The sequence below is a fragment of the Cygnus atratus genome, chromosome 14, assembly GCF_013377495.2.
Source record: "Cygnus atratus isolate AKBS03 ecotype Queensland, Australia chromosome 14, CAtr_DNAZoo_HiC_assembly, whole genome shotgun sequence".
Taxonomy (NCBI): Eukaryota; Metazoa; Chordata; class Aves; order Anseriformes; family Anatidae; genus Cygnus; species Cygnus atratus.
The window spans coordinates 1123538-1406500 of record NC_066375.1 but is presented as its reverse complement, the minus strand read 5'-3'; the positions used below and the strand labels follow the sequence as shown (position 1 = coordinate 1406500).

General features: G+C 51.0%; 3 protein-coding genes across 12 annotated transcripts; 1 reads left to right on the top strand and 2 right to left on the bottom strand.

Moving 5' to 3' along the window:
- Positions 1-6849: 6849 nt before the first annotated feature.
- On the bottom strand, positions 6850-26374 carry FGF1 (fibroblast growth factor 1). 6 transcript variants are annotated; one of them, XM_035560628.2, is made up of 5 exons: positions 15928-16957; positions 14120-14679; positions 12715-12915; positions 8936-9039; positions 6850-8068 (listed from the first exon to the last, which is right to left on the bottom strand). In XM_035560628.2, exons 3-5 carry the CDS (start codon positions 12881-12883, stop codon positions 7874-7876), a joined length of 468 nt encoding a protein of 155 aa, XP_035416521.1. In that variant the 5' UTR covers positions 12884-12915; positions 14120-14679; positions 15928-16957; the 3' UTR covers positions 6850-7873. The 6 variants fall into 6 exon arrangements, with proteins under 6 accessions (XP_035416521.1, XP_035416520.1, XP_035416522.1 ...); XM_035560627.2 differs by lacking the exons at positions 14120-14679; positions 15928-16957 and adding an exon at positions 26289-26374; XM_035560629.2 differs by lacking the exon at positions 14120-14679 and having other exon boundaries at positions 15928-16956.
- Positions 26375-40870: 14496 nt separating this feature from the next.
- Positions 40871-172924, top strand: ARHGAP26 (Rho GTPase activating protein 26). Of its 2 annotated transcripts, XM_035560602.2 has the most exons (23): positions 40871-41213; positions 59196-59291; positions 60212-60273; positions 60746-60817; positions 62580-62681; positions 64890-65000; positions 65904-66008; positions 66949-67078; positions 67427-67527; positions 69556-69650; positions 77746-77824; positions 94396-94432; positions 101186-101251; positions 102606-102680; positions 110243-110330; positions 111480-111538; positions 112518-112623; positions 129930-130089; positions 137775-137913; positions 143229-143382; positions 164957-165067; positions 167717-167808; positions 171377-172924. In XM_035560602.2, exons 1-23 carry the CDS (start codon positions 41060-41062, stop codon positions 171463-171465), a joined length of 2283 nt encoding a protein of 760 aa, XP_035416495.1. In that variant the 5' UTR covers positions 40871-41059; the 3' UTR covers positions 171466-172924. The 2 variants fall into 2 exon arrangements, with proteins under 2 accessions (XP_035416495.1, XP_035416496.1); XM_035560603.2 differs by lacking the exons at positions 164957-165067; positions 167717-167808; positions 171377-172924 and adding an exon at positions 160939-163239 and having other exon boundaries at positions 40921-41213.
- Positions 172925-185398: 12474 nt separating this feature from the next.
- On the bottom strand, positions 185399-254768 carry NR3C1 (nuclear receptor subfamily 3 group C member 1). 4 transcript variants are annotated; one of them, XR_007708853.1, is made up of 10 exons: positions 254571-254768; positions 251371-252560; positions 213746-213909; positions 207754-207870; positions 203319-203597; positions 200621-200765; positions 193713-193843; positions 190718-190875; positions 188192-189784; positions 185399-187727 (listed from the first exon to the last, which is right to left on the bottom strand). XR_007708853.1 is itself a non-coding variant. In XM_035560685.2 (9 exons), the coding sequence occupies exons 2-9, from the start codon at positions 252555-252557 to the stop codon at positions 189632-189634; spliced, it is 2334 nt and encodes a 777-aa protein (XP_035416578.1). In that variant the 5' UTR covers positions 252558-252560; positions 254571-254768; the 3' UTR covers positions 185399-189631. The 4 variants fall into 4 exon arrangements, 3 of the variants coding, with proteins under 3 accessions (XP_035416578.1, XP_035416576.1, XP_050569560.1); XM_035560685.2 differs by having other exon boundaries at positions 185399-189784; XM_035560683.2 differs by lacking the exon at positions 254571-254768 and adding an exon at positions 253806-254315 and having other exon boundaries at positions 185399-189784.
- Between the last annotated feature and the right edge of the window lie 28195 nt (positions 254769-282963).

Sequence of the window (282963 nt, the reverse complement as noted above, 5' to 3'; positions counted from 1 at the left end):
GCTGCCAGCAGAGCTGCCTGTGCCACCGTATGCCCACGCCATGCCTGTGGCATCACTACTGTGCCCAGGATGCTCTGCTGGCCGGGCTCAGCACCACCGGCCCCCCTCACTGCCGTCCCTCCATCCTTATTCCCCATTTATTCCCTTTGTGCCATCAGCGCAGGCTGCAAAGCCCGCAGCAAACAGCCCAAACACACCCCAGCACAGGCTGTAGCTGGGACGGATTTGGCACCGAGTTAAGTCATAAAGGATAAATACGCTTTATAGCCACATTCAGGATGTAGCTCTAATGGCTAAATAAAAACATACCAAAAGCCATGGAAGCTGTCAGCTGAGGCCCAAGGGAACCGTGCTGTTGTACAAGCAAACTGTGGGTACTGCAAATCACTGCGCAGAACAAGGGGAAAGGACTGAGCTAAGGGAGTGCAGAAAGAGGGGAGCAAGTGGTGAGAGTGCTGCTGAGGAACATTTACGACAAGTTTAAGTCAGCAGTGAGGAGTCCCTGCGGTCACCATGAGCGCAGTTCTCTTTGTGTCCCTCTGTGTCCCCAGGTGGGGAGGGCAGGGCAGTGCCAGAGCTGGCTGCGGAGCCTGGGGGGGCTTGTGGACATGGGGGGGGGAGGGACAGGGGAGAGGTGCCTGGGAACAGCAGGCGATGGGGAGGATTCCACCCCTACGTTCTCCCCTGCTCGTCCACACGTTTGTCACCGAGGTGGGTCCCTGCGTGGCCCCGCTGTGGGGCAGCTGCATGGGAAGTCCTGAGAGCCCAGCACCCAAAACCTCCTGGCTGCTGCTCTTCGTACATGGACGCCGCAGGCTCCTCGTGCGGGCCGGCTCCTCGCCTCACGTGTCCGGGACAGAGGAAGCGAGGAAGGAGCCTGCTGCCAGCTGCCTCTGTGGACCCAAGACGTTTCCCTAATAACATCCAGATGGATCCGCAGAAATCGTTCGCATCTCAGAAGGAAAAAAAAAAAAAAAGAAGCACGTCAGCTGCAGGATAAATGAGATTCGGATGGCTGAGGCAGGGCAGCCTGGAGGAGAAGCCCACTGCCAGGCCCACGGGTATTTCTGAGATACAAAACACAGCAGCGGGAGCACCTGGGGATGGGGCTGCACAGCCCTGGTAGCAGCGACTGGCCCAGCGCGAGCAGCCTCCTGCCCAGCAGTGCTCAACGGAGCCCCTTCCTCCAGAGTTAGCCCAGAGCTCACTGACTGCCTCTGAATCCAGCAGCACCTTTTCTTTGTGAGGCAGGCTGCGGAGGCCAGCTCTTTCCGCGCGTCTGGCGGCAGGTGCCGTCCTCCTCCCCAGCCCCTTTGCGAGAGGGAGGAAAATCAGTGCTGGAAAAATGGGGAGGGGGCACTCTGCAGTGAAACGGCGGCTTTGGGGTGCTGGGGAGTGCTCTGCGCTTGTCCCAGGTGTTCCCACAGCTCAGGGCCTGTGGCTGTGCCCTCGGAGCAGGGCTGGGCAGTGCTTCGGTGCCTGTCGCCTGCAGCAGGGCCCTGCGTGAGGCTGCGGTGGCAGCAGAGGGTCCAGGGCAGAGCCTCGTGGTGGGGGCATTGGGGACGCTCCGTGCTGGGGGTGATGAATGCACAGCAGCTCCGGAAACGAGGCCGGGGAGGATGTGAGAGGCAGAGGATTCACATCCCGGAAACTCCGCGGTGTAACAGCTCGGGAATTCGGCGTGATAAATGTATTTGTCTGCGCTGGTGCAGGCAATCCGCTTAATGTGGGAAGCAGAGTTTCCTGCAGCACCAAGTCAGCAGGGAAGGGAAAACCCTGAGAGCCAGGAAGGGCCTTGGAGAGCGAAGCAGGTATGGGGACCATGGCAGTGCTGCAGGGGGAGGAATTGCAGGATCTTGCTCAAGCTCCTGCGAATTCCCCCCCTCTTCCTAATGTGACCCTCACCCTGGGAATTGCTCCTGTTTAAACAACCGATTGGCACTGCCTCAGCTCCCCGGCGGGGGTTTGGGGTGGCATGGTGGGGGACGATGCTGGGGACAGTGTCCTGTGTCACCGTGTCACCCCATAGCCCCTGCCCGCACGGAGACGACGCTGGCGGCACAGAGGGTGCTGCAACCCTCGCCCCGGTGGCCCACCGCCGAGATGTGTGTGTCCTCCGGCAGCCTTTCCAAAATGCCAACCGCAGGAAAGCGGCGGAAACCCAAAGCCTTCCTTTTGCTCGGATTCCCAGCAGTTCCCAGAGCTTAATCACAGATTATTTCGGGCTTCCTCGCTCCGCTTGCTTTGGCTTTTCGGGCCGGGGCTGTCCCCTGGGCCAAGCACCCCGCTGGGCAGCAGGGAGGAGAGGCCGCCCTGCGGGACGCGTGTCCCGGGGGAGCCCCGAGCCCCCCCGCCGGTCCCAGCGCCGGGGGTCCCGGTGCGCCCCGAGCCCCCCCCGCGGTGCCCCCGCCGCAGCCGCGCCCCCGCAGCTCCCCCTGCCGGCCTCGGACCGGGAGAGCACGGCGGGGGGGGGTGGGTCCGGCAGCGGGCGGCGGGGGGTCCTGGCACCTTGTGGGTTTTTTTGGGGGTCTGTCCGCCCCAGCACAGCGCTGCCCGACTGCCTGGAGCCAGCCGGACCCGATCGTGCTGGGAGCGGCCGGGGGGCAGCAGGTGCCCGGCCCTCGCCCCCAGGATTCGGGGTTTTGTCCCCAGTTGCATCCCCCAGGTGGTCCCCAGAGCATCAGACCACGCTGCCAGGCTGTTTCCAGGGGCTGTGGGGGGTTTTATGGTGCACAGCAGCCTTCTGCCACCCCTAGTCCCCGCGCCCCGGGTCCCACGCTGCAGCAGCCCCAGCGAGCGCAAGGAGGGCAGCGCCTCAGATGTCAAAAAGGTCCCTTCTGCAGGGAGAAACGTCCCCAAGGGCACAGGGACTGGTAAGGTCAGAGCAGGCACCTCCTCGCTTTTAAAAGCAGCTCTGTTGGACAGACGGACCGGGCAGACCGTCTGTCCCCCGGGGTGCTGCCACCCTCTAGCGTACCTTGCAGCGAAGCCCCGCGGTGCCGCCCAGCCCTTCCCAGCGTTTTACCTTTCATGGGCATTTCCATGTCATCCCCGAGGAACATATGGGAGCCATTAGACCCAGATTTACATTCTTTCCTAACGAATGGCAGCATGTCAGAGGGTTGTTTATTTAATGTAAAGTGTGATATTTTTAAAAAATAGCTTCAGCTCTTCTAGCGCAATAGTTTGTGTGACTTTTCATGCCCTTCCTGGTGCAGGATAAACATTTAACAGGAACAAGCAGCCGGGTTTTAAATCTCGGCAGAGGACTCCTGAGCCAAACAAAAGCCGGGAGCGCCCAAGATTTAGAGCTCTGCGGTTTGGTGCTGTGCGTGGCTGACGGCGTGCCGGCCGAGCTCGCAGGGTGCCGAGCTTTCTCTGGATTTGCAGATCTGGCCGGCCAACCTGCTGCACCACGCAGCCCAGCAGAGCCGTGCGTGGATGTGAGCAGGAGCAAGAGGGAGCACGGGCAGAGGGGGCTGTGGGATCCCCCGGCACCGCACCTGCCCTGCGCCGCCTCCTCCCGCGCTGCAGGACGCTGGAAGAAGCCTCAGCGTGGGATCATCGTCTTGCTGGATCGTCGTGCTGGTGAGCAGCTGCCGTGGTGGCCAAGGGGTGGCACCAGCGGCGGCCCCGTGCAGCACACCTGCCCTCTCTGCGTGTGCTGGGGAAGAGCTTCAAGCATAATTATGCTATTACCTCTTATAAGTCTTTTTTGTTTTCGCCCTCACCTCTCACCCTAAGGACAAAACTCTCCGAGCTGAGTGTGGTTTCTCTGGGTAACGTCATCCTTGCTTGTTCATCTGTCTGAAGCAATTACTGTGGCTTCCTTAGGGATTATTTTTCAGACAAAGTGTTGACATTTTCCCCCAGTTGGGCGTCAAGTGCGTATCTGAGGTGGTAATTTCTGAGCGTAGAAGTCTAATGAGAGGAATGCCCTGCGGTTAATGAGGTGTTGGAAGGCAGCACAGCTAAATCCAGTATTACATTTTCCAACTTTCCAGTTTAATTAGAAACCCGGATCGCCTGTTCATGCACTCACTCATTTCTTTGGTTGAGTGACAGCCCGGCATTTCACGGGGAAAATTATCACAATATTTAAGCAAGCTGTTGATGTTGCTTGCTGTCCACATCGCTCCATCTTGTTCCAGCTTTAATCTTTGTGTCTGCCATTGCAAACATCGTCTGCAGCATTTCCCAAGTGCTGGCAGTGCCCTGGCAGCAGTGCCTGGGGCAGGGCAGGTGGCCGGGCCCTTCTCTTGTCCCCGCTCCTCCTGAGGCTCATCGGCCTAAAGCCGGGATTTTAGCAGATATTGGGTCGTTGCTGGGTACTGCTAAGTCCTGGTTTAAATGTCTGTCTTCCTGACTCTTATCCCTCGCCATTAAGGTATAGTAAGTTTGTAGGAGCAGTGAGAGGAGAGACCGCAGGGCTCAGCCTGGTGGGGAGCAGTGGCACTGTCCCCATACCGGTGTTGCTGCAGGAGCCGCAGTGCCACAGCCTCACAGTGCCACCGTGATTCAGAAGGGTGCATTTCACCTCCCTGCCCAGGTAATTAAGAACCTGTGCATGGTTTGTGGTGGTGGCACAGCTGATAATTTGTTAGTTGTTAGCCTTTTGTAATGGGGTTGTGTGCACCTGCTATGAGTTAGGGTGCATGTGCTGGGATGTATAAAATAAGGGAGGGCTGCCAAAACGGCCCCAGGTATTTGCCAGTTTGGGGGTAGTTACCCTGCTTACCTGTGACACCAGAATATTGATAAAACCCCAAGATATGCTGCTGTCATGTTTAATTTTTTGGGGGGTGGAGGAAAGGTACTTAAGCTGGGTAGATTTTTACAGGTATTATTTTCTTCTTCCTTTTAATTAAAATGTTTTAATTGGTGTACGGAGTAAAAATGTGCCTTTTTGGTTGTTAGGGATTGTAAGTGAAAGCTGCAAAGTGGTACCTGTAGTTCTTCAAGCTTTAAGTGTGCAGCCCAAGACCCTGCAGCCGACCCTCCCTGTGGGCAGCGTATGGAGGCTTCGCTACCTGACCAGGAAGAGCAGGAGTTGCCTGGTAAGCTGGTGCTCATGCAGTCCCCCTGAACAGACGTGGGGCACAGGAGGGATGTGGAAGGGACGTGTCGGGAGGGTGTTGGTGCTGGCCCTGCTCTGTCTGGCCCCGCGGTGCTGGCACCGCCACGCTCCCCCTTCCCATGGCAGCGCGCCGCGGGTGGGGACAAGGCTGTCAGCGCTCAGGGAAGGCTTCAGAGCCAGCGAGTGCAGAACTTCAGGAGTGCAGTAATTAGCAGAGCAATGCTGGAGTGCAATAATTAGTGGCTAATTACTGCTGCAGAAATACGTGACCCATAGCGCCTGCTGTCTCCACCTCCCACGTGGAGATGGTTTGCCTGGCTGTGCCAGGAGCGGGCGGCGCCTTCCCCACATCCCCGGGGCCTTGCTGCGGGCATTTCTCCTTCCTTGCACCCCGCCAGCTCGGCTGCCCGGCCTGTTCGGGGTGGTTTTGTGGTCGTCAGCCCCCTGTGTCGTTTGTCATTATTACTTGTGAAATGGGGTGAGATAACTGATGAAAACGTCCCGCTGGTTTCAGAGCGGGGGGCCTCTGGGTTTGGCATGCCCCTCGCCGGGTTTGGGGGCTCCCTGCGCACCCACCCGTGTGGGCAGCACCCAGTGGGTCCTGCGAGGAGCAGCCTGCAGGACAGCATCAGCCCCGCGGAGCCAGGAATCGGCCCCAAGCTGTGCAGGCAGGAAGGTTGTTTGTTTTCGCCCTTCAGAAAGTTTTGTTTGAAAACATTAGGTCCATTGTTCAGCTTTGCGAATATGCTGCGGATCTCACCTAGTGGTGTTCCCACTGCAAAGAGCTGGAGAGAGCAGCTGAGCTGCTGCGGTGCTCCTGCCAAGTACACACTTCTACTGTTTCCAAGGACTTATACAAAAACAAAGGTAAAATAAATGTGATTACCTGTCTTTTCCTGTCCGAATGGGAGTGCTTTCCACCACTGGCCTGTAATTATTATTCAACGATGTAATATTTAACAACCTTGGTTACCCTGGGTACCTAAACGCCTCTTTTTTCCCTCTTTTTCTTTTGCTGTTGACTAAGGAAAGTCAGGCCCTGACTGCAGGAAAGGAAGCACTGGAAAAAGCATTTAGGAGTCATGAGGCTCCATGGCTCTGTGTGCGTCCCCAGCCCAGCTCCTGCCCAGGATGAAGTTCACCTCGCCCCTCAGCCACCTGAACTGCAGCAAGTCCTGCTGCTCCTGGATATTTTTTCCCCCATAGGAATTGCACAGTCGCTTCTTTTCACATATGCTAGAAATAGCAAAATAATTATTGCTGTAGAGGCCATGAAGAGCATGAAGGCCATTGCCCCCCTCCACGCGGTGGGAGCATCCGCTCAGACTCTTGGCAGTGCACCGGGTACCTTGCTCTGTGCTGGGGCCCTCAGCGGGGGGAAGCTTCTGGCTGCTCAGTGGTAATGGGACTGGATAATGGTCCCCAGTGCAGACTGGGGAGTCCTTCCAGTCTTTCCCTGCTGTACCTTGAAACAGAAACAGAGCCTTGAACCTTGTGTATCGGCTGCATTTTGACCACCACAGGTGGACCCCGTGGTCTCTGGAGCAGAAGCAGCACCTGCAGCACAGGACAAGGCTGTGTCACCCTCACATCCCAGTACAGGGGTCCCTGTGCACGTGTCCCTGCCTGGGTGCTGCCATCTGAGTGACTGCCTTTTGTCATCTCATCGCAAAACATCCCTGTGGTAAGGCACCGCACTCCATTCCAGCTCCCAGAGAGGTTTAGACATTTTTTTCTCAAGCTTCTTTTAATTGAAGACCAAACGTAGCCTGTTCCAATATTTCATATCAAACTTTATTATTCTGCCGCTGTACCAGCACATTTTATTTACAGCTTGAAAATTCCATCTATGACGGGGAGGACTGGCCTTAACTTGGGCCCCAGTGCGTTGCCCTGCCGCGGTGCCAGCGGCCTGCCTGGCAGAGCGTTGTGACATGGCTGCTTTGCTGCGACACGTGGGGCTCCCTGCAGCTCCCTGCCCTTGTCCATACTCAGTTCAGTCCGTTCAGTGCCCGGCCACGTCTGTGTGTGGGCCTCAGGTGTGGTGTGCTGGGGAACACGGGCTGCATCATGCCATGGTCGAACCCCAGACTCACCAAGGGGCCCCGGTGCCTTTTCCACAGAGCCCCGACATCAGGTTTTGATCACTCCCGCTCTGCTCTGTCCTCTCCAGGATAACATCGGCGTGTTGGTGCCTACAAGCACTTCGGGACAGGTTGTGTAAGAGACAGATTTACTTAATAAATAAATACAAATAACATATGGTTGATATTAGCATGAAATATAGCGGTATTCGTGTTGGAAGGAAGGCTAAGATGTCGAGGACTCAGAGCTTTTGGCTGCTGTTAGTTTAGCTTAGCACGACGAGGCTATCTGCAAGCGTCTCACCAGGCGTTGACTCGATGGCATGAATAACGGTGCAGTTTGGAATGGCTCGGAGGGCGTACTAGCAGCGATGTGCTGAGATGGATAAATACATTAACACAGTGCCCAGGGAGGTGCTGGGTCAGGGGGGCAGCCGGGCTGGGAAGGTGCACGTCCCCTGTGCCCAGCTGTCCTGGGGCATCCTCAGCCCCCCAGCATGACCCCAGGCAGCGTGGTGAGGCCAAGGTGCTGGGGTTCTCCACCACCTCTGCGAAGCGTCGTGCGGGGCTGGGTAGCTCTGGTTTGGTTTTGTTAAAGCCTTTACCTAAAGCTCGGAGCGCTAACGCTTGGTTGGCTCTGCCAGACCAGCCAAAGAGGGGCAGCGAGAGGGAGGGCGGCACGGGGGGCTCGGGTCGGGGTCGGGGTGGGGGCTCAGTCGGCCGACACAGGCAGCGGGAGGAAGAGGATCGCCTTCTGCCCGTAGTGAGTCCGTGGCCCCAGCTTGCTGTTCCCGTTCTTCTTCAGACCGACGAACCAGTTCTTATCGGCGTGCTTCTTGGAGACGTACGTGTTGTAATGGTTCTCCTCGATCCGCTCGAGGAACAGGCACTCTTCGCCCAGTAGCTGCTGGAAGAGAGCCGCGGGTGGCGGCAGTGAGCACCTGCCCCGTCTCTGTGCCCTGCCGAGGTGGTGTGAAGCATGCAGGTATGTGGCCTTGATTTATCTCCCTGGCCTGCTCCTGGCTCACCCGACAGGGCCCTGGCCCTGACCCGGGCATTTCATTCGGCAATGTCTGAGCCGAGCACTGCTCTCCGTAAGCTGGTGCTGGCACGCGCTCCTGCTCTGGCAGTGATCGGTGCTGGCTGCGGGTTTAGGGGCTGAGCACGGGGAACAAAGCAGCTCTCTGGTGAGGCTAGGAAGCCTGCCGACAGAACTACGTGACACGCGCTTAGCTATAAATGGGCTATTTTCAAAGACCCGGATTATTTTTGGTGACACCGTGTCCTATGGCTCCTGGGCACAGGAGCTCCTTCCCCACATCATCCTGTTCACGCCGGTGCTGTCACCACCTCTGGTGCGGCGCCAGAGAACTGGGGATGCAGAGGGAAAACCCAGGGAGGTTTCTGCTTCACCCCAGCCCTGTTGGCAGCCCCCATTCCCCTCACAGAGCCCTGGAGCTGGCACAGCTCGGGGCCTGCGGGGGTCCCGGTCCTGCAGCCAGCAGCTGCCGAGCTGGTAGGGAGCAGCTGCTGCTCCAAGCACGACTCGTGGTATTTGTCAAGTGTTCGAGGCAGGGCTGCAAATGGTGCTATTGGGTTATTTGTTTATTCCTCCCGCCCCCCAAAATAAAGCTGGACGAAGAGTGGCCATCCAGCTGCCAAAATAACAAACAGAGGCTAATTGTTGCTTGCGGTTTGCATTACTCAGAGCTACGAGATTTCTGCAGACCTCAAAACCTCTCGGTGCCCGGTCCCACAGGAGCCTTGTGCTTACCGAGCCGTACAAGAGCCCGTTGGTGTCCATTGCCAGGTACTGCCCAGACTTGGTGCTCTTTATATAAACCTCACCCACGCTTTCCGCGCTTAGCTGGAGCTGAACTGAAAGTAAAAATAAAACAACAACAACAAAAATAAGAGGAAAATAGGAAAAGGGGAAAAATAAATGTGAGAGATAATGTGTAAGCTGCTAGGAAAGTTAGCAGGGTATTTTGGTGCTGAAGCTTGGGTTATAAAGAGTTTATAAGAAACAGTACAGAGCGTAATGAAAACATCTCCCTGTGCCCTCCCCTTCAAAGAAACCCCATAGCCATGTTTTAGGAACCAAAGACCAATTTTTTCCTTATTTTACATCAAAGGAAGGGCAGCCTTTTGGTTAAGACACTGGAATGGGACACAGGAGATTGGGGTTTTAATTCTGGCTCTAATTTACAAATTTCTCATGTGGTTTTGACAAGACACTTGAGGAGTGACACATGAAGAAGTATTTTGAGAGCTAAACCGGGGACAGACAGACTTCAGATGCCGGCGTTTCAAAACCATGCCCCAAAGCATCCTGTCGGAGGCCGCCTTGCCAGGCACAGTCGGGGAGCTGGGGAGCTCCTGCGTGCTGCAGAGGGGCAGCAAGCGCCGCCCTTCACCCTGGAGGACAACCCGGGCGTCCTGCAGATGTCCATGAGCCGTGCCTGTTATTGTTGCAGCTGATGTGAGCAGGAGGCACGTGTTCGATAGCGATTGGGATCTGGGCCTGCCGGTGCAGAGCAATGGGCTGCAGCGCAGCTGCCGGCACAGCCCACGGTGTCGGGCTCCCTGAGCAGCCCTGGGCTCGGGCTCCCAACGCTGAGGCAAAAAAAAAAACCAAATCCTTGTTGTCCTCCTGCTGTGGGAGGCGAGCTGGGTCAGCAGCAGGCCGAGCGTCTGTGCCACCTCCCTCCCCAGCCCGCTTAACCTTCCCCTTTGTGCGGTTACTTATTTTACCCCCGTGGGTTCCTTTCTTCCTTCCTTAGCTAATTACAGTGATTACAGCTTGGCTCTAGCTCTTGATCAATGAATTTGTCAGGAGAAGGCAAGGGCAGAGGCGGTGTGTGGGTGCAGCCCTGGGGGTGGCTCTCCCGCACGCGGTTCCAGCAGCGCACACATCGCCACCGTGGGCACGCGCCGAGCGGCTGCGTCGGCACCTGCGGGGAGCTGCGGGTGTACACGGGGTGACGTGCAAAACCCCAGCTCTTCCAAACTATCGCTCCCATCTCCAAGTCAGCTTTTTCTCCTGATCTTTTCCTGTAGAGATTTGTAACAGAAATGTTGGGGTTGGTTTGAGTGAAGTGTGAGCAGACGCCTTCGCTCCAGCTCCTTCCTTTTTTTTTTTTTTTTAAATTTTCTTTATTTAATCCTTTCCAGAACAGCGTGCGGTGTGGCAGAAGCCAGGTCCCAGGGGAATCTTTGCTGCGACGGGTCCGTTCCTCACTTCTGGTGCTCCCAGCTCAGCCGGAGGGGTTTGGTGGGGGCACGGCAGGGCTGCAGCCCCCAGCCCGCCTGGTGCTCCCGCGGTGCTGCCTCCCACCCGCCTGGCCAGGGAAGGGGCAGTGGGACCAGAGCCACGGAGCTGCCCCCAAAACTGGCCAGGGGAGGGTGCATCAATCCTTGCAAGTCCCTTCACAGCTCTGTACAGAGAGTTTGCTCCTTGAAGTAGCTGCACAAAGCAGAGAAGGTAAGGCTGGTTTTGGAAATGAGTTGGGCTTCATCCTCAAGAGCCTAAAATGCTCTGGTAAGGTTTTTTCATTTCACGGTGAAGGCTCGGGATGCCCAAGTGCTGCAGCAAAAGACCAGGGAAGGAATCAATACGTAGGGCTGGGTGCTGAGAGCCCAGGACGAGTGACTTTTTGTTTTCCCATTAGATATCTTCCTTGGTTTTGTGCCCAGCACTTGGCGAGACAATTTCAGATGCAACTAAGCATTTATCTGGAGCACCACGTGCATGGGCGTGGGCAGCTGCTTGCAGGATGGCGATGCCAGCTGCGATGCAGCCGCACACACCCACCCTTGCTGGAGGGTGGCTGTTCCTGAGCCTGGTCCCTCCCGGAGCATCTCCCCCTTCCCGGTGCCCCCTCCAGGCACTGCCTGGCTGTGGCTGGTCCCTCGCTGGCCCTGCCCGGCTCAGAGGGCACATCACCCACAGGGACCTGGCTTTCTGCGTGCTTGCAGCAGCTGTGCAAGCAGTGGCCAGCATCCTGTTCTGCTCCTGTTACACCCCGGGGCACTTTGGCCAAGGAGCAGCGTTGGTGCCTGCAGCACGCAGGCAGAGACCCCGGAGCGCACAGCGTTCAATGCCCAGAGGTGTACCTCCCGCTGGCACGCTGCCCTGCACGGAGTTTCCTCTGTAAATATTTGTACGGTCGGATATCCACATTTATGGGATCATTTGCAGGAGGTTCCCTGCTGGCAGAGGTTCCCAAACACACGGCCAGGACGGCAGCCGGCGAGGTGCGAGCGTGCTGGGGCTGGCACCGGTGGCCGGAGGGGAGATGCTCGCTGCGGGGACAGCCCCGGGGAGGGGGTGCTGGGCTCGAGGCCGGGGTGCTGGGCTCTCCCTGACACTGCCAAGGGTGATGCGAAGGGAAGGGGAATGACATTTGTACTTGAAACTCTGCGGAAACTGCCTCTTCTTGAAACAGCAGTAACGTGAGGAAAGGTTGACTTTGGGGGAGAAAGCCACGTGGATGCTTGTGGTTTAAAGAAAAAAAAATGCTTTTCTTAGAATTTGTAAGGCTAATTGGGCTCCTCCCAGTGCTTCTTTCTAACCAAACAGGAGCCTGGCAGATCCCAGCTATATTCCAGTAAGCGCCGGGGGTACAGTGTACACAGGCTGCAGAAAGGTTGCTGCCAAGCACGGTGAGCAGGGAGGGGCAGGATCCGGCCCCAGCCCTAACCCCTGTGCCCCAGGAGCCGCTCTGCCTGCCCCGCTCCCTCGGGCACAATTTCCCAAATCCTCTCAAGCACTTTGAAACTGCAATGGGGGCAGGGGGCTCTGCGTCAGGCCAGGCGTGCAGCTCTCCTCTGGTGGCTTGGCACAGCTCGGTCAAAGCCAGAGAGCTCAGCACCTCGGCCACGGGCTTGGCTCTGGTGGTGCGAGCTGTTGGCAGGGAGGGGGAAGGAGCCGTCAGTGCCGTTGGTGGCATGGGGAACTTCTGGAAAGGGCAGATGGGCACCTTTCCTTGCCATCCCTGCATTTTTAAAGCCGTGAGTCACAATATAACTCTCTTTTGGCTGATTCTTGCTACTGTTGGACTTCTGTATCCCACAGGAATTTAATTTGCTACATTAGGGGAAAGGGAAGGTACCGAAGGCAAGAAGACACCATGTGCACAGCACAGATAAAACGCGTGCTGCACGCAGGAGGGTCGGGGCCCTGTGCGCAGGGAGCAGGGCGGGGGTGCTGCCAGCAGACACCGCATCCCTGCCGAGCCTTTGGGCCGAGGGGCAGCACCAGGGGACATCCAACCAGGTGTGATGGCTGTGGCCACACACAGCACGTGCAGCTCCTCCTCAGCCCCTTTTTCCAGCTACCAGCTTGCTCGTAAGCAGCCGAGCTCCAATTACTAACTCAGTCGTGCCCTGGGCGCTCTGCCCGCCCACGATCCCAGTAAGGACCAGTCAGCCTCGCTGGCTGCCCCACTCCCAGCTGCGTGCCGGGATGCTTCCCAGGGAAAAAGCTAGCCAAGACAGCGCCAGGCACAGGAGCAAGCAGGAGAGCCGAGCAGCCACGCCGCGCGTGCTTACTGTGCTGGTCGCTTCGGTCCCGCGTCCCGTCCACCTTGCCGTCGGGAAGGATCCGTAGGAAGTGGCCCCCGTTGCTGCAGTACAGGAGCTTGGGCTTCTTGTAGTTCCCCAGGGGCAGGTTGAACTTCTCGGTCAGGGCGGTGAACGTGGTTATCTCCCCCTCGGCCATGCCTCAGCCTCTGCCGGCGGCTGGTGCCCAGGCTGCAAGAGATGGGGAGGTGAGAGCGGGCGCGGCGAGCTTCCTCGCGCGGTGCCACGCTTATAAAGGGGAGGGCAGGCAGGGAGGGGGCCGGGGCAGGTGATTCACGTGGCGGTGGTGGTGACACAGCCCGCACGGTGATGCTCCCCGGAGTGGGAGGGCTGGTGGTCGTCTGCTCATCGGCGGCAGGGACGGGGGCCTTTTAATTGTGTCGTAGCGAATGCTGTTTTCTTTCTGCTTTCTATTGACGTACGCACTAAAATTATACGCTCGAGAAAAAGTCTGAAAACACACAGCGTCTGATTGGAGCCCACAGGAGGCAGGAAGCCCAGGCTAATAACTCTCTCCACTATTATACCTCTCAGTCATGATTATGACTAGGACTGCACACACGCTGCTAGATAAGCAAACATTTCTTCCCGTCTTGGCATTCTGCATCCCACCTGGCTGAGGCACAGACGTGCTTAGGGGTCAGGACAAAATTTCGATGTTATGGGCGATAAGCGAGGGCACAGGAGGCTTTCGTTGCCTGGGCAGTGAGCAGGAAATTTACCTGCACAAGTGTGGGTGATCAAATGCATGTGAAAAAAAGGAGCTTTGAGGATAGCTTATACCATGTTTGTGCACCCTTGTATCCCAGCTGAAACAGAAAGCCAGATGCCTGGCCTAGAAACTGCATTTAAAGTCTGCCTTGAACATGCTGACCCTCATGTGCACCATTCCCTAGTGCTTACAGAGAAGTGGATTTATGAACGGGAAAAGACAGGGCACGGGATAAACCTAGATAGAGGAAATTACTTTAAATGCCATTTATTCCCAGAGCTATATATGGGAATTGTTATATGCTCACTATTTATATGTATTTATGTTGTTTACAGACAGTGAAAACATCTATTTAGCGCTGAGTTGTGTTACTGTTGAATTAGGATTGAACTGGTATCGTAGTGTGTGTGTTTCCCAGTGACCTGGGAGATACCTGGGAGTGCAACTCATGGCAATACACGCGCACACAGCTATCTGCTTCTCAATGTGTGTGTATAATCTCTAAACATTTGGCTGTAAGCTCCTAACTATTTAACTTCGCAAATGCAGCTGCAAGGAGGGGAAACTATGCCTCCAAGTGGATCCCCAAAGTCTGCAGAAGATAAAAAATATGTGAAACTGCCCTTTTTTTTTTTTTAAGTTTTGATCACTAAAAACTAAAACCTTGGAAATAAAGACTTCGTTGCTGTTGTTGAAAACATGCCCAGCCATTTCGACCGACTTTGGTTAGCTCACAGGCTTCATCCCTTTCTTTCAGATGCGTCCCTTTGGGGTCGCTATTAGAACACCGAGATTTCCTAGGGGAGGAAAACAGCCGTGAAGGAAGAAGCGTTCTCTGTCATCCGAGGCCTAAATTCTTTCTGGCAGCAAGCAGTTCACGACGGGCCCCTCTCCAGCCGACCCGCGGTCCGTGCTGTGCTGCAGCTGGAGGGGTGAAGTCACGGGGCCAGCAGCTGAGCACGGGGTCAAAGCGCAGGGCCCGGCCACTTATTATTTTAAACTTTTCCCCACTGCCCTTTCTGCAGGATCACTGATCTTGTTTCAGGAGTCACGTTTTCTGGAACAGCGCCTAGCGAGCCGCGCTTTATCACACACGAGTTTCCCCAGCTCTTTGCTGATGTGCCCAGGGAGCTGTTTCGGTGCTTATCTGGTTCACAAAACCGGCTGCCGGCCAGCTCCGCCCCGTATCGCGCATCTCCCCGAGGCGTGGTCTCGCTCTGCACCTATTTGCAAAGCCAAAAGCATTAACCTTTCTCTGCAGAAGTCAGAACAAGTTTTACAACCATCTCTGCTGGTTTCCTTGCTGCTTAAATGAACAAAAGCAGCGTCAGGCTCAGAGTTGGGACGTTCAGATTTTGCGGGTTTGGAAGCAAAAGCCCCTTGCTGTCCTGTCTGACACAGCCTGGTGTTTTTGGAAATGCTCACTGAAGGTGGTAAGCTGATAGCTAGGTGGCAAGCTGAAGGTGCTAGCGCTGGTGCCCTGCAGTGAGCTCGGTGAAGAGGCCCAGGGCTGCTCAGGAGGAGCTTTATGCATCCTGGTGGCCTTCAAGGGCAGCTGATGGGCTCCTGAAGTACAGCTTTGAAATCCTTTTTTTAACACAGTTGTCAGGCAGCTGAAATTAGGTACTTCTTAGAGTTTCTGCTCCCAAAACTTTTTTCTTTTTTTTTTTGTATTGAGAAATCATAATTTTCTTGTAGTAGTTCAGATTTAGTACCGATAGTCTGCCATGCTTTCTGTGAATGAAAACTTTCAAGTCACTCAACGTGGTAGATAAGGCTTCAGTGCTTTGCTGAGCATTAATCAAGATCAGTGGCATGGTGTAATTTACTGGAAATAAAGCTTTTCTTAAACCTTCCTCTGAGGGCAAAAGGCTCTCAGAAATCTCCCGGGCTGGTGGTGAAGAGAAGTGAGGAGCAAACCTCCCGCAGCCAAGGGCTCAGAGCAGGAGCTCAGCAGCGCTGCGCCACAGCCAACGTGGGTGAGGTGCAGACTGGTGCTTCCCTTGTTTACTTGCGTGTCTGCACGGCTGAGTGCATCTATGGATAGCTTTAACAGAGCAGCACTGCTGGAAATTGTTTCTTCATTTTCATGTATTTCCTTTAAGGTTTTTTGCTATTTTTAGAACACCTTAGTGCTCGCCAGCTGCCTTTGACTCCACAAGAGAAGCTGAATGAACACAATTTTCCACTCCCATTCTCTCCTTGCTAAATACTGTTGCTGTTCTCATACCTTTATGACCGTGTAGTCAGTACTCTATGCACAGTACCACTCCTGGCCCTACTATTATACTTCTGGCAAGAAAATGTTAGTTTTTTTATGGGAATTTTGTGTAATCTGGCATCTGGATTTACCCCATCTAATAATGGCAGATGTCAAAACCTCCCAGGTCAGAAATGAGCTTTCTAGAGATAAAAAAGGACTTAAGAAGAGAGCTGAACCCAGACTTTAATTCTGACCATGTCCCACTGACCTGCGGCCGCATGCGTGCTCCCTGTAGCAGTGGAGAGAGGAGCCGGGCGCGAGGCCCCAGGAGCTGAGAGATTCTGAGAAGTTCGGGGTCGGTTCCAGGCTTTATCACCGGCTGCTGTGGCTGCAGCTGCCAAACCAAAGGCTCTGATGTGAAATCCCAAACTCTGAAAGCATCTGAGCGAGTGCTGGGCGCCGGCCATGCTGCCAGCGCCAGGCGAGCCCCGCGTGAGCTGAGAAGCCAGCGGGTGCGCTGGGGCAGCGAGCAGGGGGCTCCTCGTCCCTTCCCGTTTTAAAATCAGTACAGGTTCACTGGCCAAAAGGCACAGTTTCCCCCTTTGCTCCCTTTACAAAGATGGTGCTGGTGAGAGGTTGGCAGCCTGCAGGATTGCGAGTGATCCCTGGATTCGCGGGGCGGCCAGGTAAGGTGAGCCCTTTCTGTCTTCATTGTAAAGCACCCGGCTGCTGCTCGTAGGAACCCAGAAACGTCTCACTAACCGTGGCCTAGAACAACTCAAATTCATCGAAACTGTTCTTGGCTTTGGATACAATCCTTTTATAGGACTGGGAAGAAATGTTCTGGATGGGCTCTGTTGAGCATCCCTTCAGAACAAGTTTGGAGGCGTTGGTGAAAAGTGCAGTTAATAACAATTGTCGTTTAGATGATCAGATGATGATCGTAGAGAAAGCTCCAAACAAAAGACAGCCAAACTCCGGATTTGTTAGGGTTTTCTCAGGCTCCACTTAATGAGATCAGTGTCCTCAGAATTAGACCCTGGTGAGTTCAGTGGGAACACTGCAATTGGTTTCACTCTGGAACGTGTTATTTTCTCCATTAGAACAGAAATCATATTTATCCCAGGGTGCCACAAGACTGCGCTGCCTCCTGATGGGCTCATTTCCCAGTCCCGCTTTTGGCTTCAGGCAGCTCTCTTCCCAGGAAATTTAGATAGGATGTATGAGAATGGTTACAACAGGTAAAATATTTTAAATAATTTAGGCTCTGGCTTTCCTCCATGCATTGTCTGCCCTGGCGGATTCCTGAAGCACGAGGGCTGACAGATATGGCTTCAGGGAGCTGGCTGGGGTGATCCAAGAGCTGCCCAAGCCTGCCGAGAGAAAATTGCTTGGATAAACAGGGATTTTATTAATTGCAAGTCTTAGAGATCCGCTGTGTGGGATGGATTTCCTCACCCAGGAATAACAGGCCATGCTAGATGCAGGCAGGATCAGAGCTCAGCAAGAGGTTTCCTCGTGCACGGGTGGCTCCAGGACCTGCAGCGTGGTGGAGTCGGGGCTGTGATGGGCACAGCCAGCGGGCTGGGGCGGCCCAGGAGCACGGCTGGAGGTGCAAGGCACGGCCGTGGTTCCTCGGATCCTCAGAGGAGGACTTAATAAACGAGTAGGCAAAGCCTACGGTAAATATGTAACAGATCGTTTTGTGCATATCAGCAGAAAGCATTGGCTTGTTTCTAGTCAGTGTTTATGGTAAGAAGGTTTTATTTCTAGCAATGGAATTAGCAGCTTAATGGCGTTTTTATCAGTCAGGTTTTACCCTTTGTAAGTGGAATTTGTGTTCTAACATGTGATCAAAGCTGTAGGAATTAATTTCACTTCTGCCCACAGTCGCCATCTCCTGCTCTCCACCCTCAGCACAGCGCTGGGACGCCGTAAGGTCGGCCTCGCCATGGCCATGTCAAACCCTCCCGACACTGCCTCAGCTCCCGTCCCCTCTTTGTGCCCCGTGGGGAAGCCCTTGGAGAAGCGTGCACGTCCCAGGGACAGAGCTGTGTGCAGCCCCGTGGGAATGGCCTGCCGGCAGCCAAACGTTTCCCTTCAAAGTCGTGTGTGATTGCTGCACTTCTCCGGGCTGGGACGTCCAGCACAACATCTCAGCAGAGCGGTGGCATTGGTGGGGAGACAGGAAAACAAAGTGATGATCTGCTTTCTAATTACCTTCCAGCCTCTCCTACCTCCCCACCCACACCCTTCTGCAATCTGGTGATTAACTTAATTACAGCCCCAGCTCCTGAAGTCGGTCCAGCCGGAGAGCAGGAGCTCTGCCAGGGGGGTTTCATTCCCCGTGGCCTGGCTGGGCCCGGACCAAGCATGTGGACACGTCCATGAGCAGCGCTGGCTGCAGATGCAAATCCCATGGCCTCGTGTGCGGGATTTAATCATTAATCTCGGTGCTCGCCAGATGTGTGGGACCTGTCTCATGGAAAGAACACCCTGGACAGAGCACAAGAGCTCAGTTTCTCCAGCGAAGGAGGAGGTGGGAGATGTGTTGCAAGGGGGCACCTTTCACCTCTGGGCTTTGGAGCCGGAGGCGATGCAGCTGCCTGGGGGCTGGGGGGAGCCGGGGGTGGCCTGCTGCTCCTTCCTGCTCCCGCGGCGTGCTCCCTCCCCAGCAAGGGATCTGCCCCTGTCCGTGCTTTAAGGTGCCGTTTACAGCATTTATCAGAAATTACAAAAGGTAATTGGTGTTGTGCACATACCAAGGGTTTCCCCTTCCCTCTAGCAGAGGGCACGTGCTGCCTTTTACAGGACCCCCCCGCAGGCTGGCACTGGCACCCACCCATCCTCCCGTTTCTTTGCTTTCCTGCAGCGCTGCCTCCAGCCCCTTGCTCTCACCGACTGAGACCCACCCGCAGGTGGGACCGACTGCTAAAACGTGCCACAGGTCACCCAGCCCTCGTGGTCTTGATTTGGGTGCCCAAGGACGATGGCTCTGGGCTGCTGGGGCTGCTGATGCCCTGGGGATGGCGGTGGGTGCCCCTCTGCACCCTGTTGGGGACCCGCTCCCCCGGCCCCAGCGGGCAGGGAGGTTAAGCTGGGTGACGCTTGCCCAGCTCACAAATGTCACCGCCCCCCCTTGCCACCCGCCCCCGGTGTCCAGGCAGGACGCTGGGCAAAATGTCAGACCACAAAGCCGGGAGCTGTCTGGGCTCAGGTGTGGCTGCCCCGCGGCCGCTGGCTCCGGCCCCAGGCGCCCACGGACGGACGGACAGACGGACGGCAGCCAGCCACCGCCGCACCTGGCCCCGGGCAGGCTTCTCGCGGCGTCTGGTTGTGCTCTGGCTATGGGCACTTTTATCCAGCTTTTCCCTTGGAGCGAGTAGATGCGGAGATGAAAAGCGTGGCTGCTTGCAGCTGGGAGCTCGGCTGCTTGCAGACCAGCTCTGCCCAGAAAAACCATCAGCCGACCCCAAATGACAGATTCTAGCCCCAAAATTTTACTCTATGCTGTGCTCTTGTGCCAAGGGGCTGATGTGGTTCTCCTGCTGGGCTAAGTCCCCGCTGACCCTGTGCTCCCAGCCCAAGCAAAGCTCCCTGCCGATGGCCCCGTTCCAGGCCGGTGCCTTCTCACTGCTCCTCTCCTTCGCCCTGCTGTCAGCTGCGGGCCCGCGCCAACCTCTCATCACTCAGACGGGTCCAAAATGTCAGCGTGCTGTTGCTAATAACGCATGAGGCTTGAATTAGGAGCGAAAAGCAGCAATTTGCATGTGTTGTCAGATGTAACACTTCCTTCAGCTGGCCCTCTGAAGAATGGCCAGACTTAATCAAGGGTTGGCTCAGGCTTCAAAACTGGGATTGGAGTTTGGGTTCAGACTTTATACCGTGTCCTTCCCCCTAGAAGAGGAGAATGCTGGAAGTGAGGGTTTCATCTCCAGGCCAAGTGAAACCTCACAGCCATACTCGTGGTTAACCATCAGTAGACATATCATCACTCAGAAATCAGGCTTCCTCCAGCAGAGTCTCAGTCTCTGTTGTTCCAAGGAAAATCACTCGGTTTCTGGGTTCACTATAAGCTTAGCAGTGATTTACTGCCCTGAAAATGCACAGGGAGTTAATTATGTTCATTCTAAAATATTTGTATAAGGGCTATATGGCTTGTCGTGTTACGTTCTGAGAAAAACTGCCTAGGAGAATTCTGTTCTTAATTCTGCTGCTTAATATCTTCCTTTAAATGCAGTGTCTAGTAGCTACGGGTGCCTGAGTAAACAGCCTGGGCTGTGTTTTGCCACGCACACTGTTGCTCAATAACTTAACAGCACAACAAAAGCTTGAGATAATAATTACAGGGAAAATCCTCCGATAAATAATAATTTTCTTATCTGCGTGCCTTGAGGGCTGGAGAAAATGCCTTACAGTGTGAAACCGTGGTGCACAAGAACATGCAGGGAGAGTTTCAAATGAGAGATCTTTCTTTCTGTTGGAGCAAGGCAAGCCCCAAGCTGAATCTTCGTTAATTTGGATGAGAGGCTCAGCCACAAAACAAACAAAAAAGCCCCACAGGATAGTTAACGGGGGGGATAACGCCTCTGTATTCAGCTAGTGAGCCCGCTGTGTGCAGCAGGAGTGGTCCTGCTGCCAGGAGAGCAAGGCAGGTTGCTTCTCTGGCACATGGTCTGAGGCCAAATTTGGGGTTTCTCAGCTCAGCCCCAGGGACCCCGCGCTGCCTGCTGGGCGCCGCGCTGCCACTCGGAGAGGAGTGCGACCGGCATGCTGCTGGTGCCAGCCCGCGGTAGGAGACAGCCCTAACCCTGGTCCTCCCGTCCCCGACAGCAGCGTACCAAGGCACCTGCGCCTGCGAAGAGGTCGGCACCAAAGTGGTCCCCGTGAGACACCTGCCCTGACGGCGGAGTGACCGCGGTGTCAGCAGCCAGGAGCACGCGGCCGCTCTGCTCCGCTCCGAGGGAGACAGAGCCCGGCCCCGGCCCCGCTGCATTCCCCTGGCAGCGAGGCAAGGCAGTGGTGTTCTGCAGGCTCCCCTGCCCTTCTCATCCCCGTTAACAGCTACCACCACCAAGGAAAGTGCAGTTTTAGATACCCGCACCTGGTGGAGGGGGGCACCGCGGGGTCCTGCTGGCCCCCAGAGACCTGGCCAGGGCTGCAGGTGGTGACGGGAGGCAGAGACACACGGATCTAAGTGAAAATGCCAGCAAACTAAACGAAAAATGTACCCACTTACGTACAACATAAACGTGCGCTGTAAGGATGTGCAGCTGTTAGAAAATTCACGAATGACTTCTCTGGGGGAAAAAAGCCTGTGAAAGGCAAAGCAACTCTGGGCAGCTGCCACGCCACAGGCAGGTGAGAGAGCTTTGCGCAGGGAGCTCTGGGAGGTCTGGAGACGTGCGGAGGGGACCGGGTGGTCCCTTTCCTGCTTGGATGGCACAGGGGCTGCAGAAAGCCCCTGGAGCAGATGGCCGCTTGTGGACGACTGCCCTGGGCAGAGCAGAGCGGGGAGAAGTGCAGAAAAGCAGCCGGGCTGCCTGGCACTGAGCGCCAACAGTCGGCAGCATTTCCAAGGCAGTTTGTGGCTCGCAGAGTGCCCCTGGTACAAGCAAACAGTGCGAGTGTGGAGTTCCCGTCCTGGAGCACAGGCTGGGATTTGTTACGGTAAAGATCTCCCCCTCCTGTCCGCCCCGGCAGCACCGGGATGAGAGCAGAGAGAAACTGGGCTCGGGGCGCCTGCCCTGGGGCTCTGTGCCCCAAACACCGCCCGAAAGGGCTCAGGGCCATCGGGGCCACCCGGAGCAAACCACGGTGGCCGTGCCTGGAGGGTTGGCTCGCGGGCTGGGCGAGCTGCCCGAGCCCCGTGGGCTGGGGATGCTGCGGGGAGCTGAGCCTGCGAGGGCGCCTGCACACCTGGCATGGAAATAATAGAAATTTTGGCAGAAGGAAGGTCCCTGCAAGGGTGAGTGCTTGGCCCGAGGTGGGACCAGCGGTTTGCTAACGCCAGAGGCGTGGGAAGAAAAGCCCCAAGGTCAGGGCTGACGCCCAGATTTCTCCTCTTAGAACACGGATCTAAATTAAGAGCCAGAAGCGGGGACAAACGTTTTGAGCACAAGAAGGCCGTGAGTCATCCATGGCCATGTGTCTAGACCGTTGTGGGCAACCAGCGGGGCTTGGGAGGACGGCTCGGAGCAGGCAGCCCCACGCCAGGAGTCTGGGGGACAGACGGGGTCGGGACGTCGCCCCGAGGGGCAGGCGCAGAGCCAAGGTGGGGGCTGTGGGGGCAGCAGGCTTTAAGCTGTGGTACAAAGGTGTGTTGAGATGCCGTGCTGGACTTAAAAGAGTAATATTTAGCACTGGCTGTGAATTAGCTATTCTTCAAAGGAAATCATAGATGTTAACTGTGGTGCTCTGAGGGCTTGTATTAGCCTTCATCTGCCAGATTGAGCAGCCAGGAAAATGGAGTTATTTTGTTCCACTGTTTTCATTTGCACGTGAAATTTCAGAAAGAAAAGAGGAGCTGGTGGCAGACAGAGCCGTGCCAGCTGCAGGTCCCGGGCAGGGCTGCTCTGCTCCCTGCTGCCCGGGAACTGCTCCGCGAGGCTGCAGCGTCTGCTCCTGTCTGCAACAGCAGCATTCAAATAAGATAATCTGGTGCTGGATGCAAGGCAAAAAATAGTAAGTGCTATTACTGAGAACTACTGAGTCAGGCATCTTTCTTATTTAACAAATGGAGAGAGGAAGGGAGGATTATTGCATCTATTCAGGCCACACAACATGCTGGGGCTGAGAGAGCATGACGAAGCAATAGCTCCTCTCTCTCTCGCTGAACTGGTTTTCAACAAATTCTTCTGCAAAGAGATTTCTATTGTGCGCCGCTTAAAAAACAAACCCGGCCAGGCCGCCAGCCCAAACGATAATCATTCACATGCAGTTGCACAAAATGAATATAAGATTTCTAAAAACGCCCCAGCCGTGAATCACTGCGTGCTGTGTCACGCAGCGCCGCGCGCCATGCCCAGCCAGCCGTGTCACCGGGGGGCTGTGGGACACGGTGCCAGCGCTGCCCTTCCCCGGGGACCCAGGCCCTGGGCTGTCCCGTAGCTTTCCGCTGGCGTCCTGCTCGTGGCTCCTAGGAAGGGTTCCCCTCCCTCTGCTCAGGCTACGAGCAGCGGGGGGCTGCGCCCCTCTCTAGTGGGTGAGCCCCCAGCTCGGCCAGAGCTGCCTGCTTGGGCTTGGCGGGGCTGGGGCCGGCCGGGCTCTGCCTGCTGAGATCTTACTGGGGCTGCTGCTGGCTTTGGCTTGACCTGTGGTTAATGACCGCATTTTGGGTTGACCTGTGGTTAATGACCACCTTTCTTCACCATTCCTTGCAACCTCTTATTTCTGAGCCCTAATTCAGAGAGGAATGCATTCATCTCATCCCAACTCCTGTGATTTTGGGGGTTACGAAATTAAGGATGATTAAAGGGGGGGTTAACACAAGAGGCAAACATACTTGGCATTACTGCGGCTGGCGCCCCGGAGGCTCTGGGGAGGAAGGTGCTGCTCTGGCAGCGGGTGAGGCCGGACCAAGGCAGCCCCAGCCATACTTACAGAGGTCGCCGTGCAGTTACCAGGCGGGTGTTTAACCACTGCAGGGCTCCGGCACCCCGCTCTGATGGGAATTGCCCCGGAGCTGCAGGGGTGCCGGGGGCCAGGGCAGCACGGCCGCGCGCACTGCACCCTGACACTGTGCCAGGCTCAGGGCAGCAGCCTCTCCTGATCATCTCATTTATTTCCTGCCAGGGAGAAGCCAAAAGCTAACAGCAGTTTCTGTAATATGTGTATGTTCCCCTGCGTTTATTTCTGTCTGCTCACCCTGCTGCAGCAGCAGTGCTCGTGCCTGGGTGCTGCCAGGTGGGTGGATCAGCCCCTGCCCAGCCGGAGCCGGGGCTCCAGCACCTGGCTGTGGCAGCTCCGGGTGGCTGCCGGTGGCGTTTGGTGCTGCACAGGGAACGGGGTGGTCGTGGGGGGCCACGGGGAGGACGCAGCCCTGCAAAGCCAGAGCCTCCTCCAGGGGCGAGCCTGGGATGCGCAGGCAGCACGAGGTGGGAGCCGACTCAACCTCCAGCTAGCAATTATTGCACCATTAAAGTGAAAATTGGTGATTGCCTCCTCATTGAAAAGTTACAACTTTCTTTAATTAGTACCCTAAAGCGAGGCTTATTTCCTGTTGGAATGTGCGTGTTTGTGGTTCAGGATTGCAATGTCTCTTAAAAATCCTTTTTCATGCCTCCTCCCACATACTGTTGCTCATGCGAATATGGGCATGCTGCGAAACGGATGGGGCCACTTGCGGTTTGGTTGGGTTCCTGCACTAATTAAGGGCCTCATCCAGCCCCTAGGAGCTGGTGAAAACTGCACGGAGCTGAAAGGAGATTGATCGCTGCAGGAAACTGGGAGTGGCGCTTCTAAAATGACCTCGGGAATTTTCCGTGTGACGGGTATGCACAGTCCCTGCGAGTTCAGAGTGGAAAGTGCAGGCGTGCCGAGCACCTGCAGGCACCTGCTGGGCTGCCGGCAGCAGCAGGAGCTGAGGACCGGGGCAGGGCTGGCGGTCACGCACCTGCAGGCCGGCACCGAACCACGGCCAGCCCCGGGCAGCGTCTGCCCCTGCAGCCAGGAGGCGTGGGCACTGGTCCTGCCTTGGCCTGCCATCGCGTTGCTCCAGAGCAGCCACGCTCTCTGGGTCACAGCTCTTCTAGGCAGAAAATACCCGTCTTTGTTACAAAGGAAAGAAAAGGGCCTTTCTGACTGCTAAGCTCTGGTTTTCTCTTTATTTATTTATTTTCTGACTTGGCATCAGAAGAGAAAACAAATATTTAGGAGGGCCTGCTTTTGGTCTGCTCTATCAGCGCGTCATCAGAAGCACACTGAAATAAGAGGAGGCAGACTGAAACGAACCTGCTGTGGTTAATGTCATTACAGACCTGTCACTTAGCCCTGACTCCTCACCATCATGATGCTTTGAGCTGCTCACCGCTGTCGAAGCCAAACCAAAGATGCCAAATACAAAGAAGAAACGCTGCAAGCTCCGATTGCCTTGCCTGGGAGGAGCAGGTGCTGAGCATGGAGCTGGGGACCTCCTCCGAGCCCCTGCTGTCCCTGCTGCTCCCCCCCACATCCGTGAGCATTTCAGCTTGCTCATGCCATTTGGCAGAGAGCAAAACAAGCTCAGGGCACTGGCACTGGCACTGGCAAAACAAGCGCAGGGGGGCCCGAGGGCAGGTAACTGCTCCCAGCACAGCGGCGGAGGACGTGGGGCTGCAGCCGGGGGAGCAGCGGGCAGCCAGAGCCCCGCCGGCGGGGAGCAACGTGGAAGGAGCCGCATCCAGCTGCATGAGGAGCTGCCGCGGCTGGGAGGAAGATCAAGGTCTCAGGAGTGGGAGGAAGGCCAGAGTCATTTGGGGAGCTTGGGAGGGAAAGCCCATCCCCTGGGCTAGGGTGGAGCTGGGAAGGAAAGTTTATCCAAAGGGCTTGCGAAGCTGGCTCTGGCCGGAGACCTCAGTGGACCCGAACTCCGGTCAGCCCCAGTCCAAGTGCGCGTTCCTGCACGCCCCGAGGCAGTGGAGTGCTTGCGGCGGCGGCCGGAGGAAGTTTCGCTGACCCCGTCTTGTGGGGAGAACAATCAGGCATTGTCCTGCCCTACCGTCACCAATCTGAGCCCTGCCCTTAGGAACCCATTAAACTTTAGACCCCTGGTTGTGCCGACCTTCCCGTAAGGCTCGGGCGCTCTCCAAGGCGATCGCTGCTGGGGCCACGAGGGGCCCGGGCTGCCCGCTACCAGCACATCACCCACAGCCGTGTGGGGCTGGGAGCCTGCAGGGCTGGGGGCAGTGCTGGGGCACCTGCCTGCACCCCCCAGGCACGGGGAGCAAAGCGGGGCCGTGAGGCGAGGCGAGGAGGTGCTCCCACACAGCGGCTGCAGCAGCATCCAGGCAAACCCTGGGGCTGGAGGGGGACTTGGGTGTCTGCTAGGGCAGGCCCAAGGACTTTTTTTTTTAAAAAAAGGAAATTTTTATTATTAACAATTATTATTAAGAAAGGACCATTTTATAGTGCTGTATCACCTGAGCAAATTGCCTATTTGGGAGAAAACTTAAAACGCTCCGAATACTGCGTTTTGCAAAACAAAATATTTTAAAGATTCTGATTCAGATTGCGATACAAGCTTCTGGTCAAAGTCTTCATTTCACTTGCAGTCATTTTGAAATTGCAGGGGGAAATTCCTCTCTCCCGGAGGCAGCAGCCTGGTGACACTTGCAAGGACTGGGGCTCTGGGCGCAGTCAGGTAGGGAATGGTGCCTGACATCCTACATCTGTCGCTTTTCCCCCCTCCCGGCCCGGCTCTGAGCTCCTAAACCCCCCCGGGGGCCCTGCCCTGGCCGCTGCCGCCCCGCGGGGTGCTGAGCAGCAGGCAGGGAGCCCCCGGCCCTGCGTGGCCCCCGGCCGCTGGGAGCAGCCCCAGGTCCCGGGGGGGCCGCATCCCGCCCCCTCCCCGCCGCATCCCGGGGGTACCGCGGCCTCCCCGCGCCCCCGCGCCCCCCGGGCCCCCGCGGCATCCCTGGGGGGGGGACGTACCCGTAACGGTGCCGCGGAGGAGCTGCCGCCGGCGGGCCCGGGCTTGGGCTGGTGTCAGAGCGCAGGGGAGAACCGAAAAATAAAATAGGCAAAAAAAAAAAAAAAAAAAAAAAAAAAAAAACCAGAAGGGAAAAAAAAGCCAAACCGGAGCCTATTGGTGAGGCGCTGCGGTGGGAGGGGAGCGCCCCCCCGGCCGCGGCTCCGGCCCGAGCGCTCCCTGCTGCTGCTGCCGCCCCGCCCGCCGCACGGGGAGGCGCACCGGGCACCGGGCACCGGGCACCGGGTACCAGGCACCGGGCACTGGGTACCGGGCACTGTGCACTGTGCACCGCGCACCGCTCATCGGCACCGGGTACCGGGCATCGGGCACCGAGCACCGGCACCGGGTACCGCACACCGGGGGCAGCGGGCACTGCGCCCCCGTCGCCGAGCTGTGCCGGTGGCGGGCACCTGCCGGGCTCCGGCCGCAGCAGGGCAGGCTCAGCTCAGCTCAGCTCGGCTCGGCTCTGCTCCGCTCGGCTCGGCTCGGTCGGAGCCTGCCGCTGCCGCGGGCACGGGTCGCTGCGGCACCGCGGGGGCAGAGGGGAGAAAGCTGGCGGAGGAGCAGCGGTTCTTGCGCTCTCTTTTCTCGTTCCCATCCCCACAGTCCTGCCTGTGCCCTCCCGGGATGCAATAAACCCCTTTGCCCCGATGAGTGCCAGGCTGACCTGCAGGGATGGGGGCTCTGCACCCCCCCACCCTGTGCTGACAGTGCCGGGGTGCTCTGTGGTGGCAGAGGTCGGCCTTAAAAGCCAAGGCGCTCCCGGGAGCCTGATAAAGTATCCCCCTGAGCCTGATATCTGCATCCCCCGGGACACGGGGATCCGTGCCTGGTGCAGGTGTGGGCTCTGCAAAAGGGTGCTGGGCCCGCGGGCTGTCCCACGCGCACGACGCCGGGTTTGTGCTGGCTGCAGCAGTGACAGAAGCAAGTGCGATGAACACGGAGCTTGGCCTGCCTCCACCGGCATTCTGCAGCGTTGTTTGACCAGGGTTATCTGAGGCTTGCTTAAAATGCATTTTCTGTCCTGGTTCACACGGAGTCTGCATGTCTGGGCAGCCAAGCTGAGTCCAAAGCACACTGAGCCCAGACATTTTGTTAAAAACATGTCCCAGTTCACTGCAGTTCACAGCAGCGAGTGGGGATCGTTCTTAGCGCATCTGACACAGCCCGGGTGGGCTCGGGGCCTCCCCGGATCTCCGTGCTCTCTGCCGTCTGTCTGTGTGTTGGAACAAGCCCGCACAACATTTCCTCCTGCCATTGTAGCCACGTGCTGACAGTGGAAGGGAACAACAAGCAAGACGAAGCCGAACATTTCTGACTCCCCAAAACGACTGCCCTTGAATTAGGCTGAGCTTTTCCCGGATAGCAGGCGTTCGGGTTATTCGTGAAGGAGTGCTAGGAAACGCAGCCCAGCCTTCTTACAGAGCTGCCTTCTTCTGTGCCCCCCCGCCTGCCCCCTGTGCCAGGCGGCTGGGGGCTCTGGGCACTGCAAGTGGCACTGCTCACCTGCTTCCCCCCCCCAAATTTAACGTTGTGTCCTCCCTGCCCAGCCTGGACGCAGCCATCTTTGGTGAGAGCAATCGTCTGGCAGCCCCGCACAAGGCGCAGAGCGAGCAGTGGCTGGAAGCTCTGCAGCAGTCCCCGTGCCGAGGAGCGGCTTGGCCAAAGCCCAAAGGCTGACGGTGCCGCCGCGGCCCCGCGGGCCCTGCAGCGCTGCCCTCCCTGCCCGGGCCCCAGGGCGAAGCCCGGGTGGCAGCAGATGCCCGCGCTGTTTTCTAGGCTTTCTGGACGGCTTTTGCTACAGCTGGCTTCTGCTCTTGCCTCAGGTAAGGAACCCCCTCACCTCGCTGCCTTGAATATCTGCTGACCTTCTTGGCTATGAGTCCTGTAAATAATATACATTTCTTGGGGTTGTTTGGAAGCACGGTAAATAACCATAGAGTGGCTTTTTCCCTTGAGGAAACACGAGGTGCTGCTTTCTGTTCAGCACCCAGGCAGTGTGTGTTGCTGCTCATCCCCCAAATCAGGGTCAAGCAGCGCTGACAACAGGCAAAACTTTCTGCAAGTCTGGTTTGAAATGAGCCCCTCAAGATGCCCCAGGTCCTGGGTTTGGGTTCATTTCTCTCCTCTGTGCTGCTGGAAGGGCTGAGCAAGTGCTGCTCAGTCCAGTGCAACCTGCAGGCAGCACTGAAATGTCCGCCCCCACCTCCCCTCCACATTTTCTGTCCCTGAGCTCAGAGAAAGGACAAAGAAACCCCAACTGCTCCCCAGCCACAAACACCCAGCTGAACTGCAAACTGATGGCGGATTAGGAACCACGAAAGCTCATTGCAGACCTTGTGGGAAGGGTTTGCAAAGCCCAGGGCAGGGCAGTGGCTCCCCAGGGGCCATGGCCCAGAGGGGACACTGGGGGGGAGCTGCATGGGGCGCCCAGCTGCCGGGTCGGGGTGCATGGTGCTGTGCTGCTGGGGGTCACCCTGCCCCTCGCCCCGCTGCCCCCAGGCCGGGCAGCTCCCGGCACAATGCCCGCACGCCCCGCGCCCACACCACTCACGGCAGCTCGTGGGAAGAGCTCCAAGGAGAAGCGGTGTCCCTCAGACCAACACCGGCATCGGGGCTGCGCTGGCTCCGGGCAAAATCCAGCTTGGGGCAGCGCGCGGCGGTGCGTGGGGCTGAGACGGCGCTGCCGTCACCGGAGCATGGGCCGCTGCGCTGTGCCCACATAGGACAAGGAAGTATGGATAATCCTTCGCCTTGCTATTTTTTTCCCCTCATGTGATCTTGCTTTTGGACTGCTATTTTGGGGCTGGACTCCAGCCCAGGTGAAAGACAAGGATTTAATCCAGCCCTCCTCCCCCATGCGCCCGGAGCGCTGCCAGGGACCTCTGCCTGTGCCTGGGTGGTGGGGCTACCCCTGCTGCCGGTGCTGGTTCCCTGTGTGCTCCCCAGCCCTTTCTTCTCTTGCTGCAAGGCCATTTCTGTCCCCAGAGTGCTTCTGTGCAGTCAGGGGGTGACTGCAAACAGGCTGCAGTGCGTGCACGGTGCCCGGCTGCCGCGTCCCGCAGGCACCCTCTGCCCCGTCCCCCCAGGGCTCGCACCGGGACGCGGCGTAGCGCCCGGGCTCGAGTCTCCCCAGCACCGTTAGACCTTTTTCCGCTCACTTTCCCCACAGAAACAGCCTGCCAGGAAGCTGACAGGAGATAAATCAATTAAAAAATGCTGGCAGCTTGCAGCAGCCTCGACATAAGCTGATGCTGGGCCCTGCAAACCACTCGCTGTCCCCGCGGGTGAGCTGCGAGCATCCCACCTGTGCTTGGAGGTGGGTGTGCAGAGCCGGGGGGAGGCAGGGGCTGCGGGGCTCCGCTGCGTGCCGGGGATCCTGCGAGCAGTGGGGCTGGTCCCTCTGGGGACTTCACGCACCGTAAAGCCAACACGGGGCAGGACAGGAGGGGACGGGCTCTTTGCAGCCCGGAGAGTGTGCACACAGGGGCACCTTCACCCAGACAAGCTCAGGGAAACCTGGATTTCCCTCGTCATGGGAAGTCTCCGCAGCGCAGCTCTGGATGAAGCCATTTCAGCAGCCAGCATCGGTCGTATGGCTCCAGGGGCAGGCAGCGGATGAGGGATAGGGCCCACGGTGCGTGAACCTTTAGTCAGAGGTGGGACCTGCTTTGCAGAGCAATGGGTTATCTCAGGCACGTGCTGGATAAATGAAAAGTTAAGGACCAAAAATTAGAAAACCCACCCCTTTTCAGGCTATTTTGCAATATGTAGATAACACATGATCCTATTTATTTATTTATTTATTTATTTATGTTAAATATATATAAGGAATTCCTCCCTGGCACTGAGTAAATGTGCTGTTCCCTTCTGGGGAGGCAAGAAATCCTTCCTTATGAACACCACGGGGGCAAAAGCTTCTCTGTCGCGCTGCCTGCGGCTCGGGCTGGTGTTCGGGGGCCGTGTGCCGGGGAGCCCCGGGGAGCCCCGGGGGGCTGCGGGGAGCCCCGGGGAGTCTCGGGGGGGCTGCGGGGAGCTCCGGGGAGCAGCGAGGAGCCGCGGGGAGCCCCGGGGCCGGCAGAGGGCGCCGAGCGGCCGCGGGAGGCACCGCGGGCCTGGCGGGGCGCGGAGCGCGGTGCGGGGCTGTGCGGGGGGCGGCGGGCAGGCCTTTTCCAAGCCCGGTTTCCCAGGAGGGAGCACTGCCTGCTGAGGAATGGCTCCCGGCCTTTGTTCCGTAATGGATGACCTGATGTATTAACCCAGCGCTGTGCACTTGCACCCTGCGCTAGCTCAGCGCCAGGAGCTGAATCCCGCAGGACTCTCCTGGACACACTCTCCAAATGAGGGATCTGCTCCTGTAATTGCGTTTCTGGGGCATCAGGCATCTTCTGATTCATTTAATATGTGCCATGTTGCGTTTGTTGCAAGTCAGATACATAACAGAAGCCCTATTACCCTAAAAGTACTGCTATTACGAAGTACTGACTTAATTACAGTTTTATCTAAAAATAGATCAGGTTAGCCTGACAGAACCCATTTTTCCCCATCCCCTGCTGCTGGGCGTTGTTTCCTCCCTTCGGTTCCTTCCTCCCTTCGGTTCCTGGCTCGCCAAGCCCAGCATCAGCTCCTGCATCGTTTTCCTGAGTCCGACACCAGGCTGGCAGGCCATCGTTGCCCACTGACTCTTTTGCTTTTCCTTGTTCCCTGGAGTTATCCCAGTCTCCCCAAACTGACCTCCATGTTCAGGTTACCCGGGTCTGGCTGCCTGGGACACCTCTGGCTCGGGGAGCTGCTGCCACCCAGGTACCTCCCCGGGCAGGGAAGTGGTGCATCGAAGGGGGTTCTTCAGTAGCCTTCCATGGCTGTCTTTCTTTACAAAAACCACCCAAGGTAAGGCCTGTAGCTGATATCTACTCATTATCATCACTTTCCTCTGATTGTTATGCGGTTTCCAAAGTTTTTATAGCTGGAAGCCGAGCCAAGGCGACTTTCTTCCCACTTGGGAAACTGCTTTTTGTTAGCCTTCGCGGTGTCGGCGAGCGGCAGTGGTGGCTGGCGGGACCACGGACGAGTCCCGTTTCCGCACGGCGCTGTCAGGGCGTGGGGCCATCCATGGGCAGTGCCATGGGCTGACGCTGGCCCCGTTCGCTGCCCCGCTGAGGCTCCCCGGGGCATTCCGGGGGAGCAGCAGCTCTCAGGGCGCTGGCAGAGCCCAGTGTCTGGACCAGCCGCCTGCTCCTGGCGCGCCGTACGTTTTTCCCCCAGCCTGGCAGCATCTGCCATCTGCCAGAAGAGGGCTGCTGCAGGCTCCTCCTGCCTTTGGAAGGGGCTCACTCGGTCCCACAAATGTATGGGATGGAAGGAGTCCGGGCGGAGGAGCCTGGCTCTCCAGACGTGTTGGGAGATGTGTCCAAATTTATTCTTTTGCCCTGCTGCGTAAGAAAGCTCTTTGCTCCTCACCAGGTGTGCGGGAGCAGAGAGAGGTCAGCCCAGGCACCGCAGCGCCCAGCTCACTGCAGACAGCTGCCCCGGTCGTTGTGGTGTGGGGTTTTCTGATCTGAACCTCAGGAGGAAAAAAATAATGGGGCTTCAGTGCTGTCTCCAGGAGATACCTCACTGCCCAAAATCTCCAAGAATTTCTTATGTTCTCTTTGTCAGCTCGGCCATTTGTGCGAGTAGTGTCAGCCAGGGCTGGCCACACAAAGCAAGGTCGGTTATGAGCCGTTCTCCTGGAACAGAGGCACTTGGAGCCGGCACAAAGAAATCTCTGTCTCTCCCCTTCGCTGGCATCCTGGCAATTAACCCAGAGAATCGCAGCTTGCCCTTGTCTTGGGCACTAAGTGCCCTCCTGCAAACCTGCCCCGGTCTCTGCTGCATGGCCTGGAGCTGCCGAGGCCGCCTGCCCCCGCCTCGGCTCCCTGCGGGGTCTCGCCGTGCTGCCCGACTGCTGGGCACAGCGCCCTGGTGGGTGCGGGGGCACAGGGTGCCGGGGGACCCCGACCGTGCGGGAAAGTCACGCTGCTGGCATCACACCAGGAAATGCGATGCGAAGGAGGAACTCACCATCTTCCAGAAGAAGTGGTTACCGAAATACCCAAATGTTTCCTTTTTCTGCACTGAATTATTTGTAAGAAATGACGTCCAGGGAACAGCGAAATGTGGAGCCACCTCAGATCGAACATGAGTAATGTGATGTAAAGTACACATGGACAGTATTTTTCAGCGTGTTCAGTTTTCCCCCTGAAACCTCTCAGGCAAAACCTGCGAGCAGGTGCTGCAGCCCCCCAGGGACCTGGCCCGGGGCAGGGCTCGCTGCGGGCTGTGCCGGCTCGGGCAGCGGGGCCGACCTGAACGCCGACCGCACCAAACGCCCCGCAAACTGCCCCTCCTGGGCATCGAGGCTTCGCGGCTGCCGGCGTGCCCTCTCCCCGACGTGCTAAAGCAGCTGGTAACTCCGTCTGCAGACGAAGACATGGCTGACCCGGGGGACGTTCTCCTGTCCCTGCAGAACAATGCCTTGCAGAGGCTGCGCTGGCGCTGCAGAGGAAGCGGGGTGCGCACCAAGGCGGTGCGGTGCCCTCGGAAACCCAGCCCTGCCCTGCCACCGTCCTTCTGTAAATAACCGCGCGCCCCAGGGCTACACAAGCGAGATGGGAAAGGGTTGGTGGTCCAGATAATCTGCTGGCAAAGGCTGTGATGGCCCATGCCGGTATCTCCTGGTTCTGTTATTAAAAAATATAATCATTGCGTGTCCAGACTGGGCCAATGGACTCGCATGAGGAAGTGCTCTTGAGTAATTAAGAAATGCTCTTTATCCAATTTGGCACTGTACTTCCTACAGATCAAATTATCGAAAGATGAATTCAATTTCAAAAATCATTTAAAAATCTTTGTTTTTGCTCTTTTTAATGATTTTGTTTTGTTTTGTTTTTTCTTGTATAAAGTCACTGAAAAGTCTCACTATGGCCAATAAAGCCATAATGAGCAAGAAAATTAATTATACAAAAACAAAGGCAAGGGGAAAGAATGTAAGTCATACTTGGGCAGTATTGTAGAAAATACAGCTCACTCAAGTCCAGCCCACTAGGAAACAAATATTTAACTGTACAGTAAATAATATATTTTTATTCTAAGAGGGGCCCATTTCAAACCCTCCCTCCTGGGCCAAGAGAACACAAACAGGCAGGCAGCCCTGCTCGCGCAGACCCCGCGCTCCCCTGCGTCCTGCCGCTGGGAGTGGAAAGCGATGAAACCAAAAATGGAGAGGAAAGAAACCCGGGTCTGGCCCGTGCGCCAGCCCTATTAATTAAGAATTGTTGTTGGTTTCAGGGTTGCAGCTTCGTAGGGAAGGGCTGCGCCGCTCGCCCGGCAGCAGCCAGGGAGTGGGAGGAGGGCACCGCGGGCGCGCCTGTAGCCAGGTAGCGCGTGGAGAGCTCTCCAGCTGCTTCGTGGCTTTAGTAGTAAATGCAATTGCTCCCAATCACTGGTATCTTATCTGCAGGCTCCAAGGGCACGTCCTCTGCAAACACTGCCGTGAAAACAAACACCATGCAGTGGTGGGGTTTCTGACTGCCAGACCAGCACGAGGAGGTGGATCTGCTTACTGCACCCGCTCCCTGGTGGCTGAATGTGCTGAGATGCGCTGGGCGGCGCGAGGACGCTCCAGCACGGTGACCTTGAACGAACAAAATATAGGCCTGTGAAAATAATTGAGGTGAGGACAAAATATATGCCTGTGAAAATAATTGAGAGGATGAGGAGAGTTTTGTCCTCCTGCTCCCACAGCTGCATGCCTCAGGCAGTTTCATTTCGCCTTGTTCCTCAAGAAGCACGAGGAAGCACTGCAGGGACTGGGGGGACAGGCAGGCTTTCTGCCTGGGCGACACGTTCACGTGCTGACGTGGCAGAAGGTAGCAGCACGGGGCATGCCGGGAGCCCGGCCCTCACTGCCACACCTGCACACCTGTACCTGCACACCTGGACACCTGCACGCCTGGTCAGGGGCACTGCCAGTTCTGACTTGGCTCCATGCAGAGCTCCAGGGCGTAGAGGACTACAGCACCACATAGGGCCAGGTATTAGTGTTTTACTGACTTGTAGCCTTTCCCTTGACCGGTTTGGTACAGCCTGGTGCTCACTGTTACTCCACCCCAGCCCGTCAGGTGCAGCCGTGCACAGAGCTGCCTCAGTCTGCAGGCGGATTGCGTGCTCAGCCCAGCTCCCTGCAGAGGTGGGGGGCCCTTGGCTTCCTCAGGTGGCGTGGGAGTGAGAGGAAAAGTTGAATGCCTCAAATCCTCTCCGCACAGAAGCAGCCACTTCCCTCTAGCAGGACAAGACATCTTTTATTCCAAAGGCTTGATGCCTTTTGGCGTGGCTGCTTGTCTGCTGGAGGAGCACGGGGCTGGCACGCTGCCCCGCAGAGCAGCTCCTCCTTCTTAAACTCATTAACTTTAGAAAACAAAATGCAAACCTGTTTCCTGGTTCTTGTTCTCTTTTCTGGTACCCTACCCCAACTGCAATTTCCCTTTTCCGCTTACATTTGATTCCTCTCGGTCCCTGGGCTGTGCCATCACCTCGAAACCCCCTCCACTGCCCCGGGCACCACAGGTCCTGACCATGAGCACAGATGCCTGGCTTCTGCTCAGCTGACGTTCCCCAGGGTCGTACCAAGGTGAAACAGAATTTCAAGCCCAGAATTAGCAGGGAAGGGTCAGCAAGTGCTATCTGCAGACCTGCAGAGTGACCGATCAGCGAAGCAGGCGCTGCAGGGCGCAGGGCATGCAGGCTGCTGGCCAGGCAGCAGCGGCCCCAGCGCCCAGCCCCAGGAGCAAACGCTTTGTCTGGATTTCCGGGCAAAGCCAGTATGTTGAGTGGGGATTTCCACAGGATTTTGGAGATTTGCTAACTGCTTTTGAAGATATTTTTATCCAGGAAAGGCAGTGCCCTTGCTGTAATTATGAGAATTAACATGATTTCCACTAAGGCTAACAGTCATGAGCGGGTGGAGAACTGGTACCAGGGTAAAAGTGGGTGTAAAGGATGGTCATTGTGTGCCGAGGGAAAGTCTTACTCCCATTTCCAGGAGCAGAGACAGAGAAATAGGCAATGCCGAGGTCTGAGACAACCGAGCAGAGCAGGGAGGAAATTACTATTTACATACAGAGAGCCAGCGCTCACATCCATCTTACAGGTCGCACCAGGGCTAATGCGCAGCAGACATCTCTGGAAATGCTCCAGAAAGGAAAACGGAGTTTGGTTTGGGAACCCCTGGTTCTAATTCTTGGAAACATAGCTTCAGATCAATTTCACAGTGGTTTGTAACTTTTTTCCAGTGGTTATACAAATTTGGGGAAAACATTCCTCTCCTTGGAGTTGTCTTATGATAACACAGCTCTGCTTCAGCGGTCGGGGGCTCAGAGGGGCTTTGAAAGCACCTCGGGAGGCATCTGCAAGGCATCTCCCACCCGCCTCGCGCCCCCAGGGAGCTGCCGGGGAGCAGAGGGGTTAGCGCTGGCTGCTCACTGTGTGCCTGCGCTTTTATTGCAGCCTGGCCTTGTACGTGCAAAGAGAGCGGGCGCATGGCTTCCCTTGGACTGGGGCTCAAGCTGCACCGCACCCAGCTCGCAGCCAGCTCTTTTATGGCTGGGTCCATTCTCTGATCCATGCGTGCCACATGAAGGTAGAGCCGGCACAGGGCAGGCAGTGGCACCGCGGCTGAGACGGGCAGCACGCTGAGCCACAAGGCACAGGAAGGGCTCGGTGCCCTGCCAGCTCCGCCAGCCGGAGGGGGCTCATTGCTTGCAGGTGCTCCCCAGGAGGATCCCACCCTGCTGGGTGCCGCTGCAGGAGCCAGCTGGGTGAGGGAGCAGCTGCAGCTGACGGCTGTGGGGAGCGGGGTTAAAGTGCTGCTGCTCAGCCTGGAGCAGCCCCTGGTGGCTTTGCAGCACCCTGGGTGTGCTGAGCACCCAGCCTGCAGCAGCGGTACGTGCGGGGACCTCTCTGCTCGCTGTGTGGGGGCCTGTCTGCAGCTCCTGTGCAGCCCGAGGCGGCTGGTGGTGTGCCCTGGGACAGGGCAAGTGGGTGTTTAGCGCATGTGGTGGCTGAAAGCCTTCCTGCCCGGGTTTGGTGTAGGGCACGTGGCTTTGCTGCCAAGAGCTGATCCGGGTAAATCCTGTCGGCATGTATCCTGGGGAAAGCTTGCTGCCCTTTGGGCAGGGAGGCTCTGGTGGCTGGCTCTGTCCTGCTGCATGGTGTGGCTGTAGAGCCCTCCTGTGGAGCTGAGCACTTGCAGCCCAGAAGGAAGCTGTGGGCACCTGCTGCTCATAAAAATCATTTTTTTATGATTGCTGGCACCATCCTCGTGTGCAGCCTCGGAGCTACCAGGTGGCTCTCGGGGGGGATTCGTGGTGGGTCTGCGATGGAAGGACATCGGCTTCAGCCTGCAGCAGGCACCACGCGTGGGACAGGTAGGTGTCATCATGGGGTGCGTGTTGCTGCTGTCCCACCCCTGAGGCACACGTCAGCCTCCTGGCAGCCCTTTGCTGCTGCTCCTGCTGCCTCTGCCCACTGCAGCGGCCTGCAGCAGCCTCGGGGAGCGTTTCCCCACGGAGCATTTCCAGACCAAAGCCTGTGTGGATGCAGGCTAATGCTTTGTGTTTGGGAGGAAGTGAGTGGCAGCTGCTTGGCTGGTCCTTCGATGAGATTTCTTATTTCCTGAAAAAACGAGAGTAAGAATAGACGGACTGTTTGGCGTTTCCTGACAATGAAACTTTGTCATATCTAAAATTAACCCTGTTATTTAAATGCTTCTTCCATGAACATCTTTGAAGATTTCATAGCCCTCAGTTGGCTTATTGCTTTGCCAGCCCAGCTTCCTGTGCTGCAGTAATTTGCAGGGGCATGACTAATTGCACTTTTCCATTTAATTGAGAACTTGTTTCTGATTTGGCCTTTGTTTCGCTGTAGCTTGAGCATCCTGGTTGATGCCTTGTTGCTGCCCCAAATGCACCTGATAGTCCTTTATGTTCCTGTAGCAAAAGCATCTGGGGAATTCTGAGAATGTTTACAGCTGACACTCTTCCCTTTTGTTGGGACACATCGATGTGACTGACGTGCAGGTGAATCTCACTTCAAGCAGGACTGTTCTAACCCTGCTTCTCAGCACTAGAAACAGCTCTAGAAAGTGGCTGTCTTGGTTATAGGTTAGTGGGTTGAGCAGCAACTGTGAAAGGAGCCTTTTAATGACATGAACTAATGCAGATACCTGGGCTTGAAAGTCAACATTTTTAAAGGGAAAAAAAAAAATACAAAAAGCAACCCAAAAGGCTGCAGGTGTATATTTTTGATTCAAGCGGACCCATGCTGAGGATTAGCATTCCTGTACCAGCAGCACCGGTAGGAAACGGACGAGCCTGCCCCCAAGCCCCGAACCGAGGACGGGAGATCTCCGCTCCCCAGGGGCCCTGCTGCGGCCTGCAGCGAGCCCGCTGCTGTTCCTGCGCGGGGCTGTCCTGGTTAGAGCTGGGGGCAGGGACGCTTAGGGCTTTCCAGTGTCCTAGCTGGAGCACTGACAGGCTTCTTTCATCTTTAACAAGGAATCGAGGCAAACAGGCCCGGAGTGGCTGGAAGCACCACGAGGCCTTCCGACCACCGGGCGCTGCTGCGGCCGCGTGGCTGCCAGGCCGGGAGCGGGGCTCTGCTCGATCCGATCCGACATCTGCCGGGAAGACGAACAGGGTGGGTGCTGGCTTGTGTTATCACGACAGCTCCCTTCAGGTGTGGTGTTGTGGGTTGGGTTGTGTGTGTGTGCGATTCCTGCTCTTTTCTCAGCGCTCCCAGGTGCCTCTGAATGCGGCAGATTGGGGCTTGGCCCTTCAAAATAAATAAACCACCTTCCAAAAACAATTGCCAAATCTGTGGTGTCCATGAAAGCCAGGAAGACTTGGTAGCATACATAGCTAATGACCAGTTATTTAAAAGACAAATAATAAAAAAGATTCATTATTATTTTTAAATGTACTGGAGGCTAACAAGGGCAAGAAGCAAGCCTAAGGTTTTATAGATGGGACCAGGGTGCTCAGCCCTGCTGGATTTTTGCCCCCGGGAGATCTGAGCGCCATGCCGAGGCTCATTTATGTCCCCGCTCTCAGTGCAGAGCCCTGCCTTCACGGCTGGCCTTGTCCCTGGAAACGTGCCTGAATGCTGGGAGGAGAGGCTGCAGGGAGAGGTGGGCTGGAGGAGGGACAAGAGGAAGAGAAATTCTCTTGATGGTGGATGGATGCAGGTGCAACTGCTGGAGGTGCCACTGGGGAAGGCAAGGTGCAGTTCCCCTGCGAGCTGCGCAGAAATCCTGCTTGCTGCATGTAAAACAGATGAGTGCTCAGTGAAGGGAGCGCAGTTACCGTGCTGCAGGGGCTCTGGCCGCCTGCTGCAGCCACGTGCAGAGCTCTGCCAGGTAAATGCACACCCACTGGGATGACGTGGCCTTGTCGGAGCAGGGGCAGCCCTTGGGGCCTGCCCCACAGCTGTGCTCATGGCTCCGCCAGGCTCCAGGGCCTGATCTGGAAGGCTGTCGGTACAACAGGTCAGTATGTGCCCTTTGGTTTACAACGGGGAATTCGTGCAATTCATTGCAATGGTTTAATGTATTATATGGGGGAAAAAAAAAATAATCCAGATACAATGCTTCATCTGTGCTTGGCTCAATAAAAAAAAATCCTTGAGAGCAAGAAAGATGTGTGTTATATAGTCATGCAATAAATAGACCTTGAACATTGCTGCCTGGGAGCAGTTCCAAGAAGCCTCTCATGCAGCTCCTGGGTTCTGACAGCCAAAATGCCCGCTGCAATCTCTGGGAGCTTAAAGGAAGGTTTCGGTGTGCCCAAGCCTGGGTGCTGGGAGGCCCATCGGTGGTGATTTCCCACCTTCCCCAGCCGCCTGTGACACTGGTTTGTACTTCCACGGGATGCTGCCGCGAGGAAGAGGCAGGAGGAGGGTGGCAGGGGGATGCGGTCAGGAAGCTGAACCACCTGGAAACTCCTGCTGTGGTAGAAATGGGAAACTGTCCGGCAGAGCTCTCTGACCTGGCTGCCTGTCCCAGCCTGTGCGAGTGCAGGGATGCGCAGCGGCAGGGCTGACACCATCGCAGCCTCCTATCCTCCTGCTTGGCCTTGGCGTGGCTGTTATTTGATCCCAGAGTGAGCCAAGCTAGATAGAAAACTTTTTTTCTTCTTTTTTAACGCTGGATTAGCTTTCTGCTGACAGTGCTCCCTAGGTGAGTTAGCTCTGGGATGAGTGAGCAAGAGAACGTGTCAGTGGGTGGCCAGAGCACCGCAGCTCTGCTCAGGTTTGCAGGTGCAGAGAAGGAGGCTGGGGGCTGCCCAGTCCTGCGCTGGGGGCTGCAGCATCGCTGGGCCCCCGCCCAGCACCCAGCTGAACAGCCCACCTGAGTGTAGGACAACCAAGATGCTTTAAAAAACAAAACAAAAAAAACCAAACACAAGTAGAAGCAAGCAACTACAGCAAGGGATGCGAGCTCTGAGCCACAGGGAGGAGGATGTGGAAGTTTGCTGCTGCTTTTTTCCTTTCTCCTTTGGCGGTGTTCTCTTACAGCTTGGATGCAGTCGCAGCAGGACTTGGCGGGGTTATGCCCGCGGCTGCTCCCCCCGCTGCCCTGCTCTGCACCCGCACAGCGGCTCAGGCACAATGCTCGGAGCCTGGGAACGCTGCGTAAGCAGGAAAAGGGGAGACGCAGCGTCGGTCTGGCGCGCTAATCGCTGCCTCTGCTCTAGTCCATAGTGTGAGGGATTTCGTGTGTCTGCGCAGCCGGAGCTCGCTGCTCCTGCGGCTCTGCGGGGGGGGTGGGAGAATTCCAGGTACTGCAATCCCCTAAGGCAGCGCCCTACAAACCCAGTTACCGTCCTCCTGTATTAGTGGCGGGTGCTGGAACAAGCTTGTGCTACGAAAAATAGAAAAAATAATTAAATAATAAAATAATAAAAAAAAAAAAGCCAGTTGGGGTGATGTAGGAGGACATTTGCAGAAGGACAACCCCAAGGCGCGTGCTGCTGGGGTCTGTGCGGCGCAGGGTCAAGAAGCAGGATCCCAGCGCTCACGCCCCGTGCTTCCCCGGGGCCGTATCAGCTAATTACCGCCGGGCAGCCCCAGCTAATTACCGAGGCACGGCCCCCAGCTAATTACCGCCCAGCCCGCCCCGCCCTCGCGCCCATCCTCGTGCCGGCGGGCAGGGGGCGGGGCCCGAGCCCGTGGGAGGAGCCCGAGCGCCCCGCCCCGCCCCCGAGCGGCTCCGCGGGCGGCGGAGGCGGAGCCGCGGCCGCAGAGGGCGTGTCCCAGCCGCGCGGCCGCTGATTGGCTGCGGGCGCGGCGCGGGGGGCGTGGCCGGGTGGGGGCGCGGCGCGGCGCGGGCCGGTGGCGGCGGCGGCGGAGGGGGGAGGCGGCGCCGGGAGCCGCGAGCCCTGCCCGGGCGGCGGCCACGGAGCGGCACCGGCACCGCGCCCGCACCGGGACCCGCACCGGGACCCGCAGTCTCGGCCCGGCCCGGCCCGGCCCGGCCCCGCGGCGGCGCCCCCTGCCCGGAGCGGCGGGCTCGGAGCCCCTCGTTGCAGCCCCCGTTAAAATCTGGGGGTAATCCGTTGTTGTTGTGGTTTTTGTTTGTTTTTTTTTTTTTTTTTTTTAATTGATTTCCGTCGGCTCGCGCCGCAGCGCCGGCATCATGGGGCTGCCGGCGCTGGAGTTCAGCGAGTGCTGCCTGGACAGCCCGCAGTTCCGGGAGCGGCTCCGCTCGCACGAGGCCGAGCTGGAGAAGACCAACAAGTTCATCAAGGAGCTCATCAAGGACGCCAAGTCGCTCGTCGCCGCCCTCAAGAGTGAGTGCGGGCCGGGGGCGGGCCCCGCGGCACCCCCACCCCCCCCACCCCCCCCCCACACACCGTCCCCCGGCCCTGCCCCGCGGCCCCCCGCCTCCGTCCCCGCCGCCGGGGACCGGCCCGCGGGGTAACGGGGGCTGAGCCCGGCTGCTCGCGGCGGGGAGACCCCGGGGGAGCAGCCCCCGGGGACCCCCAGCACAGGCGCGGCCCCGCACCGCGCTGTGCCCCCACCGCCTTCGGGGCGAACAAAGGCTCGGGGCGCTGCGGGGCTGGGATCGTGGCCGGTGGTCGCGTTCGCTTCGTTCTGGAAGAAGCAGCGCGCCGCTGCCCTGCCCTTCGTGGGCAGCGCATCCTAGAAGCTGCCGCGGGGTCCTGGCGGTGCCGCCCTGCCCTGCCCCGCTGTGGGTTGGGTGGGCTCCCCGCGGCAGGTGCCCCCAGGCGGGCTGCGCTGCCGCCTCCTCTCCCCTTCTCCTCTCCCCTTTTCCCCGCGCTCGCCCACTGGCTGGCTCAGCTCGCTGCCTGCACCGGCGTGCCGGGGAGCCGGCGGTGTGCGGGGCCGCGCTGCAGCCTCTGCGGGGTGCAGTCGGTGGGCTCGGCGGGGCTTTGACGATCTTCGAGGTCTTTTCCAACCCGAGCGGTTCTGCGGTTCCGTGAACGCATCTCCAGGTTAAATCCATCTCCGCGTTAAATGCCAGCTCCCGCAAAGGGCTGCGAGGCCGCCAAGGAGCCGGTGACGGGGCCCGTGCTGCCCTGGCAGGGCACGGCAGTGTTGGTCCCAGGCCTGGCTCCGGTTTCGGAGCACCTCGTCCAGCTGTGCTGCCGCGGGCCAGCGGCGATGCCCACGGCTTCGGGACTTGAGCCCTGGGCAGGCTCTTGCCCTGTGGGTTACCCGTGCGGCGGCCACCAGCCACGTGCTGCGTCAGCCTCGGTCACCGCTTCCTTCCGTGGAGGCAGAGGAGGTGTGAAGCCCTGCCGAGCTGCGGGGCTGTCACCTCTCGGGGCGCTCGGCTGGACGTGGGTGGAGCTGGCAGGGCTGGCGGCTCCATCTCAGCATCTCCCTGCATGGCTCTCGAGGTGCCGCGGCTCGCCGGGAGCTCCAGCCGGTGCCGGTGACAGATGGGTGCCCCTCCTCCCAAGCCCTTGGTCGGTGTCTCCAAGCGGCTCGTGCTCCTCAGCCTGGCTGTCGGCAGTGTCTGGGGCTCCTTCTGTGGGTGTCACCGCCGAGGGCGTGCAGGGCTCGGGTCCCCCAAAGCCCCAGCGTGGCCGCGCTCCCCTCCCGGGGTGAGGGGCTTGGCCGGCGGCTGGGCTCCTAGCAGAGGGCGTCAGCGTGAAACCGAAACTTCTTGAGGTCTTGGCAGTGTCCTCTCGCATTTTCCTTCCTCTTGTGCTTTCGTGAGCGTTTCACATCCTCTTTGTCTCGAGACGGGCGCTGGGTGTGAGGGAAGCGTGACTGTGTGGCGGGGAGGGGCGGCGGGGGCAGGATCGGTGCCGAGGTACGCGGTGAGGAGGGGGCTCCTTCCCCAGCGCCTGGCAGAGCCCCCACCAGCACCGTGCTGGGTGCAGCGGCCTGCTGCTGCTGCGTGTCGGGGCCCACGGAACTGGCTCCAGTGCGTGTCGGGAGGTCCCCGCGTGGATTTTGTGGAGAGGCTGGTGTGCGGTTACCCTGGTTTCGCCCTTTGTGAAGGTGTAGGACAGGATGATACCGAGTCGTAGCGTTTCTTAACTTCATGTAAAAAAAAGAATCCAGGAGGTTGAAGACAAACCTCGTTTGCTGGTGGGCTGGTCCTGTTAAATATCCTGTGATGTCTAGGGCACCTCCGGAGTGTGAGTGATTACAAGGATGTAACGCTGCTTTTCCCAGGGAGCATCTGTCCCTGTTCCTATTGTCTCCCTTTCCTGCTCGCTGGCAGCGAGAGCGACCTGGTTTTCAGCGGAACGCGTCCCTCTTTCTCCCCTGCACGCCACACGTAAATTATTCACAAAGTTTTGCAAATGCGGAGGAGACCTGAAGTGAGACACAGATGATGGCCTGGCAGCCCGCACGCTGGGGGACTTGGTCCCCGGCACGGGAGCCGTGGTGACCGACGTTACCGGGGTTGTTTTTTTTACCCCTTCGTGTCCCCTGTGGGTGGGCAGGGGCCGTGCCCACGGTGCCAGCGTCGCCCCCAGCCCCGCTGCCCCCGGGGCCTTGGTGAGCTCGGCCCCACGCGGGCGGTGTTTGTGCACAGGGAAGATGGGGGCTGAGGGAAGGGAAGGGGCCGGTCGCAGCCTGGGCCGTGGCCATCCCTGTGCCTGACCCTGGGTTTCTGGGCTGGTTGGGTGCATTTCGGGCCCCCTGCACGGCACCCGGGAGGCCCAGAGGTGTTGCGGGCTCGTCCCCTCCTCGGGCACCGTGTGTGGGTTGGGGACAAGGCCGTGCCGCGGTGCCGGGGAGGGCAGCCCCGTGCCGAGCCACCTGGGTGCTGCGTTTGTTGGTCTGCTCTGTTCCGCCTGCTCCCAAGCACTCGTTTGAAGCCACCGAACTGGTCCCTGCCTGGCGGCGGGGCCCGGCCTCGGGGCTTTCTCCTGGTGGCGCGGAGCTGGGGCCTCGCCATCGCAGGGGGGGACGGGGCTTGGCGCGGAGCTGGGGCAAAGCCTGCCCTCTGCGCTCTGCCCTCGGTGTTTTTAAGCAGCCTGGGACGAGTCCCTTTCCACCGCCGGCACGCAGCCTACAAATCAAAACGGGTGGCTGCGTTCCTCCTCCTCATCGGCACGGAGAGCTTCGGCTGCGGGCTGTGCGTGCTGGGATCCGGTGCCGTGCGGGTTTGGTTGCGTTTCTCAGCAGCCTCTCCCCAAAATCCAGCCCTTGTCAGGTGCGCGTGCCGGTGATCGTGCTCCTCCTCTGCAGCGGTGTGCTCCTCAACGGGGGTGCTGCCATGCTGTAACTGGAGCTGGTGCCCCGGTCTGAAGCTTGCCTAGAAGCAAAAGTGAAACTTTTTTCCATTATTTAACCTGAGCGATTAATTCCCTTTTGGTATAAACAAGGCTTATTCTGGGAATAAGGAAATGCCTGAAAAGACTCCGAGCAGTACTTTCAGCTGCCTTTCGCTCCAGCGAGCTTTGTTCCCCGAGCAGCCAGCCTTGCTGCCGTGTGCTAGTGGCTCTGCAGAGCCCCCCTTCAGCCCCCAGCCCCTGGCAGATGTACGAGCGAGGCATTTTCCCCACGGGTTCCTGTTGTCTCCCCAGCGCAGGAGCTGGGCGCGATGGTCTCCATCTCCTGTGTGCAGTGCTGGGCGGCCGCGTGCCCGTGTGTGAAACCCAGGTCTAAAAACCTTGCTGTTGAGGGCGTACACGGGGGTGAAGTTGGCTGGCCAGGACCCTTTAATTTTGGGCTGTAAGCGTGACACAGCCAGGGAGCGAGCGGAGGTGTGCCCTGGATGCCCTCGTTCCACCTCTCCCGGGCAGAAGCCCTCGGGCGTGCTGGCAGAAGGGCTGGGGCTGGGGCTGCTCCGCTCCTGGGGTAGAGGCCCCTGTGGTGGATGTGGGCAAATTTTGGGGGAGGAAACCCAACCCCCCCCTTGATGGTTTTCATCCCTTTTACCCGACTCGGCTCTGGAGGAAGCAGTAACGACCCAAGCCTCCCTCCTACGTGCAGGCTGCGAGGAGGGATGAGACGCAGGGAGTCAGACCGACCTTGCCAGCACCAGCCCGTATGTTTGCAGGTGGCAGCAGTAGTGGCGAGGGATGCGCTGGTGGCTGGGAGGCGGCGTTACCTCTGGTATTTGGATTTGAAGGAGAAGGAGCGCTGTGCTTTCTGGAGGCTGGAAACAAATCCCCCCGCTGGGGCAGCTGCGGCTGTTCGAGTCGGGTCTGCTCCGGCCGTGCCCTGGGGAGCGGTGCTGGGACGCGGTGCTGAGACGCGGTGCTGGCAGCTGGAGGCCCGGCCCGGCGGCAGGGTCATCTACACGGAGCCCAACTGCACCTTCAGCTGCTGGGGGGGCCCCAGCTCCTTCCTGCCCCCCCCCCCCCGGGTGCTCCTGGAGGGACTGGGGCTGTGCTGCGAGAGCTCGCCCCGTGCCGTGCCGCAGCGCCCAGACCCAGGGGAGCTGCTGCTTTTACCCCGCCTGCAGATTCTCCTGCCCTGATGCTCAAGCTCTGTTAGGCGCTCGATTCCTGTTTCAGTCTAATTGCAGCAGGTGATGGATGGGGTCTCGTGCTTCTAAGTCTGGCTGCTTCCCCTAGATCTTGCTGGGGCGCTGCTGTGGGTTCCCTGCTCTGCGGGTTTCCTGCCGCCCACCCCAACGCGCGGCAGCCTGGGTTTGCCCAGGTCGGAACCTGCAGGGAGATCCCCCAGCAGCTCGAGCGGGCATCTCTGGTTATGTGCTGATCGTCGGTGACACCTTCGTGCACTGGGAAGCTCGTGGCTGTCCCAGTTACCTAATCTGCAGAAGTCCTGCGCGAGCTGGGAGGCGAACGTTATCCCCACCTCGCTGCGTCACAGCCCCTGCCCGCGGCCAGGAGGGAACCGGGCACGGTTCAGGGCTTAAAACCTGGGTTTTCTGCTCTGCTGCCTCCTCCGCTCCCCACCGCCGTGTCCCCGTGCAGCCTGCGGGAAGGAGCGGGCGTGGGGCACTGCGAGGCTTCCCCGCTGCCTCCCTGCTCCTTGCCTCTGCCAGCCAGGCACGGCACCGATCCGAGCGGCAAAACGCAGGACTTTTTTTTTTTTTTTTCTGAGATGAGTTGCTGTGATTTTTCTGCTTCGTTTGTCCGGCGAAGGTGCAGTTTTGCAGCCGGCCTCGGCCTCGGGGCTCCGCCGTGTCAGGAAGGATTTTCCACCTGCCCGTCCTTTCCGCGGGCTGCAGGGGAGGTTTGTGCTGCGGGAGCCGCCCTGCTGGCGGCACCTGGGCCGGAGCGCTCCTGCCTCCTTTGCATGACCTGCGCGGCTTGTGGAGCCACGCGTTTAATAGCTTGTCTGGAATTTTATTCAAATGAGGTGCAGCACAAATAACAATGATACTCTGCTTTATTTCCAGCACAGCTTAAAGGCTCCTCCTCTGCCTCCCCAGTGGAGGTTAGCAGCAGGAATTGCTGCGCTGGGGGGTGGCCGGATCCGGCCCCACATCCGCGCCAGACGAGGAAGCTGCAGAGCAGAAGGCTTTGGACGAGCAGGACAGTTTGCGTTTGTGACGATGCCTTTTACATCCTGCAGGGAGGCAGCTCATTAACAGAGCTCTTGCTCATGTAGAGCTTTGACCCGGAGGCGCGCGTCCCGACGCAGTGCTGCGGTGACGCTGTCGGGACAAGTGGCTGTCCCCATGCGTGGCGCTGGCGCGGCGAGGTGTGCTGTAAGCAGGGGGGTCAAAACGAGAGGTTAAAACCAGCCCTTGAGGGATGGCAGGGATGTGTCGGGGAGTAACGAGCTGCTTTGAAACGATCCTGACTGCGCTGCCAGAGCCGGCATAGCAAGGAAGCGCGCGCTTGTGCTTTGAGGAGGAAAATGTAAGCAGGGGGTGGCTCAACACAGGGTGGGCGCGGAGGGGACCTCTCCTGGAGGGGCGCTGGGTGGGCTGCCTGGTCTTCCTGCAGCACCAGGCACCTGCTGGCTACGCTGGCAGTGCACTTGGCTCCACGGCAGTTTCGGCAGGGCCGTGGCTGCGCTGGCGTGCCAGCAGGACCAGCAGCCCCGCGGAGCCAGGCGGTGTGAGCACGGTGTTCACCCGCATGCTGGGGGCAGCGGGGGGGTTTGTGGTTTTGGGGGCATCAACCGATGATGACATTCAAGACTTGTGCAAGGAAATGCTCTTTCCTTGGTGGTGCCGGGGCTCCAGCAGCTCTGCGGGCTGCACCGAGCCGGGTGGGAGCTGCGGCTCCTCCCTGCACCGCATCGCCAGTCGCAGGCAGCGGCAGCGCCCCGGCACGAGCGAGATAAGGACGGAGTGCAGTGCCAGCACCTGCTGCTCGTCTGGAGAAACCCCTCACCCCATCGGGGCTCGTCCCTCCGTCCAGGTGGATGGAGCAGTGGCAGCTGGGCACCCGGCACGGCGATGCCGAGGTCCCATCCAGGCTGGTGGGGCTGAGGCATCGCTGGGGCTCCCCCTGCGAGGGCAGAGAGGTGACCCGCGCGTCCCTCTGCTCCTGCAGCCAGCCCTCATGGGCTTCTCCCCGCAATGAGAGGAGCGGTGCCTGCCCCAGCCCCAGGTCTGGGCTCTGCGCTGCTCCCTTGCCCGCCCCGGGCTTTTTGAGTGCACAGGCTGTGGTGTCCGGGCTCACGTCCCTCCACCAGCGCTGCTCTGCCCGAGCAGATGGGTCAGCGAGGGGCTCCCGAAGCAGCTGGCCTGCACGAGGTGCGGCAAAGGTGATGTTACGGAGCCCGAGCTGTGGTTCTTCTGGTTCGGAGCGTTTTGGGCAACCCTTCAGCTTCCTTTTGGCACCTTCCAGCAGCTCACCCAGCAGGAGGATGTGCCGTGCCAGGTATTCATCGCCGCTTTCTTTCTTTCTTCCTTTCTTTCTTTCTTTTTTTTTTCTGATGTGTCAATTTTAAGCACAACCAAACGAGCCAGCTTCATATGCGGCGTGATAAATAGATTTAGCGTGACCCGGTGTGGGTGGGGAGTGGAGAGAAAGCGAGGGGGAGCTTGTACTCAGCTCCGCACAGCTTGTTCGCTTCACTGCTGCTCCGCGTGAATCATCTCCCTTCTCCTCCGCGCGTGTGAGCGAGCTGTCACGGCGCGGCCGCTCCAGCAGAGCGGGGATGTTTGCGTCCCTTCTCCCGGCACGCTCCCCCCGCGCCGTGAGCCTGCTCCCGCCTGCTCGTCTTCATTGCTCCGTCCCGGCGGCCCCGTGCCCGCTGCGGGCGCGTGCTCCTGGGGCACCGCCCGGGCTCTTCGAAGCCTGGATGGCTTTGGTGCGCGTGGAGGAACAGAGCTGCCGTTCCCATCCCGATTTCTCCGAGGCGCTCACCGGGGCCGCAGGTCGCGGTGCTGGCCGGGCTGCGTGCCCGCTGGGACACTGCGGGGCGCTGAGCGCGGCGCAGCGCGGGAAGGGGCCGTGTGTTAGTGCCAGGCTCGCCTCTGCCTGGGTTTACGCGCAGCACACGAGCCTCCGAGCCAGATGGTCCCTGCGTGCGGAGCGGCGGCGAGGCTGCGCCGCACGTGGGCCGGGGCCGGCGGCGCGGGAGCGCTCAGGAAGGGGCCGCAGATGTCGCTTCCTCCGCGCGCTGCCGCTCGGGCACGCGGCGCTCGCCGGGGCTTAGCCAGCTCGTGCGGCAGCTCTGCCGTGCGGTCGCTTTGCTTGTTTTAATCTCCTGGTGTTTTTGATTAACTCTGGTTCAGGCTGGAGAGGAGGCGTTTTGCTGGAGCTCGCGGGGAGGCCGTGGTGGCCACGCTGCCCCCGGGCCCTGCCGCGTGTCCCCGCGCCCCTTCCAGCTGGGGACACGGTGACAGCTCGGTGCGTGCTGCCCCACGCCTCCCCTCCGGCCCGGCTCCGCAATTCTCCTAAAGACAAAAATGCTGCCTTTGTTCCGGGCTGCAGCGCAGAAGAATCTATTTTCAAAAGATACAGACTGCTTATCTACAGGCAGGCAATAAATAGCTCATAAAACTGTTGGAAAACACGAACTTTTTTTTTTTTTTCCGGGGACAGGAGCTGCAGCGCTCGCTTGCACGCAGTCGGTGCCGCAGCGGGAACTGTGGGGCCTCTCTGCTGGCCCCGGGGCTGGCGCTTGGTGGCCCCGCGCTGTCCCCCACCGCACCCGTGTGCTGGGTGGTGGGCGTCTGGGTGCACACCCACGTGCTTGGATCTCTTTAGCGGCTCCCGACCCTGCTGCGGGACCCGGGGGAGGCGGAAGGGGGGCTCTGTGCCCGCGGGGTTACCTGGCGAGCCAGCTGGGGCGTGCCTTTACGGTGGCACTCGAAATAATGAAGGTTTCCGTTCACTGCTTTTTTGTAGCAGAACCGGTGTCTGGCCAGAACGGTGCCCTCGTCGGATGCTGGTTGCTTAGCAATGCTTTAGAAAAAATAACCCAGCGCACAACAGGCGCTGCGTGGCGTCGCCTGCGTTCCCTCTGCGGCCGGCACCGCTTCGCCCCGCGTGCGCTGGGCGGCGGGCGGAGCGCGGCTCTTCCACTTCTCCCAAAATCCGGGGGCAGAAGGGCCGGGACCGCAAGTGCTGCTGTGCTGGGTCGCTGCTTCCCGACCCAGAGGCTCCGGGGTTTGTCCCTGAGAGATGGGGGGCGTCTCCCCACCGCGTGGCATCTCCAGCCCTTTCCACCCCTGGCCCCGGCGCTTTGGGGCTGGTGCTGGTGGCAGTGCCCCGGGCGTCGCGGTCACCCCAGCTCCCTCCTGCGCCGCTCCTCACGCCCGTGCCTCTGCAGGCACTCGGTTTATTTCTTACTTTTTTTTTTTTTTTTCCCCTGTCGAAGCAGGGAAAAATTGACTCATTCGTCGGTGACATTTCCGTGAGCACGGTGGGATTTTTTGCTCTTTGGTGGAGGAGCAGCGGAGGCGAAAGGATTTCCGCAGGCTCTTGGGGAGGAAGGGGAAGGAGGCTGCTGCGGAGCTGCTGGATGGGGGCGTGGGGCTCAACCCGCTCTGCTGGGACCCGGCCCCGGCCTCGGGCAGTGTGGGGGTCCCGGGTTCAAAAGCTGGGCTGCTGCCCCATTCCTCAGGTCATCCCACAGCCAGCAGAGCGCTTTTCCTTTATGTGTGGCTCAGTTCTTTTTTTTTTTTCATGTATTTTTCCCAAATGTGCCCCTGAGAGCTGCTTCCTTGGAGGTGAGATCTTCATCCGCGTCACCTGCTGTTGTGGGGCTGTGCCACCGCGGAGGGTGACAGCTCCTGGGTGTCACCAGAGGGGCTCAGACCGCTTCCCCCGCCCCGAGGCACCCCCAGTGTTTTGGCACCTGCCTGCTGAGAAATGGAGCAGGCTCCCTGCTGGGCTAGCCATTAACTAATTAGATTTAATAACAAACTAATCCAAATGCGTGGCTACTGCCTGGGGTAATCTGCTCTTGCGCGTGGTGTTCACACATGGTGTCTGGTCGGGGGCTGTGACAAGGGGCTGTCCCCCCGCGTGGGGACACTGCCAGCACGGTGTGCGGGCTGCCCCGCTCGGCCGTCTGCGCTGCTGATGGTTATTAACTTGGTCAGGAGCATATTTCTTTTGGATTAGTGTCCTCTAAATTGATTAACTGTCTCAGACAGAGCATTTTATTCTAATGAAATGCGATTCCAGGCTCCAGTCAATGAATTATTATGGCAACGAGGGTAAAGTAACCTGCACTGCTTCTGTAGGTCGTCCTTCCAGGTTTTCAGCAGAGGAGAGAAACAGAAAGGGCTCGGAGGAGGAATTGCAATTACGGAGGAGCTCAGAGGCCCAAAGCAGGCGCTGCGGCGGCTGGGGACACGGCTGCTCTCCTCCAGCCTCGGAAGGGACGGGGGAGAGGCTCGGTGCGGCTGCTGCCCGCACGCTGGGCGCTTTTTTGTGACCCATCCGACGGCGTTGTGCACGGCACTGCTGGGTGCGCGCCCCCGAGGATCAGCGCTTGTGCCCGGGGCAGCGGCGGAGCTTTTCCGTGCTCCTGGGGGGCCTGTGCCGTGGGCAGTGTCAGCAGGCTGGGGCTGCACGGGGCCCCTGCTGCACATCGGGGCACGGAGACTCTCTGCTCGCCCACGGCGTACCTGGGGAAAGCCGGTGGAGAGGGCTGGCGGGTGGCTGCGGGCGAGGGGGGCAGCAGGGCACGGGCATCCCGTGGGCAGGGGGAGATGCAGCACTCAAAACCCCCGCTGCCGGCACGAGCTTGAAATGACTTTCATAGTTTCGGGCTTACAAATGGCAAGCGTGAACGACACGATGGCCGCTCCGTCTGTCCGCATTGCCGTCCTCGCAGCAGCGCCGTTCCCGAGTGCCTTTGCTGACCCTGCTGGTGCCGTTAGCCCTGTGCTGTTCCCCACGGGCGCTCCGGCAGCCTGCAGGGTCTGTCGGGTGGCTGCCTCGGGGCGTGCCAGCCGGGGCGGTAGCTTTCCATTTCCCTGCCTCTCCCCTGAATTCTCCAGGCACTTGAGCTGTCACCCGCCTTTGCCGTTTTGACGTATCCTCCCCCTGTGCCGGGTGCGTCGGACGCTTACGTTTGGTTTTCTTCCCAGCCCTCCTCTGCCCCAACCTGTGCTCGGTCCCCTCGGAGCCCGGCGGGCTCAGCCCCGCTCTCGCCTCGCTGCCAGCAGCCCCTTACCGATGGGATTGTGGGTTAGGAGGGGCCTGGGGGGAGTTCTGCTATAAAACAACACCAGGATGTGAACGAAAATAAACACGGGGAAAAGTGCCAGACGTGGTAGCTGGGTGGGGAAGCAGAGCAATGTGTTTTGTTTGGTTTCACCGCTAAGCACGCGAGCCGTGCGGTGGCCGGGGAGGCAAGGCACCCTGCGCGACCCCGGCACTTTGTGGGCGCCAGCCCCCGCGTGCACCCCCGGGACGGCTCTGCTGGGGGGTCCCCGTGCGGCCGCCCCGTCCCACACGCAGCAGGAGCACCGGGCTGTTTTCGCAGAGCACAACACCGGCGGGTGCGTGGGTCATGCTTCTGCCCGTGGTGTTGGTGGCCGCGCTCGTCCCCTCCTCGTGGAGACCCACCCGGCGTTTCGGTTCCCATCACGGTGCCGCCCAGCCCCAGGATGTCGCAGTGTCGGTACCCGGCTTCGAGCCCCTTCTCCTTCTGGGTGCCCACAGAGCGTCCTGGGGGCTGCGAGCGCTGGAGCCCCTCGGGAGCGGGGGGACGTGCCCAGTGTGTGCCTGCCTGCCTGCAGCCGGAGGTGTCGGCCTGCAAGGCTCTGTCGGAGCAGGGAGCCCTTTGGGGCCATTTGCTTCGCTTCTTCCGTGGGATTTGCGTGCGGCTTCCCCGAGCTGACCGTCAGGAGGCGGCTGGCAGCGCTCTGCCTGGTGGCAGCACGCAGCTCTCGCAGCCTGCTCCAGCGTTGCTCAAGCCGTCTGGTCTTCTATCGCTTTCCTTCACCCCTGCCCCGCGTCACCTCTGTCCTTTCTGCTCCCGGGCCTCTGAGCTGGGTGCTCGTGCAGCCCGTTAGGTGCCTCGGTTCCCCCCTACATAACCTTAACGCAGAGCCGGGGTAGGGCTGAGCTGCGCTGCGCCCTAAACGCGGTGTTTAGTGCTGAACGGTTTGCATTGGAAAATCCCCTGTGGTTTATAGAGCCCGGGGCTGCTCGGCCCTGAAGCTCCTGGGCTGTGCGGAGCTGTGCCCCCCTCCCCAGCCACCAGGCTTTGGCAGCTCGGCGGCGAGGATCATCTTGACAAGTGCAGTTTGCATACCAGGAGTAACTTCCAAAGAGATCCCAGATGATGCGAAGTGTTAAAATGTATTTTCATGAAGGGATTATTGAAGACTTCTGAGAGGTAAATTTCCCCATGGATGGAAACCTCGGAGCAATGCCCCTTTACGCCGGGCCCCCGGGGACCAGCTCAGCGACCACCCCGGGCGTCTCGGTTTCCCTGCAGTGCTGTGCAGCTCTGATGCGCCTCGGCCACCGTGGGACAAAATCTGTGCCACCAGAGCTGCTGCTATGATTTCGTTGTAATAGGAAGTGCATGGACAAGTGCTAAGAAAAGCTGAACAGGAAGGGTGGAGAGCTGTGGTGAGATTCGTGCCCGGAGCCTGGCGAGCACAGGGTCTAGACCAGACCAAAATGCCCCGAAACTGCAGAAGGTTCGGGCTGGTGCAGTTCAGAAAAAGCACAGATACTTTGGGGCAAGAGGAAGAGGGCTCCAACTAATGATCAGTTTCCTCAACCCAGGAGGCGGCAGCTGGGAATAGCAGAGCAGCGAGCTGTGCGTGAACCAAGGGAAGCGGCACGGCGACGCTTCCACGGGGCGCCTGGGGACCGGCTGACGAGCGCTGAGGAAGAGCCCCCAGTGCTGTGCTTCGCTTCCTTCCGTGGTGGGGACGTGAGCTGTCCTTGCAGGGCCCACGAGGGGCTTTCCTCCGTCTGCATCTCTCGCTTTCTGCTAACTCGGAAGAAAAGGCAGAGGCTCGCTTCCCCCTTCCCTCAGCTTCCAGCGGGGCTCCACGTCCCACGGCAGCCCAGGACCTGCTGTCCCCAGCGCTCCAAGGAAACCTCCTTCACCTTCCTGGAGCTCCGGCAGCATTTCCAGGAGACCTGACGTCCTCCTGGCTTCATTTCTCTTGGATCTTCGGTGCCGTTCATCAGGCGTCTCTTTGCAAAACATCCTGGCCTGGCAGCGCTCCCACAGCAGCGAGCAGCATTAGTGATTTGGGGGTGGGCGATGACGTGGCCGGGGTGCTGGCTCGGTGGGGAGCGGAGAATAATTTTAGCTGTGTAACCAGGCAGGCCTGCCAAAGACTGACTTTGTTTTTCACGAAGCGCAGAACTTTTATCTCTTAAAATACCATGAAAATAATTCATGTCTTCAGTGTGTTACTCAAATCTGATCTGCTATTTGAGCCCAGTCAATAGTCCCATTCATCCCACAATGGATTCTCTGTCCTTCTGGCAAACATTTTGCCGTATGAATCCACTTTGAGTGTGTGAAGCGAGGCATATGATGATGCATGGGCTGGAGAGCAGCGCAGTGTGCTCGGCTGGTTACAGCAAAGGCTGAGCGGGAGCTGCGGCAGCTCCTCGGTCTGAAACCTTCGTGCTGTCGTGGACAGGCCACTTGGTTTTTTTGGGGGTTTGCACGTTCAAACTTCCCACGTCTCCGCTCTCGGGATGGGGGTCTGGGCACCGAGGGGCTGTGGCCCATGGGGACACCGGTGGGCTCTGCTGAACCGCTGCGTTGCGGACAGGTCGTGTACGTATTTGGGGAACTTTCTCTTCAGGATGGTTGCAGGGGGTGTGAATAAAGCCAGGGCTCCGTGCCTGGCCTCCCGGGCACGTGCTGGTCGTCGCTCTGCTTTGCTCCGTTGTCTTGCTTCAGGTCTTCCTTAAGAGGATGTTCTGCGCGGGTGTTTTTAAGGAAGTGAAATGCAGCGAGCTGGCCTGCGAGGGGATTTTCTTCTCTGAGCTGCAAACGTAGCACAGCTTCTTTAAGGCGCTGCTGTTCGGGGCTGGGCTGCTGGGCACAGACACACAGACAGACACACACACACAGACAGACACACGCACGGCACGGTCACCTCCTGCACCGAGTTCCCTTCTGCCGCCAGCCCCGGGGTCGCCTCTCTCCTTGTGTTTTTTTTTATTCTCCCTCTGGTGCTGAACCCTGGGCAGGGCCTGCCGGCAGCTGTAGGCCTGCACTACACCACTGATTAGCCCCAGCCGCCCGGCACATGAGTTGTTTATTAAATGAGTCGGGGCTAATTGTGGGGGACGGCTGCGTGGGGCCCGGCTCGGCGAGCCCCCCAGGCCGGGGGCTTCTCTCCCCGTAGCCCGAGCAGGCGTCGCTCGGTGGCGATGAGACCTTGTGCTTCTGCAGTACCCCCCTGTGAGCGTACGGCTGCGCTTTCTGCTCTGCCTTCTGGTTCCGAGTTAGCGTGGGGTCATTTTCTGGTGATGCCTTCAGTCTCCTTGCCAAGAGAATTGCTCTTGAGATGTTCCAAGAAGCCCGTCCTGGGCTCTCCCGTTACGTGTCCCAGCTGCTCTGCTCGCATGGTCCCCGAGCAGAGGGAAGGGCTGCAGAGGCCGAGGGCTGCAGCGGGGCCTCCACACGGCTTAAACAGCTGAGCCAGAGCCGGTGGCTGCAGAAAGGGGCTGTTAGGAGGGTCAGCCCACCTTTAGCTTTGAGCCGCACGCCTCCCCTCAGCCCTCTCCTCCTCTAGGGCCGTTAGGGGCAGCCCCAAAACACGCGGACCCCCGGCTTTCACAGGGGTGCCTGCGTGGGGCTTGTGCCCAGGCGGTTTTTAAACGATAACCAGAAGGTGGATCGTAAAGCAGATGCAACTTCCTTTTATTTCTGAGAAGCTGTAAGGGATGTGTCAGCGAGGGGGGAGCTGATGGCGTGCGCTCTTTGGGGCTGTCAGAAGCGAGCGCTGCGACGCCAGCGAGCGGGCTGGACGCGGGGGAGCAGACACGCAGTGCCCCTGTGCCATGGGGCAAGGGATGCACACAGCGGGCTGAGGGATGCTCCTCGTCGCAGTGACAGCAGGGCAGAGGGCAGGGGTGCTGAAAGCAGCTCCAGTGCTGCCGGGGACCCTCCCGTCCCTCCTGCCGACCATGCGAGGGGCTGCCTGGCCCGGCCGGACGAGCCCGCTGCTCCCTGCCGCGGGGGAAGGAAGGGGCAGGCATCGCGGTTCCTGTTGTGTCCAATTCGGCTTTAAATATAGGTTATTAAGCAATTTTCTTCACAGGAAGTGTAGAAACACCACTCTGGGTGAGAACAGAGTGTTTCAGGAGGGACAGGCGCTGAACCTGCGGCGTAGCTTGCGGCCGGCCTCCCGCGTCCCCGTGCCCTGTGCAGCGAGATCCGCCCGATAACCCCGAATTTCCCTTGGCACCTTTGGTCTGTCCCTTCACCTGCCTGCGGTGCCCCCGTGGTGACACCCCGCTGCCCCAAGGGAGACGTGCCGGCGGGTAGTGGGTTTGCAGGGCACGGAGCAGTGGAGCTGTGCACAGGACGGGGCTTTCCTCGCACCGGGAGGGTGCGCACGGACGGGGTTACGAAATCAAAGCGCCTTCGTTGTAGGGCCGGCCTTCTGCAGCGTTTCCAAATGTCTTTGGGAAGGGCTTTTTACTTAAAAACCAAACACTTCAGTCCCTTTGCGGTTACAGAAGCTGCTTCCCAGAAGGATGATGCAGCTGAGTGCTGAGGGCCGGGAGGTGACACTGGGGAGGGCTGAACAGGGCGAGTGGGCGTGAGGGGCGCGGGGACCCCAGGCAGGAGAGGGGCTGTGGGCTGCTGTCCTCTCGGTCCCTGTGAATGTTGGAAGGAGCCCGGGTCCTGGAGCTGTGAGGCTGTGCGGACAGAGGTGCGAGCTCTGCTGTTCGTTACCTGACCTGTGCAGGTTTGCCTCGAAGGGTGTCAGCAGCCTTGCCGGTGGGACCCGGGCACAAAGGCAGCTCAGGGGCGCTCGCACCACGGGTGGACGCCGCCGGGACCTGGCTGCGGTTCAGCTCGAGGTTACGCAAGGGACTCGGAGCAGCATGTGAGCCGCGCATGGGGCTGCTGGGGAGCGGTGGCTGTGGGTCAGCCTCCCCGCTGGGCGCCCTGCCGGGGGCTGCGGGCCCCACGTGTAGCTCCTGGTACCCGCGGGCTCTCAACCCATCACTGGAGCTCACCGCTGCTCTCACGCCCTGCCCAGCAAGCGGGGTGCGTGGCGGTGTCACTGCCCGCTCCTTTCACGTCCCTCGTCCCCAGCTGCCTGCAGCTTTCTCCCTTTTGGCACCCTGTCCGAGTCGTAACCCTCCTCCAGGAAGGGCAGAGTTCTCAGGAAGGGGAGCGCTACTGTAGCTGTTCCCGTAAACGTTTGAGCTGGTAACCCTATATTGCAGTAACGAGCCCATACATCACTTTTAAAAGGGCATTTTATTTAGATTGCTCGTTGCCGTGGTTACGCAGCTGGACCTCTGGCATGCCGTGCTCGTGCCTGCTTTCTGTCAGATTGACTTTCCGAAAGGGATCCTCCTCCTGAAACGGGTGCGGGGAGCGGGGCGCCTCGGGGCACAGCACGGCACCGCCTGCAGCACCGGGTGGGAATGGAGAGGGGGAACGCAGCAGGTGGGGGAGAGCGTGGGGCAGGAGCTGCCCCTCGCCAGAGCAGAGGGGAGGACAGGCAGGAACAGCACGGAAACCCGGTGACTGCAGACTTAGCCAGTGTTTTAGCACGACGCGTGAGTGAGCGCACTGACCCGCATCGGCATGCAGGCGCCTCCCCTGCCTGGCGCGGGAGGGGAGGGCAGCGAGCCCCGGCTGCACCAGTTGCCTGCAGGTGAGAGGGATTTGGGGTCAGCGCCGCTCAGCCCGGGGGTGTCTCCCCCTTCCCAGACACAGGTAGTGTCGGGGCGCGGAGGCACGGCTGGTTCCCGTGGCCACGGGCAGCCCGGGGGCTCTGCAGCGTGCACAGCTCCTGGCCGGGCTGCCAGGAGGCCCCGCGGGCACTCGGCCACCACGCGGCTTCCAGAGCTGGTGGGGAACAGCCCCGAGCAGCCGCACGGCCCCGGCCGTGCCAGGACCACCACCTAGTGGTGCCCAGGCCCCAGGCCAGCCGCGTTGCTCGGGCGGGCAGCAGGATTTTTCCGGCTTTGTGGTGGTTTTGCCCGATTTCGTGGCTGGTTGGTGAAGCCAGCCAGAAGCTGGAAGCAGAACTCGTGCAGCGCGGGTTTGACTCATGCGCGTGGGGAGCTGCGTGGTTTCGCTCGCGCACGAGGGGAAGCAGAAGTTTCTCCCGAGCCTTCGCAGGATTTTGTTTGTTCGCCCGCAGCCCGGGGGGAGGCGAGCGTCTGTCAGCGAGCTCTGCCGAGGGGCGAGCACCCTGCTCGCCCTGCCCTGCCCTTCCCCACACGCCGTCCCTCGCAGTGCACTTAGGGCTTGTCCTCCTGCCGGAGGGGGTTCCCTAAAACGCTGACGTGCAGTGGGATGCGAGGATGCTGGTGGGCTAACGGGGACTGGGCCCCCCTGCGCTGCCCATCTGCTTTTCTGGCCCAGCCTGCCGCTAATTTTAGCTGCTGCAGCACCCCGTGAGTTGGTTGTGTCACTCAGCGAGCAGCTGGGAGCGATTTCCCTTTATCGCCGCCACGCTGGGAGTTATCTCCTTCTCCTTCAGCCTCTCCCCTCTCTATTTATACGTGCTGTGGGCCATCACGCTTGGTGTGCCCCTGCCCCAGGCAGCAGTGGGAGCGAGGGGACGGCAGCCCCCGGGGCCGGGTGTCCGTGAGCCTGGCCGGGTGGCCCGGGGTCAGCGCGGAGCTGGCGGGGAGGAAGTGGCTCCTCAAGTCATTAACGTCATCTTCTCATTAACGTCCTCTCCGTTTCCATTCCAGAGGAGGCAGGAGGCTGCGGGGCTCCTGGGGGCTGGGTTGAAGCCTCCGAGCTGCCGAGGGCGTGAGGAGAGGCGCGGGGGGGCCGTGCCGGTGCTGCCCTCAGTAACTCCTGGGGGTCCCCGAGCAGCCGAGCCCCTGCTGCCGCCCGGCCCTCTCCCTGCCGGCATTTCACGGTTTTCCGGCTGCCTCAGGAGTTGTGTGACGGCAGCTGGGCGCAGCTTTGCTCGTGGACTGCGAGGTGGGCAGGATTAGCCCCAGGGATACGAGCAGACACTGGGAGAGCAGCTTTAATGCTAGGAGAAAGCTTTAAAGTCCCTTATCGCCCAGGGAGAGCAAAATGCTCCAGTTCGTCTTCGGTTCTCTTCTGGCAGTGGGTGCCTGAGAGGGGGACGCGGTCTTTATGTGCACGCACGTTTGCCACCGCTGTTCGGAAAGGGAAAAGCTCACTGAATTTTGGGGACGCTGGGTGCAGCGATGCACAGGGGATTTAGCAGGACAGGATCCTAGTGCCGCCTGCGTGCCCAGAGGCCCCGCGTTGCTGCAGTTCGAGCTCCCCGCCGAGCTGGCAGCCTTGCGGTGCCCGGGGGCATGTGCAGGGCTACGGGGCCGGTTCGGAAAGCCAATCCTGGATCTGCTCAGGTCAGTGAAGTAATAACTTAATAGGATTCAGCTCTCGGAGAGAGTCTGTGACTCGTAAAGCAATCAACCTCTGCTGGGACGCCCACAAACAGGGCCTGGGGGCAGCGGGGCTGTGCCCACATTGGCAGCGGTGCCCGGCCGTGCCGTGGGCTGTCACCCGCCGTGTTCGCCCCAGGGCGCTGGGCTCGGGGCCCCCCCGAGGCTGTCACGGCAAGAAGCTGAGGCTGCCTCTCCCGTGGCGTGTTTGGGGGTGCTGGCCGGGACCCCAGTGCCCATCCCTGGGGTGTGCAGGGGAGGAAGGGGCCCCCTCCAGTGGGTCCTCCTGGGGGTTGCTGGCTGGGACCCCGTGCCCACCCGTCATGCCGTCGGTGGGCTTGTTCCCCGGCTGACGCCCACGTTTCCCCTCTCCCCGCTGTCTCTCGGCAGATCTGTCGTCAGCCAAGCGCAAGTTCGCCGACTCCCTCAATGAGTTTAAATTCCGCTGCATCGGCGACGCTGAGACGGACGACGAGATCTGCATAGGTGAGAGCGGGCGCTGCTGCGGGGGGAGCCTGGGCCCGCTCCAGACCCCCGGGCTGAGCAGCGCACGGGGTGGGAACACATGAGGACACCAAGGGAGCCGGAATTCCAGCTGGGCTATCCCCTGCTCTGTGGAAACGATGCATTTCTCCTAGTTCAACTTCCACAAAGTCTTCACGAGGAGAACAGCTGCTGCTGCTTGGCTGAAGTCTGCCCCTACCAGATCAGAAAGGAGGAAGATTGCCAGTATCTGAAACCATTTAGATTATCCAGCCCTTTGCCCTTTCCCGTTTGAGGGCAGGGATCTGGAGATATCACGGCCAGAGATCCTGCCGGGGGCTGCGATCTGCAGGAGAGGAGCAGCAGCCTGCCTCTGTGGCTGCACCCCCTGCACGGCCGCGTGTGAGCAGCCGAGGGCGGGTGATGCTGCGCAGCCTGGGCTGGGCCGAGCACGGGGCAACTTCATCCCCTGCGCTCCATGTTACCCCGTGTCTGCCCAGGCTGGACTTCCTAGAGCTTATTGTGCGTGTAGTGTGCAGCCAGCAGAGCGAGTGAGCTTTAGTCCTGATTTGCTTGCTTATTTGTTCCCAGTCTAAGCGCAAAGAGCTTTCTCATCCAGGCAGGGCTGGGTGTCAAGTGAATGCAGTGCGCTCGCTGGGAAGGCATCCCCAGGCTGATAGCTGCTTTGGGCGTTATTTCCCCCAAGGTTTGAGGGCAGGCCCTTGCTCCCAGGTCCCCGCAGCAGCCAGCACGGCAGGGTTCGTGCTGCCACGGAGCTGGTGGGCAGCCAGAGCCAGCCTGGGAGGCGGCGAGCACTGGAAATGTGTTGCTATGGCTACTCGGATGCTCGGAGTTAAAAAAAAAAAAAAAAAAAAAAAAAAAAGCGCTGTTAAATGCTGAACCTGTTGGTGTGTCCGTTGCAGCCAAGTCCCTGCAGGAGTTCGCCACGGTGCTGCGGAACCTGGAGGACGAGCGGATGCGCATGGTACGGCCCCGAGAGGGGGAGCCCTGGCGGTGGCACCGCTGCTGCCGGGAGGTTTCAGCTCCGGTCAACGGTGTGACGTCCGTGGCAATGTGTGTGCGGCGGTGCTGAGGGCACAGCGGGCTCCAGGCCCCTTCCCTCACCCATGGCACTGCTGGGGCGAGCAGAGGGAGGGCGCTGTCAGCTTCTGGAAACATCGCAGGGTGCACTGGGGTGAAGAGCAGGTTTGGGGCAAGCCGCTCAGCCTCCCTCCTGGAGCCCAGTCGGATGTGCAGGAGGAGGAGGAGGAGGCACGGGGGTTTGCAGGAGAGGGTCCTTGGCACAGCAGACCCCAGCGGAGGTGTGCCCGCAGGGAAGGAACAGGGGTGTCGAGGGGCACGGGGGCTGAGCTGGACACACGGTGCCTGGGCGCACGGTGCACTCAGGTGGGGCTCTAGGGGAGGTGAGGTGACTTTTCCCTGTGTGTGTCTGGCAGATCGAGAATGCCAGCGAGGTGCTGATCACGCCGCTGGAGAAGTTTCGCAAGGAGCAGATTGGTGCCGCTAAGGTGGGTTACTTCTGCATCGAGTCACGGCCTTGTCTGTGGCTCAGAGGCAGGGCTCGGGGCTGCTCGGTGCCAAGGGCCCTGGTGTGCCACAGGGACGGGCCCTGCTGGCCCCGGCTGTGGGAGGGGACGGGGACAGCCCAGCTCCTAATAAAGTGCCTCGGTGCTTCCCAGTTCACCTGCAGGCAAGTAATGCACTGACGTGAGCCGTTGGCCAAAAATCACGTGCCAGTTTCAGCGAACTTTTTTTCTTCCTCCGAACCAGAATTTGCATTCTGTGAGATGAGCTCACAGTTGTCTGAAACCCTTCAGCTCCGTGCTCCCTCGTTCCTGGCACGCTGCAGACTCGGGTGGCTTCTGGCAGCCCGGGTGAACCTGGGAACACACCCGTGTGTCTGAGGCTGATGTGGGACAGTCTGTCCCTGCCGGCCTTTCTTTCCTGCCTTTGTTCTGGAATTAAAAACACTGCCTGTGGCTCTGCTGTTGTTATAACAACCTGCTGCTGCCCGCAAGAAGCACGTGCCACTGAGCTGGGGCAGTGTTTGCATGGCAGCGGTGTGCCTTGTCCCAGGGCCGATCCGACTTGGTTTATGCAGCTGAAAAAAAAAAGAAGGAAAAAAAAACTACAAAAAGGGATCCCGCAGAAGCGAGCCAGTTACCAACGTACCGTGCCAGGTTCTGCAGATACAGCCCTTCTCCCCTGCTGGCAGCAGTACCTCGGCCAGACAGACTGGGGTCGCCCGCCCCGATGTCTCTCCGGTGCCCTTAGAAGCGGGCGCTGCATGCGTTGGGTGCCGCGGGGTGCCCCCGGGGCTCTCATGGACACGGCTGTCCCCGTGCACACCAGCCCGGAGCAAGGCTGTGCTGCCGTGGGGCTCATCCTGCTGGTGCGGGCGGCAGCAGCCACACCGCATCTCGAGGCAGCGAGACGGGGCTGGGCCCGCGGCCGGGGTGGAGGTGTCGGGGAGGGAGCCCACGGGCTCTGCTCTGCTCGGTGCGAGCCGCCCTCGGGGCACTGGTTGAATCTCCCATGGCTGGATGTCCTCGCACAGCACCCTTTTTTTGGCCTGACCCTCAGCCTTGTTTCTCCTCCGTCTCCTGGTGCCGCTGCGTTCGGGGTCGGAGCGCGGCGGAGCAGGCGGTGCGTCTGAGCCCAGCCTGGTGGGTAATGAGAAACAGGCGCGGGGCGAGGGAGCTGCTCTGCGGCCGCTGCCTCCGTTTGCCGTCCAATTTGGGCTCTTCAAAGCCTGTCTGCTCTGGGTGTGGCTGCAGGGTTGCTATCGGGTTTTAGAACAAACTTAAAATAAACCCAGCTGCTTTGCCTCGCGCGGGCTTTTCCCAGCAGAGGGTTAAGTTTGCGGGAAGCTCCCAAGTTTGCAGGCTGGTGGCTGACTTCTGCGGGGCTGCAGAGATGCACAAGGCAAGGCTGGGCTGACATCTGCCTTTCCCAAACATCCGAGTTACGGTGCCATCGTGCTGATGACACACGGGATGAGCTGCTGCCCGGGGATGGGAAGCGAGCAGAGCCCTGGCACTGGGGTCGCCTCCCTGGCTGCGCTGCCACCCAGCGGGGCCTCGCCTAGCCCCAAATCCCTGGCTTTCACCTGCGCCCAGCCCCCTGGGTCTGGTCCTGTCTTGTATGGGCTGAGCGGAGGGTGAGCAGCTCCCACCCAGGGGGTCCCGTGTAGAAGGGCTGCCATCGAGCCTCCTCCTGCTGGCGCAGCGCTGTCGGCTGCAGCATCACAGTGTTCGCTCTGTTTTGCAGGACGCCAAAAAGAAGTACGACAAGGAAACTGAGAAGTACTGCGGTGTCCTAGAAAAGCACTTAAACTTGTCTTCCAAGAAGAAGGAATCCCAGCTTCAGGAGGTGAGAGCAACGTCTAGTTTTCCATGTCTGCCAGTAACTGTTGAGCTTTTTGAATACTTTAAGCAGCTTACAGCAGTGGTTTTCTTGGCTGTAAACTATTTTTTTTCTCATGTTGGCTGCGAGAGGCAGGTTTTCCCCTCTTCCTTTAATCAAAGGGGACAGAGCTGTTTTGGTGAGTAAGTCAGAGAGATCCCAAAATGGATAGCAATCAAAAAGGACAGAGAGTTTATAATTAAAGAGCGTAGCAGAAGGGAGCTGGTTCTGCTGCAGGCTTCCTGTGTGCCACGGCAAATCACGGACGTCTTTATTTCCCTTCTCTGGAAGTGGCTGTGCTGGCTTTGAGCTTCGTGAGAAGGGTGATCAGGCTTAGTGCTTCTAAACTGCTTTGTGGGTCTGTTGCTTACTTGGGATGCAGTTTGCTGCAGTGCCAAATGCTCTTACTGGGTGAGCGCGCTGAATTTTCGGTCGTTTCTTCCGAGTCTGGAATTCCTCGAGCTGGCCAGGGCTGGCTGGTCCCTGCAGGACTTGCAGGTCCCTGCAGGGCTTGCTTTTGGGCAGGGTGCTGGTGTGTCCCCAGCTGCCCCTGGAGGGGGGCAGTGGGTGCGGGCGCTGCCCCCTGTGCCGGAGCGGTGTGCGGACCCGCTCTGACTCGAGAGCAGATCTGCACGTCTGTGGCGCGAGGAATTACCTTCCACCAGAGCAGAGGTGAGGAGGGGCGTGGATCTGGGCTGTGAGCGAGTGCTGCCCTGGTGTGGGCGATCTGGGTTCGTCAGCGCCCTGCTGCGTGGTCGCACCCGTCCGTCCTGGCGGCTCCCGGCTCCTCAGCAGCCTTTTAAAGCCATGTTTGGTTCCTGTTTGAAATGCTATCGCGAGACACCCGGGTGGAGGGGTTCCTTCTGGAGAGAGGAGCCGCTTGTGGCTGTCGCAGTGACGTGCAGAGCTGTGGTGCTGAGCCCCGGCCAGAGGACGGCCCTGGGGGGCTGCGCAGGAGCCCAGGACGCCGGGCAGTGGGGTGCTGTGTGCCGTGCCGTGCCATGCCGTGCCGTGCCGGCTGCGTGCAGGATGCTGCTACTGGTGGGTGCTCGGCAGCGCTGGCTGCTGGTGCCATCTGCTGGCATTTTCCACCCCAAACTTCGACTTGGGCTTTTGCTGCGAAGGCTGGAGCCAGCTGGTGCCTGCCAGGAGCTGGGGTCTTTTTCCCCTGCGGCACTGGAAGAAGCAGCCGTGGCAGATGTGCACAGAGCAGTCGCTGATGGGATGGTAACGTTTTAGGAAAGCCAACACCGACCGTTTATTAGCAGTCTGAAGCCTCAATAGATACCCTGATGGCTGAGAGACGAGGGTTTGTGTCCGGGTGATTGGGTGTTTTATATTTCCTAATCCCTTCCTGCTGTCCACATGTGGAGGGTGATAGCGGCCACATGTGCAACTGCTGTAGCAAAGCCAGGAGAGAAGGAAACCATGGGAATTCTCTGCTGCTTTGGCTGCTGACCAATTAAATAACACGCTGAGTCTAACGTGCCATTTAACTCCTGGCAAAGTTATTTCATTGCATCATATTTTCTGCTTTTCAGAACTCGATTTGCTAAACATCTCGGCCTCTGCACCGCAGACACCCAGCACAAATGCTGGTGGCAGGTCACGGGGAAAATGTTCCATTTCACGGCGGTGTCCCAGGGAAAATCGGGAGCAAGCCGCTGTTAACATGCAAGCGGGCATTTGCTGGCTGCGTTCTGCAGCGGGCGGGGGCTCCGTGTGTGCAGCTCTGAGGGGTCCCTGGGGCAGCGTGCCCCGGGCTGGGTTGCGTTGTTTGGGATGGCACTGAGCAGTGACCCCGTCGTGGTGTGTGCTGGAGGCCCCGGCAGCCTCCTGTCCTGTCCTGTGCGCGGTTTTCCAGGCAGCAGAGAGCTGCTTCGTGCTGTCGGGTGTGCGGCAGCTTCTCCTTTTTCTCACTTCTAACTCGTGCTTTTCTACCCAGCTGTCGGGGAGGTGAGAACGTGAGTCATCAAACCCCTTTTTTTCAGCTGAAGAAGGAGCCTGCTCGTGTGCCTGAGGTTTATATTTAATCGCTGTGCCATCTGTCCAGCCCTGGACTGGTGTCTTTGCGTTCTGCACGGGCACGTCCCCATTGGACCCAGATGTCCTCTAGCTGTGCTCCCAGCCAGCGCTGACTTTGTCTTTCCTCTTTAACCTCCCCGGCGCTTGCAGGCAGACAGCCAGGTGGACCTGGTTCGGCAGCATTTTTACGAAGTCTCCCTGGAGTACGTCTTCAAGGTGCAGGAGGTCCAGGAGAGGAAGATGTTTGAGTTCGTGGAACCCGTAAGCGAACGCGCAGCCCTTTCCGTCCCACAAAGAGGGGTCCTGAGGAATGCAGTATCACACGGAGCCAGGGCTCTGCAGCCTGCCCCGGCAGCGCCCCTGTGGGGCAGGTTTTGGGGAGGCAGCAGGAGATGTGCTTTGGGCAACCCCTTGGTGCAGGCACAGGGCTGTTAACTTGGCCCCACGCACACCCAAAACATTTCTTGGTTCTACATCTCTGCTGTAATAGACTGGCCTGTGGTGTCTGCTGGCAACTAAAAGGAGGACAGATTTGACCAAGGAAAAAAAATAGAGTCTGGAGAGAACTGTAACGTTCACAAGGGAAAAAGTATGCAGGAGTGACAGAGGTAGAAAAAATGGGTTTTCTGGGATCTGCCTTTGCTCAGTGCTAGGCCGTTTAGAGCTTCTCTAGGAAATGCAAAACCTCCTCTGCAGTTTGCAAGGAGTAATTGCCTCTTAGCGAAGAGTAACTCAGAGCCGAGGGGAGCGTGAGCGTGGCTGTGGCTGCCTGCTTTGCCTGGCACGTCCTGGCTCCCAGCGAAGCGAGCGTCTGAATGACGTGGGGCAGGGATGGGAGAGGGGAGAGGGGTCCTGGGCAGGGGGGTTGGTTTGTGTGTGTTCGTGTGCAGAAGTTCAAGGGCTTGGGCTGTCCAAGAGCTCGGTTTGCGGTTGTGCAGGGGCTGTTTGGGCAGAACCAGCTCTGTTCAGAGCGGAGGGGCATGGTGGGGAAAGGAGGAGGATTTTGGTGTCGGTGGGATCTGTGGGACTGACTGAAGCAGGGGGTCCAATGGGGCTGGAAGAGGGGGGCTGGTGGGTGGCTGTCACTGGCCAAGGGCCAGCGATGCTTGCCTCAGCAGTCCCCAAGGAAGACTGACGGTCTTGATTCGTTTTACCCCAATGCAGCTGCTGGCCTTCCTGCAGGGGCTTTTTACCTTCTACCACCATGGCTACGAGCTTGCGAAGGATTTCAGTGATTTCAAGACGGAGCTGACCATCAGCATCCAGAACGTAAGTGCCCGTGCGGCTGTGCCCCACGCCTGTCCTGCAAGAAAACTTGCACGTCTTGCTGGGTTGTAGTGAAGGTGGTTTCTCCTTTTTTTTGGGCGAGCCATGAAGCAAAGGTTTCAGCATGTTATTGAAAGCAAATTCTTTTTTGTAAATAGTGCTACGCCACAAGCACAGCCTGAGCGGCAGCTCGTTCCTTCTGGTGCCCCATGTGCCCCCCCCGAGCTGGCTGGCGGGCAGGCACCGCTCCGTGCCCGCAGGGGAAGTGAGGGCTCTGCAAGTATGTCACAGCACTGCTTCTCTTAGGAAGCGCCGTGTTTTTTCCTGGCGTGGATTGTGGGGCTCTGGGAGGCAGCGTTTCTTCCTGCGTGGCCGCGGCCAGGTGTGCACTTGGTGCTCGTGAGCCTGACGTGGGCCGGGTGCAGGGCTCTGTATTTGGCGTGTTGGCACTGCAGCGTGCTGTGCTTCCCTCTTTGTTGTAAAATTACTCTTTTTTTTTTTTTTGACAGAGGACTCAGATTGGTTTTGTTATTTCGGAACAACTTTTTCAGAAAACTTACAATGCAAACAACTTGGCAATTGTTGTAATATTTTTCTTTTACATTAAATCCAGGCCCAGGGAAAAAAACTATTCATGGGCTCTGCTGGTCCGATTTTCTGCGAGGGCTGTGCTGACCCAGCGCTGGGGTCCTCCTGCCAGCAGTCCCGGCAGAAAAATGCAGAGTCATGTAACTTCCTGCATAAGCGTGAATTTGCACAAGGGGTATAGGCACGTGAGGCTTGGATTTGTGCCACTCTGGTTTTTTGTTTTTCTTTGCACCAAAAAGTTAAGAATTTATTGAAGTTGGATGGAAGAAGGGACAGGAAGGTGGCTCCCCGGCTAGCTCTGCTCCTGCATGCTCGGTGCTGGTGCTGGAGGATGCATTCCTGTTTTGATTTGCAGACAAGAAATCGTTTTGAAGGAACAAGGTCAGAGGTTGAATCGCTGATGAAGAAGATGAAGGAGAATCCTCACGAGCACAAAAACCTCAGCCCTAACACGATGGAGGGTTATCTCTACGTCCAGGAGAAACGTAGGCGACCAGGGCGATGCGGTGAAGGGGCATGGGGGGAAGTGGTTTATTGGAGTGGGGGACGTGGAAGTTAGCTCAGCAGACGCCAAAATCTGGGAGGGGGGGACCGGCCCAGTGGCTGGGGTGTTGCGGTGTGAATATGGGAGAATCCCTGCCAGTGCCCGACAGGCCTGCTTTCTCCTCCCTGAACAAAAAGGGGTAGCAGTGCTTATTCCACTGGTGAAGTACAGCAAGAAGCACAGTTACAGAACTCCGTTGTGTGAAATGATCGTTAAACCTGCAGGTTATTAATGGGAGTGCAGTCAAACCGTACTAGTTCCGGGAATAAAAACAGCATTTGCTTTGCAGGTCACTTCAGTACGGCCTGGGTGAAGCATTACTGCACATACGAGCGGGAATCCAAGCGGATAACGATGGTGCCATTCGACCAGAAATCTGGAGGAAAAGCGGTGAGTGTCGGTAGGCAGCTGGATGTGTCCTGGGGAGGTCTCTGGTGTGGCCGTGTCCTGCCGAGGAGCCGTGTGCCGTGCACCCTGGCCGTGCACCCTGGCCGTGCCGTGTTCTGCTGGCCGTGCTGTGCTGCCGTGGGCAGAGGCGGTGGTGGCAGGGCTGGGAGCGCAGCAGCCGTGCCACGCACACCTGTGCAAATGCCTGGTTCCCAGTCCCTGGTTCCTGCTGCAGGAGCTGGGGAGCCAGTCTGTTCGTTGTTTTGCTCCTTCCCCAGTGCCTGTGGCTTGGCCAATGAAGCTGTTTCCTTTTGGGTAGAGCTGCAGGAGAGCGTGCAGCTCCCTTCGGACCCCGTGTGCCAGTGCAGGGGGAGCGCTCCCGGGCAGCGTAAGCCCAGCTGTAGCAGGGTCTGGCTTTCCTCTCCTCTAAAGCAGGAACAATGGAGCCCCCCCGGTGTGTTCCCAGCTGGGGTGGTTTGCGAGCATCGTCCCCGTCCAGGGGAGCTGCCTCTGGCAGCTCAGCAGGCTTCTGTGCGGCTCCCTGCTGGCAAAGGGAAGAGGGCAAGTTTTAAAATTAATTTCCTCTTGCCTCGGAGCATCTTCATTATAACTTAGCCTTCAAGTACGCCAGCCTTGTAATCGTCAGCTGCTGCGTATTGTTTCATGTGGTCTCTGCCCACTTCACGGCTTCCCCGGTGCCCCGGGCATGGGCGCTGCCACACGCAGCGGTGCCCTCCTTGTGCAGGGCGGGCGCCCGCTCCGGCGCTGCTCGCCTGTGGTCTTGAGGCTTGCAGCATCCTGGCACGAAGCGCTGCCTGTGCCGGCTCTCATGCCCTGTACTCACCCTGAAGCACTGCCTGCGCTGGGTCTCGTGCCTTGTGCTCACTCTGAAGCGCTGCCTGCGCTGAGCAGCCCCGTGCAGGCTGTGTGCAGCCCACCAGCGAGCGCCGTGGCCGGGCGTCCCGGCGTCTGTGTGCTGCGGGCACGGAGTCGCTGCTGCAGGAAGGGACAGCCACACGTGGGCCACGGCAGGCTCTGCTGCTGCCAGCCTCTCACGAGCGCGCCTGGGGCTGCGGCTGGCGTCGGATATCGTTTGATATCAGCGGGTCTGAAGCGGGGCATTCCCCGAATAGCGGGGGCAGCAGGGCAGCGCGGGAGCAGCCTCACACCCGCAGTGAGCCGGGCGGGTGAGCGGCAGGGTGCAGGCAGCGTGCCAGTCCCCTGGGGAGCAGCCCTGCAGAGACCCCTCAAAGCTGTCCTCCCGAGTTCCTGCTGGGGCCCTAAATAGGTTTCCTGGAAAATGGCGATGTCAGGGAACAGGGTGGTCAGCCAAGGTGTCATCTAGAACAGCACGGAGAGCACAGAAAAGCGGCCGTCTCCAGGAACACGCTCAGAATTTATCTTCTATTGAGTCATCGGTGGATTTTAAAAATTGCAAAGGGAGAATTTTCTGTGCTGGCAGGGCCCGAGGAGGGCCTTCCTCCAGCAGAGGACAGCAGTGCACGCAGATCCTGTCCGACTGCTGCTCGGCGTGGGGAAATCCAGCACAGCTTGGATGTGGATGCCTGGATGGGAAAATGGTTTTGTCATTGCTTTGTTAAATAATAAACATTTTAAGACATGTTTGCTCCCGTTAGGAGTTTGTGTGCGCAGAACGCTGCCAAAAATGCAGCCAGCGCTGGAGTGAGAGTTGACAGCCAGGTCTATGATGCATTGTTCAGCAATGGAAAATAAAGCTTTGCCCAAAAGTTGTGGTCCAACGCTCCCTGCCTGCCTGAAACGTGGGCCGTGCGATACTCAGTGTGCGTTCAGAAGGGACACTTCCTTGTTTTGGAATAACCATGTTTGCAAAGGTGGAAAGACAAGCCCTCATTTCGGATATGTAATTACGTATTTCTAGCAGGCGATGCGTTGCTGATGTTACCAAACCTCCCTCTGGTTTGAACACATTAATTGAAAGTGCGGTGGGTGCTGGGGGCAGGCGCACAGTTGATTGTTCTCCGCCTTATCTGCGATTCTGTCTCTTCTCAGGGGGAAGACGAAGCTGTTACCCTCAAATCTTGCACACGGCGGAAAACCGACTCAATCGAGAAGAGATTTTGCTTTGATGTGGAAGCCGTCGACCGGTGAGTGACGAGGGGCGTCGCAGCCTTCGGCGCACCTTCAGCCTGGGTCACCCAGAGCGTGCGCGCGCGGCGCCTGCCCCCGTCTGCAGGTGGCTTTCCTGGATGCTTCTCGTGCAGCTTTGGTGTTTGCCTTCTGCTTTAGTCATACCCTCCGCGAGTGGAAAGCTTTAGGCTGTGGAAACACACTTCTCCCTGGTGCTCCCAGCCAGGTGCTCTCAGTATGTTGAGTTAGCGCTTCGTTTTACAAGGTGCCGAGTTTACTCTGGTCTTTCTGAACTGAATGATGTTTTAGCACTTTTGCAGACTCTGGCCGTGTAAGGTAAATGGTCACAAGTATGGAAAAGACGCCGCGTGTGTCTTGGCAGGGCTGGGGTGCCTCTTTCCAGCACCGGGTATGTGCTGAAATAACTTTGGCTTTTGTGCTGGGGCCGGGCTGCTGCCGGTGTGCTGTGGATGGTCAGTGGTGGAAGCCCAGCTCGCTCCTCTGGGCACTTCCCACTCGCTTCTTTTTTCCTGAAGGAGTAAAATCCTTTCTGACGTGATTTGTCGCTGAGCAGCTGAACCAGGCATACGTGTGGATTCAATCGATAGCGCCCAGGATGGAGAGCCTGTTATCGTGTCTACCTAGCATCACGCGTGGCTTCCGTACATAAGCAGGAAAACCAAGCTGGAGTTGCTGCTCCACGCGGTGTTACTCACTGCCTCGTCCCTTCCTCGCTGCAGGAAGCTTACGTGCTTTCCCAAAGCATGCTCCAAAGTCACGAAGTATCTGTGCCCTCCCAGGTTTGTGCCTGCTCACGTTCCAGCTGTCCTCTCCCCTTTGCTGGCCATGGTGCAAATGCCCAGGAGGGCTCCATAAAGCCCAAGGTCATTAAAACCTGGTGTGTTGGATAATGCTGGCTGGTAGCCCCTGTATCTGTCCCTGCCCAGCCCGTGCTTCGTGGCTCTGCCCGCGGGGATGGAGGGGTGCGTGGCCTGTGCTGAGGGCCCCGCGGCTGCTGCCCGCTCCCTGGAGCTCTGCTCTCCTCCGGAAAGCTGCAGGATTTCTGCTGACTCCGGGATTTTTTTCCTATGCCCTGAGGAGTTTTTTTTTTTTAACTTGAAAATCGAAATAAAACTGGGAGGAGGAGAAGCCAGCCACCACAATAGTTTTCTTCTGTAGTGCTTTCAGAGTCGGCTGAACCTTCCCTTGATGTCTGGAGCCTGCTAGGCATGGGATCAAGAGCTACTCCAGAAATATGCCTGCTAAATGTAAATAATGGCAGGGGAGCGGCGAAGGCGGGGAAACCTGAGAAATTGCTCATTTCACATATGTGTTCCTGGTTCCCCTGCCTGAGAGAGCCGCGAGAGCAGAAAACATGAACTTAAAGGCTGCTTTTTCCCCCTCAGTATGCAGTCAACTGTGCACGTTCTTTGTATAAAAACTCGTCGTTAGTTGTCCAGCATGGCAGTGCTTCCCAAAATAGTTAAGGCAGGAGGAAGAGGAGCCGTGGGCTGGGCGAGCTGGCACTGCCGCCTGATTTGTGCTGCAGGAGGAGCTGTAGGACACGAGCACGGGCTGGGGTCCGCAGCCCTCCTTGTCCAGGCTGGAGGGCCCCAGAGGGTGGCACAGCAGTGACCGAGGGCTGGCTGCAGCGCTGTCCGAGCCTGGTCTCAGAGCGGAGGAGGCTGATCTGTGCAGTGGGCTTTTTGCCTTGGGCTGGTCGTTTTCTGGTTTGGTCTTGGGCTTTTTGTTTTGTGTTGTTTTGTGTTTATTGTCTCTGCTAATAGAGAAGTTAGAAACTTGATGTCTTGTTCTTCAGCCCCATGCTGGAAGTCTGGATGTGATTAAGGCAAACATCCCCAGGATGCTTCTCTGTCTCACATATGTGCTGTGTTTGACTTAGAGCAGTTTTCTCCTTTTCTGCGTGCAACTTAAAATGAAAATGAGACTTGTAAGCAAGGCCCAGCAAGAGCTGAGTGTTTTGTAACTGCTCGGTGCGTGCAGGCACCTTCCCTTGACCCAGCCTGGGAGAACAGGGCTGTGATGTTGAGCGTGCTACCTGCGTTTGTGGTGTTGGGAGGGAAAGGGGTGAGTAGTGCCACCAACGTGCTTCTCCTGAAGGTGGAAACTACCTCTCCAGCGGTTCGCTTGGACGTGGATGGATTTTTCTGTACGCGTCACTTGCTTGTGATGGACAGATGCATCGGATTGTCCCTTCTGAAGCACGTGGAGTGACACTTGCTGGGCTGTCGCTGTGCCCTCCTGGGCAGGCGTGGGTCAGCGACCCTCAGGCTGAAACCTGTGCCCGTACGGCACAAACCCCGCTGATGTCCGTGGTGATGGAGAGGTGACGCATCGCTGCCACCTGGCACTTGTGTCCAAAGCCTCTCCTCTTACTCTCCGGCAAATTACGCGTAAATAACCCTGCAGGTGGCCCCCGGACGATCTGCGGGGCAGGTACTGCTTGCCCGTGCCCTGCTGTGCTCCTGTGCTGTCACCCTCCTGAGTTACCTGTGTGCTGCGGGGACAGCGCACAGCCCGCGTCCTTCCCAGGCTTTTCCTGCAGCGCATTTAATTGGTGTTAAGCCCTCTGGGCCCAGAGCAGCTTAGCTACCTGGTGGTTTTACGGCGGCCTGATGAGTTGTGGCCCTCTTACTGGTGGGGCAGGAAGAAGAAGAAGGGGCTCCTTCCACCAGGGGCTCCTGGTGGGGCTCCGGGTCAGGGCTGTCCCGCTGCCTGCTGCTGGAGGGGGCTCCAGGAGACCCGCACGTGGTTGCGCTACGCTGGTGTATCAGCAACCCTGCAAACAAACCGTGCACGCGTGCAAGTTCCTGATGAAATTTCCCTTTTCGTTCAAGTGCTAATATCTCCTATTGCCATGAATTTTGAGTAGCTTTTCAGACTCCGTTGATAGCAACTTGGAAAGGTGTTTCAGGATGCAGTGTAAGCTCCGTGCCGTGGTGATAACGCAGAAAGGAGCGAGGCGGCCACGCTCCAGCCAGCGTGGAGCCGTGCAGCCTAGAGGTGGCAGCCTCGGCCGGTTCTTCCCATGCCGCATCCATCAGCACAAAACAGGCTCTTGTCAGCGGTGCATTTTGGGAAACTGGTAGACATGCCGGGCCGGGTGCAGGCTCGGGCCATTTTAAATAACACCCAGAGAAGCTATTGTCTCCTGGGGGGAGGAATGTGTTCTTGTCTCCTCCAAAGATGATTCAACACTCCAGAACTGAAAGTCTTGAGCCTGGTCTGTCATTACAGCACTGCTTCCTTTTCCTGTTGTCTGACAGGGAGCAGGCTCCAAAATTCCCAATACCGAAGACCGAAAATCTGTGATAGAGGTATTTGGGGGAAAGGCTAAGAAATCCCTAACACTGCATTTGCACATAGCTCTGATTTTCTCTGTGGGAAGTTAGGAGCCTTTTAGTGCTGTGCTCAGAAAACATTAGATACTGTTACGGCAAAATTGGCCCCAGAATGGAGTTGTAGTGTCTGAGTGAAATACTTCCCCAGTGCGATGGATAGCATGGTTTACTGCTAATGCCCTTTTTCTAACTAAACTTAGTTGTAGTCTCTGCGCATTAAATCAGTTTTAAAAACAAGGTGAACAGGGATGACAGCCAGCGTCTTACCAAATAAGCCGTAGGAGGAGGAGCAGCTGATTTGGCAGATGACAAAGGGTGTGCAATTTAGGATAATCTAGGTCATTGCTCAGGGCCAGAAGCTAAGTGCTTCTAATACCAATTGGTGTTTATGGGAACAGGAGGTATTCAGCATTTTGGGGTTTTGGTCTCTTAGTCATTCATAAGGCAGTAAACTCTGCTCGTTGTGCCATCGCTCCGGGTTCCTCCGGTGTGCCCCCGGAGCGGCTGGCATCGTGCTCGTAGGGCTGCGTAATGGTTGGCACCGCGTTGGGTGAGCTGCGAGGCACCTGCTGCAAGCATTTCCACCGAGCAGATGGTTTTCGGTAGGTAGGTGTGTTGGCCCTGCTCTGGGCACACGCTGCCTGGGTCCGCGTGTTTCTCCGTGCCCTGCCCGCAGCCCGGCGGGCTCTCCCGACGCCTCCCCGCGCCGGGCTGGCTTTGCAGAGGCCGGCGGCTGGCAGCAGTGCTTCGCACAGCACGTGCAATACAACCTGTACTTGTTCCGTGCCGGTGTCGCGTTTCCAGTGACCTTTCCAACAAAGCCGTTCGCAGGGGGCTCCCCCGCCGCTCCCGGCAGCCCCGTGCCCCCGCGGCAGGGTGCCCACGGCAGCCGTGCCGCGAGCCTTCCTCCACGGTCACGGGGAGAGCACATCCCGGGAGGGGAAGCCTTGTCTTGTAACCAGCCCAGGGAGACCTGAGTTCAGGAGCAGAGCCCCCTTCCTTTCTGCTTTTCTCATCTCCTTCCACGCTTCGTTGTGGGCCCGCACCTGGCTGCCGCCCGTGGGCACGCTGCTCCGCGCTGACCGGGGCTGGAAACTTCTGGTCCCGGCGTTGTGCTCGGCCCTCCAGGCCCTGTTATTAATCCCTGCTTGGGTTTTTTCTTTCAGCCGTTTTTGATTGTCTTGGTGTGATAAGCTGCTGCAGGAGTTGGAAGTTCTTATCTGTTTCTATTGCTTTCGTTATTTGTTTGTGTTTCTGGAAGAAGAAGAGGCAATGGGCCTTTCTCATTTTCTCTGCGCGCTTAGTCATAGCTCCTTAAACGCGGGCTGTTTTTCTCAAAAGCAGAGATATTGAGAAAATTCAAATTTCCTGTGTGGTCTCATATGGAAAAATATTTTTAGTTTTTAGATTGTGGCATATCGAAAATATACTTTCTTGCAAAATGTTTACCGTGTTCTACTCCGGTCTCATGCTCCTGCATTACTCAGTTTAGAAACTGGTCACAAAATTTCCCAGTCCCCTCCTTGCATCCCAAAAGAAGGCAAAGGGCCTCTTGGTGCCTGGCGGCTGAAACGTCTGATGCAGCTTCCAGTAATGAGTCAGCAGGTTCGTTATCTCATTTGCCACAAAAGTTCGTGTTTGTGTATTTTCATCCATGAAGGATTCCCGCTGCGTGGACGCCGCCGTCTGCCATCGGTGAGCAGTCCCGCCGGGGTGGAGGGAGCTCCTCCAGCTTGTGCGGCTGCTGGGAGGGGAAATGTAGAAGAGCTCCAGAATTCAGAGGTACGTGTGTGTTAACGGAGATGGATAAGTTTTGTTTATCTTTTGGGAGAGGAAGTCAGAGCAGGGCCTTTGCTGTCTCAGACGCTACCCTGAATGGCCGAGATACCCAGAATCTCGATATAAAATACCCAGAATCTAGCGAGCACACCTTTGGAAACAGTGGGTCTGGAAGGAACCCCCTGAACCCGGGGCTGGCTGCAGGCGGTCAGAGCTGCGTGCTGATGCTGTCAGTGGGATGCTGCTCCAGCTGCAGGCAGCCTACCTGAGCAGTGGGTACGTGGCGCCCCTGGGCACGGTGCGGATCAATAATGAACGAGGCGTAGTGCGCGGGGCGCGTTCTGGCTGCATCACGGCCGGGAAGATGGTTCTGCCCGGTAAAGTGGTGCATGGAGGCTCTGGCAAATGAAGGCTGTGGGAGGAAATGCAGAGCTATTTGCAATGTAAATGGCTTTTTAATTCAGTTTCACAGCCCCTCCCCGCGCGCTGCTAAAGAAGTTTGACTTTGAAGTGAAGCCCAAAGAGTTGTTATCTGCTCAGAGGCAGAACAAACATCACCACGTTATCACTTCTTTGTCCTGTGCAGGAGGGAACCTGGCACAGGAGATACCCGTATTGTCTTTCTGGAGTCTCGTCACTTTTCTGAGAGGCCAGTGTCGAGTTTACTCAAGTGAACAGTTTAAATGTCTTCTGTTTTAATGTCTCAGCCAGAGAGACAGAAATCCCTGTCTTTCCTTTGCCCGTGTCCCAGCAGAGCCCATCCAGGGCTTTCTGCCTGGGCTGTCTGTGCCACCTGCAGCAGCCGGCCTCCAGCTCGGGCTTGTGCCTTGCCCGGGGGTGCAGCTGAGACCCCGGTGGCCCTGACCCTGGCCTCTTGCCGTGGGGAAGGAGCTGCTCTGAAAGGAGCTGCTCTCAGCCCGTCGCCAGCACCGCTGCACCTCCGTGGGTACCGCCGGCTCCTCTGCGCCGCTCTGGCTCTGCACAGCGAGGAGCTTCGCTCCCCGTGTCGAAAATACTCGACGCTGGATGCTGAATGCTTTCTTCCTCAAACGGGGCGATGGTTAAGTGGTTTCCTCTTCCCTTCAGAATGAGTAAACTTCCAAACCACTAAGCTGGTGAGTATTGACTGACTCACCAATGGGATTAGCGGAGATCAAATACATTATGTCTGGTTTACTTGGACCTGGGCTTGTTGCAAGCCTGAGCACACTGCTGCTGCTGGGGACCCCGTGCTAGCTGCCTTTGGGTGCCACGAGCGAACTGCCTGGTCGGTCAGGAAGCACAGCAAGGGAGGAGCATTAACTCTTTGCTCCTTGCCCGTACGTACCGCAGAAGCAATAGAAAACGGGCCAAAACCACCGCTATGCCAGCCCCTGTTAATGCTGTCTCTTCTGACGGAGGATCGGCTCTTATCAGGGGCTGAACAGCTTTCGCAGAGCGGTACCTGCTGCTCTCGTCCTCCTGCTGAATCGCTTTTGGAAAGCGCAGGTTAGAAATTCCCCCTCTTCCCAGGCCTTACCATTTTTTGGGGATTTAGTGGTCGGCAGCCCCCGAGGCTCGGTGCCTGACCCCCTGTGCCGGGGCAGCCTGGTGTCCCCGCGGTCCAGCCGGCATTCTGCTGCGTGGCCGGGGCGGCTGCACCTTGCGGGGATGGAGACTGCGGCCTCAGAAGCTCTCTGCTGCAGCACCGTCCGTGGATGAAACCTGACAAGTGCTGCTCTGGGGTCGGCTCCGATAGCTGCTCCCGGTCGTGCTGGCTGCGCGCAGCTCGCCGGCCGTGCCTGCGCCCTCCCTGTTGCCAGGCTCCTGTCCGCGCTCCTCCTGCAGAAACAGCAGCCGTGCTGTGCATCTGAAAATAGCTTGGGAGGGAGCAGAGGAACCAGCCCAAACAAACAGAACACAAAACCCGACTGGTTTGCCAGCTCGGCCATCTCACCGAGACCCTGCCTGGTCCCCAGGGCGCTGTGCGGGCGGCTAGCGAGGGGCTAGCTGGGCCGTTTGGGGCTGGGTTTGCTGGCAGCGGGATGGGCTGGGGCGCTCGGGACTGAAAGCGTGAGAGCTTGCAGCCAAGTGACATGCCGTGGGCTGTCAGCCTGGGGAGCGAGCCACGCAAACGCGGCGCTGGCTGTGGCCAGCCACGCACACCCCCCGCTGCTCCTGGAGCTGCACAAACACGGCGGCGTTAAGTCAGCCGTGACCTTGGTGGACAGGGCGAGAGAATTCAGCTCTAGCTCCTTGTGTGGGGAGGGCAGACCAAGGTTGCTCAGAAGTGGCAGAGGTGGTGCTGGCCCCGAGGCGAGCGCCGGGCTGGTTTTGTTCGCAGGCTCCCCTGGCTTGGCGTGCAGGTGCTCGGGCCTCTCCTTTCCCCGTCTCATTAAAACAAATAATCACAGAGCTGGGTTTTGGTGGTTGAATTTAGAGTGCGGCTCGGGGGCTGTTGTGTGTGTAGGGCTGGGGGCAGCAGGACCGGCAGCGCAGGAGCACCGGCAGGGTCAAGGACAAGGCACGGTCACACCACATGAGCATTTCGGGGATAAATTTGTTGAAATTCCTCATGCAGCAGAAGGTCCCCCTGCGAGCCCGTGCTTGGGTGATGGTGGGACATGGAATGTGGGGGCATCCTGCTTGCTCGGTTGCCTTCCTCGCCTTGGCCATTACATGGATGTGCTTAGCTCAAATGCAGGTGTACTGTCTGGAGGAAAATCAAATGAAAATTTTGGTGTCTAGCATCATGGAGTGGCTCTTATGCTCTAAGAGTACTGAAAATGTGTGCTGATTGTTGGAGATGCCTTCTGCTCCTTTCTTGGTCCTGCTTAGGACCTGCAGGGGTAAGGCTGCCATCTGCTCCGTGCTGCTGGGGCTCGGTGAGGAAGGTTGTCGTCTTTCCCTCTCCCTCGCATGGAAAATTTATCTCGGTCATCTTCATTTTCCATCCTACAGTTTATTTATGATGTTCCCTTTCTCTCCGCAGGCCTGGCGTGATCACCATGCAGGCACTTTCGGAAGAGGACCGAAGGCTTTGGATGGAGGCAATGGATGGCCGGGAGCCGGTGAGCACAAATATTAGTGAGAAAGCATTGGAGAAGAGCACGGAGAGCGTTTTGTAGCCCGGGGCAGCTTGTTTGCCGCGGAGCTAGCAGTCACGCAGCGCCTGCCAGCCGGCGCGAGAGCTGTATCCGTGGGGCAGCGCACGCCTCCTGCCAAGAGAATAGTTTAATCCTTTGGTTAAATATTTGAGGTAATACTGTATCTCCTGTGCTTGGATTGCTTGAAGGTGTGGTGGAAGGGAGGAGGGTAGGCTTGGCCAGCACAAACACGCTGCTGTGCTATGCTGAAAGGAAAACATGGCAAAAAGAGCAGTGGAAGAAAATACGCTGTAGATTTCCAGGGATTTTTGAGTCCTGGAACTCATCTGGCAGGCGTTTCTAGGTCTTGCAGAGAACTGCAGATTTAGTGTGAGAGGAGGAGTGTAGCCCGTTCCCAGTTCTCAGTGATACCGTCCTCGTCGCTGTGCTTGCTTCTGCCGTGCCAAAGCTGTGCAGGCTGCCTCATCTCTGGGAGAGATTCCAGCACAGCCCCACGGCCACAGACTGGTGCTGATTTGAGCCTGAGCCTCCCTGCAATTCACGAAAAGGTCCTTGGTTTGTCACGAAAAAGTGTTCGTTAAACCCACGTGGACACACACGGGCTGACTGGTGAGTGGTGGCAGGCACGTGCCAGGCTTGCTTTTGAAACACCCGCAGCGATTCAGACATCAGCTGTGTGTCTGACGGTGCTGCCGTGTGTCTCCAGTGGTGCATTTCAGTGTGGATTACGGTCAGGCCTTAGCTTGGAATCGGGGACTCATTGAGTTATTCGAATGGGATGAGACCTTGGGAGGTGTCTAGTCCAGCCTCCTGCTGTAAGCAGATTACTTGGGGCGTTATCCAGTGGGGAGCTGAAAACTCCCGAGGAAGGAGATCTTTGGCACAGCCCTCTGGGGCTCCAGCTCTGCTGCCTGACCATCCCCCTGGAGGAGAGTTCCTCCTGATACCCCGTCTGCAATTTCAGTTTACACCTCCTGTCTGTTGTCCTCCCACCTCGCACTGCCCCGGGGAGCCTGTCTCTGTCCTTCTGATGCCTTCCTCGTAAGGCGGCTGCTGTCGGGTCCCCACAAAGCTGGATAAACCCCTTCTCCACGCTGAATAAATCTCGCTTCCTAACAGGGCATGTGCTGTGGAGCTTGGACCTAACGCTGATGGTGATCACACCTCTCTGCCACTCCCCTGAGTGAAACAACATTTCTAGGACAAAATTGCACATGTACACCTGCAGACATACCGCTTCCAAGAACCGGTATTGTGGGAGACACAGGCACAGAAGCAAAAGAGACAGAACATGCAGTGCATGCCCAGGACAACCCCTGCTGTCTTTTTCTGTCATTCAGCCTTGCCTGGGAGAGCCAGCCTGCTCCTCCGCCTTGGCTATTAACTCCAGCGTCCCTGTGCTATGGCAGCTGCAGTGGGAAGGCACTCCTCTGTAAGGCACACCAGCCTCTCCAGCTCCAGCATGCAAACTGTCTTGTGCCCTCCTAAATTAACCCCTACTTTAGGTCTGTGGTGGCAGGCACCCAGAGGCAGGATAATATTTTCTGTTCTTTCACTAACAAAATGTGCATAATTGCTCATAACTGGCATCGAGCCTTGTCCTCTTTTAGCCTGCTCACCTACTTCCCTCTGCCTCACCTCCGCTGCAGAATGTAGTTGCAGGGAGGTGAAACTTGGCCACCTCCAGCTGGAGCTGCACGAATACAATCATCCAGTTGCATTTTGACCTGCTGATGTTATCAGGGTTTGGCACAATAGTAGAGCCAGTCTGGTAGGATAGGGTTGCAGAAGTGCAGCCAGAGATTTTGAGCATTTGTAAAGCGCTATACATGCGAAAGGGGCTATGGAGTAACAGATGCAGGACTGCCTGGATGATCCTGTTCCAGAATCTGATTACATGAACTCATTCAAAAAACAGAGGTCTTCATGCTGCCACCTGCACATTTCTATTCTTCCCTATCATGCCCATCAGCTTCGAGCAGCTTGCTCATCCAGCACGTCAAGCAGTGTTGCTACTCATTAATGCTGCGCATTAATGCAATACCTCATGGCACTTCAGTGCTAGTGGCGCTTGAACCCGGCCTTCCAGGTGTGGCGCGGGAGCCATGGGAATGAAGCCTGTATGGAAATGGATGCAAGAGGCGTTTTACTGATGAAGACGGTGTGTGTTGACAGACAAGGTAGCTCCTTGTCCTCAGTTATCCTCTTCAATCTCTCAAAAGTGGAGCTGTTGGTCTGTTTTGTTTGAGTTCTTATCTTGCAACGTGAGGGTGTGGGATGTTACCTACTCTGCAGAGATTTCCTTGAGCAAGAGACAAGGATTTAATGTTTGGACTCCTAGAAGCATCCATTCTATGCTTTGACTATAATTTTGTAACCAAAAACACCCCTACTGGAAAGAATGTCTGGTTTCCTTTGATTTGAATATTGAGTGTGGGAAAGATTGGCACGGTGGCGACGGTAATTCCATGTGCAAATTCGGGCTGTGGAGAGATTAAAGTGCAGTGGAGTTTGTTTCTTAATTATAATTAAAAAACTAAAACCAAATGTTGTATTACATTTTAGTAAAATCTAAACATAGAATGTGGGCTACATTAGCCAAGACATTTGTCACAACTTGAAAAGATTTATTATATATCTTACAGTCAGAGCAGTCTCCAGATAGCTATCGTCAGTCTGTTAACTCTTACCATTTGCAATTAATTTGGCTGAAAACCCAGTGTTGACTTTGGGTTTTCTTTTATGATGCAGAGGCTGGAAATAGGAGAAAATGTTAACTACGTAACAGAGCGATTGCATTCATTTTCATTAAGATATTCAGGATGAGTTTCCTATGTGTTTTTTTTTTTCCTTTGGTGATGCAGTTTGCGAATGAATATGGTGTAGGCCAGAGTGATTCTGAAACTTGACTGGGGACTGAGTCAAGAATAAAAGCTGTGTTGGCTCATACTGGTGACTGTGGTAGGCTGTAGGATTAACAGAGACGCAAATTAGGCTGTTTGCTTTCTGTCAAAGAACCGAACAAGATAAGCATTTTAGTAAGGTCGTGGCTTTGCTTGCCAAGTCTGCAGTGAGCATGCCAGCCAAAATTGATGCTGGTGTCAGCAGTTCCTGCTATTACCTTCCGAGCAGGTTTGTAATCTTAGAAATCGTTCTCACAACCATGCAGGCAGAAGTGGTGTACTGGTTTTGGAAGTGTTTGGGACACAAAAATATTTCTTCAGGAAAGTCAGCCTAGCAATGTAAGGGTAAGCAGAGGATTGAGGGTATGAAACATGTTAAATTACATCCCTCTTATCTGGATTAATACATTGTCCATAGCCTTGTGTGGTGATGGAAAAGATAGTGTTAAAAGGCAAATGCAACATCCTGTGATCCTGTCAGAGGAAATAAGATGCGGATGGGATCTGAGCAGTACTGTTCTGCTGCTTGCATCGTGCTGCCCTTTGCTTGATTTGTTTTGTTTTGCTTTTGGTTCTTCGAAGCAATACAAGTGTATAAAAATGCAGCGAGCATTTCATCTAGGAGTTGGTTTTGTTTGTGCTGTAAAGCCAAGGGCACCATCAGCTGGGGACCGGCAGCTGGTTCCAGCTCAGGTCTCGTGCCCTCACAGGGAGTTGGTGAGCACTCTGCAATGGAGACACGCAAACAGGGCTTTCTCCTTTCCTTCTCTGCTCCCCTTACCTTCGCTTCAGTTCTGTTATATATTCTGCACATTTGCAAAGGCAGGCACAAAGTACAAATCCCTTTCATGCTTTGGGAGGCTAAAGGCTGGTAACTCAGTAGCAAGGCAGCACTGCTGAGGCTGGTGGGTTTGGTTTGGGGACCTGCCCAAAGTTGGACCCGTTGCAGTGGAAGGGCCCTGTTCCTCTTGGCACTCACTTGACTTGGTCCTTGTGCTGTGAGTCTCCATCCTCCAGAAAGCAAGTAAGGTTTTTGCTCCCATTCTGGAAGGCTGTTCCAGGACCTCACTGCTCTGAGGTCCAGAAATCATCTCTTGGTTCCCCGCTCACCCAGGTGCAGTCCTGGCTGCTGCTTTGTGTGAGGACACTGTGCTGTGGGGCCATCGAACTGCATGCCTCTGCTGAGCCATGGGGACATGTCGAGCAATAGCTGTGGTGTCTGTGTTTTCTGCTGGGTGCTGAGACGCCACATTCATGTTCCCAAACAGGGGCTGGGCCCGGCTGTTGCGATGCTGTTTGTCAGCGCTGGGAACTCAGGAAGTTCAGAAGTGGTTACTGCTGAATTAATGAAAGCCCAGAGGGCAAGATCCACAAAGGCTCTCTTAAATGACATTTGAGATATTGCAGAGACACTAAAACTCTCTTAAGGCCTTCCCTAGGTGCCAAAGGTCTGTGGACACTGGGAGCCCTTTGCCAATAGCTCTCTTTCGTGTAGATGTGCCAATCCTTTGCTTGGGTAAGGAGCACCCTGTGCCCACTCCTGGTCACCACTTCAGCACCACACGTTATTTGTCTTGTCCTGAGTTTCTCTTCCTCCGTTTGAGCCCAGGCCAAACACTTTAAGCTTCAGCTGAAACCTGTCTCCCATCTGTAGGTGTAGGTCATCGCCTGGAGTTTGTGATGTGCCTGTAGCTTGTTAGCGTAATGAAATAAGGTGCAGGTGAGATTGGTACGTCTGAGCTGTGATCCCACATGAGCCCCCAGAGCCTTCCCTTGGCAGGGTCTGATGCTGCTGGGTGCTGCGGGCTTGCAGTCAGTGGCGGTGCAGGGCAAGCAGACACGTTAGGGGGCTCACGAAGGACTTGTTTCCCTTTCTGCGGCACCCTATGGGGCTCCTGACCACTTCCTGGTGGCTGTGGCCCCCCCGGTGCCCCAGGAAGCCTGGTGGCCAGGTGGTGTTGCACCTTGCCCAGGTCAGCGCTCGGGCATTCAGTGTCACCTTTCTTCGAACATCCTCCAGTGCTGCAAGCGTGGGGACGGCACAAAATGGAGCAGGGCGGGTGTGGGGACGCCGTGCGGGCGCCCTCCACTAGATGGCAAGCTGAGACCAGCCCGCTCATTGCACTTGTGCCCCACCAGAGCAAGGGCAGCCCGTGTGGGTAGGGGGCTGCGGGTCTGGGGGAGCCCAGAACGGGCCGCCCTGGTCCTGCGCCCCGGCACTCGGGCAGGGCAGTTCGCGCTGCATGGGGCAGGGAAAACAATCGCTTCCCAGTTTTGTCCCCAGAGCTTGGCACAGCCCCAAATTAAAAAACTCTTCCCTCTCCCGTTGCTCAGTTCTGTTCATCTCCTGTTCCTCTGCTGCTCACCTGAGAGAAGCAGCTGATAGTTTTGGGGGCAGGCAGCGTTCGGTTGCGCTGAGCAGAGCGGGGTGAGCTCAGACCTTCAAAATGTGCATGGCCCGCTGTTGCTTGCTCCCCCCCAGCACCGAGGGTCCTTCCCCTCCGCCGCCTCCATCGCATGCAGGCCTGCTTGGGTTGCCATGGTGACCATGGCTGCCATCTCCTGGCCCTGGGTGTCCTGGGGGGCCCAGGCCTGGGCTGCCTGTGGGCCGAGGCTGTGCCAGGGGGCCTGCGGCGGGGGGCCGGGCAGCCTGCCATGGCGGGGCCCGCGCCCTCCTCAGGGCCAGCCTGCGGTGGTGGTTGATTTGGTTTGGTGGGAGTAACAGCAGGGAAATAAGCGGTAACGGGCAGCGAGGCTGCTGGGCAGCCGTGTTCAACCCCACCGGGATCTCTTGTGGTCCGGTGTGCCCGCCGGCACGGTGCTGGGAGAAGCGCCTGCAGCGGCCCTGCCCCTGGTGATTCTGTGATTCTGTGGTCCCAGCCCCTCGGCCGCGCTCCCTGTCCGACAGCTGCTCGGCGGCACTGGGGCTTGTTCAGTATTTCTGCTCTGGAAACGTAACGTGGTGTTTTTATAGCAAACCCCAGCGTAACAACAAAGCCCAGCCTTGCATTCCTGCCCAATACACAGCACCCTCTCCCGCCTCCACCTCAGATATTGCTTCTGGGAATTCTTTCTGAAATTGTTTTTCATTTTCCTTGTCTAATTATGCAAAATGGTGAGAGATTAATTTCCCAGTGGAAATGATGTCTTTTGAACTCAATCCAGTGCTTTCAACCTCGGCATTCCTGTCGTTTTGGCTCATTCGAAAAATAAATTAACTTGAAGGACTTCAGTTGCAACCCCAAGACACCACAGAGGGACGGCTGGATACCTACCAACCGCATGAATTCCCAACCTTCTCGTATTCCATCATAACTAACTGGAAGCTGCAAATCTGCTCTATCATTTTAATTCATTTCATCTCCGACTCCTTGGAGGTCACTTGCCTCGTCTCTATCAGTTTGTGTACTGTGCTCATTAGTATCCGTTTCCAGCAATGTTTGAAAAACCGTCTGTGACTGAGGTGGGGGCCAGGGTTTCCACCTAGGGTGCAGTATTTACAACTGCTGCTGCATCAGACTCGGGCAGGACTTGGGGACTGATCACTCTGGTTGTTGATAAACATCAGTGGTGTTTTTCTCCGAGTGTGCTGGGCATAAATTGCACCTCAGTTTAGTAGTTAATGAAGGAAGTTAATGATTAAAGATGGTAGAAAAATCTTCATCCAGAGTATCTTTGACTACAGGTGTGATGGTCTTCAGCTGTTTTCTCTTTGCATGGGAGAGCCTCTTTGTATGCGGGTGAGATGTTGGGAGCGAGCATCACGTTTACTCCATTGATGCTCAAGGGTTTGGTCCATGTTTACCTTTTCAGCTTTTTTCCTTGCAGTCTTTTTCATGTTGGTCTGACAAAAATGTGTGTTTCTGCAGGCCTTCCAGAGGAGGATGGTTATTAGCATATGTTTTATCTTGCAGCTTTTTCATGGCCTTCGTCCTCTCCGGGTTTGTTTGTTTATGGCAAATTCTTTCTTTCTGTTCCATTTTCTGTGACCTGCCTCATTCCACTTGCTGATTCTCCATCTCTCTGTCTTTGCTGAATGGGACATCTTTCCCCACTGCCCTCTTTCAATCTATAAGTTTCTATTGTTTGCTTTTTCTCTTTGCCTCTAACCTGCCCCCTGACCCAGACAACCCAGTGAACTTTCCCTGAACCAAGGCTGCCTGTGCTTGTGCGCTGCCTGGGAGCATCCGAAGTGCCTCTGGCAGCAGCATCTTTGTCTTGGTGGAGGTGTGCAATGTGTGGGCAGCTCCAGCGGGTGCCTGGGGGCATGCTGGTGAGTCCCCTGCCTGCCAGCGGAACCTGGCCCAGCAGAGTGCCTGCTTGGCTTCTCTGCGTCCCACGACAAAGGATTTTGGCCAAGAAAAAGTCTGCTTGTCCTTTGTCCTTTATCATTTTTGGGGACAGGGTGGCAGAAAAGGATCCTCAGGGAATCAGCCTGAGCTTTCAAGCTCAATGATAATTTATCACGTTCCACGTTAGTTTTTGTATCACGTGTACTTTGACCACAGCTCCCTTGTTCTCCCTCTCCTGTTTTGTAACCTGTTTTAAGCCTATGGGTAATAACTTTACATTAGGATTATAAGCTTTTATTTTGTTTCTAAAGCACTTAAGCCAGTGAGGTCTTAAGGCTTGACTTCAGGCTTTTAGGTATGGTTCCAACAAATGCTGCTTCAGTGTTTGATAGCTTTCTGAGTCAGAATCACAGCTGCTTCAAGATGTCAGTTTTTTGTCCTTTCCTTAAAAAGCTGACTGGGTCATAAAGAGGAAAAATACCGAGAGAAACATTCTAGATCATCTTAAAAAGATAAAAGACTTGTTTATAAAACAAAAACTGCTATCACACCCACTTCTGGAAAGTTTGTGACCTCTTCTTCTTCTAGCACTGTTGTTGGGAAGTCCAGGAGCAGAACAGCAGCTCCTGTTTCTGTTTGTCATCGCTGTGAGTGAATGCCTCATCATTTTGTTAATGCACTCTTTGCTGTATCCAGCTTCACCATGGCATTTCTCACTGCGGTCTTACTGCACAAAATAGGCTACAAAAGTTTGGCTTTACCTGGGGAGTGGGATGGCTGGTCCTTTGACGTCAGCTGGGTTTTGGTCTCCCTTTGGGAGCAGCTGACGATGTTGGTTTTGCTGGGGAAGCTTTGGCCACTGCTGATACCCACGGAGGGTATGGGACGTGAAGGCTGGGATGTGAGCGAAGGTCTGGTCACAGGACCCTGTACAAACCTTTGTTTTGTGTGGGATACCCACAGAGTCTGCTGCAGCACAATGTGTTTCTCTTTTATTTTGGTTCAGGCCAGGAGGTGAGCACGGTGGTGGGAGGTAATTTGAGTTTGCAGAGTCCCTGGGGAAAGATGGCTAATCGGACTTGAATTGCTGCGTGCTGGCGACAAGTGGTGTGTGTGTGTGAACAGGACAGATCAGCTGACGTGTGTGAACTTGTTCATGAGACTGGGCCTGGACAGAGGAGAGAGCTTCAGAAGTGGTTGCTGGGTGGTGGCATCGAGTGATTTTGTTACACTGCTTTGATTGAACCCAGCTGCCCACCCTTAGGCTGCATCTGCCCAGTTGCTGGCAGCCTCTGCGGGGAGGCACAGAGCACTCAGTAGGAATGAAATGCTAAAGAGAAAATGTTCTCCTTCCTTTTCCCTCTCCTCTTGTGTCACCTCCGTTTAGGAGTGTTTGAGCAGAGGATTCGAGAATCATCTAGAAGTTCAGAGAATAGCTCCATGTTAGTAGAACAAACTTCTCTGCCAATTTTAATGGACCACTAGAGTATTTTTTTTTTCTACACTAAATTAAAAATTAAAATAGGTGATTCATTATACAGTCAGGTGTAAAATTAACCACTTTCTTTACTGCCTGCTTTTAAAGGTCCTTGCCCTCTTTAAATAGTGGTCTACTGTCATGCTACTGTCCCGGCGTGGTCTGTGACCTAGGCTTTCTCCTTCTTCTAGCTGCAGCCTCAGAAGAAAGCCTGCCCTTCAAAACTGGGAACAGTTTAATCATCTGATTTCTGTACTCCGGGCCCCTCTCCCATGCTGTCCTGGCTTTGCTGTCCCGGGCAGACCCCGCAGCACTGTGATGGTCAGTGCTGGGGCATACCCGGCCCCACGGGCAGCCCAGCCTCCTGCACCAGCGGCTGCGTGAGCCCAGGGTTAGAAGTGGCCTCGCCACAAAGATGCTACAGTCGTGGCATCAACCCGCCAGCCGTTGTTCGGAACAACTGGGCAGCGAAGAGCCTCTTTTCACAGGGCAGGAATGCGAGGCATGTCTGTGTTACAGTTATTTTAAAAACAAAGATGACACTGTCACTTAAAATTAGGCTGGTTTGGATGTGCTCAGACTCCTGGTTCATCGGTAGACGTTGGGAGGAGGAAGGGCGGGTGCGCTCGCAGGAGAGAGGGAGAGCGAGAAGCTGGCTGGGCTCCAGCACAGAGAGCTGGCGGAGGAGGATGTGCAAGTTGTTGCTCAAGCATCCTAGAAAACTTACGGGAAGCTGTTAAACTAGCAGAAATTTTCGCTTTTAATCAGTCACTTGAGTGATCTGAATATATCTGCCCCACTGGACTTGCTTAAAAACACTGTGAAGCTTTAAGCGCCTCAGTTATTCCAAAAATGTATTTTTCTAAACCAGTTGACCTTTAGTTACATTGTTCTAGAGGCTACTGTATAGCTAACGTGCTTTGTGCCCTGTTGCTTCCACCTCCCCTCCCCTCTTTTTTTTTTTTGTTTAATTTCCAAACTATCTGCTGCTCGATTTCCTTTTAACCTGCAGACACGGAAGGCTGGCGGTGTGACCCAGGTAGTTTTTTCCTGGGCTGACCCAGGTAATTTTTTCCTGAGGTGACAAACACGGCGGGTTATATAACCGAGCTGAGCTAAGCAGTCCAGATGGCTGGCGGGTAGCCCGGTCGGCTTCGGCTTTGGAGGCTCTTGGGAATGCCTGCACTTGTAATAAAACGTGGCTTGTTTTTAATTAGAACCATCACTTAGTTCAGCGCGGAGGCGCACAAGAGCAAGACCCGCGTAGAGGATTCAGGCCCCCAGATGCTTCACTTTGATAGATGTTTTTTTTGCTTTTAATCAAACTCAGGCATCGGTGTGAGCTCTGAGCTGAGATTTGTGCTGGGAGAAGGGAGGGGGAGGGAGAAGGGAAGCGCGGTGGGGCGGTAGCTCTGACTGCAACGCGTTAGTTCAGCGTCGAACAGTAGGTTGGGAGGGAAGGAAGGAAGGAAGGAAGGAGCTGCCAGGGACCCTAGGCCACCCTCTTCCAAATGAACAGCCCTCGTTTGAATGACATAAACCAGCATTTCGCAGCAGGTTTCTGCTGCCCTGCCAAGTCTTCCACTTTGGAAGCAAGGCGTGTTTTTTCCCTCCCTTCCCCCTGCAGGGAGGTTTGCAGTGATGTGGGCTGGGAGAGATCTGACTCCTATCTATATCGTTCTGGCTCAGAGAGCAAGGAGGGTTATTTCTAGCCACAACACAGTGTAGTCTAGCTCTGAAAATCCTGCTTGTAGTATGAAAACCTGGCTCTCGGACAAAAATAGAACAGGGTTGATAAGGCAGAGCCAGAAACAAGGGCTGATTTCATCAAGGTTGCCAGGTGTCCTGCTTTTAACAAGGAAATATGCCTTTTTGTACATGAGCCTTCCTGCTCTGTGCTCTGCTGGCATCCTGCTGCTGGGCTGTGTCCCAGCATAGCAGCTCCTCTGCAGTGTGCCAAGCTCGCTCGGGTGTCAGGTGCGGAGGATCCTGCCTGGCGTGGCATGGGCCTGTGCTAATCCTTCTTTTTTCTCTCTCTCTTCCTTCCTTTTCCCCCATTACCTGCTATTGCGGGAGTCGGGTACGAGGAATCTTCCCCCTCCAGGCATGCCCGAACTGTCTCATGAAGGGAGCCCCGGGTGCCTGGGGGCTCTGACCCAGCCCTGGGCAATCCTGAGCCCGCTGTGGGAGATAGGATAGTAGACTGTAGACTGCCCGTCTTCATGAAGGCTGGTCTTAGCAGTAAGATGGAGAAGACGAGACAGAAATGCTATCCTAGGCACATGAGCGTAAAAGTGAGCAATAACGTGCCTGGCCAGAAGAAATGGACAACCCCACAGACTGGCCTTTCTCAGAAGTCCGTGAAACTCCTTGAATCCGACAGCAGTTTGAGGACGTGAGTAGATAACTCATGCTGTTCGCAATCAGGGAAAATGTGCCATCCTTATTAGACTAAAATTAGGCTTGAAAATGCTATTTTATCACTTTCTTTTTCTCTTGAGTTGCTGTGAAATAATGGAGTATTTGGCAACAAAAACAGTAAAAACAAAGTAATGCCTTATCTTCTAAGCTGAATATGTGCTAAATAATTCTCAGAGGTTTTACTCTCTTGAAATCATTTTGAGTTACCCAAGATCTCCATGTAAAACCAGTTTGTAACTTATAGTGTCTCCACTATAGTTCGTCGGAGGAGGGTTTTGTGTGCTACCACAGCTTTAAGGGAATGCTGGAGTTGGTCTTCTCTGGTCTTTTCCTGAGAGCGCCTGAGCACTGTGCAACATCCCAGAGGCTTTTTTGTCCAGGCATTTTCATAAGCCTTTTCCTCAATGGTTGCTGCTTCTCAGGCTTTCAGCTCTTTGTGAGGGATTTGGAATAAATTCTCTAGGGCTGAGCTCGATGCACTTCAGTTTCCATTATGCTCTGAAGAGGATGTAGACCTTAGAGTCTGGCCTGTGGGAAAGTGATCAGGTGCTTCATTAGCGTCCAAGTGAGAGGCTAGGAGGAAAGACTTCCAAGCAGATCGTCGGAGCACTCTGTTGCAGGGCCATTGAACGGGTGGACAAAGGGGTGGGCAGGAGTTCCAGCACCAGGTTCCCACTGTGGGGCTGAGCAACCCCTGGTGCAGCGGCTGCTTCGTGGCTTGGGGGACTGCAGGCACCACCCTGCGCCGTCCTAATGTCTACACCATGTACTTTGACCTAGGTCTTGTCTGAGTAAATTCGAGCTGGACTCCAGCCTGTATGCTGTTTTTTTCCAACTATTTCCCCTGATCATTTATTAAAAGATTCCAAAAATGTCTGCGGTTCTCCTGTCCGTGTCTTCAAAACCTGTCCTTGGGTGGCTGGCAAGCCAGCTGGACTACCAATTCTGAGGGAACATAATGATTTCTATTTATACATTTTTGGCCTCTTCGTCTTCTGAACTCGAAGTTGAAAAACTCGTTTATGGTTGTTCTGAGGATTTCTGAATATGAATCACAAGGAAATTGCATAACGTTGCAGCATTTCCTTCTATTGCTCATGGCTTTGCAAACACTGCGCTCCTCCAGGGAGACCAAGGAAATCTGGCAGGACTGGCCAATTTTGACAGTAAGTTTTAGTCTAAATACAAAGTCTAGGTTGAAGAGTAGGTGCCAGTACTAGTCCAGGAGTTGGACTTGATGATCCTTATGGGTCCCTTCCAACTCAGGATATTCTATGATTCTGTGATTCTAAAAGGAGTGTAAGGAGGCATCTTCCAGGCCAGGACACGGTCTAGGTAACTGAAATGATGGTTTCCTTCTCCAGTGGAGATCCCTCTGTCTGTGACTGCAAAACATGACAGCTGACATTACTGTTGGTTAAAGATTTCTATAAATTTCATCTACCTCCCGCCTCTGAGAAGCTAGACAGTTCTTTCACCTGGTTTTCAGCCATTTAGGCAGAATCTTGCTCCAGTGTTTGAACCTGACAGATTTGCAGAACTGTGCCTGAACACTGTGCAGCCTCTTAAGTGTTACAGCTTTGGTTGGGCCAGTTTGAATTTTAAGTAAAAACCCATTTTGTGTATGGAATGGAGTTGTTTTGTAGAAAGGATGTGTGCAAACATGCAATTGCCATATGAAAGCATAGTTAATTTATCATGGAGGTTAATAGACATCATGGCCAAACCAGTGTGAAATCTGAAATGAGGAAATAAACATAAAATTACTCAACATCTCCTGTTCTTCGTTCCCCTTCCAAAACCCATTTACTTCTTTTTTTCCTTTTCTTTGCCCACAATGTAGTTTCACCCTAAAAAACCTACGGGCAGTCAGTTGTTAGCTGTTAGCTCTTTGCATGCTCACATGTGCCTTTTTTTAGGATCAGGTTGTAAAAACTGGAGAATTAGGTTCATAGAACCTAAAAGCCTCTGCTTTACTTACAGGTCAGTCTCAGAATTTTTCAAAATTACATTGGAAAGGTGGCTTAGGGGGAGGCCTTGTTTAAGCCTCCAAATAGCCATGACTGCTGAAATTAAGCAAGCAGTAGCTTCCACTAAGAAAGATACAAACCGATTTTGTTTGAGATATTTGACCATCTACAGTATGAATTTAGAAGACTAAATTCAAGGCTTCAAGCAAATTCTGTATTAGGTTAATAAATATTTTTTCTATTAACATCACCTCTGAAACTTCCTGGTAAAGATAGTTTGGCTCTGATGATATGATCAAATGGGAATAATTAGCAAGAGAATGACTTTTAAAGCGAGCGAAGCGCCGCAGGGTAGGGATTTGTCTCCAAGTTAGTCACTAGCCGCAGTTCTGTGAGTTTTATAACTAAGTATTCCCACACGCGATACGCGGCGCATCAGCCCTTCACCTCCGAGCAAATGCTTTTTCGTATAGCAAAAGTTTTTTTATAAAATATAATGATTGTCTTGGAAAAGGAAAGGACGTTACAGAATTGGGGCTTGGTTACAACTTTGATGTTGTCGTGTGGTGTCAACGCATTACCGCAGTGGCTAAAAGGTTTGTCCTTAGCAAGATGGGTGTAGGACGACGGTACCTTCTTGTTTTATGGTTGCACAGCTGACCTCTGTGTGAAATTTCCTTTATGCCGTGTGCATACTTTGCAGTTAATGGCATAAGCATATTGCGTTTCCTTGTCTGTCCTCTCTCTTTTTTTAAAGAACAGTCTCTGATGATTAATAACATCTCTGTGGTTTCATTTAACCAAATTGGAAGAACGAATATGCAGGCAGACACATTTTCTTCTGCGGCTGATGCGCTGCGTGCCGTAACTCAGAGCTGCGTGACCGTGCTTGAGGCCTGGGCAGCAGAGGAAGCCGTCGGGAGAAGGACAGCGGACGACGAAGCCGTGCTGGGAAGCGCGTCAGGTGCCAGAGCAAGGGGCTGAAACCTGCGTGGACCCAGAAAAATGGAAAATACTTGATGTCCCAAGCACAGGAGCTGGTGCACGCTCAGCAAGGGCAGGTGGCTGGGCCGGGGCCGCAGTCCCGGGCAGAGCAGGATGCTGACAGCCGGGGCCTTGGGGACAGTGACCTGCTGCAGCCGGCAGACGAAGCTGTGGGGTCCCAGCCGCCCTTTGCTGTGGGCTGCTGCGGTCAGCCTGGGCACAGGGCAGGGCTCCAAGTGCCAGCGGGGTCCCCAGGGAGGGCCGTGCGCTCTGCGAGCCTCTGGTGAGCTGGAGTTAGCTGAGCTCTGCCTGCTCCTTCAGCAGGTCCTCGGGGGTGGAAGCGGAGCTGGAGAGAAGCGTTATTAGAGAAAGCTGACTTCGTGGCCAGGGCTGCGAGGCTGCGCTGCTGGCGGAGGAGCCTGCTGTGTATTTCCTTCCCTCTTTTCACTTATTTTTATTTTCTTGGTACAAACACTGTTCCTGGAGGAAAGCTCACTTGCTGACTGGCTGCGTTTGCTGCTGGTTCATCCCCCAGTTTCCAGATGTGGGAGGATGGGCTTTTCTCCTGCAAATCTCCACTTTGCCTTCTGCTGCGTAGCTGGGCCCCCTGGGAGCGGGAGAGGGAAGGTGCTCCTTGGGAAACCTCGCAGGAGGGGGGGATCTAGCACGGTGGGGTCAGTCTACGCCTGTACCCTGGTTTCGAGCCGGTCGGTAGGATTTGTGGCTGCAGGGGCGCTCCCTGGGTCACGGAGCCTGTGAGTGCCTGCCGCCCCCCGGCTGGCACGTGGCATCGAGGGTTAAAAATAAACCTGTGGGAGATATCTGAACAGAAAGATGTCTTTAACGCTGACGGAGTTTCCTCATTCGGCTCGCGGTCCTGACTGGCACGTGCAGCTGGAGCGGGAGCTGCTCCAGCCCGCCTTGGCACCGCAGGGGTGGAGCTGCAGCCTCGTGGTGCTGGCTGCGGCCGAGAGGCAGGGGAGCGCAGGAACACCGTGGGCTTTTGTCGAGCTCCGAGGAAGGCGTCTGGTTAAGTGACTTCACAGTGAGAGTGCAGAAGCGCCGTGTGGCACACGGCCTTTCGGGGGTTGCTTTGGGGGGGGTGAGGGGCCGTTGGGTTGGAGCCGCTGCTGGGGCACCCGCAGCTCAGCAGCGCCTGTCCGGCCACGGCTGGCAGCGTTCCCGAGGGCAGGATCCTCTCCCCTTCCTGGCCTCTGCTTCTGCCGGAGTTGTGGGGCACATCCCGGCCGTGGCAGCCCCGCTGGAAGCACCCGGGGCAGCTCGTGCATCCCCTGGCCTCGGCGTTCGTTCGTGCCTGCGGTGCGAAGGGCCGGGAGCCGCCTGACGGCAGAGGAGGGCCTCTCCTCCTGCCGCTGCCCTCGAGGGCGATGTGTGGTCGCTGCTGCCTGGCGTGTTGCTATCAACATCGCCGCCCGTGGAAACTTTCCTTCCCCGCTTGCTATTTCTGGCTGCAGCATGTGATTAAATCAGTTCCCTGAGCTTCGGTCCCTGTGGAAGGGGGCTCCCAGCTTTGTTCCCTGGGAGAGGAAGGGTGTGCACGCCCGTGGCTTTGTTTAACGGCCCACACAGGCTTTTTTCCTGTTCTGATGGATGCTGCCACACTCAGCTCCAGCTTGTGATGCTGACCGAGTGCCATGTGTTTTTGTTTCAGCTCTGGGTTGATGAAGGACTTTTTTTTTGGTTTAAACATCTTCATCTATTGAGCTAGAGAACTACAACCTGTTTGGGTCTGAAGGCTGATCTCCTTACAGCTTTTCATTGTGCTAGGTTTTTAAATCATGCTTAAACTGTGATTAAAACCTTCTGCTGTCATTTCCCCCTTTTTCTTGTAACCCATTGAAGCTCTGCTTTAATCTAAAGTAGCCAAGCTTTAACAGGGGTCAGGGCAGGAGGAAGAGCACTGGTATTTGGAGACAGGAGTCTTGGGATGAAGTCACAGCATTGCCTCTGAGGGTGGCTCATCCTGCTGCATTTCACTTCCTCCCTGAACTCATGTTCCTTCTCCTCTCTTACTCTTTGCCTGACTCATTTATTCATTGTAAGTGCATGTGAGTGAGGAAGGCTGCTCCTGGCCTGAGGAGCGCCTGCCAGATGTTACTGCAGTGCTCACGACACGAAGGGAGCTGCCTGCTTTGCTCCAAGTTTTATAGCCTTTACGTGTTTGAGAAGAGCAAGGAAGAGAGGAATGCCCATCTCTGTTTGCTTTTAAAGCCCGTTTAGTTTCCATTCCCACCTATTCTGTCCCATTTGCATTCCCTCTTTTCGAGAAGTGTTCTGGGTGTTGTTTCAGCACAGCCCCAGGGCTGGGGCAGCCTGCTGGCGAAGTCTCTGCTGGCCCTGGGACCTCGCTGGTGGGGCCGGGGCAGGTGCTCCAAAAGCTGCCACCGGCGGGTGGCACGAGGTGGGTCCGCGGTCCCGTCCCAGCTGGAGCCAGGTCTTCATAAGGCTTTCTTCTTGTGTTTTCCAGGTCTACAACTCGAACAAGGACAACCAAAGCGAAGGCAGTAAGTATCCCTTTCTAAGCAGGGCCCCTGAGAAATGTCTGTGCCTTGCAGTTCGCAGCCCCGGTGGGGAGGCTGGGCTGCTGGCGGCGGTGACACCGGGACGGGGTGATGGGGGTGAGCTTGGGGACTGCAGGGTGGCCCCGGGAGAGAGCCATCCAGCTGGGGATGGGCACAGAGGTGGGGTGGCAGGGCCCATGGTCACGGAGAGCGGGGTCGGGCGGTTCCCTCGCTCCCCAGGTGCCAGCATCCCTCGGGGCCGGTTCCTTTCATGCGTTGGAGCAAACGGTGCAGGTGGCAGCTTGCAGTGACCAACTTGCCGTGCTGCGCCAGAACCTGGAGAACACACTTGCTTTTTCCAAGGGGGAACTGGAACACAGTGTAAGGACTACAGAGGTCCCACCGAGTCAGCATCGTCACCAACAACCCCTTGAAAGAATAGGCTGTTTTTATTGTAGTTCAGGCAAAGACTTGAGTCAAGAAAGCATTTGTTTCTCTTAGAGGAGCAGTGGCACTGAGTCCCAGCTCTCATGCCCTTTGGTTCAAAACGCGTAGCTTGCCCATTTCCCCGAACTGCCGTACCTGCGATGCTCGGAGCTGATCCTTCCTTCCTTCCCCAAGTCATCGGTCACGCAGGAGCCCGGCCCGCGCTGATGGACAGTAATCAGCCCATTTTTGTGCTGCCTCAGACAGGGCATTTTCATCTTGAGTAGAAGCATTTTTCTCACAATAATAGGTATAATTTGCAGGTAATTTTCCTTGTGTCCATTTTCGGCCCTTGCATGAAGCAGTCTCTTCCTCATTTCTGCTCTCTGCGATGTGGCTTCTCCCCTCCACGTTGGTCTCCCACGTTGTCCTCGTGGTGGTGGGGACCCAAGTGAACCTCGCAGTTACACACCGGGCTCAGCCTGGGAAGGGCAGCACAGACAATGCCCTAGCCAAACATGAAGCCTGCCTGGAACAGCTCAGTGTTTTCTCCATTTTACAGTGGACCAAAATAAGTTTTTTAGGGATAGAGAACGGGACTTACTCAGCTCTGTCCTGCTCTGGCCATTAATTGCCGCCGCTCTGTGTGTTCCTTGTGCACGGCCCCTGGCTGTGCTAGGACAGCGTGTGTCGATTTGGCTCAGAAGCTGTTTAAAATAACTATTTTCTAAACTTCATTGAGGGGTGATGCAAAAGCAGGGAAAACATTTGGGTTGGGGGTGGGGAGGAAGGATCACTGAAGCAATTACTGCTTCTGAAAGAAGTGCTTGTCAAACTGTGACCTTTCCATCTTACGTGCCGTCAGCCAGCAATCCTCGTGGCGCTGGTGACTTAGGCTGGAGTCATCCTGCAGGGTGCTGGCGGCTCTTGGATAAATGGGAACAGCTCGAGTCGGATGCGTGCGTGGCTTTCCCAGGGTCATTGTGTTGTCTAATCCTGGTTTTCAGCTGCCAGGCTTGCAGCAGATCCTGTGTAGGGGCTCCTAAATGCCTGCTTAGGGTTTCCTTAGGTAAGGGCTGCCTGCTGCGGCCGCTGCGGGCATGGAGGTTGTTTTCCTGGGTCAGTCTGGGACGGGTGCTTGTGCTGGAGGGGCATTGGCACCCTGTGGGGTGCTGAGCTGGTGGCACTGCCATCAGCAGGAGGGCCCCGTGCCCTGTGCCCAGCCGGGCAGCCCCGCGGTGCTTCCTTCGGCTGGCGCGGCCGCGTTGCATTGCCGGCCCTGGCGGCTGGGCGTGCTGGAGGCTGGCGGCTCTGAGGAGAAAGCCCGTTTGTCCCGGGCTGGGGCAGCCTCTCCCCGTGCCTCCTGTGCCAGGTCCTGGCCTGGCGCTGGGCTTCCCGTGCGGCTTTGGGGAGCCGTCTGTTCACCGCGCTGGGGGGGAGTGCTGTGCTGTGCCGCGCTCCGGAGCAGATCAGCCTTTGGCAAAGGGCAGCGAGACTTTGACAAATGCCCAAGTGCCAAGTTTCTCCCCGCTCCTCTTCACCAGATGAGTACGAAGATGAGATTTAATCAGCTGAGGAGGCTGTGGCGAAGTTGCTCGTGTTTCAGTGTCTTTTCCGTGTTGATTTTCACCTTAAAAATGAGAGCAATCCCAATTTTGTGCTGGGGAGACCCTACCCACCAGCCCTGCGTTGCAGGGTGTGTTGGGACCCCAAAATGAAGGCTGCTTACGTAGCCGTGCTCCTACGCGGTCTGGTGGCAATTATTTTCACATACGCCTCTCGCTGGGCTGCTGCTGGTATGTTCAGACATCTGACTCTGCTTTAGCACTCATTAAAACCATGTCTGTAGCGAGCCGCTTGCCTCACGAGCTACACTTCAAATTGATTTGGAGGCTGGCTTCGTGCCACGGAGCCCTTGATACAGGAGCTTCCTATAAGGACTTGAAATGAGTGCAATGATTGAATGGAGTCCGGATGCTATTCTTGACCCTGAAAACCTATATAACTCTGCTTCCTGCTCGTACTTATGGTAGTCTGAAAGAGATTCAGAGCACTATAGTGAGGTCTGCTTTTTGGCCACTGTCTAATTTTACAGAGCTTTTGGATTTTACATCCTGCTGTGTGGCCAGATGGCCATCAGCCTGCCGGGTGGTTTATCTTAATCTTCTTTGGGAGCTGGGAGGAAGCAGTGCAGAGTGCTGGGGGGGAGCAGGTATCAGTGAACCGCTAGAGCTGGATGAATTTAGATGCACTGGTTCGCAAACCAAGAGGGCTTGCTCTGCTCTGTGGAAACAAATCCTCTAGGCTGTTTTGTGCTTTGCCATGCAATATGCACAAAGAACTCCTCTCCCTTCTGCTCCCCACCGTTTTCCCCTCCTTGTTTCATATCCACTTGGTTGCCCATCTAGCTCAGGACCCCATCAAAGGCTGTCTTTATTTGCACAAGCTCTTTGCAGGCCTTGAGTCCTGTGAGTGCCCTGGCGGCGCCCTGCGGTCCTCCCCGCGGCTTGGCAGCTCTGGCAGCTCTCTGCTAGTTTGAGACCTGAGCTAAGGCTGAAAACTTTTCTCTCTGGTCTTCACTTCTTATTTTCTCTCTCTCTCCGCGGCTCTTAATACCACAGTAGTCTTTGAAAGAGCTCATGATCATCATCATCATCACTGCACTTTGTTATATGGCACGGACGTGTGGTGGGGTGTGCAGAAGAGCCCGTGCTGACCTTGCATTGCCGTGACCGACGCGTACACATCTGGAGTCAGCAAGGTTGCCTGAGGCTAAACAGGGCTGACTGTCTTCTTGCCCCCTTACCGATGCTCTGATATGCCATATCAGCGTAAAGTAGAAGCATTAATGGATTAAATAGAAATAATCTTGTAGGCAAAAATAGAACAGGATGAGACCAGCTCAGTAGCACTAGAAATGTGATGCCACATGAAGGTCAGATCAGTACGTGTGTGTGCGTGCAACAGCTGTAGCACAATCTGCATCACCTTTGCTAACGTAGAAGATTTCTGCTAGGTTGCAGTGTGAATGCCGCCTCTCAGCTGTGCGCTGGAATGCTGGTCTTGTGTGAGCAGCCCGTGGTGTGCACCTCGGGCTGGAGGCTGGGTTTGGCATCTGTCCCCTGGGGAATGGGAGCCTGTAGGGACAGAAAACATGCAGGAGGAAGGGCTGTAGGCTTTGCCCCTACAGCGTGTTTGGGTGCATGAACAGAGTGACATACTGCCTCTGCTGAGAAAAGGCACTGTGAATCCACTACCTCCAATGACTGAGAGGCACTTTAAAATATATAGGAGGGGAATTAGGGCTGCCTGTTGTGCAGAGTGGAGATTGGCCGTGCTTCTCTGTGGCAGATCTGAGAGTTTGCTCTTCGCTGCTGCCTTCCCTTTTTTGTTCCCTGGCCGCAGCTGATGGGAGGAGGCAGCTCCACGAGGGTTTAAATCTGAGCGTGGGCTGCGGGGTCCTGTCCCTGCTGTCCACACCTGCCTGCATCTGCTTTGCTCTAGTGGTGGTGCCGAATGGAAGCTCGGGGCTGCCCATAGTTTCGCTGCCGGGGTGAGCGGAGCGAGCGTGAGGATCGGGAGCGCAGCAGATACAAATCTGCCTTTGATCTGTGCTGGTGCAGTACTGAATCATTGGGTAAATGAATGAGATAAAGAGAAGCTGCTTCTGTGAGAGGGGAAAATCAAGCTTTTATGATGCTCATTAAAAGTTAAATTTAAGGATGAATAAAGGCACTTTGGATATTTAATCAGATATTATTTCTGGATATAACTACTGCAAATAAATCCCTGACCTTTCCTGATCCAGAGCTCAGCAACGAGTTGAAGAGCTTATTCATCTACTTGGGAGGATTATGCTCAGTCATTTCCATCCGGAGGGACTGCTCCTGATGCTTAGCGCTGCTACTACCGAGCACCACCGGGAGGTGCAGGCTAACCTCCTGCTCAGCCCCCGCGTGCCGGGCTGTGAGAGGGGCACACGGGGAGGAGGCCTGGTGCTTGTAAGGGTCTTGTGCTCAAATCCAAGCGTGCTGGGGACCGAGTGAAAACTGCTGGTCCACAGGGATGGCTGGCACTTGAAGTGTGTGGTAGAGAGCCTGAAATGGCAAGCTGTATTGGCTGGACAGCACCGTGCAGGGACAGCAAAAGACCAGGGTTAGTAGACTAAGCCAACTTAAGCCCTGCTGCACTCTCTCTGCCTGTACAGTTTCCACCCCACAGTTGCTGGCTCCTCAAGTACCCCCACGGTTGTGGATTTCGGTAATCTAGGGTGCTGTAGTGTTGTATTGCTGTTCGGGGGTGTGTTGACTTCTTGTTGTGTCTGTGCTTGCAGCGCGGCTGGGAGCTGTGCTGGGGAGCCCTGCAGGTGCCCAGCGAAGCACCCCGGAGCTCCGGGATGTTTGCACATCCTGCGGCACAGGCATCCTCTGGCCTGTGCGCTTATGTTGGCTCGGTGCTCCAGTGTTCTTGCCCAGAAAAATACCATAGAGCTGTTTTACTGTCTCAGGTTTTTGTGCCATTCGTCAGGCCAGTAACAATGCCGGCAGAGAACATGAAACGAGTGATTAGTAAGGGATGGCACCATGCAAGCCACAGGCAGCCAGCAAACTGGCAGCTTCTTGTGAACCAGCAGTGAATCCGTGCTCCAATAAATGATGTGAGCGGGGAGAATGACAGGAATAAAATCACTTGTGCCCTGCCGTGAGGACACTGCCAGCCCCGGCCTCTCCTCCGTTTCTGTTGGGCTCCAGACAAGCTGTGGTGTCACATCTCTACCAACACGACATCCCCTTGTGTCCAGTTCATGGGGAGTGGGTCCCCGGTGGGTTCCCCAACCCTCCGAGGGACTTCTGCCCTGCGCAAGGTTGCCCAGACCATTGTCTAGGGGGAAGTAATTTTTCTTGACAAATTACTGCCTGTGGGCGGTGTTTTCCACACAGCAGTAGAGAGCAGATGAGGACGAAATCTCCTTCCAGCAAGTATTTGTATCCATTTGTACCCCTGAAAATTAAACAGGAAAACCTGCAATGGCATGAGTTAATTGGGTTTTACATTGCATTAACACGGATCTTTTAGATCTGACTCGCAGGCAGGGTGAGGTGCCTTCCAGACGTCCTAATTTGTCCTAAATAAATGTTTCACTTGTGCTAATAAAAGAAGGGGCAGTTCTTGAGCGGCGCCCATCTGCCCAGGAGGGAGGTCCGTGGGACGTGGTGCGTTACCTTCGTGCCATTGCATCACGGGGCAGGCAGGAGCGGCTGCCTGCAGCGGGGTGCAGGCACCTCGGGGTGCAGGGACCGGCCGTCCCAGGGCTGCTTCTCTGCTCCCCAGGGACAGGTCCCCTCCTGCTGGGCACAGAGGAGCAAAATCTGGTGTTGGACAGAGCAAAATCTGTTCCCATCGCCCAGCACCTATTGCTCTTCCACGTGCCATCTGTTCTCTCTGTTTTTACCTCCACGCTTTTGCCATTCTTTTGACTTCTGTACTCCATTTACCTTCACAGATAGCTATTGCTGCTCGTATCTACCTCCTCCTCTCTTTCACCTTTCTTTCCCAGTTCTTTTTAGCTGTCTCTTCTTTTTACTGGCACTTTTCAGTGCTCTAGCCTGTCATATGGTTTGTCCTTGAAAAAACTTTCATCTGCAGAAAAACGCCTCAAAAGCCACAGCAAGAAATGCAAGCCACTGAAATGCCTCTGCCCTGCTCCTCCAGGCAGCACATGGGAGCTCCATCCCATAACCCAAACCCGCAGGCTGTCCCGGCATGCGGTGGCCTCGAGGTGAAGCCACCTCTCCAGCAGGTCGGCGGTTCGGTTAGCTGGGTGGACAGTTCAGAGGATTTGTAGGAATTACCTGGCTCTGAGATGAAGCAGGCTGATTTGTGTGCTGCTTTCAAGGATTTGTCATGTCAAAATTATGATTCTGCTTTTTTTTTTTTTTCCAAGCAACCTAGTGTTTCCAGACAAAGGTCTCCTCAGGATACCTCACCTTGATCCTAAATTAATATTTTGACCAGCTATAGACATAAATCTCCAGCCTAGCCAGGGGCACTGCTGCTCGGCAAGACGTGGGCGGTGCGGGTTCAGAACAGTGCGGAGGCTGATGACGGATGAGCGCCGTGCGCTTGCTGCATTACACCTGGTGCAACTGCTGTACTCGTGCCTCTCCTCTCTGAACACCTACCTTATCTCCCTGTCCTTCCTCCCCCCATTTGAGCGGTGATACAGCCGTGCTTTGTGTGGCAGCGATGACAGCGGGATGAACGGCACGCTCGGTGTGAAACTGTCCCTCGGCTAGGTATTTATCACTTCTCTCTTCTCTTCCCTTTCAGCCGCCCAGTTGGATAATATCGGCTTCAGCATTATCAAGAAATGCATACATGCTGTTGAAACAAGAGGTAGAGCCGTTCACCAGATGGTCTTGTTTTGGGGGAAGGCCTTGCATCTGCTTGTAGCATAGCAATTGCTTACCTGCTCTTTTCCTGAACAGCAATGATTCATTAACCCTCCGAATCCCACATCTGATAACCACTTAATAGGCTCCCCCAAGTCCCTTTGCTGAGACATGCCTCGGGTTGGCAGCGGTTAAGCAAACACCAGAGACGGGGCTGAGTCAGGGAGCACTGTGCTGCCTGCGGTGTGGAGGGAGGGGAGGAAACCGCAGACGTCCCCAGAGCGTGCCCTCGTGCGGTGCCAGCACAAAGCCTGTCCTCTCCTGTGGGGCAGAAAGCAGGGATGCGTTTCAGTCCTTCCCCTCCCAAAGGCTGGGTGCATACAGACGGCTATCTTGTAGCGCCCGAGCCCCCTCGGGGTGCAGCCTGGGTCTTGTTCTCCATCGTTTCTGAGAGCCGATGCCTGCGCTTGCACAAATAGGTGAGAAGGAGGCATCGCAGGAACCTTTCGGCTCAGGAGGGTCCCAAAGTGGCAGTACTTCTGTCGGCGTTCTTTCTCTGGGGTCTTCATGCTGCCCCTAGGCATTGTAACATGCTGTGGGCCATTTAAACTTGATGCTTTCCCCTACAACACTTGCCGTGCAGAAGCTGCTGCCTAGAGTAAGGGAGCAACTGGGGGTCGCTGGGATCCTGCAGGAAGGGAAATCCCCTGAGATTTTCATGCTAGCCGCAACTTTCTGTAACATTCAGGCCGAGGTTTAAAAGCCATATGAGAGCAAATAAATTAAAAAACAACCCCCCACCCACAAAAGGAAACAAATGGGTAGATGAGTCCAAACAAAGCGACTGCAGTTATTAAGGAAAATTTAGAGAGCCTCAGCCTGGGAGGTTAGGCATCCCCCATCTGAGGGGCCTCGGGGGAAAGAGGGCATCCATCGCCAAGTCTTTGGATGCTGTAGCAAGTAGTTTGGCTCAAGGTCTTTTTCCAGGCCACATGTGAAGAACATGTAAAAGTCTTAAACCTCAGCCTGAAGAATTGGCACAGGAAGATTTCTTTCCCAAACTGCCTCTCTGTTATATGTTGAGTGCAGATCCTTCGTGGTACAACCGTGCTCCCTCACTGTTAGTGGGGTGGTGGCAAGGTGGCCTCGGGTCTTTGATTCCTGAGCTAACTGGGGGCATTACTTTTAATCAGTACATGAAAACCCTAACATCAAAACCCATTTTTACCCTCTTCTGTAATTTTGTATGTAGTTGATGAGAGGGTTTAATTATTGTTGCTATTAGGGAAGCTGAAGAAATGAAAGAAATGTTAGTAGCTCTTTTGACATTCTCCTAATAAACTCTTTATTTTTTCCAGGGATCAACGAGCAGGGGCTCTACCGAATCGTTGGAGTAAACTCTAGAGTTCAAAAGCTGTTGAGCATATTAATGGGTAAGTATCTCATATTTTGTTAAAGGCGAGTAGACTGTGCTGCTTTGAAGTCTTGCAAACCAAGAACAGAGGCTCTTGTCTGGGTACCTAATCGTGGTGACTGTGCTCTTAGGACCACATGCTGTTAGAGGCCGGGAGGTCCCAGGGCACCACTGGCAGGTTACAAAGGTAGGACTCATGTAGGACATTGCTCTGAAAGGTCTTCTGGTGCAGTCACTGGTGTCCCGCTCACATGCACTACAAATTTTGGCAGCCTTCCCTAATGCAACTCAAATCTTCAAAGAAATAACTGAAAGCTTTGGTTTTTAATCTCATACCTGCCACGTTGTTCCCAGAATATTTTTAAATTAATTTCTCTTCTGTTTTGCATGCTGCCTGTGGCTCTTCTTACTTTCCCCTTGGACCTTCCATGCCTGTTCTAACACAGTCTTGCACAGACATTTCAAGCATGCGTTCCCCTCATGCCTGAGGCATTGGGTCCTGCGGTTCTGGGTGCTCGGGAGGAGGGAAGGTGTCAGGTCACACTGTGGCAGAGCTTCGTGTTGGCCCCGGTGTGCAGCCATTCTCAGAAACCTCTCCCTGCCCCTGAGCTGATACGATGGCACGAGAGAGGCCGCAGTGCCTGCTGCAAGTGCCTTTGTGCTCTTACCCAGCATACCCCCAGGCCTCTGCTGAGCACAAAATGTGTAGGAGCAAACAGGTCTTGTGGCTGTCAGCAAGCTGTCGGTTGTTCCTGGTGCAGGGTAGGTCTGGGGCTGCTTTGGCTGACGGTTCCTGGCGTGTCCTTGTCAGTGGTGGCTGGTTTCCATCACCCCGGGACCCTGCAGAGCTCTTCGTTGGGTTGTGCTTGTGGGTCTGCATTGTAGAATCTGTAGCCTGACTCCCAGCCCAGCGTCAGTGTTAGCTATAGCCTAGTGGGTATACTTCAAAAGAAATGCGAGTCATTCCCTCTCCTGGCTCTGGTCTTTTCGCCACCTTTCCAGGCCTTGGCCTGTCCAGGAGAACCACCCCTGCTCCTTATGCCCTTGTCTGCGACCAGTGCTGGTGCTAAAGTTATGGCTCTCTGTGACTGAGCAACTGGTTTCGTCCTCAGAACTAGCAGGGGGGCATTTGCATCCCCCAGCTGCAGCCCTGCGGGACTTTGTCCATTTAGACGTGGATGAGGCACATCTGAGCAAATACCCACTTGAGCTGGAGCAGCAGCAGCTGCGCTTCTCCACTCCTGCCTCCTGCTTCTTAGGCTTGGCAGAACCGTGTATGAAATAGGTGCAGTAATGAGAAAATAAACGCCTGATAATTTGTTAACAGCCTTAGGAATGCGTTTGTTACTTGTTGGGACAAATGAGTGACATTTGTGGTCTTCTTCCTCTTTTCATTTGCTTAGTGTCGTTCCTTTGCAATATAACTTCTGTTTCTTGCTTTCACAAAATGCCAGTGCTCCTCTCTTGGTGTTTTTCTCCTCGCAAAAAGTTTTAATCCGTTGTGTTTCACTTTCAATATCTTTCCTTCTCCTCTTCCAACTCCTTTTTCTTTTCCCATCATTAAAGAGTTCACTGAGCAAAGCCCCTGGTGGCTTTAGCAGTTGTCAGCACTAACCTATCCAAAATTGATAATCCAGCGAGACTATTAGGAAACAGAAGGGTAAGGCTCTAAATCACAGTCCCTGGCTCCTGCCTGACGCAAGGGGACATGTCTGCATCAGTTACGCTCTGGCATTTGGAAGGTTAGCTGCAGTCACAAGAGCTAGTGACTGCCTCTTTTTCTTCTATTAGTAGAAGTTTGGCATAGGCTCTGGAGCACATGAATATGTCCTGCTAGCCACGCAAGTACAGCAGATAAGCCATGGCACACACATTTGGCGCTATTGCATTAGAGCATCACTCAAAGAGCATTGCTGCCCACTGATAAAAATAGGCTGGGGGCTGGGTGCCCGCGACATGGGCCGGTCTGACCTGCCAGCTCCTCTGCTCATGGCTTTCATGCCGGTGTGTAACATCTCGAGGGCCGGCGGAGCGACTGAACCTGTTTTCTTCTCACACGGGCATAATTCACCCCATCGGTCGCAGCCTCGCGGCTGTGTCAGTTCTGCTTGGAGGCGCTGGGGCTGTGGCAGATGGCAAAACTTGCTTGTTTTAAGAGCTCTCCGGAGCTGGGAGGGATTCAGAATTTTGGACCCCATCCAGCATCCATTATCTGCTCAGCGACTGAAGCCACTCAGCTGTCGACCTCGTGTCTCATAACGTGGTGATATATAGGCAGCGGTTTCTCTTTGTCCCAGCATGTCTTCATTAGCTGGCGGTGCTGGAGGGCTGACGAGAGGCGGGTGCGTGCCGGCGGGCTGCTGGTAACGTGGCCGGTGGGTGTCCGAAGTGCGACCCCTTTTGGGGATATCCCCCGCTATCGGTTGCTGGGACTCTTTGCAAACCCAGGTCTCCCTGTCTTTCTCTGAATCACCGGCAATTAAATCACCTTCACACAGTGCTAGCCCTCAGGTGGTCTGTAAAGCAAGTGTCACACTGAAACGCCTCAGCTGTCAAGCCCACTTTTGTTCTCTCCTGTCCCTCGAGGAGTTGAAGGCAGCAGCACAGCTCTGCATAAACGTTTGTGTTTGCATCAAGCCCACGTGAACTGCAAAGCCAAATTTTGCTTGCAACTTCAGGTTTCCCTTATATTTAGAAATGAATGTGGGCAGCGTTAGCGATTCACATACAGTTTAAATGGCAAAAAGATCAAGTTTCAGCGAGCAGCGGCTGATGTAAGCGACACTGCCCTTGGCACGAGGCGTTTTGCAGGAGGTCAGCACGGCGCTGGGCTGAGCTGAGGCGCTCCGGGGTGAGCTGCAGCACGGGTCGGGGTTTGGGCAAAGCTCTTGGTCCTCGCTGAGACGGGGGAATTGGGGAGGTGTGCGTCCCACCGGGAGCTGTGAGAGGCAGGTCAGCTGTGGCAGGGTAAGCTGCCTTTCTCCAGCCTTCACCGTCTGCCATCAAATTGAGGACAAAACCTAGTGAATAAATAAAGTTTGTCAGTCGGAGCTCCCATGGACGGGTTTATGGCTGAAGTGTGGGCGCACAGGACGGCAGCTCCCAGCACGCAGAGCTGCTGCTGTGACTCGGCGTTAGGAGAAATGGAGCGCAACGGCGTTTGGCCTGGTCTCCTCACTGCTCCCAGTGCGCAGCAGCACGGGGTGGTGAGTGAGGCTTCCTACAGGTCATAGCTGCTGTGATCAAGTGGGTCCTATGGCTGTTTTGGAAATCTCTCCAGTCACCCAAGTGTGGGTGAGAATTACGGCTGGGTGATGAGGTTGTGCTCCAGGCAGTTCCTCTTGCCATGGAGAAATTGGTGAGGAATTGAAACCAGCTGTTGTACGGCAGCAGCTTTCTCCATCCCTAGGAAATAGATGAAGAAATTCCTTAAAAACGGGCTCCAGGCAGTGACAGGGCTCGATGGGGTGCTTTTGGAGCCGGGGCTGTTGGGGGTGGCTGCTGCGGCGGGTGGCCCTTCCAGCTGGACTCTGCTGGAATAAAAGGCTTAGGGAAGTTAATTTTTCACTCTCTCTCTCTATCCTTTTCTGTATCTGCTAAGAGACATCAGATTAGTAATTTACAGCAATAAGCAACTTCAGGGTTAAAACTGAATTTGGCCTGTTGGATGTTTTATGGGCACTATTTCACGTTTATACCAGCTCATGTGGAAATCTCCTTTTGTAGAGAGAGCAGCTAGCTTGTGGTGCTAGCTACATCCACCTTTAGCTTGGGAGACAGATGCTGCATGTGTAACCCACAGAGCTAACTATTGCCGACTCATAAATCTGAAGGTCAGGGAGGACTGATTATTAGCCCTGAGCCTTTTCACGAGACCAACCATAGAATTTCACCTACTGTTTCATGAATCATGCTTGAAAACTCCTGGATGAGTTTTTCAAAAGACATCCTGTGTTGAGTTGTTTGCTCAACTTCAGCAAAGACCTTGCTATTAAAAAGTTGTGGTTTTTTGGTTTTATTTTTTATTTTTTTTTCTGATACCAGGCTTATCTTTAATCTGTTAAAATTGCCTCCTTAAAAAGGTAGTGCAATGGGAAGTTGCCTTGGCATTGACGAGGAAGGATAGCATTCATTTGTGTGATTAATGTGAGACACGTGACCTTTGTGTGAATATACATTTCTTAAATGTTTACTTTTCAAGTACTCCTCTTGATGCTTTTTTAAATTAAAATAAACCCTTTGTCCTGAGGGAAATCCTAACTCTTATTCAGTGCATTCTTTTAATTAGTTTTAAAATTACACTATGTTTACCTATTGCTTTAAAATTCAAAAGCACATTATACGTGTCTGTGAAGAGAAAAATACCCACTGAGCTGAAGCCATGGGACCAGATGGTGCTGGCAGCTGTATCCAGCATCAGCGCTTGGCCTTGGTAGTTGTATCTGTAGTGCATCTCTGCCTTCTGCCCAGTATCTGACGGGAGGTTTTGCAGTTTTATATCACGGAAAGGGCCTGCTCCTGTTTCTCCTGAGGTCTGGAGAGGTTTCCCAGTGCTCTCGGTGGGAGCAGGATCCTGCTGTGCGTGTTTCTGGGTCCTGCTCACCTGGAGCTGCGTGCTTGCAGCCAAGACCTCCAGGGCTGTGAGGTGCAGGGCTGTGTTAGCAAAGAGAATTCACGAGGCAGCATCAAAGCAGGGTGGAAACAAGGCATTTATGCCAATGGATGTGACATGTTTGTGTCCTGCTCCTGCCTCCTCCCCAGGGGTGGCCGGAGCACCGTCCCTCGCTTCTGGCCTGGAGGAGTCGCGGTTTTCAGTCTCGATACTCTGAGCCTTCGCGTGTGAGTGCGAGGTCCCCGTGGCCGGGCCTGTTAGTGCAGACGTCGTGGTGATTTCTGTGTTGACTGGGTCTGGTCATCAGCAAGAACTCCAAACCAGTGTCACCCGCCTTGCTGTGGTGCTTCCCGCTGGTCCCCGAGCAGCCACCCGAGCGTGGCCGGCAGGGCTCCCACAGCCCGCGGAGCCTGGGCCCGGCCGTGGGTGGAGGTGCCGGAGAAGGGAGCGGTCGCTGCTTTCCTACAGGCTCGTTCATTGTCAGAGCACTAAGGTGTTTTCTCAGAAATCAGTAAAAATAGTGCCTTATTGATCTCACTCTGGAACTTTGTGCAAACAAGTCTGGCTTCCTGATCTGGTTTGGTGGTTTGCAAAAAACAGGGAGAAGCAGAAAAGTGCAGATTCCTGCGAGCAGACTTTCCACAGCGGTTGGTTCAGGTCGGCGTTTGGAAAGAACACGCTGTTAGTCCAGAGCCTCGTATTTACACCGTGCGGAGCAGCTGCACGTTTTTTTGATTTCTTTAAAGGAATTTTAAAAAGGGGAGATAGGAGGGGAAAAATGCAGAAAGGAAGGAAAGGCCCCGGAGGAGATGGAGAAAAGAATGCTGCAGTATTCGACAATAAAAATAGAGACGCTCCGGAGGCTCCCTCAGAGCAGAGGGAGGCCCAGAACAGCCTCGTGCTGCCAAGAGCAGCCGTCACTTTGGAAGCACGGACACGCTTCTCTGCAGAGGCTGGGGCAGCCCATCCCGCAGCCGTGCCGCGCAGCCTGCCACGGGGTGCTGGCTGCAGTCCCAGCCCCGCTGGGGCACCGGTGGCGTTACAGGTCCGCCGTGCCCTGCAGGGCTGGGTAAAGGTGTGAGGGTGTGCACGGCTGGTGAGGTGGAGGTGAAACCTCCCAGCTGACCCGGTTTTGTGGGCAGGGAGCTTGGCTTCCAGTCAGTCCTCCTTAAAGAAGGAGGAATAAAAAAAGACCACTTCTGGTCCTGGCTCATGGGGATGTGTGGTTCACAAACCAGCTCCAAGGCTGGGGGTGCAGCGCTCCCAGCAGCGCCGTTGGGCAGTAAGTGCTGGTTCATGGATGCTGGAGGGCTCCTCAGGCTGGGATGCAGCATCTGCTTGGCCTCGGCCGGAGGTGGCCCCAGGGACCTGCTGGGACCAGCTGAGCATCGCCAACACAGCATCCCGTAACGTAGCTCCTGCCTCTCTTGGGTATCCTTTGCTGCCGCTTGTCAAAGCCGAAGCTATCACAAGGAACTAGTTATGGCCAGGAAACATTTTGTCATCCATTCATGTTTTCATCTAACACAGCTGTGGAGGGTCGGGAATTCAAATTGCAGAGGCAGGCTGAGCGTGGCAGCAGCTCAGCCTTCTCCTCGGCTCGGCGGTGGAAACGAGGACCCGAGAAGTGTCCCTGGAGGGCAGCAATGCCGCCGTGCATGCCCATCGCCCGTGGCTCAGAGTCCTTCCTCGCAAGCGCTAGGAGGCCGTATTTGCAGGCTGAGCCTGTGGCTGGGTCTCTGCAGTGCTGTGGTGCTTGGTGATGTTGGTAGAGGCGGCTCGAGGGTCGCTCCCTGCCGGTGCCACGCTCCGAGCGAGCCCAGGCCGGGCTCTCCTCGCAGCAGGGAAATGCCGCCGGGCCTGGCGCTGCTGCCGCGGGCCCTACGGGCAGCTGTGGGGTGGAGGAGGGTGAATCAGGCGCTGGAAAAAAACAAAGATGGCAAGAAACAGCCTGCTGCTGCGGAGAGGATGCAGGAGCAGAATAGGATGACACCAAGAGGCCAGAGGTGAATAAACAAACCGCAGCGCAGCTCTGCCGCGCCCAGCCCTGGCTGCTGCCGCCCTGCCCTGCGCAGACCGGCCGGGTGTCTCCGTGCTCCCCCCGCTCGCACCGCTGCAGCGACGCGGCCTGGCTGCTCCCCACGTACCTCGGGGTGGCGTGAGGGCACCCCGGGGGCTGCAGACAAAGCGACGGGAGCTCCCAGCCCCAGAGCACCTGGGCACCAGCCGTGCCAAGGTGCTGCGTGCGGCCGCCCCGCTGCCTCCTCCCTGTCCAAATGAAAGGCAGCTGCGGATCCACACCGCTTGGTCTTCAACAGCCTCCCTGCCACCTCCAGGGGTTCGTCCCTGCCTCGGGCAGGAGAACAAAACTCCCCCGTGCCCCTGCCCACCGGTACCTGCCCCTGCCACCCGCTCTGTCCCACCAGGCCCCAGGAGCCTCACCGCCACCCGAAAGGCCGCACTACCGCTGCTGCTGCTCGTGTCCATGCAGGCTGTAGCGATGCCTTGCAGCCCACTCGAGGCTGTGACTTTTCTGCTGAGTCCTGGGGTGACCTGTGGTTGTCTTGGTCCGTGTCTTGTTTGTGCACTGCTGTCACTGCTGTCATTGACCACCCCAGCCTCCTGCCCCCTGTTCGGTGTCACGCTTTCAGTCCAACTGCCAGGCTCGTTGCTCATGGTTAATGTTTTTCTTTTCTTTTCTTTCCTGTTTTTTTTGTTGTGTTTTTTTTTTTTTTTTTTTTTTTTTGTCCCATGTAAGTGAGTGTGTCCCATCTCTGGTGACGAATTCTGCTTCCTTGCAGAAGTGTCTGCTGGGGAACAGCTTGTGGTCACTGGGGTTTGGAATAGCTAAGAAAATGCGACGTGATGATCTTCCCACACAGCTGGCTGTATTCTGCTGGTGCTGGAGTGGTATGAGCTGGTATTATCTTCACTTTGGTTCACTTTTGTCTTTTTTTCTTTTTCCTTAGATCCAAAAACAGCCACTGAAACAGAAACCGAGATCTGTGCAGAATGGGAGATAAAGACCATTACTAGTGCACTGAAAACTTACCTGAGGTAAGGGAGAAAAGGCTTGCCTGTCGTGTGGCTTCAGGACAAATTCAGCAATGATCTGGGACATTACTGCCTACTATTGCCGATACTTAACAAAACCACTTTGATATAAACGAAGGAGAAACTGCTACTAGAGAATTTATTCTGGCTTTTTCCTTGACCCTCCAGCATGTTTGAGTAGGATGTGGGGAATACGTTGGGCTCTCTGACAAATGCATATATCATACAAACATAATTGAAAAAGCTCATTCTTGCAATCCTGCCTTGATTTCAGCTTCTGCCTAAGCTTTTCACAGTAGGCTTCCGCCTAATGACTATGTGGCAGAAAGTGAGCACGGTGCTCTTGTAAGGAGCAGTTGTTACAGAACTGGGTGCTTAACTTCGTTTTAGTAATAATTTCTGTATGAAAGCCGATGCCATTATCATTGTGGGTTATCTTCCAAAAATGTTAGTTTGTTGGCAGCAGTCAGTATTTCATTATCCACAACATGCTTCTACCTGTCGCGACTGCAGGTTTTTGCTTTCTGTTGTTCTGTGTGTTGGTTTGTTTTTTTTTTTTTTTTTTTTGAGACGCAGAGAACAAGAGAGAAGCTAAATCCAATTAGGGTGATGAGTATAATTAGCTTGGTGGATCTCAGCCTAGAAAATCACAAAACACTACATAATTTTGCTTGATTGGCAACCTTTGTTCCAGAGTTTGAACTGTTTGCAAAGCAATGAAGAATGTCGCCAGCATCAAGATGTCCCACTGAAAGGATGTACAAGTGGGAGGGGAGAACTGGAAATATAATGGGAACAGCGACTGTTAAATTTTTATGACTAGGCTTGTTTCTCTTTTTAATTTATTTTTAAACTTACTTGGAAATCATGGGCTCACTGTTGTACTAAAACTCTGTGTTACAGTGTTACTGAAGAAAAGCCAAAATTAAAAATGAAGTTAGTATGGTACTGAAAAGGGAGGAAGAATAAACTGATGGTACTTTAACAGGTCTTTTGCCTTCTGATGAGAGGAATTTATTGGAGTTGCTATTGCTTAGTTTTGCTCTTTAAAAAGAGAGCTGACTTTCTGGTAACAGCAAAGCTTTATTTCTGCAATTTTGCGGATTGTGTTGCTCAGATGTGTTTTGTGTGTGTTACCTTTTTATCTTCCAGAATGCTTCCGGGGCCACTCATGATGTACCAGTTTCAAAGAAGCTTCATCAAAGCAGCAAGTGAGTTTGTTGATGTTTATGGCATCGGTCTGAAGGAGGAACAGAATTTGCAAGCAGCTGAGCGTAATCTCTACCCTGCTGCTCTCCCACTGAACCCTTGTTCTTAAATCCTGGAGAGCAGAATAAGAATCGAGATGCAAGGGGCAGGGTGTTGTTTGGGACTTACTGGGTACAAAGGAAACACGCGGTGCGGGGTTAGGGGAGAGCTGGCTGATGGCAGTAACTGGTGCTGACCATTAACTGCCAAAATGAGCGAGGCCGTTGTTCAAACAACACCTACGGTGCTTTGATTAGATCAGTTGTGGTTCAGATGTCTGTGCTGCTTTCCTTTGTCTGCTCTAGGAGGATGCTTTAATATGGGAGCAGGTAATTGTCGGTTAGCAGCTCTGTGCTGGTACAGCCTGATGCACACAGGTGAGGACCGGTGGGGTAGGAGGCTCCCAAGGATGGTGGTCACATCGATGGTGGCCTCCTGAAGACGGGTCAGGGCAGGCGACTCCTCGATGGACCCTGCTTTCAGGCTGTTGGGGCATGTCTGTCAGCACCTGCAGATCCAACCAGCCTGTTGAGACCAGATGCTAAAATCTTTCCGGGCGTTGTGCTGAGCACATTCTTACGGTGCTTGGAAACACATTGGACGAGAATGTGCTGATGCTTCCCATTGTTGAAACTGGAGGAACACTCTGGTTACAGCCAGCCCATTTCCTGATCACAACTTGCTTTTCATATGGCTGGCATCTGCTCTCAGCTCATTGTTTCAGCCCATTAGTTTCTTCCTTTTTCAAACAACTGATTGGAGTTGGTAAAGAGAAAAAACACTGTGGAGAATACCCGCAGCGTGCCTGGGTGTAGGTTGGAGTTAGGGAGTGGGAGCCTCGGGTCCCTGGGATGTCTGTCAGCGTTGCTCTTTGGGCCCGCATGCCTTTTTCTGTAATAACCCCCCGATGCAGGGATAAATCATCTTCTATTTCCAATGCAGAACTGGAGAATCAGGAATCCAGGGTGTCAGAGATCCACAGCCTTGTTCATCGGCTCCCGGAGAAAAACAGGCAGATGCTGCACTTGCTCATGAACCACTTGGCAAAGTATGTATATGACTGATATGTTTTTCTCTCCATTTTCCACTTCCTCTGAAAGTTAATAGTGGTAAAAAAAGTTTCCTTGTGTGTGTGTTTGGTGTTGAGTCATATCTGGTTTACGAGTAAATGGAAACCTGTGTGTGCGTGAGATGGGGATCGATACCCGGGGCAGCGTGGGAGGCAGGGGAGGTGGGCTGTCCCGCTGACCTACATCGCTGCGGGGCCGTGCGGGCGCTGCCGTGCCCAGCGGTGACAGGAGGAGCGCTGTGCTGCTGGCTGTGCGGCACGGCGTTAGTGGCGTGTCGGTGGGCTTGGCTGTCGGGAAGGTAGGGCGGAGGTGAAGATCCTCGCTGGGGTTCAGATCAAGCCTGGTATTAAAGGACTGGAAGTTATTTCTTTGCAGCAATAGGATACTGCTCTGGGGCATGTTTTCTGCCTTTGTGCAGCTCAATTAATCAATACTTCTAGGTCACCTTGAAACTTTTCAAGGGCAAAGGAGTTGAATAAATTTTTTGCTTTCAATGATAGAGCTGACCTATAATTTCCCATCTTCTTCCTGCTCCTGCTGGTTACCATGGAAACCTTTGATTAGTGCTTAAAAAGTGAAAGCATCATAAGGTGTTTGTGCCAGCCTCAAGGCTGCAGGGTCGTACCTGCCCTCGTCGTTTGCTCCGGTGCTGTGTGAGCAGGAGGGATTAGGCAGGGCTTAGAAACCTGGTGAATGAGTTAATTGGCATAACCAGTTAGAATAAATCTGGGAGAACCTGAAGTTATCTGTTGAAGAGAAAAAAATAATAAACAATATTTGAAATATGCTTAAAAACGACTCCAGATGCTTTCTTATGACATGTGTTTGTATCTGTTCCATGGACTCCCCGGGTAGGCTGTTAAAAACCAAAGAGCTGGTTTAGATCTCAGTTTCAAAACCTTCTGCATTTACAGGCTGAAGCCAAGGAATAGGGAGTTCCAGGTACTCCCGTCAGCCAAATATGTGCAAGGAATCTCGTAACTGCTTAAGTGCTTTTCATTTAAAGGAAAACCTGGTGGTATTCAAGTGTGAGATGTGGAGGGGGAGGCAGGTAATACAATGGGTTTCAAGCTGTTTTAATAGGGAAGGAACTAAAACAAAACACAAACAAACAATGAGTGTAGTAGTGCTTGCCATATTGGGAAGAGAAAGAGCTCATAGTGGTTATTTAATGGGAAAAAAATTATCTCGGAGAAAGGCAGGAAGCCGCTGGAACAAGAGCCTGTTCTGTCGCAGTGGGGCTGGAGGGCTGGAAGCTCTTGCTGAGCTCATTGGGGTGCTCCTGGACGTGTCTGCGGTGGAGACGGGGGGCGCTTTGTGTAGGGTCTCAGCTGGGGTGTCCCTACAAGCAGACCCTGAAGCCTGGTGCTGCTCCTGGAGGGACAGGTCGAATGAACGGCCAGCACCTGCAGCTCTCCTGCATCGGTCCCGCACCCGCTGCTTCCACACCCCGCGGCTTCTGCCCGCCTGCCCTGGGGCTGCTCCGACCCCAGAGCACCGTGCTGGCCGTGGGAGCAGCGTGGCTCAGGACTCGTTACTGTTGTACAGGCTGCGGTGCCGTACCGCCGGGTTAATGACCTTGCATTAGATCTCAGCTGGAGATAAAGCTTCACATCTGCCGAAGGCGTTTGGAGAGCAAGAGCATGGCAGAAGGACAGGGCCTGGCGTGGGCGACCTGCGTGGGGAGGGGATGCTCTGGAGGGGGGCACGGGCTTCAGGGGCTGTCCCGTCCCTGCGCGTGGGGAGCCGACAGCAGGGTGCCCAGAGCTGGTGCGATGAAACCAAAGGGCCCCTTCCTGCCCCTGCCGAGCCGGGCTGCAGTTCTCAGAGGGGGTTGCCTCAGCTGTTTCTGTTTTTTTTTTTTTTTTTTTTTTTTAGCAATGTATGAATAATCAAGACTTGCATTTTTATCTGATGAGCTAAAAAAGTATTTCTCACAGTATTACTGTGGAGATCTCTGACACTAAAACCAGAACACAATCTGTATTGGTCAAATAGAGAAAGAAAAAGAGTCTATCTGTCCTATGTTGTGTTACATCTCTTTTTTTTGGTTTGTACATTCACTGTTGCTGAGTGAAAAGGGAAACCAGGCCACCTTTTTGGCGTGGGGCTGCCATTAGTAACAGTAATAAAACCATGCTAACACAGCTGATACATTCAAAATTGGCAATTATTAATACAAATTAAATATCAGCCAGGATAAGCGCTTTGAGGTGGCTGAGTAGCGCACTTTTTCCCTTGCAGCAGAGCACTTGTGCAGCAGCGCTGAGAGAAATGCCATGGGTTTCCCATTGCTGGCTGGGCCCTCGCCGAGTGGGCGCTCGAGTGGGCACTGGAATCCGGCAAGAGGCGCTCGAGCACCCCCGCGTCCCGGCCCTGTGCTGACGGGGAGACGCCGCGCCGGTGCTCGCAGGGAGAGGAGAGCTGGAGGTGGAGGACAGGTCCTGGGGACAGGCATGGGAGGGTGTGCAAAGAGAAAATGAGGTTGATCGCATTGAGGCTGACCTCTTGCTGCATCTTTGATCCTATTTGCACTGCCTCCTGATGGTGTTCAGGTGTCCAGGCAGTTATCCCCTGTAAAAACCAGAGCGTGAGCAATCTCTGTCAGTGCTCCTCCATCAGAAATTTCATGCTGCGAATTTCCTCTGCAGCCATCCGTTCCGGGGAAACTTGCCGTTATTATGGTAATCTTTGACCCACGAGCAGGTGAAACCTTTAATTTTCCTTCCTGGGCCATGTTCACACTGTCAGGATTTCTGTGATAAACCTGGCTGTGATTTATTGTTCCTGAAGGATAGGAGACCTCCTTGTTCTGATGTTTTCTCAAAAGGATCTGTGCTGAAAAGCTTGACCACGTGCGGTCGGAGCAGTCCCAACGAGCGCCTGCAGCCCCTCAGCCTTTCCAGGGGATTTCTAAGGATGCATTTATTGAACTTAGCATGGTTCTGGATGGCCTCAAAAATGGTGCGGTTTCTCTCGTAACAGGCCAGAATCACCTGTGTCTTTCAAAGAACTAAAAGGCAAAACCAGTAGCTACCTTTTCCTTATTCTTGCTGTTTTGGTTGCAAGAGTCACTACTGCTTAGTCACTGCCACTTCTGGGAGCTTTTGGTGTTTGCAGGAGATAGCTGGGGAGAGTGCTCTTGATCCCCCTAGTTTACAAACAAGAAAAAAGACTTTTTAAAGAGCTGCGTGAACAGTTTATGCCAAGAAACACGTGAGTTCACTGAGTGAGCACACGTGTTAGGGGAAGTGTGTAGTGCAGCAAAACTTCCCCTCACCACCGGGCTGGCCCTGAAGGCTACCGAATGCAATTCAACACCATTTTTTAGCTGCTTGCAGCGACTTCTCCATTGCCTTTGTGAGGCAGCGAGCAGGAGCCCCCTCAGTGCTGAAGTGGGAGCCGTGCTGCGGCAGCCCTGGGGGTGAGCAGGTCCAGGCCCGGCTTCCCTGGCTGCTCTCTTTGTTTTGCAGTCTGACATGTGGTGGTAGATTTGATCTGTGGTGATACTGAAGTGGAAGAGCCATGTACTGCTATTGAGCAGAGGAAAATCTGCATTAATATTCAAATTACAACACTTGAAATCTGTGTTTATTTCTCTCCCGGGTGCAGCAGCCAGAGCAGGACCAGAACTGCACAGTGCGTGGGAGCCCAAGCTCGGCGTGTGCCCTCCGCAGCCCGGCCCTTGGGCCCCACGTGGTGTGGGACTGCTCTCTCCATGCTTCCAACGGGGGTGTTTTGTCACCTTTTCTGGGTGAGGAGGGAGGGAGGCGAGGCGTCGGGCGGCCGTGGAGCTGCGGCAGGCCATCCCCAGCCGTCACCTAGCAACTCCGTGCGGCTCGGAGCTGTTTTGCTGCAGCTATCTCCTTCTGGCCTGGCACCTATCTCCAGGAACGTCTGCGCTTTGGTTCAGAATGCGCTTTTATCGATGGCTTGTGCCAGCTCTGATGAAACCGATTTTTCCCCCTGCCAAATAACTAAAGCGAGTTCAAGCGACGCGCAGCCTGGGGGCAGCCGTGCCGAGGGCCAAGGCTGGTGGCAGGAAGGTGCCTGTCCTGTCAGCGACCTGCGGCGGCGGCCCCGCCATCTTGTCCTCCTCTCACATGCTCTCTCATGGAGGAGTGGATGCTCTGTGGGTGCAGAGCAGGAGGATTTTGCACCGATTATGTTTCAAGAATTTGGGTACAACTTTTTTTGCATGGACATAACTTGACACCTGAGGTGTGTGCTCTCACTGCAGCGATTGGAGCCAGTTCTGTCAGTGCCGGTGCCCCGTCAGCGTGGCTCAGCGCCAGGCTCGCTGCATGTGTCGCCACTCCGCCCTGGTGCCCCGGCCCCGGAACTGAACCACCTCTGCCCTGGGCACCCGTGCTTCTCCTGGCGAAAGGTCAAAGCAATTAAGGAGGCTGCAGAAGAAAAGTGTGTATGTGTATTTAGCGAAAATTAATTATCTTTCATCATTGACAGCTGTGGCCTGGCCAGCAGTGACTAGTTCCCTTTGTTTTTGCTGTGGTGTTGTTTTCTACTTTACGTGTTTTAACCAACATGATAGTGATTGCTATCTCTAGCACAAATCATTTCCCACTTATCAGCGTGGATGCTTTCCATCGGCCCCGTGGGGCGGCTGCTGTCGGCCTCAGCCCCAGCGACCCAGCGAGTGATGCCCCCGCCAGCAGGACGCACGGGGCTGGACGTGGAGAGGAGTGTGGGACAGGGGGCTCGCGATGGCTCCACGCATCGCTGGCAAAGGAGGGGGAGAAAAAATCCTCCAGGGTTTCCCCTGGAGGCAGAGCCTGGTGTCTGGTTTGGTTTGCCAGAGCAGCCTGATCCTTGGCTGCTGCCCATGCAAAGCCACTCGGGCCAGCTCGCCGGCAGCGGGCACGGTGCTCACCGCGGCGCTTTGAGTGCCCAGCGGCCTTGGGAACCGCTGGGGCGCCCGGTGCTGCACTGGGGCAGCTGCTTCCTGCAGAGATGTGCTTTTCCTCTGGTTGTTTTCCCCATTTTCCCCCAGAAGGTGCAGCAGGCGATGAAGCTGACGCCTCTTGGCACAGCAGGTCTGATTTCATCCCCGTGGCAGCTGTTTATGCTGCTGTCTGGTAACTATTCATTTGCTTGATTTATGTATTACTTCCAGTAAGTCATTCTTGTCCAGGACATTCTGGAAATTTCCACTAGCCTCTGAGGCCTTTAAGATACGCTTCTCTCATATGTTCTTCGCCTGATGTGGCTGCCAAAAGAAAATAGCGAGCAAGCTCTCTTGACCTTGCATGGAAAGTCTAAGCAGCGTTCCTCCCTCGCCGCTGCTCCCCCTTCCTCACTTCGGAAGTGCTGTCGGTGCCTCGCGCTCGCTCCTGAGCCCATTGTGGCACTGCCGGGGCCCCCCAGGCCCAGCGCTGCGCGGGGGCTTTGCCGACAGCCGGGGCAGTGCCCAGGCTCTGCCAGCCCCGAGCCCCTTGTGCCCCCACTGGCACTTGGCTTCCTCGCGGCTGGGAACTCAGCAGGACTTTGGAGCGTTTGAGTGGCCCATGGGATTTGGGCACTTGTGTAGGTTGCGGAAGGCAGGTTTTATTGTGAAGGAAGCTGTGAAGGTCACCTGCAAGGTGGCTCTCCATGCACATGTTCTCCCTTGGAGAAGTTGGGAGAATCCTGCCTGAGACCTGTCTGTCCTGATTTTGCAGTGCCTTTTTCCCCTTTCCTGTTCCTGTTCCCGTTCTGTCCCTTTGCTTTGTGCCTTGGTTTGAAGCGTCAGGTCCTGGTGCCGGGGGAGCTGGCACAGGGGTGCTGCTGCACCGGTGCCGAGCTGGGGCCAGAGCCATTCCTGCTGGTGCTGCTGGGCCTCCTGCCCTGGGACCATTTCACATCAGGCACTTCTGCACGAGTGTTTTGTCACAGGTCACAAACAGGCACAAGTTCTGTCACACCAGTGCAATAAGGATGGGCCCACTGCACTTTCTTTGCCACCAGCCTGTTTCTGTTTAACTTCTGTGTTCCCTCTTGTGCTGGGGCAAGCTCCAGAGCGCCGTGCTGTGCCCCAGGCTGGGCTGAGCGCTGCTGTTCGGGGATATCCCGGGTCCCATCCGAAGCAGCACACTGTCTCACCTGTGGCCAGTGCTGGTGACTCAAGGGAGAGGCTGAGATGAGGTGCCGAAGAGAGCGAGCCCTGGAGCTTCATCCCAGCCACCAGTGGCACCAGGACCATCCACTGCTGCTTTGCATTGGGCAAGGGGTGTGTGCATTGCCTCTGTGTACCCTGGTGGGCATGGCGAAAGGTGTGAACCAGCACACAGCGAAAGGAAGAAGGAAAATTTAGACTGATCACGATAAAAAAAAAGAAAAGCAGCAACATACTTGGCAAGAGCGCCAGGAGCTCATGAATGTGGTACAGGAGCCAAGGCAGCGGGCGCAAGCTGAAACGTGGGAAATTCCATCTGAACGTACGAAAAAAGCCTTTCCGTCCGGAGGGAGGCCAGGCACTGGAAGAGGCTCCAGAGAGGTGGTGGGGTCTCCATCAGGGGAGGTGCTCAAACCCAGCTGGGCACGGTCCTGTGCAGCCTGCTCGGGGCATTGTGCTCGGGCTGGGGGCTGGGGCAGAAGACCCCAGGGGTCTGCGCCGACCTCGGCTGTCCGCTGATCCTGGCACTGTGCTCCTGGCCCGCACGCCCCCATTCCTGTGTGCTGCGGGGGTCATGGATTGTATTTCTCCTTCCTGGTTTTGGAACTACAGCTCTAAGCAACTATTTTAAACTGTCCTCTTCCTAATTGGAGCCAAGCCCATGAAGATCGATAGAAATCCTTTTTGTTTTAATGCTTTGACGTTATTAGCAAGTATAGCCAGTCGTCTGTTGTTGTTTTTGTGTTTTTTTTTTTCCTGAGAGGGGAACAAACCCAACCCAACCCAACCCAGCAGGACTTCGGTTGGCTCCCTGCAAAAAGCAGGAGAGAGGGGGACTGCGAAGGTGATGCCCATGGGCACCGGGGCAGTGGTGGGTGCAGGCAGCCTGCAGGACCCGCTCCTCACTCGTGCATCCCGGGAGCAGTGGGAAATCCTCCGGGTCGTCCTCTTCCATCCGATGTGGGTTTGTGTAACTCTGGGGTATTTTTAGTGTTGGACGCAGGCAGCGGTGGAGAGATTGCTCTGCAGATTAGTTTGAAATCTTAGCGCAACCATGTTGCATGGCTAATTTAATTACAGCATTTAACTGGAACCACCTGTAGCTTTATGGGAAGACAAAGGCCGCAGAGGGCCGTATTCCCCTCGCAGTGCCTCCGGCGGGGGCTCTGCTGGCTCTCGGGCTCCTCCAGGCTCACACGCATTTTAAGCATTAATGAAATCTGCATGTTTTTGTCGTAACGTTTCAGCCTCCCTTGTTTCCTTAGTTTTTGTATTAGGTTCCTGAAGACAATGATACCTTTAACACAGTTTATTAGGGGTTTTGTTTTCTCAACAAGATGGATTCGGGGGGAAACTCCAGAAGTGCTCCTGCTAGGTACGAGCCCTGGCATAACGCGGGGCACTGAAGACAGCAGACGTGCCGTGGAAATGCGGCAAACACGAGCTGCAGATCTAGACTGGAATGTAGCTTTGGAGCCAAAGGCTGAAATCTTTGTGCATTTGCTGTTCAACTCCCACTAAGGTCAACCCTGCTCGAGTAAACTGAACCTGGGCATCGCCGAAACGGCCACCGAATCGCCGTGGGGAGCAGGAGGAGGGAGAGTCCGCACTGCGCTGTCAGACCCGCTGGGTTGGTGTGTGTGCAGAAATGCTTGATGGAAATGGATGCATCGCTCTCAAAACCAAACAAGTGCCGTCCGTGTAGCACAACGGGGCCTTTCAGACACGGGGGAGTCTCCCTCTGTGCTTTTCCTGCCTCCCGCAGAAACCCTTTGTGTGTTTAGGCCATGTAAAGGAAGAGGAAGCACTTAAACGAGGTCAGTGGGTGTTCAAACCTCTCTAGCGCTTGCAGGCGTTCTCTTATATGGTCTTGCATCTGTCTGCAAATGGCACGGGTCCATTTTTTTCTGTTGCTGCACAACAACCCGCCGGATAATTGGTAATGTGGCGGGAGATAGGCACCTTCCTCACGCTGCGGCTGGGAGCGCGCGGTGCCGGGTACGCAGCGAGGGGCGGCTGGCGAGCGAGCGCGACGCCGGGCTGCCTTCGTGCCTAGCAGCCGGCGCAGTGGTGAGGCCCTGAATGCGTCCCCTGCTCTCTGGTATTTGCTCTGCCCAAGCCTTGAGGTGAGGGGGATCCTCTCCCACCTCCCGAGCCTTCCTGCACAGCGGCGCTGTAGGGTGAGAGGCGGGATGCTCCTGGAGACGGGACCGGGAAGCGGTCGCAGCACCGGCCATGCAGGCACCTCGGGCACGAGCTGCCCTCGCCAGCTCTGTCAGCCCCGCACTGGTCTGGTTTTGTTTTTAATAGGAGATTCTGCAGAATTTTAAAAAAAATCACGTAGGTGTTCTCTGTGTTTCTTGTGCTTGGCTTCCTGTAATGTGTAAATTAGCAAAAGGTTTTTTTCTGCTTCTGCAAATGAACTCTTCACCTCCTAAGACCAGATCGTGATGAGATTAGCTGCTCGCACTGTTCTAGTCGCTTTTGCCCCATGTTGCTTCCCCAGACAGGCCCTGTGCTTCTGAAGGATCCCCAGTTCTTAGCGCAGAGGAACACACGTCGGAGGCTGCAGCATCTCTCATATCAGGTCTTTTGCAAGTCTTGTATCTTCATCGCACATAGAGTCATCCCTCTGGATGTGATAAGGGTGCTCTAAATGAGAGCGGGGCTGGCCGGGGCGCTCCGCAGCAGTAACGCGGGTGCCGCGGGCTCAGCTGCACGTCCCTGCGCCCACACCGCTCCGCGGGCACCCCGCTTGTGGGGTCACGTTGGAGCTCTGTGCCGCGGGGCACATGTTGTTGCTAGCACATAATTATCTGGGTTCTTTTTAATTGTTTGTCACAGTGAAACTGAAACTATGCACAGGAACGGGCTGAATCTAGAGTGAGCAAAAGGTTTCCAGTCCCTAGCCGGCGTCTCTCCCCGCTGTGTCTCCTGCCCCCCACGGACACAGGGGCCCTCGGGCGTTTGGGTGAGATTTTCTAGGTGGCCCTTTCTGGGGAACAGACGCAGGCCCGAGTGACGTGCAGTTGTATACACTTCTAGTCAATCGTTCTCCGACAGAAGGAAGGCAAAAAAAGCCACCAGCACCAAGTGTCTTTGAGCTGCAGTTTTCCAGGGGTGCGGGAAGCGATCCCCAGCCCAGCCTGGAGCTTCCCGGTCTGCCTTGGAGTGACCGAACCGCGCATCCAGCTGCGCTTCGTGCTTCTTGTGACTACATTCAGAAGTGTGTAGCTGTGAAAACATCGGCTGTTGCTTGTGAAGCCTGTCCTTGGAGGAGCACACGGCCGTGGTGACCGTAAGCCGGGGAGCCGCGAGGCGGCAAATCAACCACAAATGCAGTCACAAATTTTGTGTAGAATAACGGGGGCACAAGGGAAACCTACACGGGCAGAGGAGCTGGTTTGCACAGGAGATTCTCTGGCACGCTAGGTGGTGCCTGGCTCACCAGGACTGAGTTGAGGGAGCTGGTCCTGCTTGCCCCGGGCTGTTTGTACACACACACGCCTGCGGGGCACGTCATTCTGGCAGCGCGTTTCTTCACCCCGCTCCCTTGGTCTGCCTCACCCCGCTGCGGGGGGTGGAAGGTGCGCCAGTGCATCACCCGCGCAGGCACCCCCCGTTGCGGCAGGGGATTTGCAGGCTGTCTCATTAACCTGAATAGCTGTTGTGCTCTTCTACTGCAGTTCCATGGAAGGGTGTTGCAATTTGATGGTTAGCTGCTGCCCTGACAATAGGAAGGGCTTTGGGGGGTGAGCCCACACGTGTGCACGGCAGGGTGCACAAAATCCAGGTGTCTTTTTCAGCACTTTATGCGCTGTTTTTAACCGTGATTTTAATTTATTTTACAAAGCTGTAGATTTCTGTATTCCATTTCCATATGGACTATTTTAAAAAAAATGCTTTGGGAGAACAGTGCTGATCATGTGGTTGTGAACAGAATGTGCTCCAGACTACTGCTCACGTGGAAGAAAGAAGGTAAAAACCCCGCTTCGGTACTCTTCACTGTGGCTGAGGCACTTGCACTTTTTTTTAACATTTTCTTTCTCTTTCGGTGCTTTATCGCACTGACTGCGATGACTCGATGCTCGTCGTGGGTCCCTTCCAACTCAGGATATGCTGTGCTTCAACGATTCCTGTTCTCAGCCAAAAACCTGCCCGTGTGCCCACGGAGGCGGCGGCGCTGGGGGCACGGGAGCACAGCATGGTTCTCGTGGGGCCGCGGAGCTGGCCAAAACCCTGCCACGGTGCTTGTCCCTAATGGGTGAAATAGCTGCTATTATCGTAAAGAGGTAACTGAGCATAACTGACTGAAGTTCTAAATGGGGGCTGTGCTCGCACACAAAATTACAGGAAGAAGTGAAAGGCTTCGGGGTCAGGATGTGGCTATGGGAACTGCGCTCAGCTGGTGCCATCTCTTCCCCAGACGTGATGTTTATGGGGGGAGCACAGGGGCCGTGCACGGCGTGGGCAAGGGTGGCAGCTCCTCGCGGTGCCCTGAGTTTTTACCGCAGAAATCGAGGCTGCTTGGTTTGAGAAGCCTGAATCGGAGGAGCGTTGCAGCACCACAAGAGTTTTACTTGCAAGCTGCAGCATGTATGGTATTCACACTGATTAGGCTCACCGATACTGAATTTAACATTTGGCCTGTGCATCTGTTCAGTGTGATATGAGCTTTTTTTTTTTTTTTCCCTGGGAGTGAACCCAGGCATCCAGCTGTGGCCAGATTCACCCGGGAGAGAAAGGGAGTCTTGTTGGAGCAAGTCAGATCTCACAGAACCCGTGCAGGCACACGTCCCGTCCTAGCTGAGCGGGGAAACCTGAGAGCCGTGAGGATGCTTGCTGAAAACCCTTCTTAATTCTCAACATTGTATCTGAGTGCTTTGTCAACTGCTTTCAGAAAGTTTCTCCTTGTCTTTGCTGGGAGGTTTTGTATTTCCCTGGTGATCTGTCCTCCTTCTGGATCTGCTGGCCTCCATTTGCATTCCTCAGTACTTGGCTGTCCACACGTCACTCGAGCGGCAGCGCTGTGCAAGTTGTGATGCCGTACGTCTCGTCAGCCTGCAGGAAGCTGGAGCTGCACAGCGGGGTTGTGTCCGTGCTCCAGTCCCTGCTGCTGCGTGCTGAGGACGTGCAAGCACCGCATGGCAGCAGAGCGGGTGCCCAGCACGCTTGTCCAGCACCTTGAAACTCCACCGACCCTCGTAGAGCTTCCCTCGTTCAAGAGCGGCCCAGAAGAGTCCAGGCACATCCAGGGCCTTCATAAACATGGCAGGATAAATTACAGTTATGCAGTTTGTAAACACATCCTTTCTGTGTGTGCGCACTCTGGCTTGGAAGCTGAAGCTTAACCGGTGGTGCTCAGTGGTTCTCCGTGTGTGCCCCCGGGGTGCTTGGCACCGCCGCCTGCCCCCGGTCATGGTCTCCGCCTGCCCTGCCCTCACGCACGTGTACCTGGTCAGAGCGGGTACCCATATTCAGGACTGGCCGATGTAGCTACTTGGCACACCGGCAGTTCGTTCTGCAGGTATAATCCCTTTTGTGTGTGCTATTTCGATTCTCTTACGGTGAGCTATGGGTGGCATTTGTGTTTGCAGTGGTACTTGTTGAAGAACTTCTGTTTCTTGTCTCCTCTGTTTCTGATATTGCAGAAGGGGAGCTTTGATTTTTAAAAAACCTCCTTTCAGTGACTTGAAAACCCTTCCAGGGTTACCGTTGTTATTGCTGTTTTCAAACTCGAGCTGTTTCTTCCCTGACAAAAGCAAACTTGTGAGAAACTCCCCGTTAGGGCTTCCCCGGTTTTGGATGCCCTCAGCACGGACGGGTGGTGCTGTCAATAACCCTCCTCCCTGGGCACCGGGAGGTGGCTGCACACAGCAGCTTTGGCAGCCGTTGTGCCGTAGCTCAGCACCCGCGCCGGTTCCTGCGGTGCTGCTCCCCGGATCCGGCCGCTGGCGTGGCAGCCGGCCCGGCCCCTCGCCCCTACACCTACACGCTCATCAGCTGCAGCCCAATTAAGCTCGGTAATGCGCAGGGAGGACTCGAATGCACCCAGGAACATTTCCCAGAACTCATTAGATCTTATCCGATAAACACCGCCGACTGCGGGCTCTAGCAGCCCTGCCGTCTGTCCGGGAGTGTGCGCGCCCCCAGCGAGGCTGATGGAGACGGGGGCAGCCGCGGTGGGTGGGACGCTGCCTGCGAGGCTTCACGGAAATGGAGCTGCCCGCGAGCCCCCCGCCGCCTCCGCACCTCTCCCCGAGCCCCGCAGCCGCACGCCTGCCCAGGCAGGGTTTTCCTTGCGAGGCAGCCTCGGTGGGAACAGCTTCTGCCTTGGCTGCGTCTCGCCTGCGTGGTTTAGTGCAGCTCGCGCAGTTATTGAGTTACTCACCCCCAAATTGCTGCTAAATCCAGAGGTGCCGCTGTCACCCAGTGTGCTGTCTATGTTCTCGGGGCTTTTTGTCTTTAATTCGTCTCCAGCGTCAAATGCACACGTTTAATTTGTAACAAACTGCCTATAGCAGCCTAAATAATTGTAGGATTGCTAATCCTCTGCATGATTGGGTTTTCGTGTTAGCTTTACTGGTGGTGGCAGAGACGAAATATATTTTGACCTGCAGCAATATGAACTAGCTGCTTTATTTTCCATCCTATAAGGTCTCGCTAGGCCAGCCGTAACAAGCACTTTGTTTTCAAAGGTTTGTCCCAGGCATGGAAATAGAAACACTTAGGACTTAGCCTTTGTTCCCTTTCAGATGTTTGTTTTCTCAGAGATTTTTCTCTGAATCGGGGAAGATATTCGAACTAAAAATAGCACTCTTTGGCTGAGGCATGTATACATTTTATATAAAATGCGTGCCCAAAATAATTCCAGCCACGGAGGGCAGGAGCTCTGTGCCGAGCGGTGCCAGGTACGGGGGCACGGCGTCCCTCGAGGACGGCGCTGCTGGGGCCGGGCTGCCTGCTGGTGCCCCCGAGGCTGCGCGAGGCCAGCCCCGGCCTGCGGGACACACGGGACCGCACTGATGGAGGTAACGTCGTGTCCTGGCCGAACCGTGTCCGCCAGCATTAGGCAGCACCGCTGACGCCAGTTCACGGCTCAGGAGGTGAAGTGGGAGCGTTGTTTGTCGCCTCGCTCTGTGCGCGGCGTTGGCTGCGGTGCGGGCTGGGCGCCGTGGGGGCTGCCCCCGCAGTAGGGGCTCCTTGCGGGCCGCTGGGGAGGCGAACGAGTCCTTTAATTGGATTTCCCTAGGAGTAAATGGGAGGTGTTGGCCAGGCTGGAGAAACTGAAATCATTGACGTATGTGAAAGCAAAGAGGGCGAGGACGGCGTTCCCCACCGCTCGCTGTGCCTCGGCTGCGGTGCGCTTGTCCTCTGCTACCTGCTGCTGATTTCCAGCCGGTGCAACAAAGAAATATTTACTGTTCCTGTAAGCTTTCTCTGCACTGAAGCCTGACTACCAATTACTCTGTATTAAATTATGTTTGGTCATGCCGGTGATTATACAGTATCCAAGCAACCCAGGCGTAATCTAATTTAGCAGACAACGTGGGTTTACTCTGCTCCCCTTCTCCGTTGTTTTTCTGCAAGTGAATGCAAAGTGAGCGGCCTTCCACGGGCGCAGGAGACCCGCGCTGCCGGGGGGCTGCAGCAGCGGTGCGAGCCCACAGCTCCCGGCTCCGGCTGCGTGTGCTGGGTGCTTGCAATGGCATGGCGTGCTGAGGGGAGGAGAAGCAGCCCCGCATCCAACATCCAGCAGGCAGTCGATATCCCGGCGCGTTGCAAGCACCGAGCGCTGCTTGAGAGGTTGTTCTGGGTTCCCACCTCCCATCTGTGCTGGAGGTGACTTCTGCGAAGCGTGGATGGGGAGGGAACTGAAAACGGACCCATCTAAATTGCTGTTAGTGCAATTGATTTCAGAGTGCACTGAGGGCCAGGAAGAAGCAGCAGGTTAAAAGGAAAATACAGGAAATACTTGGAAACCTTCTGAAGGGCAGCTCCAGAGTGGAACTAACGATGCCTGCAGAAAAGCATCTGTGAGAAGCACCAGCATTAGGGACACTTTGGGATGAGAACACCCCGTCTTTAGAAACTGGGGCATTATTTGCTAGTACAAAGGATGATGGAGAGGTATAATTTATAGTAAATCATCATGTGGATAATGGATGTGGAATTTGAAGGATGTGAAAGGTGAATCATGTTTTGTAGCATAGCTTTAGTAACCAAGCACTATAAAGGCTACTAGTGGAAAAGTACCCGTGTTACAGTGCAGACATTCATGTGCCACCCTGATTTATTCCAGAAGGGACCGAGACCCATGCAGCTGCAAAATGTCGTTCACCCTTTGCGGAGTCAAAGCACAATGGCAAAGAGGGGTGTGGTGGCAGCAGAGGCACGGGGGCGAGGGCCGGCGCCTGCGCCAGGGGGGCTTCCTCAGGGCTAGGGCAGAGCCAGGTGTGCCGCGGGGGCAGCGGGACCCTGCCCTCGTTGGGAAGCCATTAATACTTTAGTCTGTAATAATTAACAGGACCGTGTACGGCTGCCTCCTGGTAATAAGTCAATGACAAAGCAATTTATTAGAGTGATGTATTACGTGATAACGGTAGTGAGAAATGAAGGAACCTAATTTTATAAGACTCAGATCAATTCAGTTGTGTTTTTTTTTATAAATGAACGTTGTTTTAGCAACCACAGAGGATCATTAGAATTATTATTTTATTAGTACTTTCAAGACTATTTCGGTTTCAGCTGCATTTTTCAAAATCCAAACGGGAGTATGTGAACGTGTGATATTGCTGCAGTGTAAATATTTCATTGGCACTGGCAAATGTCTCGTTACGGAGGCGGGAAGCAGGCTTGGAAACATTACTTCGATTTATCTCGACAGCGCTGAGACCTGTAGCCCAATGCTGATCTTGTGTTCAAACGTGGAGCTGGAGCTGCGTGACACAGCGCGGGGGATGCAGCGTGCGGGGGGCTCGCGCCGGTTGCTTGTGCCGCGCGTTGCGGGCGTTGGAGCGAGCGGAGGGGCGGCTCCTGCGGGATGCCCCGCGGGGCTGCGGGAGCCCCGGGTGCGGGACAGGGAGCGAGTGTCCCTGGGGACGTGGGCAGCGGGACACGAGGGCCCGGGCGGGGCACTGCCGAGGTAGGCGCTTCTCCTGGGGAGACAGCCATAGGGAAAGAAAGTTACATCCCTCTGTACGTAGGTGTTTTTTTCCTGTAAGTAAGCAAGTTTTTTCCTAAGTAAGAGTTTTTCCCCTGTTAGAGTTCTGCCTTTCTCGCCGCTCCCCAAGGTTTGACTTCCTGGGGCAGATTTGCTTCCATTCTGCTGGTTTTGTCGGTGAGGAGGGGCTCTCTCGGCGAGGGGAGGTGGTGGGAGCGTTGCAGTGCGTGCGGCTTTGGCGTGCCCTCGCTCACCAAATGGCGATGGGAAGAGCAGCGCGTCGGTAACCGGAGCCTCCCACCGGGGCAGCCCATCCCCGCAGCGCCGCGGTTTACTGACAGAGGAGATTTCTCAGACGCTGGTGATAAAATATTCAGGGCTTCCTGACACTGGGGGAGGTTACGGGTAAGAGGGAGGTTCTACAACGCACCCCGGGGACTTTCACCGGGGCTTCTGCACCTTGGAGATTGTAAGCCCAGCCCAGGACGTGCTCGGCGTGCTGGTGGAGGTGACCCCTCTGCGGGGTCTCCAGGGACGTTGCACGCAGCGGGGTGAGGCTTCTCGCCTGCACAGAGCACAGGGCTGGAGCTGGGGCTGCTCTGCCGACCCCGAGCACCCCTTGGTGACAAGGTCCTCTTCTGCTGCCCGAGGAGCCTTGTTTGGGGGTGAGGAATGAAGAGTTCTTCACGGACTCAAGTGGGACTTGGATGGAAAAGGAGGAAAGCCGATTTTCTTTTAAGTCAGCCCTAGTTTACGCTGTGCTGAAATAAGCTACGCCCGCACACAAATGAGCACTATCATCTTGGCTCTGCGATCAGTAATAAAGGCTCATGGCAGTAACATCTTGGGACGATCCAGCAAGATCCGAGAATCTCACGCTCACGACGTGCTAGCCTAGCGCGTGTTTCCAGGGAAAACGGGACAGAAAGACTGCGGGGAAAAGGCGCTCACAGAAACATGTAAGCTAAAGTTGTGTGTCAGCGCAGCCTGAAGTCACCAAGTTTCCTGGTTGAAGAGGTCAGGAGAAAACCACAAAAAAGACTTGCGAAGATAGGGCTGCAGGGCTCCCACCGCAAGTCCTCGTTGTGTCACTCGCACGTGTCGGTGCGTGACGTGCCGCGGCGAGGCTCGGGCGCACGGCTCAGCCAGGGCCCGCGGTGCCAGGCGAGGAGGCTGGGGCTCCTGCCGAAGGGCGGCCGTGCACCCGGGCTCCCCGCTGCTCGCGGTGGGATGCGGTCGGTTTGCTCCCCGCAGCGCCTCGCAGGCAACCTGCGCTCCCGGGGCTGAGCCGTGCTGCTGATGCTTCGCAGCGCCAAGAGCAGCGGCCAGCCCGGAGCTGCGCCCAGGGGCCCCCCAAAGCGCCCATCAGCGGGGTGCCGGGTCCTGCGTGAGCTGCTTCGTTGTGCTGAACTGCTCCGCTCCCGCGGGCCGCGATACTCGCGGAGATAAAAATAGGGATGACAGGGAGGAAGGCTCGAGTGTCCGCGGGTCCCCGGCCGGCGGATTCCTGGCTGGGGCGGGGACGGGCGCGCGCCCGCTGGTGACGCGAGGGCTCCGCTCCGCAGCCCGCTCTGCTCGGGCTGCGTGGGGCTGACCTCTGGGGAAGGCAAACGCTGAAATGGGTGAGAAGGAATTGGATTTTGGAACATATTAGGTCACTCGTTCAGCTGGAGAGCAGCGTGTGTCAGAGGTCCAACAATTTGTTTTTAGAAGGGTTTCAAGCATTAATGATTCAAGATGTTTTCCTGGGAGTGGTTTGCAACATGAGACTCGGTGGCCAGGGTAGCGTTGGGGTTTTATGGGATTAGTCAATTCCTGAGGCTGCAGGGCCTCCAGTAACACAACAGTTAACACTGTACTTTTCCACATGGCTGGGCCTTCAAGGAGCTCACCAGGAGTGTCAGAAACGTAAACAGAATTGTAAGGTTGGTGCCAGCCATGAGGCGGGGAGGGGGTTTCCATTCTGGTTATTCCTATCACCCACTTTTTGTATTGCTTTTGTTTTGCAGAGTTGCAAATAACCACAAGCAGAACCTGATGACTGTTGCTAATCTGGGTGTGGTGTTTGGGCCAACTCTGCTTCGACCCCAAGAGGAAACAGTCGCTGCCATTATGGACATCAAGTTTCAGAACATTGTGATTGAAATTCTAATAGAAAACCATGAGAAGGTAACGGCTTTACGTGCTTCTTTCAGCGCAGTTCATTTCTTAAAACAAAGCTGTCTCTGCGCAAGCTGCAGCCCACTTTCCCGGGGCCCTCCTTGCTCTCCGTGGCCGGCAGCCACGAAGGGCTAGGCTTGGTTCCTGCTTTTCTGACTAAATCTGTGTTTGTTCAAGTACTGGCTTTATCCGCAGGGTCGGTCCCTGCGTTGCGATGCGGTTGTGTCTGTGGTTGCAGGGATGCTCCCACCTGTTGCTTGGGTCTGCCAGTGGAGCCGAGTGCCGCAGTGGCCTGGGCTGCAGCTGGGGGGCTCCTGTGCCTCCCCAGGGAGCTGGCTGCCCCCCTGGGGTGCTGGCTGTCCCTCGGGGAGCTCACTGTCCCCCCCCGGGAGCTGGCCACCCTCAGCGTGGTGCAGAAGCCTGTTGACTGCCCGTGGAAGGCTATGTGATGCTGCAAATGGCAGCTCTAAAAAAAGTCCATGTTCTTCTAAACTCGAACAGTTCTCCTTTTATGATCTTTTGTCTGGTTTGGGTTGGAGACGGTACTGATTTGTGCATTCTGGCTGAAAAATAGCGTGAGACTTGCCGAGGGGAGGGGGGGCACCACTGCCAGGCAGCATTGCAGCTCCGGCCTGGGTCTTTTGTTTGCCGACACTGAACTCGAGCATTGCTTGCAGGTTGCGAGCAGCGTGCCCACACGTACGCGGGCTGGTGGGGTGAGGCACGTTGGGCTGCCTGGAGGCAGTGCAGTGCATCACGAGAGACGCCGTGTTCTCCGGGTGCCCTGGCCAAAGGGGACGCCTTGCCACGCTTTCCTGCGCAGTGCCGCTGGGTGCCCATGGTGCGAGAGCGGCGTGGGCTGGGGAGCTGCAGGATGCAGGATGGCAGGATCTGGTTCTCAGGGCTGCGAGGTACCCAGGGCTCTGGGCTCTCTCTGAAGTTTGGCCCACAACTTCACAGCTGAGATTCAAGGCTGAGTCCCCAGTACGTGCGGTGTGGGTGTCAGTCCTGGGGTGTGCCTGCGTGGGTCTGCTGAGGGGCAGCAAATGCATGCCCAGTGGGGATGGATGGATATATGGGGAGACTGTCTGCGGTTTGTGTGTCCTCAGAGAAACTGCCTCCCTGAGCAGATAAGCACCATGGTATTTATTTAGCACAGAGGAGCTATTTTTTTCTCCTCTGCGTGGGGGGTAATGGCAGCGATTGCTTAATTAGGAGCTGCCACGCAGAGGGGCGCGCAAGCAGCAGCAACGAACCTGGGGTTGTGGGCAAGGCACAAACCTGGCACAAAACCTCGTGCTGGCCCTCGGTGGCCGTCTCTGTCCTTCCGTGATGGCCCTGCAGTGGCCCAGGGAAACCTCGCCGCCGTGCCCAGCTCTTGGTGGTGATGCTGCGCTGCCAGCATCCCGAGCAGCGCGGCATCGCAGCCAGGGCGCTTGTGGCCCTGTTCCTCGCTGAGCTCCGGGGGTCCCTAGAGGGACAGGTCGTCAGCCATTGATCCTTGTTCTGCCTGAACCGAGTCTCCTGCCATCAGCTGGCATCTGCAGGAATCGATGACAGATTTCTGCAATGGTCGTGTCTGTGTGGGCTGCAGTGCTCATCTCCGCTCAGCAGCAGGATTACACCTGATGTCGCAGGGTTCCCGAGCGCTGCCACGATTACCCTGCCTTAGGAGTAATTTACGGCACCAGCGGGAGGGGGAAGCTGCGGCTCGGTTACGTGCTTTTCGTCGCCACTGAACTGCGGGGGGGCGAATGCGGCGCGTGCTGTCCGTGCACCCCGGCTGCTCCCGTGCAGCGGGTGCTGGTGGTGCAGGATGGTGCCCTGCCTGCACTGCCCACACCGCCTGCACAGCGGCACAGGTACCCCTTGGCACCAGGATGCTGCGTGCAGAATGTCTGTGGACCCCTGTCCTCATTTCTCGAGGGCTCTTGGGAAATGATCCCAAGAAGAAGGGAGACAGCAAGAGGCAACTACTGGGAGGAAAATCTCTTTTAAATTCAGTGTCGGTGCTGGTTCGGCTCCCTCTTTAGGACTGTTTCGTTTCAGTGTATTCCTTAATTTGAATTGATTGGAACTCACTGAAGCTTCCCCCCAGGAGCTGCTGTAGGTGATTAGCAATATGCAAGTCCTCTGTGCTGGTGCTGCTGGTGCTTTGTATTGTTTTACACTGGTGACTCACAGACACTGTTTATGATTAAGTGCATTCGCAGGGAAAACGTAATTGATTTGAATGGTTCCTGGCAATCAGCAACTGTCTGGTATTACATTATATTTCCCTCAGGTAAGTGGGATGCCTCTCCTGTTCAAATTACTGTCGTCATTGTGTAACCAAAAAAAAAGAGAAGAAAAAAAAAAAAACAAGCTTGGTGATGACATCGCTTGGTCTGAGTAACTGCTGGCAGCTTGTTTACAGCCCCTCCAGCAGGCTTATCTGATCGCTGGGGCCGTGGGGAAGGTCTCAGGGGAGGCAGTCGCCCTGCTCTGCTCACTGCGGTGCATCTGCAGTAACCCCACATGTAGCTCACCCTCCCCCTGGGGTTATCCATGGGGAATACCATCCATCTCAAAGGCACAGGAGTAGCAGAGGCGGGCGGTGCCGGACGTGGCAGCGATGGTCCCACGTCAGTGCCGTTAACGAGAGCTGGTGCTGCCCGCACCGTGCCCCCGGCTGGTGTCTCGGTGCGTCTCGGGAGCGAGGCGCAGTTTGGAATCGTAATCAGCAAAACGGTGTCTTTGTGAGGCTTCCCGGAACGACTGGGGAATTACGGCTTGCTCCGGGTTGCCAGAGCCTCTGACACAGGCCGTTAAGCTCTGTGTGTATTCCAAAAAGTTGAATCGTTTCTGGGGATTTTACAGGTTTCCAGGTCTTGGATCCAACTTGTTCGTTAGGCTCGCAATGGCACCAATAAACCCAGACTGTTTGTAGGGCTTCTCAGACGTGTTCTCCTTGAGAAGGTCTCTGCGCATGAAGTTATCGCAGGCCTTGCGTTTATCTCTATAATTGCAGCTGTCAGTGGGAACTGTTGCACTTCGGGTTATTTCCCAGGGGCTGTACTGACACCAGAGCTGCTGGAAGTGTGGAATAGCGTTGGGATGGTGTAGAGTCAGGGCTTGGGGAGGGGACAAAATATCCTAGCGGCTGCACCATTTGCATGCCAGATGCTGTAACAGAGCAAACGGGAACCCTGGAAAAGCTGAACCAGAGCAAACGTGCCCGGTGCTCGCCTGCCCCGCACCACCCAGCAAATGGACAAAGCCTGGAGTTGTTCCTTAGCAAGGTGTCTCCGTTAGTGATTGTCAGCCTTTTCTCTGTGTGTGAATACAGCACGCTAGCATAGTGTGATATAAAATACACACTGGTGGTATATTTTTAAATGGATGAAATGATTTTTCTCCTATGGCTCCGGGTGTTGCCATGACAAGCAAACCAAGAGTGTGTCTTCTAAAAAAAAAATAAGGATGCTGTGTATTATTAGTTACTGAAGAGAGTGCTATTTACCACTATATTTCTAAAATAACAATAAATTGACTTAAAAATTAAATGTTAGCAGAAAGCAATATTGAAATATTATTACATCTGGTGGCATTTAATTTTCTGAAAATTGTGGCTGTCCATCCATTTTATTTTCCAAAGCTTTTATTTGTATAGCTCTCCGGAAAAGGCCATTGTTCTGAAGTGTTACAAGATTAAGACATCGCTATACTGTCTTGATGATGTTCCCTTCAAACAAAAGATTCACCAGCTGAATTGTTTCTGCACACGGTAGTGATGACAAATGAGAGACCAGCCTTTGCAGGGACTTGCACAGACCCAAACGCTAGCCTTACTAAGTGGTAAGAATTAATACCAAAGTCAAAGCCCTCAGCACCTCATCTTTATTTTATTCTTTCTCTAATTAGCAACAATTTTTAGCGATGCTGTTGGCCGCAGTTTGAGTTGCCCTCGAATGAAGTTCGTCCCACCTCCGTTTTGAGCGCCGCGGCAGCTCCCGGCTCTGCCAGCTCCTGGAGCGAGTCGGTGCCACCGGCCGGAGCAGGGGCTGGGGGCTGCGTCTGTGTGCTCTGGTATCGTGCTCTGACCTGGGAAGGAATCCCAACCTGCCCCTTTTTCAGCTTCTTCGTAATAAGCGGGCATGGCGCTTCTCCATCTCACAGAGATCAGGGTAGCGGGTGCCCAGCACCCGAAGTCCTCCGCAGCGCGCTGACCCCGCGTGTGCCTGGGGACTGCTTCCTCGGGAGCCGTCATCAGCACTGCGAAGCCGTCGTTTATAACCAGCTCCAGATAATGAGGTCAGCGGGCAGATTCCTCGTCCTCTGGAGCAGCCGCGGAGCAGAGGATTTAACAGCACTTGGCTGGTTTCGTTCGGAGGTGGGGGCTGCTCCGAAAGCCTCCCGCTCCCGGTGCTCGGGGTGCTGCCGGTTCCCGGCCCTTCGGTGGCTGTGGAGCAGCGAAGTTACCACTTGCATCAGACAGAGCGAGCACAGGGCTGTAAATGTGATTTATGAATCCTGGCTGCTCCTCTCCCCGTCTGACCGTTAAGCTGCCTCTCTCTCTCCGTTAATTGGACTCTGGGACGGGGAGAGTTATAACACGGGTATGCACAGTGAGGAACACGTCTCGCTGAGTCTCGTTAAATTAAAGACTGAAACAAACCTGACAAACTTTCTGGTGAAGAAGAGTGGAGTTTTTATGCGAGCGATGCCTCGGCTGGGGGAAGTGGAGCGGGAGTTTTTGAGGCTGCCGGGGGGGGGGGTTTCCTTTGCTGCCGAGGAGGCCGGCGCAGTTTCCGGGCGCGTAGCGCTGGCCAAGTCACTTCGAGAACGAGCTATTTATCTTACTGCTCTCTGAGTCCTCAGACTCCTCCCTCCATGGACCTTCAAAATAAGCGCTGGTGCTTTTTAAAATGGAGCTATTTACTGGCTTTTCCCTATCGTGAGCAGTTAAATGCAGCCGGGGTGCCGCGTGCCGCCCCGAGGTGGCCGAGGGGCCGCTTGGCACAGCCCTGCCTCTGCTGCGCCTCCGCGCCCGGCGGCGCTGGGGGGCTGCGGTGGGGCTGCCCTCCCGGCCCTGCCAGCCTGCGGGGCCTGCCGCCTCCGGCGTGCCCCCTCTGAGGTGAGGCGGGAGGGTGGGCATGGAGCAGCGGGAGATCTGGGGCTGGAAAGCATCCCGGAGAAATTGGGGCACTCCTGCTTCGTCAGGAGGCAGCGCCGTGCCACTGCCACCGAGCGGCATCGCTCCAAGCCCTGCCCTCCCCAGGCAGCAGAGCAGTGGTGCTTCTGCTGTGTCCTACTGTGTCCTGCCGTGTCCTGCCATGTCCTGCCGTGTCCTGCAGTGCCCAGCCATGTCCAGCCGTGCCCAGCCATGTCCTGCAGTGCCCAGCCATGTCCAGCCATGCCAGCCCAGGACAGCAGGCTGGTGCAGCCCTCAGGGCTTTAATCTTTGCTGCACAAGAGGCATAAAAGACCTCGTGGCTTAATAAAAGAAGTTTATAAGGTAGCAGGAAGCAGCATATTTACCGAGCCTTTACAATTGCAGTTGCGTCAGTGAGTGAAGTGGAGGCTATAAACCGAGCGCTTCGAGTGGAGCGCGAGCACATCAAAGCCCGCGCTGGGAAGGGCGGCGGAGGGGAGGCGGTGAGGGCAGTGTCACGCAGGACACGGCTCCGGGTGCCGGTCCCTGCCCTGCTGGAGCAGCATCTCCGTGTCTCCACGACTGCAGGCACAAGGGGAGGTGTGGGCTGTCTGTAGGGTGAATATTTGGGCTGGTCAGACACTGTAACTGAAATAGAGTTGGTTGTGGTAGGTTGGAGGGTGTAAGATATCACATGCTGAAGCTTTTCAGTTGGACTGTTTCATGCGGCTGCTTTGAGCAACACAAGCTCCTTATAAGCTGAGGCTGGTTTTAGGCACTGAGTTTGTAATTTTAATGCAGATATACCTTCTCTGATTGAAGACCAAAAAGAGGAAACAAAAACCTGGAAGTTTAATTTCAAATGTGCCGTGAGATGCAATTCATAAGTGAACATGTTTATTTGCTTTGATTATATATTTCGTCATTTTCCCAAGCAATCTGAAAAGCATTTAATAGCAGAAAGTGGCCGTTCTGGGCCTGGAGAGCAGGGTGCTGGCGGGCGAGGTGCCCGCTGCCGAGCGTCCCGCACCCTGCCCAGCACGGAGGGAACGGCTCCGGCCTCGGGGCCGAGCAGCGGGGCCGGGCCCCTGGAGCCCAGCAGCTGCCTGGCGGCACAGCCTGGCAAGCAAACGGCACCGGGCCCGGGCGCCTGGGCTGCCACCAGTCCCCGGCCTCCCACGGGGCAGGGACGGCCACGGGCAGGCTCGGCAGAGCAGGCGCGGTGGAAGCGAGCGGGGCTGCGTGCAGAAAGCACGGCTCGGGCTGGTTGTGCTCGGGGTGATCCGTGGGCCCGGGAGGAATGTGCGAATGAGATCAGCGGGGCTCTCCTTCCCCGGCAGGAAGGTCGGCCGCAGCGCTACATAATCCGTCCATCTGTCTGCGGCGTGTCCAGCTACGTACAGCCTCCAGTGCTCGCTTTAGGGGTGCCGGTGTCGGGGCCTGCGAGGAGCCGTGCGTGGCGACTCCTCTCTGCTTCCTCTGCCTCACGCAGCGCCAGGGCTCCAAACCCGCGCGGAGCTCGAGCAGCGAGCACCCCCGACCAGGAGGGCTGCCTGGAGCGCTTTTCGAGGTGCCCTCCACCACGAGGTGTCGGATTTGCTGAGAACAGTCTGTTAGTTTTTATACAAGGGGCCGTGCCTGCCTCTCCGTGCTCTTTGGGAGAGATGTGACATTCCAATATTTGGCTAAAGCATCTTGGCAATTTAGCATTCATTTGTGAGAAGCAGCACGGGGGGTTTACTCATGTGTGCCTGAGGATTATGTTGCCGTTACACGAAACAAAGCAATTAGCTCCTGGCAGCGGCTCGCTCTGGCTGGTGAGCGGCATCTTGCAGCTCTCTGCTGCCTGCTGGGGCAGCACCCACCGTGGCACAGGGCAGTGGGCGGCTCTCAGGAGCAGTTCTCCTTTTGGCAAACGCCAGCAGTGCCACTCAGCACCAGGCAGCCCCGGGTACCTCTGGCGGTGCCGGACATGGCCAGAAAAGACTCAGAAGGATGGTGTCTCAGACATTCTTGCAAAGGGAGACCTTGGAAGAACTGGCGTTGAACACTGATGTCGTCTGAGCCCGGGGTTACAGAAAAACAATAAATAACCAAATATCAATGACAAACAGAACTGCTGCTCATTAGGTTCATGCAGTTTAAAAATTCCATCCCCTTGAGAAAAATGTGATTACTCAGTTTTCTGACAGCTGTGGCTGGAAGCTGGGAAGACTTTCCCAAGCTGGTTTGCATCACTGGGCGCCGAGCCTGTGGCAAGGACAGGCGCACACTGGTTGTTCCTCCCTTGGGCACTCTCCCACCAACACCTGCAAGGGCACCGCAGAGCCTTGAAAACTAAAAAGCCTACCATAGTACCAGGGTCAATCCAATTCCGCAAGAGTGCAAACAGGGTGGAAACGTAGAATTTCGGAAATTGTACCCAAATGTTACTTGTTTTGTGGGTCTTCTGTCGATGCTGCTCCTTGGTGTGACAGCGGGGCGCTGCAGACCAGGCAGGTGGAGAGCTGTTCTGCCCGAGCGGGTGATGCCAAGGAAACTTGTTTATTATTTTTAACAGATATTTAACACTGTGCCGGAGACCCCGCCGTCGAACTCACAGCTGCTGCTATCTCGCAAGAAGAGCACGGACTCGAAGCCTCCCTCGTGCAGCGAGCGGCCCCTGACCCTCTTCCACACGGCGCAGCCCAACGAGAAGCGTAAGTGCCGCACGGCCGCCTCTGCCCTAACGGTCACTGCCAGCTGGTAATTCCTGCGCCACGAAACGCAGCTGCGTTGGTGTCGATGAAAGATGCATCCTGTAAGAGGATAGGGCCTCAGTTTCCTGCGCTATCGTGTTGATAGGGAGTGCAAAGACTGCCTGGCATCCCAGGCTGAAAGCAGGGCTCGGGGGCTGTGTTGGCGCGGTGTAGCGTTGCTGCCCCGTCCCCCGGAGCCTTCCCCGCCTCACGTCCCCCGTCCCCGCGGTCCCCAGCTGCCGAGGCGCTGCAGTGTGTGGGGCAGAGCCCGTACCCTCTGCAGACGATCCTCTCTGGGCGCCCACAGGCGCTTTTCCTTTTACAGACACAACAAGCTCAGCCAGGAGGCTCTGCATTTTTCTGCGGATTAGGTACCACGGCGGTTTAAAAATGTTGAGATTGTCTTTCCAGTTCTGTCACTAATTGGCTCCAGACACTTAGGTGAAGGAGTCAGCGTGCCCTCCCGTCGCACGCTGCTGCCTCACGTTGTTCTGTCCCTGGCCATCCCCATGCTGCAGCAGGGGCAGGAGCCGGGCTGGCAGCGGGCACTGCCCGGGGCTCACCTGGGCGGTGAGTGAGCAGCACGAGGCTGGCGTGAGCCCCTCGCCCCCTCGCTGAAAACTGCAACGTAGCAGAGAGGCTGCTGTTTGCTTTTCTGACTCTCCAAACACTGGGGCTTCCCTGCCTCTGATTGAGTTCCCATTAAGGTCCACGCGCTCCCATTTTGGAGGATGTCATAACAACACGTGTGGATTTAGGAAGCGGTGGTGGTACCGTCATGTACGCTGGAAATAGCGTGTACCACAGCTGTCAGTGGAACCCTGAATATCAGCATCTGCTTTTGGAAAATTTCAGCCTAATTAGTTTATTTGCTGATAACTCAGCAGATGTTTGGTAGATGCTGGAGTCACCTGGCTGCCAGGTCCTTCGTGTACTGTCCTCAGCTTGCCTGGAAGAGGAACCGAGTTCGTTTATTTATTTCTGTAGCTATTTACCCTCATGAGAAGCAATATTTTCTCAGCTTTCCTCCTGACGGTCTGTAGTCTCCTGTGTTTGTGGGCTGAAGCACGAGGGCTGGGGCAGCAGCTGGAGCCAGGGCAGCCGAGGAGAAGCAGCAGACGCTGCCCCTGTCCAGAGCTGGGACACAGAAAGAGCCCTGCTTTTGGGGCTCCCAAACAGCACAGTTCTTCCTGCTCCTGGCCACAGCTGCTCACGGTCTGAAAGGCGGTGAGAGGGCTGTGGGAGTGCGGGTCGCTCGCGCATCACGGGATGAGCGGGGGCAGCTTTCCAGCCATGCAGGCTTGCAGGATTTGTCCTAACCGTCCTTAAATGCAGCAAGGTGCCTGGGGTTATTTGGCAAGCGCCGATCCTTCCCAGCGCCAGCTGTGTTTGCAGCTGTGTTGCTGGTGTTCAGAGGTTCGCTCTCTGGCTGGGGTTTGTGCCTGAGCCGCCTGCTCTGCCCGCCCCGCGGAGAGCTGCTCCGCACAGGAGGGGCGCGCAGCTGGGTGCCCGTGCCTGGAAATCTGTGTCAGAAGAGGTGGAGGGGGCTCAGGAGCCCTGAACACACCAGGGGTACCGGCCGCAGGAGTCTGCTCTGTGAAACAGGGGCACGGTGAGATCTAAGAGCTCGAAGCTGCAGCTAGGCGTGTTCAGAACTGAAGCAGAGTGCACATTTTTTAATACCGAGGGCAATTTAGCCATGAGAAGGAGATAAGTGGGGCAGTGAATTTTCCATTATTTGAAATCTGTTCTTTGAAGTAAAATACCTTTCTAAAACTTTCACTGAGATTCATCATACAAAGCTATGCGTAACGCAGAAATTATCATGTTCAACACACAGGATCACGCAAGGGAGTAGATTAGATAATTATAACGATTTTTTTTTTGCTGTTAAATGCTCACATTTTTGCCTACAACTGACCTGGGTCAAGTGTGACCCAGGAACCGAGTGGATATTGTGAAACAAGCAGGGTTAACACAGGAATACACCACTTTGCTCCGTATCAGTTTTTCCTTGTAAGCGGTGTTTTGGCACTTTGCTCGTGTTTTGTTATGCAGAGTGCTTTTGTCATCCCTTCTGTGGTCCCTGTGAGGGTTATCAAGGTGCCCTAGAGCTGGGTTCCCAGCCACAGGTCGCTGCTCTGGCACCTGGCAAGGTGGGACCTGGGCACGGGTGGTTTGCGGAGCGGCTCCTCTGCCTCGGCGGTGCTGCGGCAGCTTGGCTGTCCTGCTCCTGGAGCAATAAGGACAAATTAAGCAAAGAATCCTTCGCTTAAGCTGTTAAAATCATGAAGCAAAACACAATCTCAGCCTTTTAAAAAGGAGGAAATAAAATAAAGGCATGGTTTCCGATTCTGCCATTCATCTCCCATCCTCTGCAGATGAAACACTTCCAGTTCCTTGGCTGATAGCGACTTTAATTCAATGTTGGCTGGTAGCTGCGTCTGAGATTACACAGGCAATTGACACTGATTTGTTAGGCTTACAGAGCTTATTTTCGGACTTCAGCCTTGGGCAGAAAATGTTTGGAAACAACCGGACGTCGTGGCCGAAGGCGCTGCAGGGCACAGCTCTGCGCTGCCGGGGCTGCGGCGGGGCCGGTGTCGGGAGTGCTGTCGGCACACAGCCAGGGCCTGCCAGGCACAGACCGGCTTAGAAACCTGCACTGTCGGGTGCAAAGATCAAGGACTGATGTGGATTGGCCTTTTGGGGTTTTTTAGGTCCTTCGGCAGGTGGATTTCTCTCTTATTTCGTCTGCTGGCTGCTCTGTCCCCCAGCCAACGTTTGGAGAGTTCAGCCTCTGCTTTTCTTCACTTTTGCTTCTTCTTATCTTCTGGATAATCTTTTCCGCCACAGAGGGTTTATACCTCCCTCAGCACAACTGGGGGGCAGAAGCTTCTTGTAAGCATGATGCCTCACCCCCGTTGATGCGAGCGAGCGGTGTTTGGGCTGCATGTGGTGCACGGCTCCTGGCGGTGGTGCTGCCACGCAGAACCAGCTTCTTTGCCCTGGTGCAGCCTTGCCCTGAGCTCCCCAGGGTGCTGGAGTGGAAGCAACAGTTTTTCCTTCAGACACCTGGTTTTGGAGATGCTGGTGTGCGGGGACCTGCTGTCTGGTGTCCAGACACCGTGCTGCCCCGTGTGGCTTGCACTCAGCCACTGCGCAAGCTGGTGTTCTCCTTCCACCCGTCCTTGCACCCCTGTCACTATACCAGCCGAGGCAGGGCAGACAGGGAGCTCCACGAGCTGGGCTCCTCCACCTGCACAGCCCTCCGGCCCCAAACCCATTACCTGCTGCTGGAGCTGGCCGGGAACTGTGGGCCAAAAAATATCTTTAAATTCAGCACTCCGGGGAAATCTCTCTTGTTTGTGAGCTTTTCTGACGTGGTTTAGGGAAAGCACGGCTCGTTGTTTGATCCGCTGTATGACTCATCGCTGAAGAGGTCGTCTGTATTTTCCTTTTAACACCACAGACGGTGGCAGGCTGGAAAAAAAATCCAGCTGGGTGCATCACAGGACCAGCGGAGGGGACAGAGAAGTGTTTGAGATACCTGCTCCCCTGTCAGCTTGTTGGAGATCAAGATTAATGACATGCAATTTCAGGAACCTGTTAACATCGATCGACAGAAATATCACATCCTGGGCTTTGTCTAATCTTTGGAAGATCACCTGGGCTGAGTTTGGGCCCCCTTGCTGCCTGCAAGCGCTCTGATTTTGCCCAGGAACCAGGAGAACTCAGTGACCCTGGGGAGCGAACGTGACGAGGAGCGTTAGACTTTGCTCCTCGCCCTGGCACCCACGAACCTTTTGCTCATGTAATCTTTTTTCCTTGAAACGGTGGCAAAGGGCTTACACAATGCCACGCTCCTCTGTCCCTGAGACAGCACTGCTTCCAAGCTATTTCACAGAAATGTGAGGGGTTTCTCTCTGCTGGGTCTTCAGTCTTAACTACCCACATAGCTCAGGGGTTCCTCTTACGCTGTTTATCCTTCTTTAAACGTGCACAGGATATAGACGAGTGTTGCGTGTTGGCCTTCTAATGCAAGCAGACGTATAATTTGAAGGGATTGAGAATGAGAGGTTCTTTATTACTACGTGCTTTTCAGCAGCAATTTGATCATATTAGTGTGCACAGGAAAAATAATTTCTCTGAAAGATTAATCATTAAAGTAGCACTCAGTGTGTTTTCCAGCGGGTGCCTGTCTTTCAGGAAAACATCATCACAGAAGGAGCAGTTCTCTGCAATAGAGCTGCTTTCCGTGCCTTCGGTGATGATAATTGCTTCTCCCAATTACAACTACAATTGCTGCTTATATGGAAAAGGTACCTTACAAAAATGAATTAATGTGATTTGGGGTAATTCAGTGCAGAGCTGAGGAGGGGACCCATGCTGCCGGAGGTTGGTCTGGGATACGTAACGTTTCCACATCTCGGTGCCGAAGTTACACGGATAAGGGGGGAAGTCTCGTAGCAGAGCATGATGAAGGGAAAGGAGAAACTCCAAGAAACCTCCCGGCTGGCGGCAGGGAGGTGCCCACGTCTCGGCGGGCACGGTGCAGCCGGTGTCCGTGCAGTGCTGTGCCACGGCCGGTGCAGAGCCGGGGCTGAGCCACGGGGCCGGAGCTGGGAGCGCTCAGAGCAGCTGCACCGAGGCAGAGTGGAGACCCTTTCCCCTTCCTCCTCAGCCCTGTTTGTAACAATGCTGCTTTGTGATGCTGGGCCTGGCCAGAAGAGACTGATAGTAGTTATTGTCACGTCCTAGGCTGAAGCATTGCTTTGCTGAGAAAAACTTTAACTGGGTGATCTGTCCTTTCCTCCTTCTAAAATGTTATCCTGCTCTGTCACACAAACGTTCGGCCCTGTGGTCGCCGATTTCAGTCACAGAGACATTCCTTCCTCTATGTAGTTTGCATTCTAATTTTTTTTCGGGTTATGTAGCACTTTGGAAGTCTTTGGGAATATAAAATATTAATGCCTTAAGAAAAACAAACAAACAAACAAAAACATATTTTCTTTAAAATATTATTAATTTAAAATGTACTTGCATCAATAAAAAAAATAACTGGTGCAATAATTGTATATTGATGTACAACGTACAGAAAATTTGACTGTAAACTAACTGCCTGCCGTTGGGGATCTGGTAGGATACTGCCTTATTTACAGTAGGGCAGGGATTATTAATAGGAATGCCATATGCCTTCGCAGCTGTATGCTCTTTTTTAAGCAATAGCAGCTATGTGTGGTGTCTGATGATTTTTGGGTTTTGGTGTTTTTCAGAGGAGAATAGGAACAGTATCATCAACTCCAGCCTGGAATCCGTCGTATCCTCAAATGCAAACAGCTTCCTCAACTCCAACAGCTCTCCCCAGCCCAACCTGAACTCAAGTGATCTTGAACTAGAAGTAATTAAACCCAACAGGCCAAATTCACTGTAAGTACGGTAGTAATTAGTGTTTTATAGGCTCTCTGTCCTTAATCTTTAATCAGGGCTGTTTCTTACTCTGAATCCCAGCAGTATGTGGAAGAATACAATTTAACATTTTAATTTTTAATGGCCGCCTAGCATGTGTCCTGCATTTTTAACTCTGCCTAAGTGGTGGGATTAGTGGCTGCGGGTTAGATCTGCTGGTGAGCTCAGCCCTGGTTATTTTGAGCACGCGGGATATTTTTCAAGCAGAGCTCCGCGTTGCTGTTTGAACTGCTTGACCCATCTGGAGATAACTCCAGCAAACACAAAGGACTTTTCTTCTGAGTTAAATCCTATGACTGTTGTCAGTACAGTTGATCTCCAGCCAAATCTGTGCCATTGCTTCTGCTATTGCTTCCTTCATCTGGAAAGTTCAAGGGAAAAAATAGCGACCTTAGCAATGACTCCCTGGGGACGGCCGAGTTATTTATGAAGTCCCCTGGACTTGACACAGCCGAGCCCTCGCACCAGTGGCCGCTCTGCTGCGGGGAATTTCCTTCCTGCCGCGGCCCTGCTGGGCCCCGGCGCATTTTCCCACAGAACCTCCCTCCCCTCCCGCACACGTGAAGATCTGCCCAGATCCCCGGCAGCCGTCGCGGGCCCCGGGGATCGGCCGGCAGGATCGGCCCTGCTGCGCCGCCGGCGGCAGTGGTGCGCAGCAACCTTGGCGGTGAGGGGAGGCCTTCCTCCCTCCATGTCCCCCCACGGGCTGCATGCGTGGCCCCCTCCCACCTAGCTGGGCAAGCCCCCAGCCCCCTGAGGGCACGCGGTGAGCGCTTGGTCTGAGCAGCTTTCTCCTGGCTACCCGTGGAGACGGTGAAGTGCCGGTGCTGGTGCCGGGTGGGCCGGTGACCCTGGCCGTGGTCCCTCTGGTTGATGGGAGGGGACGGGGTTGGGGTCTGGGGTGCAGCTCCCGCGCCCCACAGGGGGGGCTCAGCCCCACAGCGCTGGGACGGGCAAAGGTAGGTGCACATTGGCAGTGTCTGGGCGGAGGAGGGCTCTGGCTTTCGCCCATCAGCTCCATCTCTTTCCCATCACCACTGCTGCCACTAAAACCCTGCGAGCAACCCAGCCGACCTCGTGTAAGCCGAACCCACCTGGCAGGACGCTGGGCGGGTGAAACGGCGCCCGCGGGGCAGGAGCCGCGGTAAGGCCGCGAGTTGTGTGCCGTGAACTGAGTCGGGATGCGCGGGTCTCGTGCCTGTGCTGCTGGTGGAAGCCCTGGGGGTCGGTCACATGCCGTTGCCCCCAACAGGATGTTTTTAGTTTATTTGTCCTCCAAGGGAAGAAAATTATTGCAGCAACGTTTGTGAGCCCGAGTCTCGTTGTGACTTTCTAGGAATTGTTTGCCAGATTTGCAGTTTTTCAAATTCCAGGAGTTGCTCTTCCTAATAACTTATTTTTTAAAGAAAGTTGTAAAGAAGCTCAGCGGAATGAACCAGTTCAGGCTGTGTGGGGCTCTGGGGAGCGGAGGCGTCTTGCTGTCACCCAGAGCTACGTGAGCGGACTGGAGCAGAACCATTTGCTTGCTGCCCATAAGGGGCCTTAACACTTGTGCAAAGTGAAACGGTGCCTAGCAGGGTAGCCCTGGCAGCACTTCTGCCTCTGGCAAAGTTTGTGGCATTTGGTATTTTTCCTTACATCCAGTGACTGCACACACAGAAATGTGCAAGCTTTTAGTCAAGGTCGAGCTAAAGGTTAAAAAGTAAGTCTAAAGTGAATACCTCAAAGCAAATGTTTTCTTCTCTATAATCCCAATTATGTAAATCAAATGTCTTTAATCCAATCTTTCGATGAGAAATGAAGCGTTTGACTTCATTTTATTCTCTTTTAATGCTACGTATAGATGTCTCTTCAGCCTCTGTGCCTGCTTACCCATCAACCCGAGTCTGCTCCGCACGAGCCCATGCTGTTCTCATACTTATCTGTGCTCCTGGGTTTTAATGTTTGCTGAAACGCATTAGTTTGTCTTTAAATATTTGCTTTTAACCTAATTTGTAGTCCCATGAAAATTTGATTGCTATATTTCCTCTGCAGTGCCGTGGTGGTTAAACATACCCAGATCGTTTCCACGTGTTTATTTGTAGCTGGCTCGAGCCAGCTAATGGTGCTCAGCCCCCACGCGGCGTTTGGGGGGGACCGGGGAGAGCAGCGAGTGCAGGGAGGCTGCCGGGCTTGCTCGGCGCTGGGGAGGGAGCACGCGTTTTCAGACAAGTAAGGGCTTGGCGCGAGTGGTTTTGGTTCCACACCAGGGCTGCGGGCCGGGTGATGGTTGGGGTTGCTCTGCCTGGGGCGGTCACCGGGGTCACCCCCAGCCGCGGTCGGAGCGGTGGCAGCGGTGATCCCCGTGCCCGGCCCACGGAGGTGCAGGGCTCCTCTGCTTCACGCCTCTGCCCCGTGCGGGTGCTGATGGGGAGTGGTGAGAAGGAGGAGGAAGAGGAGGAGTGCTGCCGGGGCAGGAGCGCGGCGAGCAGCGCGTTTCCCTGCGGCTGTGCCCGGGCTGCGCTCTCGGGGTCGGGGCACGCTGCCTGAATGGTGCCAGTGTCCCGGCGGCGTTGTCCTTGCTGCCCTGCGGCGCTGCACAAATAATGCCTGTATAAAGCCGTCCCTGTTTCTTTAACCAGCTGGGTAATTTCGGCTTTGCAAAGCCTTGGGCAGCTCTGTGCACTGAAGCCGGTTGCTATTATCTCTTACTGCCGTGCGAGGGTTTCCAGTGCTCCCCTGTAATTACCGGACCCACAATGAGGGTGCCCGGCATCAGGGAGCGTGTCAGGGTGCCTTGCTCTCCGTGCCCCTTCAAAAACCCTGCCAAACCCTCTGCCAGTCCCGTGAGACCCATCGTTGAGCACAGCTTCAGGAGTTTGGTTTTTTCCTGCATTCTTCACCATTTTCTGTAAGCTTTTGGCCACGGGCCAGGGCTGTCCCATCTCGGGACCCGCTCAGGAGGAGCTGCCCGGCCCACGACTGGAGCAGCTCGCGGTGCTGGCAGAATTCAAGAATTCAAGCCCTGCAGCTGCGGAGCTGTAAAATTCCAGGTGTGAGCAGGCCGGGAAGCCCCGCTTTCCTTCTTTAAAGAAAAAAGGATTTCTTTCTGAACAAGGAACTCATTGAGAGTACTAGTAAAAAAGGAATCCTGGATTTGGTGCTTCCTTCCCTAAAGTGACAACAGCAAAGGTTAGTAAATTAAAAACTAACCCAGACCAGAATTGAATTTCTTCTTTTTTTTTTTTTCCTTCTTTTTTTTGGTGTCTGAAATTACCGGTGAAACGGATGCTTCCGTGCAGGCCATCGTGGACCAGGGCCTTTTGCTCTGTTCTGCTGCTGGGAGGTGGACGGGTTTGGTGCCCTTAGTCACTGACATGTCTCTGGCCCTCGTGTCGTCGTGGTGGGCACCCAGCCCCTCAGAGCATCAGGGCACGCTGCTCAGTGTCTGCATAAGCTCTCGGGGTGCTGCCAGGAGAGGAGCTGTGTTGGTTGGAAGTTCGAGCTTCTTATTGTGCAGGCTGATGTTCATGTCAAAATAAGTCTGTGAAGCTCCTGCTGATCTCAGCGCAAGGCTTGCTGGAGCAAAGACGTTAAGGCTGCAAGTTTGGGGGATGTCTTGTTTTAGTTTTGCTGCAGTGAGCACTGATACATTCGATATACCCTGTGACCTTACAGTGTGTGATGTTAAAAATTTTGAACGCCGTCTGTGGAAGTAGAGAAGTTTGTCTGAGCTTTGTCTACAAAGCTTCTCGGCTCGCCGGCAGATGCTGGTGCATAGCTCAGCTCTGCTCCACGCGGGGCCGAGCCCAGCTCCTGCTTCTCAGATCCTCCCAGGGATCCCTCCCGGCTCCTGCTGCTCTCCCGGATCTCTGCACGTGAGCGGGGCCGGGCGGCCGCGTCGGGCGCTGTGAGAGCAGCACGCGTGGGAGGCGCTCTGCGTGCCACCGCTGTCCTTCGGCCGGGGGAACTCGCTCGTTTTCAGGTTTGCCTTCCTCAGTCCTGGCACTCCATCACGAGCCAGGAGGGAAATTGTTTTGCTGCAGGGCAAAGGCTCTTCCTTCCCAGGCACCAATCAGGGTTTTACGATGGGAATGCGTTTATTTATTAGGGCTGGTTGTATTTTTATGGAAAAACTGCTCTGGGCGGGAGTTGTACTGGTGAGTCAGCAGGGCTGCTGTCCCCTGCCAGGAGCTGTCGCTGCGGCGGCGGGCACGAGGGACCAGAGCTGGCTGTCTGCTGCCACCAACGCCCCACATGGGGATTTTTAAATATTTCTTTTAAATAGGCACTGATTTTCTTTACCCTCGCCATTGCAGAGAACTTCTTCCTTAGGAAACATGACAAAACAAAAGCCAGAAAAGCCTGTATTTCTAGCATGGATATATACTTTAGCTGAAACGGGGAAAGTTTTCAAACATTGTGTGATCACAAAGCACATAAGACTTAAGAATGTTTCTTTTTTTTCAAGTCCTTAAAAGCCAGCACCTTGCTCTGGTGGCCTGGTAATACACACCGGAGATGTGCATTGGATGGAATAGCGAGGGTTTCGGTCTGTTCTCTCATCGTAATTTCTTCTTGTGCGTGACAGTTTTGAAGGTGGGGTGAGGCCAGATGACTTTTCGCCCCGTAACTAGATGGGCTGGATTTTTGCATTGCGACTTCATGAAGTCGTCGGCCTGCTCAGAAGTAGGAGCATGCAAACGATATCCAGGAGGCTTCTGCCTTTTCTCTCAGAAGGGGCGATTTGCATCCGAAGCACGCAGGATGGTCGGGGCGGGTGGGAGAGCACCCGGAACTCCCAGCTAGGCCGGGTGGTGCTCGCCCTGGCCCCCAGGCATCCCACAGCAGTGCCCCTGCTCTGTCCCCAGCCCTGGGGGGGACCATTCTGTGCCATGCCGTGCTGTGCCATGCCGTGCCGTGCCTGGTGCTCTCCTTGGAGCACCGCAAGCAGCACGTGGCTCCCCGGCTCTCCGAGTGGTGACAGGGCAATTCAATCTCAGGGCTAATTTTAGAGCGGCTCTGTGAGGCTGTCCTTTCGGAGGGACACCGTAGCTCCAGCCATTTCTGGCGGGCGCTGGAGGGGGGCAGGGAGAGGCTGTCCTCACGCGCCTCGGCCGCTCTGGGCATCCCTCCCACGCCAGCTCCCTGTCTGCTGGCATGGCAGCTCAGGGCGAGCCTGGCTGCAGCAGCCAAACACGAGGTCTCCAAGGCAAGGCCGGGCGCTCAGAAATGCTGCCTGGTGAATCGGGAGAGCCGTGGAGAAGACCCCTTGGCTTAGGGCCCCCACACAGGGAGCGCGGAGGCTGCGGCTGGGGCTGCCGGCGGCTGAGGGTGGAGGCTGAGCGTGGGACTGGGGGCCCTGGGGGGAGCCTGGGGGAAGCCACGAAGCCTGACGAGACGAGCAGGAACTGCGGCGGCGATTAGAGCCGGCGGGGAGCCGCAGGAGGTGTGGCAGGAGGTTTTTTACCTGTGCAGAGCAGGCGCAAAAATACACATTTTTCTGTGGGGCGGGACGGCGCTGCCGGTTGCGTGCGGGGATGTCTCCAAAAATACCAGGCACGGAGCTCGGGGGTGGCGCAGCCAGCAGCCTCCTTGCCTCGGCCTCGGGAGGCTCAGCCCTGCCCGCGGGAGGATCCTCCCGGCTTTGCTTTGCTTTTCTAAAAACCTGAGAAGCCATCTGCGCAGCAGGGCATGGGACGGGATCCCCTGGGCTGGGAACTTGGCTGCACGCACAAGGAAACGCCAGAATTAGAGTTGCCTTAAGGCCCTCGTGCCTAGGCAGTGCATCCTTTAATCCTTCGGGCTTTCCCTCGGAGGATGCGGCATCGTGCAGTGCCGGAGCGGCTGCTGGGCTGCCACGGTGGCCGTCCCCGAGGGGTGGCTGTCCCTGCCGTGGCCATGCGGCCAAAGGGGGGCTTTATGAGCACTTCACAGCAGCTGACTTGTTCCTCAGCTTTGGAGTTCATGGCTTGGCACCTTTCACACCCTTATTAGGGTTCGCGTGCCTGTCCGCGTGCACTCGGTTTGCGTCAGGGTGATAATTACAGAGAGCTCCCTTCACAATATCAACGCCTTTACCAATTGCTCGTGGAATCGGCTTTTTATGTGCGAACCAAGTCAAAAATAATGGATGTTGAAAGAAAAATTACTTGACGAAGGAAGTGTACTCCGCTGCTCCCTCAAAATGGAATAATTGTGTTTATTTTCTTGCTCGCTTGTTTCTAAAGGACCTAAGGGCAGCGGGTTTTTGAGGTCTGTAAGGATTATTCAGGGCACGGGGGTTTCTCCTGGAGTGGTTTCGCCAACAAAGCTGATGTCCGTGGGGTTGGGCTGAGCAGGGCGTGCGGATGAGTTCCTGTGTTAGGGCCCAGTAGGAGCGTGCCTTGGGGAGGTGTGGTGGCCGAGTGATCCTGTACCTTCTTTGCCCTGGGGACTCCGGCCTTAGGGAGATGATAGCTTTGGGAAACTTGGATTTAGTCGTCACATGTCTGTTTGCATTTTATTTTATTTTATTATTGACCAAGTATGGCTATTTCTTGCCCTCTGCGGATATGGAAAGAAATGAGGAGCAGATCTAAGGTCCAGTGGTCATGAAAAAAATAGCCCAGTCAGTGTAAGGGGGAGAGGCTACTCCCATGTGCTTCTGATTTACAAGACCAGAATAAATCTTCATTAGGCGTCCCAGTTAAAACTTGAACTACATTTCTCCTTCCCTTCCCAAAAACGAAAGGCCTGAGAGCCACAAGCATCATGGGCGTATTGAATGGCATAAGGTGGTACTTGCTGGAATAAATAAACTCCTAAAAATGCAAACAGCTTAGCAATTACCAGTTGTAACACACGTAAGCAAAAACACCCAAGAAGTAAATAGATCTGTAAATGCTGCTGGGTCCTTGCAGAATTTAAGTCACTTTTTCCGCTCTGAAAAATAAGTACATAAATGTGACCCAGCCTTATTCGGCAGCTCTGCTGCCTGTACTTGGTCAGAAGGCAGATAGCTGCAGCAAAAATAGGGGCTGGGGGCTGTCTGGATTTGTTTGAACTTTTGTGAAGTCGTCAGTAACAGGAGAGAAGTGAACTCGTTCTGTGCTGTGCTTCATTAGTCAAGCTATTGTCAGAACAAATCCTTCCTCCCCCGGGAGCTGTGCCACCACGTTACCAGCAGTAAGACCAGCCAGGTGTGAAGGGCAGCGGAGGCCGGCGCCGGTCAGTGATTCCAGAGGAGGGAAACTCGGTTTCTGGATGCCGTGTGAAGCTGGCAGCGAGAAGAGCCTTCTTTTATTTGTGGAAGGACCCCCCAGAAGGCGCACAGAGGGGAGGTACTTGCGGGCTGTGAATGCCCAGGAACTCTTTACAGCTTTTATTTCATTCACAGCAGAGGAGCTGCGAGCCAGGGCCGTTTCGTTTTCCGAGCAGCGCCTGACGAGGCCGCGGTGAAGAGGTTGTGTGTGCGCGTGCTGCAGGAGCGCTGCGCCCAGCGGAGCCGCCACGGCCCCGCAGCCCTGCCTCTAAGCCAGCCGAAGGTGTGAGGTGGGAGAAAACTGCCCACGAGAATGGATTTATTTCCTATAAACCACAGAGCTTTGAAACATTTGTAAGCCGGCGCAGGCCTGTCAAAGCAGAGCTTTCTCGTGGCTGCAGCGGTAACCGGTGGTTAGGCGGTGACAGTCCTCACGTCTGCTGCTGCCACAAAATGCTGTCATTTCTGCCTTTCCAGTTGAGACTCTTAGATTGCTCAGCTGCGTTTTAGTTTCATTTGTGTTTTTTTTTACAGATAAGGGCGATATGCTATGCCGCGTGCCTAGCTGGGTGAAAAGAGGCCGGGTGCTTGCCCGAGGCGCGGCAGCCAGCAGCAGCAGCGCTCTTCCCTGTGCCCTGCGTGCTGCGCTGCGACCTGCAGCCCAAACGCAAATCCCACCCTTAGCGCACCGGGTCGGCAGCGGCGCTGGAATTGCAGCTGCTCAGGGGTGTTCGGTTTCAGGCTAGGAAAATGTCTGAAGTTACCGAAGTCACTAATCCCAACACGGGTGTCGGATGAGTCGCTGGGGTGCAGCAAAACCGGCTGGTCTTGCTCAGGAGATGTTCGTTAGTCACTGCTGCATATTCACACCTTTGAAAAGTGAATGACGATGGTTAATAACCAACTGGTGTACTCATCAGATAGTATCTGGCTGACTTGGCAAAAAGATTTGACATCCCTGTCAGCTGGGTTCTTCTGCTCAGGGTAATAAGGAGCAAAACGTGTGCTGAGAGGGTCGTGCCCCACAGGTTTGCACGCAGGCCCCCAGGGCTCCGCGCAGGCTGGTACTGCCCTGGTCAGCGCACCCCGGTCCTCGTAGGGCTTTGGGAGCCATCAGTAACATCCGCATCAAAGGCCTCTTCCCCCTTTTCTACTCACTTGCACTACCTACTGCAGCATCCTGCTGAGATTGTACAAACAAATCCTGCATTAGCTGCAAAGCCCCGTTAGCCCTGGGCTGTGAGCTGCAAACCACCGCTCTGGAAACACCAATACAGGATTTTATTTTCCCATTTCAGACTTGCAGGTCAAATTTGCACGGGTTAAAGCCCAGCGGTCCTTTCTCGGCAATGCTGTCCTGTGCTGGAGGCGGGATGGTGTCAGGCTGTGTGCCCTCCATCTCCTGCACCGCTGGAGGTGGCGTGGCTGCAGCGGAGGCAGCTGAGAGAGCAGGGACCCATGGGCAGAGCGCGGCGCCGCGGGGACCTCGCAGCACTTGGGTGCTGGAAGCCACGCTCATCCTGGCACATGCAGGTGGGCAGAAAGGTGCAGGTGCTGCTGAGTGCCTTCGAGTTGTTTGCTCCTCTTGTGCTTTTCAAAGCCCTCCCTGTGCTCAGGTTGGAGGGGAGCTCCCTGTGCCCCCTTGCTGGGGCAGGGCGAGCGCTGCGGTGCGGGGCCGTGGGAGAGGCTCAGCCTCGGAGCAGCGACCAGCCGGGAAGTTCTTGAGCTTCGGTTTCCTTCTTCGTTTCTTGGGTCAGGCGTACCGGTCAGAATATTTCTGAAATAACCCCTTTGGTCAAATGATGTAAGTGAAGTGCAGCACCAACGCGCTTCATGATCTCAGGCTGAATTTTCCATATATTAATTACCCCATGCTGCTTCAGAAGGATGGACAGAGGTTAGGAGGTACAAACTGCGCAATGGCTTCAAAATGAAAAAAGAAAACGCAGATTAGTGTAAAACCAGGCAGAAAGTGGCGGGCAGAGGAACGCCTGCACATCCCCATGGGCACGGGCTGATGAGGGGCTGCGGCTCGGGGCTGGCTGCAGGTCACTGCCTGTGCCTGGGGACACGCGGGACGGCGCAGGGAAGTGGCAGCCACCCGGGGACAGGGGCAGGCGGCTGCCGTGCCGTGTCCGCCCGTCCGTCCGTCCGTCCTCCATCCGGGGGGGGGCTGTGGTGTGTCAGAAATGAGCCCTTAACCTGCGTGACCTCTGCAGTTCCTGTCTCGTGCTCAGTTGCAGTTGTTTTGCAGAGGCTTTTGTGGCTCTGCTTTCTTCTGCTCCCGTTGTTTATATTTGTGAAGAATAATGGCAGCTGGAGGTGCAGAAGGCACCGAGGCGGGTCCCACCCTCATCCTGCCTTCCTGTCAGCCACTTGGGGAATGTCTCTCTGGAATGGCATCTCTGGGGCTTTTGTTCGAGAAATTTTCTTCTCAGTCAAGCAGAGCTGTCCCTGTGAAACCCGTGTGCTTACCCGCTCTCCCCCACCCCGGCATTCAGCCCCACTTTAGGTCTGGAAGAGGACCGGAGCCGGTGCGTGGTGCCGACCTGCGGCACTGCCCTGGGCGAAGGAAGCGGCTCCCGGCCGAGCGGCTCCGTGCCAGCCCCGGCAGCCCCACCATGCGCTACGCCCTGGGCTTCTGCCTGATCGGGGTTTTAATCACCAGGGCCGGCCGCGAGGGGCGGATCTTCTGATTGTGCGAACCAAAAAATGGCGTTTTAAAGGGATTAGGTAAAATCTCATAATGGTAGCTCATCGTGAAGAGACGTATCTAAATTTAAGACATCGGACCTGTCCTGTCTGCAGTTGCAGGCTGGGACTGGGCTTTTACACTCGGCCTGCCTGGTCCCCGCGGGGCTGCGGTGACACGGAGCTGCTGTCCCAGCCGGCAGGGAGGTGGCTGCTCACAGCGCGCCCGTCCAGGCGGTGCCACGGTGCGCAATTATCGCAGCTTTTCTCCCTCAGCACCTCCTGGTGCGGTTCGCGTCTCTTCTGACGGAGTTGCAAGGCACCACCACACTGCTCGTGGATGGGGGAAGAGCCCGTGGGAGGCCGCTGACGGCCCTGCAGATGAGCAGCTGGGGGAGGAAGGCTCTCCGAGGTGGGCACCGCCTGGCGCTGCGGGTCCCCGGGCGGGACGGCAGAAACCTGCGTACGGCATCTGGTGGGGATCTGGGGTGAAGTGAGCCCAAACAAGCGTTGGTTCCCTCCTGTTTGGAGTCACGGGAAGTACTGCAACACGAGGAGAGCGAGGGTAGGGACACGGCAGCAAAAGCGGGCTGTGGGGCTTTGCGCCGGGAAGCGAGGAGGTCTCTGCGGAGGCTCACCGGGCGGCACCGCGGGGTGGGCCCCGACCCGGCCAGGGCTGGCACGGAGCCCCGGTGAGCAGCGGCACCGTGTGCTCCCTGCTTCATCCTCCGCAGCAGCACCGGGGCCGGTGGCACTGCCCTGTGCCCACCCCATGTCTGTGGGTTGGGTGGGGGATTTGGGCAGACGGCCCCTGGGGCACGGCGCTGCGTGGCTGGGCCGTGGGGTCTGCCTCGGCTCAGGGGGAGCAGGGGTCATTTACCGTTCCAAAGAGGAACGCGGATCTCCTGGTGTTCTTACTTGAGAACAGATCCTCAAGTTCCCAGTCTGCTGCTTGGCTTATTCCAGATGACATAATATTCCAAGTATCTCATGACTTACTTATTTTTTTTGGTTCAGACTGTTATAAGGGTGTCTGTGTGTTTGTTTTTTGCAAAGCAGCTTTAACTTGGGAGTCACAGATTCTGCCTGCAGTTAGAAAGCTCCATAAACTGCAGTGATTCAAGGGTCTGGCAAACATCTTCAAACCCGTTTCATGAAAAATACAAGCAGTATACTCAGTAGACTCCACAGATAAATGTGGTGGAGGCCTAGTTGCTGATGGCAATACGTTTTAGAACTTGCGTATATCTAATACACACACACGCATGTATATTTATACGTATGTATTTCATAATTCTTTCCTATGTCGTGTTTAAATAATCCTGGATTTATTTTAGAAGCATTTGTATGCTTCCATGAAGTATTTTAAGATATGTGTAAAAGAAAGATGCCTGTAGGCCACAAGAGCAGTCATCTTGTTTTGGGAGGGCAGAGGGAAATTACAAACTTTCATTTGAGGAGAGATATTTAAGGCTGCTTGGTCGAGAGGAAAAGTCCAGCGCTGAAAGGACGCCAGCTTTCCCAGCGTCTCTGCTCCGTGGGCTTGTTGCTTTGGGCTCGCAGGAGGGAAAGGTCGAAGATGGATGGTTTATCTGTTTTTCTGCTGTGTTGGCTTTTCATTTGCCCAAGACTTTGGCATAACAACTTTTCAAAGCTTTAGCTCTTTCAGTTTTGAGTTGGCTCCTAGACTAGAAACTTTCCACAAATTGAACTTGAAAATTTGGCCAAATATTCTTATAAAGAAAGTCTCCAGTTTTGTGGCTAGCCCCATGTGAACCAGCAGTCATACGTCAAAATAGTTTCTACATGGTCATCCATTACAACAAAGATAATTTGTCAGGTTAAGCCTCCTTTTCGCTAATGCACGCAGAAACCTATCTTCCTTTTCTCAGCAGGAATAAAGTATGTGGTTGCTTTGAATCCGCATCTTTGGAGTTAACTGGAGCATACTCCTGGGGACGGTATTGCCTGTACAGGGTGTGCGGGCCGTCGCAGATGGACAGACAGACAGCCTCTTCACAGGCTCCTCTCCCCAGGCTTCTCTGCAGCTCTTTCCAACCTCCCTTCTGCTCTCTGCAGCTTTTTGCAGAGCTGCCTCCCAAGAGACCTTTCAGAAGTTTCTGCTTTTGAACTGCACTGCTCTGTTTATGTGATTTGCTCTGGGAATATCTAAGGGTGCTTCTCGCAAACTGAATTAAATTAGAATTGTACAACTCCCTTCAAGAGATCTAAAAAAGTGCCTTTGACTTCAGCATCACATATGCTTAAAAGACAGCTTTCTTGAAAGCCTGGGGAAGAAAATACAGACATTGCACTTCCATTGCTTTCTTAATTCATATAATTAGTGTGGAGATAGCTGCATAGCTGTATTTTCTTCAAAGAAACTGCCTCAGACTAATATTGGCTAATGGAAATTTTACTTTCAAATAAAGCGGTATTTGAAAATACATTAAGGCCATTGTGGGGAAATGGATGCAGGAATCAAAGATGCTACAACAAAGCCTTCCCCGGGGCAGCTAACAGAACAGTGTGTGTGCTGTTAGGAGCTGATGGGTAGATCTCAGACTCATCTTCTTGCTTTCTTTTTCACCTTTTCCTCTCCTGCCTTCCTCCCCTGGCTCGGAGCGGGGGTCCCTGTGTGCAGGTTGCTCTCCTGGCCGTGCAGCGCTCGCCCAGCCCAGCCGGGTGCAGCCTGCACAGCTCGGCTCTGCCTCCAGTGCCTCTGCTCGTGCTGGGCTGGGGTTTCTTTTGGGCTGAGTCTCTCAAGCGCGATCCTAGCCAACAGTTTTATTGAGCCTGCTGAAAGCAAAATGGCAGTAAATTAGGTCTCTCTGCCACCTATAAACGTCACTAGAGACAAAATAATTAAAAAAAACCAGCTGAATGCATTCTTTGGTTCCTCTTTCTGCCGGCAGATTCAATTCAAAACCAAGGATGCAGCCTAGACTTTCCCTTGTAAAAGGCTTTTGACGAATGTGGGACTGCTTTCTGGAGGCAGCGCTGCTTTCCAGCCGTGCCACACAGGCACAAAAAGGCCCGGCGCTCACCGCGCTCCCCATCGCCAGCAGCCACAGCAGCCGGGCTGTGAAGGGGCCGCGGGACGAGGAGGGTGCGTGAGCGGGGTGCGGATGGGGACCACCCCCGCGGGCGGCCGTGCCCCTCCTGACGGATCCGATTTCTCAGCAAAAAGCTGACAATTTCCCCCCCAGGGGCGGGGGGGGAACAGGGCTGCTCAGTCACAAAGACATCCTGTCTCCCTCTGAAAGAAGATCCTGGTGCCTAATTAACTTCATAAATTAGCCAGAGCTGTAAGGCCACCACTTCGACATAAAACGGAGGTAACACGATCTGCGCGGCCCTTTCTGCCGCGGTAAGGGATCCTGCCCACCGATTAATTTGCCCTCGTCCGCTTTCCGTCCAGCTGCATTCTGGCCGTGCACAAGCCGATGTGCAGACACTGTTGACAGGGCTGTGCTAAGCTGGGAAATTATCAGTAGCATAAGAACCGCGGCCAATTACTCGCCGGCCCCCGCGTGCTGGCATTGCTCCCCCTCCTCGCCCGGCTCCGTGCCGCGAGGCCGCCGGCCGTGCTTGGAGCAGCCCGCAGGCTTCCTGCGGCAGAGGTGTCCTGGCTGGGTTCAACGGGCAGCAGGGAAGGAAATCCCAGAGGAAGGAGCGCCGTTTCATCTTTTGTTGTTGTCTGTACCGGCACTTGGAAAAGCACGAACGCAAGCAGCCCGTCCCCTGCGGAGGAGAGGAAAATCCCCTCTGCCTCCTGCCCGCGCTGGGCGGAGCGGGTGGGAGCGGGGAGAGGAGCGGGAGCCCTCGGGCACGGGGAGCGAGAGCCGAGTGCTTCCAGCAAGCGCACGGAGCTCGGTCGTCGAGGCCCCGACAGGGAGCTCCCAGGGGCCGGGAGCTTTCTGCCCTCTCGCAGCACAGCTGGGGCATCTGTGCGCTGCTGCTCGGCGTGGTGGTGGTGGTGGTGGCCGTGGTGGTGGTGGTGGTGGCGATGGTGATGGTGGATGCCTTGGTTGTGGTGGTAGATGCCACGGTAGTGGTGGTGTTGGATGCCATGGAGCTTCAGCAGCCGCATGCCTCCCACGTGCTCTCCAGTGGCACCGGCCTTTCAGGTGGCAGCGGGATTTCTGCTCTGCCTCCCTGATAGCTCCGCTGTAGTCCGCAGTCCCGCAGGGTTAGTGCAGGCATGTTTACCTCAGTTTGGAGGCCAAGGGGTTCCTGTATCACGAACAGGTTTCTGTTTGACAAAGCCAAGGCTGAGCCTGCGCTGTTCGTTGGGGACCACAAGGGATCTGGAGCTCTTGCAGCCCACGCTGGTTCACTCTCCAACTGCTGCTTCTCCAGGTAACGACACCAGCCAGTCACCCCTGTCCACTGCATCGTCTCTGTCCAGTCTATCTGTAGCTTTTCAGTATGGAAGCCCAAGAAGTGGTTTAACATTTTTTGTCTTTTGTTGCTTTAGTTGTGGTTGATATGATAAAAGTTGCTTTCCAGGTCTCTTGCAAGAGCCAGACTCTTCCATGTGCAATGGTGTAATACTAATGTGGGGTCAGCACCTGCGGTCTCCATCCTTGCAGGTGTCCAAGACCTGGCGGGCGACCTGCTGTGGCCTCACAGCCAGCCCTGCCGGAGCAGGAGGCAAGGTGAGACCGCCAGCCCGCGGCGACTCCGCCACGGACACAGCAGTGGGCGCATCCCTCAGGGGAACCCAGGGGAGCACGTGAAATGTCACAAGTGGAAGTGCAATAACAGCCAACAAAAAAAAGTGAATTGTATGCGTTTATCTTCGCGGTGTTTGATTAATGGGAAGGGAGAAGAAGCTGCACCTTCACCTCGGCTGCAGGCAGAGGCGCTGAGGCTGGTCAGTAGGCTGGGAGGTCGGGGCGCACTGACCTGGGGGCTGTGATCCCACTGGGACTACAATTTCCTTCGTTTTGTGAGAATCCCTTATGGTAGCTGGGGTGGCAGATGGGAGAATTTTCTTTTCTGGGGGACGTAAGATGGCAGTGGATGGAATGCCAGATTAAAATGAGAGCTTCTGGAGGACTGTCGAGTTCTCCTTAATTGTGAATCCATTTTTTTGGTGACTAATGCATCTAGACTTGCAGAATTACCTCATGAATTAGAAGCAGTGGCGTGGTGGAAAAGATGTGACTGATGCTGGCTCCTGATTTACCAGCACTTCCCTCCTAAACTGCTGTTTGGCTTCCTACTGGCACAGCACAACTTTTCTATTAATACTTTAGAGCTCAAACACAGTTTGAACGCACTTGGTTCAACATGAAATCTGCTGGCTTGATTATGAGGTCTGCTGAGAGCCTTTTGAGCAGGGAGGAAGCAGGGAGGGGGTTATTTGTGGAGCAGAAAGTGCAGCCTCTGAGTGAATGCAGGAGCGGGGCAGATCGGGGCTAGGTCCCACCAAGGCCCTGGAGACGTGTTAGCGTGGACCCGTGCTTTCCCCATGTCCCCTGCCTTCCCCATTCCCAGTGCTGGTGCAGCGTTCCCGTCGGAGCAGTGACGGGTGGGTTGGTAACTTGCCAGTGGCACTGCTGATTTTTTGATGTAAAGTTGGGCACCCACTAAGGAGCTGCTCCTTACCAATCCAGCACAGTGCTCCCGCCGCCTGGACCCCGCTGCTGCGGATGAAACCTTCCCACGGGCCGCGCCGGCATCCGCCCACTCCAGCAGGTTCCTTCCCGCAGTGCCTCCCAACGCTTAGTCATGCTGAAAACGCATCCATTGCTGATTCTTTGCTTATTCACTCAACCTTTCTCCAGCATTAGCATCAGTCTCTAAGCTACGTGCCAGAAGGCTGTACCAAACCAGCAATGTCATTGCTTCACTTTGAAACGCTGAGTATAAGCTGTATTTGGAAATGGAAACGTCTGTTAAGTGGGACAACAAAAACTCCAGCTCTCCTTCCCAAAGGCAGAACTCTTCCCAACCTCTCTTCTTATTCAAGTGGAAAAGCTTTTAGATGGCGTATGACATTGCTAAAGCAGCCATAGCATTCTCTCTGTGGGAAATAAGCCAAGCAGCAAAGTAACAGGACAAACCAATATGCTGGTGTCTTGAAGATTACAGAGAGAGACATGTCCATATTATTGACAAGAAGATCGTGTAAGCCATGTCATCGAGACAGAGGAAATAATAAAATGAGATGTGGAAAGGTCCATGCGGAAGAAGCTGAACAGTTTTGGATCTATTTGGTCAAGTGATGTTGACCACAATGTATTTTGGCTGCTTATTTCCCTAAGTCTAATTGATTTGCACCTGAGTTCTTTATACAACCAGCTAACTCCTGAGAGAATATTACCGGAGAGAGCTTTGGCACCATTTTTCTTGCATTTAAAGCACCAAAGAGAGGAAGAATCCTACCAATCAGAAGCCTGTGGGCTCATGGTAATGTATAGGATCATGCTTGGTGCCATCACTAACCTGCAGTACAGCCAGAGCCTGGGGAGTTGCTTGCTCAAGCCCATCTGGCTTTGCACTCTGGGCTTTGCTAGGATGTGCAGCACTGCATGAACTTCATGAGCTTCTCTGCCCAAAGCTGCCTCACATTTCTTTTAGGCAACAGAGCCGTGTCCATCAGGGAGCTGCAATCTTAGCCTTGTGTTAGCAAGTTTAAGAGCCCTGGCATTAAATGATGCTGTAATATTTTTTCTGGTTAGCTTTGAGAAGAGCCTTATGTTCAGCAGCTTTGTTTTATAGGAACAGAAGATCGAGGGGTGGGTGGTTCTTGGTTTAGTTTCGTGCAGTCAGGTACTGATAATGTCAGGAGGGGAATATTGTGTTTATTCTTGAGGTAATTTCATCAAAGGGCTTTAGCTCATCGGTAGGCTATGCCCATTCATAGATGTTAGATGTTCTGTGCCAGAAATAGCCTTGACTGCTACAAAAATAAACAAGTTGTAAACATTTTTTAAGTGGAACTGGTGTCCTCTCAGCCAAAAGAACAAAGCAGCAAAAGCTGTCTGGAAACCCTGCTGAGAAGAATTCTTCAGCTCCGTAAATGTCTGCAGGACTTGAGAAGTGTAAAGAAAATGCCAGAGACAGTCTGGGCAGGCAGACTGCTGAGAACGGGGGAGAAAAGAGGTAATGAGAAGGGAGTAGAAAAGAGGTTCTTTAGATCCAGCAACTGGAACATAAACCAGTATCTGGAAGCAAGGAGTGCTGCGTTTTTCGCATGCTCAGGCAACAAGCTGAGCTTCAGAATGGAAAGCTAAGACGTGCCACAGCCACAGGAAGCGAGGAGGAGGCTTTCGTTCCACTCATCCCTGCTTGTTTGCAGGTGCAGTGGAATTGCTGGAGGGGCACTGGGAACCTCCTCTGTCCTGCTGCCGCCCCCTGGGCTCCTCACGCCGCCGTGCGCCTCGCGGGGCTGCAGAAGGCACCAGAAGGAAAGGCAAAAGCCTCGGCACGTTTTGGGCTACTGACTGACGGAGTTCCCTCTGCTGCTTCTGCTTGGCTAAAGCTGCTTTGAAGACTCTAATTTTAGCCATTTCTTTGTTTCCTGCTTCTGGTATTTTTGGTTCTCAGCTTTTTTTTTTTTTCTGTTTTGTTTCCCACTATGCACTCAACAGGGAGAGCCCCTCACAAAGTCCTCAAGAATAATAAGAAGGGAAAAAACAGGTCCAGATGACATTTGCTTTCGGCAGACAACAGGCAGCAGCCAACATTTCCAAAAAGTCCATCACCACCTCTGCTATTCCCACGAGAAAGAGAAAGGAAATTGGACCCTACACGAAAACTGTTCTCCGAATACAGAGGCCTCATTAGTCTGATCACTCAAATGCGCCTACTTCTCCAACAAAACAGGACTTGGGCCTTGCGATCATGTAACTCAGCAAGGTGATACTTGAGCAGTATCTTTGAAAATAAGTGCTGGTGTTTGACTGGAAGGAGATAAGCCCTTGGCACTCATCACAGACACAAGGTCTGTAGGCGCTCGGGAGGGCCAGCTCAGGTGGGATCCTGAGAAGTCCATTTGTTCTTCTTGAGGCAACGCACTGGAAAGACTTGCAGAGGAGGATGACGAGGTGAGCAGAGGTGGCTCAGTCATCATAGGACCATCTCTTCTGTGAGTAACTTGATTGAAACGGGATCATCTTAATACTTAAAGACCAGCATGATGTCATTATTTAATGTATCTCTCAGTTGTTTTGGTGGGCATGGAGAGTGTTTTCTTTGCCACCCAGAACCCAAAGCTACCAAAATCCTGCTGCAAATTATTGGTAGCCTCTTAGATAAAGGCTGGCTTGAGAGCCAGGTTCTTGCTGCAACACTTCTTACTGCAACACTGCAGAAGTAATTCTCTTCTCTGAGAATCATTTGATTGCACTATGCACCGTAATCACAGTAGACTGAGCAGTTGGTGAGGCTGTGATAGAGCTGACTTTTACAAGTAGCAAGAGCTGCATTCTTTTAAAATGATTTCATCTCAAAACACGTGTTGGGAATTTGTGGTCCCGGTGCGCCGTGCAGTTGGATGGGTGCTCTTCCAGACGTGCAGCGAGGAGGAGCGGGGGCTGGTGGTGGAGGCTGACCGGCTAGGTAGTACACGGCCCCGCTGCACCCAGCGAGATGTCCTCTTGCACCCGGAACCCTCTGCCCATAGAGCAGGGCTGCCTGCTGGTGTCGGTGGCCGACAGGGGCATAAGCCTGGCCGTGTATCGGTCACCGTGTCACCACCCCACTCCAGGGCACCTCCCGACCATGGGCAAAGCGCCTCTTTGGAAAAGGCTACGCTGTGCGTTTGCTTGTTCTGTCTTGCCCTGCCTGGGGCTTTTGTGGTCCCTTGGGGACGTCTGCCTGCCGGGTTTGTCGCCGGCAAGAGGAGGAGCTGGCGTCTGGAGGCGTCCAAGGTGTCTTAGGACTCATCCTGCTCTGAAGATGGAACCTCGCTGAAGCAGGGGCTGGGGGCCAAGAGGTCCGTGTCCCAGTGTAATGCTCCTTGAGATGGGTAAGTCCATGTATGGAGCAGGTCACGGGCACCTCTGAAGAGCTCTTTGGGATCACCAGGATGGAGAAGGCTGCGTGAATGGCGAGTAGCCGTGGTGCGATGAAGGGCACAGCTGGCAGACCCTCTGCTTCCAGGTGCTAAACCTACACATCCTCGTTCCGTTTGCACTGCAGACGTGCACCGTCTCGGAGGCTTGCACAGTAGCTTGGCTGTGTAGAGCCAGCAGCCATTGTGTGCAGGTGTTACAACCAACGGACTTTGGCTTCCAAAATACCAGCTCCTTGTGCAATACGAACAGTGAAGGAGAAGTTCTAGTTCCTGATGCCCAGAGGAGCGCACCCTCCATGTCTTCAAATGGATCTAACATGCTCTCTCCATTAGAGGGCAGAAGCATGCTTATGCACAGATAAAACAAAATTACGTGCCCTATGTGCTACATAACTTGTTGTGTTAAGGACAGGTAGGACATCACAGATCACCACACAACTATGCCTGCTGGAAATAAAAAGGAGCAGGAAGAACTGGTGCTTCAAGGGTTAATTTCTGCGGTTTGGGATAACTCGGTGGTCTTTGTAGCACCTCCTTCTGTTAAAAGTTGGAAATAGGCTTCCTATATGGTAAACACAAATGTCTAGCAGATTTGTTAAAGATTAACTAATGCAGGTAATTACCTATTTTTCAAAAGACTGACAATTTTGATAGAAAAATACAAAAAGATTGCTTTTGACTACCAATAATTATGAGGAGGATGTTGATTAGATCTGAGGAGAGGGGTGAACACTAAATATGAGGTGAATTATTTGAGTATTCCTGTTAGTATTCTGCCTATTGTATTACAAGCCTCTGTGAAAGTTGTGATGCACTGCTGTATTTCTATACACATGTAATCCTCTGAAGTAATAAAGGAATTGCCTGTAATTACACGGGGAGATTGTTGCTTTCTGTTCAATTCGGTGACACAGCTTCTGCAAGCAGTAGAGAAGCCAAGAGTTTGCCCTTAACCAGATACGGACTGCAGGGGAGTTCAGGCCAAAAATGTAACCTTCTTTAGTGTCCTCTTGGTGCCAGTTGTGGTGGGGATATTTATGACACGGCCACTTTCTCCCTAGGAATTGGGCCAAACCGACAGAGTTGTCCCTTCAGGTCCGAGTAGGCCCGGAGAGCCCACCAGGCGCTGGAGCGGTGACCTTCTGCTGTTGGGATCTAAAAGTTACTGAACGATTATGGGCTAACCCATCACCCGTTTTACGGAGACTTCATCTTTTTATTAAAGGTTTGGAGGCGCCTGGGAGCCCCCTGGGTGGCCTCAGCACGGCTCATCCCTCCCGGGGATGGGAATGGGGACAGGGACGGCCTGGTCTGGGGGCTGCAGGGCCGCACCTTGTCCCTGCCTCATCACAGACCTGCGTGACCAGGGGTGCCACCCCTCTCTGAGCAAGAAGGCATAAATCATGATTGTTTTTACAAAACTTCTTGTTTTTACAGGGGCATTTGCAGTGCTGAGAATTTTTTCTGGTGTTTTTTATCAGGGACAAAGTTTACGATCTGAATTAGATGGAGAATACAGATGGGTTGATAAACATACAAACAGTAGAAGATGAATCAGACTCAAACTGGTGTTTTAGCACAATAATTGCTTTTCAATGAACCTGAGAATGACCTAAATATAACAGTTTTGCAGGAAACAGACTTTTCTCACTTGACTTCTGCATGTAATTGCTAATTCAGTAACTTGATTTCACTTCAGTTGACAGCAATAACTTAAAGGAAAAGTGAAGAATCTAGAGCTAATAGTCAAGAGCAGTTTGGATGAGGGGAAGAGAGTTCCTCGATGTAAAACACGAAAGCAAAGCAATGAAACCTTTACAGTGCTGCAATTTCATAAGCACCGCAGGAGCACTGAAGCGTCGGTCACCTCGACGTGAGCCGGTTACGTGGCCGCAGAAGTAGCCGGCTCGCACCGGGGTCCTGGCGCTCCCCGTGATGGGCGCACCCCAGAGCGCTCAGCGGGTCCAGCACGGGCACAGCCCCTGCAGCCAGCGCCCTGTGGCTGTTTTCTCTCGCCTCTTCCTGCTGGGAGAAAGCAGGTTATCCTTGCCTCAGCTTTGCTTGTCGCCGAGGTGGTATGCGGCTGGCAGCCGCTGGGACCCCCTCAGGCGTGCGAACAGGCAGCGGTGCCTGGCACTGCAGGTGGTGGCCCAGAGAAAAGCCTTCTAGAGCCAGACATGGCAGCAACCAAAATAAAAACGGAGCATGGAGGCTGCTCGCAGGCCTCGTTCAGGTATGGAAACGCGGTCAGCCATTTCTGGCAGCAGTGGGGAAACAAACCAAAGCAGGTAAGGTGCTGGGAAGGCAGCAGTGGCGAGCAGCCCAACAGCCCTCCACACACGAGGTGTCGGGCTCGCCTGGATGTGGTGATGGAGAGGGGTTAACTGGAAGATCCAGCTCTTGTTGTCCAGAGAAATGCAGATCTAGCCTTGAAACATTTCCCAAGGTCTTGGCACTTCATTTCGTAGCTGTGTCTCATGCTCTGAATATTCCCAAGGCACTCGCTATCGTCGGATGTCGTCTGACTGTCTCTCGGTTGCTGTTTGTTTCTGTGGTTGCACGTTGATAAGGTATCTGGTTATGTCTTGCAGCCCTCAGAATCCAAGCCCAACGTCACCCCTCTCACCGTCCTGGCCCATGTTCTCCGCGCCATCAAGTCCTATGCCCACCTCCTCTACGTCCAGCGACTCATCCCCCATCAGGTCTGTTGCAGAATTTGCTTGGCTTTCCGTTGCTTTTGCTATTTTCTGTTTAATTTACCTGGTTTCCCTCACTTCACTTCCCTTCCCCCTTTGCATCCTGCTCAAACTCCCCTGGTGCAGCTATCTGCATTCAGCAAGAGAGGAGCTTTCAAACATCTCCTGCCCCAAGAGAGGCTCCTGGCACCCCTGTGGCACCCCCTTGCCCCTGGTGGGTGCCACCAGCCCTCACACACAGCCCTGGGCCGTGCGATGCTCAGAGTGGCAGCAGTCAGCACTGGCAGGTCATGCTGACGGTGAGTGAAGTCACTTGTGGTTTCTGTGGGTTTTGCCCAGCCATTTCAGCTCCCTGCAGCTCGCTTCATTTGACTCTACAACAGGTAAGCGAGGTACTGTCATCCCAGCTGCTGCCGGGAGGTACAGGTGTCTGTAAAATGCTGTGATACCACATTTTCTGGCCATTCCCCTTTTCTTAGCTGGAATGTAAAGGGGGTAAAGGACATGGTGCAACACAGATGTTTGCCTGCTTTTAGCCCATGTCTCAGGCACTTGGGCATCGCTGGAACAGACTGGTCCTGCAAGCCATGGACAGACCAGGGTGGGTTCCCGGTCGGACCTGGAGCAGGTCAGGTTGTGCAGAGGCTGCTGCCCGCTGGCACCACACAGAGCAGCAGCGGTGAGGATTCACCAGCGAGAGCCCTGCACCTGCAGCGTGCAGCTCGCTGCCGCGTGCACTGCCCCGGGGCTCTTGGCACCGGAGCCGCACCACGAGCAGCGCCTGGTGCCTGCGCTGCGGGTACCAGGGATGCTCACACGGGGGAAGCCGGGGTGATGCCCTCAGGCAGGGTTTCCTTCCCCTGAGCCCACCCCTGGCCCAGCAGAACGAGGCGCTGTCTCGTCCCTGCAGCAGCACTCCTGGCACGGCGCTGCTCTCAGCCCCCTGCATTCGCAGCCACGGACCGGGGCAGCAATGCCTCTCGTGGGGAGACGTGTCAAACCTGTTTGTTCATTGCAGGCACAGACCGAGCTCTTCCCCCACACCTACAGCCATACACGTTGCCTGTACAATGTCTGCCTGTTTGGTGGGGTTATTTATGTGTTTTGGTACACGTCTGCAGAGGCTGACAGCGGTGTAATATCATCCGAGCAGCCTTCTTCCTCTGGGGGAGAGAGGCTCATCATCCCCGAAACTGCACAGGGGCACATGGGTGATACTCCTCTGAGTGCTTTGCTGGCTGCGTGCCATGCTTGGAGGCAAAAATTCAACACGAGCGATCACCAGGATCCAAGCTCCTCAGTCCCTGCAAGCCTGGCAGGGCTGCGCAGGGCGTGGGCGCAGCACCAGTGTCACAGCCCCGAGCGCAGCGGGTGAAGGGCGGCTGGGGCCGGGGGCACGGCGTGCCGCACGGGGGCTTTGGGAAGAGAAACGCTAACTGGAACGGTGTGAGGTGGGAAGCCAGAAACTGCCTTTTTGCCTGACGGTCTCCACAAATGCTATGCAGGAGAAGAAAGGAAAGGAGAGCCTCCCAGGCAGCCAAGGCCCCTCTTTTAAGCAGAGGTGCCCGCACCCGGCTGTAGAGCATTTTGCTGCTGCTCGCATCAGGCAGCTGGAATTCAGATAGGAAAAGCCTCGACTAAAGGGCTGTGCTCACTGCAAAACCAAAACCATTCACAGCTTCCCTGGTTTGTGGTTTCTGTGTGAGCATGAACCACTTTCGCCACGAGGTGAGAGTGTGCCGGTTATACGGGGCCCACCCTGAGAAAGCTCAGCACCGTTTGTAGTCCTCAGAAAGAGAAAAGCCCGCGAAACCACCGACTGGGAATGGTGACGCCTTGCTGGTTATGCCAGTGCTGGGGACACTTCCCTCACTTCGCTGGGGTGGGCCATAGCCAAACAGCCCGGTGCAGCCCTGCGGACAGACAGACGGACAGACGGCGCGGTGTGAGGTGGGCTGGACCTGCTGCTGGTGTTTCTGCTGCCACCCGCACTGCTGGGGCACTGGCCGGGGAAGGACGGAGGGGACCGGGACATGGGGACAGCTCTGCGGGCTGTGGGTGTTCAGGTGCGCTCCTGGGCTCCTTCCTCCCCCTGTGCCCGCTGACGATCAGCCTCCACTTCTGTCCCTGTCGGCTCTGAGGCGCTCCCCTGCGCAGCGTGGGCACGCCGACTTTCCCACTAGGATCTAATGGTTGTTAAATCTTTTTTGTCTTCAGGTACAGTCTCTAAAGAAGCACAGCAAATTCTTCACGGACTTAGTTATTTTTCTGTTTTGAAATACCCTTCCCCAGGTGCTAATTCTTCCTCCTGAAATTGGACAAGGAGCTCTCCGAGGGCGCTGGGCTTTGGCAGCTCCGCGGTCTGGTCTGCAGCGGGTTGCTGATGGCCCCTGCTGCCTGCCTCCACTCAGCGCCTGCCCTGCAGCCCTTACCTCCCCTCAGGGACCCACCAAGCATTTCCAGCCCCCCATGTACTCCTGCCCCGTGCCTGGAGCTCTTGGAGGAGAGCTTCACCTCCGCTGGGTCCTTCTTGCTCCTCCCCGTGGCAACCTTGAGGGCAGGGGTGCGGGGACCCCACAAGACAGCAGGAAGGGACTGCTTTTGTATATTGAACAGAGTACGGTTTTAATGCCAATAAATGCTTTCTTTTTGCAGCTCGCCATTGCGGAAAGCACGAGCGTTGTACGCCTGCAAGGCAGAACACGACTCGGAGCTCTCCTTCACGGCAGGCACCGTGTTTGACAACGGTGAGTGCCCGCTGCGCCCTCGGGGGAGCCAGGCGGCTCTGGGGCTGGGGTCCCGGGGGGCCGGGCTGCCGGAGCTGAGCCCCAGGCAAGGGCAGGGCACGGTGGGAGGGCAGGGGGTGAACCGGGGCGTTGGTGACATATCGTGACATTAGCGTCCCTCTAACGAACGTCGCATTGCGCCTCGCTGGCAGCCTTTGGGCTGGAGAAGCGCTGCAGGAAGCGATCGGGCTCGTGTCCACCGGAGCCAAAACTGCGGCTGCCAGCCTGGGCGGCAGATAGGCAGGAGGCTGTCCCCGTGTTTCCAAATGGACTCTTGTTCTCTGACAGCATCTCTCATTTCATGTACATGTGAGAAACTGCAGAGCCAGCATTAACAGTAACATGAATAAAGCTGCAGGGAACGCCAGTTGGCTATTATTTATTTTAGCACTGAGTTTTGCAAATTACTGGTTTTCCTCCTGTGACTCAGGGAATAATTTGTACTCTAAGTTCATGGGTTTCCTTTCAGTCCTGTGCCTAATGACTATCCCATTTCCACCACTAGAAGTCCCATGAAAGAAGAAAGCAGAAATGCTTGAAACAGGCATTAAATCCAAGGTGTATCTTGCCTTCCTTTTTGTATCCATGCTGAAAAGAGCCGGTCATCCAGTCCTTTTTTAGGCTCAATGTGAAAATGACTTTTTCAAGACCATGATTTAATTCATCCTAGGGGAGATGTGTGGAACGGGGGGGGTGAATGGGTGGGATCCTCCTCCTGTCCCCCGTGGGGCACAGGACACCGGTGAGCAGAGATGCCCACTCTGCCACCTGCAGCCCCGGTAAGCTGGATCCTGCTCCATGCCCTGCTCATTGCCCTGCCCCAGCCGCGGGGTCCGAGCAACCCACCCGGGGGCGATGGGTGCCTTGGCCCCTGCGGCGGAGGTGGCTGCGTGTGCACGGGGCAGGAGGCGAGGGCACACGTAGGTGCCGCGTTCTTTGTGTCCACCTTCACCTGGCAGAGTCAAAGCCGTGGCTCGGCGGGCTGGTGGGGGACGGTGCAGCACGGCATGGAGGGCATGCCGAGGTTTCCCAGGCTGCGCTCACAAGTATGAAGTGCCTGCTGTGATCTGAAGTGCAACGTACCAGCACAAGGTGGTGGTGCGGTTGACTGACAGCAGCATTTACCAGGGAACCATTCTTTGATAGTTTTCGGGGTAGGAGAGGTCAGTTTCCAAGTACCAGCACCGGAAATATTCTATGCAGTTGCCATAATGTTTCGTACAGGAGATGGAAAAGTAGCGTGTGCTTTTTTCCTCTGGATACTGAGAATTGGAATAGGTGGCCTCTGATTAGTCAGGTTTTTGGAGACGACGTTAATGAGCATAGACTTTCTGTTTCCTGCATCAAGAGAAAGAGACCGTGCCCCATGGACAAGAAGTTCTGTTTTAGATATAATCCCAATGTAAAGAAAAGTCTTCTTACTACTTTCCAAGTAGTTCTTGGCTTTTATATGCTAAGCATTGTCATTTGGGAAACTGCTACCCCATGCACTGCTTTTGCCCTGGGATATATACGAGAATATGGCAGAAAAGGGAAGAGAATTAATACATGCGAATTAAAGAAAATACTTTTCCTAAGCAGCACCATAGATATCTCATAAATAAACATGGTCTCCCCTTTGGGAGCCCGTGGGAATTAGAGCAGCTAGTAGGGGAACAAGTTTGAATTAAATACATTGTGTTTGCTAGATAAAAATCAATGGATTATTCAGGGGAAAAAATATACAGCATGTTCTAATCACTTAGCAGCGTAGCCGGGGCTCACGTTAGCTGGGGGAAGTGAGTTAGAAACAGCTCGGTAGAAATATTATTGTGATGGAGGGGGGTTATAAAACCTCGTGTCAGCAAATGTATCTCGGAAATATTTAAAGAGAGACGGTTTTTGACTTCAAGGTTCCCTGAGGTTGTACATGGCAGGGCAGCATCTGAGTCTGACGGGGAAATTGAGGTGCCACGAGCCACGCTGTGCGACGCCCACGCAGTAAATAACATCGTGTTTTGAGGTGTACGATGAAGTTTCACAGCGTCGTTCTGCTTTAGTTATGCGAAACGCAGACTTTCAGCAGACCTCGGGCACTTGATAGCTGCCTGCGCCTGTCGCAGTGCTGAGCGGGAGGGATGTCCCTGGCCAGAACTGGGGACGGTGAGGGTCCGGGGCAGCAGGGGGCTGCTCCCAGGTGTTTCTAGCCTGCAATCGCCCCTGACACGGAGAGCTCCCTGTTCGGAAGCCATGAGCCCCCGCTGCCGACAGGTACTGAAGGCTTTATGCCGGCGTGTAGGAAAGTTGCATTGCTTTTGTTTTCTAATTTTGTAATAGAGAATAAAATTCTCCTCCCTATCTGTTTGTGTGCCCTGCTTTATCTGACAGTGTCCAGACAGAAATAAATGGCTGTCTTTAGGACATAAGCGCTTCTTTAAGGGAAAAGCAGTCGCTGGAACTCACATGACTTTCCGTTAGAGCACTTTCCCAAGCCATTTGCTGAGACCAGAGGGCTTGCACAGATGCACACAGACCATTTACAATTTCTTTTCTCTTGGTGGACATTGGCAGGGGCAATTTTAGAGAAGGTTTTCCAGGGGGCTTTCCTGGTGGCAGGCAGGAGGTGGTGTTTTTCCTCTGAGCTCGCTGTTAGCCTTTGGTGATATAAAAGCCCTAAGACTTGAGAGTGAGAGGGGTGTAAGCATGGGACATAGAGACAACCCCAAAATGGGTAAACCTAAGAGCCAGAACACAGTCCTCTGCCTGCTTCAGCATAACCCTTGCTCCTGCAAAATCAGCTAATTTTCAGTAGTTGTCTGAATTAAAGTAACGTAAAATAGCCCAGGGCCTTCTGAGGACTCAGGTTTCTGGTTCAGCAGAAGTACGAGCTCAGTGCTTGCTCGCCCTCCGGGAGCTCGCTGATGTGCTTTCTCTCCAAGCCCGAGGCCGGGCCAGGATGTGCCGGTTACGGCACCGTGCAGTTAACCGCACTCTGTGGGACTTCGTAGAGGTTTCAGCCCAAGTCTGGAGGAAGGTTTGAGCCTTGCTTCCATCCCAGGCGCAGCTCTTGCAGCAGCCCCGCTGCTCCAGCCGGTGCTTGGGAACCCGCTCCCTAAGCAGCGCAAGCTTTGTGCCGGTGTTTTTGGTGCCTCAGTGCCAGCACTTCACAAAGCAGACACAGGGGAGTCGTGGCAATGAGCGGGTGCAGAGCGAGGGAGAGCTGCTTTGGCTTCCTGAGTGACTTAGAGCACTGCTTTCCGTACTCGAAAACAACCAACCTGGAGGCAGGCCTTGCTCCCTGCCCGCAGCACCTGCCGTATCACCAGCACGCGGGCAGCGGTCGCTGCTCCGTAAGAATCCCACCCCTCCTGTCCCGTCCCGCTGCTGTCACCAGCGCTTCCCGGGGCACATTGGGTCGGGGCAGGGCTGGGGGGGCCCAGAGGCCACGGGCAGGAGGGATGAGGGGCATGGCAGCCGGGACGGATCCTGCACAGCCCGCGGTGGAGCCAGGCTGCGTGGTAACGCGCTTTGTTTTCCTTCTCTCCTCAAGTTCACCCATCCCAGGAGCCCGGCTGGTTGGAAGGGACCCTCAACGGGAAGACGGGATTAATCCCCGAAAACTACGTGGAGTTCCTATAACTCGGGGCGCAGGACGCGACCCCGCTGAGCGTTACATGGTATCCATGGCAAGCGCTGGCTCGCGTGCTGCAGACCGTTTTGCTCCTTGCCTCCGTGCGGCGCGGTGCAGAGGGCGTCCCCACGGCCACGGACACCGACGGCTGCGTGGATGCCGCCGCGCGTCCCCCTGTGCCCACGATGCCCGGGCTTGCAGGAGGCTCGGGGAGGTCGCTCGGCTCTCCCAGCATCGTGCAGAGGCAGGCGATGCCTGAAGTCCACATCCCCTGTCCGGAGCTGTTGCAGCACCGAGGAAGGCTGCAAAGCAGCAGCCTGCAGGCTCGGGGGGGCTACGCCTGCAAACCGTGAACCAGCGCGAGTGTCCGCTCGCCGCTGCCGTGAGGCTGCCTGCAGGCCGCAAGGAGCAGCAGCTGGAGCTGCCGGCACGGATCCTGCCCAGTGGAAGGAAGAGCCTTCAGCACCAAGGAGCCCTTTGCTCCCCAGCCATTCCCTGCGCTCCATCAGCCGGCACGAAGCGGTGGGGGAAGGTGCTCGGGGCTGGCAGCAGACCGCAGGCTGCTCTGCGGCAGCGTTTTGCGTGACACCGAGCTTCCCTCCCCGGCTGGGCGCAGCCTCACCTGCGCCTGCACCCTCACCAGGCACGCATCCTGCCCGGCACAGCACCGGTCCTCGCGGGGTGCCGGGGCTGGGGGCGGCCGGGTTCCCCACCAGGGAACAAGGACATTTGGGACCAAACCCCTCCAACTTTTTCGAGTTTTTTCTTTTTTCTTTTTTTTTTTTTAGATTTAGATTTATGCAGGGTAAACATCTGTGATCTGTGCAACCGGCATTTCCTTCCTGGAGGGCAAGATGCAGCTCCAGATAAATACTACTTCTTTTGTTTGACTGGCTGTTTTGTATCTCCACTTCCCAGTGCACATTGCAGGGGGAGACATCCATGCTTCGCGAATGCCCAGGCCGCTCTTGTGCCATTTTGGAGCTGCATTTGCTACTTGCCACCGTTGCTTTTTAGGTGGTCTCCGTGCTTGCAGCCTGGCGTGTCGTCTGTCTGTGCCAAGTCTGTGCAGTGCTGGCTGTGCGAGGTAAATTATTGCCATACCCCAAGAACGTTCGTTGCTGGTGTAGCCAACCCGCAGTCTACAGAAAACAAAGGAGGAGCCCATCGGCTCCATCCCCACTGCGCCTGCCTCCAAAAGGACGCTCGTGCCTCCGTGGACAAACCTCTCGCTGTTTCGGGTCATTTTTAAGAGGGAGGGGGGAAGAAAGAGCCCTGTGTGCCTGCAGAGCTGGACCTGCCAGGTACCCTGTCAGGAGCTGAAATGATTATATTTTGTAATAGAAAATCTTGAAAGAAAATGCAGCCTGTGGGCAAAGAGACTGTTGTGTAGAAGTGACGCTATCGCACACTGGTGAAAATGGGTGTCTTGTCTTTTTGTAATAATTTTAAAGACTCTGAGTGACTGAATCGCTGTATGTGTCACTTTTTATTTTTGAAAGAATTAATGTATAAATAGAGTATCTTAAAATATAATGAGGGAAAGATCTATATTTGATATTTTTAGAAGACCTGTAATAAGAGAAGTGAAGGACATTTGAAACCGGCTACAGAAAAAAAAAAAAGCCTTGCAAACACACTCACATCCACAAACACCCTCTGGGCCCTTGCTTCTCTGTGTGCTTTGTGGTGTCACAGAAAGGACAGAAACTGAAATTTCAGACCTCTTTAAGATTCATTCACAGTAATTAAATTTCCTGGACTTTTGTCTTAAAAAAAAATAATAGGAAGAAGTCAAATTTTTTCCTCGTTTCTAGGGCCGTGGCAGTGGTGCTCCCCTTCCTGCCAGACCCCAGCGTGGGGGTCCCTCTGCTCCCTGTCCCCGTGCCCCCTGCTCAGTTGTGCCAGGATGCAGCTGCCCCGCCCCTGCCCTGGCCCTGCCACATCCTCCCTGGCCCCCCGCATGACCAAGAGGGACAAGAGCAAGCAGAGATCTCCACTTACGGGCACCAGCTGTGGTCAAATGGTGAGAAGTTGTGGAATGGAGTAAGGGAATACATGGCATGAAGAAAAAACTGGACTGTCCAAAAGCCCCAGAAGGAACAAAGATGCTGATCTAAAAACCACACCCAGCAACCACGAATCTTAATTTTTAGATGTGCACATCATTTAAGAAGGGCCCTAGGTAATTCTTTTGATTTCCTGAGGTTTCTGGTAGGCTTGCAGGAATAAGACATCTGTAAGTGGCACACTGACCCACTGAGGACAGCAGGCACTCAGAGGATGCTCTGGCAGGGATGACGAGGTCAGCAAAGCCGCTGGCTTCAGCCTCTGAAATGTGCCGTGCTTTCCACTTTAAGGTGCTGGATGAAAGGGGCCGAGAGCTCTATTGGGGTCAAAGGCAGCGTTTCAGTGGCAAGTTGCTGATTCTTGTTTGTCCTCGGATTTTAATAGTGAATATTTGTGCCATTTGTTTATTCCCGTAAAGTAAAAGATGGGGTTGGTCTTCATCCAGTCCCAGCAGCCGCTGCAGAGCAGATGGCAGGCGCTGACTTTGCCTCTCCAGAAAACGCCAGTGCCGGAGCTTTGCCCACTTGCCCGGTGGGGAGCTGCCCGCTTTCCACACCCTCCCCACCGCGGCTGGCTGCACCCAGGGGAGCTTGCCTGGCACTGGCTATGTTTTAAATCCTTCCTGCCTCTATCGACTGCCTTTAACACCAACATGCTTTGTCTGGGTGACGTGTTACATTCCCTGAATTTATGTGTTTTCAGGAGTTACAGGAGAGGGACAGGAAGGATTAATGGAAAGGAGAAAAAAAATGGGTTAATATTTCACACAGGAGCATTACTGGCTTGTGTTTGGGGCCTCCCCATCCCGAGCCGCTCCTACGGCGCTGTCCCCTCCTGCGTTCGTCGGACACTGCTGGAGTCGGAGGCTTTCAGCTCAGAGCAGTGTCTGCCAGCATGGCCTGCTGTCATGACCTGACCTCTAGCCTCTGAAGTGAAAGCATACCACGTGTAACTGAGAGTTTTAAACACATTAAAAACATCCAAAACCCCACATTTAGAGCATACAGTATTTAGGGGCCTCCTTCTTATTAAAAATGTATACCTCGGTGTTATTTTCAGCAGCGGCATCAGCATTGGGGTCCGCCTTTCTTTACATACACCATAGAATCATAGCATCATTTAGGTTGGAGAAGACCCTCAAAATCATCGAGTCCAACCATCACCTAACACTACAAGTCCCCCACTAAACCATGTCCCTTGGCGCCACAGCCACACATCTCCTAAACGCCTCCAGGCCAGGGCCTCCACCACCTCCCTGGGCAGCCCGTCCCAATGCCTAACCACAAAGAAGTTATTCCTGAGGCTCAGTATAAACCTCCCCTGCTACAAATTGAAGCCATTTCTTCATGTCCTACCACTTGCCACCTGTGAAGAGACCGACACCCTCCTCGCCGCAGCCTTTCAGGTAGGTGTGGGGAGCGATGAGGTCTCCCCTAGCCCCCTTCTCCAGACTGCCCCAGCTCCCCAGCAGCTCCCCCCGCCTGTTTTCCTGTCCCTTCACCAGCTTCGCTGCTTTTCTCTGAACACGTTTCAGCAACTCAGTGCCCTTCCTGCAGCCAGGGGCCCAAAACTGACCACACTGCTGGCGGTGCAGGCTGACCGGTGCCGCATACAAGGGGACAGTCGCTTCCCTAGTCCTGCCCGCGCTACTTCTGGTGGCAGCCAGGTTGCCCGTGGCCTTCTTGGCCCCCAGGGCACCCCACGGCTCGCGTTCAGCCAGCTGCCGGCCGGTGCCCCCAGGGCCTTTTCCAGCGTCTTGCCCAAGCCTGTGCCGCTCGTGGGGTTGTGGAGGCCCAAGCGCAGGAGCCGCACCCAGCCTTGAACATCGTGCTGCCCTCGGCCATGTCTGCGGCCTGCGCGGGTCCCTGTGCAGCCCAGCTCCCGCCCAGCTCGGTGTCTGCAAACTGCCCGAGGGTGCTCTCCATCCCCCCCATGACTTGATAAAAATGTTAAACAGCACTGGACCAGGAGGTCTGTCGGTCAGTGCTGACAGTGCACGCGTTGTTTCTGATCGCTCACTCCTGGAAGGAAAACCACCTGCAGCAGCTCACGCTGCTCTGCACCAGCAGGCTTTGCTGGTGCTTCTGCCCACACAACTTCTAGTGGAGGATGTCACTTTTGCTCTAAAGATGCTCAAGTTATTCCAAAAATGGAGCAAATGCCTATCCCTTTTTTTCTTAGGAGCTTTTGGAGACTGTGCCGAGAATGTAACTGGGGAGAAAAGTGCCACACAGATATACTTGCAAATTGTCTTCTGGAGGAAAGGAAGATAGAGCATAAATAGAAGCTGTTGCTCATACAGAACAGTTAGTGGATTTTATTATTATTATTATTATTTTAATTAGAATCTTTCCAAAAAGTAAAAACCTGGCTGAAATGCTTACTCAATGTTCCCATTTTTGGCTAGCTTTAATACTGGAGTAAACATTGGTTTATTCCAAGAGAAATTAAAGATAGAAAATATTTTTTAAACAGCCTGATATGGCATTTGATGCTAATATTTTAAAGTCACCAGTTAAAATGATAAGAAAGCAGGGACAGTCAGACTTGCCAATAGATGTGGTCTTTCCTGTGTTTCCTGTCTCACTTTAGACTTAAAAAAAAAAAAAAAAAAGGACTTCTTTGCAATAGTATTTGTAGAAGCAAATATCAGCAACAAGTCTAAAGGTGAAGTCCTGCCATGTTTCAGGTCGATGGCTCAAGTCCTGTGTCTGGCCATGGCCAGGCCACGATGCGCTGTCCCCAGCCTCTGACACAGGTGGCACTGCTGGGGTGCCACCGGCCCACGCTGCAGCCGCTGCATGGTGGTGTTTTACTGATTTGACAGAGTTTTGCGACAGGACATGCAGCATCTCGTGTGGTCTGGGAGCACCCAGACGGCTCAGTAGCGCTCACGCAGCACGTCCCTGTGGGCTGGGCTTGGCTGTTTTTTTCTTTTTTTCCTTTTTTTTCAAGCAGGTTATTACTCAGTAAGAGCAACAATTTCAGACGCTGGCCATAAATTTTTCAGATCCCCATCTGGCTCAGCAGTCAGACAAAACATCCTCCTGGTAATTGTCTTGTCTCGAGATGGCTTCTGCTGAGCTCGGTGGCCTCTGAATTGCAGCCCAGTCCATTACAGCTAATTACAGCCGTGCTCCACAGCAGCTCACAGTGCTCTGGTTATTGCTGTAGCGCACACGGATACGTGGGTGCTGCGTCCTCAGCACCAGCGCTTTAAACTGCAGATGGGCTCCTGTTGGTCCCTGCTGCTTAATGCAGAGGGCGACGGGGCAGCCCCGGTGGCTGCATGGGCCGGGTGCTGTGAGCATGCAGCAGGATGGTGCAGCGCCTCCGTGCCCCCGAGGGATGGGATCTTCCTGCACCAGTGCCACCCAGCTGTGTGCAAGCTCCTCCGTAGCCACACAGCCATGTGGCTGTCTGCACCAGGACCAGCAAGACAAAGGCCTCTGCTTCTGGGAATGGGCTGAACTCGGTAATCCTGATGCAGAAGTTTTGTTATATTTATTTCAGGCTCTGCCTGCCACTTTATTTTATAAATTGCATTTGAAGCACTGGAATTTTCCCTTGAAGAATGATGGCTCTTATTTTAGTTTCACTTCTGCTGACAGCTTAAAAGAGGCTGGAAGTGAGGGATGAGAGGAAGACGCTCATTAGAGACTCGCAGCGCTGACACGTCTGGGTTCCCGCAATAGCCAGCTGATGGCTCTGTTTAAATACTAAAGAGGAGTTATTCTGATTTATCTGAGAGATTTCACAGTACAAATCCAAACAGCTCGTGCAGTATTTGTGTAAGTAAGTCCCCGGGGCATCTCTGAGCCTTTCCTTGGTTTGTGGCCGATGCTGGCGGTGACACCACACTGCCTGCAGCGCGTGGGCCTTCAGGTGATGCTCAGGCACGAGCAGTTGCAGTGCCTTTGTTTCTTTCTCCCTGCTGGGTTCTCAGAGGAGCTCTCATCACTGCAGGGCTCTGCCCCGCACACCTGCACCCCTCGCCCACACCAGTGCCAGGACATCAAGTGAAACAAGAAGTTACAAGAGGACTGTTATGGAAACGGGGCTGCCACACGCACAGTGCTTCGCCCGGCTGCTGTTTCACAGAGTCCGATGACCAAAGGCAGACCTTGCTCCGTGCGAAGTTGTTGGGAGCAGCACCCTTCAGGCTGTAGGGGGGATAGCCACTGCCCAAGGCTGAAAAGTCAGCATTGCCCCTGCCATGGGAAAATGCAGAGAGGCTTCTGCTTTTCCCCACATCCACAGATACTGTTTGCCACTTGCTTTCTACCTCTGCCAGCTGTATTTGCTCCTTCCCAAACCTGCCTGGTTTTGGGGGAACTCAAACCCCAATCCCTGCTCCTTATCAGGGTATGTGTCTGGGCTGACCTGCAGAAATGATTGAAATAGCACAAAACTCGTGATTCCAGTGCTCTCTGGAGCAGCACGCAGTAAATCACGGCCAGCCTGGAATAGCACTTGGTAATAAAATACACAGACCAGAAATATCCTCCTGACAGGGCCGCTTTTAATTGATTGTGCATGCTGTGTGTCTGTGAATGCAACCCGGCTGCAGGACACAGGAAGCAGATACAGATATAAAAGCAAACCTGTGTTTCTACTCAAAACAAGGAAACTTTATTTCCCTGGATGCGGGCACAGGCTTGATTACACATAAGCTTTTTTCCACTGGCCGGGAAGGCATTTGTCAGCATTTCTGGGGCCGGCGCTCTCATTTCCCCAGCCCCGCCGGGCCCCACCACCCCCAGCCCCTTCTCCTGCAGAAGCATCTGCTACATGGGACACGGAATGGGATTTGCTATTCCCCCCCCTTTTTCCCCCTTTTATTTATTTCTTTATTCATTTATTTATTTCCCAGCAGCACTTCAGCTTTGATACTTTGGAGATGTGGCTGGAAGCGCCGATGAGGAAGATGAGGCCAGCATGGAAAAAAAAAAGTGGTGCTTGCCTGTTCAGATGGCAATGCGTGTCAGTGGGTCAGAGCGGGCTGGGCACAAAATGCTCTTCACAGGGATTAAAAGGGCACGGAGCCAGCAGAGCCCTGTGGCCAGGACGGCCGCCCGGGGCTGGGGCAGCTGTGCCTGCTGCAGTGGCAGACACAGACGGCTTGGAGGAATTTTTTTAATTTTATTTTAATAGCTGTTTATATTTAGGCCAAGTGAGCCCAGTACCGGTAGCTGTGTGTGCTGCTGGCAGGCGGGAGGTGCCGGGGCTGAGAGCACTGTTCCGGCAGGAAACCTGAGAAAAGCTTCCCTGGAGCAGCGGTCCCAAAGATTTCCTTCACCCAGGGCAGAGCAAAACATTGTCATGTCCCCGATTTATCTGCCTGAGATGTGTGGGATGTCTGAGAGCGAAGCCGTGCAGTGAGAGCCCAAACAGCAGGTGCACCTGTGAAATTTTAGCCATCTCGACAGGGCGCTGGTTTAAGGCAAACTGGTATAAAATTGAGGAAAGTTAATGCAAAAAAAGAAAACCTAGTGCTGAAGGGACGTGTTCTGCTTAGAAAGTGCATAGTATTTTAATTATTCTAATGAACCAGAAATCTCAAAGCAATTATAGTTTGTGCATTTGGGCTAATTCAATTTTTTTAGCTTTTGGGAAATAAAAATTAGAAACAACTTTTCTAAAAAATAGGCATTTAAAGCCCTATTCTCTGGGCGAGGAGCTGATTATTGGAAGACAAGCACAGCAAAGCAGCTTGTAATTTAGCACAACTGTTTGACGGCTCACGAGGTAGCACCTAGCTATTACCTATTATAAATTCTCCCTTCTGTTAATGAAGCTTATTCTTGCTCCTAAACCTCAGACAAAGGTGTCTAGAAAATAGCACCTGGGCTCTAAAACTCACTGACGCACTCAGGAAGGAGAAAAAAAGCCGCAGCGGCCGGGCATCTGGGAAAGCTCCTGCGGGGCTGCGGTGGTGCGGGGAGAGCTGGGCAGGGCTGGGGGGGCTCAGCATCCCCCAGCAAAAGCCTTCAGACAGCAAAGGGGCTCCGCAGTCCGTCCTTTCTGTACCCACCACCACGGGGCCAGCCCAGTGTGCTGGGTTGCCTTGCAGCAGGTTCAGCACGGTCAGCTACTAGCCAAAGGGAAACTTAGCTTTACACAGAACTTGTTGGAAGAAGCCAGGTGTAAAAGAAAGCCGCTGAAGCCCTAAGCAGAAGGTCTTCTTCCTGCAGGGGGGCAGGCGCTGCGAACACCCCGGCCAGCTCTGCCATCAAGGCAGCCAGCAAAGCTTTCCCGGGCCCGCGCTGGGGGCACGCTGTGCCCTGGGGCAGTGCCCCTGCTCTGGCTCTAGCCGGCTTTTCTCGCTGCTGCCGGAGCTGCTCTCATGCAACGGGGCTGGTCCTGGTGCTGCTGCCTCGCCTCGCCTCGCCTCGCCTCCCTCCCGAGCCCCGGGGCTGGGCCCGAGCCCCTGCAGCACCTCGGGGACAAAGCGCGCGTGGTGGCTGCGGCCGCCTCTTCTCCACCGGCCAGGTGGGGCTTGTGGCTACTCTGCATGTGCCTTTTCAGAGCTCATTCATTTTGCTTCATTCATAACCTATAATAAATATTCTGGGGCTGGGAAGCGCACGTGCCACGTCTGGCCTGCACCACCTTTTGTTTTATTTGGCTGGCTTTTTGTTAAATTAATGTTGCGCTCTGCTGGTCCGGTACCTGAAATGCCTGCTCCTCTGAAACACCCGGGGACGGCCCTCCCGCCGCAGTAAGGAGAACCAATTAAACCGCAAGATTATAATCGCTCCTCTGTTTATTATTTATTTCCCCAGCAACAATGATATATTTAGACCAGCAGCTTTGAGCTCTTTCAGACCCATTATGTTCAGCGAGCCCCTGCCAGGGCAGGCGGCAGCGATGTGTGCGAGGTGCAGTGCGCAGGGCAGGGGCTGGGATCACCGCCGCGATTTTGGCAATTGCTCCGGCCTGAGCCCTCCGGGAGCCACGTTCCTGGTCTGTGAGAGCCACGCGTGCCGTCCTGCTGCACCCCGGCTGCAGCCGTGCTGTGTCAGCCAGCAAAGAGCGCGGCAGAACTGTGGGATCGGTCTCTGGCTCCAGCTGAGGAGTTAGGACAGTTTGGGGTTTTACTTTTTGCCCCCAAAAACAGCCTCTAGGTGTTCCACACCAGGAGCAGGGCTGTTCGGGTGGCGCAGGTGCTGAATGAGACCCGCACGAAGGCTGCAGGGCTCCTCCTGCACCTCCCGGGATAGCAGGGGATGTGGTGGGAAAGGCTCCACGTTCTTCCCAAATGCGCTTACGTTTTGTGTTTTGGGGGTGTCTGTCCTTACGCTCAAGCACTGTTAATTGCTGCTTAATCATGTGGTAACCCACAGCGAGTTAGGAAATAAATAAATAAATAAAACCAACAGTGTCTACAGATGCTGGGGACTGCTCATTGGTGGTGGACATGGGCCCTTCAGACCCGGTGGGTTTTCCCCTCCACTCCTGCCTTTGGAAGCGGCGAGCATCCATGAGGGGAAAACGCCCGCACACGGCCACCCCGCGGCCCTGGCTGGGGACGGCTCCGAGCAGGGTGGAGACGCAGACACGGTCCTGCTGGCTCCGCGTGCTGTGCCCTGCTGGCACATCGGCGCTACTTTCGCATTTAGGATCGGTTCTTGCAGGGGTGCAACAGCAGCCGTGGTGTGGAAGGCACAAGAGGTGGGTCCCTGGGGAGGGGACAGGGTCTCAGCCACGCAGTCCCATGGCAGAGGCACTTCTTTGCCCCGCAGCCCTCCCGAAGTGCTGCTGAGCGGCAGCAAGCAGGGCACGGCTGCAATTAAAGCGTGCATGGTGGCTAAGTAATTTGAAAAACGCTGGGTGACCGTTTGTAGAGCAGCTTTAATAAGGCCATATATAAGGAAAAATGGCAAAAGAATTGTACTTCTGGCAAGGGAAAAATATTTGTCAAACTATCTGTGAACATTATTTAGGCAGATAATGCTTCTTAATAGATTATTGGACAAATATTAACATTTTAGAGCTCCCGATTCCCTTGGCAGGCTCTGTTTCTCCAGGTTCATTACTGTATTAGTGCACTGGTGACATCAAGTCCATCACGTGGGGCCGGCTGTGCCACAGGCCTCGTGCAGGCGGTCCTGGGGGTGGCCGGGGCTGCAGAGCTGCGTTTCCCCGGGGGCAAAGCACCAATTTCCTTGCCCAGTGCCGAGAGCCACGGGTGCTGCAGCCAGGGCGCTGCTTCTGCTCCGTGCTGTGCCCAGACAGCCGGGGTTTCACACACGCCAGAATCGGGGGCTGCCGGGTCGTGGTTCACGAAGTCAGCCTTGTTCTCGCCCCCAGGAGGGATCACCTACCGCCGCTGCACCTCGAGTCCCATCCGTCCCGGCCACTTTGTGCCGCTCTGTTGTCAGCATTTGCACCCGAGATGGGCGTCATTGTTTTTAATGCCTGTTCACTGTAATCTCTGAATTAATGTGGCATGTTTCTATTAAGGTAATTAATTAATTAATTGAGCTGCAAGAATCATCCTGTTCCAGCCCCCTGCCGTGGTACATGTGCACACCTAAGTGTTGTGTGTGTGTGTGTGTGTGTGTGTGCGTGCGCGTGCGTGTGTGTGTGGGGGGGGAAGCCTTGTGACTGCGAAGCTCTCCGGCCTGACTCTGCCCTGCCCTCTGCTCCCCAGGCAGTGGGAGCAAGGTGTGGGTGTCACAAGTGTTTGTCTCATCCGAGTAAAGGAAAAGGCCAGGGCAGGCTGCGTGCGAAGGGAAGAGCTGGGAAATGCTGCTCCTGGGCTGCTGGTTGGGCACATTTCCGCTAACACCGCTCTGGTGTGGAGGCCGGGGAGCAGTGGGCGAGTTCCTCCTGCTGCGGCTCGTCGGCGAACGTGCGGAGCGAGGCCGGGAGCCGAGCGGGACGGGGCTGCCCGGGGGGCCCCACTGCTGAGCATTTGTCCTTCTGAACACAAAGTGACGTCCCCTGTGAGCCCAAACCAGAAACCACCCAGAAAGTGTTAGGGAAAGGGAGGGGAAAAAGAAGCACGGGTTGTGGGAGCTGCGGGGGGAGCGGACGCAGCTCTTGGCAGCAGGCTGGGCCGGCTCCAGCTCCCCCTCGCCCCGACGCGCTTTAGTTGCAGCTCCTGGTCCTTTACAGCCAGCTCCGTGGTCATGCCCACGGCACTTAATTGGGCACAATGGGTCACTTTTCTTCAGCACGTCTCACATCAAGCAGAAAGTATAACCCCTGTCCTATCGCATTAGCAACGCAATTAGTGGCCGTATTAAATGCTGCATCAGCAGTTTCTCCTCAATCTTGAATCAACAGAGCCTATAATTAGAAGGATTCCACTTACTTGTTATTTTTTAAACTTAAAGTTCCCTGTTGTGACCTCAGAGAATATCCTTAATTAGGATTTGGAGCCGTGCCAGGCCTAGGAAGTATTGAACAAGAATATTTACCCAAGCACCCCTCCTCCCCTTTCTGTTCACAGCAGGTTTCCGTAAGCTATGCCATGGGCGCAGGCGTTTGAGATCGATGGACTTCTAATCCCCTTTGGAGGAGTTCTCTGGTTCCCACTCCTCCGGTCACACTGATGAGTGGAATGCTACACTTCTGAATTTATTTTAATATGTGTACTATGTAACATATCTTCAGGTCCATGGTTTATTGGCAACCTCGACAGAGAAACGAGGCAGCCTTGTTCACGCCTGGAGCTCAGCGCGAACTGGCACTGAGGCCGAGGAACGGGCGAGGCGAAGGCAGCATCCTGCGGGCAGCCCTAGGGGCAAGCAGTAAGTCAGGAGCACTGGGGCCGGGACATCTCAAGTGACAACACTGTAAAAGGGACATTTAATGGCATCTTTGCCAATCCCTGCTCGAATTCCAACATTTTATTGGCATAGCATGAATAAAACAAAACAAAACAGTCACCAATTTCAGTCTCATGCTGGGTTTCATCTGAATTTCCTGGAAGATGAAGACAGATGCCCAAGAAAGCATCGCAAACCAGCACGGCACGTGAGCAGGAGGCTGCCCCTTCCCCTGCCCCGCCTCAACCACCGCCGGCAGGGGAGCTCCGTCCTGCCCGGCCCCCGGCAAGGGCACGGGGACGGCGTGCGGAGCCCCAGGGGCCTGGTGCTGGAAGGGGCTCTGCTGGCAGAGCACCGCTCCGGTCCGGCTGATTTCAGACAGGGCTGATGTGAGAAATCTGGAAATGCAATGGGACGAATCGGATGTCAGGCGGAGCACGGGGACGTCTGGTACCTGCCATACTTTGCCACGAAGCGTGTTGGAGACCATGACTCGGTACTGGTCAGAAAGCAGTTATTTTATCTTAATATCTGATGCACCCCCTTAAAGGGCCTTTTCACAATTGTTATACAAATAAACGCAGTTATCATAAATCTTGTTGTTGTATTGCATCCAACCCCGATCTACAGACACAGAGCATGAAAAGAACCAAAGTGAAATTTATGTAAGCCTTTGTTTTAATTGCAAACGATTCAAACAAATCGTTCCCTGCTGGGAAGTTGGCATTTTATGTTGCAATTAAAGTAGATTTTATTATGGCACTAATCTTACACTGCGATCCAGTGGGGTAAAGGAGGGAGCTATGTTGAGGAAAAAAGAATCTGCGGTTTTATTTACTGATGGCTGAAGATGCGCTGCTTTTTAAAAACTCGGTTTCAAGGCAGGAAGCGGATTTTAAGATCGCGCTTTTTGTTCTGGGGTCTGGAGGTGTTCTGAACACCGAGCACAACGCGTTTACACCAATCCACGGCCTGAGAGAGGTGTTTTTCAGCCACTCTGGTTCAGGAAATACTTCTTCGTGGTCCTGGTCACAGCCTTCTGCTGGAGACAGACGGCCCCAGTGCATGGCCCTGTCCCGCGGGGATGCCCGCAGCAGCCCACCCGCACCCGCTGCCCCTCGCCCAGGTCCCACAGCGCATCCCAGCCCCTGCAGGTCCAGCCCCATCCTCCTCCTCCATCGGCTGCTCCCCCACCTTCCTTCCCTTCCCACAGCATGGTGCAACCTCCCGGCAGCGCTCCACCGCACCATTGCAACACCCTTCAGCGTGACCCAGCAGGCAGGTTTTAAAAAAGCGACACACAAATCAACGAAGCACCCCCAGCCCAAAGGGAGGATGCGAAGGCGCCTGCAGGGCCGGCAGCGCAGCGGCAGCGAGGCCCCACACGCGAGGGCTCGGCCCCCACCGAGCTCAGGCTGCGCGGCCCAGGAACGCCTCAGGAGACGGAAGGCAGGCGTCGTGCATGGCCAACGTGGAGATGTACGGCGTGAACACCTAACGCTTTGATTATTTACAAAACCGCAGAATACGCTTTTATCGTTTTTTATTTGCCTTTTATCACTAACTTCTCAGCTGCCAGCACCTCCCTTAGTAAGAAGCTTCCTTCAACACTCTTGCAAGTATCAAAACATTAAGGAACACTGGAGTAACAACAGACATTTTAAATCAACTTTTTTTTTTTTCTAAATATATCTGGTTTTGTTTTTCTTAGCTTAAAAGTCCTGGCCAGCTTATGCTATTCAGTATGTGCACAAGTCCATTTGATCGGATGCACAGACCTGCTTTTGAGTTGATTTCATTAGAAAACTGTGGTAGAGTTTCCCCTCCAGAAAATGGAAGTTATGAATTCAATGGCAAATTGGGCAAAGTTCGGTAAATGTAAGTAATGAATTCTGATTAAAATGTTAATCTGAACTTCATTACCAGAAACTCTCTCACTATAGAACTTGACTACAGCAGCAATTAGCTTTAGTATAAATAATTTTTGCTTGTGACGTGCATAGTGAACACAACATAGATGAACTGATTCAGTCATCAGAAGCAATCTTTTTCAGGTACACAGCAAAAACTCTACAAAAGCATTTTGGAGCCATTTAATGAAAAAAGCAGAATTTTATTATATGGTTTCTGTCCATTATTCGGCATTGCTGTAAATGGCTCACATTTACTGCAACTTCTGTACAGATGTGTGGCTTTGTATTACCAGAACAGCAAATTTAAATGAAAAAATAAATGTTCAACAATTCCACACAAGCTTTTACAGTCCAACATTTCACTGAGTAGGTGAAAACTACAGACTTGTTACTACAGAATTATTCAGCATGAATAAAAAACTACAACTTTTATTTTTAAACAGGAGTCACTGGTTTAATTTTTTTTTTATGTTGTTTAAAATTACTGTGATAAAAATAATGATTTTTTAATAATGCCATACACCGGTATGATATAGGATTTGTCCCCATTATATATCTTTTGTTTAATATACAAAATAGAGTAATGACACGCTGTTGACTCTATGCTGTTATGCAAGTTAGTTTGGAGGTGGGGGATATTTTCATACACACAGCCTTTCATCAGAAAACAAATGCCTCGCGGTTTTAAAGAGGCTCTATTCCTTTCCTGAAAATTTGGTTCCTATGTAACATCGATGGCTCAGCAACACCTGGTTGCAGACTGGACTAAGGATAGAGCTTAACTAGTATATAATACATACAATCTTTTAAAAAACTCACTCTGAAGGTATGACCCTGAAGTCCTCACCCACTGAAGTGCGACTATGGGAAACAGGACTTAGCTGACATTCATCCAGGCACTTCCTCCTATTTTTGACCCTTCTTTGTGAAAATGGCAAGGTCATTCCTAAGCTTAAATTGGCACCGATCCCCAGCCTCCCTCCCTCCCTTCTTTCCAGTTGCAAAGCTCCTAATAAAATCTGAGATTTCTGGCATTTTTGCTTTGGGTGATAACCACGCTGCGCAAAATCTACAGTTTATCCCTCTCCAACCCCATTCCCTGGCTTGTCCTATGTAAGGCCATTCCTATCGTTTTTCATGTGCAATGTACACCACGCAGCACGTATGTGTCCTGACCTGCCCACGGGTGTCCCTCGGTCAGATGCATGCACTATGTGATAAGGCACTGAAGAGACAGAAGTCACAATTCTCCCTGCTTTATCCAGAGTGCAGATACTACCCAGTGCTACAAGGACTACTGATACACACAACATGTACTTTTCACTGCTTACTAAAGCACTATACATATTTTTAATTGTGAAGTTTAAAACTTAACAGCATGTACAGCATGAATGCTTTCTTTTAACATCACAGTTTCCTTTTTTCCTTAAACCCATAAACTAAAAATGAATATACAGGCACAGAGACCAAAAGGGGCAGAGAGCCTCTCTTCTCCTATGTTCTCCATTTCTCTCAAGATGGTAATTTGTTCACGGTCACCGTAGTTACTTTTCTGCTGGCAAAGAAAAAACAAAAAGGTATCTTTGCGTATACAAATGTTAAAACCAGCGTTTGCACATGTGCACGTGCCCACACACCCACGCCTGCACACGCACAAACTCACTCTTCCACACAAGCTCCATTTGAGCTCCCTGGGGATTGAAGTTTCTAAACATTCTCCAAGTAAGAAGAGTTTTCCTTTTAACTAAAGAACCCATCTGAAACCAAACAGTATGAAACTCCTATCTGTATCTCAAACAGGTCACGTAAATATTTCCATTGAGTTGGGCTGAAAGGTATAATCGAAGTACTGAAGTTTACCTTAACTGTTACAAAATGTACATACTCTTTACAGATCATTCAAAGAGAAGAGAATGATTACGTTTTTTTATTAAAGATGATATTTTACTCCAAAGTACTGAATATAGTATCTTTTTAATAGGTATAACATTCAAAAAGATTTAAGAAAGGATGAAAATTTAGTTTCCTATTTCACTTGGAAACGAACTTTTGTTGAACAATAGAAATGTACTAGTGTATTGTGAACAACCTATGCTCTATATTTACATATTGCTGGTACCTGTATGCATATTATTGCCCAATTTTTCAAGCTGTTTTTGCTGTGGTACGTGAGGCTGTATATGAAATTAACCCCATATGTTCAGAGGTGTATGTATGTACACGCACATACGCATCTTTACGGCTTACATTTTTTGCAGCGGAGGTCTGATTTAGCAATGAAACATGAATGGTAACCAAACATACAGATAGGAGTCTTCCATCCAAGGTTCAACTTGAAGTTTTACACAGTGATTTGATAAATGTAAATCCAACCCTAAAGACATCCACTGAACACAGGTTTTCCTTCTAAACAGAGTATTTCTTTGGATACTAAATGTCAACGCCTTCAGTACTGCCTCCAGACAAACCACAACTTGTACGGGTTACCATTCAGCGTATTTGTGACCCCTACAAAAAATATAATTACATGTATCATGATAAAGCAATCTGTCATCTAAAAATCATCCTTATTATACACTATACAAGCTATTTTACAATCATTTAATAAATTGCTTTTAAAGCTGCAGTAGCCCTTCCCTTCTTTTCTCAGATCAGCGAATATACCGATTATACATATTTGAAACTATAACTAAATATAAAAATATATTAGGTTTTGTATTTTATCAGATGATTTTTCTCATTTCTATTACACAAATAATCTGGCCACTTTGAGTAAAAATCAAATTTTAGAGTGGCTTAGTAAATATTTAAATTTAGAGATACAGAAAATTGTTAAGGTGCACATAGAAAAGGCTACTACAGCTTCTAAACGTTTTAAAATATAGCTATCAATGGCAACAAGGAGAAATTCACAAGACCTATGGTAAATTTATGGCACGCTAGTAATTTGATATGAATGGATGCAGCCTTACAAAGACAAAGTTCGACGTACAACTCTAAGACCACGAAATCAGTAGCGGAGTTTTCCTGCTCTCCAGGAAAGAGGATGGACCAGTTCAGTGACAGGTGAAGATGTGAAAATGGGTCTCTAACCACGCGAGTTTGGAGTCTGTATATCCGGAGTTACAGTCAGTCAGCGCAGCTGCTCTGCTTTACTGCTGCATGAAGGTAAACATCTCACTGAAGAAAGTAGTTCTAGAATCGATACAATAAAAACAGAACAAAACCAAACCACTGGGCATAATTACATGTCTGCCTCTTAAGTCACTGATATTTTTCCATATATACCTGTATGATGATAGGTTTAAGTGTATAGAAAATGTGAGTTTCTCCGCACAGAAGTAAACTTTTCTTAAGCTATGCATATTTTCCTGAAAATTTCCTGATGGGCAGTCAGGACTGATCTTCTTGGCATCAATGCAGCCCATGACTCTTATAGTTATGGCTGTTGCATTATATGCAAAAAATCAGGCTTTTTTTTTTTAAATATATAAAATAACCTGCTCATTTACATCCAGTTAGGACTGGGTTAATTTTCTATGAATCTGCATATCCAACACTTTTGCACATATACCAAAAGTATTTGTTTCATTCGCATCTATTTGAATTAGATTTGAGAGTGTTCTCCCACCCCACCCTGGCCCTTAAAAAATGCCAAATTTTTATGGTCACCTTGACAGTTGAAAGCTATTAGGTTAGAAAAGCCCAACCCATTTTCACATGAATATACTCAAGGATTAATGTCTAGAGGTCATTTAGGAAAGCTACGAGCTGCCCCACCTTAAAAAAACAGCTGTACAATAGGCATCTTGAAGTATTACAAAAAAATTATGTAAGAAAAAATGAACAAGCCTAGTTCACGGTATATAAAGTTAAAGGAAATTGCTAAAACCAGACAGTAATAGCTATAAAAGGCACAACTTCCCTTTTCTGATATACACTTGTAAACTTTCTTCAGGTTACATGCATAAACCAAAATGCTACCTTAACTTTAAAAAAAAAAAAAAAACAAAATCCAAAACACTTTACTAAAAAAAAAAAAAAGCCTAGAAAATTGTCTCCAGCCAACTGCAGAAATTAATTAGCAGAATGTTCATAACACAGCCTCAGATCTTGTCACCGGTGGTTTTGATGCATCCATTGATGTTGCACAGGGGGAGAAATATAATTTCTGACAAATAAGATTTATTTTTCTTTCCTTTCTCCCCAATTATGTATCAAACGTGAGAAATCCGCCGCTTCTATAGCCTAAATCTTGGCCCTCTGTAAACCACATGTAGTGCATAATTACAAAAAGGAACACCGCTGCAAGGACAAAATTAACAAGTCTGATAGGTTTTTTCTTTACAAAAAAAGCAAAAAAAAGCTATCATTTGACGTTTTCTTAAGGCAACCCTTTTGTATTAAGGCAGTCACTTTTGATGAAATAAAAGCTTCTTGATATTTCCATTTGAGTATTTTGGTATCTGATTGCTGATGATTTCTGCCAACATTTCTGGGAACTCAATACTCATGGATTTATCCAAAAATGTCTGGAAGCAAAAGCTCAGAAGATTTTCAACCACCTACGAGTGATAAAGCAAAGAATTACTTTCACACGAATGCATACAGAAGCACTATTAACCTACATCCTTCCTTCTTGCTATCTTCTGCCGAGGCCGCACGGCACAGGCCAGCGTGGTATCTGTTCTGCCACATGCCCCAAGTACTCCTCACGCTAGCAGATAACACTTGCAGTGCAGGGCAGACAAGTTCACTTATCCTCAGCTTAACTACTAAGTCTTGTAAATGCCATTCTAATACAAAACAAGTGAATAGATCGTGCAAGGTCTTTACAAACACTGAAGACATTTTGTATCAATTCCCATTTTAACATATAAATGACATACGTTTGGATACCTAAACATGATCTTTCCACGTGTTAGGTAAACTAATAGGAAAAAAAATTGATGTCTTCAAATCTCCTTTACCTTATCCAGCTTAAACATTACTTGGATTACTTTGTACTATGCACAGTTCAGAGTACATGCTGCAAAAGGAAACAGCCTGAATTCTGAAATTCCTTGCAAAAGTAGACCACTACTAAAATAGCACTAATGCATTGTTTTAATGCAATTTCAAACACTTCCCTACATTCCTGAATAGTCTGCTTTGAGCTAATCCTGCTTTTAAACATTAACATAAACATCTCCCCTACTATTCCAAAGTAACTTAAAATTCCAGAGTTTCTCCATTTTAAAGCAACAACATTTTTAAAAACTACATTTTTAAAGTTATATAAATTATAGAATTAATTGCCATGGAGTCCACCGCAAAGGTGCTCTGGAAGCACAAAGTTCACCTCTTCCAATTAGGCTAGTTAGACATCAGGAGAGCATGACCACCTCCATCCTCCCAGTCCCCATATTTATCGTTTAAATGAAACGTGTACAGGAGATTACTGCCATATACCCAGACTATTTATCTGGAACTTTTACAGCATTCATTTAAAAACTTACATCATGCATAGAGTCCAACAGTTTAGTCAGTTGATAAAATCGCTGCCAGTTCTGGCTCGAGTTCCCTTCTCTTTTCACTATGGCCTTTCCCAGCTCTTTAATGTATGTCATACGAATTTCTTCAAACAAAGATTGGCTCTTCAGGCCTTCCTTCGGAACTGTAACATTGATATGAACCTTTAAGATACATAATACCTATGAACTGCATCATTATTTAAGCTGTTTTACATTAGATACACAAAAACGACCAAACGAAAAAGGACTAAGTTTTCATTTACGAAATGAAATGGCAGCTGAGAGACGAAAAGAAGAGAGGCAACTGAGACAGATGACTTGTTGAACAAACAGCACAGGACTGCTGGCAAAAGAAAAATAGTAACAAAAAATAACACAGGTAACCCAAAAACAAATAAAGGGAAGAGAACCAGAGCAGAGAGGTAACACCACCAAGGCCTGGAATAGCCCTGAGAAAGAACCACCAGGGCTGGGGATTCCTGTTCTCACCGTGTGGGAAGCTGTGGGAACCAAGGAGCGGGGACCAAGGAGCGTATTCAGTCAGATTCAAGCCAAGGCTAAGCCCCTGTGCCTACGTGCTCCTACTATGCAGGTCCTTCGGTAGGCAAGGACAAGTAAACTGCAAATGCATCAGGATGCATCAGGCACAGGGACTCGAGTGGTCCTCAAAGTGCTGGCTTTGAAGCCTTTGATCACCTTGGTGAAGTGAATGAAAAGAGCTACAGGGAGAGGAGGAAACAGAGACAAAGCAGACTGAAAGGAAAAGAGGAGAAAAGAGTGGAAAGAGGCCACTAAAGCAGAATCCCTTCCTTAGAAAATATGACCCTTGCTGCACTGTCAGCATCTGTTCAACGTTACTCTGAAGTATTTTTCTGCCCGGTCTACACAGAAGATGACAACGTGTCACTGCCAACAGTTCCTTCACTAATTTACACAGAAAAGGTCTGCGAGGTACATCTGTGTATGAGCTGTGTGTCTACACCTGCATGGAATTCCTGTTTTACTCCTCCTCTTCTTCCTCTTCTCTTGGAAAACATACACGATAAACAAAAATCAAAGTTGTGAACTCATGGATTAAAAAAACTATGCAAATTTCAGCTGTTCAACTTCCAGAAGTGCCGCAGTGTACCACTTACACAACACGTGTACTTGAGAAGAAATGTGAGAACGTATTGTCCTTCAACGTAAATACAACAAAGAAGCCTTCTGCTGCTTAACGCCAACACTCGTCATACATTACTTGTGAATGGGCTCAATTCTGCTAACGTAGCTCCCTTCCCACTTCTGACATGGAAATTCCTTTAAGGAAATTTCCAATTCCTGTAGGAAAGTTGGCCTACCTTACATCCAAAACACTTCAGGAATTTTTGGGAGAGATTTTAAAAACTGCTTTAAATCTTCCGTTTGAGCGAAGTTTCAAGCTCTTTCAAAACCCACAGCAGCCCTGTGAAAGTTTCTTTTCAAAAGAACCTTTGTCCCAGTTCTGGGCTTGGCACGCGGAGCTTGGCCGGGTCGCTGCCAGGCCGCCGAGGTGAACAGCCCGCGAGCATTGCTGCCGGCTCCAGCAGCACAGGGAGGTGCTAACATGGCACCTTCCTTCCACCCACACCACACTGGTGCCCAGTTAGCACCCAGGGGTTCGCAGCACATACCGCGTTGGTTACAAGATCCTCCTGCTTTCAGGATGCTTTGTTTACAAGAATTAATGCTACTACTCCTTGTAAACATCCCTTATATGTTTCTGTAAACATACATTCCTTATAAAGACAAGGAACATTTGAGCCCTTGGTACTATTCAAGCTTCTAAAAAAATGTTCGCTTTTAATCATGTCGAAGTATTGTGCTGAAAAAACCTTTCCTTGCTTTGTTGCTTTTACTGGATACTTTCAAGGCACACTCCCATACCTGTCATTATATTCAAAAACTAAATGAAAATTAAAAAAAAAAATCTAACAGAAGCGAAGGTTCCAAGAAAACCACAGTCCCTGCCTCAGATGAAGCTTTCTCAGCCGTCTGGGACCGAGGGCATCAGCACAACGGCTGACCAGTCCCCATGCAGTGCAGACAGGCACATGGCTTCAGCTGTTTAGGCAGACTGAACCGTGCAAGACACGGTCGTCGGCTCGTGCCTACCCGTATGACACACACAAGAGTCTCAGTACTGAAGTCTTTGGATTGCAGCTGAGCCAAGGTTAAAACTGAGGATCATCAGGGAGTCACAACAATACAGTGCATGAAGAGGAAAAAGAATCACCAGGTACTAATGAATATGGACACAAAGTAGAAATAACACTGTAAAATTATTTACGTAGTGTTTCATATTAGAGCATTTCTCTATGGTCTAGGAAGGGACTATTTTGGCGCTCTACTTTGACCTCCCATGCAATACTGACAGAATTTTACTAAGGTGCGACTTGTTTTAACTCTAGCTCATCTGACTGAAAGGCATATAAAACCATCATGCAGTACATTACATAAATGGCTTAGACATCTATCATAAATCCACCGTTTACTTTTTAGATACAGATGCAAAGTTGCATTTAACAATTGTTGTAATATAACACGTAGTTGTATTTAACAATTTTTAAATACCTTCTGGGACAGTTCAGTAACTTTTTTGGGGAGGAATCTGCCTCACTGGATCAGAAATTGCTCACATTTATTTATTTATTAATGAGCACGAAGTCATAGCTTTGCCCACTTCTTTGCATCCTGAACTGCCCAGCTAGTCTGTGGTTGAGGCCTCTCTGTTGGAGTTGCAAAGTTTTGAATGCAATCTATAACATCTTAGCATGAATGTCTTGTATTTGCTAAAAGCAGAACTTTCTTCAGTACCCCTACAAGGTGAGGTGCCAAGCAGAACATTTGATTTTAATTTGCTATCAGATACCTGACATGGTATAAAACTACACACACACATTTCATGGCACTGGCAAGTGAAACTCACATTGTTCACATAGGTATTTAACTATTCACCTACTTGTAGAGAGGAGAAGCAACGTTTTCATACAGAGATACTCTTCATAGGAGACTTGAAGCCGTGATAGCTCTCGGGCAACCATAAGCATATGTTTGCATTGTTCGTACATACAGGGTAGATTCATTCTCTGCCTGAGAAATAAGCAGAAAAAATTAGTTCAGCGTGTAGGCATCTGTACATTCTAAATCTAAGTTTCTCCACGCTTCATTCAAAAGCGGTGGGGGTTGCAGCTGCAGATGTCAAGCTAAGTACTTTTATCTGTCTTACAGCAAAAGAATCTCCAGTTTTCTCCGGGGAACTCTCATGAATAAGAGGTGCTCCAGCCCCTCGAGCATCTCTGTGGCTCTCCTCTGAACCCAATCTAACAGACCAACATCCTTCAACATCTCCTATTCAATACTACAATCTAAACAAACAAACAAAATTGAATCCAAGTATACGAGAAAAAATTGCTTTTAAAATTACACTATTTCCTCTAAAGCTGCTATCATTTTTCAGTTCTCCTTTCCTTAGCCCTGCAAGAGCTGATACATATAATAAAACATGTAACAGAACCTCACAAGCATGCTGGAAAGCATCTCAAGAAACCCTAAGTCAAAACAAGAAACATGCACCTTTCTCAAGGTGCAAAAACCTAAGAATAATAGGAATTCAGAATGGTTTTCAACAAGAGGGAAATACAAGCCATTTACACCATATTAAAACCGAGCACGAGTCTAGAATATACCCATCATTTCCAAAGACAGGCATACTGTTGAACAGCGCCTTCGGAAATGTGACAGGACTACTTGCAGCACTACCTCATGGACAAGCAGCGTCTATAGCTCCACACACGTATGTACATCCCTGACCCCAAACACCCGCGCCGTGTCAGGCTTCAACAACCAAGGAGGCACAGCGAGGGCACAAAGCGCTCACAAGACAATGCATGAGGTAGGAGTAAATGCAAGGTGCTCAGTTGTAGGATGTCTCTCAGGGCACCTGACACAAAGCCATGAGCTTACACCAGTTGGCTGTTTGGAAAAAATCTGCTAACCCCGTTGGGTCGTATCAAAGGGCACCTTACATATTTCCAGTTGGGTAATTCAAACACATTCCATGTCAGGGCTCAGCAGTTTTCCTCATGTAAAAGTATTACCATTTCTGGGCAAAAGGTTAAAATAAATATTTTGAAATGGGTCAGCCTGTCATTTATTTCCATCTGCTGTAAACATAATCATCGCCGCATGTCTGAGAATCTATACGACGACATTTTGGGCAGATTTTTGGTAATAACAAGACTATGCAAATGGCAGTCCTCAGAAAACGAGAGCAAAACACAGCACGCCTGCCTTCGGGCGGGTCTGACTGCGGGGACAGCCCTCGGTGCTGCCGAGGCCTGGAAAGAGGCCTCAGAGACCCCCCTCAGACCCCGACACCCCCCGCACGTCCCCTGCTCAGGCCGCATCTGGCATAGCACCACACCGACTGTGTGGTGTTTGGGCAAAGCTCTGATCACCGCCAGCCCTGGTCACCCGGAGAGACCGAGGTCTGAAAGCTGGGCTCCAAGAACAAGCCCAGGAACCCCTGACGGAGGGAGCAGAGAACGTGCTGAGGCCTGGGGGGACACCAGACAACCTGCCAGGGAGAGAGCGCTGCACCAGATAGCGCAACAGGTCAACATTTTTGCAAGGCCTGCCATTCACATCAGCTGAGACTTGAGCAGCGGGCTAATGGCAGATTATCATTTCGGTAGGGATCCTGCCCCAGCGACTGCAAACCTAGGCTGATTTGAAACACTAATCCTTGAAACTGTCTAATCTTCCCCTGCCTTTGTAAACAGAAAAGAACATGCAAGTCAGGCAGTAGGTTTAAGATGAATGAGACCCATGTAATTTACACTTAACATACATATGCATGTGTGTGGGATGTGTGTTGATAAAAGCATGTGGTTTTCGACAGTGCTGAATCATTCAGTACAGCCCAGTCTATAGAGGAAAAAAAACATCAGTACATGAGCTGCTGGTATTCTGCAAATCAGACAATACGGATTTCACAGAATTAGTTACAAAAAGAATGTTCAAAAAATTCTGGGAATGAGAGAACTGATTAAACTTTGCTTATAAAACTAATTAATGGTTATTTTCTTTCTGTTCGAATAATGCAAATACAGGTATTTGCTATGGCATGTAATTTTGTAAGGACAAATGCAATCAAGTAGTTGACCTCAAATCTAAGAACAGCAAAGAGCTAAGATGACGTGTGATGTAAACATAATCAAATTCCTAAAACATGTCACTTTCAAAAGCTTCCTTCTAAAGCTAGGCCACAATGAAAAGACATTTGCTACTTGATGAATGCAACTGTACATTCCTCACTGTAATTACATGTACATGTGACACGAATGGAGGCTTTAAGCTGACAGAGTCCTAGTGCCAACTGCAATGAAAGCGTGTTCTGAGTCACAGGTCATGGAAAACATTTACACAGAGCTACAAAATCACAGGTTTTTACAATCTCCAAATACTCAGTGATGGCCTGAAGCTTAGGATTTATTGAGCTGCCAAGCTTTTCAACAACTTGTATCAAGGTTTTACATATATAAAATATGATACATAATCTATATAGATTGCCATCTTATATAGACACACCTCCTAAAAAAAAACACTTTTCCTGTTTTGAAACATAAAATGTGAGTTTATTGGCTATTCACACACAAATGCATTGAAGCGTATTGTTTCTACCCAGAAATGAAGTACAGAAATGCAAATTTAAACTATTTTCCAAAGTCTTAAACTAACTTGAAATACATTTTTGCCCCTGCCTTAAGAGCCAAGTAACATTTTTCCCCACCTTATCTACTGGGAGACGAAAACCTGTCAATGGCTGCTTTGTAGTGTTTTCCTGGTGCAGAACATTAGCTGGGGAAGGAAACGCCGATTTTACAGCCCGGAGGCCTAAGGTGCACCTATGCGATTCAGCGGCAGCTTTTCTATTGACTGAAGTGGGAAGCGGAGGGAGCAGCCATTGCCACCCAACAGATTACAGTCCAGAAAGGAACACCAAATGCTCCCCATTCTCCTGCCCTGGTTTACCAGCGCCAGCTCTTCAGCTCAGGCGCCCTTTATTCCATTCCCTCCCCCAGTGCTAACACTGGAACCGGCCGGGTCAGCCACTGCCACCCTCACTGCCTCCTCAGATGAGCAGCTGCGAGTTGGAGTTAAGGAAAGAGGGAGGCTTTCATCTCAAGGCTCTGATTAACTGGAATAGTGACGACTTCAGAAAGATCAGAGGAAGGAAGGATGACAAACTGACACATTCTTGCAGAAATGAGAGCTGCATCATCAGAGGCTCATCTTTTCTGTTTTTTTACTTTTTTGGTTTTGCAAACATGCATGTTAAAAGCTTCATTGTACAGGTACAGCATAAGCGCATGAAATGGAAACACTGCTACCTACACATACGGTGAACCTTTCTGCACACAGCAAATGCTATAGGAATTATTTTTGGGGTGAAATGCAGGCTAAATATATTAAAATGGTAATTACAGATTTAAATATGTATAATTCCATATACTCAGTGAGATATTTATTAGTTATAGCATAATGTGATACATTTTTTTGTAGTGTGAACTCAAATTGTTCAACAACTAGAAACCCATTCATGACATTTGTCACTATTTTGCAAGGCTGAAATGATGCAGGTCTGCATGAGGCCTCAGGTCAGGCCTGGAAGTTGTTGCCAACTTGCCAGCTTCTTTCTACTTCCATTTAAGAAAAAGAAGTACATCAATTTTAAGGCTGAAGCTACAGACCACCTCTTGGGAATTACTCTATTCAAACAAAATACAAATACAGACATCATTTTGTTCTAACCCTCAACTGAAACAATGCTTTGAAACTGGAATTAATAGATATGAAGCCAGAACAAATCCTTAGTTACAAATAAAAATGCAGAAGTGTCATTTGCAGATCTTGAAAATTACAAGTTTGAACAACTTATACTTCTTTATCTGCACGTGGAAATCTGAAGCTACTGAGCACGAAGCAAAGGTCTGATGCAGACAGCTTCAGTTAACCGTGAAAATGACCATGATACTAATTTTCAGGCAAAAAAAGAGAAGATTCTGACGCATCTGCTACACACAACACCTATACCTAACTGTATTTATTACAATCAAGCTTTAAAAGGAGAACTTGTTTCCCAATTATTTCAGGCAATTCACTACAATACTGTTAAATATTACAATTGCTTTTAGCTTTATCAAATAATAGAGCTGTTTCGACTTTTAGAGGATGCTGCTTTGCCTATTTAAGTTAAGATGCTCAATGGGTTTTAACAAACATCTAATCCTTACATCAAATGGCGCTATCTTATTCCTCTACCTTGGACCTGCTTCTAGAATATCTGAAATATTTAGTTAAGTAAGAGCTTGGAGGTTTGGAGGGCAGCAGGGGGGTGGGTTGGGTGAAAAATGACTGTGATGCATCTCAGAAAACAGCACTGAGTAAATTCCTGTGTGGTTTTTACGAAATGTTATGTACCAAAGTACTATTCTTTCAATGATGTATTAAGCAGAAAGAGTGGACGTACCTGCTCTGTGTGTTGTTTTTTTCTTGCTGTACATGATGTCTCTCTTGCCCTACCCAATGTTTTAGATTTTAGCATCAATAATGCTTCCCCAATGGCACTACCCTTCTGGATTTCCCAGAGGTACTGTGCTTCTCCAACTTCTTGTAACTCGTGCAGCATTTTTATGTATTATTCATTAATTGTCATGTTTAACTCAGAGGTGGCTGTATTTTATTGATGAGTAGTACATAAAAAGTTACGACCATAGAGAGTTTTATGGGCAACCTGTAGCACACTGGAGGAAGAGTTAGAAGAAACTGCAGTTCTCTTAGTAAACGTATTTTATTGAAAACAAGTGTCATTTTAATAAACAGTTCATATACCAGAACTATAATTCAACTAAATTTGAGAATTAACACTGACTATAATAGGATTATCCTTGCCTTTTTTTTTTTTTTTTTTTTTTTTTTTTAAGAGTATTGGCACATACTTAAGTGTAAAGCTCTGTGGTTTTGACCAACTGATAAAACCACAGGAGATTTCTGACTTGTAGCAAATTAGATGCTATCATGCTTATTAGTGAGAATATTAGTTATTTTAATTAGTTCACCACGTGGAAGCTACTTTATCTCAGAGACATATTCTACTAACTTTGATCAAAATAAGTACACAGATGGGCATACATTGGCCCCCCACCTTTTTTTTTTTAATATAATTATTGTAAGGAAACTATTAAAGCTTGCAAATATTTATCCAGGCTTATATATGAAAAAGACATTAAAGTGAATAAATGAAAACAAAAAAAATAGTCTGAAATATAAATTACTAATCACAAAGAAAATGCAAAGATTACTTTCTTCTTTTTCTTTTAAATGGAAAAAAGATTTGGGAGATCAGGCACTGAAGTACAATAGGAACAAAAATATTATGACTACTGCCTCAAAACATGCCAAAGGGACTAGCATTACCTGCAAAGACAGGAAAATAGGAGACATGAATAACACCTTGTCACCTGCATCTCTCTTCAAATTACTGTCAGTGAAATTGTCATGGTGATGAAGTTTTGTGATTGTATGAGTCAAAGGTCCTGCGTAGTTGTATTTAATAGTTTGTCCCCACAAATGGGCAATATCATTTCATGAAAAAAGAATGGCAAATCCATAGCGATAGCATCATATTAATTGGAATCAGCAGACGGGCAAACTAGAATTTGAATGGCACTGACCAGCAACCTCTAAGATTTACATCTACAAAATAGTTTAAGCAATTAGTTCGGAGTACAGACTAAATGTCTCAACAGACTTTATAGATACTGCTAGCATCACTGGAATTGCAAGACCTAAAGACCACTTGGAAAGTTTATTACAAACTGCTCAGACAGACTTCTACCTGTTAAAGAAACTGCTGTTTAAAAAAAATGAGTCAAAGGACACAATTGCTGAAATGGCTTCAAAACAAAAACACAGCAAGAAAGTCCATCAGGACCAATGCCAGAGCACGTCCTAATAGGAGAGGGTTTGAGACAGTATTTGGTCTAGAGACTGAAAGACGTAACCTAACCTGATCTGCTGCTACACCTTTGGAAAGGTAATATAACTATGCATATTTCTGCACAAAGTGTTTATACCCACTGCAACTCAGATTAAGCCTTATGTCCGTCACCTCCATGGTCCTGAATTCCCTCTTTCAGTCCTCTACAACACAGAATTACCAAACAACACCACTTTGAAAAATACAAGGAAGACAATGCTCAGCGTGAGAAAAAAAGATACCCAGGTATTCTAGCAAATGAATTTTTTCTTGAAGACTGCTACCAAAGTTCAAAAACAACAAAAATAAAACACGCAAGTTCTTCCATTTGCAACCTTATCTTTTTAGTCAGATTTTAAGCAGACTCAGATACAAATGTTTAACTGTTCAATAATTCAGTGGAACTAAAAGGACCATACTATTACTTTTATACAACAAACACACAGAACATTATGCAATTTGCTGAACTTATCTCTCCAACCCAGATAAATGTTCGGCTTCAACTTTGTTGGCTCGACTGAAATGAATGACTACAACGAATGGTGCAGAGACAGTCACAATATGGAACATTTCAGTACAAACATCTCCCACAAAAACTTCTGTATACAAATACACTTAATATCTAAAAGACTGCTCTTTCATTTGACCTATTTAAAAACTAAGCAATCTGCTGTAAGAAAAACAATGCTGCAAATGACAAATTGATTTGTGATCTCTGCAAGAGCTTGCTACCCAGTGATTCACCTCTCATGTACCAAACACAGAAAGACTGCGTGGATTCTAGTATTCCCCGATAAACGTAGAAAAATGACTCACGTCTTACTTACTCATTAATAATCAGATCTGGTGCAAAGCACAAGAGACTTCCATTTGATTGTTTGTATGATCTCCATCCTAAAGCAAAAGCCATTAGGAACATCCATGAGTACTGCAGAAGGGTCATTTGGTCATCCAGATGTAGATTTCTGAAACCTGAAAAAAAAATTGAGGTGTGACAGTATTGGTAGCAAAAAAGAAAAAACAAAAAACTCAAACATAAATAACTCTGAAAAGGATGATGCTTATCATCAGTGTGACTTCTGTACTACCAATGCAGATTCCTACTTTTAAAAGTGCATTTGATAATGATTTCTGTAAATGTGATGATAGTACCTGAAACAAAATTGCTTGCCATATTCCAACTACCTGATTCAGCCAAGTATTTCTGTATTTTAGATTACATTTTTGGTGGAAGAAAAAAAATTAGAACAAAAGAGGTTTCTTATGTGAAAGTCTTGCTGAAGGAAAAAAATGCACTTTAAAAGGGGGTGCAAACACCATTTTCCAACTACCAAGGTTACATTCAAATATTTGCACATGTAGAAATTAAGCACTGCAACCGCAGGACTCAGATTACAGTTTCTGGGCAATATGACTACACATGAACCTCGAGAGGTTTGAACAGAACACTTCAACCAACTCAGGCTCGAGCTTGTTTACATATAACTGTTGACCATGCATAACAAACATAACACAAAATAACAGGTAAAAGAAAGTAACAGGAAGAGGTAACTCTTGAACCTTACATTATAAATTATACCGGCATCTACATCTATACATCTTCAAAGTAAATTCTCAGCACCCCATCTACCAAAATGCACGCACACTGAAAGTACTGGATTCTTTCAACCATGTTGTTAGCTACTTTCTGGATGGAGAGAGTGCTGGATGGATAACTTTGATTGGTACTACAGGTGCTAGAACGGGACGTAATATTAAAAAAAAGAAAAATCAGAATATGTCGATGTGCTTATCTGAGACAGATGGTCAAAGACAGATTACAGAAGACAAAAATATCTAATATTCACTACAATTCATTTGACAATCTTGTAGAATTAATGGTAAAAGTTTTTTTTTTAATTTTTGAGAGTAGTGCATGAAATAACAAATGGTTTAACTTTATTTTTTGTTCTTATTCAACAACAGTTGTACACTGAGCTTACAAAATATATATCACATTAGAAGCAGTTGATGATGGTAGCTAATCTTGTGAAAACACATAGAATGAATAGAGCCAATTAAGATAATGAGGAAGTGTGTAAAATCTGAAAATTAGTCCCTTAAAAAGGCTTAAAAACGTAGGCAGGTTTCCTTTTGCAATGTTAGTTCCTATCAGATTGTGCCTACATTTAACAAGAAAACATTGTGCCACAGTGAATCACTACTAAAGTCTGAACTCAAGTTGATTTTATTTAATTTCATTAGGTATCTGACATCTAAAGAGCTCATTACAGTGCTGTTTCGTGAATATGTTTAAGTAGATAGCATTCAATAGATGATTATATAACAAAATTTGTACGCCTAAACAGCTTCAAATAAAAGCTTTTGGATTTGGAGAGCACAACAACTACTATTTACTACTTCTAAAATACAAGCAAAGTATTTGAAAGTTATTTCAAACTTACTGGGTTAAATATTGAAATCTTAGTCCAAAACCTCCTCGGGAAAAGATTGTTTTGAAAATCTCAACTAAAGAATTTAGCAATCCATGCTAGATTACTTTTAGTCTGTTTGGTGGGATAATATCAGTAGAAGTATATACAAATTAAACACTCTCATGACAAACCACCTTAGTAATAAAAAAGAAAAGAGAATAAAAATGTGATAAAAATAGTTCCTATCAACATAACAATTAAACTGAAGCTTGGCATGTTCATAAAGAGCATATGTTCTAACCTGAAGGATTGGTCTTATTAGTGGAACTGTTCAGAAGAGTTTATGAACACAGAAAAATGTTTTTATAAAAGTTGTATTTGAATTTGTATTTCAGAATACCGAATGGTCTCCTACAGCCTTGTCCCAGCAGAAACTGCGCACATGTGAACTTGTTCTAATGAAGACCGCAGCAAAAGGTGCAAGTCCCCATCACAGAAAGCCTTAACAGAGAAACAATCACCTCCTGTCACACCTCTGCTGGTCATGTATATTTGAGTTTGGTGTTCCTTTCCTACTCTTAATTTATTTCCTCTCCATCAAAAGAGAGACCAGTACGTAAAACACACTCAAATTTCATTATAAGACTTTTTTTCTTCTGGCAGACCTCTTATATGTTATTGTACTCTTGGGCAACATAAGCATTGAAAAAGTCTTGTTCCTTTTTTTTTTTTTTAAACAGGTGGTTAATAGTATTGACAAGAAGTGAGAAAAATAATTTGTTTTGTCAGAAAGAAACAGATCTTCAGCTTTCCTTGTGGCCCTGACTTCTCCCAAGAACATACTATGGGATGCTACACGTTATGTCCAAGGCTGAGACATTACTTCTGTAAGGCAACTGCTAACTGTATCTTCAGGTGGGAGCCAAAATAACAAGAACACTTCCAAGTTCCCCAGTTTAATTATGTAGCTACAATGCTTGAGAGAAAATGAACATTTTGACTTCCCCTCCTAAAAGGTTATCTATGAGGGCTCTGAAGTATACCAAACATGAAGACAGATATTCAAATACAATAAAAAGACTGCACTTCGTAATTAATGCACATCTCTTACCTGGTATTGCCTTTGCCCACTTTACTGCAGCTACAACTTGCCGTCCTCCTAACATGTTGAGAGTTGATAGGATGCGCCAGCTTGAGTCAGGCAGAGTGCTGTCGTAGCCTGAATACAGAACTTCGGGTTCAATCACTTCCAGCAGGGAAACAAGGGTAGGGGTCAGCTGTGGCAGTGATGCAGGAACTATGCTCTTGTTTCCAGGAGTCTCAGAAACATCCCTCGTTCCCGTTACATTAGCTTGCTGGATTCCTTTTATCTTCTTCTTTGTTTTTCGAGCTAGGAAAGTTTTGGAAGTCACAGGTTAGATAATGGAAAGTAGCCACACACCAACAAAACGTAACAAAGGAAATGCCGCTTTTTCCTGCATTTGTAGATCACGCAATTGAAACTTTTTAAGCATTTTTTTCATAAAATTGTAAATAATTTCACTTCAGTGCTAATCAAACTAATCAAAATTAGTTTATTTTACATTTTAATGAAAGTCACATTTATGTTAATGTTTCAATATGTTAAAAGATGTCTGCAGGGAGGACAAACACCTGAACCTAGAATTTGTATTAATGTGACATCTCAGTAAGACTTCATGTGACAGAATGACATCTGTTTAGAAAATACTTGCAGGAGTGGGCTCTTAATATACAGAAACCATACAGAAGGAAGGAAATATACATTTAATGGGTAAAAAGTTACTCAATCACTTGAGCCAGGGAAATTTTTTTTTTTGGGAAGTGCTGGGCAGGAGTAGATTTTTCTTTTGCCAGCTTCCCTGAATATAAATCATTGCTGCATAATTAAACCATAAAATTCATATACCAAATAAATAAAACATTACACAGAGATGTTAACTGTAAACTGGAAGAAGCTGAAGCAACAATTTTATTAGCATATTGTCAAAAATAGAGTCTCCTACTAAGCTGTCAGCCCTCCTGGACCTAGTCTGCTAGAACTGAACACACTATTTAACTGAGACCAGAATGAAACCCAATTCTTCTCCTCTGTCTCAACTGGTTGATCGATTTCTGTTCTGCAACTTCAGAGATAAACCAGTAGCACATAAAAGCATCATGTAAAGTGGATTCACTTTCAAAGTTTGTGCTGTTATAGTCAGGATCTTTAATCATCAGAAATTCACCAAATCTGTAGCGTAACAAAATACAGTATCTCCCTCCTGACCCCTTTTCTCCCACTGGCTAGGCCAGAACCTTCAGAATCTTAACTGGTAAAGGTAACAAATTCTCTACGGACTTTGCATAAACTGAATTTTTTCAGAGGCTTAGATACTGGCCACACCTGCTGAGATTTTCTTGTCGGAATAGCATAACCACTTCTGTGGAGCAGAGAGCTTCTTCCTCTTTTTATTAGCGTACCTTCCCGCCTCCATTATCCTTGTTCTCAAAAGCAAATGAACTGCTTTGACTTAAATTTACGTACGGATCCCCGCAGCTTAATGCCGACACCTGGTATGGAATATTTCCAGCCCAGGAAGTCTGGTAAAACTATAATCAAAAGAAATATCTGATAAGATGAAGTGTTATACAAGAATTTAATTAAGTTAAATCTGTAAGGTTTCTTATACCTTAAGAGTCCCTTAACAAATGCGGAGGAGGAGCAAACAGTTATGACCCATGAAAACACCAGTGATACTATGGGGAACAGAAGAAAAGTTCTGGAGGCAAAACTTCACGCTTAAGAAGAACATGAAAGAACAAGAGACCTTCAGGGAAAAATATTATCTGAAATGTTGGCACTGCCATGCGTCTTCTTCAAAACAAAGACAGAAAGTAACATGAGTTGCCAAGACTTTAACTACAAAATGCAGTATGAAAGGCCAAAAGAGATTTTGAGATGACTTAATATGGGCATAAAAACTAACAATAAATCTTTTCTCTCCAAACACATCAGAAAGAGAAAAGGTGCCAAAGAATGTCTAGGATCAATTAATGATGAAAGTAGGAAATGAAAATTCAAAGAGGTAAAGGCTATAAGACAAAATACCATTATTCTACCGTATAAATCTCTGGTACCTGCAGCCTGATAATTGCACATTTTTCCAATCCCCCCAACTCAAAAAAAATACGTAACAAAAAAAATCCAAAAAAGGGAGATAAGTAATGTCAAAGCCATGACTGATAAAGCAAATTAGATTAGAAAACGATTAAATAACATGTTTTTGGTGTATAAGGATCCATTTCTGTCTCAGTATAAGAGGACGCAAGAATTAAAAAATTACCATGTGGTATTTTATTATTAAATAAGGTACTTTTCCACCCAATACTTAACAGGGAAATTCACTGCTACAGTTTGCTACAGGTACTAAAAATCTCTACATATTCAAACCGCAATAGCACAAATTCATGGAACAAGTAAACACGGAACAGTAATTCCTGAACTACAATCCTAAAATAGTGAAAATAAAGGATTTTTTTCAGTCTGTTCTGTACTCCACACTGCCTTTCAGCTTTCTCTTCCACCAGTTCTTTTACACTACCAATTCACCACCTGTTCTGATATACCTGATTTATTGTTGTTTCCACCGTTCTTTCTTTTTCGCTGCTTCACACTACCTTGGGTTCTAACATTTTCTCTCCACCACGAAAGCAATTTTTTTGTCCTTTTCCAACAACCCATATAACAATATCCATCCTCCAAAAAGTCACTGCTCTCTAAGATTCTCTGTGCCAAAACTCAGGCAAGCAAACTACAGTTGGAAGGGATCCAAACTACACGCAGAGAAGTGGTAAGCATCTGATATGTCATTCAATTTTGCCTTTTCTCACCAAGGAAAATCAACTCAAATAACATCTACTTGCACCTTTCTTAGACAGCTGCACTGAAGCCTTCTTTAAAAAGAGTTCACCAATTTATGCAGGAATGGAAAGGCTTGCTATTAGAGCGATATGCATAAGGTGTTTTATTCACATAGATACATATATGAATACAACGTATGTATTTTGAAAACAACTATGAAGAGAAAAATGAGAGGAGAAAGTCTTAAAATGTATTTTTTTCTACCTCGAAATAAAAATTGTGCTTTTCTGGGCTATTCTGAGCTTCCTTTCTGCTGTACTGTTGCCCTCACTTGCTACCTGCTACGCCAGCCCCAGCAGCAAGGCACCTTCCCTCCTTCCCACACCGGCACCGGCGGTCGGTAAGCAGACCACCCCGCTGTCAGCTCCAAAGCGCGTGGTTCAGCCCACCGGCAGCGGCTGCTGAGCCAAACCCACCTCCAGTAAGACGCTCACTGACAACCTCATGTACCTTTAAGATTTATTTCAGGGCCCACCGTTGCAGATTTTGGCTGTTAAGCCACATACACGCTTCCTGCACACAGATCACAACAGTATGTAAACACAGTCTCCTTCCCCCGAAGGATGGGATTTACTTGTGAGCAATACCAGGGGAAGCTTTTCACACTCTGTTGGGTTCTTTCCTTTGCCTTGAGGGCAGGGGCACACAGAGCCACCTGCAGGGCAGAAAAATTGGTGATTCATCGCCTGAGAGAAGTAGAAGAGGCGGTAAAGATGTGCCAACATAGACTAATCGGTATCCATCTCTAATACAATTCAGCATTTACATTTTATTGCTGGGTATTTTCACGAAAACCAGAACTCTTGTTCACACTTCTATCTGACATACACATTTTTGACATTTTTATTTTATCTGACAATTCTGGTGATACAAGTATCACCCTGATAACTATGCTAGCAAATACTAAATTAATCTCTACAGCTCAAGGAAAAAATATCAAACATAAAATGTAGCTGACACCAATAAAAATATTTTACGCCTTTTTACAGCTGCTGCTAAATCTCTGGTTGATGTGGCTTCAGTTTCTCATTAGCTATCCAGGACTTAGCAGAGGACAAGTATGTACTAGTACATTTGTATTTATTTATTATACTATCTTCTCTGGAGAGATTCTGACAGACATTTAAGAACAAGAATCCACAGCATAAATAAATATAATTTCCTTTTCTTCAGTTTGAGGATGTAAGTCCCGCTCCAATTTTAGATCCACGTCTGGGCATTCCCTCCCATTTGCGGTTTTCAGCATCAAGTCACTTTCCTAAGTAAGAATAGGCAGGCATGACACTTCCCTACAAGACCTCCGTTAGAGTTCTGCTGTCTCAGATTCACTGAAAAAGCAACAAGATATGTGTGCTGACAGGAATAAAAAATAACCCGGTTTTGTGTGCATGACTCACTTCTGCTGAACATACTGAGAGATAGAGCAACTGAGTAAGGATAGGAAAGCACAGGAGAAATTTTAGCAATAAAAAAAATTACGTTTCATTAAAAAGCTCATGCACACCATAAAATGCAGTACTTTATACATATTCAAGTGCTTCTCAAACACTTTAGCTTCAGAAACAGCATGACCTTTATTGTCCGGAACTCAAAAATAAAAAACGGATTTGAACACTGAAGTTACCTTCAAGGTTCATGCCAGCTTGAAGACATTTCCGGTAGCGGCATGCTGGACAGTTTTTCCTCCGGATTTTGTCAATAATACAATCATTTCTTCCAGCACACAGATAGTTGTGCTGCCCTGTAGTCACAAAAACAAAGAAAATCACCACAAGCCCTACAAATAGAATAGTAGATGAAATCACTCGTTCTTTCTGTAACATTAAGGATATAGGGACCATGCAACATCTTTACTTACTGTACTTCATTTATTGCAAAAATAAGATCAGTATCCATATGATTTCCAATACCTACACATCTAACAGACTTCTAATAGACAGCAATACCAGTACATTTAGGAAAAAATCATATTTTCAATTTGTTACCACTAAGAAATTCTATTTTTAAAGCTATTTTTTCCTCTTACATGTCTCCAAGCTATGAGAAAGCTCTAAGCTTCTATGGCATGTTTACAGTTTCCCTAAATGACTTCACACAAGATGTACATAACATTCATAAACTCATTTGGAAAGTATACACTTCAACATACCTACAGATACCTAGAAATAGCTTTCATCATTTTAGAAGTCAAGAAGCTTCCCTTCCTCCCTGTTTAGAGTCTGAAGTGGACAAACTAAGTTTACTGACATCTTTATGGACTCTCAGATTCAGAAAGAAATTGATCCTAGAAATACGGCAAGCTGAAATACATAAATTAAAATGAGCATATTTCTTTGCTGTTAACAGTGGGGCAACAGTAGAGAAGAATGATATGCATTCCTATGAATTTGAATTATTTATAAGAATCTAACACAGACACAGACACAGACACAGACACAGACTTCTAGGTTGGAAGAGACCTCAAGATCATCGAGTCCAACCTCCGACCTAACACTAAGTACTCCACTAAACCATATCACTAAGCTGTACATCTAAACGTCTTTTAAAGACCTCCAGGGATGGCGACTCCACCACCTCCCTGGGCAGCCCGTTCCAATGCTTAATAACCCTTTCGGTAAAGAAGTACTTCCTAACATCCAACCTAAAACTCCCCTGTCGCAACTTTCGCCCATTCCCCCTCGTCCTGTCACCAGGCACGTGGGAGAACAGACCAACCCCCACCTCACTACAGCTTCCTTTAAGGTAACTGTAGAGAGCGATAAGGTCGCCCCTGAGCCTCCTCTTTTCCAGGCTGAACAAGCCCAGCTCCCTCAGCCGCTCCTCGTAAGACTTGTTCTCCAGACCCCTCACCAGCTTGGTCGCCCTTCTCTGGACTCGCTCGAGCACGTCCATGTCCTTCCTGTAGCGAGGGGCCCAAAACTGAACACAGTACTCGAGGTGTGGCCTCACCAGAGCCGAGTACAGGGGGACAATCACCTCCCTAGACCTGCTGGCCACACTGCTTCTTATACAGGCCAGGATGCTGTTGGCCTTCTTGGCCACCTGAGCACACTGCTGGCTCATATTCAGCCGACTATCAACCAATACTCCCAGGTCCTTCTCGGCCAGGCAGCTTTCCAGCCACTCATCTCCCAGCCTGTAGCTCTGCTTGGGGTTGTTGCGCCCCAGGTGCAGGACCCGGCACTTGGCCTTGTTGAACTTCATACAGTTGACCTCAGCCCATCGCTCCAGCCTATCCAGATCCTCCTGCAGAGCCTTCCTGCCCTCGAGCAGATCGACACACGCACTTAGCTTGGTGTCATCTGCAAACTTACTGAGGGTGCACTGGACGCCCTCATCCAGATCATCGATAAAGATATTAAAGAGGACCGGCCCCAGTACCGAGCCCTGGGGGACACCACTTGTGACCAGCCTCCAACCAGATTTGACTCCATTCACCACAACTCTCTGGGCCCGGCTATCCAGCCAGTTTCTAACCCAGCGAAGCGTACGCCAGTCCAAGCCCCGAGCAGCCAGTTTCTTGAGGAGAATGTTGTGGGGAACGGTGTCAAAAGCCTTACTGAGGTCAAGGTAAACCACATCCACAGCCCTTCCCTCATCCACCAAGCGCGTCACTTTGTCATAGAAGGAGATCAGGTTCGTCAAGCAGGACCTGCCTTTCATAAACCCATGCTGACTGGGCCTGATCGCCTGCTCGCCCTGCAAGTGCCGCGTGATGACCCTCAAGATAATCTGCTCCATGAGCTTTCCTGGCACTGAGGTCAAACTGACAGGCCTATAGTTCCCCGGGTCTGCCCTCCGGCCCTTCTTATAGATGGGCGTCACATTGGCTAGCCGCCAGTCAACTGGGACCTCCCCCGATAGCCAGGACTGCCGATAAATGATGGAAAGCGGCTCGGCCAGCTCCTCCGCCAGTTCTTTCAGTACCCTCGGGTGCATCCCATCCGGCCCCATCGACTTGCGCACATCCAAGCTCCTTAGCAGGTCGCCAACCATTTCCTCATGAATAGCAAAGGCCACATCCTGCTCCCCATCCCCTTCCGCCAGCTCAGGGCACTGGGTATCCAGAGAACAACTGGTATTGCCGCTAAAGACTGAGGCAAAGGCGGCATTAAGCACCTCAGCCTTTTCTTCATCCTTAGTAACTAAGTTAGTTACTAAGTAACTAACTAAGTATTGTTACCTTAGTAACAATAACTTTCTTTAGAAAAAGGTGTTACTAAAAGATACATCCTTCTCCCAGTTGGGGTCAAGAAACAGATGTTTCTTTAGTGGGACAAAGATGCAACCTAGGCTTTTACACTGTATTTCTAAGTCCTCATAGTATAACAGTGAGAAGAACAAACATATCTTCCAAATACTGAGTTATTAACAACAAAGCCTAAGAGTCTTCTCACAGAAAAAGAGCTTGATTAAAGAACTTGCTTCAAATCAGCTGTGAAAATTACGGGTTCACAAGAATCAATTCCTATGGCTTTAGTCAAACCTCTGAGAAGTGTTTCAAATTTCTTGATTTTCCAAGGAAGCCCTAAATATTTTTCTGCATGAACACCCCTATTTTTTTTTTTCATTTAAGCAAAAAGATGAAGTCTTACTAAGCCTTGTATAATCTTTGTGTTCTACAATAAGTTAGTAAATAGACACAATTCATGGTTCTGCTTACCATTGCTGGCATACTGATATACAATACATATATGCATAAGCATGCACACACACGAACTGCAGACCAACGAATATTTGTACTCTTGTAGAGTATAACTTCATGTCTCAAAGGTGTTCAACTGAGATCACAATTTCACATGACAAATAATGTTCCTTCATGTGTAGATTTTCCTAAGCCATCCCATTTTTTTTTCTAACAAAGAGCTTCGTCTCCATAAAAGTATTTTTTTTTTTTTACTACTTAGCCATTATTGCCTTTTTTCAGATGAAAGCTACTTTATTTCTTTGCGTTACATTATATTAAAGCTTTCTTTCCACATGAACATTTTGTGAAAAACGAGAAGCCGATTTCACCTTCTGCTTCAATTAGTCTGAATGCTGCCCAAAAGACATGCCAGTTATACAAAAGGATGCATTTCAGTAATTTTTGATGCTTAAAAAACAGGCAAAGATACTTAACAAAATACATCAGTAAAAAAAAAAAGGTGGTGAGCAAACTGAGATCCTTCCAAGGGAATTTGCTGCAGATATGAGCATTTTACAGAGAGCCCTGACAACTCCACTGTTCAGTGTTGTACTGCCCCTAGCACAAGTATGCCCTTGGGCTCCAAAAGGCTGTGAAAACAGGAAGACTGGAAGATTCTTGGGAACAGGCTGGGAATTAAAAAGGCTGAAGAAGCAGCACAATCTGGAGCACAACAGGAGGCAGAGGTGTCGGAGGGAATCTGAGCAGAGGGAAGGTGTGAGGATCTGAAGCAAGACGAAGGAACGGAGGCGGGAAGGAGAGATGAAGATTTGGGTTGGCAGGAGGGTGTGGGTAGCACACTGGGAGGCGGAGAGGGTTGATTCTGGGACTGGAGAAACTGAAGCATGAGGGCTCTGAAGCACCACGAAAGAGCCAGAACAAGATAGCTTTTGCTATGCTGGCTTCCTGAAGAAACGATCCCTGTTTGTGTGAAGGCCTGGTATAAATATACACTAGTTGTCCCATCTTCACCCTTCCTTTTTTCCTCTAATTCTACTGTATGGTCCAAGACATACACTTTATATTGATTTTCTAGATACTGATACTTTGTTTCTGTAACTATTCCCATCACAGCATACAGGTGTGCAGACAAAGGCGAGAAGAAAGGTTTTCAGGCTAAAGGCTCGATACCAATGCACAGAGTTTGCTTGATCTGTACACTAACAGATGCCTGGTAGACGTTAACGGCAGACACTCTTTCTGCATATATTCTTTATAAGAAAAATGCCTATTAAAAATATATATATATGCATTTGCTCCTTAAAGCGAATATTAAAACTCATATATCCTGAAAGAGTTCCTGAAAACATCCATGTCTAATCTTATGTATTAAGGTTGGGATAATCTGTGGAACAATAAAAAAATGAAAGTGAAGGTAAACCTTGAGGAATTGCAATTTTACCACTACAACCCTGCTTTAGACATTTAACAGTAATACAGCTGATACAAGACATGACAAGGTCACATCAGCAATCAAATAAATTACTGAACTGATTTCTTCATGTATCAATACTGCCATAACCTGTTTAAGCTCCAGAACAGGCAAGACTGTCACTATGACATATAGTCAGCTGCCACATAATACTTCTTCTGGCAGATATCCAGTGACCTTATTTTAGTCCAAGTTACAGATTTGGAGCCTGGCTGCAGATGGGAGCACAACTCCAGACAGGACTAGCTGAGAGTCAAGGACAGCCAAAGCAGCTCTGAATTTCAAAGACAGCTCCGTGCTTTGTACTCCAGCTAGTATGGTCTCATTACACTTGGGAAACAGCTCCAGCTTGCCACAGAACCGACATCCCTTCCCATGATGAGCAGCAAAACCGCCACACGAACTTGACTTCTCTGATCCCTCTGAGAGAGGCTCTGCATTTCCCTGCAGTTTCCTATTGCATCATTACGTTCTCTATTGCTTTGGATGAGTTGGGAACTCGGAGAAATACTTCTTCTGCAGGACTGAATGCCAATGCATCTTTGTCAAACACAGCCCGCACTCTTCTCAAGTGAAATCAAACTTGCAAAAATGTTAGCAAAAAATGGTAGTCTGAGTCACTTCAAAATATCCAGCTAATGACTGCATGAAAAAGGCACGAGACAGGAAACCCTGTAAGAGGTTGCAACTGAGAGTTACATAACTTTACCATACAGGAATTGCTATCTTTTCAGAGAGACTGAGAATACAGTCTGCAATTTTTCCTTCTCTCTCTGATACTGAAGTGAAGAGTCAGGCACTGAGGTACAACCTAGTTCGTTACCTAATGTCTACGTACACAGTCCAACAGTCACAGATTATTTATTCTGCTATACCACTACAGACTCGCATTTAGTTTTCCATCACCTCTATTTTCTGCCTGTGGTTACAGAGAAATCGAAAACCACACACGTTTCTGTTAGTTACCTCTGTATGTATCACACATGGACATGTATGTAACAATCAGTATCGGTGACAGTTCTACAGTTTTTCCTATCATAACTTTGCTTAGGAGAGAGATCAAATTTCACATACAGCATTATAAACAAAATCAGCTAATACGAAACTCGAAATCAAAAACTTTACGAATTTAATGCACAGACATGTATCTGTGTGTAAATAGGACAAATAAACAAAATCGACAGTGAAAGAAAGGAAACAAACAAAAAGCTAAGATAACAATACATCCTTTTACACTGGGAGTGAATGGGAGCATTTTCTAGATGTAAATAGAATCTATGCTTCAGATAATCACACCATTATCAATGTTACTTACTATGAAAAGGACAGTGATATAATGGATGGGGTTTTCCAGTAGGAGTCTAACAACAACAAAGATTCCAGTAAGATTAACTAGCCTGGTTTTGGCCACTCTAATATGTAATTGGATTTTATATTTTTAAACAGGAAATTGATCATATCACTTATCATAGATCATATAATCAAAACATGTCTTACCTTCCACAGCTCTTTTGAAGAACACTTTGCAGCTGCCACAAGTAAGAACACCGTAATGACACCCAGAGGCCTCATCAGAGCAAACAAGACAAAGCTTGGGAGGTGGTCCCGTAGTTGCTGAGGTTGTGGATGGAGAAGAACTTACATCTGATCTTATTCCAGGGCTAGAAAAAAAGGTGTCAAAATACTTATACTGAAGATCTGTGGAATACCAGCAAATATAATATTCGTAACAGCAAGAAATGGATTGCCCTTATCTGCAAATACAGCTCTCCACACAAACTTCACTAGACTTGGAAATAGTTAACCACTGATTTTTGTAATGCGTAAGTAAAGCTGTAAGGATTTTTTTTACTGCCTGTTTGACTACGTCAAGATTACTTCCCTTACCCATCTCTGAAGCCAAGTTTCCTGCGCCGTGATCCTAGTCTATAAAATTGACTCTTAAAGTACACTCTTATTCCATACTGTTTTCATTAGGGTTACACTCCCTATAGTCTGCTTTAAGTCCTACAAGAGCTTCCTTTCCACTGGTTTTCTACCAGGACACTCTACATAAGAAACTGTGCAAATTAAGACATATTTATATATATATAGTAATAAATGATCCTTTCAGCCCAGCATATTAGGAAAATAATATATATTCTTAATTTCAGGATCTGGTTTTCCTATATAAACACACAGGCCATCTCCAAATGAAGGGTTAGTTCTTTAACAAAAAATCATCGTTACAACAATAAACAGTCCGTCATAATCACCTTCGCGCTGCTTCTGATCGTAAGGGCTGAACCAACAACGGTTCTGCCAAGGTTCAGAGGCTAATCTTATTCAGCACAAGCCAGCAATACAGACAAAGCCTGACACCTTTCTTGTTTCGGGCTGCCACAACATCTTAACACCTTATGGACTATGAGGCCCATTTTGTTGAGTTTGTTTTCACAAAACTGTCAAACTCGTAACTGAAATTTCTATATTGTATGCTTAACTTAAAAGTGATTTTAGAATTTTCTCCAATAGGGTTCTGGCCACATTTACTTTATGTTGTTGGTGCCTTTACTCAGAAACACGTTCCCTAGCGTGGACTTAAAATTTCAGTGTGGGCTGCCTTGTAAATAGAAAATGCCTTTTCCTCTCCCCAAGGAAACCTGAATACATTTGGTCACACATTAAAAAAAAAAAAGTCTCTCAAACATTCACAAAAAATAAGAATTCCAGCCCAAATTAAACCACTCCAACACTTCGATGCCCCAAACAGCCTCGCAGCGCCTTGCCGACTGCGGCACCTCGGCTGCGGTGTGCGCACCGGGCAGGAGCCCGGCGGTGAAGCAGGAGCAAGCAGCAGGAATCCAACCACCCAAACACAGAGGGATGAAAAGCCAAACCAGAACAAGCACATCTACAGAGTTCGTGCTTTGATGGACGCAGAACCAGATGGCAGGGAAAAGTGAAAATTGCTTCAGGAAAGAAAGCGAACCCACCAAAACCCAACCAAACCAAAGGGTCTGAGGCGTACCGGGGGGCAGGTGGGCTGAATCTAAGCCAGAGCAGAGGGGGAGAGCAAAACCTGGTCGGAAACACAGCAGCAGCCAGGACGTGCTGGAATAACTGGTACAGAGGCTGATGGACAGAAATGGGGCTAAATGAGGATTAAGGCTGCAAGAAGGGGTGGAGTGAAGGCTTCAGTAAGGAAGACTGGCAGTGGGAATGAGGTAGGAGCAGTTAACCTTGAGGAAAAAGGGAAGAAAAACGCCCACCCAGGAAGTAACAGCTCTTCCCAGAACTGGGAGAACTCAGATCTGTCACAAGTCCTTTGCTTTCAGAAAGTATTTGTGAATTGCAGCAACACTTCCTCTACTATATTACTCTACAAGGATGCCAACAACTATCATCGCCATCATTAGGTAGTCTGTCAACTCAAGTGACCTCATCAACAGATTATAATCCTGTTTATGACCCACATGATGGCTTTTCTATGTCATCTGATTAAATTTGGCTTTTCTTAAAGAATAGAAAACTATAATAAAATATTTAGGTTGCACAATCAAGCATTCAACATTCAAGTAATGGCAGAATGTAATTCATCCCGGTTACGTTTATTTGATGTCCTTACAAACACACACATTTAATTACACACCCATCCTAATTTTTACTCAGCACGCCCGCTTTCCTCAGTACAGAAGCACTCTAGGAATGAGTAACGTAACGATGGAAGCAGCCGTTTGAAGGCCCTGCTCCTCAGAGGAGGAAATTGGCTAGAAGCTACTGGTCACAGGTCTGCAGGAAAAGAAACCTCACGGGTAAGGAAGTTGAGGACTCAAATCTATTTCTGCTTATTACTAAGCTGTGTGCGTGCTGGTATTGGACTAATACAAAACAAAGTTTCTCATAACAGGCAGTTGACATGTTCCCTGCCTTCTTAATGGACAGCCTGAGCATCTTTCCACATGTAGTTTTTGAAGACAACTAATTTAGACACAAATGTTAAACTCTTTATACCTTGTGAATTTATGGCAAAAGCATTTTTAAGAAAACATTTATCAACTGTAATAGAAACTACGGTAGTGCCAAACATATTCTACTGAATTTTTTCAATCACCTTTAATAGGGCTCATTTTTTGTACAAGTATCATAGAAAATGTAATGTGATAAAGGAAACAGATGATACAACAAAACTAAAAATAAATTATTACACATTGATTAATAAAGCAGTAGCCAGCAATCAAATCTGGGCTCCTGGCATATCTTTTCAAGCTTGGCACTATCAGATAAGGCCAGTATTTACTCATGGTGTGGAAATCTGCCAGACACCGACTGTCCCTTGGTTGTGCAAAACAGAACTTTGCTTGCCTGAAGCATGGCGAACAGGGTGGATCACGGCGCTAAGGACTCGTGCGAGAGCTTTACAGATCAGATCACCAGCCGAAGTGAACACTTACTAACCAAAATAGCCCCGTACCTAAAACAAACTGCTTTGAGGTTTAATAGCAGTCTTTTACATGCGAAGTTATAGGATGAAATAGTAAAAGACAAATAACTACTTCTGAAGTGGTTGTGTGTCTCTGCCCAAGACGTGGGAGAAATTCCATCCTAAGATAATATAATAACTAGTAAGTTGTCTTTTTGTTATTTGCAGAAATGCTTTAAGACTCAACAAAAGCCTAATAAACTACCATTCTTAACTAAATAAAAGAAAAAATAAACAAGCCCACATGAGAGAGGAAAAACTTTCCAAATTTTAATGGTTCCAAATTCATAAAAGCTTTAAATTCTATTTTGGGAGGCAAGGTGTTCGTTAATTAAGGGTACTGAGCTCCGCTCTCGTGTACTTTCAGAAATTACTTATACCTAAGCTAGTTTTATTTGTTTGCATAGATGCATTTGTTGATTGTTTCCCATCAAGGAGACGCATGGAGGGAAAATGAGAAGACGCGAAGAGCAGAAGATGCAGCTACATAAACTAGCCCTGCAGAAATCACGTTGTTTAACTAAGGCCATTTCTCTGTTAATCATTCACCACAGAGTTTCAAACCCGGCTCAAGGTTCAAACTTTATTAAAGACGGGTGTGGTAAAGTTAACGGCAGCGTGAGATTTTTGTTTCAGCAGCTCCCCTTCCACCGACGGGCACTGGTTTCAGCGTGCCGGGGCGGCGCGGCGGCGTTCCCCGGGGCTCCCTGCGGGCAGGTGGGCGCAGCGCTGGCAGGAGCAGCAGGGGAGCGGGTCAGGAATGCAAACAACAACAATCTCCTGGCACGGTTATCAGAGCCGGGACACCAGATACGGGCGATCATGGAACTGACAGCCCCGTAATTAACAGGAAAAGCTTGAGCAGAAAGACGCGGCAGAAAGCTACCGGTCTTCTGAAGAAACCTTCCTTCAGTGCAGTTGTTCATTAGTGGCGAAAACATTTGCTTTTTTCCCCCATTTCTGCCTTCTTCTGTCTTCACTGTGAATATAAAATCTCCCTGGTACCACACAGAATATACACTCCTATACATGTTAAACATGCTAAAACTCTGTTATACCATTTTAAAAAACATGCCACCTTCCTGCTACTGTACGTTATTAAACAAACAAACAATCTCTAGTGAGACAGTGAGGAAACGAATGCTTCCAAAACTAAAATGGTGAATCACGTACAGTCAACAGTTTACGACCCTCTACTAGTGAAGGAAAGCTTTGGACCATCCCCTTCACCACATTCTGCCCTGAACCTATGGCTGTGTGTCGGCAGCAGCAGAGGCGCAGGGCACGGCGGCACCGCCAGCACCAGCACGCGCGTGCAGCAGCGCCACAAGCACGGGCACCGCACCACGAGGCAGCGGCCTCATCACGAGCTCCCTCCTGGCACCCTTTTCAGCCCCTCCGGACACAGCCGAGTCTGGGCGCGTACCCTCACCTCCGAGACAGGGCAGCACGGACGGCGGTGGCCAACTGCACAGGGCACGTTCTTTTTTAAAGAGGCGATGAAGTTATCGCCAATGGCGCGTTACGCACATGCAACGAGAAAGGCACTTGGTTAGCAGTTTAAAGACCCAATGCATTTAAGGGAAGCAGCCGTAAGGTACACAACAGGAGAAGGAACATCTCAGGAAACCTGCGGGGCTGCTAGGCAAAGCAGCAGCTGTCAGCTCAGCAGTTTTCACCTTCAAAAAAAAAACAAAAAACAAAAAAACACCAAACAACTCCCCCAACAACCCTACCCTGAAGAGAAGCTGAGAGGAAACAGATAATACGAGGTTTTTTGAGACACAGACGGCTAAGCTACTGCCTGGTGCTATTGTAAATTGCAAAACCAGAACACCTGCAACTGGCTCCTAAAGCCTCTAAAACCTCTATGAACATTTTATTCATGTCCCATTGTCAGCTATTAGGAAAAAAAAAGGATGAAATATGTCAAGGATGGAAGAAAGCAGCTGAATGATTGATGTATTTAAGTTTAAAGCAGTACAAATAAGACTGTTTTGTTCTTTCTCCTAATCTAATACTTCACACACGAGTCGCATTCACTACACAATAAATCCAGACCACAAAATAATGGGTGCTCTAAGTCTTGGTTCTCCAGAAAAAGTCAACTTCTTATTTAAATAACATATGCTTAATAGCAAGTTACACGGATAAGTAAGTAGCACCACCAAATAACAGTAAAGAAACAATTTTCAATGTCACTGCCATCCGGGCCTCTTTCTTATCTTCGAGCAATGAGAACAATGTAAACATTCGGCTGCACACACCAACTGATTACATTTCTTGAATTGCTTACTTATTTCTTTATTAACTAGAGAATTGCTAATTATTTTTGATACCCTCTTAAGCAGGAAAATAGTTTTCAGAGCAGGCAGAAAAAATTGTTAAACTCTATTGACGCTACCAGTCCACATTATGAAAAGCTTATTTGCCAATTGAAAATAATTTCAAAAATGTATTTTTTTAAACTTTTTTTTTTAATAATAAATACTTCACTTATGAAAATATCACGCTGCTGCTGATTTCCATTTCCTAATTCCCAGGGCGTAGTACTAGATTGTACAGAGCTTGCATGAGCAAAAGAAAAAAAGGCAGAGGTCCCATCCACACCGACCAGCTGCTATTGCCATCCCTTGCACAATCGGCCGGAGAGCCTCCACAAAACAGTGGGGTTAAGAGACTCCCCTGCCAAGCGAAAGGTCTCTGTGGCCAAGCAGGGACAGACTCCCCACCACAGCCCTCCAGAGCACCACAGGTCACAATGGTCTCTTCTGTCTCACGTAACTTACTCGTTTAAGTCTAGAGACTGAAAATTGGTATCAATTTGTAAAAACCAGTGACTTCCTTCCAGGCTGTCTGCAGTCTCTACCTAGATATACGTCCTGTGCTTCATCTGGCAACCACCGAGTGTGCACAAAGCTCAAACGCTGTCCGTGGATATTAAATTCACTGCATTTTACCTCCAAGTCAAAGGCATCACGGTGTGCTGATCCGCACATTCCTATTGACCACCTGAATGTGTACATACAAAAATCACTCTCCCAGTAACGTTTATACGGAACCTTCATATTCGTAAGCTTTCCTTCCCATTTTGTATTAAAAAAAAGCAACTGATCTGCTTTGGTAGAAGTAGTGCACATTGCCAATGATGCCATAATAAATTAAAAACCTACAAAACCTAGTACAGATTACAGTATTTACCCAAAGTCTGTGAATAAAAGCATCCAGCATTACTGTTTTATAGCCCCTTTGAAAGCCAAGATGATTAACACAATTTCCTTTATCACTCACTCAGATAAAAACCGTATCACAAGTTGATAAACCAGGAAAACAGATTCTGAACTTACGGTCTGCTTTTGTGTACCTGCCTGCGACACAACCCACTGCCAGACTGTACCAACACAAAGACTGGTCGAAGAGAAGGCTGCGTCCCAACCTGCTTCAGGACCGAACGCTGGAGCTCGCTGCAGAGCAATGCTCGCTGCATTATTTCCAAACCAAACCGGTGAGCATCACCATGCCTCCTCCATGCTACGTCCACGTACATTTTATAGCCAACTCGTAATGGAGTACTGGGACTATAATTCACAAAAAAGAAAGATATGAGACGTACCTAAAGCAGCAAACTCTTACAATTAGCCTCTACATTCACAGAACCGCATCCATTTCACTATTCCCTGTAATACAGCTAAAACAGACTGCGTGATCCACTGCTTTGTATAAAGTCGCCTCAAACACTGTAAACGGTTTTGCTCTTGTTTCCAACAACTCTCATACATCTTAACAAGGACATTAACCAAGTATCAAGACCGAGTTCCAACCAAGAAAGTGGACTCAGGTCTCACTGGGGAAAGACTTTCCATATATCCACTAGGAAAGATTTCTTTCAAAGTAGCAAGCGTGGCTTTACTCATAAACCCCGAAGGGATCCCTTCCTGCAAGGCTACACTGAACCACCCGACGTTTCGATCTCTGTACAGTCCAGAGGTCTTGCAGAGAGCCTGACTCGCAAACCTAAACTCTGTTTGCAGTAAATACATGAAGAAATAGTATTTGTTTGATTAGAAAAAACAGCACGCGCAAAGTCTGCCGACACAATGACGCTACCTTCTCCCGTGCTGTCTTAAGCACGTCTCGCGGCCCAGGAGCTCTCCTGGCAGCTCTCAGGGGCACAGGCAATGCCCACGGCTGGCACCACAGCAGAGGACAGCTGCTGGAGAAGTGACACACAACCCACCACCACGCTCTAGTTGACAAACTCAGCCACTAGACGTATCAATTTATATGCATTTAGCAGAGCTTCAATGACAGAAGCGTGCTGTTAAGAGGAGGCTTCTCGGGGAGCCTGTGTTTCCCAGCATTTCACAGAGGCAGCAGGGACCATCACTCTAAGCATCCCCGCTCCGTTTCCTATAACCTGCACTTAAATAAAGAGCAACCCTAAGAGCAGAGGCAAATACCAATTGCATATTAACAGAAGATCTTTTGTGCAGATTCCTGATATAGCACAAGGGAAATAAAGCAAACAGTCAGACGGTACAGCCTCCCGATGGGCACCAGGCTGTTTAATCTCTGTAACGACCCTATGATATTTCCTCTGGTCTGGGGACAACGATCCCCCCGCAGGTGGCTCGGTGCTGCCCCTCATCAGCGCGCCCCTGCCAGGTGCTCAGCGGGGTGCTCAGCGGGGCCCCGCGAGGGGCACGCTGCTGGGGCGCCCGGCACAGCCACTTGCACCAAAGCCATCGCGTCTCCTCGCTCCGAAATGGCGTCTGCTACCATTTTAGAGCTCACACAGGAGTGAGAAAGAAACACTAACGCAAGTGAGTGACGTGATTTTTTTTTTTTTTTTGGATACTCTCCAGAACGTAAAGGTTTCAAGGGCACAGGCAAAGCTTTCTTGGAATGGATAAATGGTAATTGATGTTGCAGCTGCAACCTTAGCTAGAGCTCACGGGATTTCAAATGTACTGTAGCCTTAAAGTATTTATGACCAGAATATGATAATTAAATTACACGTTCAAAACTTTTACATTTATTACTGTGCACCAGTAAAGCAGCCAAGACGTCCTGCCTCCAAGGGTAGAACTTAATTTCTATATGAATGAATTTATACATATTTTCCAGAAGTGTTTATATATTTTGTTTTTATTACTTTCATTGTTCTTTCATTACTTCCTTAAATAAAGAGGCAGTAAAAAATAGTAAGACAGAAGCCCGTAGCTTTAGATTTAAATAAAACCTTTACATAGGAATATGGAATCAAATCCTAACGCGTCATCCTAATTCTTTATGCTTAGCTGGATAACAAAATATGCATTACATCTTCGTATAGTTTTATAGATGGTTGTAGATCATCTGAAAACTTTGTTTTCAGGGATTCTGTCTTGCAGAAACACCCAGCTTTATACGCATACGTACACGCACTATGTTTAGAAAGTAAGGTGCAAGCAGGTGTCTCTGCAGAAGGGGACTGCACGTAGAAAGACTGCAGGACTAATATGCAGCAAGTAGAAGAAAGCTCAAAAACCTACTCGGAATTTGCTTTATAAAAATGTATTCTGATTTTAAACACAATATGAAATTATTTCTAATCCACTTGATCTCCGAATGCAGGGAGCTCTGTTTCCGATCTCACCAGCCACAGAGAGGCGTTTTACCCCTGTGACACTTCCTTGGAAGCAGTTCAGTTTTTCAATATTAGAACACCAAACCTTGCAAAGAAACCAAAAAGTGTATCCGTCAAAGAACTATTATCTTAACAGACGTCCTTTAACATACTAATTTCATTGCCGGTACACAGAATTCAACAAGACAGGACTCTTGCCCGGAGATATTTTGTTTTTAGACCAGACCAAGGAGCTTGACTCTGTCACGTTTTACCTTATCCTACAAAGTCACAATATATCTGAAAAGTATTTCACTCAAGATATCTCTGAAAAGTATTTTACTCCAGAGGAATTGAACTGAAAATATTGAGCAGGGCTTGTTCCATTAATGACCTCATATGAGCTATGTATAAGTTGCTCAAGTTTTCTTAATGTGAGCACTTCTGTCAATCACAGGGCTGTAGTCACAAGCTGCCAAAATGATGTTGCTAGGAAAAAAGGCAAGACATCTGGAAAGCTGACTGTAACGTACATGGAAAAATATTAATGGCACTGTATGAAATGCAGCAAAAGGCTGAACCGAGCTTCAAGAGTCACAGACCAAATATTTTAAAAGCTGAAAGATAATACTTGCATAGTATCAATTGATTCATAAAGCTCTAAATACATTTGGACTGGTCATTAGAAAGTTCATTTGTGCTATTTTAGGAAAAAAACAAGACTTTTGGTGCCACTATAACCCTTTAACAGTAATCCTGACACCAGTTTTATGAGTGCGTATACACAGTGCTATTCACCACAGCTTGTGCTTTTAATGGCACTGCATAATTATTTTCTGCTTTGCTGAAGGAACAAACAACAAACACAAATGAATTAGAAACAAAACCTGAACTTTTCTAAGAAGGGAAAAACGGAAGTAAGGCAAGTGAAGCAGAAAGGAATTTTTCTTCATTAATTCTTTCTACAGAAATTAAAGAAAGCAATTTAAAAGTAGAACCAATACCAATAGGACATCAGGACGGTACATTTTTCAGGGCATAGACTACACTTCCTTGCCAGTCCGTATGAACCATTGCACAATGTGTCTTTACTCTTGGCATAGACTTTCAGGCTCTTTTGTCAACAAAAATAATACATTTACATGCGGACCAGTTTATTATGGAGCATTAACCAATGTGTTACATTCTGGGCTCTGCTTCAGTGAAAATATATGAAGAAGAGGGACAGGGACGCGTGCCAATTTTAGGTTTTGGCCTCAGTCCATTTGATGTGGATCCAGGATGACTTGGTTGACTGTTGAGTCATAGGTTGTTCAACTGACATTATTTTACATTTGACTAGTTATTGTTCTTTAAACTTTGAACAGGAGTCCAGAAGCTCAAAAAACCCCAGTGAAACAAACAAACAAAAAAAAAGGAAAAAAGCAGAGCTTAAACAAGATTCTTGAGGAAGAAAAATGCTCTCCTTAAGTGACACCTATGTTTAGCAAAGAGAGTCTAAAAATAAAAACACCAAGCATTCATCTCAATTAAAAAACAACTCGTTATATTACAAAATACCTGTAATGCGCAGTATGAACTTCAGAATTACTGAAACTGTTCAAAGACACCACCCTGCCCCTACTAACATAAAAATGAAAAGGAGAAGCAAACTTTTTTCTGTCCAATAAAATAAAAATCGGTGAGTAAAATAAGTACTGTATTTTTAACAGATATTAACAATAATATTGGTTTACATTTAAAAAACACAGACGGGTTTCATATGGATGTGATCAGAAATGAATGCCTTATATAAGATGCATTGCATGAAACAATAGAAATTTTTAGTGAATGCTGATTCCTCACTTATTTTCAATATTCTTCTACTCCATTTTACCCCAATCTCAGATAGCAGGTATGTTTTCAGTAGGTTTTGATCCCCTGTGAAGAAAACCATTTTATATACAAATTCAATGTTTTATTAGTTGTTTTCAGAAAATTGGTTTGCCGCTAAAGAAACAGGAAGAACTTCAGCCTATCGTTAGTAAGAGAAATGCAGTACAGCAGGCTGCAAACGAGCATGAGGAGAGACTGCCTCTGTTACAATAATCAGGGTATGAGAGCATCAGCTCTTGTAACTTCCAAGAGCAAGAAAAAACAAACAAACATTAACAACATGGTATCTCGGGTGCTCTGCTGCAAGACAAAAATACTTCTGGCGACTTTCAGATCTTACAGCTGAGGATGACTGAGATGTTCTTCACAGTGCTAAAGGGCAGAACTGAAGTTCAGTGCCAACAGAGTATTAAGAATTGTGTCTGGTGCTAGCCCAGGTGTGTGGACTACGTTACACACACTCACGAGCAGTAACTTCACTTAAAAGGGCAAAGATCCTTTTGTACCACATTAGAGAGAGAACAGTAATTCAGGTAGGAAAGACAAGGAACAAACTGAAAAATTGTTGGGACTTAAAAATCAGAAAGTTGCTGAAGGGCAAAACGCCACGATGTCATGCTGCTGAGCTCCCCAAGGGAGAGGCTGAGTCCTCCCACTCCGTGAACACTGCCAAGAAGTTTTCTTTCATATTTAAGGCTTCGTTTTTGATGCATTTTACTCTTCATCTCCAGACCTGTAAGTACACGTGAGTGCTTAAAAGCAAACAAACATGTCCAAAAGGCATTTTCCAAAGCCTTATAAGCTTTTCAATGCCTTTAATAAAATAATTTTATTTCATTTCAGCTGGCCTGTGACACCTTTGATGCAAAGAACACATACAAAAGCACTCTTCCCCTTACAGGAACAGGAAGGAAGGTATGTGCTAAATTTGCTTACTGAAGCAGAATCAGCCATCTCAAACCCCTGTTAATATTTTTAGGAGGACAAGCAACAAGTACCACCATAGACTTGTAAGATGTGCACAGCTATTGCATGCCACTTTCATGGCACTTTCAACTTTTTATTGGATTGTCTGGTATAGCGCTATAATTACTTTTGTCAACACTGTTAAGCAATTACAGATATGATTTCTGCTACAGGATGCATACTCAGTAGGTTATTATCTGCTGTTAATTCCACTTGGCATCCATCTCACACTCAGACTACCAAGATATCTCACCATGTCTCTCCTGTTGCACACTCCTGGACTACAAAAGCATTTCTCATCTTGGATTTTTTATTTTTATGTTTTTGCCAGTACTTTTAGGTCTTGCCTTCCGTCTCTCTCCTGGATTTCTCATTTTATTTTATCCACATTCATATTATTTTATCCACATTCCTAAGTCCTCTTCCTCTACCCCTCCCCTTCAGATGAAGGAAACTATTCCTTCCCTGTTTAACCTCACATGGTTTCCTGGCCACATTGTTCATCTATGCCTCTTTGTGTATTTTCTCTTCCTGAGCACCACTGGCAACTCCTCCCAAGTTAAACTCCATCTGTGAATTTCATTAACAGGCTGTTTACCTCGCTCACATAACCGTCCCTAAGGTGACTAGTAAGGTAGTCTTAGAGGTTGTACAGACCTATCACCAGTCTCTTTTCTCTATCTATTAAGCACAGCTCTATGCTTCGATAATTTATTATTTCAAGTTTGAAATGGTGGGAATGCCAACCTTCTTTTGGAAAATTATTAAAAACTTTCCTGCTGGGAAACCTTATTTTTTCCCCCTTTCCTGAATTTCAGAGTTCGTTACAACATGCACTCTTATAAAGATCCTAATGACAACTACAAATCACGTGTTTATAGCACATCACTATCCATCGTTATCATTCAGTATCTTTCACTAACAATGTAGACACTCTGATTTGGCAGTAGAATTGGGCATGATATCTCAAAGAGAAGAATTTAACCGACTGTAATGAAGCATGGTCACTGTTCAACATTTACTTCATGTACTATGTAATTGCCAGACCAAAATCTGGCAAAGCCAAAGACACAGGCTTGGGAGCAAAAAAGGCAGGTTTGCCTGCCAGTTCCTTCAAACATTTTTTTAAACCCGTCAGATGAACAATCAATCAATCCTACATTTTAAAGATATTTATGTAAAGCGAAGAGGGAAGTAATAATACAAAAAAAAACACACCACAGCCATGTCAATCAGACATGATTGAGAAGACCCTATTTTGGTACAACGTCCGTTTATTTAAGTCCTAGCTTCAGAATCAGTTTTTGTAACAGTGAGCACTACAGAAGCAAAATAAACTTGCACTAAGAGTCCCATGGTACAGAATCCATAAACGTGCAGACAGCTGTACATGCAAGATGGAGCCTTCTACTCCAGATAATTTACTGGTTTAGTTTTAGATAGCCGAGCACATCTCCCAGGAAAAAGCCCATGGACACACAGACATTTCCTGCTCTGATGACAGTCTGGCAGCAGGCAGTGCCCTTCAAACAGTATATATTGATGCCCTTTCCTGAGGTAAAGTTAAAAAAAAAAAAAATGCATCAAGACCCTTGTGCTACGACCAAGAGTACTCCCTACAGCGAAGACCAAATTCCTTTCCTTATTAATAGCTTCAGTTTAGCAGGTAAAAGAAACCAAAAGGAAACACCTGAAACTCAAGAAATTGTGTCCGTAGCTGAAAATTACAATAAGTACTTTTTTCCATGAAGGCAGCGTTCAAAACTTAAATTATTTCAGCTGCAGCACCTCCTACCACCACTCAACATCAGCGGTCTCAGCGTAGCTTTAGTTTAAGCCAAGTCTGTAACGAACCTAACCAGACAGACTGAGAGTTTAATAAAGGAGAGATTCTGAAATTCAGAAAGTCTTTTTTTTTTTTTCCCCCAAATAAGAAGTACGTAACACTGCTTTTACCTAGAACACTACATTCTAACTGTAAATAAGCATCCGCCACATGGCGGTAACAATAGGTTGTACTGCAACGGCCTCTTCCAGGGACATCGATCCAATGGTTCAGCAAACCTCAACGCTGCGAAGGATTCTCTCTCATACAAAAGCTCTTTAACCCTTGTTAAGATTTTCTCAAATTCATAGACAGCAATTAATTACCTAAACAGCTTTATGATCCAGGAAGGTGGTTAACCTCTGCTTATTTTTAGACGGGACACCAAAGCTGAAGAAGCACATAAGCTTCAAAACCCACGCACAGAAGTGGGGTTCCAACACTGCAGGGCAAGCCAGGCCCGGTTCCTCCCTCCTCCTAAATCCTCCGGAGCATTTCTCTTTGTTAGTTCTGATTCTCAATGGCCTCTGATGTCACGTGATTACTGCAGAGCTGTTCTTGAGAAGTAAATAACTGTACCATCAAAGGCTTGCATTATCGCTCGATTGTGCTCAAATCTTAGACTGCAGTCTAAGCATCCGTCCGGCATTCTGCACAGCCCCTACTTGCATGTTTCATCCGAGAAACATTAAACAAAGGTCAAATTGATAAACAAGAAAGTTTGCTAAGAGGAACAAACTGAACACTGATTCCACGCTTAACTCTTTGTTTCAGGAAGCTCTCCTTCAGGCCTGTGTTTAAGAGGGCCTCCCGCTGCACAGCCCCCCGACTGTACCACACAGCCAGGCACCGGTCGGGGACCCTGCTGCACTCGCCCTTCCTGCGATGAAAGGAGCCTTCCGTTTCAGAGGATCATCTCACGGCATACAGAGAGCTTTTGGTTTTTACCTTGCCTAAGGAAGTTTCTTCCATCTAATATGTTAGTGACAATGTGATAGTGGGATCCAGCTGAGAGCGATAAACCAGATGTTAGGAGTTCAAGCAGTATCTGAATCCTGCGAAACAGACACGGTGTTAGCGTGCCAGTGTCTCCAACTGCTGATTTGTAACTGAGATGAGATCAAGTTAACCACCGCTACTGAAAACAAACAAAAAAATGTAAGAACATATCCTAGGAATAAAATAAAAAAACAGGGTCAGATTTACGTCCAAATTAATTTCACCTAACTTGAAGACTAAATGAAGTACTAATTTTAGAAGCATAGGTACAATGCCCACTTACCTAGTCAGTACCATGAAACACTTAACACCAAAGAATAATTCGATCCCGTTTCTCTCCCAAGTGTCTACTGTGGAAAACTGAACTTCAGATAATTTATGCTGCTAAATTTGACATCAGCACACCTAAATTTCAATGTAGTTAACCAAGGTCTGAATATAAATTTTACACAAACTGATATAAAGGAATTATTTTCTTAAGTTTTACCACCTCATTTCGGATGTTCAATGGATAATCATAGTTTTTCCTACCTGTAGTGTAGACCTTCCTCTTAACCCCTGTTCTAATGTTTGAGAAATAAGAATTGATTCTCCAAGGTTCTCACCTTTTCTTTTTCTAAAGAAAAGGATGCTGAGGACTCTCTAGTCCCAGAACAAAAATGAAGACAGCACCACAATATATTAATTGTCTTTAACTGGTACCACTAAAACAACAACAACAAAAACACACACCAGCTTCCATTATTTAAACCGCTTCTGTATTTTGGATGCTGCGATGTTTCAAGAAGCCTGTAATAATCACAACTTTAACCATTCTTCTACTGCAACAATCCACACAGAAACACCGAATGTAGTCTGTACAAACCTAAATGTCTGCAGTTTTAATCTTGGTTGTAGATGGCCTGAGTGAGGCCAAGAACTGGAGATAAGCAGGCCAGCCTTTTCAAGGAGAAAATGATAAGTGTTTCCCTGTATTGCTTATTCTTGCAATTTTAATCAAGTCTTGCACCATCTGGCATTTTTCCTTTAGTGCTGCTTATGAGCTTGCAATTGTAAGAACCTCTCTTTTCTGAGAAAAATCTGCCCTGAGATGAAAAACATATGCACTGAAGAGTTAAAAAAGCAAAGCAAGTCCACTCAAGTATTTTTCAGCATCTCGTGATTATACTGAGCCCCAAACCAGGGCATCAGTAGCATTTTTAAGCTTTAAAAGTAAAGCTTGAAGTACTTCAAGTACTTTGATGAAGGAGAAAACAAATCCCACAGCACTTCCCACTGTGAGGGAAGAGTCCAGCTCGAGATGGATGGAGCGTGCTGTTGGCAGCCCCCGACCACACAGCGCGTGTGCAAAGCTGTGGACGTGCACACAACCCCTGCATGGACACGCAGCCATTTTCCAGACTCGATGCATTATGAGACTGTAACACGTTCAAGGTGGTGAAAGCACTACTGAGATACAGATTGCAAAGCCAGGCAGAGGACTAACTCCAGCCTTACCGGCACACGCTGACGTCCATGCTCTGATTTAGTGCAGTACCCGAAATTCCTTCCCCAAACCTCAAAAGGCACGGAATAAACTGTTCTTTACAGTTCTCATACTTCAGCACCAGTAGACTCCTTGCCATAGCTGGCAGTCATTGAGAGCATTGTAAAGTCAGAAATAATGGAATTCATTCCTTTCAGACAGACTTTTTCGGATGACTTTTTTTTTTTTTAAATAAAGCCAACAACTAAAAAACAATTATAGAAATATTGAAGGGAATGTCATTTACACAAGCCAAGGCCTTTAAAAGACCAAAGAAACTGCTAAGGAATCTTAAGTTGATCATGGAGATGGGAAATGGACTGGATATGCATTGAAGTGCTGAAGCGTTAGGATAGAACATTTATATGGGAAAGCATTTAAAATAACCAGAAATAATTTCCATAAAATCTTCTCTGTCAAAAGCAGTCTTTACATTTCAGTCCTGAATTATGACATTAAAATGAAGTTTTCACATACAAGTTTAAAGGAGAGCTTCTTCCACACCCTTTTTGGGTAAAAAAATAAGCATTTTCCTTCAGATTTATTTGAGGTAACTAGAAACTAAGAAGGCTCCCATTACCAGTCCTTAGCCCTCTAAAAACGTACGCTATTTTGATTTTCCAAAATAGCGAATATTGGGTCTCTTCCTTAGACTTTTTAAAGCCTTGCAAGAAACTCAGGAAACGCATCCACTTGTTAACATCTAGAATTTCCTTCCCTCACCGCTGTTACTGGAACAAGCGCTGCCTGTGTTAGCGCTCAGCCCCATCATGCCCAGGAAGGCAAAACAAGCCCAGGAGCTGCCAGAAGCCTAGCTGCAATTACACGGCAGCACTACCTGGATGAAGATAGTCTCTCTTAAAGAGATATACATTATGCAGATCACAAAAGAGATAAAATTAAGTTGGAAACAGGGTTCTATAGAATAAATAAGTAAATTAACCACACTAATATCCATGTTGCTGTTTCAACTGTATTGCCAAGACACTCTCTGATCTGCTTTTGACCTCAAATTAAAGGCCAAGACTAGAGATTATATCTAAGACTGCTGTTTAAGAAACAATTACTGTAAATTCCTTGTAAAAGCAGATTTGCTTTGACATCCAAATAGTCAAAACTCCTTGGTGTATATACAACATTCGGTGAAAGGATACCATTGAAAATTACCTGCACATACATCTATCCCCGCCTGGAGAATTCATAAGCTGGGCTGAATAATACACACGTTGTGTTAGGGCCTTTGAAAACATTCTGAGGTTCTTCCCTGTTCAAAGAGCCACAACCATGAGCCTCAATCCACAGGCTGAAGTTTTCCTAGCAAAAGTGTTTTTTAATTATTTAAGGAATATGTGATCATACTTTGAGCAGGAAAGGAAAGAGATGCAGCAGAAAAGCAGCAAGTTTCCTGGCAAATCTCTAGTATTACTACACAGGCAAAAAGATCAATTGCAGACATTCATTCAGTCTGATTATTCTCACACTTACAGCATAGACATATTTAACTGAACATTACATAAATTAGATCGCTAAAATATTGGAAGAAGTAAGAAGCCATGCAAGTGCAAAATGCCAGGTTATTCTGGCCAGGTGTGTCCCGGCACCCAGACTGCGTTAACTTTTTGAGTACTTTTCCCCTACCTTGTAGTTCAAAACACGCTGGAAATCCTGCTGTGAAAGGTAATTCTCAAAGAGTTATGCTCTCAACTTCAGGTAGACTAAAAGAAAGGAGCCACAGCATCAGCCTGGACGCTGTGAGGATGCTGAGGAGCCGGACGCCAGCAACCAAGTGCACCCTGCACACGACGAGCCCCCAGCTACATGTGTCTGCTACGTACAGAGGTCTCGCACGAGTCTGTGTGCACTGCGAGCACCTCCCCGAACTGGGTCAAGCACAGGTTTCACAAATAATGAACAGTTAAGGAGGGAAAGGAAACGTACGTAAGGCTGCTGCACAGTTCCAAAGATGAACCTCAAGACACGCCACTTCTCAGCCCCCAACTGCAACGCTGTTTCTTAAAGGCTTCTAAGCAAATGTCAAAAGCTTTCTTCCAAAATGCATTAGTCCTAATACCTGATTACCTCTCCTATCTTTCCCTAATTGTAATACTTAGGCCAGGAAAGATATATAATTGGAGGAAAAAAAAAAAAAGTGTTTTTTCTTTTTCTTTTTGTATTTGAAAGGAAAGGAAACAACCAAACAACCAAGTAAAAAGGCAGTCTTCTGAGTCTGAAGGCAAGTCACAAGTTTCAGGGCATCTGGAGGCCAGCTGGCACGGAGCCTATTTACAGTAAGTTGTTTACTTGCTGTCCGACCAGCGACAGCTATAAAGAGCAAGGCCACGAATCCAAAGAAGAACCATGTTTTCTGTTTAGAGGGAAAGGAAGAACAAAGTGGGCAATAATCAAAATATTCACCACCGATAGCAACAACTGACACGCTGCTTCTTTAAAAAACAGTCGGTATGAAATACTGCCCTTCTGTATGGACCTGCCAATCTAATTAAATATACAGCTGCATTTTGAACACTGTAAAATATACTTGCATACAGTCCCAGTAGTTGCCTGCTGGTGACATTATGGAAACAAGAGTCAAGAAGATGGGAACAAAGTAGAGTAGAAGAGCTCAGCTGGATGGGACCTAAGACCATCTGGTCCAACTGCACGACCACGTCAGGGCTAACCTAGAGGTAAAGCAGATTACTAAGGGCACGTGAATTCCGACGCGCCCGTTCTGTCAGCTGCAGGCCTAGGAGTCGCTTACTTATCGAACGCCATAGGCTCACCGCAGATCAGGGCAGTTATCAGCAGAGGGCACTCAGGCAGGTGCTGTCAGCCACAGCTCGTTCCAAGACATTGCTTACGATAAGGGGACAACTAGGGAAGACACTGCTCTGACCAGAGCTGCCTGTATGTCCCAACGCAGAAAAGCAGGCGTTCGGTCTAGAAGCAGAGGACGCAGCACAGCTTCAGTTGGGCACAGCAGCGAAGGAGGCGCCGTGAGGCATCCGGACACCCAGACATCCACCCCTCTGCGCTCACACGGAGCCTGGGGTACGACCCACGACGACAGGGCTGCACGGCCCGTGCCCATCCAGCCGCTCAGGATTTGTGTTTGGACACGAATAAGAGAGAGAAAGCTGACTGGGTGAAAGCTACGTTGTCCAAATGGCTCAATATAGCGCTAAGCTTCTGAAGTAACGATTGTTCTAACGTCCGAAAATTTAGGGATGGTCCTGCACTGAGAATTTACTTCACCTCACAGAGAACTCACAAGCTCCCAGGCCAAACAAAAAGGAAATCACATGTAATTCGTGTTGGTTTTTAAATGCCAGCTTCTCTTTTTCTCCTCTTTTTCTTTCTTTCCCATCTCTCCTTTCCATGCCCCTTCTCCTCCAAATCATTGCATTTTAACTTGATTAAAAAAAATAATAAAAGGCTGCTAGATACCTGGCTCTGGCTCTTACCTCCTAACACTTCTCCCCATTATCTGAAATTCTACCAGTATGTAAATTCAGGTTAAAAAAACACAACACCCCATACCAACCACAAACTGCTTAGTTTTCAAACACCTTCACCTTCTGATTGTGAATGCAGGACAGAATTTATGAGAAACATTTTTATCTTCTTTATGTACTCATGAAAACTAGATATAATTCATCTCAATTTCCATTTGTCTTTCTCAACAATACCAAGAAGATGAAAAAAACAAAACCTTAGTTATCTTTTAAATACGACTAGACTCATCGACTATAAAGAATTATAAGATACCACTGTGTACTGAAGAGCAATATGCTTTTGCATGCGTACACACAAATTTTTACATTTTTCTGCACATTTGTTTATTCATGTGAACTATTTTTATGTCAACAGCTTCCAGAAGCATTAAAACAAACAAACAAACCAGGCCAACTAAATAAAGCAACCCCCCATCTGAGGACATCACATATACACTGAGTGCTTTTGTCTTCACTGCATTTCCAGCAAGAAAAAACAGAAGTGGAGATTTGATTAAACCAGAGATTCAAACCAGAAGGTGTCTATTGTAATGAGTGTTGGAAAATTATAACCAAATATTTGATTCATGTATTTGGGATGTAAGCTGGAAACATTCGTAACAACCCCCAAATGTCAACAGTTTCATGATACACATACTTTTTTTTTTTGAAGCGCAATGCTGCAGAAGTATTAATACAAACAGATGACAGACACCTGCAGAAGGAGGAAAGTGGTAACATTCCCCAGTTCACAATCATCCCACTCAGCAACATAAACTGAAAATAACGTCGACAAAGTAACACAAGCACCTGCCATCAGAGAAGTCAAAAGAAATCCAAATGCACAGACCAAGGGACAGGACTGTATGAAGAAGAACCTCAGGTAGTTCAGGGATGGGAGAAAGAAAGAACAGCTCTTCCTTGAGCACCTTGAGTTGTACAAAATACCAACTGACTGAGCTCTAGGAATAAGAACAAGAGATCAAAGCAGTGGATACAGCCTCATCTCACAGTCATTAAAAGTTCTTCAAAATACATGCTGGAAAGGCCAGTCGCTCTCAGGTTAACAGCAACGTCTACCAATGCAACGCCTGGTCACCAACTTGTCTGTATTACTCAAGCTTTTCATCTGACGTATAAGGGTAAGGCAAAGCAATTCATACCTCGCACTATCTGCGGGATGACTCTTTAGGATTAGGAAGAATTAGAAAAAATCCTCTGAAAAGAAACACATGAAGAATTCTAAACATCATTCCCTGCATATACATCAAAAACATTACTCGCTAAAATCATGATTCTGGGAAAACAATTAAAGATCTGTTAATTTCCCACAATAACAAAAGTGACCCAAGTTACTTATAGCAGGAGAACACGTGAAGAGGCGTTTGGCCAACCCTCTCCAGTGAGTGATGGGCAGAGATGACTGCCTGGGTCCCACGGCAAAGGGCCTGCTGCTCACCTACTGGACACAGTGACTCTGCACCTCCCAGCCAAAAAACAAACTGCTTTCCAAACGAACACAACTGTTACAACTGAAAAGATTATAAGGTCTTTCCCAATATCCAACTCTCTCACTTAAAAAAAAAAAAAAAAAAAAAGATCTGAGATTAAATGCATCTTTGAATCTAGAAGTACCAGGAAGCATTGCTAACAAAGAAATAGCAAGCAAAATCATGTTCTATATAAAGGAGTGATTAAAAATATAAGAGCACGGAATTCTATGCTTTGTTATTAGAAAATAAATATAAATAATATTACTGGGATGGCTAAAATATTGTTATTTTTCTTGTATGACAATATATGTATTTGTAGAAAGTATTACTAAATATTAAATTTAGATTTATGAAATTTGTATTGATTCCATTAAATTCATATTTATTCTATTAGAATAAATGCATTGCTGTTATGCTGAAGAGAAAGCAGTGAGGTAAGCGAACAAAATCCCAGTTTTTGGAAAAATAGGGTCCTGACTGCTTTGGCTATGCTTCTGTGGTAGGCAGCACAGAAATAAAAACATCTTCAGCGCTGCTACAGCAACCTGAAGTACGTGTGAATGGGGACAACCGGGATAGCTAGGGAAAATTTTTGAAAATATATATGACAGAATAAACTATCTTTGTAACAGAAGGTTTTTATTTCTTACATGTCCTTGGAACTATAACTATCATATGAAAAAAGTGAAGGATAGCTTTCAAGCATGTAGAAACCTCCCTAGGCAGCATTTTGAATAGCCTGCTTTACTATAATTATCTTACTTGTAACAGTAAGGGTAAAATGAAGCATGAAAGTTAACACACGAGGGTAGATGCATAAATGCATGCACACGCACGAATATACCATTATTAACAATGAGATAAAGCAGCCTTGTGCAGGAAGACTTGATACCACCACCACACATTTCCCCGATTCTTAACACTACCATATGTTGCGCCCTCTTTGCTTATAATTTTTTCCTCCATTTTGTCTGTTTAGCTTGTTGACTTTGGAGACTGCTTCTTTAGCACTGGAGGCAAACCTCTGACACAAACACAGGTGTTCTGGTAATAAATTAAAAAATTACCACCCACCCCCCTCAGGAAGAAGCAACTAACGCAGCCCTCAGGGTGAGTGCACCAAGGCTTTATGAAGCAGCACAAGGCAGAGGTCATTCTCTTTATCCTTTCAGATAACACAAAACCTTATTTACTTTTTCAGCTGCTGTTGCACACTGAGCTGATGGTTTCACAAAACTCCAGAACTCCCTTCCCTGAGCTGCAGCTGCCAAGCTCCAAGCTCTGATTTTATTTATTTTTTTAAATTAAGCAACGCATAGGCAATTTACCCTAAATTCATGGTCCTAGCTTTTCTCACCCAGAGGCTCCCCCTTCCATTTTTCCGTGTGCTCACTACATTTTAAGAGAGCTTTCCACTGGGGCACTCGACTACCCAAAATAGCTCCGTATCAGCTAAGCCCAGAACCCTCCCTCACGCTCCCTTTTCAGGTCCTGTCTCGGCACCGACCCTAAGGGAACGAGGCAGTTGATTTTTTCATCCTGTAAAACAAACACTAAATCCTTTTGCTTCCTATTCTTTAACCAGTTCCCAATTCTATACAAGGACCAGTCTTCCAATTCCATGACAGCTTGAGGTGCTGTTTGTTTTTTTCCTTTTTAACTAGCCTTTGGCAAGAAAAACATGTCAAAGGCTCCAAAGAAAAAAAAATAAATCTATCCAAGTGAACTGGATTTCCCCTGCCACCACGCTCACCGACCCAGCTCCCAGGATGAGGCGGTGTTTCCCTGACAGGAGCAGCGAGGACTCCTTCCCCGGAGACCCGCCTGGTCGGAGCCCGGACATTTTGTGGAGGACCACCAGGCTCGCCAGCTTCTCCAGACCTCTGGCAGCCGCCGGGTCGTGCGGAGAGGCTGCTCCTGCTGGCCGCCACTCCTGCAGGCCCACCTCGGAATTCCTTCAGGACACTGGGGTGAATGCCACCCAGGCCCAGTGACTTGTTAACATCTCACATATCCCTCTGGTCAGACACCTCGTGCGTATTTACCTCTGACGGAGCTAGCTCCTCAGCTGCCCATGCGGAGCGGGCCCGGAGGGCAGGCCTGCACCTCGTCACCAGCCTCCTCATGTGCCTCGCTGCCCCGCCAGCTCCTCAGCCAGCACCAGGCATGCCTGCAGTGCTCACCAGCTCTTTGAGCACCTCCTGCAAGGCACTTTTCAAGTTCTTTATTTTTTTTTTTTTTAATTACCTCTCAATTTCCTTTTTATATTTCGCCTTCCATGTTTTATGGGATTTCTGTTCAACACACCTGGGCAAGCTTCTCCCTGTTTTTAAACACTGACTTGTTTTTTGTTGTTTTAAACTAAGACTTGCTTGGCATGCATCAGCCTAACCCAGCTTCACGGTGCCGTGATGGCCACGACCAGGAACCTTTCCAGCCCGTTCCTAGCACCGCTGCAAACCAAGCCCTGAAGCGCACCGGCTCTCGCTGCGTCCCACCCTACCTTTCAGTACATCTGGCACAGGCTGCTTGAAACGGGAGCATTGAGTCACACAGCTAGGAACAAAATACTGGGGGCCTGGCTGTAAAACAGCTGTATCGGCCAGAAACCTTCCTGGAAATACACACTATTCAATGTGTCTGAGGGCCCTCCCACAGTCTGTGGTAGGCTGTTAGCTTTGCAATCCCCTAAATATATTGGAATAGTTTACGGTTTAGTTGCATCGTGTTTCTGATGACACGATGGCAAATCATCATAGCTGAACCACCAATGTGATTTTAAACACTGTCTAGAGAAAGCCACCTTACAACTGGCAGCCAGGCAGGCATCATTATGTTTAGAACAGATATCCCAAAGTCACAAGCACTCTTATGTGGAACCCAGACACCTTTTTCATCTGTAAAGGTTTTTTAAGCTCTACAGATCTTCTGAATACACAACCAAACCCCAAAATCTTATCCTATCCTACAGAAGAACATCATCCTGTGACAGTGGTTTCAATCAAAGAATGAGAACAAGCACCATGCAAGCAAGCATCATAACTCTTTCAGATAACCTTCAAAGTCATTATTTCATCTTCTAACGCACAGATAAGGAAGTATGTGATCTTCATAAAAGCAAAATCATTACAAACAGACTTGAGTAAGAAAAACACAAGTGAAGAAAAAAACTTTGTTAAACTTAGTTCCCTCCTTTAATATAGAGCCTAGGAAGAGACTCTCTGATGCAAAAAAGAAGCTCCAGACTGCTCTTAAAGAACAGACTAAAATAATATGCATCTCCCTCAAGACAAAAGCAATAACACTTTGGGAAATAAACATTTCTGATTGTTGAAATAGAAAGTTTTAGACCTTGTTGATGAAAAATAGCATGATAGCTTACCATTAATTCTATCAAGTTTTAGGGCTTCCCTTGTTAGGTACATGTTCTGATTCATTTTTTAATTAGAATGGAAGCTTAAAGATGTCCGTATCTTGAAACGTGTTGCACACAGGAAGGGAGAGTTATTAACACTTACAAATCCTTGGAAAGATTCGAAGAGCTGAATGTTGCATTTCCTTTATAGCTCTTCCTCAGTTTATAGTCTTGGGTCAACCAGGAATAGAAACTGAAGTCACTTCCTCCCTCCTTAATAGTACGTTGTGCAAGTTAACCATATAGTTTTTCTCTGAAAGTTGGAACACAGTAAGTCACATAAACAAGTGCACTATTAACAATACTCCAACCTTGTGATTGTTATTTATTAAAATCTCAGATGTCCCAACCTTTAACATGTTAAAAGAATCTTTAAAGTGATAAAATAGGTCCAAGCTCACCTGACCAACCAGTTGCTCTTGTTTGAAAGTAGTCAGATATCTAGTATGACTAAGAATGAAATCTTGTAAACATCCCAATATTAACTGCTCACTTAAAAAAAAATAAAAAAAATGCATGCTTTTTTACTCAAAATAAGGAACTCTGAACATTCAGGGTTTCTTGTTTGTTTGTTTGTTTTTTATAGCATTTGCATTTTATACCAGAAGTTTTAGCACTGAATTTCACTTTTATTAAATCACACAGTTAAGTTGCAAATAAGCTGGCATCTCATTTGAACAGACCAGTCTTCTCTAACTATGGAAAGCTAATTCATTACAAAACTTGTTAGATCGGTTTTATTAAAATTGAAGTTGTCAGAATAGCTTCCTTGTCAGTTTAGAAAACAGCAGATGTGTGGGGCTTAGTAGAAATACGTGTTCAGGAAGGACAGAATTCATTAAAGTATATAGAAATCAACATTAAGAGACTTTACAACAGACCAGGACTCAGATTTAAAAATGACTGGTTCGCACAGAAATCAATGGGGCCAAATGACCTCTAAGAAGCCTTCCCTGGACTGTAACAAAATAGAAGAGGTTAGAAAAAATGCTTTTTCTGAAAGATGCTAGCATTGAAGTAGCAGCTCTTTGGCTACAGAGAGCACAAGGCAGACTGTATTTGTGATACAAGATCTCTTCATGTTCATTTTTCTTTAACGCCTTAAGCTTATCAGGATCATCTGGCCAAAGCAAATAACACAAAACATATTAAAAGTCTTCCCTTCCCTCTAAAAAGGGATTACACAATTTACAAAATAAATTGGTAAAAAAAGACATAGTACCATTCTTTACAAATTAGATTTTAATCTATGTTTGTTTGGAAATCTGAATAAGGCAGCAAAAGCAAGCTTGCTTAATTTATTTTCCGAATACAACTTACAACCTTCCACTTTTTCTTTAATATTTTATTCCATTTTGAACTACTCTTCTCATAGCAAGTATCTCTTCAACACAGTAATTTACCATATTCATAAGGCCTAATCCTGCTGAGCTAAATAAAAACACAGTAACGGCTCTTTTTGACATAAAAGTAAGTAATTAAAAATGGTGCAACCCTTCAACATCATCGTAGTTCTTTTCATAAGGAATCTACCAGACTTGATCACTGAAATAAACTGAAAATAGCACAATAAAAAATAATTCACTAATGTATCTTTGGAACTTCCTTATCAATATATTTTACAATATTTTTGAAGTTAAAATTTGAAAAGAGTACGGTTTCTTGCATTCCTGAGAAAACTTTTATACAGAAGTGAATGTTTCTAATGGTACCTATGGTTAAAAACAAACAAACAAACAAACTTAAGGTATTCAGAAGCACGCAATATATTTTTTCCCCCTCCTCCTCCTCTGGTTATTTGTTTATGCACTTATGGTGTTCGCACTACCTAGTTTCCAGGAGATGCTGATCCTTGCCTTCCAAACCCGCACCCTGCCCCGGCTTCCCAGTGTCTCACCTGCCTGCTCCTCAGCCTCGGCGAGCGTCTCCCCAGCTCCTCTTGTCCCCCAACCCTGCGGGTCCTGCCCCTTCAAGCAAACTGGGGGTGGGACCCACACGGGGCATCTTCATCAAAGTACCTCCAGCTGCTGCAGCCTCCTCAGGAAGCCTGTCTGATCACGGCTTGGTACTGCACCAAAATGTTGGGGGAGGCAGCAAGCAGCTCTCACAGGTTCCTAACGGTATGGAAATCCCTAGAAACCTTGCAAATACCTGAGCCAAACGTTTCCTCAAGAAAACCTTAACGACCCAGAAACCCAAGACGTAGATTTTTTTTAAATACATATAAAAAAAATAAAAGGGTTTCAGAAAGCCATCCCCAACAAACCTGACAAAACCAGTATTTGAAGTCTGTTCCATCACAGGCTTAAAGGATTTGTTTTGGGAGGGAGAATGTTTACATTTCTGAATGAACAAACCCTCCTAAAAGAGTAGCTAGAATTTCACATTACTCAAATATTTCCATTTTTAAGATAGCACCATATTTATTTCCTCAAATGAAGGAATTATTAGATTGCTGCATTTGGAATCTAGACTTAAAGCAAACTGATAGGAGGTAACAGCGAAGTTAAAAACAACAACAACAAAATTCTTCCAGGTGGTTACAGAGAATTTTGTCACTCAATATAATATAGATGCAGCTAGACTAGATAAAGATTTGAGATCTAAGGAGACTGCATTAGCTCAATACAACTTTCAGTGTTAACCAGTACAGCTTTAGGCTTCCGAGCCTCACTAGAAGCGGGACTTTAGCATGAACAGACATGAACAGAAAAAACAGAAACCTCATTATTTTGCTGCATTTAAAGACCGGAGGCAGCACAAAAGCAAGCACACAAGTGTCATTAGCATAGCCAAGGAAGGGTGAGAACAAATCAGCTCTTTTGCAAAGAATTTTGAAGAAGAGTACATGGATTTAAAGTTAGCCCAGGTGACATTCTGTAGCTACAAGTTTAATTATTTAGTTTTTATAACCACAGTAACTCCTTTTGCAGAGCACTGTCTGATCACTGAGTATTTTCATTTTCGTTTCTGCAGGAAGTTTGATAAACCATGAACATTACAATTCCAACAAAAGGAACTGAGAGAGAGAAGGCATTAATATCAACTACAGGGAGAAATTAATGCCATCGACACATCTGATTGTCTATTTTTCCACTACTTGCAGCAATGTCATGAAGCTTGGTAGACTCTTCAAGCAAGTGAAAGCCGAGGTTCTGAACTATCTTGGTATTTTCTTGCGGCTTACATTTATTAGTAAGACAGCATAATGCAAACGGGTGGGTCAGATGATCCATAAGCTCTTCTCCACCCGTATCGTTTATCCCGCATCCTCCCCTGAAGATTTCAGTTCTTTCCTTTCAAGTGTATTCTTCTCCCCTGCCCCGGCACAATCACACCCCATAGCCACAGATTTCGTCATGGTTTAAAAATAATAACAAAAAAAAAAATCAACCAGTATTCATAAACAAACAAATAAATAATTTAATTCAACCAACTTGAAAAGGCAGTGAAAACTTTTCACTGCCAAAGCACAGCTTAGAGTCACAGCTTTACCATCAAAGCTATTAGATCTTTGGTATGCTGCTTTTCATTTATGTCTCAAAACGTAATAGATTTAACCTAGCTCATTGCTCGCCTGCCAATTTAATCTTCATTTTAAGTAAAGTTTTTCCCATTGATATATATGTATAAAAAGACCTATTTATAAGGATTTCTATGATTCAGAAAGAACCTGAATCGGTCATTTCATATGCAGTCTGCTATTACTTCACCAAATATTTATTATCTTACTGCAATTCTATATTCCCTCACCCATCTCCAGTACCTACAAGCTTTTCTGGATATCAAATTCAGGATCTGTAATTTTAAAAAGCATTTAAAGGGTCTATTCTCAGTTAAAACATGAAGTAGGTTAGAATATAAGACAATATAAAGTATTTTATGAAAAACAGTCTTGAGGTAGCCAAGATGCAGAGGGCTTTTTTTGTTTGTTTGTTTAGTCAAATTATAAATACATCAACTTTACACTTGGATGATGCAATTAATTTTGGAGAAATTCATACCTAGCACAAGATTAACAGAAAATCGACAGGCAAAAAAAACCCACAAACACATCCAAGAACCAAGTAAAAGTAATTCAAAAAATACTGCAGGAGAGAAAAGCACAGCTAGGCAACACACAGACTGAAATCAGGACATGAAGCTATACAGTGTGCGATTATCTGTTTTTTCTTCTTTTAAATTTACATCTATGAACTGCATTCTTGCATAGCAAATCCACACACACCCATGCAGCACATGCATGTTTTCAGCTCTGATTTGTTAAAAAGACTGAGACAATGGCTTTAAAAAGTTATTGCTTCAGAAAGCTAACAAAACTGTTTTTTAAAAAAAAAGGTGAGGAAAAAAAACTACATGGGTACACAGAGGTACTTAATGTGCCCGTGGTATAGACATGTTGATTTAAAACACATTGTTAACTACTTGCATCTTCTGATGGCATAAAGAACTACCGAAAATGGGAAAACTCCGTATCTCATTTGCGATAGCACATTTACAGATGTATCCAAACACCCCTCATTTCTCCGTGATAGGAGATATCCCCTGTACACCGCACAGCCCTTCACGGACAAAGCATTATTTGACAGCCAGCCTCCTCCGAAGCCATACCAAGCATCCCTTTCTCCCCAAGCCTCAGTGAATGTATTACAGACACTTAGAAACTGCTTAGGAGAGCGGTACGGAAACAGGCTCCACCACAGACTAGCAAAGTACAGCAACATACTGCATTTAATTCGCCGTGACAAACAACACAAGTGTGATTCTGACTTGCGGAGATGCTCCGCCATGAAGTAATTGGAATCTGCACTGCTTAACGTGTTCTACCAGCACCCTTCTGGCAACAGCTCCTCTTCTGCAGAAATTTGTACTGCAACAGTAACAGACCACATTACCATGCTATTAGACATTATCGCACATACAAACCAGGCTGTGTCAAGCAGGTTCTTCAAGTAATAACAAAAATAAACTGCATCAGCTGCTCTTTTCTGTCACAGCTACCAAACTCCCAGCTAATGAGCCAACGCTACACTGAGGAGCAACCCTTTGAAGCTTGCAAGAAATTCAGGAGGAACCCCAGAACTTCAGGTTTGCACTCTCAAAAGCAGCCTATGATGGCACGTGAAGGTTTGGAAGACCCAAGGATGCGCCAATGCCACGGGCACGGCCAGGAGCCCAAGGGCACCAACGCTGCCCGAGCACAACGAGAAGGAGCAACCTGCTCCCATCACACAGACCCCGCAGGCGTTGGGAGCGCCACGTGAAGGCTGGAGGACTCTGACGCAAGACCAAGAATTCACGTGCTGAAGATTTTACAAGATTTCAAATGGGCCATGCCGTTCGCCTGCCCCCCTCGCCCCACCAGAGACGCAGGCGTGCACAGAGAAGCCAAGCTCCTGCACACTGGTGAACAGCGAGGTTATCGCGTTTCAGTCTCCTCCAGCAGCACTTCCAGGAAGCCGAGGCATGCACGCAAATACTGCGAGAAAGGTACGCACATGCAAAAAAAACAACGCTTCCCCCCGCAACCCTCTGCCAGAAAAAAAAAAAGTTTCTAATATAACACAGAAGTCTACCGCGACAGAGCCTTTAGGTAAGGAGAGCTACAAAACTAGAATCCTGAGCATTACTTACTTACTTAAAACTTGTTAGCTAAAACAAAAGTAACCAGAAAGGTGAAGTATCTGAATAAAGCTGAGTAAATTGCACTCCGCTGCTAAGAAGTTCCATATTAAATCTTGTGTGACCATGATGCATGAATGCAATCACAATTTCCAGCTGTTCTCTGACACACAGGGTAAGCGTACAAATTACCGCAAATTGTATGAAGAGCGTACTACTGTAAAAATCCGCTGTGGAACTCGGTTTCTTCGCTAAATTACAGTAGCACTGAACTCAGTTCAAGAAAGGCATTATTATTATTTTGGAACTCGTTCCTCAAATGCAGTTTGGCCTTTGACATCTCAGGAGAATTGAGATCTTTGAACAAAAAGTAGAACTTGCACGTTACATCACACCTCCAAAAACACGGCAGCAGCTCACTGGACATTCAGTTTTAAAGCGCACCAGGATTTAACTTTCCAGGAAGACTTAGCATGGAGTGAGAATCCATAGGTACAGATGGAATTGTGAGCTTTAATTATAACAAATTGATACAGACTATATTAAGAAAGCAGTTGGCTGGTACAGAAATGTACTCTGCAAGATGTCAAGACGGATTTGATAGAGGAGCACTGCTTCCTCCAGAAATTCCCACAGTTGTAGTTTAAGGAGCCATTAATATTACACTCTCCGTGACACCCTGGATAAGCAGCATGGCGTACTGGGATCTAAACTTAATTCTCACTTCCAAGAGCAGCCAGAAAATCCTGACACCAGCTACCCTGCCGAACTCAGCCCCACAGGCAGGAGCTGGCGAGGCCGCGGCTACCCCGAGCTCTGCTGCGCCTCTGGGACACACGCGGTGCCGGCCACCAAAGCAGACGGATGTGCTTTTGTCGCCGTGTGAACAAGATCTATTGCACACGATGCAGTACAGAGCTTTAAGGCATGAAGACACTGTTTCAGCCAGGAAAAGAAGTCTGGCAGAAAGTTTCTCGGTAGAGTTAGCATCAGCTGAATCAGCTAAGGGCATAGGAAGCTGGTCCAAAACACGACACCTTCACAGCGAAGATGAGGCAAGATGAAAAGCCTCCGGGAGAGAGTAATTGGGCTAAATTGAGCTCCCAGCCCAACTCGCTGCTTCTGGAAGAACACTTACTCACCCCTGGCTCGCTGCGCGGCCTCCTGCTGCCGGCCGGGGCCGCCCCACGCCACGGGGCTGCTGCCGCGGTTCCGCTCACCCTCCTGCACGTGGGCAGAGCAACCTAATTGTTCCATTTCGTTTCTGTCCCGAAGACAGCTGAAACTAGTTGACACGAAGTCAGCAACAAGGCAACGAGCTGAAAGGAATTACTGTAATTTTGTGTGCGTGTCACCTTCTGCAGCCGTACTGGTTCACCTCCATCCCACAGGGACGGGGCTACCAACCCGCAGTATCGTCGTGTAATTTCCGGAACCCAGCATACAGAACAGGATTAACTCCTGGTCTACGAGCGTCTTGGTTATTTAAGCAAACGTTGTATTATAAATGGATTTCACACTATAGTGAATCAGTCAGAAAACCTGTCATGAGAACACCACATAATCTGTGTAAGTAATGATGCAATGCTTTAACACTTCAGCAAATTATGAGATTAAATTCACGTATACCGACAGTGTCTGGGAGACAAAGACTATAAAAATCAAAGAGTTTAACACAACAAACTCTCTGGATCTGTCGTACAAAGTACTGTACGGTTACGTACTCTTCCCAGCAGCTATCCGGTTCCACACCTAACTGTTCTTAGAAACACAGAAACAAATCAAAGTTGATTATTTTATGAATACATTTTAAAGTTCACTTCCGTATGCCAGAGACTACACACAATCAGATATTTTAATAACACGAAAACAAGGTAATTGTAACTACAGCTTTGTAAAGCTCTTGGGTTGAGAACAGGATTTCATTGATACTTTTTTTTTTTTTTAAAAAAAATCTCAACAATGACGACATTGGAACTCTTTGCAGCATGAATAAATTATGTTATGCCAGCACACCAGTGGCACAAAATCTGCTTAGTCAGCCTTAATGTACCCTTTAGGAAAAAAAAATAATATGTAAATACAATTACATCTAATAATATTCCAGAAACAAGGGTTTTGTGAGGGGAAAAGCTACTAACAAGAAACATACATTCATTTTCTCCCAGGCCAATTTCCGAGTGCCGAGTACTTGCTCCCCTCCCGTAAGCTGGTAGATAAGCCCCTGATCGTAACGCCCAACGGCACGAGGACAGACATTGCTCCGGCCAGGAGGTTTAACGAAGTGCCCTAAGAAAACCGCTCCAAATCACATTTCAGACTAACGTGCCAGCACTGAATCTTGCATTTGCTCCAAGAAGCGTTCTGAAAAAAGCCAGAAGCCACAGATTACTAAAAAAAAAAAAAAAAAAAAAAAAAGTAACAGCTTATTTTTATGACTAGCATACAATAGGTAAAAGAATAATGGAATTAAAAGATGATCTCTTACTCCACTGCGCTTTGTACATCAATGAAGAACAGGGAAAGAAGCGTTGCGAAAATGTTTGCAACCAACACATCCAAGGATTCAAACCAGTCAAATAACCCAGCCTCCATCCTCCTGAACCACATCGCACGAACAAGGCCACGAAGAAGCTGCGAGGGCAGCCCCCTTCAGCCCAGCCACACGCTGGGACCAGCACCGCCTTTCCCACCACGCTTCGGACCAACTGCAGAGTTCTGATTGCTGGAAGAACAGCACCTGCCCTGCAAACTCGGCGAGTTTAAGCATACGCACCGGGGAACAACTGGGTCTGGTGGACCCAGCCACTGAACCTAGTAAGGAAACGGGAGCAGCAGCCCATCTCCTGTTCAGAGCATAACACATGGGAACAGTCAAACTTCGGCGTGCCCATCGGTCAGGCAGCGCTGCCAGCGTCTCCTCCTCCGGGATTTTCACTACTCAAGGTTAGGAAGCATTTCAAAAAAATATTAGAGGAAGCCCCCCAACAGCCCACCTGTTACGTGGTGGCTGTAAAAGGGAAACCCGGAAGAGAAGAGGACTTGGCAACCCTTTAAAATATACAACTAGTTCCAGTTCGCTGTTACAGCTGAGCGTACAATGGCTCACCCCTCTTTCACAACAACACAGTAACTGAGCAGTGACAGTCAAAATAAGAAGGCACGTTTGCATCCCCGTCACAGTTCCCCTCACTGCGTAAAGCAGTGATCTTTAGCACAGTAACTAGATGGCGCAGGACTTGGGTAAGGCGCGTATTTCACACTGATGAGAAGATTCATCTGTAACTGGCTTAAACTACAGCTTTCCTTTTACTGCCAGCATTTGAGTACAATGGGGTTCAACTACTATTTAAGATACATAACACACAAATATGCAATGGAAAACAAAAGTCAACTTCTGTTTTGCAAGCTACAACTGGGATTGAAACCAAGGTCATTATAGAGGGTGTAAATTAGTAGAAATTACCAATTTGGGTTGGACTTGCAAAAACCTACTCAGCTATCAGCCAGCTGAATGGATCATTTAAAATGGGAAAAAGTAGATTATGTCTTACGTGACGTATCGTTTATCTAGCTACCTTCACTCTCACGGCACCTTTTGTCATATGCCGCGGGACACTCCTAATCCATACCTTTCTGACAAACTAGTTAACCTTTTCGTTGCGTGTTTCCAGAACTCAAAACCTGATCTCAGAGTTACACTAGGCTGACAAATCACAACACAGGCTACTAAACCCTGAGCAACCCCTCCAAATAATGAGCCTGGGTTTTATGTCAAAATAAAATGATTAAGTAAGACGCGCTTCAGTATGTGCCATACATTGCATACTGCTGAGTCAGACAACATTTAAAGCACGGCGCTCGGCCGCGCCAAGCCACCGGCCTTGGCCGAAAGCCAGGCCAAAACAATGAGGTAAGACAAACGGACAACTGACCTTGGCCATTTCTAGCAAGCGATCCCTGCTTTCCCCTTCCTTCGAGTAAAACGTCCAAGCCCAAAGCGACTCCCAGCTAAGCGGTGGTGACCGAACAGCTCTTGCTGGAAGCAACGCTCCTGGCTGCGGCCAACCAGCAGAGCTTCCCCCAAAAAAGATTCTCCTCCTCTTCCATGGCTTCTCGTAGCTCTCGCCCTTCCTTAAACCTCCTTAATGATCCTTATCCCCCACAAGCTGGAGCACTAGGAATGATTTCAAATGTAATACTAGAAGCCGTAACGCTGCCAATGGGGCCCAGTTTTTGTAAATTCTGGCTGTAGGCTAAGAAAGAAAAAAAATTCTGCGCTGCTGCATGGCTTCTCGTCGTCTTCCACTCCCCCCCCAACAAGCCACATCTCCAGGAAGTGAGAGGAATAAAAAAGCTGAGTGGTATATGCATTAAATCCATTCCTCCAGAGTTCTGCGAGCGTGTGGCACTGAAATCATTCCCCTGAAATTTAACAGATTTCACTGGCATTTATGCAGTATGCCACCAATAATATCAGGTTAGAGCCAGATACCATCAAAACCTCAAATTCTTTAGCAAGGCATTTACCAAAACCTTGCGGCTTGTTTCGCTCCTCTTTCAGATACTGACCCACTTCTTCTATTAAAGCAAATCTACGGCAAATTCTCACCGTCGGCCTCCTTTCCCGCTGCTCCCCTGTCCACCGTTCCCTTAACCTGCTGCCTTCCGACCGACCGACCGCTTCCTCGCGCTGCAGGGACCTCGCCAAAGCCACCCCTGGGAGCCGGCCCCGAGCCTCTCCTGCCGCTCGGGGCTCCCAGCCTGGGGAGCTGAGGCTCCGGGCAGCACCTCCACGCTCTGCACACCCGCACGGGCACCGAAGCCTCGCCACGGCCCCAAGGCGCCGACGGCAGCGTCGGGACTTCTGCCGATTCATTCATTTGGAGCAAATTTCTGAAGTTTGTGTTCTGCGGGTTAGCTGCGTTAACTTCAGAACGCTTTCTACTTCTCGTGGTGAAACCCATCGGTTTTCTCAGCCCCGAAGATCACGTATCTCATTAGAGCCAGCACGCTGTGCTAGCCTCAGGGAAAAAATAAAAATAAAAATCACTTAAAAACTGCACAGCAAATTTAAGACTGCACGTCTATAAAGAGATGTTACACGCTTGCCATTAAAGCAGGAAAGCTAAATACTACCTGAACACAAGAAGAGAACTGTAGCTTTTCACCCATACTTTTAGTACCTAATTAACATTTTTGAACAGTAAATAAGACCACCAGCACTAGGAAATATTTCCTACCGGAAACTGAAGTTTAGCAATCCCAGCCTTCATCTCACAGAATCAGTACCATAAAGAAAAAAGCAAAACAACCCCAGAAAACCAACCACAGGAACCTCGCAAGGTAGTTCTTCCTCTGTTTCTGAAACAAACGCTAAGCATGCCAATTTTGTTAAGTCTTCTGCATGAGAAATGAACAAATCTACAATGCATCAACTAAAGCTAAGTCAGTTTAGACCAAATATTTCTGACAAAGTTTAGGAAGAAAGAATTCCTGTTTCAAACCCCAGGATTCACTAGTATCTCAAAGTTATTTTCAAAAGAAGATGGGGTTGCCCCTATTGTAAGGAAAAAACTATGCAAAAGCAAACAATGTTGGTTTTAGAACTGGACTTGTAGTTTTAATCTGTTTATAAAAAATCAGTGGGAAATAAGAACAGCTTCCATGAGCTCTGGAAATAAAGCATTTTTAAGCAAAACTCAACTTGAGCCACCCCGATCCCTTTACGCATTCCTTAAATTGAGGGAAAATAATCCATTATCTTAAATAAGACAAAAGAAACCATTAAAATACAAAACAGTCTTGCAGGAAGCAGGAACCTGCAGAACAACGCTGTTAACACCACGCAGTGGTTGAGGCAGACTTGAGCCTTCAGATGCCTCCTTCTGCTACGGCAGGAGCTGCACCGCGGGTTGCTGCGAGCTCTCGATAGCACGCCTGCTATCAGTGCCTAGTCGGTTCCAATAAAAACATACTAAGCACACTCCCCGAAATTGCTTCATAAAAGCAACGATAACATCTAGCACTGCTGTCCTTTTTACTCTAGGATCAGATATATTCTGTACACATTAGTAGCTTGAGTGGGTTTTTCATCACAACATTATCAGAAACAAAGCATGTAAAACTGGTGTTTATGAAATTCTCCAAAGCCTGACAAACATTTGTGTGTAAACCGTTCAAATACGAACGCGCTTGGTTCTAACTAAATAGTTCTGTAAAATAAAAACAATGCATGAACTTTACAAAAATTCTCAGAAGTGCTGTTTCCATTATGTACGTGGGATCTGCTCTGACATTCATCTCCCAACCCCAGAAATAGTTGTTCTTGCTTTGATACAGATTTTGTAATGATTGTCACTGAAGATAAACATATGGGAAAAACACACACACACAAACATAAAACCAATGAAAAACAACATGGAAGTTGCACTGGTTATGCAAAAGGTAACTACAAAGGATTTCTACTCTGTCACAATAAGTGATAAGGCACATTCAATATTCATACATCAAAATGGGATTTCTCCATAAATCCTGATTTTCCTTCCTGGTTTCCCTACACTACAGTTTGCTCTAAATACGTCACCAAAGAAAAACACCTCTCCCCTGCAAAAATCAAAAACTACTACAGAAATTTAGAATGAAAGCAAATTAAAAGTTGTCTTCCTGAAGCGACCAAGGAATGCTCACACATCTCATTTCAACCGTGGGAAACCAGAGCTAGCAACGTGCAAGGAGACGGGCAGTTAACACTCTGGGGATCAATTGTCAGTGGGACAATAAAAAAAGAAAGTTAAAACAGATACTTCATTAGAAGCCCACAATTACTGGTTTTATGCATTTGGACTTGAAGAGCCATTTTCTAACACTCCACTGAATCACACCACAAAACTCTTCCTCAATCGAGACCGAACACCGTGCTTGTGCAAGGCTATGTTAAACACGGAATAGCCAAGAAAAACACACCACTAGGCGCTCGTACTGAAACCAGAACCTGTCCTCCGACTGCGAGAGGAGACGCAAACAGCTACCCATTGAGAAAGCTGCCACTGTTGTGTTTACTCCAGAAAGGCGAAGCCTTTCACTTGAATATCCGTGCTATTGAATTAGCTGAAGAAAACCCTACTACAAACACACACTCGCCGGGTCCCTTAGAATACCCTCCTCCTAGAAAGCCTCCTATAAGCAAGCCCTCCTCCAGTTCGCTGTAAGAGTTAAATTTCAGGTATGTTTAAATCTTACTGCAAATGTTCTTATCTCTTTAAACGCAGTTATTAAACGAACTGCTGAGTATTTCCTACGTGGAATCTTGTTGTCCATGTAAGGTAAATGCAATACCAAGCAAAGCTAAAACTCTACTTCAGCTTAAATGTAATTCTAGAAATTTACCCAGCAACCAAGTTATTTTTGTGCTTAACATTTAAGTAACACTAGGGGGGAAAAAGAACACCACAGTGATTTATCCTCTAACCCTCGAGAATGAAGTAGCTTTTGTATACACTTAAATACTTCCCTCTATACTGCCTTGTGTATGGATCCTTCCACCACATATTCAATTCTCCCCTTAGGACACATTTTAGATTTATTTTTATTTTTTAAAGCCTGTCAGCTCCCCTCCTCATTTCCTCCCTTTCACACCCGGAGTTGAGTACCCGGTGAAAATTACTGCCGAGCAATGTAAGAACCACACATCGGTGATACTCGATCAGGCAGCCGTACACAACGAATGAGAAAGTGACGATCGACTTGGAGGGGAAAAAAATAAAAAAGCCAGCTTACATGCAGTTGTGCTAAACATACTTGAAATATTTTAATAAAGAGAAACAAAAACTAATTACCTTGAATAGCCATTAGAGAAAGCAGGTCTGCCAGAAAGGTTGAGCGTTCCCAAAGGAGCTAAAGTCTCATCCCCTGATCCCTGGCACCTATTCCAATTTTCTGAACCGGCAGGAAGAGATGGAATGATATTAAAAATTGGTTTCTGATCCTGCTGCTGAGAGAGCGATGCAGTATTTAAATCATAGTGATACATTTGTCCCCCAGAGGTACTGACACCATGGATAGATATGGCAGAGACTTTAGTACCCAGTAGATTAGACCCAGAGAAATTTGCCTGACAATAAATTGGGCCCATGTTTTCCTGCTTTATGCCAGGAGTACAGAGTTCAATGAAGTCTTCCTTTTCCGTTTTCACTTGAGGCATTGGCATTTTGGAACTGGGTAAAAGGTCACCACGGTCATTAATTTTAGGTTTAGTGTCAGACAAAATAGGAGGCTTGCAGTCTTCCCCCGAATTTCCTTCCAGGAGAAACGCATCGTCTGTGGATATCGGGGACAGCAAGCCACCCTCATCGAGCAACGGGTCAAGCCTCCACGGGCTCCCATTTGGCTCTTTGCCAGGCGATACTGGTGGCAATTCTAAGTCCTGGAGAATATCCAAGGTGCTTTGGTCTTCAGAGAATAATTTCAAGTTGCCACCATTAGAGCCAACCTGGCTTTGGACTGACGCTCCCGGCTCTAAGGGGACGCTGCGGCCAGCCATGCCGGGGAAATCCGGCTCCAGCGGCACCTCAGAAGATGCTGCTCCCTTTGCGTCCTCTGCCAGGCTCGAGGACTTGTTCAAGCTTGCAATACTTTCTTCCAGGAGCCTGAAGTCCGTTTCTCCAGAAGAGATGCCAATTTGGCCCTGCTGCGAAAATCCAAGGTCATTTCCCATCACTTTTGCATCTGTTTCACCCATATACAGTCCCATGGAGAGTGACACTGCCTTGGAGAGGTCTGGCTGAGGCACATTGTTTACTAATCCTTTTGAAAAATCAGCCAGAGCAGGTTGCTGATTGGAATCTGACTGAGAAGACACAGGGAGAGGAGATGTAGATACAGGGGCTTGCACAGGAGCTCCACCCCTGAAGGGTGGATGAAAGTCCATCACAATCCCTCCTTTGGTACTGATGAGCACATTTTTCCTCGTTTCGTCTTGATCTGACGAGTTAAGCAATTCTTTGGAATCCATTACTTTCAACATTAGCTATAAAAAGATAACAAGCATTCAAAGTTAGCACACAAAGGATATTTTAATAACAGAATAAAAAAAAAGGCCTAAATCATTAGCCTAGTGAACCTCGTTTAACTACTTTGAGAACGAGAGCACAGCAAATCAAGTTACAAGCGGATGTGTGCCACATCTTTCCCAAACCCACTGTTTTTGGTTTTTGTTCATAGCTGAGTGGTAACATGATTTTTTTTTATAAAGCTTTGCTAAGCCCAGATGAAGCAGTAAGCCTGCCTGCACACAACTCAGAATCGGACTGCAACGTAGGACAGCTTTCTGAACACCCTCTCAAGCTCTGTTATCCACCTTAGCAAGCAAGGAAGTGCATGAACTGTTGAAGTACCCAATTCACAAATTTCAGAAGGTGACTTCCCCTGGTATTTAAACACATCTTGAGCAGGGAAGGAGAGAAGGTGTTTACCACTTCTACGAGCCGGTTTCCCCTCTCCCTGCAGGTCCCGATGCATCACTCACAGCAGGCAGAAGCAGCCTCCCTAACCCAGTTCTCAAGCTCGGTATCCACCAGCCAGCCAAAATCTAAACATTTTGCTATTTTCCAGTAGCTATACAACCACCACACCTCAAAACTCTACCTAAGTTCAGCTCAAAACGCAGCTTGTGAACCTTGAAATAAAGTCAATGCGATTCTGTAAACAAATCGTACATTTACAAATAAAAACCAACTAAAACTAAAGCAGGATTTTTATTAACTTCAGAAACTTTAAGCGCTCGTCACTACTCTCCGAACACATCTAACGCTGAGGACAAACCTCATCAGTTTCATCTGCTTGCGTTTACTATATTTATTTTCAGCACGGAGCACAAATATTTGGAGAACAACTGTAAATTCGGACGCAAACTTTCTATACGGCTCGCCTGTTGCCTACAACCGCCTGCAAGGGGCCGCCAGGGCCAGCTCGGGCCCGGCCGGAGGGGGGGGGCCCGGCCCCCAGGCCCCCCCCGGGCGCGGGGGGCACACGAGGAGCTCACACCGCCTTAACGACGAACCCGCCGGCTCCGCGGCCCGCTTTCCTCAGACTGCTGATGAAAGCTCCAGCTCTCTGTATGCCAAAGTTAAGGCTGCAATCGACAGAAAAGTCTCCGTGCGTAAAAATTTTAAGGTGGCCCCAGCCGCAGCCGGCCCGGGGGAAACTTCCCCAGACGAAACCCGTCCCAAGGCCCCGCGTTACCCCCGCTAGGTCCGAGCAGGGGGTCTCTTACCCTTGTTTCCCGAGCCGCCAAACCTCCCGAGCCGTGCCTAGGGCAGCGGCAGGGCGCCCTGGCAGCTGCCTCCGAGCCGAAACCGAACCGCGGAGCGCAGAACGGGCCCGCGGCCGCCGGCCCCTCGCCGAGCAGGGCTGGGGAGCGCGGCACAGCCATCGGGGGCGGGTGGCCGGCCCGCAGCGCCCGCACCGGGGCCGGGGGGCTGCTGTGCCTGCGGGCGGGGGCAGCGAGGCGAAGCCGCTCCGGCTGACAGCTCCCCCGCCTCAGGAAAAGCAGCGGCGGCCCCTCCGGGGTAGGAGACGCGTCAGGGACGCGGGGGCACGGGTCCACCGAGCGGGGAACACCCGAAAACGGAGCCGCGAAACGCCTAAAACTGCGGGATCGCAGCGAATTCTGCCTCGCGAAGTACAGTTTTCAGAGAAATGTGTCGAGACCTGTTGAGCCGTCTCGCTGGCACACCCACTTCTGCAAAATAGGGCCAGCCCCATGGCTGCCTGCGCGCCCCGCAGCGGGCTCCGCTCCCGCCTCCCCCGCCGCCCCCCCCCGCGGGGCCGCTCGGCGGGCGGGGGTCGCGCAGCACCGGCCCCCCCCCCCCCCCCAAACCTCGGGGGGCTCCCACCGAGACCCCGCCGCCGGCACCCTCCTGCCCGCCCCCGTCCCCTCGGGGGGCGCTACCCGGGCCGCAACGGCGGTGCCCCCCCCCCCGCCCCGGTCGCGCCCCCCCCACCTCCCGCGGGACCCCCCTCCCCCGCCGCCCCTTACCTCGTCCAGGGGGGGGCGCTGGGGCTCCTTCAGCCGCCGACTGCCATCGCGGCCCCGCGGCCGGGGGCGGCCTGGGGGAGCCGGCGGGCGGCAGGAAGGGTGGAAGGGGCGCGGGCGGAGGAAGTAAACAGCCGCCCCTCCTGGAGCCGCGGCGGCGGGCGCCCGCTTCCCCCCCCCCCCTTCCTCCTCCCACCGGCCCGAGCCCCTGACCTAGTCCCCGCCCCTCCCTCTCTCTCTCCCTCCCTCCGCCGCGGCGCCCCCTCCGCTAATTAGCGCTAATTGCCGCCGCAGACTTCGGTCCCTCGCTGCCCGCGCCCGGCGCCCTCCGCGCCCGCCCGCCCCTTCCCTTCCCTTCCTTCCCTTCCCTGCCCGCCCGCCCGTCCGCCCGCGGGCCGGGCAGCGCGGCGCTCGGCACGGCTCTGCCCCAGCCCCAGCCACAAAATGGAGGACGGCGGCGGCCTCCTCCCCTCCCCCTCCTCCCGCCCGCCTCCCCGACGTGCAGCGGCACCGGAGGCGGCCGGCACATGGAGGGGCGGCGGCAGCGCCCGCTCCGCTCCGCTCCGCGCCCTGCCCGGCTCGGCTCAGCACGGCCCGGCCCGGCCCGGCGCCCCTCGCGCCGCACCGCGGGGCAGCGCCCGCCGGGCCCAAGCGAGGGGGAACGGTGCGACCTGTTGGCTGAGGCGGGCAACTGCAGCCGCCGCTCGGGCTCCGAGGGGCCGCCCGCCCGCCCCGTCCCGTCCCCCCGGCGGCCGTCTCGAGCCCCGGGCTGCCGGAGGGGCCGCCGAGGGGCAGCGGGGAGCCGCGGGGCCGCCCCGCTTCTCTCCTCCCGCACTTCCCCAACTTCCCGGCGAGGGGCAGCGCCCCGGCCCGCAGCCGCCGCTCCCCCGAGGGCCGCGGGGTCAGGGGCCGAGGAGGGCTCCCCCCGGCCCCGGGTCTCGCCCCCGGGCCGGGCCGGGCCGCGCTCACCTGCGCCGAGCCGGGCGGGGAGAGCGAAGCGGGGGGGGGGGGGGGGAACCGGCCGGGGGGGGCGCGGAAAGACGGCAAAAGGTCATGGGAAAGGCGCCTTCCAGGTCAAAAAACCGCTCCTGGGGGGCGGACAGGGGCTGGGGTGGAAGGCGTGAGCCCAAGTCCGTGGAAGTCGGGAGAGATGAAAGCCCGCAGAGTAGCTGAGCCAAGGGGACAGGGAGGGGAGGAACTGTCCCGCTGCAAGCACTGAAAGCACAGATGTTTCCATCGAGCAGCGTGCCTCAACTTCACAAATCACGGTAGCATTTCCCTAAGAGACTAACAGATTTTGACAGTTTTAAAGAAACAACTAGGCATTCAACAGATCTGAAGCTGGATTTAGATGCAGAGGCATCAGGAGGATGAAGCACTGGGGTGCAACATCCACAGCAGTTCAGTCTGCTCGCTGTTGGGACAATCCTGTTTCACCAGTCATTCATTCCTGACAGATTCCTGGACAAGAAAAGACCAGAAATCGTCACTGAGGAAGTAGTCCAGGAGTTAAAAATACCAATGAAATAAAACAGCAAAGTAGAAAATTCTGCTGCCTTGGAGAAGTGGGGAAAGCTCAGAGGGAACAGGTTGCTCTTTCAGGGCAGAACAAGTGATTTTTGGCTTTCCCTGGAACTGGTAAAAAATTAGGTGATGGAGGGGGAGGGTGGTGATTGCCCTTTTACGTGCATATCGATTGTTCTGATTCAGAACAATTAAATGAACTTGGAGATGATGACCAGATAATGCCTGTACGAGAAGTGTGTTGACAGACTGTTAGCATCTAGAAATAGTTAGTATTGTACCCAATAAATTACTTTGCATAATACAGGTTACATTAATGAGATAGGTTTTTGTCTTTCCAGCTATTTAAATCCAAATTTGGGTATTCTTATACCAGGAAGGGAAAGAAAAGGCCAAATAAAAGCAATGTTTCAAAAGCACAATTATTCTGCCCTTAATTTTTAAGTAATGAGTTGGGTTTTTTTTTAGTGCAATGCTGACTTTTGGAAGATACTGATATATGTTACATGATTTGCAAAATAAATGCACAGTGTGTTAATCTTTTAATCATTTATGTTGTACATATGAAAAAATGGTTCTAAAAATCTAGATATTCCTCTTCGATACCCCTTAATCTAATGGATTTTTGAAAGGCATATTTAAAATAGCATTCAAAACTGTCTTCTTGTGCTTTTTGAATGATGTAATGAATTTACAGCTAACAGGAAACACTTCTTCCTATCCAAGGGAAATAGAGAAGTCAGACTATTCACAAAGACTACAGAATCTTTGCTACCAGGTACAGGAATGTTGCAGGGGACTTCTGTATGAAACAAAGGCAAGAATGTGTCCTAAAGCATGAAATCCTAACATACTTCTGTGACTATACCTAGCAAATTCACTTCAATTTATTGCTCTGTGAACATTCTACCATAGAAACTGTCTGGCATTTGGCACCCCTCCTACCCAGTGAAACTTTGCTAAACTCAAGTCTAGGGTATGTATGGAAGGACATCAGCCTGCGTAGGAGAGCTGTAACACCGCAGTATGCTAGCTTCACTCTCAACTTTCTGTAGACTCAGGGAACTTGTTTACCAAAGCTGTTTATTTCTAAGACGTTTAGATGAAACATCTGTTTATAAACATGCTCAGATGCTTGATTAAAACTGTTTTTGCATGGTAATGAGTAGGACATTCCTTCTCTAACGAATAGTTCAGTATCTTAATATCATCTTTTATCCAAAAGGGCATGATTTTAGTTTGCTTAACAGAATTTATCTACCAGCATCACACAGTGACATTGTACAAGAGTGCAAAACAGTGAGCAAATAGAGCATCCTACAGGCTTTTTGTGAAGGGAATGCTGAGGCAGACCAGACTGCGATATATGCAGAAATGGAATTTGGTCAGGGTAGAATGATTTACATTCTTACTCTCATGAAGGACGATTTTTATTTGTTGGTAAGCACAGCAGCGCTCATTACAAGGTCATCGTTGGTAACACTCACAGTAAACCATATAGCTGCAGTCACGTTTGAATACAAAGTCAGGTTTGTTCATTGTCTTCACTTGGCAGCTATACACGAGAATTCTTACTTTTACATTTGTCCCCTTTACATATCTTGTATTGAACCGAGCAGAAGAAAAACCTCAGGTATTTTCTGCTTCTAGTACATAAAGCTGGGAAGAGAACATTGCTGATCCTCGCTTCTTTCAGCTACAAGTGCTACTGCAGGAGAGCTAGCGCAAAGCCCGCGGGATCGAGGAGTGGCACTGCCCAGCCTGCTCACCTGGCCCTGGCCAAAGCGTTCTGGCCTCATGTGAGTAATGATGTCCGACTGAACAACCTGAACATACCTTCTCCTTTTCTTTTCCTTCAAATAGAAAAGTTCTCTCAGGTACTCCTACATCCTGAAAATAAACATACCGTAAAACCATTGTCCAGGGGTAACATGGTACCTTGTACATAACTCAAAAATGCACTCTGCAATAACAGTCAGTTAGATAAACCCCATCCTTGTTAGTACTAGTCCTCTTCTAAATATACAATTTTTGCAATATAACAGTCATTATAATATCACTGTGGCTATTTTACAAATGTTAAATAACTAAAAAAATGAAATTTGATTAAATAACTAAAGAGTGTAAATACAGGAGGTTTTTATGTCCATCTCAGGACATGTAATAATTTTGTATGTATAAATATTCCATGTAAAAAAAATATATTTGGAAAACTGAGAGAAGAATTATTTCTAAACAAGTTTTGATTTGAGGAAGAACTAATAAATATCTAGAAAAAACAGGATCAAAAGAAGAATTGAAATGTATTTTCTACAACCGCATTTTTCTGACAATAAAAATTTTGGCTGTAAATCAGTGTATAATTTTGAAAGAGACTGAGCAAGTAGGGCTCCAAGTCTGGTGAGCATCCAGCGTACCCAGTAGTTCTGGGGAGCCACAGGCAGAGAAGAGTGATACTGAGTTCTCAAATAATAGTTTTTAAAAATATGCAAATGTCTGTACATTCCTATGCCACAATATAATAATATTGCAAAGGTAATAACTTTCAACCTTAACAAATACTAAACATGGACATTAAAATATCTATTTAACTGTAACCATTATTAAATCATTACAACATAATTATGACTCTTATAGAGATCAAGCAATTGATGGAAACCAAGAACCAACTTCAGATCCGCGTACAGCACTCCAGACCAAATGTCCGAAAGAAACGTCTGAAGCACTGAAGAGAGCTGTCTTGGTTTGCCGGATGCAGACGTAAATCTGTCTGTCTGGGGGCTAGTGTGGACAGTGCAGAGAACCCTAAGACAAGGAGGTGATGCCACATGTGACTTTGAAGTGAGCTTGCAAAACGTAATCCACAGGAAGCTCATAGGTGAAAAACTGGTCTGGAGTCACACGGAAAAAAAATTAACCTACTCTAAACTCAAGGAAACGACTTCAAAATGGTCGTGCACAAGGAAGTTTAAAATATGGGGAAATTTCTTCAGTTACAAACTGCTGACAAGCCCAATAGGAATGGAGCTGACACATGGGTCCCAGTTGGCAAACATATATAGGCCACTAAGGATCTGTACTAAATCACTTTTAGTGCCAGAAACAGACTAGAAAAAGAAAAAAAGAAAGATTGAAGTTTTTCCAGATGAAGTGATGTGCTCATGAAATACAATAGCAACAACTTTCCCTGTAACCTTCAAGAAAATAGTGTCTGAAATGGTGCTAGCAATTAATGGAGATCAAGTTCAATTGGTTGGACCTACTTTACATTGGCAGCACAGAGAAGTTTGCAGGCTAAGTGATTGATTTGCCAGTATTTCAGTTAAAGTACTGAAATGGACACAAATGATGTCTTTGATCTCTGAAGCAATCAATAAAGATAAGCTAAAGTTAAAAAAAATGCTGAAGAACAAGAGCTACAATATCAAAGGCATTGCAGAATGGAAAGAATTTGGTCAAACCACGGGCATGGTAGCACTAGTGACCAAAAGTCACATTAATGAAATAAAATCTTACTATATAAATATTTGCAGAGATACCAGGAATTGGAAGATGATTATTCAGAATTATACAGAATAAAGAATTTGCACTTTTGTAATAAATACAATGTGAAGTCCACAAATAACAAAACATAAACTCCTTAACCTTGCTCCAAAGTACCAAAAATAAAGGTTGCATAGCCTTTTCCTATGAAATGCTAATTCTGCATCTGTGCATCTGACAGCTCATGCAATGCCACAGTTTTATAGGAAGACCTTTTCCTCCCTTTGCAATCTGTTGTCTCTACAAAAAGGCAGTGACATGCCTAGTATCTCATGCTCTTCACAAATGCAGATCCTTTGAGATCGTGGTTGTCTCATAAGGAGGTCAGTTTTGTCTCCTATCAGCTTGTAAGCAATGTTGTTTAGTTCTTGAACATACATCAAAGTCATTCAGCCAGTGACTGCAGTCTGTCAATAGTTTCCCAGCTAAGCCAGAAAGGAAAACCATGTTCCCCAGCTGTGGTTTCCACAGGCAGAGGATCACGTTTCCTTGCGAACAGGCAACGAGCAGCACCCTCATGACTGCAGATTTATTTGTCTGAATGGACTCCTGGGCCCAAACTCAATCTAAGTATGCATTTGCTGTTAACTTTAGTAGGTCACAGACTGAGGCACAGAGGGTCTGTGCCATGCCCTCCTTCATCCTCTGCAGGTTAATAGCTCATTGTATTTTTTTAATTTCTGTGTGTTTTTTCCTGTCTTTATTCCCTGTCCTGGTCCTTATTCTGTTCTGCTGTACTGCTATATTTTATGTTTTGATTTCCCATCAGGCCCTTCACTTCTACGTGAACCACTGTTTTAGCTCTTTCACCATGCCATTCGGGGATCCTTCCTTTTTACATGTATGGGTCGGTTTCATCAGGATCCCTTTATCCCCACCTCCTCTCCCGAGCGCTCAGAGAGCAGAATACTTCCCCCTTCCTCCTCCCAGGGCTGGACTCAGACATGTCCTGCCCCAGACCACAGTCAGCTTCCACCCCTGCTGGCTTTAATGGAGATGTCCTGTGGCACAGGGCTCTGCCAGATTCTCAAGGCAGGCGTTAGCACACCTGAGCTGGTTCAGGCTGGCAAGCGTGTTAACCTGTTAACTGGGAAGAGTGAACAGTAAAAGGCTGCATGTGCACTGCCAATTGCAGTGAAGTGGTATTAAGTATAAACCCACTACAAGCATTCAGTTCTGAGGTGCAGAACTTTAACCAGGAGGGTGAAGTCTCTTGGCCCTTCTCAGGCTCGTGCCTGAACAGAGAAAAATCATAAAAGTTGTCACTGGAAAGAGAAAAGCGCACAGAGTAAAACTTTGTGCATAACTGCAATGAAATTGAATTCATTGAAATGAAACGCACCTCCAAGCTCGTTATATCAATATGCACTGAGGAAAATTGAAGCCTGTATCCAACTGATAAAGCCCTGCACAGGGTTAAATCTCTTTCTGGCACAATCTGATATCAACTTGCTCTAGTTCCATCAGCAGAGCTCGGGCCTCGGTGTTTACTGAAGCCATAAGAACAATCCAAGTGCTGAATCCCCCTGCCCTGGGTCGATACTGACAAAACATTGAGAGCTGCTTTCGTCTGCAGCTGTTTTGTGTAAAAATGAAATCTCAACTGCAAGTGGAAATTAATCTGAGAAGGTTATGGTCTTACTGAGCCTTCCTGAATGCTAGGATGTGGATCCATAACAAACGGTTGCAATACTAAAATGCTGCAACCAACAGACAATAGAAACACTGTTCAGAAATTGGGGGAGAATTAATTGGGTTAATTGAGGAGGAGGAGCACTTTGAGACAGGCATTAGGGGTGAAGTCATATGTAAGCGCGCACAAATAACTTTGTTGTTTTTAAGTTTTGCCGAAACATCTGGCAACAACATGCAAGGAAGAGGAAACTTTTGTTTTATGCATCAAGACCTCTCTATGAAGAAAAGAAAACTTTAGCTAATTACAGGATGCCTGCAAGAAAAGAACCACCTCTGATTTCCACCAATATTTTTTCCTGCAACACAATGCCTGGTAAAAATCAGCAGCAAGTGACAGAGATTCCAGTGCAGCCTGGGACATGTGGTGATACCACTGCCCCTCATCCAAGGCACACGAAGGTGGCATGGGCTCGTCGTGCCATGGAGGCCCAGACACTGCTTGGAACAGCACAGAGCAGAGCCTGGGCACGGAAATTTGCACTCATTGCGTGCTTGTAGTCCCACAGGGCAAAAATACTAACAAAAGGGCAGCAGGGAATGCAGGGATGGGAACGTTGCCTTGCTACTGCCTGAGCGCAGGAGGCAATCAATGCCGTACTCTGCAGTGCTGGTGCATGTGTAGTGCCTCGCGTAGGACAGAAACCGGAGTGGGGTGGGAGCTCCCTGTGCTGCTGTGCAGTCCTCCTGGCTCAACTGTGGCTTTGTCCATTTAGGAACTACCTAGAGAGGCAGATGTTACTGCAGGATGGAGGCCTGCCCTTGCTCACTGGTCTGGTGAGAAGTCCGTGAATTGCCATGTATGAAGAGTTAGTCAAGTGCAAATGATAAAGAAAATAGGATTTGATTTTCCATTTATGTGCTCCTGTTGGAGACTGGAATGCTGTCGTAGTCTGGAATGCTGTCGTAGTAATGGTGCCACAAAGGGGCAAATTAACAAACGCTTCCAAAGCAGCCATGGTACTAACATGCTGAGAGTCTGAGTGAATATGGAAGTGCATTACCGTGTAATTCCGACACGACAGACACATTGCAGGAGTACAGAACACAGCAGATGATACTTGTTTTGTTTTGTTTTAAAGCAAGTCATACCTTCCCATGTTAGTAATTATAAATCATGTTCTATAAATCTGGGGCTTGTTAGCAGTAAAACAGAATTATATACAACTGGGTTTACTACAAAAAGAAATTCAGGATTCCAGACTGCAAGTTTTAAGCTCAGACTCATAAGTAAAAAATGTAATTAAAGGTATAAGCAAAAGAGAAGTGTTACGACTAAAAATGTTTTATGAAATGTCAGATACCTCTTAAAACATCTGTCTTTACTGCAAGAGATATGACACCTCCCTAAATTGAAAACATAATTCTGATTTCTGCCACATTTAGTACCACAGATGAGTACAAATTTAGAGTCTGATCCAAGCCCAGGAGTCAATGGGGAGGAATCTGTGAATTGCAGTGCATGCTACATATGAAGAAAAATTGTAAACCTTTCCTTAAATATCACACACCTGACATGGAGGAATTCATAGGAATTAAGTAAAGAGATGGAAAGAGATGGGACATGAAAATTATTTTTTTTCTTCAAAGAAGAAAACACACAGTATGAATGAATTTGGTGTACAGTCTTGATCTTTTAATTACTTTTAGAAAAAGTGTTCATAGATGTCTGTCCTTATACTTCATGTTCCATCTTACTTATACCCTGTTGATTTGTTTTGTTTGTTTGTTTGTTTGTTACAGTATTTGCATGAGTATAACTTTTAAAGGACTTCAGTTTTAAACAGGTTTCTTCTGTGATGTTAGCTGGGAGAGTAATAAAAAAGCTAAGGTTATTTGCTCAGTAAGATTATGCTTGGCATCAGTCTGACATCACAGCAAGCGGTGCCAAAATTGCAGTTCCAGAAATAAAGATAAATTAAAATAATTTAATTTTATATTGAGAGGTAAAATAAGTTTAAGGACAACCTAAATGTTATGGTAGTACAGCACCCTTTAACACACTTGTTTATTTTGTCACGTGTTTCTACATCACCAGGAGCTCCGAGTCCCTGGCTCATACGTGGATCCCAAACCCTTCAAGAAAACAGACAACTCTATCACAAGCAGATTCGTATGAAATACTCTAAGGAATAGTGCCTCTCCTGCTTTTTATTCAGCAGTAGCCTGAAGGCAGCCACCTCCAGCCCCTCTGCCTCCCCAGGCAGGTGACGGCGGCGGAGGCTGGGTGTCGGGGCACAAACCCCTCAGCTCGCAGTGAGTTACACACCTCTGCTTCGGTTCACTCTGGGCATCTGGCTTGTCACTTCAGGAGTTATCAAAGGATATGGAAGCACTGGCACGCTTGCAGGCACGCTCTCACCTATCCCACTCTGCGGGCATTACCTCAGCAGCACGGCAGGGAGCTCACGCAGGGTATCGGACACAACCAGGGCCGTGCACAGGAATGCAGTGCCTGGACCTGGGGTGGGAGCGGGCAGGCCCCGGACAGCTGGGCCGAGACCCCCAGGATACGAGGTGCCAGCATGGCCTGGGCAGCTGGGCCCAGGCCACCAGGCGCCAGCACGGCCGGTGGGTTGGGGCCCTGGTCAGCGCGGGGCACAGCCTCGGGCTGCGGGGCTGGGGTAGCCGCACCGTCGGGTTTCTGCTCCTTTGAGGTCTCTTTCTAAAATTGGTGATACTTTGGTATCTGTTGCGTGTTGCATCACAGCTTAATTACATGCTGGGTAAAACAAACGCTTTCTTTTGTTTCTTTTAGGCTGCAATTTAATGCCACTGACTCTGGTACCATTAGAAAGAGCAGATAATTGTTGCCTATCTGCCTGATAGATCTCAGCTCTCTTATCTTGTAGGCCTCCCACTGCCACCCCTCCTCTCATCTGAGGTTTCCCTTCTTTCCAGACTCTCAGCAGCTGTTTTTGTGCTTTAATTATAATTCTTGACCTTTTCTATTCCTTCCTTAGCTTTAACATACACTTTCCAGGATGGGCAGCCAGAATTGCGTTCACCATACAAGATACAGTAATGCAGGAATGCTCTCTGGCTTGTTTTCTCCTCCTTCCCTCACAGTTCCTAACTCGCTGGTAGCCTGTTCCTGACAGCCAGCAGCAAGCTTGTGTTTCTGCAGAACTATGTGTCTCCAATAGCTCTTTCTTCCTGGGAGCCAATGCCTAATTTACAGCTTGTTGCACACATCCACATACATTTCTTATTTCATTTTGTGCTTCCTTATGTGTATTACTTATAATTTACTGGCAGTAAGTTCAGCCGGCTATTCTTATCATCTAGTCACTCACTGTGGTGAGACACTCCTGCAGCTCTTTTCAGATAGATTTCGCTTTTGCAACTTTGAATAATTTATCATCACCAGCCAACTTTGTCACCTCCTGCCACCTCCTCCTCTTTTCCAAGCCATTTATGAATACCTTGAATGGCACGGGTCCTGTACAGATCCCTGTGGGACTCCACTAATAATCTCCTTTCGCTTTGAAATAATCTATTTCTGCCTACCTTTTTCTTCTGTATTTTAAGCACTTTTTGACCCTTTAGAGAATCTTCTAATTTTCCCTTGATAGCTCAATTTATCTGAAATGAACGCTGTACTGAAGTAGCAAGAAGTAGGGAGTAGAGGAATGGATCTGACCTTTTATTAAAAAAAAGCAGCAAATGAAACCCATACGCCCAGTTCTGCTGGATGGAATACCTACCTGGGTGAAGCTGGAGTAACTTCAGGAAATGACCAGAGCCATGCTGAGAGGAGCAAGAGCCTGACATCCCTGCACACAAACGACAGCAATTCTCAGCTGACTACACAGTTTGAACAGGAGGGTTCAGCCAAACAGGCTCGCTTGCAGGATTAAAACTCCCAAATTTGCAAACTTCTATGCAGGAGTGTGTTAGTGAAAGAATTTGGGTTAGAAACACAGCTGTAGAATTTGACTCTCCTGGTCAATGCAAAACATTCTAGAAAATGTATCTCCTTTGGAAAAAAAAAAAAGTTTTTCTCTGTTTTTCAGGTGTTGTGTGAAACGACTCATTAGTGTGCAGGTAATAGCCAGACACACCCCTTCTGTCACAACAGAAAAGCTTATGTGATGGTAAAAGTTCTGCAAATGTGGTGATTTATGAGGCTTACCACAGATGAGGAGAAGCTGGCACTTATTACTAGCTATGAATTATTATAAACATTTCTGGCAGCGAGCTGGTGAGCTTGCCTACGCTTCCTACGCACTCCAGGCAGAGCTGGTGTGGCTCCCATCCCACTTGCAGCCACAGCCCAGCACTGCCGGGTCTGCACGCCCTTCATTTCGGGGAGCTGCGGCCCACTGGGTGCTTTGAACAATCACACAGAGAGCCACCTCCATCACTGCCCTACGAGAGGCCATCAGACGCGACCCAAACAGTTGCATCCCTTGTTTTCCTGTGGTGCTCTCGCATGGGCTCTTTAGCTAGCAGCCCTGCCATGTCACCTGTGTCTACGGGCACACGGAGCCTTCAGAAAGCTCTCAGCATGCGTTTGGCTTGTCTGGGAAGGGAAATGCTAGCTGCCTTATGGTTCTGATCAGGGCCAGTTGGGATGTGACAAATTTCTGGAGTGCAAAGTAAAACAAACCAGAGAGCGAATAACAACAGAGAGGAGAATAAAAACAAAACAAAAACAAAATGGATACAACTGAACATGCTTTCAAATGAGAGCTTCCAGAAGATTGCAGGACAGTAGGATCAAAGCATGGCATAACTATCAAACTGTTTTCTTAAACCTAAACATACTTGGCCCTTACAGCACACTATTATTAGATACAGATTGTGCATATGTGTGTGTAGGAGGAGCTTGGGCTTTTCCTGCAGCTGCGCTGAGCCTCGCAGGGCTGTACAGCAGTTTTGTGCAGTCGGTGGCAGGCCCAGCTGGGCACCAGCACGGAGTGCTGCGGGGCACAGCGGGGCTCCGCACCTCCTCCCCGAGACCAGCTCACCGGAGAGCCACTGGAGCCACGCAAGATGAAGTGCTACAGGGAAGTGGGAAAGGGAAGAGAAGACGAGCAGAGTAGGAGAGTGCTACCGAGTGAACACACGTGGCTGAGAAATATGGAGCCCCTTCTCTGTCACAGCGCTCCTTTTGGAGACGTGGGGGCGTGGGGTGGGAGCAGCAGCAGCTGAGCAGCGGTGCCAGCGCCCGCAGCCCCCAGGGCAGTCCCAGGGGACAGCATGGGTGGGTGCCCTCCGGCCACAACAGTCCAGGGAAGGAGAGAGGGAGAAATTTGCCCCCTGCCTTCTTCTCTCAGATGTATGACTCAAGAATTGCCCTGTTGGTCACACGTCTTTCAATTTAAACGCTGGAGGAATATGCTGAATGGTTAAGGCTGAAGTGAAGAGGCTTGGTGCCTCAGCTCTGCCTTCTATAAACTGGCATTGCCTCGTAAGGCTAATATAACTCCTAGTTTATAACTGTGAAGCTCTTTGTGATCTGCAGAAGGTAGAGACTAGAGAAAGAAATTTATAAAACAATAAATACTAATCTTAGAATGACTTTCAGTCACCCTTAAAGAGGAAGAAAAGAGCAGGTTATGCACTGTAACTTATATACAGACTCCTGTAGAAATTACAGGAATTGTCAGAGGTTAACATATTGCTCCCAAAGGCTCTTCTGTGCTTATGCAGAAAGTCACATTCATCCTCATCCATTACTGCAGTAACAAGACACAAGGCTTGAAACGATTGCAAACGAAAGAAAACGGCATTACAATACGGTCTCCTTGCCAAAACACTGCCTGGTACAGCTAAGCATGCGGCCGTCTGAGAGCTGAGATAAAGAGACGGGAAAATCGGAGGCCTGATGGCAGCCAATGCCACCACCGCTCCATCTGAGGGCGGTGGAGGCTGGCAGGCATTGTGTCCTCCTCCCCGCGCCGCCTGCCCGACCTCGCTCTGCTCCACCGCAGGGCAGCGATCGACTGATGGGTTGCCCTTCGGTGGTTCACTGACATTCGTGCAACGTGGAACTGGATTTGAGAGCATGCATTCCTCTCGTCACCCAGAATGAAAGTGAAACTCGGCGAGTTATTTTTGTCCTCGCCAAACCCGAAGCGTGGCAGAGGAACCTGCCGTGCCTCCCCGCGGAGTGCCCCAGCTGGGCAGCCCCAGCCCTGGTGGCAGCGCAGCGAGCTGCTTTCGGCAGCGGGTCCCTCGCTAGGATGCTGGGCTACAGGAGGCATCTCCCCAAAGGGACCGGTGACTATTTTTATTGAGAGACCTTTCTAAATAACTGAAAAAGAAAACAGGAAACCGCAGCGCTGTGGACTGGAGCCCGAAGTGTTCTCACACATCTGCTGTTACTGGGGCGGCCACCATTAGGCAATGGAAACTAATGGGGATGCTCATGAGAAGATGAAGTAAGTGCATTTAATCACTACGTCCTTTTACCTGTACCGCTACCGGTCAACTGGGATGATCCCTCAAATTCATGACACTCGCACAGGACGGTCCGCAAGAGTTAACATTTCAGGTAACATTCCCACTTAGTCATTAAGAAATAGCCTTATTATAGTGAATGGCAGGTAAGAGCTAGAGCGTACCCAGGGCAAATTGCCTGGATAAGGGACAGAAATTAAGGGTTATATTAACCAGAAAAGCAATTTGCTGTCAGTGCCTTCACAGTGCATTGTATACCCTTGGCATTTTATAAACAGTTAATAATAACTGGTCAGGAGAAGAGTAACACAAATCAATGTACAAATTCAATTAGGAAGAGAAAATAAAAATATTATGTGAATTACTAAGCAAACCTGATACAGTTTAGCCTTGAGTTCAACATTTGTTAGGTTTGGACGAGAAGGTCTAATCAGATTTAAAGGAGGCTTCAAAAAATTAGTAGCAGATGTGAATGAAACAGATAATGATTTTCATTCTTGATTATGTGACCAAGGTTATAGATAGTGGGGAGGGCGTTCAGTGAAAATAATTTGGCTGGTGTGCTTGCAGCTTTTCTGGTAAAGATTAATACCTTACAGCTTTCTCTCATTTACCAAGGTGAAGAGTGATCAATCCTCAGTTGATCTAAACACAGATATAAAAATCGACAGCCTCAATTTCCTACTACTTTCCTCAAAATTTAATCAGTAAGGATGATGTGGTTTGCTTCTGTTGAAGGACAAAATATCTTCTGTAGAGGGAAGCGATACCAGGGTTATCCTTCAATATGAGAGGATGCTAAATCTTCAATCTGGTACACGAAGACCTGCATCTTGTTGAGGTGGCCAGTAAAGCAAACTCACGGCCACGTAAAGGGCATAAAAAAGGGAGAAAACACGGGCCAGAGTCACAGACAGGGCCAATCGCTGCGTTTTGCTGACATGGAGCCGCACACACTGAGTGTTTGAAGTTTTAAGCTACCTTTGAACACACAGCGCGGGGCTCAGGGAGCCATGCACGGCACCAGGACCTGCTCTGCGGCCCACATTTTCCTGCTGCAAGGATCTGTCATAACTACAGAAAAGAAAAATTAAAGAAACCAAATGTAAACAACAAAAACATGTACAGCAGAGCGCACAAAGCCTTGGGGGAATCTGGGAACTGTCAGCTGGCGCCTGGTTTCAAAACGGGGGCCCAGAGTTAATTGAGTTTCTGAAACTATTTCAATCTGCATGTAAAAGAAGAGGAATTTGTTGATTGTTGCATTTTCCTATAGGCACAACTGACACGGACAAGTAGGGCGCACTGGTGAGACACCATCACATATTTTCTGGCACTCCTCTCCAGCCCAAAACAAGAAAAAAGTGATTGTGAAGAACATTTTTGAGTCCAAGAAATGGTGGAGGAACCACGATGAAGGAGACTGGTGATTTTCAGAGAATTATAGTATCATTTCTGAACATCTATATAAGTCCTTAGTGAGCATCGTTAGTTTATTGTGGTTTAAATAATTAATCTGGAACAGGACTGCTACTTCTTATCCTCTTTGGAAGAAGTCTCTTGTGATACACTTAGATACATGAATGTGTAAAAGCCTGTGAGCCCTGTATAGCCCTGAGGCCTTCACGTCCAGAAATGGTCTCACATTGACAGGGTGACACTGACCTCTGCATTTTCAAAATACTTTATATGATTTTACTAACTGCAGATTTTCAGATGCTCTGTGGTTTTTTGAATGCTCCAAACTACAAGAGAACTTTTGAATATTGGTACATAATTCAGATCATCTCTTCATAACATGGCCAAGCTAATAAGTTGAAGCATAAGTGATTTAACTTTCTTTTCCCCTACAGTTTCGGATTTACTTAGTTGTGTTTAGGACCTTTAAGCATTGGAGTGAAGAGAGAATACAGAGACAAATATGTTGTTTGTTTTCCCAGTGCCAGATAGATGGATTCAATTTTCAGATTCCTTAAACTGCCAACATTGAAAAGTCGTAAAAAAAAAAAAAAAGAAAAGAAAAGAAAAAGAGGGGGGAAGCATTTGTTTTAAAGATCTGTCATGGTTTCTATAAACTGCACAGATTTTTTTGTCATTTATAACAAAATTGATGTCACATGTACATTCTATCACTCGCATCTGATGATGTTACTTTAGTGAGAAGTTCAAATACGGTTAAAAGAAGTGAATATAGTTCTTTTTTTCCCAACCACCTTCATTTTAACCACAGGGGCAGCTCTACCCCAGACCTTGGGATTTTGTTAAAAGGCCCCTTCGTGTTCACGTTGCTCCTCAGGGGAGGAAGACTCTGGAGGCTCAGCAGGTACCCACAGGGTATCAATGCTGGGGGGCTTGAGGACTGCCTCGCGGCGGGGCTGGACAGCTGCTGGGATGTGCCCGGGGCAGGGACAATCTGGCTCCAGCAGTGCTGAGCCCCCCGCAGTCTGCCCCTCACCTCAGTCAGCGCCATCTGACAACAGGGACGGAGCCCTGCACATTACACGTTACGTCTAAAAAGAGGCAATTTTTTCCCTTCGGCACTGAATACTTTTCACAGCTGTGTGCTGTGGAGAGAGGCAAAGAAGAAATGCTCAGGAAGCACACAGAAAAGAGAGGTCATTTCTGTCGAGCTTTTTATTTCCTCTCTTTTAAGTTTGAATTAATTTAGATTGCAATTTTTAAACAAAACTTGCAGCCGGTGAGAATTGGACAAAGTTCCTCTGCTTCCCTGACACTTTTCCACCTTAAACAGGGATAAACACATTCTTCTTTATTTTCAAAGCTTCCTCAAGATGGTAGTTTTCTTATCATGCAAGTTTCCCAGAACACAGATTTCCTTCACCATGCACAGAGGGGTTAAGCTGCAAGCCTGAAAGTCACTGAGCAGGAGGACTTCCAGGACAGCCAGGGAGTCAGCTCATTCCCAGCCAGGAAAGAGATGGAAGACCAAATCCTGAGCTGTAACCCCTGACAGCCTTGCTTAAATAGGACTGGTTCAGGCTAATGTCTGGCTGTCAACAGGAGTGAGTGTTTATAAAAATGCTAAAAATAGTCTACAGTATGATATATGCACTCAAGGGATAATTTGCAAAGTGTACAAAGAACAATTAGGGCCACAAAATCCATCGACTGCAGGGCCAATTGCGATCACCCAACATGGTCACCAAAAGACCACAGGCGATCCAATTTCTCTATTGCCTATGTAACAATACCTAATTTTAAGTCCATGTTTTCCAGTGGGAGAGGCTTCTGCCAGCTCTGCTGGGGTGAGCTTCCTTCAAAATTAAACGTATAGACCCGTCTCGGGGGTAGCCTGGCTGACCTTTAGGCACTGGATCTCACTGCTCCTTGCTTTTGGGACAGAAGGCCATCCATTTAATAACCTGGTGGTGAATCCAGGTCCTTCTCTGAAGGCTACACATTTCGTTGCAAAATGATGTGAAGTGATATAGGTCTAATCACTTACAGTTAATAGTGTGAGTTCTGGAACAAGCTTTGCACGTAAAGTGTTGGTTGTTGTCCTAGAACTGCTCGCTGCTCTGGAAGGCCTGGAAAGCATTCGTGACTTACACATTACTATATCTTCACATGGAATCTCTGCAAAATGTATTAGCTGTTGTCACCCAGTCCCCATACTGAGTCCCTCTGAGAAGGCATCAGCACCCAGAAAGGTAGCCTGTTTGTAGAACAGTGGTATGTACTGGTAATAAAAATCTGTCTTGCTTCCTGCTATCTATTAGGAAATAGAGATAACCAGGTATGGGTTAGACATTACCTACACATTGAGAAGTCACAACTGGGAAAAATGAGCATCAATAAGAAGCAATGAGGTAAAAAACAAAACAGTTTTCAATCCATTTCTGAAGAACTGGCCTACTTCAGTGCAGTCTTTCCAAACCAAGGGTGACTACATTTCTCACTCTTTCTCTTGCTGATACGTCACAAGATTAATTTTCCACTTTGCCTTTAATCTTAACTCACAAGGACTAAAACAAAAAGTTGTTTTATGCACTGGGTAATTTTTTGCAAACAGTATTTGAGAAAATCTAACTAGAGCAAACCCTATCTCAGCTTCCTCTGGCACGCATCTATCTTTTTTTCAGTTTCATTTCCTTAAAGGAAATAGACTCATTCTGCTCTGAGACCTTTTATTCCTCCTGGGCGTATATGCCACAGAAAAGTAATTAATATGTAATCACAGACTAATTAAATATGTTCTTTTATGTTTTGCATTTATAAATCATGACTAACAGCCTGAACTCTCAGGTCAACGGACATCTTCATCCCTTAGCGTTGTCAGATTTTCTGTATTCCTGTTATACTCATATGCTTTATATGTTTCATTTTTTTCACTCTCAAAGTACTAGGCTATGTGTTTCAGATAGTCAAGCAACAGTGCTCGCTGATCTGTACAACTCTTCAAACAGAAGTGGAAAAAGAGGGACCAAAGACAGGAAGCATCACCTGGTGATCCTACCGCCTAAGCACTGTCCTAAACTCCTTCAGAAAGACTTGCTGAACCAGCACAACTCCTTATCAAATATTAAATCAAATGATGATACACAGTACCTTACCTCATCCTAATTCCCCTTTTTTTAAGCATATATTTTTTTCTTCCTAATCTCAGAGACTTGGGGTAATTTTCCATTACTCTGCCTGGGTTCCAGGAGGGCCAGGCCTCCGCAAAGAGCATTCTGCCGGAACGCGCCTCGCAGCCTGCACATGCTTTGCACATCAACAAGATTTCGGCAGGAAAAAACAGGAACTTCATTGCCTTTCTGTCTTTAATACACAGATTACAAGCTTTCATACATCAGTGTCCACTTTTCGGTGTTTGTTTGTTTTCAGAGCTTGCTTGCCGCCGGTTGGAGTGGCTGAGGCCGCACTCCTGGCTGCGGTTACGCCCTCCCCTGCGACGCCTGGTGCTTGGCCTCCACGACGAGGCTCTGCTGGGCACGCTGCAAAATAAAAGCAGCGTAGCTGACTTACTTCACTTTATTCACAAATATTCTTTGTAACCCGTCGTGCATTTTAAAAAGAAGTTCTCACTAGCAGTCTACCGAAGTCTTGTGTGAATCACTAAACTATCACAACAATCTGGAATAATTGGCAGTTTTCCACTTGAAAAACCTATTTTACTTAGCTTGTGTCTGGTGGGTCTGAAAAGAACTGTTTTTGTACAACATCCAGAATTCCAGGAAAACCTGCAGTTCCCATTACGCATTAATTTCTCAGTTACCAGAAACAATCTCCCACTAACCAGATAAGAGTCTTTTTAATAATTCTGCTGGTGGTGTCGCTTTTACCTTCTAATGGTTAATCTATGTAGCAGCTGGTTCATCCTCCCCTTTCTAATGAAGCTCTGCAATGAGGTTAAACGCCTCCTGTTAGCCTCTGGCAGTTCCCCCCAGGCCACGCGCTCCCTTTGAGCCCCCTGTCTGCCCGCGAGCCCCTCTCTGCGCTGCCCCGCGGGGGGCTCACACCGCAGATCCCACTCCACTGCCCCACGGATCCCACGCCTGGGGGCTTGGAGCTGTGGCTGCAGGCAGCAGGAAGTCTCACAGAGATGCTCAGAAAAAGGAAAAAGGCAGGAGCAGATTGAGTCCAGTTTTGGAGGGCTGGACCCCCAGAGCAGAGTAAAGACAGGGGCAAAGGCATTGCTTCCTTCTGTGAAAAAAATCATGGACCATGCACCCTGTTACGCAGTGATAATAGTCCTAATGGGCCTGGTTTAGAACTGCCCACAACATGTAGGAAGCAGCAAGCTAGTGAGAAAATTATATCTTGGAGTGGTTTGGGTTGGAAGGGAACTTAAAGATATCCAGTTCCAACCCCCTGCCATGGGCAGGGCCACCTCCCACCAGACCAGGTTGCTAGCCCACGGACTTGAACAGGCTTTGGTCACTGCCTCCTGCCGTCTGTCCGTGCCTAACTCCCCGTGCTCTGAACCAGGAGCCCTGGGACCACCCCCAGTGCCCAGACCCCATCTCAGGCCGTGCCGGGGGGTGGCCACAGGGTGGTCACCCCCAGTGCTGCGAGCTCGCTCCCCCCGCCCCGTACCTGCCTCCTGCGCCGCAGGCCATCGCCGTCCCTGCCTGTGCTGCGGCTGCTGCCCGTTTCCCCGTGAGTCCAGGGCAAATTTCCACTGACCCCGGGCCCTGCGTGGGCAGCGGCAGTGGGGTGTGTGTGTGTGTGGTGTGTGCCTGTGTGTGTCAGCCCTCGTGGGGGTCGCTGCACGCCCCACCACAGCGCCCGCTGCCGCACAGCGTGCACCACTGCGATCCTTCCGTCCTCGTAAACACGGAGAGTGTTGAACGTGTAAATATGGAACGTGTTGAACATGTAAATATGGAATGTGTTGAACGTGTAAATACTTGATTTGTTACTGTTTTACTTGGGGCAGAGGTTTTTGTAAATAGTTCTGGTTCACTGGCCAGCACAGAAAACCACAACAATGGATTCGTCACCTACGACCTAGTTTGGTCTCTGTAAATTACATAATAGTAGCAAATTTCCACCATCCGGGCAAACTGCTGCCCTGTGGAAGTCAATCAGAGCATTAAGAGCACTTCATATTTTCGAAGCAAGCTTATAGATTATTTGAAAACTTTCCATTCCAACTACGGTGCTAAATTAAGTACAATTGTATGGGACTTTTCTAGAGGACATCTCTGTTCTTTAAAAAAAAAACAGATGACACCACTTTGCCTTTCTTACCCTTCTTCCCTTTGCTATTTCACCCACTTCATACTAGATGGAGCATCCTTAATTACGATAAAGCTGAGGTTTAGGCCCCAGTGTGTCCACCCAGGGCTGTGCTAGTTGCCGCCTGCTCCCCAAAGGCAAAGGTCCGCCACGTGGCATCGTCAGCTCCATGTGCGCGCGATCCGGTGGCACTGTGACACCGGGACCATAAAGCAGCCGTGAGGATAAAGGAGGGTCAGGAGATGGATCTATCAGATCCAAGGCTTTTTCTCTCTACATACAAAATGTGTACTCCTGAGCGCATAGGTTTGCAGGACCACGTGCTTTACAGCACGGATTAGGTCAGGCAAGGGAAGCAGAACCGAAACTCTCCTCTTCCCGCAGTGCAATGACAAGGGCACGGCCTCTACGCCGAGGTCGGCAGGATGCGACACCCGAGGTTTTATCCTGTAGAGGAGCAGCCGAGGGCAGGAGCTCTGTCCTCAGCCTCACAGCATGACCTTGGGCCAGGCTCTGTCCGCACAGAGCGGATGCACAGGGCACCCCACAGCCACCAAGAGCCCACAGAACAGAAGTGACTGCAGGTGATGTCTCCTGCAAGGCAGCCGGGTGGCTGCAAGGTGCCCGCGAGCAAGGTGGAAACAGCGGCGCCTTCTTCGGGCTGCACAGGCCTGCAGCCTGGAACACATCCTGAGCAGCAAAAAGAGTTAATCGAGAGAAAGTACACTAGGGTCACGGGGAAGGAACATTTGGACTACAGTCATTTCATTTATGAGAGTTTAAATAGTTGCTGAATGACATTGTGAACTACTAAGTTAATTGCCTAGCTGACCTTTGAGAAAATGTGTGAACTACTTAGCGCAAGAGCAACTGAAAGCCCAGACCAAGCATCACTCCTGCTCCTGTGGCAGTGTAGCTGTTGAAAAGCTTCGACAGGGTTGGGCTGCAGGAGGGGCTCAGCCCCCGGCCAGGGGCAGCCTCACGGTGCTGAGCTGGGGACGGAGGCCCTGGCAAGGAGCATCGCGGCCTGCGGACAGCGAGCAGCCTGCGGACAGCAAAGCGATCGGAAAGAGATCCAGTGCTGTGATGCAATGAAAAACAAGCCAACGGCCGTCGATACAGAGTTACAGAGCCTGAGGTTGCATTGTTAAATAGCAGCCGTGAAAATCAAGGAACGGCATCTCTAGGTTGCCAGACCTTGAGCAAAGCCAGCCGCTCTGCCCAGGTGCTGCCACAGCACACCAACGTCTGCTGCGAAGGCTGGGGAAGTCAGGGCATGGCTTACAGAACGCTGTACACGGCCGGTGCTGGCTCTGTGGCCACCTTCCAGCAGGGCAGCACTTGGCCAGGACCGACCTAGCCCCTTGCCTGCAGCTCTCCCCGGGGACATCGGGGTCCCCCTCCTCCCTGGACCTCTTGTATTTTCCCCTAACTCTGATGATAAACATCCCAGCCAAGCCATTTGTCAGGAGGAGGCTGATCTCCAAATGAAATGTTAGTGTTTTGAAAAAGTTCAAAATTCCCACCAAAGATACATTTACTTGTCCAGTTTTATTTATTAAATCTTTCTTTGCTTTTGCAATTATAGTCCACAACTCCCAGCCTGAGGCCAGATCATACTTTTTCTCCTCGGGGAATTGGGTCTCCAGCTACTCTGCCGCTAAGATAAGGCCTGAATACCTTCACTTTCAATAACGCTTCAAACAGTTCTGCCACAGGACTTCATTAAATAAAAGCTGCACATCAGCAAAGGTACAATGAAGAAATGAAGCACAGTGAAAGAACTGGACATTTTTATTTACAGTTTCCACCAAAAATTTCTAACTTCCTATGACTGGAATGTTTTGAATGAAACAAAACTCCAACATTTTAGCTAAAAAAGTGAGGATACTTTCAACTAGATGCAGCTGAGAGCACAAAGAGTTAAGTCAGCTTTTAAAGTAGGTCTGCAAGGTCTCAGGAGAGTGTAAATCGCTGGCAAAACAATTCACTGCTGTTCAAGTAGAATTATATAAGCAGATTTATGTGTGTATAATCAGATAATAGTGCCAAATACAAGGTGCTCTTGGGCTATTGGTATATACAGTGTGGATCCCCCCCAACAGAAGTAGCGTGATACAAAGGACCCATTGGTGCTAATGTTCTCTGTGAAGTTACATGGAAAGCTTTTTTTTTTTTGTATGGTAGTTAAATATTTCTAAAGCTGCAAGGTAAAGGAAGCCTAACTGGGTTCAAATTACTATTTAAATTTATCAGTTAGTCTAATACACTTTCTTCCTTTTTTTTTTTGATTTCGCACTGAAACAGCTTTGGTCGCGTATCAGTAAACAGGGGTTACTACTGCCTTGAGCAGTAGTAATTTATGAATCAGACATACATGGTTTATTCACTTATTTTCTCTGATTCCATCAAAAATACATATTTGCCATGGCAACCTCTTCATTACATGTCAGGATACCAATTCAAATATAAAAGGCTTCTCTTCAAAAGCTCTCTAAGGTCACTCGCTCTAAAATCTTTCAGGGACAGAATGTACACAATTCATTGAGAGAGGGGCTTTTCGATAAATTTTAACAGCCAACGTGGTCTGTTTCTGCAGAAGTCGTATACTAGAATTTTTCCTTTGGTAGAAGTTTGCCTGCTCCCCCCCCCCCCTTCCTTCCTTCCCCCCAAACTTATGGTAGTAGTAGGATACTTGTAAAGGCTCTTGCCCAGCTAAATTATAGGTACATATATGCATATGTACATATATTTAAACATGTAATACATATTTGTATGTATTCTAAGGGTTTAGAGAGACACTAATTAGACCTGGAAAAAAAAGATGAAAAGAACAGATTATTTAAATCAGTACCTTAACAAACTTTTTAAATCAGTACCTTAACAAACTTTATTTATGGTGGGAATACTTGATAGAATCTAGATCTTTGACCTAGATCTCAGATTTGTTTTTCCTTTGAGGAGCTACAATAATTGAAATTCATATTTGCCAAATCAGGATGTTGTCAGCAAATCACGCGTGACTGGTGAGCTCGAACCTGGCTTGATGCACAACTCCTGCTTCTGCAAAGACCTTTTCCAAGACGTGAAGTTATGATGAATCATGGTAATAGTCTGTCAATGGGCAATAGCCCAACAAGATAAATAAGAGGAGACTTAACTCTGCAACTGAAATAGCTCTTTCTACAGTGCATACTTAATTGCTCTACACTTAAATAGTTTTAGAATATAGACAGCCCAGTTTGGTTTCTTTGAAAATAAAAAACCAACAAAACGTGATTTCTCAAACCCTACTCTCATGTAAGTCATCCCTCTGAGCAAATTGGTGATTGCTGCAGGGGCCCCGAGCTCCCTTGGTGCTGAGGGCCCCATAACAGACCTAAGTACTGCACCCAGACACAGCAGTGGCCTTCACATAAAAAGGTTTGGCTTCTTATGATTTCTAAACAAGTTCGCTTTTTTTTTTTCCCCGCATGCAGCCCAGAATGACAAGGTAGTCATAGATGACACTGCCGCTTCACACAGGGAGGTGGTCACGGGGCAGCAGTGCGCAGGATCCGTCCCCAGGCGGTGCAGAGCTGCTCTGAGGCTCACACGAAGGCACCAGCTGCCTGCAGCCACAGCCGCACCCCCGGCCCCGAAGTTCAGCTCACATTCACAGCGCATGAGTCTCCATGACTCATGCCTGACCACCGATACAGAGAACATTGCTCCTCTCATGCAACCACCGCATATTTGGGCACTGCTGAGCTTTGCTGCCTATGAGGAGCTCTTTTTGTGTGTGTGAAATATCCTTTCTGTGGGGCTCAGCTGCTGGGGCTGCGATTAACACCAGGGAGGTTACCAGCTAACCAGCCCTGAAAGGAAGCAACTGGCAGCAGAGCTAGCAGAAACAGCGGGACGAGCATTGCCCTGCACGCTCTGGACCAGGGTTCAGATGGGCATGATGTTTTCAAGGGGAAAAGATCTGTGTTAGGAACAAAATAAAGTTTGGGAATAGTTTGGTGTCTCAGCCCAGCATCGCTCACAGAGCTGTTACGTGATGGCACATCCCAGCCAAATGCCTGGTATCAGCTCAGGAGTTCAGCCAGTGCTGGTTTTGGCAGAGGTGGCGCGGCTCTGGGCTGTCTCCTTGAGGTCACCTCTGCCTTCACCGGCACAGGCTCACACAGCAAGAGCTCTCCTCGCGTCGCAGACATCTGCTGCTTTGCCTCTCGGAAGGGCTTGGCCACCAGAAGAGCATCATTACATCCACATCCACTGAAGTGCAGTATCCATTAGGTTGTTAAATATTTTAAGGAAAGGGGCACAGAAACACTGAAATAGCAAGCACATTATTGACACAATTCTGCACTTAGCTTTACTAATCGCCTTGGCGATTGCTGCACATCCATTTGGGAAGACAACGTCTTCACGAAGGAGTATCAGCTTGCTACCCGAGCTTACCGCTATGTGCGATTCCCTGACGTGGCTCTCCCACTGGGCAGTGCTTAGGAGAGGCAGCTGGGCAGGCTACCCAGCCCATCTGTTTTTTCCTTATGTGCCCGGTCTGTTTTGACAATCTGTTTTCCTGAGGTAAACGCTAGCTTACAGCTGAGTCCCAGCAGTAGCTCTGCAAGTCGCAGCAACGTCCCCTCGCAGAAAAGCAGAGAGCAAACGGCAGCCGCAGCCGAATCCAGGCTGTGTTCAGCTCTATCCAGGGCACAAAGCAAATTCAGACAACCCATGCCTCAGAAATAGACATTGAACCTGCAATTACTAACACACGCAAATTTCCTGACTGCTGTTACTGTCACAAACAAGTGAGCAGATTTATCCGACAGAGCCTGCAGGAGCAGCCCCGTCAGCTGGGGAGCCTGAATTCTCCAGCCCCCAGATTTTCCTGCTCACATCAAAATGCAGGTTGGAGAACAGCTCCATCTCCTCCCCTGTCCAGTGTCTAGCAGGGGAGTTTTGTGTCTAGCAGGGGAGTTTTCCAGCCCTTACCCTGGTGTTTGGTTACTGCCAGCCCATCTACCTGGGAAGGAGAAACAGCGATGTCTGAGGCAACGTGCCTGGGTTTTGTCATTTGCTTTGTCTTGGTAGTAAATCACGTTCTAACTTCCCCAAGCCAGAAACCAAGAGAAAACAGCCTACAACAGCCATGAACATTTACAAAAGTTCAAACAATTTGTAGAACACACATGAGCAAATCTGTGATGAAAGGCTAAGCCAGTTAAAAGGAAGATGTTTTTGCTCTACAAGACTACGCATTTAATAAGAAACTTCTAAAGAAACTGCTCTTTTCATCTTAGAAAAAAGAATACGCATGTCAGTGCCATCATACTTTGCTACTGAAGGGAGGCAGGCAGTTCTGAACAGGATGGGAGAGCAGGAGCTGCTCTGTGCCTGCCAGCATCACGCACAGGAGGAGGTGAGACAGGTGCCTGCTGTAGGATGCTTTAGATCTGAAAATAATATTACTGGGTAATGAAAAGAGTAAACATAATTACGACAGCTCTCAGTGCTTAAGAAGTTGTTTCAGGAATGGAAATGTCAACACCTAAGAGCATCATTAAAGCAACGTGTTCACTGAGAAATGTGCCACAGCATTCAGGTGCTCGAGCTGCGTTGCTTCTCCAGACCAAACTCTTGTCCAGCAAACTTTAGCAAGGATCTCACCGGGAAATTAAACTGGGCATGAAATCTGTATTTGGGATTTTGGATGGCATCTGACCTGAAACAAAGCAAATTTAACTGCTTAGCCAGGTGCAGGATGAGTGGACGGGATGGATTTGCCTTGGGATGAGAGCGGGGTGTGCGTACAGCCCTGGGCAGCGTTATCCAAGCGCGGTGGCACTGCCTGCAGGGCAAGGTGACTGGCACGGTGCCGGAGGGCTGTAAGGCACGCCTCAGGACCCTCTGCTACGGCAAGTACGTGAACCACGGGGAAAACACGGAAGCCCATCCGTAAGGGTGAAGCTGAGCAAACTCCTCGGGCCGCCAGGCTGTCGGTTTCCCTCTGGCCCTGCCGCCAGGCACTTGCAGAGCTCCGGCCGGGCACTCGCTGCTTTGTCAAGGGGGGGCAGCTCAGGGGGCTGCAAGAAAGGCAAAGAGAAACGGGCACCGATCTCCTGTGTAACGTGAGCAAGAAGGAGCCTTCTGCGTGGCTGCAAGTGGGGCTTGTTCCTCACAAGCTCTTAGAGACCTTGGTCTGTTTTTTAATATTTACCATGTTTCATGTTTCCTTTCATCCCCCCGGTCTCCCTCAGCTGTTAAAGCTGAATCTATTCTGGATTTCTGTTTCTTTTGCACTTACAGACAAGCTTGTAATTATGGAGTTGCACTGACAAGAACCAGAAAGCTGGCCCAGAACACATCTTTAGTATTTTTACACATGCACATTGGGATAAAACATCTTTTAAATCTAGATTATCTGTAAATTTGGTCTTTGGAAAACTAACCTAAGTGTTTTTAAATAACATCTCTCACTGGCCTTAGACTAACATTAATTCTAGGATATTGAACAAAAATATTTTAAAGTGAAACCTGACTCCATGTTGCCAACTTACTCCTTACTGGCAAAGAGCCCAGTCATAGGAGCACTAACGAGGCATGCATTACTTAGGCATTTCCCAGACACGCTGTTTTTCCCTGCATTTCTTGCAGTGACAAGAAGCAAATAGGGTGACAGAAGACCCCCTTGAAGCCCACACCCCATGATCCCTGTACAGGACACAGCACCACACCAACCTCGGTCTCTGCTCTGGGTACCACTTTGCAAAAGCTAGCGCAAGTAAACCAGGCCATTAGTCTTTGCCATTTTAAATAAGGTTATGTGATGCGTTTTCCCCGTGGTATTACACCACTGCAGTACCAGAAGATGGAGTTGCCCACACGTGTGGGCTAAGCTGGGAGGACAAGTCCAGCTTCTGCCAGGGGGTGAGGGGGGCGGCGCGGTACAGGGCGCTGTTGACCACCGCAAGAGCATTTTAACATTTGTTTCTGGAATAATTAATCTTTGGCACATTAGGAAGTCACTGAACGGAACTGGGTTAGAGAGAAATAATTGCCTTCCCATCAAAATGAATACAGATGCATGATTAAGAAGACATGGTATTTATATAATATTCTCGTATCATATAAATAGAGTTGCTGTGTAGAGACAGAGCCTGTGAATCACTCATTTGGTTTATGAGACTGAATGAGCTTTGGCTCTATCAGTATTATCGCTAAAAAAACGAGACTGACACTGAGAGAAACTATTCATCATGAATTCATTTAACAGCATTATTCTTTTCAATTTAGACATAAACCAAATTGTGTTTTTTCAAATTAAATCCAAAAATAACTAGTTCTAGGTTAAGCGTGAGATAACAACAGATGCCCTCCTAACACTGATGTTCTGAGCAATGTCTTATATTCCTTATACGACTTCATCTGTGTTTGAAGTCAGCAGGACTCTGAATCAGACACAATTAGTAGTTTGAACAACAATGTTATTTCTAAAATGTTCTGTTTTTCATATAAGCCCATCTCCAGAGCAATACTACACAAAACGCCACCTTTCAGGATCCAAACGCTTTACCAGCTACGCTGCAGGCAGATCTCACGCTGTAAGAAGCAGGCAAAAAAAAAAAGGCAAAAAGCTGTACACACTCGCCTAGAGGTGTATTTACTTTTTGGCTTTATAAATAACCACACTGGGATTTGAGTCCAAATAATCCTCCCCCAGAATTATCTTCCACAAATTCTCAGATGTGAAAGCCCACAGGAGGGTAATACACGAAATACATTTTATTCACTCATTCAGCATAAAGGCAGAAGCTGCAAACCTGGGAAAAGTTCTGCTCGGCTGTCAGCTTGCCTGCCCCGAGCCCCCCGCAGGCTCCTGCCCAGGGCCGTTCCCCAGGGGCCACGCCAGGGCCTTGGCTGTCTGCACCTGCAGACCACGAACGGGAATAAAACACAACCGAAGGCTGTTCCATAGATGTACCACAGCTAGGGTCACCCAAACCAGACCCACCAGAGTGAAATCAGCCTTTTTCTAAATGAAACAGGATCCCTCCCCCACACGTTAACCCCTGCTGATGCTACTGGAGCCGGGGGCTCCCGTGGCCGTGCAACACCGAGGGCCAGCTGTGGCCACGGAGCAGAGCCTGCCTTCCACCGAGCCTTGGTAGCTGCTGAGGGCGCTGGGGGCAGCTGTGAGGAGGCTCCCTTGGATTCGTGCTGTGGCTCTGGCTCCCAACCCAGGCGCTCCCATGGCTCCCCCACCCGGGCTGCAGGAGCCTCCTGCCGTGGGTGCTGCCGCTCCCCAGACGGCGTCCTCGTATCGAGTGGGAAGTGAACGGAGTCCTAAACATCAACCAATTTGCCTACAGCCACCGATTATTGTACGAACTGCCCACCGTGTTGAGCTCTGTATTGCTACTGGTTTGCAGCATTAGGTCCTATTGCAGCATCCTCTGCTTTCAGCCTAAAACATTCAAGTTTTGGCTGCTGTCCTGCAGCTTACTGCACAGCGAGGATGCAACACGCATTA

Bases quoted from the DNA above. Each gene is read 5' to 3' on its own strand.
- FGF1 (XM_035560627.2), bottom strand. From the start codon at position 12,883: ATGGCCGAGGGGGAGATAACCACGTTCACCGCCCTGACCGAGAAGTTC. The intron at 9,040-12,714 runs GTAAGCACGCGC...TTTTACTTTCAG, and splicing joins GGACCGAAGCGACCAGCACA to TTCAGCTCCAGCTAAGCGCG. The intron at 8,069-8,935 runs GTAAGCACAAGG...GCTCTCTTCCAG, and splicing joins ACGGGCTCTTGTACGGCTCG to CAGCTACTGGGCGAAGAGTG.
- ARHGAP26 (XM_035560602.2), top strand. From the start codon at position 41,060: ATGGGGCTGCCGGCGCTGGAGTTCAGCGAGTGCTGCCTGGACAGCCCG. The intron at 94,433-101,185 runs GTAAGTATCCCT...CTTCCCTTTCAG, and splicing joins GGACAACCAAAGCGAAGGCA to CCGCCCAGTTGGATAATATC. The intron at 143,383-164,956 runs GTAAGTACGGTA...TATGTCTTGCAG, and splicing joins CCCAACAGGCCAAATTCACT to CCCTCAGAATCCAAGCCCAA.
- NR3C1 (XM_035560683.2), bottom strand. From the start codon at position 253,964: ATGGCTGTGCCGCGCTCCCCAGCCCTGCTCGGCGAGGGGCCGGCGGCC. The intron at 213,910-251,370 runs GTAATTAGTTTT...CTTTTTTTCTAG, and splicing joins TTCTCTAATGGCTATTCAAG to CCCTGGAATAAGATCAGATG. The intron at 200,766-203,318 runs GTAAGAGATGTG...TTTTTTTTTCAG, and splicing joins GTGGGCAAAGGCAATACCAG to GTTTCAGAAATCTACATCTG.